This window comes from Osmerus mordax, chromosome 20, assembly GCF_038355195.1.
Source record: "Osmerus mordax isolate fOsmMor3 chromosome 20, fOsmMor3.pri, whole genome shotgun sequence".
Taxonomy (NCBI): Eukaryota; Metazoa; Chordata; class Actinopteri; order Osmeriformes; family Osmeridae; genus Osmerus; species Osmerus mordax.
Window position 1 is genome coordinate 4,746,951 of NC_090069.1, and position 262,173 is coordinate 5,009,123.

Consider the following 262,173-nt stretch of genomic DNA (forward strand, 5'->3'; position numbering starts at 1 on the left):
TGGTGTGTGATGCTTATGGGGAGCGTGTGATATCCCCTTGCTCTCCAACGGTGCCCTCCCCACCAAGCCCTCCATCTACGGATCCTGTTCTTCTCCTGTCCACATTTCCAGCACTCCTTCCTCTCATCGCTTCGTTAGTGGGAATAATTACAAAGACTGTACGTTTTAGAAGGCAGACATGTCCCTGCTCGCGGTCAGAACACTGGAGCAGAAGGAGGTGTTTGAGTTTTCTGATGGAACCTCGTTATAATGGCAGAAAATGGATGCGGAATATGGAGTGATTATTTCGATAGTATAAGCAACATGGTTGACCTACTCGTGGCCTTGATGGCCTTGATGGTCAGCGACAATACTATGTTGTCTGTTGTGCTCATTGGATGTGACCTTGTTTCAATGTGGGTGACTTGCTCAGCCAGTATCTTTAACTGCATGACTGGATGCTATTCTCAGCAGTCTTCCTCAGCTTGAGAACAATGTCATAGTCTATTGTCATATACAACAACATATGACATCTCCATACAACCATGTTGACTATGAATAGAGGGAATTATTAATGGTTGGGAAGGTAGGAGTAGATTGGGGGCATTCATGAGCCCATATCGTCAGCATAACCATATACATACACTGGTGGGTCACCTTATCAAACCACTTAATAAGATGTTTTATGATATAATTTGGACAAGTGTTCTGTTTTGGTAATAGTGAGTTGCCACTTTAAACTCGACAAAACGGGGGATTAACTGTGGGTGTGCCTATGCCACTGCACGCTGAATGTAGGCAACTCTTCCAAGAGTCGGCAGATGCCGGATGGCACTATAAGTGCACACTGCACAGAGCGAACGCTCAGCGGAGCACTGAGGCGCGCGAGATTCTTTGCTGAGCTAGAGGAGGACAGTCTCCTCCGGTAGCATCTCGTCTTTTCAACATGGATTTAGGGATCAAAAGACACGGTGGGATGTTTATACAGGTTGCAGTGCTGCTTTCCTACTCATATGGAGCAATTGGAAGAGGTGAGCGTTGAGCAAGGTGTTCTTTCCTATAATGTCATGTATTCCCATTGTGGACCCGCTGTTGCTTGACCAGCGCGGAATGCGTTCTGCTGTTAAGTTTTTTTTATTCATATATATATATATTTGGTTTATTGCTGTGTGAACTTTAGTGTACGACCATATTATGGATACTGGCATAATCTGGTTTGGTGATATTTTTGAACATGTTCCTTTTGGATATAATAAAGTTGGCTACTTTATACAAATAAATGATTACGCAGATATTGAACTTGATGCTTGTAGAATGCTTATAAGCTCGCATAACCAACTTATCAAGCCGCTGGATTTATGATAATGGCATAGTTTTACCTTAGCCTTCACACGTTCGGAAATTCTTTTTCGGGCTAGTCACCCACCCATTCTCTTTGGCCATGTGGAGGGGACCCGCTGTGCATGATGCTGCAGCTTTAGCTTGTAGGTATTTTAACAATCGGCCATCACAATCTATCTGTAACTGGAGTATATGAAATGTCAGGCTATCCTGCTTGTGAATTTATCCACAATTTAATATCACTGCCTGCCTCTATGAAAGTCAAACGCGATTATCACAGCATCGAATTTACGGATAGAGAACACTGATAGGAGCTGCCTAAATGCAACAAAAAAAAGTCGCTTGACCATCTGAACAACAGACACATCTCGTCAAATCGAGGTTTGTACAAACAATGCAGGCCACAAATCCAAAGATCAAAATGAAATTCCCGCATTTACAACTAATATGCACAGTATGCTTAAAGCTATAATTCAGGTTAGTTGAATAACGGTGGTTTAACGAGGTTATAAAGCCTAATGCACGCCAGCAGTTGCAGCATTAAACTATTTTCAGAAGATCATAAGTGACCCAGTGAGACCTTTAATGATCACAATAATCTAGACATGTTGAAGCCTACTGTCATATTGAACGACCTGCCTAACGGCAACAATAACCTGTGCTGGAGTGCCATGTGACAGGTTTCTGTATGAGTTTCTGATTCTCCTCAAGCAGGGTCAGCGAGAAGGAGAGATTGGAGATAGACAGAGACAGAAAGTGTGAGAAAGAGAGAAAGAGATCCGTGAGATGTGTATAATGAGATGAATCTGGATTGTAATTTAGGCAGATGGCTCTTAACTTCTCTGGACCTTGGCTCTGCACAGTCACACTACACCAAGTGCATCCCTGAGTCAAACAGTTGCCTGCATTGGCCGTGACACTGCCAGTTTCTCTCATCCGAGCAGAATTCACACTTAGCATACAGGGTGAATCATACTAGCATGATAACTTGCTCTTGAAAGTGGTAGCTCTGATCGTCGCCCAGCGACTTAGCTCAGCAGTTTCATAGCTGCGGGACATTATGTACCCTAACTTTAATAAATTATCACAAACCCAAGGATGCAGAACTGACAGGTGTTGTTCGGGTTCACTTGTCTTCAGAGTCTTGTACATTTTGTGTTTGCCCTTCGGCGTAAAAATGTTGGTTTCTTGATGTGATGCAAATATTACTATCCTGCAGTCGACATCAATGTTACTGTAGTAAACTGATGATGAGGTGGCACATGCCAAGGCGAAAACATATCTCTGTTCTCGTGAACCCTGTCAAAGATAAATCCTCACCTCTTGTTGTTTGATGTTGTCTTTGAAGTTGTAACCATCCATCACAAAACGGTTCTCTCCACAGCTTGGTGAATAAAGTGAAGAGTCGCTATTTGGAATAGCTAGACTTTTATCTTAAAGTGCTCTTGATTAGGGTGCTTATAGACTTCCACATGTGGGATGAGGAGGTGGCTGGCCCTGATGTGCTGGATGGCCTCTAGGTTCTTATCTGGGGTGGGTCTCGGAGAGGGAGGGTTAATCAAAGGACTGCTGCGTTCGATAGAACCCTCAAGACCAGAGCATCTTCAGAAGTTCTGCCGAGGAGTAGAACGGAGTAGAACGTCAGTTCTCAGCTGGAGATGCAGCATTTCCCTCCAAGTGACCCATTTTCCGACAAGTTTGTATTTTATTTTGGTCCGAATGTTGAATTAAATATACACATTCCTCGCAATATCTGAATTACATTTCACATGCAACACTTAATTAGATGATGACTAATCTGAGCATTACACTTTGACTTGTAACCATGAGTCATCCTATAGTGTACCTCTGTGGATCTAAATAATGGAGATATTATTATTTGGAGGTTACATGCTCTCCATGGACCTGGTACACAAAGTTTCTATTTAAAGCAGGCTTTCTGACAGTGCTGGTGAGATCATCTGAATTCAAACAGACCCAATAGGTTTAGTTCGCGTTCAACCTTTAACAGCTTCGGGAGGCAGCATATAAATGTGATTTAGCTTACGTTGTCATCCACAGGGCTCGATGGATATCTGAACCAGGCGAAGAAGAGAATAAATCATGCACATGAGGGTGTTATGTGGATACGGTAACTGACCATGTGTAGGACATGTCAGTGGTTTCCACTTATCTCATCATATCGTTAGCAGGTGGCTCAGTGCAAACTCAAGGAACCCGGGCTCTTCCGAGGCCGTATAGAAACAGGCCTCCCTTAGCCTTTTATCTCTTTTCAGGGATGATCCAAATCTAGAGGCACCAGAGCGTGCGCTCTAATCACGGCCTAATGACGGATAATGGCATTGCACCACACTCCTATGCAGGGTGCCCACAGCTAAAAGTGAGTCACTCTCCCCACCAGTTTGTGGGGTACTTTCCAGTCATAACTATGATGTCAGCTTTCTCTCTCAACCCACACAGGCAGTAAAATCAATGACAGGCCTGGAGCTAGCAGGCAGCTTGGGGGGGGGGGGGGGACATCAGGAGAGGTGCCCCCTTTTGGCTGAGTCCACCGACTGCTCCCCAAAGGTGTTTACATGGTGGTAGAGTTGGCTGCTGGTAGAAGCTTCAGGGCAACTTTTCGTTGAGCTTTGATTGAGACTCGGGCTTCGGGATATGGTCCCCTGTCCTCCCATATGAGCCAGATAGTGGGATTAATCCAGGGAAGAATATGCCTGGAGCGGCAATGATGTACTGTATATTTCGCCAGACCGTGTGGCTTCATATGCAGCTGTCTCATCAGAATTGATAACTTTTCAATGAGCCAGTTGTTTGTATTGTGAAGACCATAAACTACTGAATAAAATCAATTTGGTTTGAATGTGTGGCGCGTTTCCTTGCGAAGCCCACTGTCCATTATGATTCATGAGAGGGTGGCGTCTTCGAGAGCTTGGAAGAGGGAAGGGGATAGTGGCGAGGATAAATCACCCTCATATTTCTTCTTTACTGTCATTTATGAAAATGTGTATAGAAGTCGAGCCGTGAATGGGAACTTGTGATTGTCAAGGTTATACAAAGGGAGCACCGCTACTTTTTTTTACCGTGAGAACATAGGACTGACAGTCATGAATCTAGATTTATTAACGCAGGCAGCAGTATTTAAGCGTCAAATTGAAAAAGAACTGCGACCCATCTATTTATGATTCTATCCCGTTCCATTCTATATTTGCTCAAGGCCAGTTCACCAAAAAGATTGGCACCCAAAAACAAAATCATTCATCACATGAGCCTGTCATCATCGCAGGTGAGTTATTGGTCATTCATACTTTGTCAGCGTTTCCAGTCATACATCCAAGCTTGAGTTCTGTACTCAACTACTAGTAGATTAATAAATCACTATTGAGAGGCCTTCATTTTAAGTGAGTGAGAACTTAATTCACACAGTTTTACTGCAGAGCAGAATTCCACCAAATGCGTAAAGTTAGCTGAGTTACTGCAGGATCCTGTAAGCTGTGCAGAGAAACTGGAAGGTTCCTGGCGAACAGTGAAAGGGCGCAAACACACTGGTTTCCCCCAGTGGTCCCCCTCTACTTCCTAGCCCATCAGTGACATTGTGGGCTCAATCTCCCATTTCATTCTCCAGTGGTTTTCCCTTGGAGTTAAAGAAGAGGAGGTGACCCCAGCAGTAAACTCAGATCGGATCAAGACAAGAAGCGAGTTCTCCAACTCTGCTCAACCGCTACCTTAGAAGGTTACCTGCAGTTTCTGCGTTTGTGCGAGTGGTGTAGTTGGAGTTCAAACTCAGCTTTCCCCATAGACGTGAGTAGACAAAGTAGCCTGCGAAGCTTAAGTTTTGGATTTTTTGCAGTTGCTTTGGAAAGCGGACGCACGTCCAGTTTCAGATGAGTCTTGTGTGGCCGCTGAGCCCCACGCCTCTGTTACTCTGCTGTGTTTAGATCCATCTTTTATGAGTTGCATCAGTCAGGAGACCTCATCTGTAAACATGAGCCATTCCGACCTTCTGACGGTGACTGTCAAAGGTTGAAAGCTACAAAGTGATCAAAGACAACGATTTTGAGATCGTGTAGGGTTCCACAGAAACTCTGTAAAGCTTCTTTGCTCATGATGTCAAGAGATGAGAAATCATTCTGTACCTGTTTTTACATCGGAGATCATTGCTTTTTTGATTCATTGGGTGTGCTTTGCCTTCGGCAAGGGCACAACCTTTGTTCTCTCACATGTATATTATTATTCTTTTTATTATGACTACCTGTAGCAGAACATTCGTTTTGCATCTGGGGGATAGCTAGGCTAACTATAGCTTTACTGCAAGGCAGCTGCAGAAACGCCACAAGCAAAGAGGCCAGGGTGATAACTATTTACTCATTTTACTATGTGATATGACACACAATTGTGATGTGTAATGTACAATATAAGCTGATATTATTAAGGAAGTACATCTACTTTCGGAAACAGTAGTCTACTATTTCACTGAAGTATTAGCATCATGACATTAGCCTGTGTTGCCCGGGCAACACATACTACAGTGGTCTATGATGTATCTGTTTTCAATCATTAAAATAAACATTCCTCACATATACATTTTCGTTGTAGGATTTATTATGACATTAGATTACAAGTAAACGATTTGTGGGTGAAATTATCATTACCTGTGGTTTCAATCCAGTGTATCACTGCAACGCTGTACTGTAGCCTACGCGAGACACTACAAAACATCTACACAGCTGTTTAGGAAGTCAAACGGCAACAGAACATGTTCGGCACTCCCCTTACTTAAATCAAAAGTCTATCTAACTACTAACCTGAACTTCATTGCCACAGCCTAAACTTTGTCAATCTGTTCATGAAAATAATTAATTTCAGCCTAAACCGTACAACGGAACGTTAAATCCAATTCAACCAACGCAATCGCTACCAAGACGAACACAGCAGTAGTGTACCGTAGTAGTACAATTTACCGGGGCAGCTTCTCCACACAGGGCTATATCGCATTTTGCGTGTTACTGACAATGATCGCTACCAGTGAGCTTTTTATGAATGAGCGATTTTCCACTAAATAAATGTCAAGCTTATTTACGTTTTGGGAGGCATATTTTCAGTTAGCAGATGGTACTGTTTGAATCGCGATTCCATCTTCTACCTGCCGGGTAACGTAGAATAATCTTCAAAGGGGGTTCTTTGTTAATGAATGAATGCAATGAGTAGGCTAAATGCTTTAAAATATCACGAGAAGGGAAAAACTTAAAAGGACGTTTAAGTCATAGAGATTTGGTACATTTTTACACCGCCAAATTTATTCGTTTTGATTCAACGATGAGGCTGCCTCTTGCAGGGGAAATGAGAAGATATCTATTTCATTCTACACTTCACTCGTATTTTCAGTTGTAAATGAGCAGCAAAAAAATGCTTTTAAATCTATGTAATCTTTATGAATAATAAGTATGCATTTTTATATAAAATATAGAGAAATATCAGTTGTAAAAATGTCATCCAAAAACGGACCCCTGTGCAACCGAAGCAAGCAAGCACACCCTACAATTTCCCCAGAAATTGTACCCTCTCTAGTTATTGGTTGAAATACTGATGTACTGTAGGTGACCTAAATATGATATTGTATGTATGTCGCATATGTGCATTTGAGTGTATAATATCTACATTATGACTCCGCTAAGCGCTTCAGTTTAGTTAGTAATAAAAGTCCACCCAGGGCTATGTTGCCTAACCTCATGTTCCCTAAAAGCCTAGTGATAGCACAGCTAAGGGACCGGGGCATGTAATTAGCGGGTTGTTCAGGAGCGGCAAGTAAATAATGATAATCACCTGGAGCTTACCTAATTATTCATTCAATTTTACTGCTCATACCCAAGTGGATCCTCCTCAGCGATATCAGGAATATGGTATAATAAAGCGGGCTTCGCTGCCACTCCACTGACTGGGTCATATTTCAACTTCAAATTTCTTTCAAGATAATTAGTACAACATGCGTATGCTCAGTGTTACTATGAGGGAGTGGGGATTTTTGGGTGCCAGTGATCCGTTCTAGCAGTAACTGAAAACCTGCGCTCATTCCAGCGACTTTCGCACCGAAAAATCTAATGGATTTCTTCACACTGCATTACCGACGTGTAGATAAAACACTTCAACATGAGAAACTGTTGCTTGAGCAAATGAAGACACTTCTCGGAGTGTGTGTTTGTGTGTGTGGGCGCAGGGGAAATTTTACAAATGTTCCCCCCCCCCCCCCCCCCCCCCCACACACACACACACACACAAAAAGAACAGTCAAACAGTGCCATGACACCGAACAGAACATCCTCAACATCTGAGGATGTTCTGTTCGGTGTCATGGCACTGTTTGACTGTTTGGTGTCATGGCAGTACAGTGGCCATTTCAGTCTGTGAGGCCTCACGACAGCTCCCCTCTGAGGGGTTCCGCTGGGGCTGAAACTCTGTCGGGGGATTTGGGTTTCAATGACACAGAGGAAAAAACATGGAGAAAATGTGATTATCTTTGGAGAACTTTTAAGAGGAGCGCTTATGGTTAAGTATGTCCTCGGGGATATCTTGTGGACCGAATGGCTTTAAATCAGGGAGTACAAGCCACCATGGAGTGCAGTATACGCACACCAGAGCTTCTTCTTCGAAGCTTATGCAAAATTCAAGTGGCAGTGCAGTTGTGGATAAGCAAATGAAAATGGTGCCGTTTTTCAGGTCAGGTCTGTGTTTGAGACTGAGACCACTGCAGAGGCCCTTCTAGTCTCTCATGATGCAAGAACATATGTTTGTGGCTTGTGGTTAAGTTTGAATGTAGGTTGCAGTTGAATTATGTACGGCAAAAAGACCTGGGCCCGTGTGTAATTCAGTAAAGTTCACATGTGGGAAACGTGTTTAAAAGGTTTAATAGGGCCCTTTAATTATGTTTATTCAAGGAATATGAGGTGGTAAATGGTTAGTAACCTAATGGTGATAATATTTGCGTGATAAACAGTGTCAATTTCATGTGGAGCCTGACTGGTATATGTAGGTGAAGCGGATGGTATGTGTTGCGTCTGACTTCAACTTGAAAAAATACCAATTAAACTGCACCTGAGGCTTTGCCCCAGAATTGCAGTAGGTTCATGAATTGCTTTGTTTTTCTTTCTGAATTGTGTTGTATAAGTATTCTTTTCATGAAATATTAGATTAGCCAATTCCAGATATTCCAGACAGATAGTTAACAGTCCAGGGAGCAATTTGTCTAAGCGGTGTTGTCTGAATAAGATTGATGGCCAAGTTTGGCAGTAAAAAGCCTGGGTTATGTTCAAACTCCAGTTACAAATGTGTCTGAACTAAAAGAAATTCCCTTTGTGCGACTCTGAGTTCTTGTAGCTGTCGCTGTAATAAAATGTGAAGATTCAGGATAGAGCTAAGGCCATTATGCAGCTACACTTTCAAGACTGAACTTCCGAATAGCAGAAAAGTATTATTTTAATCACTTTCAACTATCTCTGTGTGGTCACCCCCCATTGTTACGCTGTTGTCTTAGCAGCGAAAAAGACGAGCGCAGAACGTGTTGATATCCTTTCAAAGACAGCGATAGCGGCCATGCAGAGTTTAATTTATACAGGAATGCCTTGCCCAGGCATCATAAGAAATGGTCTTGCATTGTTTATGTGGATCTGTTTTGAAGCGCTTGAGTCGGGGTGTCACCAGCATGACAGGTGTGTTTACTGGAGATGAAGGTAACAATGAGAAGGATCAGACACTCCTGTGTTTGTTGGTGCTAAGCTCCCTATTGGACTCCTCCCATACCTCAACCGGAGATTCCTGCTGGGAGAGTTGTTGCCTGAGGACAGCCAGAGACAGGACAAGTTGGATTAGAGCTAATGTACAATGGCATTGTTTGAGTAATGCTTCTGTCAACGAACCATACACAGAGTTCACTTTTACTGCCTCCAGTGCGTCCCTTCAGGCCCAAGTACTTCAAGTCCCAGTTTGGCTACTGCCAGCTTGTTGATCAGGCTCTTCAGAGTTGGCATCCTGTCCTAAACAAGCGACCGTAGAGCAGAGGAACACAGCGGGACTCGGGTATAAAGTCTGGAGAGGGGCTTGATGAAGCCTCTTACTAAGCTGAAACCATCATGAGGCCGCAAAAACTCTGTGATTATATAGAGAAAATACGCTATAGGACTTGCTCTGAAGAGGCTAGAAGAATATTATTTTTTGGGGGGGGGTAATAACAGTTAATCAGGGAACAGGGCAGTTTGGCCCTGTAGTTGTATGTCATTTCAAACTCAGGCATTGCTATTGTGCAGTGTACAGTATATGGCAGGCAAAGGCTGCTGGGGTGCTTGCATTAAGTTTCCCCCAAAATTCTAGATGTCTGTGATATTTTTTAGCATACACATAAATTGGTGGGTCAATTCTGTATTTAGTAGCGTTATTCGAAAGCAATTTATGGGCTCATATTTTTTCATGCTAACAGGGTAAAATAAGCAGTCAAGTTTTGTATTGGGGACATTTGTCCCTGTGAGGTTCAGTGTGTTCCACTCCACAGAAGCTGTTTCTCTTCCTGTGGCAGTTGGTCTAAATGTTAGCCACAACAGGTTGGCCAAAAGCCCAATGGCACTCTCAATCTGGCCAATTAATTCTCTGCCAGAGGAAGAAGCTAATTAAAACAGGGAATGAAGAACCCCTCCGCTGTTACTACATTCAGTTAGCACATTTGGGTGTGTTGCAACTACTTCAATCCATCTCGGGAGGAATCCCCATGGGTCAAGATGGCAGGACTGAAAGTTGTGCAGAATGGCAAATAGAACACAACCACATTTTAGCCACCTCAAAGATGATTGTTTCCAAGACCCCTAGAACAGGCATCCGTGGCCCCTCTCATTATTTTCCCGCTTGCACATATGCTGAATCCTCAAATACCTCAAAGAGTGGCACTGAAACCTCGCTGAAGATCAACACCCTAAGCTTTTCCACCTCCCCACACCTTCTTCTGTTTGCGAAGCGTTGGATCAGGTTTATTAGTATTCCCACCTTACCTCCATCATCATTCTAAACTATGGGCAGTTTGTTATTTCAGCAGGATGGGAACCCGGAGATGGATGAGGCTGAGCCCAGAGTGACTGTCTCCCTTCTTCGCGAGCTCCTGCCAAGAACCACCCTCTTATCAATAGCGATTAAACACCTTCGATGGGTTCAGAGGCTCCTGACACTTGTGTGAATGTGCCATCAGAGTGCAGGTGCCATCATTATTTAACAAATGATATCAAGTAGTCAATGAGCGACCGTCTGATGGATCATTGCCACGAGAAAATCAGCAAATAAAACTCAATGGGAAAACGGAACGCTGTCAGTTGATTTGCTAGCCTTGTGGGGGAGTAGCCGTTTACATGCGTTTTACAAAGCTGGTTTTAGCACCAAGCCAAGGTAGAGGTCATCACAGTTCAATGAGAGGATGTGAACTAGACTGGTGCTCTGCCTTTACTTCTGGTTCCCTCGATGCTGTTTGTGCCTGGCTGATCCCAGTGTCAGGGTCAGCTCTTAAATACTAGACGACACCAAGAAAATGGTTTTCTGTTTCCAGACTTTCCAGACCTTAAAAAATAAATATATGTTAACGAATTACCCCTCTCGTCGTAATTTTCTGTTGAGGTGCTTGTTTTAGGAGCACACCTTCTAATTTCACTTCTCAAGTATAATTGAAGACTTTTACCTCATTATCCCAACTAATATCGACAGCTGAGTATGAGTATAAGTTATCTTGAATAAGGATCAGGGGGTCAGATGGCTGAGCGGTTAGGGAATCGGGCTATTCATCAGAAGGTTGCCGGTTCGATTCCCAGCTGTGCGAATGACGTTGTGTTCTTGGGCAAGAACTTCACCCTACTAGCCTCGGGAGGAATGTCCCTGTACTTACTGTAAATCGCTCTGGATTAGAGCATCTGCTAAAAGATTAAATGTAATGTAAATGATCAGAGGTTTGTCAAAAAGCGATCTTGATCATCATAAAGTTGATTCACGTGGACTCAAGTGGCCTAGATTTATTGGTGGGAGTTATGCTACCAGGTGTGGGTTGAGTACTTCTGTTTAATTGGCTGGTTTTGGTTTGAGTTGGTCTGTTGTGTAAGATGTCTGTAGTCTATGTGAATGTAACTACAGAAGATCACTAAATGGCTAATACTGACCTTTTGTATAATACGGTATGGGATTAATGTTAAGACCAGTGACAGGAGGCACACACAGTCACATGAGGGGAAATCAGGAGTGCATGTGTTTTATGGATAAAGGCATCTGCTAAATGAATAAAACGGGATAATGGGAAATGTAATGTAGAATGTAATGAGTTGGATGTAAGAAGTGATCATTGTAAGTTAAAACCTACTGTACTAAATAAAGTTGTTTCTGGATCTGAAACAGGCTTACCACTGTATTTCAGATTACATTTTGGATTTTCTTGATAGAACTTCCTTTTAGCAAACTTGATAGCTGTACATTCAACTGATTTGGTAACGGGCAAATGGGTTGATTGTTTGGACCTTAAATGGTTCACATACCCAGCATGGCCCGGTTTAATAGAGTATGCAGCTCTAGGGATAGTGGTGATTAGTTTAGGAGGAAGAGTTGCTGTTCAAGCGCCTGTGGTCCCCGAAACATGCTGTGGAGCCTGAGACAGATGGGAATGCAACTGTTTTGTTCTGTGAGTTTGATTAGCCTTTGTTTCTTCTTTGTTTCTGCTTTTCTTTCTTCCTTGCTGCTTTCCTAGCTGTAACTTATCTTTGCACACCTCCATCCTTGAAAGTTATCTCTTTGTGTCTTGTCTGGGCTCTCCTTTTGGAGTGTAACACGCCCTTACAACTGACCTCAGCACAAAAGCAAGCCCATCCAAGACTCCTAATAAAATGATGCAATGACAGCATTGTTGGATGATTTAGACTCTCCAATGTTACGTAGGTAACTTCTCTAGGAGGGCCCTGACAGTAGACACAAAACAAATGTACACACCTAGTGCGACTTTGGCATTTTAGGTTAACGGGGCATCCACAAATCCTAGAATGTTGAATGTTGCGCATGCTGAAACTTAATTGGATCTTACAAGAACTGAAATAATCCTTCTGTTGAATTAAGAGACCCATTCACATGAATATGTTATCAAGAAAAAATGTAATACCCTTCATTAAAATGAGCATATTATCATTGAGATGACAGCATTGAAGCCTTTCCTGGTAGAACAATGCCATAGATTTGGGCAGGCGCTGAATACATTACGAAATCCATTGCAATATTACGTGCTGTCTCTGATATGAAATAACCGTAAGGGACTTAGTTTGAGGCAGTAATGTTCATTTGTGGTTGCACATCAATAACCATTTGAATATGGGTGCACTTTCAGACCATTTCATTACATAAACTCTGTAATGTTCGCTTCAGGTTTCTCTTCATTCTTTAAAAAACAGCAATAAAAACATAATTACATGGATGGAGTGTGTGTGTGTGTGTGTGTGTGTTTCTGTGTTTCTGTGTCGGTACAATATGCGTGTTTACTAAACCTCCAGTCATAAACATAAAAGTGTATGGAGCATGAAAACGTCTCTTCAGAGACTCAGTTCCTACTGCCAGCTTGTTTTTATTAACCAGAGTGTTCGGTCTAACAGACAGGACTTGATGTGCTCATTGAATCGGACATAATTAGAGCAAAAGGACATGTTAGTATGGGCCACAGTTGAGATTGTAAATGATTACCTTCCCCTGCTCTTGTCTGGATAGTAAAGCTATCTACCTCAGTAGTAGAGGTGCTGTCGTCTCTACCTGCTGACTCCTCTTCTAGAATGTCTACTTCTAGAATGGTAATCTTGGAATTTTATCAGAATTGCATGTCATGTTTTTATGGCTAGTACCTTGTATGCTTTAACATGAGGTGTACAGGTGAACTGAAGGATACAGTACTACAGGGGGATGTGACAACTGATGATGAATTTGATGCTGTTCTGTGAATGAAAAGGGAATGCAGCAATTCAGAATTCCAATCCTGGCAAAGGGCATTGGATGTTGAGCCACGTACTTTCAAATGTAAACCTCTCTAACATTGTTCTAGAAGACCCCTAATGTAATATGTGTGTTCTGTGATTGGTTTGACAGAGATCTGTGATGGCCCTCTGGTGTCAAACCTGCCCCAGTCATCCTTCAGAAGCTCCTCCCAGTTGTCAAACAGCCACGGGCCTGGCTTTGCCAAGGTCAACAGAAGAGATGGTGAGTACTGAACATTCTTTAGCTGGCAGAACACTACAAGTTTGGACGAGATACACAACACGTTGCTCACTGTGATTCCCACACACACGGCTGGATGTGTAAACAGGCCGCGGGCTTCGGAAATCTACGGCTTTTACAGTGCTATGTTACAGCGCTGTTGTTTAGGGGTCTGCATTCTGTTCAGCATCGATAACTATTTCCATGGCAGGAGATGACAGCCTGGCTGATTCCAGGTATTCCCGGGTTCTGTTGTGTTGGAATCCATTAGCCCAGCACCATGGACAGTGGCTGTTCTGATGCTCGCTGGTGCAGCATTGAGAGGCTCCCCATAGCACAGTGGTTAGAGAGCATCAAAGGCAAGGCTGAGCAGCCGCAGCAGTAACAGCAGCAGGGCAGGGAGAGAACAGGCTGGACGAGCGAGAGGGAGAGGGAGAGAGAGAGAGAGAGAGAGAGGGAGAGAGAGAGAGAGAAAGAGAGAGAGAGAGAAGGGGAGGGAGAGAGAGAGAGAGATAAAGAGAGAGCAAGGGAGGAAGAGAGAGAGAGAGGGGGGGAGAGAGAGAGACAGAGAAAGAGACAGAGAGGGAAGGAGGGAGGGAGAGATAGAGAGGGAGGGAGAGATAGAGAGGGAGGAGAGATAAAGAGAGAGAGAGTCTCTAGGGAGGGAGTGATAGAGAAAGAGAGAAAGCAAAGAGGAGCTGCACTCGCTGCATCCCTCCAGACCTTCACCTGGTCCTGTACTGCAGGTATATTGGAATACTACATCACAGGCCCTGTGCAAGGTTGCCCTGCCACACCATCAGAATAAATCTGAATTGTGAATCGCCCACTCCAGTAAAAATTCAAGAGGTAGTTTGGTTGGATGCTGATGCAAGGCTTTGCTGTCAGAGAAAAAAAGGTATTATGGTGGTGCTTTGTTTAGATTTGGATGGAAATGGGAGGGTTTTGCGGTTTATCCTAGCATGAAAGCTGAGAATCTGTTGGAAAACTGTTTTCTTTTAGGCACATAAGAGGATATTTGGGAAGGATTTTTTTTCACACAGAGACTAAACACAGCTGAGCTGACAGACTGCTGTTTTTCTGCCTGTTTAATGAAACATTAAGGTTACAGTATACCGCCTGATCTCTGTGTTTGCCAACCTGATTTGGCACAGCGTCCTATGTTTCAGAGGCTACTGTAGTTCCCTGTTTGTGATTTCGAAGAAACCAATTTACCTTTTGTGGATGGTACTGTACTGTGTCCAGCAGGGAAAAATTTTGATCTCCTCTCTACAACTCATCCCAAACCACCATACACATCCTCACCTGCCAAATGACATCTGAGAAAAGGTCATTTCGTTTAGGCCAATGATCACCCAGCTATGATTCCATTCTCTGAGGTTTGGGATAGGCAACGTCTTTCCAAGGCACTAATACATGCTTCTAAACCCCTGAATCATTAGACTCTTGACTCAAAGTGATACTTTAGCCTTTGTGTTGGGAAGGGTGCACAGTATCTCACAGAGAAGCTCAGATTAGGGAAACTGTAATGCTTAATGTATTCTTCAAAAGCAGTTAAAGGTTAGAAGACAGTGTCTCTCAAATGACTTCTCCACATAGAAGTCGACACAAGCCCAGCAGTTCTTAGAAGAAATCAATGATGATTCCATCTGATTTACATCTTTGCCTGCCCATGTTAACTCTCAGCATCCCGTGTGATGCCCTGATTTTATTTACTCGCAAGATGAAGATAAAACCATAAATTACAGTGATACCATTTTCAGCTGAATAGCTCACACCATAGATTCTTTGCAGACATGTTTTTCTTTCCATTGCGCTTAGATACAATACGTCAAATGTTGGCTTTTCATGGTCATGGATAACGGTTGTACTTCACTGGCTTCTATGGTTGTGTTTTTGCGGGTACTGTACAGTTCAACTTTGTCGGTAACATCAGAATCGTAAGGTGGACTCGCACAATCAAAAGTGCGTGGCCCTTACAGATGTTTGATGTGCTCATTGTGTGTCTGGAAGAAACAGCCACGTGTGTTGATGTAAAGATGTATTTGGGCGGCCATGTGTGACTGGGCTCCATGCAGCAGATGTGGATGAAAAGGACATGATAGGGAATTGATCACATGTGAACTGCTCTTTTCAAAGCCTCTCATTGGGAGCATCCTTCTCGCTCCTCTGCTCTCTTGAAATTCTTGAAATTCCTCTCTCTCTCTCTCTCTCTCTCTCTCTCTCTCTCTCTCTCTCTCTCTCTCTCTCTCTCTCTCTCTCTCTCTCTCTCTCTCTCTCTCTCTCTCTCTCTCTCTCTCTCTCTCTCTTTCACACCAATACTGGCACATCGTTATCCTGTCTCTGCCCTCTTTTTCTCAAATATGGAAAATGTGTTCAATTCTAATACGTTATTCTGTCTCTCGTCTCATTGTGATAGTGAAGAAGCAATTCCGACAACATCAGTTCGTCTCCTTGCCAAATTTTAATAGCAGTATTTAACATTTAAATGGTTTCTTTTTTCAACTGTTGATACTGACAGTTGTACATTAAATGGATTATAATTATTTAGAAATGGGTTTTGGAATGCAATTTCGGCCTGCTAATCAGTTTCTTCTAAAAGATCAAATTGGATTTGAAGGTCAAATGGCACTTTAAGTAGGGAGCATTCGTTGAAAATGTACTTTGTAAAAGCTTCCAGCTAATCACCTATTGATCTATCCGTTGGGTCGCGCCTCCACCATACCTTCTGCTATTGTGCCATTCCTGATCTGTGGACAGGCCAGGTAAACACTGACGTAGTATACTGGAAGCTTTGCCAGATGACAGTTTAGCAGTTTGGTCAGCGTTGCTTCGGCCTAATTATAATGTCGTTAGGCACCACCCGACAGCCCAGTGTTTCCTTCAGATGAGCTGCCATGTTATCAAATGGCGATGGTTGGAGCTCGATGTCGCACAAGGGATCCTGCCCATGCTCGTGCCCTAACTGGCTCTCCACCCCTCTGTTACTGGCAGGTGGAAAAAACATCAATTATTGATGGGCAAATTGTCAGTTCATTAGACACACATCTGCCCCCCTCACAGGGAAAGCTGTTTGACTCGCCAAAGTCGTGTCAGGCACCATTTCCGCATCCCCTCTAAAAGAGAGCTCCAGCAGTTCAGGTTTAACCTGCATGTGTGTGTGTGTGTGTGTGTCGTGTGTTTGGCCTGTACAGGTCTCATAACTGTAAGTGAAGTGATGCCTGACTGGGTTTATGTTCCTGGCTGGACCTGGATGTCATTTTAAAATGTGACATTCTTTGAAGATGGATTTTAGCAGCTGGTTTCCGTCATTTTTTTATTTTCATTGCTGATGACGTTCTATTTTCTTTTTCAAATAGCATCAAGGAGTCATGCAGGCACTCAACAGAGGGAGAGCAAGCTAACTGAGATGTTAGCGTCGCACTGTGGTTGAGATATTATCCCATTATATCTGCTACCACGCCTGGTAGCTGAGATGTGGTTACTTTGCACTGTTGCTAGCACATACTGTACAGGCTGTTCCTTACTTTCTGCAATATTTATCTGCTACATGAATAAAATGTAATGTCACATTATGCTACATGGTGCAATTCAGACTCCCATATCCACTACATATGGCACACACTGTTTGACGCTGTTTTTTTGTTGTTGCATATCTGTAGGGCGTTACCTACTGTGAGGGGGGATGTGTTTCACAGTTTGGCTGAGTGTGTGGTTATTTCAGACAGGGGTGAGAAGATGTCAGTAGTGATTGCCCCCCTTTGCCTGAGGGTTAGACATGGGATTATAATGTAGTCCTATGAATGAGCGGCTCAGCGGTGGTTTAATATCCACGCCCCTGACCCTCATTAACCCTAATTGCTTTGCACCACGGAGGCATCCAGGCCTGCCCCTTATCGTCCACAAAAGAGAGAAAAACAGAGATTTTCTTGATTAGAAGTGACAGAAGCAGAGCAGGAGGAGGACAGGACACCTTGAGAGTTCACTTTCCCCCCCCCCACTCCTTTCCTCTGCAGCCAGTTTTTCCCAAATCAACAGATATTCAGGTTCAGGGTGTTAATGGCCTGCAGGAAAACAGGCCATTAATGGATTTGTAGCAAAGGCACTGGGCACCCTCTCCTCTGCGTTACATTGCTGCCTTATGTTCTATTGTGCATTCCTAGCTTCTGCTCTCTGCGTCGTGTTCCAATACCCGTAATGAGCAAAGGTCAACGTGTTTGCTCTCCCTACTTCCGAGTCCATAGCAATGTCCTCCGCCGGAGTATTTATTAAACTTGGCCTTTCGCTGCTGTCCTAAATGCCAACATGGGCCTCTTGCTCATATGTGAGTATAACCGTCTGTTATGAGACATCAACCGAGAGTGTGAAATGAATCCGTAACGAAGGCGGCTCTTTGGCAATGCTTCGCCGCAATCTAGATCAGGAAGTCAACCCATTTCTTTTGGACGATGACCTATTTTGATGTTTAGGGTAGGAGCTAGAGGGTTTGGACATCATCTTGTTATGAAAATAGCAAGAGGTCAGTTGCACGGGTTGGGACACTAGTATTTGAAAAGCTATTTGTTGTCCTGAGAGTCCATTCTATCCCGGGATGTCGAAGAGAGAGGGTTTGAGCGTGTGCAAGGGCGGCGAGCCTACTAGATGTCTGGTCTTGTGCCTGGGTGTGTACCCGCTCCGCTGGGCGCTGGGTTGCGGGCAAGGCACCTCCTCTAGATTCGGCTCGGCTCTGTCCATCTGGTGTTTTGGGCTCCAAGGCGACGTTTTGGCCCGACTCAGCACTTTCACTTCCCTATCCCTCGCACACCTCTCATCCTGTCCTGCACTCGCCCGCCTGTCTTCATCTCTCTCACGCACGGACCCCCGTTCCATCATCTCTGATATCTCTATCCAGCCTACCCCCATCCGCCCAACCCCCCCCATCCCCCCCCCCCCACACACACACACACACACTGTTGTAACTCTGCAGCCTCTTTCCTTCAAGACACAAAGAGGGAGACACAACTGACTGTTCTCTGTTCTGTCTCATAAGAAATGGATGGTCAGGCCTTGCAGAGGGTTTTGACTCTCCTCCTGTATTCATGATCTGAGCTGGTGTGAGGCCCATTGAGAGACTCTGGTTGTCATGGGAGTTACAGGGAGGAGAGTTCCACACAGCTGAAGGAAACCAGTGTGTCCGTTTGGTGGGATATGAACTATTATGCAGCTCCGTTCAATATTCAGGTATTTCCCACAGGCTGATGGAGATAGACTACCTAACACAACCTTGAATGCCTAATGGGATCCATAGGAGATTCAACCGTGTTGGTATGTTTGGTGTGAAAGAAACATGAGTTGTAGTTTTTTTTTGTTCGGTTGTATATCATCCCTGATGCACGTTACAGATGCACGCTGGCCTACGTTTTTTTTTGACACGAAACATTACATGTGCTGCAGAAGTGGTGTTGTTATTCTCTTTCTAATCAGACCCAGGCATGGTCAGTTGTAAAACACACACACTTTCAACTCTGAAGTTTGTTCCTCCTCATTTCTCAGAGATGACTATGTAATAAATCATCATAACCCCACCACTACCGCTCTCTTTCTCTCCCTCTCTCCTTCCCTCCCTCCCCCTTTCTCCCTCCCCCTCCCTCCTCTCTGTCTCTCTACCTTTCTCCCTCCCTCCCTCCCTCCCTCCCTCCCTCCCTCCCTCCCTCCCTCCCTCCCTCCCTCCCTCCCTCCCTCCCTCCCTCCCTCCCTCCCTCCCTCCCTCCCTCCCTCCCTCCCTCCCTCCCTCCCTCCCTCCCTCTCTCTCTCTCTCTCTCTCCCTCTCTCCCTCTCTCTCTCCCTCTCTCCTCCCCCGTGCTCATGCCGTCTCCACTTCCTCTCCCGCCTCCCCCCCCCCCCCCCTCTCTCTGTCTGTCCCCCCAAAGGTGCCGGGGGTTGGTCTCCACTGGAATCTAATAAGTACCAGTGGCTGGAGGTGGACCTGGGCCAGAGAACCGAGATCGCAGCCGTGGCGATGCAGGGGCGCTACGGAAGTTCCGACTGGGTTTCGGCCTCTTTGCTCATGTTCAGCGACACGGGACGCAACTGGAAGCAGTACCGCCAGGAGGACAGCATAGGGGTGAGAGAGCGCGGGCCTAGACAGGGAGCACTGGGGAGTTTGCAGTCATAAACAGGGCCATGAGCACCCTTTCATTGGCTCTGAATAATGGATGACGGTAGGCCAGCCATCTCAGTTTAGCTCTGCTAGGCACGGAACAGGTGTACACTACCAGGGTGGAGGAGTCACACAAGCGTATCTCTTGATATTTCTTCCGACGTTAAGTTTAGTCTTTGGAAAAAGTTGCATCGGGCCAACCCAATAAGGAGGCAGTCGCAAAGACTAGACTATAATAGGTTGTCAGTTCCGTTTATTCTTCCCACAAGCATACTCATCGCCGTTGGTTTGCTAACATTGTTTTGGGATTCGACAATTGTCTCTTTGATGAATCCAAAGCACCTTTCAAAGCTGTTCTCAAAGCTGTCCTAAGCTCCACGTATTACTCATTTCAGCTTTATGTGTCTGTTGAAGTGTACAGTCGACAGGACTCATTCAACAGATCAGTCTCTGTGTTTTCTTTTTTTTGTTCTTCCAGAGCTTACAAAGGGTTTGAGTTTAGGGATGAGTGTCACTTCCCTCTCCCTATGAGCCAAGCCTAGTCATGGGCCCATGTCAGAGGATTTGCACCTTGACTCTGGGCATATTTCAAAGGGTGCTTCCCAAAGCAAATTAGACACTGCTCCTTCTCAGCTTCCTCAGCAGGAAACAGTGCAATTTGTTCGGCTTAACGCTCCACTTCACAAGACAGCTGATCCCTTCAAAGGCACAGAGGAGGCCTCTCTAGCACCAGAATTATGCACCCCTAAGAAAGTCAATTTCATTCCAGATGTCAGATATACAACGCAAAGGTATAAAAAAATATATATAATAATGATCAGACACACACATTTTATAGGCACTTACTTGCACACATGCACAGAAGGATTTTTGTCAAAACAAAACAAAAACCTCCCTGTCGTTTTTCCTCTGTATTGTAGTGGACTTTATTGATTTCCTGTGAAATAGGCAGGTGATTGGGGAAACAGGGCCCATTACTCCTATGAGAGAGTCTCAGGTTAGCTACTGAATAAGTCCTGCTGTTATCGATTACTGGCCACACACGCTCACACAAACGCACACGCTCGCACAAACGTACACAGACACGCACACGTTGTGCAGCCGCACCTCCTAAGTCAACACAGGAACTTTCCGGCTAGGAGAGAGGGGAGAGTCATCCGATCTTACACAAATACCTTCTGAAATCCAGAGGTAATGAGGTACTCCTATATGAACTCCAATTAACCGTGCCAATTAAGTGTCAACTTTAAAGGGAGGATATAATGAGGAAGGATCTCACAGGGATTAACCCCGTTATTTACAGTTCGGAGAGGACAGATGGAAGAACATTAGGAGGAAGGAGCTAGTAGGTACAGTTTACATCCTGTAGGAATCCCCCCAAAAGGTATAGCGTAGCGTAGCTTATGAAGGTTATCGAGGTTCACTTCTGAAGTGAATAACGGCTTTGTGCAAAACACGAAACAGAATTCCAGTGATGCAGAATTGCATACAGTACACCATCTCCTTCACAGAAATGTATTGTCTAATACAATTAGGCTATATGCTACTGTACAACACTCTCGTGTTTACTGTGTGATCTCAGATGGTTGTGTTTATCTCCGATTGCCGGGTAATGGCCTCTGTTCTTTATGTCCTCCAGGCCTTTGCTGGGAACAGCAATGCAGACAGTGTGGTGCAGATCAAACTGCAGCAGACAGTGATAGCACGCTTCGTCAGGCTGATTCCTCTGGAATGGAACCCAAATGGAAGAATCGGTCTGAGGCTGGAGGCCTACGGATGCCCCTACAGTAAGTGCAGCCCAGAGAGGGAGGCCTCTGACATTGTTTCCCAGACGGTCATCGTGGTCCCATGCTCAGAAGCGGCATTCGGCGTTGTCTCTAGAACCCCCATCCTCTCGATAGCACGGTTCGACGTACAGACGTTTCACTTTAGGGAGCTGTGACGCCGTGAAGCAACTTCAACGCCGCATTTTCTTCCGGTTTGTATTCTTCTCGCTCAGAGAATTCAAGTGATTTTGTCATGCCTGAGGAACAGTGGGGTGATTCTTTCATTAGCGTCACCCTGGGAATTTATTGAGACATTTACATTTAGCAGGTTGAGTGTGAAAACCCACTTTTAATTGGTTTCAAGTGTTTGCAGGAGGTTTTCATCGCCGTTGTCATGATGGTGCGCATTAGACTCAGCTCAGACGTGTGGAACCTGTTCTACGGTAGAACAACATGCACACACATACTCATCTCACGCGTCTCCACCAGGGTCACATGACAGTCCTGCACACCTCTGGGGTTGTTTGTTTAGCATCAGTCCAGCATAAACAGGAGAATGATTTATGGTTTGTATTACATGTATATATGAATGGGTTTTTGCTGATAGCACCTGGAAGGAGATGTATTGTGGGGTAGATGTGAGAAGACAGGGTGGAAATGTCCTGATTTGTTTTGAATGTTTTTTTTTACTGTACTGTAGTCCGAGTCTCCCTGTCCAATGAACGCAATTCAAGAGCTAGTGTTGCCATATAATTCTTCACGGTATTATCATTAGGCCCTTGGAAATGGAACAACAACTGTAACTAATTTGTCTCTTGTCTTGTTTTTTTTATGTTACCTCGGTTGTAATTGAAAATGCATTTGAATCATTCAAGGACTGACCTTTTAAAAATGAACATTTCAAAATGTTGGAATGATTCATTTCAGCGTCACTACGTTTTAACAGCTATAGTAACAACACTGTTGTTGCTAAGGAACCATTTTGTCATTCTGGGTTTAGCAATGCCATTGCAATGTAAGGGGAAGTGAGGGATACGTAGGTGTGCGGATGTAAAAAATCGTCAGCTTCAGATACAAGGTGGTGGATCGCCCTCCATATTATCAAGTCCTCTCAAGTCTTTGATGTCAGCTCTCCAATCACAGTGATGAAATAGACCATTTGCCGATCTAGTTACTGAAGTGGTTTGATGTGAAATGGACAAAGGCTACACTGCCTCATTAGAAACAGTTAAGTAAGGAGAAATTGGCTTCTGATCCGAGTCCCACTCAACCAGCACGCTAATGCATAGCTAATGAAACCACATTCAGAACTGGGGGTCGTTATGACAGTTAATATCCATATATCATCACATGTTTGTGGTTGTTATTCCTTTACCTGTGTTAGAGTGTTGGAGACGAACACTACACGGTCTGCTCGAGTGTTTTTAAGTGTCACATTTGGTTTGCAGACTCTGATGTGGCCAGCTTCGACGGCAGCAGTTGCCTGCTGTACAGGCTCAGCCCTGACCAAAGCCAGACAGCCAAAGAAACCGTGTCACTGAAGTTCAAGACTCAAAGGAATTCGGGAACATTGATACACGCCGAGGCGCACGAACACAGCCTGACTCTGGAGCTTCACAAAGGGAAACTTCTCCTCCACCTCAGGAAAGGTACAGCGCCAAATGTTTTCCTCCCAATGTTGCCGCCCTCCATTTACTGATGATGAATCGTATCTACCATTCAACACATGTTCCGTACCACCTCTTTAAAACGTAACCGGCTGCCAAGGCAAAAACGGTACATGATCGAGTTTGAACCCCTGAGCCAAAAAAGTTTCCCCTTATATGGCTTGCATAAGTGGGGCTAAAACCTCAGGCGCTGTCAGGGAGCCAGGCTGCCGCGCTCATCAACATATGGTGCACCTCTCAGCCTCACCATCTGTCTGTAGGCACGCTCAACGCTGCCTTCCTTCATCTCGCGTCTCCCTCTTTCCCTACCCTCCATCCTTCCCTTGCTCGCTCTCTCCGGGTCTTCAGAGAGTGTTCCCGGACCAGGGAGAGTAAGAAACCTGCTTTGACTGGCATTACCAGGCTCCATAGGGAACAGCCGTACTGCCGTGGCGCTTCGGAAAAAGCAATGATTCGAACATGGTGCACAGCCTCAAACTCAGCATTATTGAGACGGCATGGGGGATTTCAGGGCGTAATTTCGGCCAGCTAGAATGAAATTCTGATGTTCCGGGGTGACTGGAATCGGGAATTATCATGTTGCTGCACAGTTGGGTAATATGTTGTGATTCGAGGGGTTCGGATGGACATTTACAGTACAGCTCGGGATGTTGCAGTGCAGTTTTGTGGTTTGTGCTTCAAATGACAAAACTGATTTTTACTGCTACTATAGGCATAACATTGTGCAGCTCTGATTCAATTCCATAGGGACTGGTACTATCAAATCAGAATGGTGTGTTCTACTCATAACACGTATTTAGGCTGCAGCATTCCATGTACATAGATTTTTGAGTCTCCAGGCACATCTATGCTCTGCTTCTAGAAAGCCTTTTGGCTCTCCAAATCCCTCAACTGTGGTTTGCAAGTAGCAGCCTTCCCAAGTTGACAGAGCCGAGCCCACAGTAAACATCCTCGCCGTAAACTAAAGTCCTGTCATTTGGAAGACAAGCTCTGGCTCGGAGGCAGAAAATTAAAACCGTCCGTGGTTAAGACGGTGGTGAGATTGCATGTTATGCGGCTTATCCTGATACGGAGCCACACTGACAATAGAGCAGTAGCGTTGCCTCAGTCAAAGTAGTCCTCTCCTGATTTGACAGCACACCAGCTCTCTCCTGTCTCTCTCTCTCTCTCACTTCCTATATCCATCCCTCATTTTCTCCTTTTCCCTGTCTCTTCACTCACAGGCCCCCTCTTTTCTATTTGTGTGTGTGTGTGTGTGTGTTATTCATCTTCCTTTCCTCATATTTCATTCCAACACACTCCCTCCTTGTTTTTTGTCTGATGCAGACATTTGTCGTTTGCAATTGCTTGATTTTTTTTTGTCTCCATCTCTTTCTTTCTTTCTCTCTCTCTCCCTCTCTCCCCCACCCTCCCTTGCTCTTTCCCTCTCCTCTCCTTGGGCTTTGTGGTTAGTTGACAGACTAATTTAGGTCAATACCTCTGTGCCCCAACCCTGGGGTACTGTGTGGTTGGAACAGCAATTGGAACTGTTGGAACAGATAAAAAACAGTCAAATGCAGGCAAGGATCAAGTACTTTTCACAGGAGTGTCAGTGGGCCATTAAGCCTGCCATTTAACCAGAGCATTTGGACCCACTTTCCCTTTCAACGTCGATCTATGTCACAATATGTTGATAGTCGTGTACGGGAAAGATGGTTATCTGAGGATTGACCCCAGTCCACTGTTTCCTTGTAACTCATGTCCCTTGTCTAACAAGATGTATCTTCCGGATATTTCCAGTTACCATGATGGCCCGACAGAAGTGCCAAAGCAGTCTCTCCCACGTCATGATAATCATTGAAGGGCATTTGTCAGGCTAGTTTTTAGCCACAAAGGCATTGCCATGGCTGCGCGGAGCTGTGTGAGACAGCTGTTGCCAGCTTTGCTTCCACGGCTCCGGTGTGAATTGGGAAGGGGAGATTTGTACCGAACCTTGCAGCCAGCATGAAATATTCACCGCCTTCTTTAGGTGTAGCTCAGGGGCTATAGCATTTGACTGTAACTTAAGAGATTGCAGGTTTGATTCCCCTTCTGTACGTTGCTATGGTTCAAAGCACCTGCTACATTAATGTGGAAATCCACTATCTGACAAGCGCACGCACAAACACACTCCTTTACAAACGTGACAAATGTCCGAAAATGTAAAAGACATGCAGGATCCACACAGCTGGGATGATACCCTTTTCATGAGGCAACACTCTGTAACTTAGGTGTGAAGCTGCTGTGCTCAGACTTACAAACGCTCACCTCTGTCATGTTGTGTTCTTGCCTGAGTGTGTGTGTCCGTGTGTGTATTTATTTATGTGTGTGTGTGGGTGTGTACAGTATGCACGTGCGTGTGTGCATGTGTGTGTCCAAATGAATTAAATAAATTGTCGTGTTAAGATTTATCTCCAGTGTCCCAAACTATTCCATTTCCTCTTTAGTTTACATTCATCAAAATGTCTGTTTATATTGTGGCCCACTGGCTCATATTTCACCCCAATTCTTTACTGTCACTGCAATTGTTATTAAATGCAAATGTATAGGGGTCACCGTGACTTGCCCAATGTGTTCTAGATGTGGGGTGTAGACTGTATCTACAGTAGCAGAACGAAGATAATGACAGTTAAGGACAAAGATAGGCTTCCTTTAAGTACAGTAGTGAACAAAGCTCTTTAGAACCTTTCACCAGCGATATCTTAGGAATTCTGCTTGCTATTTTCAGTGTACCACCTGTCATACAGACACACCGGCTGTGGTATGAGTTGTGGCCAACAGGACTGCAGTAATTTTTTTAGCTAAATCTCCTTTGAGTGTATTGATCTCTGAGTGATGAAGTTAGCCCCTGGTAATACAGTTATAACAATACAGACAGAGCAATTAGACGCCAACCTCTGCTCCTCTATCATCATTAATGATTTAGAGTTTTCTGGCAACGGTACATGTATCAGCTCATTATGTTTCGGTCAAGGCAGAGAAAGTCAGTGATTTTGTGTTCACAATAATAGCTTGCGAGACTAAAATGAGGAAATGTTATCACCTAATCTTGTTTTCAAGTTGCGTCATGCAACAGCATTGTAAATGCAGGACAATTAACCCTTGTGTTATCTTCGGGTCATTCTGACCCATCAGTCATTGTGTCTTGCGACAACTTTACCGCATACAAAAACAAAGTGAAGTATTTTCTTTTAACCGTTGGGCTGTCTCAGACCCCCCACATTGCGAAGGTTAAAATAAAAATATATATATTTGTTTTTGTATTGGGTAAAATTGGATAAACACAATGATGGTTCGTTATGAACCTTTGGGTCATGTGATCCGAAGGCAGCACAAGGGTTAAGTTATTTTTTTGTTGGGAATTGTTCTCCACTGAGGGAGAGTTAGTCTGTGGCAAAATCCCATGAGATTGCGTATAAGGCCGATCATTTACATTTTACATTTAGTCATTTAGCAGACGCTATTATCCAGAGCGACTTACAGTAAGTACAGGAACATTCCCCCGAGGTAAGTAGGGTGAAGTGCCTTGCCCAAGGACACAACGTCATTTGGCATGGCCTGAATCAAACCGGCAACCTTCTGATTAATAGCCCGATTCCCTAACCGCTCAGACACCTGACACTCAATACGAAGACTCGACATGACGCCATCCTGAAAGAGACTTGGAGAGTGAAAGCCTTAGAGAAAGCTGGGACTTTCATGGTTGCCATTTCAAACAAGTACATTTCAAGTACGTTCAAGTACTTTTGGGAGAAAAAATTGGGTGGGGGGAAAATTGCATTCCTGCCAACGCAACTTTCCCCAACTCTCGTGTTGATGTTCTTTCCATATGTGCGTCTGTGTACTCTATCAGGCACAGATTGGCTTTTATTCACCATATGGCCACACATTAGAGTCCTACTGTCTATTTAAAGTGGCTACATTCGATGTCATTAGCCCTTCCTCCCCCATGTCTGTTCATGTTGTGTCTCCTGTACAGGAACCACACATCAGGGATGTGTAGTCATGCTTCAGGCCACAGATGTGGTGTGGGTGGAAGTGGTCGACAAGACAGAAATAGAAGACTTTTCAGAGTCTGGGTTGCCTTCATCTCTAGCAAGAGAGACTGCAACTGTGGGCCAAGAACCTACTGAAGAATTCAAAGTCTTTTGACAGCAAGCTAATATAAAATATCTGTTGACTCCTCCCTCACATCTGCCCGGAGATTAAATACAGCCAAACGAGCTTGGCGTTAGCCGGGCTGCTGTTAATCAATAATAATAAAGTGATAATTTGTTTGTAAGACTTCTCCTCAGACCACTTATGCGCGGATCTCTCGTCTCATCTAATCTGACATCATACACATACCTCATCCACAATTGATGAGCCACGGCATAGTGACACACACTCTTCATTTCTAGAAGCAGTTTCCCCCTCATCGCAGCCCTCTAAAGAATGTCTAATGCATATTTAATTACCGAGTGCATTTGCCGCAATCTCTAGTGCTAGGCTTTGCAGTGAAACTCTTCCCCAACATTTTGTGAGGGTCCAAAGATGAATCCACTAATTTAAACCTGCTGGAGTTCATATATAATTAATTACGTCCTGCTGTGTTTTTGCTTAAATCTTTTAATTACACATAATCACTTATTGGGCTGTCTCTTCTGCTAGATTGGTATACAGTGTCTGTCAACGGGGTGGAGAAAGATCTAGGGGCAGATGGCTGAGTGGTTAGGGAATCGGGCTATCAATCAGAAGGTTGCCGGATCGATTCCCGGCAGTGCTAATGACGTTGTGTCATTTTGCTGGGTAAGGCACTTCACCCTACTTGCCTCGGAGAGAATGTCCCTGTACTTACTGTGAGTCGCTCTGGATAAGAGCGTCTGCTAAATGTAAATGTGTTCTTTCCATGCACCTCACAGTCTCAGAAGTCCAGTTTTACGGGTTAAAAACATAAAAACCCTCTGACAGCTCCTTGGGAAGCTGCTTCGAAAAGGATTTATGTTCAAACAACTCATTGATGTAACTGCTCCCACTTCTTAGTAATGGCTTGTGCCGGCAAACCCAGAGCTTACTGCTTTGGGATGGACAAAGTGTAAGGTCCTTTCTCGGTTCAACCTGCCAAGCTTTAAATGGAACATCTTCCAAATCGTCCAATTTTCATGATTTTTCCAGGTAAAAGTGCGTACTTGGAAAACCACAAAGTTGTGTCGCTGGGCAGTTTGCTAGATGACCAGCACTGGCATCATGTCACCATTGAGAGGGTCGGCGGGAACATCAACTTCACTGTGGACAAAAGTACTCAACAACTCCTGGTACCTGTGGACCTGAGTCACTGGCAGATACACGAGGTATGTGCGACCTGTTTCCGCCATTTCTTTGACTCACACCTACACACACTCACACACACACACACACACACACAAACTAGTCTAGTGCTTACACAGGTGTGCTCAAATTTTCCCGAGTAGCAACATTAAGACACTCCCAAACATGCAAACACACAAACATTCAAAGCATTACTGTTTTAATTTTTGTCTGGCTCTGTAAAAAATCCATTCAACTCTCAGACCTTACTGTGACATTGTTATGTGTGTGTTCCTCCACTAGATCAGTCTGGGTGCGACCCAGTGCCACGGGCCACAGAGGCAAGCGTCCAGGAGGAGCTTCCATGGGTGCCTGGAGAACCTGCAGTACAATGAGCTGAACCTGATAGAGCAGGCCAAACAACAGGAGCAGGGTTCAAGCATGGTACAGTAGGATACCACCACTTCCATAGCCTTAGGAAAGATGGTGGGTGTGTAAATGTTCTTGGCTTCTTAGCAGGATGTGTTTCCTGTGTTTACCCAAGCAACACCTTAGTTTTACAAACAGAGTTTCAAATGTGTGAATTTAGATTTCTATGTGAATTTGACTGTCGTGATACACGTACTGATGTATCAAGCTAAAGATCAGCTCTCATTCTGTTCAGGTTGCTTCACAACACAGTTGTTGAGTTGTTCCTCTCATGTAATTCAATTCTTTACGATTTGACCTGGGACTCAAAGAATTGTGTGTGTTTGTGTGTTTTTACGCTTGTGTGTGACTACAGGGAAATCAGACCTCCATCTTGTTCTGTGCCCGGCTCTCATCTCCCCTCCTCCTGAAGCTGGTTGTGTTATTGAACCAGCCATGATACAAATGGGATCGTTTGAAGATAGTGTGAATGATTGCTCATTAATTAATTCAACAAAATCATGACGAGGCCCTGTAACTGAGCTGAGAGTAGACCTTTATAGATGGATAATGATTTTTTTTTATTATAACGCTTTGGTCTCTCATGAACACATTCTCCACTGTCTAAATGATTATCTTAATCTCTCCGAAATGAAGTGGCAAATAAAGAGAATCAACTCGTTTGGGAGCACTTTTTAGGCCAAACGGAATACCAATACATCCACACATTTACTGTGACACAGCGAATAAGAACCACAGTTTAATATCTGTGCTCCTATTTAACTAGCATGTTTGAAAGGGTACTAGGGTATGAAGGCAGAGGCACACTGGGCTCCAGGGATGCGAGTTTCACTACATGTTTCATTGTTATTTCCAGGGCCTGGAGAACAATGTTGAACAGTGTTGTTGTGGTACAGTTCAAAAGAAACACTGTACACCGTATGTTTTCCGGTAAATCACTTCCACTGCTTTCGCAGAGACCCCTTTCGAGTTGATCTACCGGTTTTCCCGTTGCTCTTTCCTCTTATAGCAAACACCGAACCCATTACAAAGATGCTTTTCCTGATACCGCCCCAGGCGAGGCTCGTCGTAGTCGATCACGTTTGCAGCCTCAGCAATAAAGCCACCGTGGTTAGCACAACTCAAAGCGATGGGCAACAGTGCACATTCCCCACATCCACGCCCCTGCTCTCTCTGACCTGCCTGTAATGATGACTTGAAGAAGACGCACTTGACACCAGTGCTCTTGTTTGCTATGCTAATGTCCTGAGAGCGAGGAGCTCATGACTCCCTAGCTGTAATTATGGTAATATTGACGTTCTCTTTAAGGAGACTTTGCTGATTAAATGGCTTTGCTATTCCCAGCAGTGTCAGGTCAGATGTTCCCATGATTTCACCTTCTCAGTCAGACTAATTAATATTTATGTTTTTATCTTTTCATTATATATTATTCTTTTTTTCTTTCCTTCAGGGCAATGTGACCTTTACTTGTGCTGAGCCAGTCTCTGTCGCCATGACGTTTGCTGGCTCTGAAAGCTTCCTCCAGTTGCCGGGGGCGACTCAGAGGGATGGGGTGACGGTGGGCCTGCAGTTCCGTACGTGGAACAAAGCGGGTCTTCTGATCACCTTTGACCTCCAGCCACAGGGAGCCACCCTGTGGCTTTACCTCAGCGAGGCCCGAGTCAAACTGCAGATCCACAAGGCTGGCAGGATGCTGCTGGACCTGACTGCAGGTTGGAGCCACCCTGACACACACATACACTCATACACACACTGCAGTGTTGCTGTATGCTCCCTAAAAAACCTTTACGTAGAAATGTTACCACAAGATTCACAGTGACTCATGTGGTCTCATTCGGAGCATGCGTCTCATTTGCACGATGCATAAACATGTTGTTTACCATTGTGCCGTTCATGCTCTCTGATACATTCAGCTGTTTCTGTGCCCTTCTATAATACATAGCTTCGGTTACCAAGTGTTTTATGAGGGTGTGGACGTCTGCAAAATAGGCTGCCTGGTGGACTATGGGGTGTGAAATTAAAACTCTAATAGCTCACTTAGCCTGAGTGTTTCTGTGATATCCGTTGTGTTTTTGGCATAGTCCAAACAAGTTCAAAAAGGGGGTTTGCACCATACATCAAGTTAGGTGTCACTCACCAACATTGATCTGACAGGATCTGGCTTGAATGACGGACAGTGGCATGCAGTGGACCTGAACTCCAGGCGAGGTCGACTCAGCGTCTCCGTAGACAAAGAAGAGGCCTCCACGGCTCATGCCAGCCCAGCATTTCCTGTTTTGACAGGAAACTCCCTTTTCTTCGGAGGTGAGGACAAGCTACAGGGACGATGCAACGAAACAGTACAGTAGCATGAAAACTCGGATCAAACTGCTACTTGATCACACCAGTTGTGTTTGGAGGTTTGATGGTTGATGGTTTGAAGTGGGCCCCTGGGTCTATACGGGGTCTTTTCCTTAGGGTTTTTTTGTTTTCGCCTGTCCTCTGTTGTAGGCCTGTTCTCAGCCGAGTCTTGTCAGTTAATTACCGTCAAATGCGCAGCTACAGAGAACAGGCCAAACCCGGCTGTTGTTTATCATAACACATACTGAGAAGCCCTGTTTGCCTTCATGTCAGCCTTGAGCTCGTGCCTCCCAGTGTTCCATCCACAAGGGGACCCTCGCTCCACTGTGAATAATATAACATATTTTAACCCTTCATCACGAGGGGCAACAGCTTGCTCTATTTGTGACCGGCATGTGCAAGGCTTACCAGTGAGTGAGTATTGATTCGCTGCTATTATTTTCGGTCTACTTCAGGCTGCCCAGATGGCGAAAACAACCTGGAGTGCAGAAACCCCTTCAATGTGTTCCAGGGCTGCATGCGCTCCATCTACGTGGATGGCAATCCCGTGGACCTGATTAAAGTGCAGCAGATGCTGATAGGGAACTTCAGTGACCTGCAAATCGACATGTGTGGAATCATCGACAGGTCAGTGCCTACCCAACGGTACCCCGTGTACAGTGACGAAGCGTGTCGATGTTCAGGCGCTGTTTAACGGGTGAAGGAACGAATGGATGGATAGATGAGAGAGAGAAAAAACAGAGCGAACTAATGAATGAATGGATTTTCGTGTTGTCGCACTGTACATTCAAATTGGTGGTACAGGACTAGGGGTGGGCACTCTTGAGATTGTGGAACACCACTTTTATCGAATGTTTAGATGCTCAAGGCTTCTCTCTTTGAATGTGAGAATTGATGATGGAGCAGTTTTCATGATCAACACCTTCCCAACACCTCCTTTCTGGCTGTCCTAAATGAATTGTATGTTTATGACAGAATTGTTTTTTGAGACAAAAAAGAAGGTTGTTTGTCACCCATATCTCACTGTTGATAAAACTGTCAGATGTTTCAATCACCTTGCTCGATTGTTGTGTCATCTAGCTTCAACTTTATATGAGGTGGAAACTTTTTATTGATGTACTTCTTTGACAATATCATTTATTTATCTGGGTGCAGCAGTGAGAAGTGGTTGAGATTTCACCATCCAAGCAAGTCACACAGATAACAAATCAGCAGCAGGCAGCCACTACTACCTAGGTCTCATATGAAGTTTAGAGTTATTGTTTAGCCGAACACTGGAAGACTTGTGCAGAATTCTATTTGTTCCATTTCAGTCGGTTGCCGCCTTGTCACGGCTAAACTCTGGGCAACCCTCTTGGGGCAGGAGTTCTTAATATATCCTCCCTTCGTTCTTCAGTTGTGAACATGGCTACATGTTCGGCCCACCGTATCCCCTGTGTTTACGACATGTTTTATCCTCTGCTATCTACCACGTCGCCATCTTTGTTATGGCAATTATTCTTATCGCCCCATTATCATTATCATCACGATCGCCATCTTGGTCCACCTCATCATCCCCCCCCCCCCCCCCATCTCTTCCATCGGCATTGTTGTCATCTTAATTTCCACCGTTGTTAAGGCGATTAGAGCCGCCGTCTCTCCAGACTGCGTCGGATCAGAGAGAAGCTCAACCCAGCGCTAGCCAGTCGTGAGCGATAGAACGAATGGATTACTGTCTGCATCTCCATGCTCAAGGAGCCTCACAATTAAAGTGACAATTATAAACTCTCCTTTTGGAATACTCACTCAACAATCTCTGTGCTCGGTACTTCTTGTGCTTACCATGGAGATAACTATCTCTGCTTCACTGACTTTAATTGAATTTCTCAACATGTTAATACATGGATCGTATTATTCAGATGAATAATAAATATGCTGTTGAACATAAGTCACTTAAAAAAAAAAAATACTGGGGGAGATCTGGTCCCATAGCCAACCATACTGGAGCAGATCTAGTCCTATAGTCAACAATACCGGGGAAGAGCTAGTCCCATAGCGTATCATACTGGAGAAGACCTAGTCACCAAGCCAATCATACAGGAGAAGATTTGGTCCTTTTTCCAGCCATGCTGCATATGGGTCCGACATATTGCATACTGTGTCAGAAAGCATTGAGTCACAACAAATTTGCATGTAAGAAAGACCAACTTTAATTGTTTTCTTCTCGTAACTGCTAGAACTTCATTTCATCAATTTGAGAAGTCTGAGGGACAATCTAATAATTGTCTCCTTTTAGAAGCTCATTCCAGAGTCAATTATTGCAACTGTGTGTGTGTGTGTGTGTGTGTGTGTGTATGCGCGTGCCCGTGTGGGTATTGGTATGTTAGATGTTTTTGGGGGTTGAGGTCATTACTGTAGTATCATCTGATTGCACCCCTTTTTTGAAGACAGACTCCCAGATATCCAGGCAATAAACATTCAGTCATTATACAACCAGTTCTGACATTTATGAATCAAAACAAACTGTGGAACTAGAATTACACCAAGACTGAAGATGGAGTCGGACAACCTCCGAAGCACAGTTAATTACTGTTGTACAAATTAAAAGTTCACAAAACTCCAATTAATCGAGCTGCCAAACTGTCAACACATGTCATTGGCTGAATCTTGATGAACCAAACAAACAGTGCATGTTCCATTCTATCTCTAGGATCGTTTGTGTTCCGAGATGTGTACAGACTTTATAAGCACTCCTGGGAATTTCTTTTCTGCATTTACATGAACTGCACTGTGTGCTGAATGCCTGCTCTGCCTACTGTGCTCCAGTTATGTAAAATGATAGAAACTGCATCATAACACATTTGAAGTGCATCCTAAGGAACAAACTTTGGCCCAACCTGCTTATGTATTACAGAATCCTTAGAAAAACAAAGCTAAATGGAAATCAAAATTCTGCAAAGTCGGCACTTTCCTGGAGGAAATCTTGGTGTGTATATTTTTGGGGAAGATTTGTCTCTATCTCTCTCACGCTGTCTCTCTCTCCGTCTCTCTCCGTCTCGCCCTGCAGGTTTATCAATCTATCCAAGTGTTAATATGGCTGTGTGGTGTGGTTGCTTGGCTGCTTGTCAGAGGGGATCAAAATAGCAAGATGTTAAAAGAGCTTCCTTCAGAGAGCCGGCTGGAGTAGGATGTGTGAGGGCGTGTGGGCATGTGTGCGAGTTGGAACGATACAAAATAGAGAGAGACCGGATCCAAACCAAGAGAGAAAAAGCACAGGGCCTTCGTTTCGTGTCTCTCGTGCACCCGTGTCTCGCGTGAGAGATCGCGTCGTCGCTAGAGCGCGGACATAAATAGTGCGTACGGTTACTAATAAAACGATGCCATTGTGTAAACGTCGAGAACACGTCCTTCCTTGAAGACGACGTGCAGTTCTCAGGGTAAAGAGAACAAGGCTACAGAAGAGAGGGGCAGGGACCCATGAGAGTGTCCCTGAATTATTTATGATACTTACCGATTTTTCAGACCACCCTTTTTCGAGGTTGGTTAGCTAATTCTCTAGACTGAGCTGCTCAAAAAAAGCCCAAAATATGAGGTACAGTAGTCAGCTGTGGTCACATTGTGAATGTTCAAAACATAATTTTAACCATCCCAAAGAAACCACTTTGTCTATTGTTAAGACTGTCTCAATATAATTATCTCCAACCCCATAATTGTCAACATTAGTGGTATTTATTATGTAGTTACAATGACTTTTATGTTTATGTCTTGTTATTGCCCCACTTACTGAGAGCTCATTATGTTGAATACCCAGTAGAGTCTGTTTTTAACTAGTAATTTCTTGCCTATGGGGAAGATAGTTGCTTTGCTGTAGGGCTTTGTTGTGCCTTTAGTACCATAGACATAAGTCTTATCTCTGACCGTTATTGCAGGAATTGGATATGTTTCCATATCTACAAAGGTTAGACTAACACATCATTATGTACAGTGTTACACCTTCAGTCGGTGGGCCTGTTTTTCCCAGTAGATACGGCTACACAGAGAGGTGTCTGTGGAAGCTATAGTGTCTCAGCCTCCCTGTTGTTACCTTCAGCAAGCCGAGGGGTCAGTGCGAGGTTGTGGACATGGCATGGGGTCTGTCTCTTGGAAGTTGACGTCTCTCACCGTTGACCCCCAGGGCAGGAAGAGATGACCTGTCTCCAGCAGGCTCCTCCTGACATAGCTAGCCTACGCCGGACTTCCAGATGAACAATACAGCCCCTCTCTCTCTCTCTCTCTCTCTCTCTCTCTCTCTCTCTCTCTCTCTCTCTCTCTCTCTCTCTCTCTCTCTCTCTCTCTCTCTCTCTCTCTCTCTCTCTCTCCCTCTCTCGATCTCACTACCTCGCTCTCTTTTTCTCTGTCACACACAAATACACAAACACACACAGGCTCACGTCACACAGCCTTCACCATTGTTCTTCCTGCCTGCTGGGCTTGTCTCTGCCAGTGACTTTACCGCTGTGACTCAGGCATGTTTGTCACCTGGCTGTGATTGGGGTCACAATGCAGAGGACTTGGACCTGGCAAGGGAGGCGGGGGGGTCGGGGGCACAGGGAAAGAGAGGGAGGGGACGAGAAAGGGAGATGGACATGGGGCTGAGACATGGGAGAAAAATATATGTGTGTGAGAGAGAGAGAGAGAGAGAGAGAGAGAGAGAGAGAGAGAGAGAGAGAGAGAGAGAGAGAGGCGGGTTAGGGTGAGTTAAGTGAGGGGCAGAGGGATTGGCATGGTGTGTGCACTGGCAAAAGAGGGTGATTGCGCCAACCTGTCACCTGTGTGGGCTGCCTGAATGCCCGCCTGTAACAAACCAGGTGCTGGCTCTCAGCTCAGCACTCCAAATGGAAAAAAATACCCACCTTCCTCCTATCACGCTGGTCTGGAGAATGAGGTGATTTACCCCAGGCATCTACGGAGCCTCAATAGGCCATTCCAGACCAGCATTTTCCCTAATGGTCTCTACCAGTGGGTTAGGGGAGCTCGGCTGGGAGTTCTAATGACTCAGACTCTTGTTGTGTGCGATTGGATACACCTCCCGTGGTTTCACAGTAATGTGATTTTCGCGTCGCACGCCGCCTTCCCCTCGCGCATGTTGAGCGAGACCCCGTTCCTTCACCCGACCCCTGGCTCTCTCCAGCCACAAACCTCCTAACCTCATTCGCACCATCCAAACACGTGATCGGCCGCCTCAGACTCCGTCCCCTCCGCCGGCACCACCCCCGTCCCCCCGGTTTCTGATCCGATCCGGGGCCCGTCTCTCTTCAGGCTGAGACGGAAGCCCGAGCTCACCTCGGTGACACCGTCCTGTTGTGTGAGTGCGTGTTAATGCGGCTATCAGTCAGCCCGGAGGCCCCGCAGGGGGCCTCTGACGGACTGCTGTGTGTCTGTCTGCCTCTCTGCCTCTCACGGTTCAGGCCTCACGGTTCTGGCTGGCCACATGGATACACACCCGTCAGCAAGACACTGAACCTGCCAACAGTCATTTGCTGAGATGGAGTTGCTCGGTGTGGGGTGGCTCCGGTAGAGAGTGTATTCCTAGTACAGAGAGTGAGAAGACTGGGAATAGAGAAGTTGAGTTGATGTAGTGTGACTGTGTGTGTATTGTATGTCCTAATAACCATCATCTTGTAATGTGTTTGTCAGAGTTTTTCTTCACAGAGCGGGAGTGTGTGTGTGGGTGTGTGTTTGAGTACTGTATACTGTATGTGTATGTGTGTGCGTGTGTGTGTGTGTGCATGATACGGCCTGTTAAGAGTCCCTGTGCTGCAGCTCAGGCAATGAACTGGGAGGAGAGCCAGCAGCTGTAGTGTGTGTGTGTGTGTGCGTGTGTGCGTGTGTGCGCGTGCGTGCGCGGGACTGACTTGAGCACCATGGACTCCTCCTCCTCCAGTTGTCTTCCTGAATCTTCCTCTGAGTACAGAGAACAGTGTGGAAGGCTACCTCGACTGGCTGACCTGTCGAGCGTACTTCAGTTCCTCGCGGCGCTCCAGCCACGCCGGTATTATCCCGCGGCACACACATCCAATTCGTCCGCCCAGCCACGAGAACAGGAGACGGTTCTCCTGAGGTGCATGTTAAGCTGGGGGAGGAGCCGTTGTGAAATGCCGCCACTATGAAAGAGTGCTCTCCTTCCCCGAATGAGTGCCGTGCCACTGTAGAGAGACAACTGTTCCAGGGAACATTCAGGGTCTCGCTGGATGGGTGTCGTAGTCCTTGAACGTGGTACGATAAACGTTTCTCTGCCAGCGAAGGGTTCGTTTAAGACGGAATACTTTCTCGCCATTGAACATTTCGTTACTCCTGACATTGAACTTGAGTTGTTGAAAACTCAGCGTGTTGAATATTTCCCTTCTTTTCTTTTCAGGTGCTCTCCGAGCCATTGTGAACATGGTGGGAAATGTACTCAGTCCTGGAGTACATTCCACTGCAACTGCTCCCACACAGGCTACAGTGGAGCAACTTGTCACAGCTGTGAGTCCTAAGCCCCCCCTCCTCACACACACACACACACACACGGTGCACCCCGTCGCACCCTCACACATGCAGAGACAGGGGATGTGCGACAAACTTCCCCTCACGACTTAGCTAAACCTATTCACTCTAGAGGATCTTTTTTTCGTTCCTCGTGCATGCACACAACAGCCGCCTGTTGTTTTCAAGGTCAGACTCTTGTCTGCGAGGCAACCATAGCCTGACTGCCAGAGCCTCACGGCAAAGCCGGGCCATTGATAAGGATTAGTGAGAGAGACTTTAATGATCTGAGAGGCTTCTGTGAGTCCACTGTCATTAGAGATTGGGGGCTCACGTGAAACTAAGCACTTGTCAGTCAAACGGAATCGCTGCACCGTTTAACACTTTCACACTCGAGTGGCAGAGTGGACGAGACCGAGAGAGGACTGGCTGAGATTTTTTACGCATAATTAGATTTCAAGTAAGAGGCGGATAAATCAATGGAACCGTTTGTAGGTGCGGGGAAAAAAAGGAGATTTGTGAGATGGGGTTGTGTGACTAAACTGCTAAGATTGGGGCAAGAATGATGAGTGGCAAAGTTGCCTCTGATCTATGCCGGGTCAGAGCGCTAAAAACGAAAGATTGAGCAAGGAGATGTCTGAATGAGTAACAACGGTTACCTAGGTACTATCTGTTTTTTTTTCTCTTCTTCTTCTTAATGATGCCATTATCTTCGGGGGATTCATTATTCATTTGAGAGGCAGCCACAAGCTGCCACAGAAAGGGGGGATTCAAAATAGTATACAGAAGGAAAGTGCACCTGGGTAGACAATGCCTGTATCCCTCAGGGAAACCGTCTCGTTTTAATCCAGCATGCAGATTTTTTTCTTCTCCTCCATCCTTTCGAAAAATTATGGTGCACATCGATCATGTAGCTCTGGGCTGCGATAGAATTCAAGTACTGTGACAGTACATTGGGAAGGCCAAGACAACAAGCGTAACTGGCTAGTCCGCGTCCGTGTCCCTGTATGACACAGCCCCCTCAATCCTACAAATCAAAGTTTGTTTTGTTTGCCCTCCTGTGATGGTTGTCAGTTCAGCTCTGTAAGATTTATATTTAGTCATTATCCACAAATGTACACCATTCGGTAAAACTTGCGGTCAGCCCTTCTCAACCAAAATAACGAATGGTAAAAAAGATTCTATTCAGTATTGCTGTCAGGGGACTTTCAAGAGAAGATTTAACAAGACCTGAGGCGGGGTATGACAGGATATACTGACAGCAAAGAACGAAACATGCTCAAGGCTGAAAACACCTAGCGTAATCAACTTGAACTATTTGTTGACATTGTAAACCAGAAAGCGGCTCATTCACATGAAAGAAGCTCTTGTGTAATTTGCACCGTGTTGTAATTCAAGGCTCGCCGCAATGTTCTCTAAGTGGCTGATACGCGATAAGAATCATGAGGTGTTAATGCATGTCGCCTGATGCACTTTGAATCAGACGCTCTCATGCCCCAATCGAGTCCAACTCAAACCACAGGAATCTCTCTGAACCCGCGGCACTCGCGGGAGGGGGGTCGCAACTACATCCCTGAACCGTACGCCACAACAAACCCATTAAATTCACCGATCCCTGTTGAAAGCTCTTACATTTATGCTAATCTGCCAGGTTTAACAGCCCTCATCATGGAGTTGTTTTGTTCCTGTTTTTACCCCCCAAAGCCATATACGAGCGGTCCTGCGAGGCATACAAACACAGGGGGAACTCATCTGGGCTGTTCTACATCGATGTGGACGGAAGCGGCCCCATCAAACCACAGCTCATCTACTGCAACATGACGGGTAAACCATAGACATCACTGGGACTTTGTGTTTCACCTGCATGCATTACATAATCAAGCCCTGTCCTCTGGCGGCGCAATCCCACAATGCCTCCTGGCCTCCCACCACAGTGATGTCACTGCCAAGGGTTCAACCGCAGTGCCACTGATTCACTGAAAATTTGGCATATGGCTCGAATTGCCCAATGGTGTGTGTACTAGCTATCATAGCCGCGCCCCCCCCACCGCCCTTTCCTCAGAGTTAAGCGCCTCATTGTGTGTAGTTGATGATGACTCTGTCTGCCCGTTGGTGGCAGACATCCCATAATATCTGACAGCCCCCACGTCTGCGATAGGCTGGCAGACACCTTTATCGGAATCATCTCGTCCTCCCGCCATACCTTCTCTGTCTCCCCACATCATTCTCATTTCCATAATTATGTATAATGAACCCCGGGTTTCCCCCCTGTCCTCTCCTACAGATAAGACGTGGATGGTGATCCAGCATAATAACACAGAGCTTACCAAATTAAAACCGTCCTCGGGGAGAAATCAGCATTTAGCCCATTTTAACTATTCGGCCGATGCGGAGCAGCTTGGGGCTGTAATTACCCAGGCGGAATACTGCGAGCAGGAACTGTCCTACCACTGCAGAAAGTCACGCCTCTTAAACACACCAGGTAAGCCCTTTTTATTAGGAGTATCGATCCCTTTCCTTTTCCAGAAAGGTCAGTCTGATTAAAAATAAAAGGCTGCTCGTTGGGATGGGAGCGCGGAGATTCGCGAGCCGGGCTTAAGCAGACATCGCAAATTGATTATCTCGCTCATTGTTGCCAATTCATTTAGGTTCGGTTTTATTTACGATAATGTATGGATAATCGACTTTGGGTTTTGCGTTTAGTGGGGCGGCTGGTTTATTTCCTTTTGTTGTGTGTCGTCGGCGTGTGCATATGTTTCTATTTGAGGCGATGTCTACCTTGTAATAGCTTGTTTAGACACAGACCGAGCGAAGGCCCAGTGTCACCGTGTAATTGCTGTCCATTAGCTGTCTAGTTGGAGCAAGGCCTGATATCAGAAAGGCAAAACAATGTCAAACCTACATAAATAATGGTAGAAAATGTCAAATGCAGAATACTGTAATATGCGAGGGTGCAGTGCCGGTTTGGTGTTTAAACCCTGGCACACAGCTGTTAGATAAAGGAGATCAGAGGTGATGGATTTCGAGAGAGAGGGAGCGGGAGAGAGAGAGAGAGCGAGAGAGAGAGAGAGAGAGAGAGAATCAATAAGACTTTTAACAACATGTTGGGAGGCTCCTCATGGTGTGTACAGTGTGCGTCTCTTTGTGTCTTTGTGTGTGTGTGTCCAGACGGTGCCCCTTTCAGCTGGTGGGTGGGCCAATCAGGAGACCCTCAGACGTATTGGGGCGGAGCCGTGCCAGGGAGCCAGCAATGCGCCTGTGGCCTGCAGGAAAACTGCGTTGACCCCAACCACTACTGCAACTGCGACGCCGACCGCAAGGAGTGGTACCGTACCTTTAAATCCGCACACACCTTCAAATATCCTAGCCTTGTGGACGCAGGCTGTCCAGCAAGACAAGGCGGCGATAACTCAAGGAAGAAACCATAAAGCGAGCCCTAAGAGGCTAATCTTCTGCAACTTCCTGTACATTTAGCATCTCCGTCCTGTTGTGGCACACCCTGATTTGCAGGTCGAAAGGCCAGCTTCCTCTTTCCCCAGCTGAAACTATTTAATGTCCAGACATGGGGAGGACAATAAAATATCAGTCGAGCCAAGCAGTGTCAAGGGACAAGTTCTCTCTCTGTATCTTACTGTGCTTGTCCTGAGCCATGTTGGATCCAATTCCAAAGACGCTGTAAAACACATCTATTCCTGTCCCCCTCTCAGTTTGAAATGATTTTCAAAAGACACAGCACCTGCACGGCCAGCCTCTGTATTTATAGGCAGTGTTTTTCTGGCAGCAGTGCTTCAACAGGTGATGGTAAACACCATCTGGATATATGCGCTCATTTAAAATCCAGTTATCCCGTGTATGTATTTCTATGCGTGATTTCCTGGTCCTATAAAGATAGAGTAAAAGTGGTGATGGAATTGGATTATTGAATTTTTTCGGAGGTTGTCTGGTATCCTTCTGTCGTTTCACTGTCAGCCTCCTGTCTTTGTTACCCCAGGGCCAATGACTCAGGCCTGCTCGCCCATAAGGAGCACCTGCCTGTGAGAGCCGTCCTGATTGGTGACACACAGAGACCTGGCTCTGAGGGAGCCTATCAAGTTGGCCCCTTGAGATGCCATGGCGACAGTAAGTACTGACTGTCCTCTCATTCCATGTTGGTGAATTCCATAGAATTATAATTCAATGACTGGCTGCTTGCTTTGGATATATCCCCAGATGATCTGCTTCTACAGTATGTTCACATCTGTACAGGCATAGTGACTGTTTTACTGCATAGATATCCGGCTTTTCCAGATTTGTGCTCAGTGAAATGCAGTATACTTTTCTCTCGTCACAATGGATACATGTGAATGTGTGACTGCTATGCGTAGACCTGGAGAATGCGTTTGGCCCAATCTCCTCAGTAACCTCCAGATTAATCATGGTGATTATCCAAAGTCGGTCTTCTCCTCATGCTAATTCAAGGTTCTCATTTTGCCCGTCAGTCATACTTTAATTATGTACTCTAGTGATTATACAAAGGAACTAATTACGTATTCAAAAAACATTAGCTGGATGGTAGCAAAAACAATGCTCCCTTTCATGTTTACTCGTTGATGGTCGTCGCTAATCAGGTAATAATTTACTGATCAGTCTCAATATTATTATTATAATTTTTTATATATATACCCCAGTCAGATGGCTGAGCGGTGAGGGAATCGGGCTAGTAATCCGAAGGTTGCCAGTTCAATTCCTGGTCATGCCAACTGACGTTGTGTCCTTGGGCAAGGCACTTCACCCTACTTGCCTTGGGGGAATGTCCCTGTACTTACTGTAAGTCGCTCTGGATAAGAGCGTCTGCTAAATGACTAAATGTAAATGTAAATATATAATTGCAGTCTCGCTTACCTGAAATGTATCCTTTCAGTAAATTGACATCAATTTTCAATGTGTTGCTGAAATGATACATTTGTGATCTAATTAAGCGCGAGTGGACTTATTCATGGCGAGTGTAAACCTCATTAGGGGTGTGTCATGAATGAAGCCTTTTCTGTTCCGTTTCAGAGAGCTTCTGGAATGCTGCCTTTTTCAACAAGGAGACCTCTTACCTGCATTTCCCCACCTTCCACGGAGAGCTAAGCGCAGACATCTCATTCATGTTCAAAACCACTGCCTCCTCCGGGGTGTTCCTGGAAAACTTTGGCATCAAAGACTTCATCCGGATTGAACTGAGCTGTAAGTGGAGGTTCTCTGCCAACTGCATTGCTAAAATCCTTATTGCGTGATGCCATACTCGACACCATTTTGATATTATTTGGCTTCTTTTCGACAGCTTTATGGCCAAGATTGAATTTACAAGTGTTATAATCCTCTGAATTGTGTTATCATGGGCGAAATCCTCTAAATTGCCCCTCTGCTTCAGAGGAGAGGGAAACACTTTTGAGAAACAACACAAATATGACATAAACACTGCAGCACAGCCAAACCGCCATGATACTTTTTTTCCCCTCAGGGAAATTATCGCTGTGACACAGTTAGAGCAATGCACAGAATGGTGTGGATGATATACTTCTTTTACGGCGACTTTGGGTCAGATACCACTGCATTGGTACGTCCTGGCATTTGAAGTTTTCTGTGAATTAGAGACTGTCGCGGTGTTATTGTTTCGTCTGCCGCCTGCTTCCTCTGCAGATAATCCTCATCCCTGCCGCACACTGGCATTCCCTGAGGCCTTTGTGGTGGTGGAGTTGGAATGGAACTACTATATCTTTTTTTTTTCATTGTTGTGTATTGTCTTTGCTCATTTTCTGCGACATCTGTAGTGAAGCGTTAACTTCGTGAAAGTGGCACTGGATGTTATTGTCTCTGCAGACAATAGCCAGGGGTGATGGATTAGACTGATGTGAGAAGAGACTCAGCATGCTGGAGGTCCATGCTCCTCTCTAAGAGCCTGGCCTTCAAAACTTCACCGAGCTCAATGAACCCTCCAGCATGGCAAACACCAGAACCAAATGACGGGGTGGGCACATACAAACGTGACCATTGTGAGGCATTTTGTGAAACCACGGGCTCGGAACGTTTTTTAATGACGTTTCTCTAAGGAGAATTAAAATTATGAGGTTGGGGGGGGGGGCGGGTTCACCGAAAGCTTTTGGAAATGAATTTGAATGTTTCCTCTCAAGCTTTTGGTTAAGATCGTTCCCAGAGGAGATGCTGCAGTTTACGTGCTCGCTTGAATGAACTCTCCATACATTCACTCGTAATTAGCTGACGACATTATTGAACCGTGAAAGTGCTGCTTGCTATTTTTACCCCTCTGTGCTCTTCCTGTCCCTCAAACAGGTCCCCTTGGTGACATCTAGCAGGCTAGGCTATAGGAGCCAAGGGAACTGGGATGAGAATACCAAAGATGTGGGAACAGATGATCAGCCTTTTTTAGCAAGTTGTTTTCACTGTGTCTGATGACAGACTGGGCGTCTGCCCCGCCCAAGTCCCATTCATTCCAAGTCATCAGCTCAGTGCACAGTCTACGGTGTAGGAATCAAGAGGAGGTGCTCTTAAAGCCTCTCACAGAGTGCAACGCGTGTACTGCACGACTGCTATTCTTAATCAAAGTTTTCCAAAAAAAGAAATAAAAAAGTGCCACCGACAAGCATTTTTTTTTGCTGTATACTGTATTTTACGATGATAGATTTGGCAAGCTGGAACTCCGAGACTGTTTCGTCTTCGGCTTGGACGCCTCAACATTTTTCTTAATTGAGTAAAGTTTGTGTAGGAAATTGGAAGCTTCATAATCAGCTGATCAATCAACAGTGCGCTCCCACCTGGGAGTGGAGCTGTGTTTGGAGCCCTAGCTGCAGGGACAGGTTCTGCAATGTGTCATTCTGGCCCTGTGGGAGAGCACTTCACAGACACGCTTGAAACAATCGAGTGACTGGTCTCTTCAGGCTACAGATATTTTCCAGATGTCCCAGCCTATGGTTTTGTTGATTATCCGCCAATCCTCTCTGGGAGTGAGCGTCAAACTCTCCACCAGTGGAACATCGCCTGACCGTCGCATAATCCCAAATGCAAAGTGTGTGTGTGTGTGACACATCTCTCCCCTGACCCGCAGCTTCGTCCGAGGTGGTCTTCTCGTTCGACGTGGGCAATGGGCCGCTGGAGGTGCGGGTGGAGACGAGCGCCCCGCTGAACGACGACAGGTGGCACGCGGTGCGAGCCGAGCGCAACGTGAAGGAAGCCTCGCTGCGCGTCGACGCCTCCCCCGCCTCCACGCAGAAGGCCCCTGCCGACGGACACATCCATCTTCAGCTCAACAGCCAATTATTCGTGGGTAAGGAAGGGAACCGCGGTGCTTATTACAGCCAGGGCGAAAGTAAACGCAGGAGATGAGGCTGCTGTCGGTTCTTTGGCCCGAATCTGGCGTCCCAGCCACGGGGCCCCCTGAGAACAGGCCTGGATGAATGTGCTCTCGGAGTGAGGGCACCGGGAGATTCTGTTGTTTGCCTCGACCCGGCCCAGAGCAATTTAGAGAAAGGCATCCTCTTGTTGGCTTAGCAAAAAGACAAAGAATGCTCGCCTCGTATAGGTCATTTCCGATGCTTTTGTGAATATTTTTGCAGTTTCTTTGGTATTTTTACGTTTGAATTCATGTTCATGGACTCATAAATAGATGGTGGACAAGGCCTTCTCTGTCTTCTCTTACAGGGAGATGAGGTAATGACATCTTCTTAGGACTATGCTGCTTTGTTGGCAGAATGCCATCATCGGCGGTTTTCTATAGAACATGCAGGTGCTGAGTGGGCTGTTTCTGAACACTAAGCGATAATCAGTTTCAATAAATAACCGCCACTCAGAACATGATGGGTTGGATCATGTGATTCGCTGTGTGTGTGCTTGTGTGTTTGTGTGCATTTCTGATTAATGCATTAGTGTGTTGTTGTGTCTTTGTGCATTGTTGGGTGAACATTAGGGTGTCGTTGTTGTGTGTGCGTGTGTGTGTGTGTGTGGGGGGGGGGGGAGGGGGGGCTGTGTGTAAACTTGCACATTGATATGCATTTGCTTGCTTGCATGTTAAGTATGTTGACTCATGTCAGACAGCTGAGATTGGAAATTCTTTATCCTAAAACGAATGCATAAATCACATAGCGCACAAATGCCTGTGAAATGGCCTGAACACTGATAAATCTTATCAACACCTTTAAGCTGTTCCTCACTGTGTTCACCTCAATCTACATTCCGTGTGAAAATGAGCAAACACAAGCAGTCTCAGCGTATTGTATAAGGGGTTATCTAGAAGCAAATATTGCAGAATTCCTGCTATTATCTGGAAACCCTCAGTTTCAGAAATACAGTTTAATCCTTGGTGCGATGTAGAAACAGGGTGCTAAAATGAATATTGATTTAACATCGTTTTTAGCATGTGATCCCCTCCTGCATTGCCTGTGTGCGTTACTCAAACTTTTTTAATGGACATTAGACTGCAGATGCCAGCTTATTCCTGCTATTCATGTGAAGCTAATGACAGCATCTGCACGATGTGCAGTGATAATGATGCATAGTGATTTACATTTTAATTTGTAAACCACACCATGGTTTATAATGTCTGTTGTGTACAGCGTGTCTTCTGGCTACATGCTGTGCGTAATGTTATCCAACATATGGTCATGCTTGCCTATGTAAGACGACATACAGGAGAATGGAATACATTCTGACTGGCTTGCTTTGATGTTGGTTTGGAATGGCTTTGAGATCGTCGTATTTGATGTGCCATCAAAGGTTTCCTTCCATTGTTATGAGTGAAAGCTGTCTTGAATTTGGAGGACTTGCTGTGGATGGTATTTGACTTGACATTATGTTGGTGTTTCTACTCACTCCTAATACTGTACAGGAAAAACAGTATTTCCCTCCTTGGTTTTGGTTGGTTGGTCCTTGGTGCTTGTCCACAAGGACACGCCTGCTTTCCCAGTCACAGCTCACCGAAAGTATGAGCTGTCTCTGATGTGCAATTACCTAAAGATGATTACATCCCACAGGACTGTGAGGCTACTAAATTTTCCCCCTATTTAATGGCCCGGGCATCACTCTCCTTCAACAAGGAACCCAAAGCATATCTCCTTCCAGTGGATGCGGGTTAGGATAGTTTCGACTGTTGTGCTGGTCCTCTGCAGTGCTGTGGGGGTTTTCATGTCTGACTAAAAGCATATTGAGCAGGGTCTGGCAGGCAGGGGGCCTCATTGATTTCGGAGCCGTGGCTGAACCCGGAGAACAATCTGAACTGCCAAGGCTGAGGTATGGGAGCGAGCCAGAAGAAGAAGGAGAGGAGGAGGAAGAGAGAAAGGAAGGTTAGCAGCGTGTTCTGCAGCTGGCAGGCAGACAGGCGCCTGATAAAACTCAGCTCCCCCTGAATGTGTTTTGCCTCCCACAACTTTGTTTTCATCGCCTTGTCGCACTAAAGCGCCTTTTGTAATCTCGCGGCGCGTTGACAAAAGTTATGCTCTCGGGAGCGCAGAGGTGGCACATGAATCTGTCTGCATTGCACCTCTGCCCCCGTCACACGAATGAGCCAACAATGGATGGTGGGGGCAGTATGAAAAGAGACAGGACGGAGACAAAGCGCTGGAGGAGAAACCTGTGACTCTGTGTTCTTTTGTGTCGGCAGGAGGCACAGCATCCAGACAGAAGGGTTTCCTGGGCTGCCTCCGCTCGCTGCAGCTCAACGGCAAGACCCTGGACCTGGAGGAGCGGGCGAAGATCACGCCCGGGGTGAGGCCTGGCTGCCCGGGCCACTGCAGCAGCTACGGAGGCCTGTGCCAGAACCACGGCCGCTGCGTGGAGAAGTACAACGGCTTCATCTGCGACTGTGGCCAGTCTGCCTACACAGGACCCTTTTGTCAGAAAGGTACAGAAAACATCTCGCTGGTTCATCAAGGTGAACTGCTCGATCTGGTTCTCAGCTGGTCTAACCTCAGGATCCACATTTGTCGTTGTTCATTAAGTCACAACCCAAAAAGTATTACATTTAGAAACAATTATAATTTCTTTCCCCAAACCAATTTGTTTAGTAATCCTCAATGTCAGCAGGTAATGTTCCTGTGCGCTGCAGTTTTGATTGACACTTTGACATTTGTGTTCAGGAACGCGGGCGGCACAGTGTGAGACTACACACCTTTTGAAAATAAAAACGCACCATAGGAGGTTTGGTAACTTTATATCAAAGTGACCAAATATCAAAATAAAAGTTTGACTTTTTGACAGGGCCGAAGCCTACGCCCCCTCCGCACCAGCTCACCTTAGGCTCCAGACCACCAGTTGAGAAACATGGTGCTAGATGATCAGTGTAGAACATGAACCCGGTATTATATGTGGTAATTGTTGATTTATTCACTTGGGGGTATCACGGTGTTCACAATTCACAACAATGCACAGTTAATAATTGAAAATAACCTTGAGGTAATTGTGTCACTGAACACAGAACATTAATAAGCTGATCTTCACCCAGTTTCAATTGAGAGGGCCAATTGGAGAGGAGCAGTACCAGTGCTAGTGTTTTTATAATGTAAGTGGGATTGTTTCCACTGAAATATCACAATTTTATTTTACATAAACTCGTCAGATGTATTTCATGATCATTTCAAATTACCCCCCCTCCCAAAAAAAGAAAAAAAAACTCAGATATGGGACCTTTTAACGCGTGGGCATCGCAAAGGATGACTGTGTCAAAAGATCAGGCATCTATGTCGTCCGGAGAACCTTTTAAGCTTGCTTCAAACGCATCCACAAGAAGTACTTCCTAGCTGTGAACTACATCAATGGCTTGAATCCAGAGTGTTTGCTCAAGTGCTTTGATGTATGTGAGTCTTCTTAGGAGGAGGTTGACTATGTGAAGCAGGGAGGAACACATGCCTATAATAATGAACTATTATGCTTACGTTTCCCCTGGAATTATCACTTACTTAGCAGCACAGTGTGCATAGCCTGCAAGATGCTACCTCGAAACTAAAGAGGGCTTAATTAAAAGGATCCACACCTTGCATAGTACCTTTTCTTCAGATGGTTTAATCAGCTGGTTTAATGCAGCTATCAAGGGACTAACAGCGTCGATTATACTGGTCGTGAAACGTGAAAAAATAAAGAAACAAAGTTTGCGCTAAAGTTAGAATCTAAGGGTTTACACTCGAACCACACTACTTGAAATTACACAGCTATTGAATTTCTGGACAGTCATTTGGTTTCATGTTTAAAATGAATACTATTATAGCAGATGTAGGACAAATCAGGAATTTCTTATGTACTTACAGTAATTTATCACAGATCATTCCTTCATATCGGGTCAAGTGTGTGTGTGTGTTCCTACTTTGACCTATGTTGCGTTCGGATGACAGTCATGGGCCTGTGATGTCGTTTCTACCTGATTGTGGAACAAACACCTGCTAGCTATATGTTTTCTTTGTTTTCCTCTTTCTACCATAAATTCTGTCCATTGACGTTCATGCCTCAGAGAGACTGTTCTTGTATCGCCGTGTGTTTGAACTGGTCACTTTCATGTCGAAGGGTTTGATCAACTCTCTCCAATCAACCGGCTGTCCAACACTGAGAAACCCTAAACCGACGGTCACTCCCTTCTCGTGGAGCTAGACAGAGGCTTTCCTCCTCTGAGGTAACCCAACAGCAACACCCTTTCCCTTTGTTGTCCTCGTTCCAGAGGTCTCGGCTGCCTTCAAGCCCGAAACCTCGGTCATGTACACCTTCAAGGAGCCGTACGAGCTGAACCGGAACGCCAGCGGCCTGCCCTCCTCCATCTTCTCCGAGCTGACCCTGGGGGGGGAGAACATCACCCTGAGCTTCAGCACCACGCAGACCCCAGCTCTGCTCCTCTACGTCAGCTCCTACTACAAGGAGTACCTGGCCGTCCTCCTCAACAGGAACGGTGAGACCGCGGGCAGCCCCGACGACTGCGGTGCTCCGCGGCAGGCCTTAATGCCTGACACTTCAAACGCATTATGCAGCGCCACACACACACACACGCGCGACTTCTCTAGCTTTGGCGGATTCATTTGGATTAATCGGAGTCTGAAGTCCCCCTAGACTCAACTCTGTCAGACCCCACTGCGTCTTGTTCACGCAGAGTCAATTATTCGGCGGCGTCTCAGCTTTTAGGGACTGAGATCTCGGGAGGGCTTTAAATAATGCTGAAGATTCTTAATCTTAATTCTTAATGTGACAAATAGTCTATATTATAAAAATATTTAATATGAATCAAGTGTCTGTATAATGAACTGATGTGTGAAGTACTATTGTATATAGTATATACAGTACAGTAATGACTCTGTCATTCACTTTTGGTCTAGATATAACAACTATAAGTGTATGTTATAGTTGGCCCACGGTATAATGATAAGTACAGCTATTTAATATACAGCTCTGGAAAAGTATTAAGAGACCTGCACCTTTTTCTTTCATTTTTAAAAACATTGAGAAATTCAATTATGAGTGAGGAACAGAAGGGTAAACATTTAAGAGACCACTCAAAATTGTCCTTCTCAACTTTTTTTTTAAGGAAAGAAAAAGGTGTAGTTGTCTCTTCATTTTTTTCCAGAGCTGTATGTATCTGGAAAAGATTGGCCCTAAAAGATCCGAAGTAGTGTGAGTGCACGGTGCCACCATAGTGATCCATGTATTTCAGCAAACTGTAGCTCTCTTCCCTGAATCTCCAATTAAAGCTAAGAGACAGCTTTCTTCTCAACTCTAGACAGACAAATTGACTCGTCGCTTCTCGCGCTGTTGTCTTCTTGGTAGACTCTATCCCTCCATGTCAAACAGAGAGCCAAGATTAGTCTCAGAGCCCACATTGGTTTAAAAAAGTCGAGGTGGAGTCGACGGTTCTGTTCTCTTTCCTTTCCTGTTCTTGTTTATCTCCCCAACCCATTTTTATGGAAACCCCAAAGGGTAACATAAAAACACAAACATTAGGCATCTTAATCTATGTTTTTTTTTTTTATGTTCGAATGCACAGTAAGTTGTTTGAATGCAGTGTTTATGACTTTAGATCAAAGGTAGAATAAATTAATAGCTTACTTTCAATCTCAATACAGGCTATCTATCTACAGATACAACAGATATCAGGAGCTAATATCACACTTTTAATCAGCAATGTTGTTTATATTTATTCTGTGGCCCAGAATGGGAAATCAAGATAAATGGAGTGAACAATTCAAACAATTTGAAAAGTCATCTCTCCTTTCGAGCTGCTGTGCCTTTGTGTTAACTGATAGTTATTGTATTATTGCCTCAAAAAAAGTGTTCTGACATTGCGGGAAAATACATCTTAAGTCAGTATTATGTGGCCGGTGGATAAAACACACAGCCTTAGTCACAGCATAATTTTTTAAGATCCATTGTCCCATTCATCTGACTGCTCAGTCTCATCTTCCCAGGCCAGCAAGACACCAGCAGTGTCTTTATCAAAGCTCTGCTGATACTTAATGCCCTGCAAATGATGAAAATGAATTTGATTTAGTGGATCTGTAACCGATAGGGAATTTGATATTAATCCTCTTAACTGAAGGCTTTGTAGGCTTATTAATTCTGTAACTCCCGTCTTATACATTCCGATTTGCTTTGAAAGGCGTAAACAATCTTTTCCAGGATAAACAGTGCCACGCAGCAGGCGGGAGTTTTTAATCTGCGCACACTCATCGAGGGCTTCTCTCCCTGTCTCTGAAGGTTACCTGGATGTTAAGTATAAACTGCAGATGAACAAAGATGCTGAGGTGATGAGGACTAACGTCAGGAACCTGGCCAACGGACAGCTCCACAGAGTGTCCATACGGAGACTCTCCGAGGCTGTCGCCGTGCAGGTAACATCTCATCCATAACCACAGCAAGTCCGCAGTCAGCGTCGTTTGGCAGACACATGCCAGAAGGACACAATCCGTGCCTAAATCCGGAGAGGCGAGGCTCAGCTACGCAAGCTTCCAGGCTCCTTTAAATTTGCGCGTGCTTTTGCGATCCCCGTAGCGACGAAATATGAACTGCTGTTTGCGGCAGCATCAGTTCGACTTTGAATATTGTTTGACAGAGTTAATGTTTTGGCTTTACCAATACCTCTGTGTCTGCCAGGTTCCCTGGGGAGAGCCAATGGCCCTTTGCCACTGCCACAGCAGGTGTCGACTTCACACTGCTTCGCCACGCTGCCTTTCTTTGTCCGAATGCACCCATCCCAACTGTCAGCCATTGTCTGTTGGCATTCACTATGCACACTCGCTATTCACAGACAACATTAATGATTCTGAAGAGGAACCGAGGAAGAAAAGGAATACGATAGCAGAGGAGCATGAAATCAATAAAAGTTTAAGAGAAGTCTTCCTCTGGGGTGAAATCAGACTTTGACAGACGGTACTAGGATTGAGTGTACAGAAAAGTAACCGTCTGACATCTTTTCCAGCCAATTCTCCTCACTCGACTTGTTAAATCTGTTCGAAGTGTGTGCAATCGTATCCGAAGTATAGAATCTACACACCGTTCTTTCTTTCTCCAATCGCAAGGGCTGACTCGACCAAACATGCAACAGACATGCTTCTCTGTACAAACTGAATCTCATGGCTTACTGGGTATTTACTGGTCTGAGGCAAAGTACATGTGTGTGTGTGTGTGTGTGTGTGTGTGCATTTGTGTGTGCATTTGTGTGTGTTGGTGTAGCAGAGGGAGAGAGGGGTTCCGGAGGAATCAACAGTTTATTTCCCTTTATTGAGTATTTGAAGTTACTTAAGCAGGAGCCTGCCACTCTGAGAAATCCCTTTAGTGAACGACGTACTGGAGGTGCTACTGAATTTGTTGTTCATTTAATCTACCCTCCATATTCCTCCTGTAAGCCTACATAAATAATGGCCAGGATTTACATTCATTGCTACAGAAAAAAAACATCAATTAGTTTAAGCTGTGGTCCTAATCACAATTTGATGTTGTGATTCAAAAGAAAATCTGTCCAGTCTCCTTTCCCTTTTTAATTGAATGGCAACGACTCAACAGCAAAGCAATGATGTGTTTAGAGCACTCTGAAGAGCAGGCTTAATTAAAGCGCTCTCCACGGAAGAATACATACTCGATAATTTGACACATCAAAGTGTCCGAGTCTGTTCTCTCTCTCTGTAACCCTCAACAATTCACAGACCCATTTTGCCTTTCTCAGATTGACCAGCATGCAAGAGAGGACTTCAATCTCACATCTGACGTGGAATTCAACGCTCTCCAGTCGGTTGTTATGGGGAAAGTGTCTGGTGAGTAAGGCTACATTAGTGGCGGAGAAGGCCAGCCTAGTTAAAAGACTGATTTGAATAAAAGGGTAGAGAGGCTTGGTTTTACCTGACAGTGACATTTTCAAGAGCTTTTCCTGATTGCTCTAACATACGGCTTTCACACCAATTGAAAATATTATTCAAATTATGAATAAGAACTACTCACCTCTGCTATGCAATGGCCCCATTAGTAATAATTTTGTATTACTCTGTGTTTTAGAAACATAGTTTGAAGGAAGACCTGGAGAAATGTAATGGAATTCTTGCCATTGTTTGTTCAGTCAGGCAATTTCAACTGAACATGGCATGTTATCATCAACGGTGTGTGTCTGTTTACTTAAATTCAGAATATTATTAGTTGAAGAAACAAGCCACTCCATGCGGGTAATGCTAATGTCTGTGCTAGCATTGGACCTCTGCTTTTAGTAATAAAAAGTAATTGAAAGGAGCAGGAACAGACAGTTCATAGCTTACGGTCACTGCATTCCAATACAAACTAATGAGACTAACGTTTGCACGGGGTCACTTCAAAATCCATGTTTGTTTCTGTACAACAAACAAAGCCCCTCGTATAGGAATGCACTCCGGATTCATAAAATGTTGTCAACTACACATCCATGTTGTGGTACATTCTTTGAGTGATTTGGCTCTGGCATGATTTATTCATGCTTTCTCTGGACTCCCATTTGTTAAAAATCGGAATAATCCGGAAGGTCCAATGACATGTGGGAGTAAAGGGGGTAGTGGCTGAGGGCGGGCAGCTCTGCGAGTGGCCCTGCCCTGTGCTAGTGTATTGGGCCTGACCTGACCCATGTTAGCGCGCGACCGAGCATCCCCCCTTTGCCCACTCAGCGGCGCGAGTGTCATATCAGGATCAAAGAGGCAGCATGAAAGTGGATTCAGTGTCATTCCCAGCCAGGCTTGTCATCGATCACGCTAACAAATGGACCTGTAATGAATGTAGAGCCTGAGACTCAGCCGAGAGAGAGAGAGAGCGAGAGAAAGAGAGAGGGAGCGAGAGAGAGGCAGGGAGGGAAGGAGAGAGAGAGAGAGAGAGAGAGAGAGAGGGAGCGAGCGAGCGAGAGAGAGGCAGGGAGGGAAGGAGAGAGAGAGAGAGAGAGAGAGAGAGAGAGAGGGAGCGAGCGAGCGAGAGAGAGGCAGGGAGGGAAGGAGAGAGAGAGAGAGAGAGAGAGAGAGAGAGAGAGAGAGAGAGAGAGAGAGAGAGAGAGAGAGGGAAGGAGAGGGAGAGAGAGAGAGAGAGAGAGAGGCAGGGAGAGGGAGAGCGTATGGAGGACAGAGAGCGTATAAAAAAAAACATGAGTAAAAAGCCTGCTGGTGTAGCATAACCTTCTCAGTAGCAGTGGGATTCAATGCCAGAGGATGGGATGGCCTTTTGAAAGCAGAAATCATCAACATGCAGATTCGCTCCATTAAAGTAACAGGCAGTAGGTGTCTCATGAGGGCCAGTGAAGCAGATGCCCTGTAAATCTCTCCTAATATCCCCGAGACCTCAAGCAGCACCAGTGACAGGCTTAGTGGTGTCTTTCTTTACTGCTTTGTACCTATTGTGATGAGCTGCTGCTGCGGAGGTATGCTCGACGCTGAATCAATGTGGGAGTGCAGGTCACATGACTTGCTCAAGCCTATAGGCAGATCTCATCGGGGATCAATGTCAATCTGATGTCTTCTCCTCAGGCCTGTTCAGGTTTCGTCAATTAAAAACCCTTCTATCTGTCCTGATGGAGACACCCGTGTCAAATATGTGTTATCTCTCGTTTGTCCCCCTCCATCCTTACGTCCACCCCATCTGTCTGATGGTCTTCCCAGAGTCGGGTGAGCTGGATCCAGAGATCTCCAGGCTCGGAGCCCTGGGTTTTAGCGGCTGCCTGTCCGTGGTCCGGTTCAACTCCATCGCGCCCCTGAAGGCCGCCCTGCTGTACCCCGACACCAGCCCCGTCATCGTCACGGGACCCCTGACGGAGTCCGGCTGCGGCTCCTCCTCGCCGTCCAATCCTTACGCGGCAGAGACCACGCATTCCCTGGCAGGTAAAACAGGGGCCGCATGCCAATCTGTGATTGGCTGGGTTACGTTTTTTTCGGTCTCCACGGTGACACGCTGGGAGGGCCGTCTGTCGTGAAACTCGCATGCTTCTCCTTATCTCCAGTATGACTTGAAAGGTGTCCGGTTTTTTTCCGTGAGGCTCCTTCTCGAACTTTACCAAGGGCTCATTTAATACGTACACCATCTTCCTTGTTCATTAAACTAAAATCAAAATGATTTCAATTACAAAGGGAGTCAGGTGGCTGAGCGGTTAGGGAAGCGGGCTAGTAATCTGAAGGTTGCCAGTTTGATTCCCGGCAGTGCCAAATGACGTTGTGTCCTTGGGCAAGGCATTTCACCCTACTTGCCTCGGGGGAGAATGTCCCTGTACTTACTGTAAGTCGCTCTGGATAAGAGCGTCTGCTAAATGTAAATGTACAATGGCAGATGAGTTAATGAATTTGAATGAGAGACAAGGGGGGGGGGGTTATTTGCATAATCACTCCTTCGTGGTCGTTATCCTGCGGTTCATGCCGTTTTGGTAGTTTGACGATGTTCTGGTGTGTTTTAAATGGGCCCCGTCCTGACTGATTTCTGATGCTACTGTCGCTGTCTTCTTTTCCCTCTCTCTCTGTCTCTCTGCTCTCTGTCTTTCTGCTATAGACCACTCTGGTACTGTAGGTACTGGGGAGCCTATAGTCAATGCAATCAAGAGTGACTCTGCTTTGATTGGAGGTAACAGCAACATGTTCATTAGAAATACGTATGAATGCATTTGCATACATTCCGACTGTGTAAAGCATGAGGCCATAACAGATAATAAGTATTGTGTCAGGCATGTAGAAAAAGCATTCTCTATATTATAAAGAACTAGAGAACTTTTTTTTATTAAATCATTCAGCTTTTAAAGGGGCTCTTCCACCGATTCATAGTCATGACTAACATATTTGAATTGATAAGAAAAATGTTATTTCATAGTCCTTCTTAAACTGTCTAACTCTGTGAAAATGCACAAAGGACACCAAAACTAATTAAACGTTTCAGGAAATTATTTGCTGATTAGGGAACTTTTTACAGCTATCTTCAAATACTTGGCCATTTTAAAACCACTGTAATGTAGCATTAAATTGAGTCTAGCAGTGTTCTGGCACTGCAATTATATATGTATTTTCCTCTCGATAGTGGAATGTGTCAGTGTACCAAGGACAGTGCGTATTATTAATGTGAAAGTCTGCAACATTTATGAGAATTGAACTGAAATTCTTCTTGTTATGGTATGCAGATATAAGTCTGTTAAATGCACTTTACAGTTAGATTAGTAAGACAATCAGAGAGCTTTGAAAATAAATGAAAGTCCTAAAAGTGAGGGATTGGCAAACATTTTCTGTGTAATTATGTGAACCTTAGACAAATTCCACGGTGCAAATTTCCGGTATGAGAAAAATAAAATCATTAAGTTGTCTGAAAAACAGCAGTCTCTGTTGTGTGCGTAAGATTACAGTTTTAGGGTTGAATATCAAACGATGTGACTCGAGCATGGTGTGCGTGGTGCATGCAGTATGTATGCTTTATCGTTTTCACTTGCTAGGCAAGTCAGTTGCAGGTCAGACAATATAACTCAGGGCCGAAAGGGAATTCGAAATGCCTGAAGCACCGCTATTGTCTGCTTAAAATTACGGCCGCATATTCATTGTCTGTTCACCATTGTTCATTTGCAGGTGTTATTGCCGTTGTGATATTTGTCAGCCTGTCAGCTCTGGCACTACTAGCAAGGTTCCTCTACCGGCGGAAAGAGACATTTCAGAGTCAGCCTCCAAAAGGAGTCAAACCTGACGACAGTCCCGAGTTCCCTTTCAAAAGCGAGGCCAACTCTCAAAATGTACTGAGTGAAAACCAGAAGGAGTATTTCATATAAGGCCTCCCCCCTATCCCCCTCCTCCCCTCGCCCCCCGTCCCCCAAGACCTTTAAATGATGGGCTGACCCGGAGAAGATGAGTAGGGACTGAAATGCCCTGCCAAGCCCAGAGACATTAACATTCACAGTGCATTACACACACAGGCCCCTCGAGCCACTGCCGACAGAAGCCAAACAAGATGTGAAGACAAAACACGTTATTTTTGTCCTGTTCCTCTTTGTTTTTCCCCCTCTTGTACATATGTTCTCGATATTACAATGAAAAAAGTGTTGATGGACATTTAAAGGTGTTGATAACGTTGTTGTTGAAGAGACTCTAACAATGTTATTTAAATTAAACTTCAGTTATTTTCAAATGTAAATGTCACATTTTGTCTTTATAACAACTATCGACTACTAGTCCTTTCCAGTGGTATTGAAATATATCCTTGTTTGTATCTGCTGGTTATGAAGATTCCAATACAATACATGTTACAATGAAACGAATGATTGAGTTGAAAGTATTTTTGGTATTAAGGTGTTTTACTTTCATGAGAGTTGAGAAGTCTGAACCATGCTTTCTCCCTTTCTTTTGACTGTGTGTCAACAATGACACACCATCTTGTTTTTTTGTACTTGACCCGCATCATGTCAAACCAGTCAAATGACATCATAGTTCCAAATACATGTGATCATTATTGGACAACAGCATTGTAGTTGCACTGACTTAACATGTACAGTACTTATGTAAAAACAAAAACTTCAGTATGTTTTCTTTTCAGGACTTTCCTCAGCAAGAAGTACATGTGATTTTTTGTGCTTTCTGTGCATTATTCTGGACAAAAAAATAAAAATAAAGCTTTGCCATAAATACATTGCCTTTTTTTTCTTTTTCTTACACTTCTCACCTTCTGCAGGTAGACAACTTTTCACTTTTCCCAGAAAAGCTTTGAAAGGAAAGAAAAAAACAGGATTGATTGTCACAATCTTCTTCGCTGCGCAGTACTTTTCTTTTTTTGAAATGCAAATCCTTGTTAAAATAGTGTCTGTGGCTGGCAGGTAGGCAGTGAGTCATGGGAAGCTGAAGGATAATCAGGGAAAGCTAATCTGAAGCATGCTGACAGGGATGACAAATATCTGATGACGTCTTTTACTCTTATCCACCGTTTTATTACTGGAAACACCAAGCTTGTCTCAATTCTGCTTACTCTACGGCAGCAGCACAGAATGGAATAGTAAAGGGACAGGCAGTTGTTGTTTCTAACACAAACTGGTACTTTCTAGAGTATGGGACCTTTGTATCACAGATGTTGTTTGTAAACCTTTCAGACTTATTGTTCATATTTTCTGTCCTTTTATCACATTTTGATTTTACAGTTAGACACACCTGCTTATAACACCCAAGACAAAAATGTAACCCCTGAACTCTCTGCCTAGCTAGAGAGAAGCCAGCCACAATATATTAGTACAAACACAATTCTTGATAGAAAGACCTTTTGAAATAACTATGGGATTCTGATATAGTGCTGTCTGAAATAACTATGGGATTCAAAACAGACCTTTAAATCATATTGTTTACTGCTTAGGTTGTACTTTTGTCAGTTTAAATTAATATTGGCGCGGTAACTGAGGTGGGAACAAAGGTACTCGCGAATTGTTGGAGCCGTTGTGCTTTCATGAGAGTTCAACCCCAAATATTTTGTATTTTGAGAGGAGAATATCGAATGTCGTAATTGCATACAAATATTCTTTTTGGACTAAAGCTTGAAGATTGATTGACAAGAGGGCTACTTAAATATGAATTAATGAGACCTGTACTGTATTAATGTTACAATAATGTAATGATACTTTGGAGATTGATAGCTAGACGTACTACTCACTGATAGATGTCAGTGAGTAGAATTACTCACCATAGATCCTGTAGTGTAGGATGTCAAAATGTTTTTTTTTAATTATCGAGGTTGATTGATTTAAAAGTCAGTCTGCTTTTTACAGAGAGAACACTGTCCATTTTCAATGACTGACACCTCCAAACTAGCACCGACAAATTTATCTGAAAAGTAAAGTATATATTTCCATTGCTTTGAAAGATGTTAGCAGGTTTTACCTTGTGAAATGAGAATTGACTGGCTGAGCTGAGACTTGGTTGTGTTCATGTTTCTATTGATTGTTTCTAACACTTAAGCAGCCGCTCTGACTGTGTTATAAGCCCCTGGGACGGGTTTGTGAACAACTGTAAAAGTTTTCCACCTGATTCCATCCGAAAAATGCTTCTCTTGGGTCAGAATGTGGGTCTGTCTACTGGGCCGTACCTGAATTTGCTCCAAGCACACTGTACATCGCTTTGTCATGGCAACATGCATTTGGCCAACCAAAGATTCTTCTTCTATGTATTCTGCTACGGTTAACTCCCCACCCCCACCCCACCCCCCGTTGTGGTCTGCTAGGCCTCTTTACACCTTGTCTTAAATATTTTATCCCTCACTTGCCGCACAGAGGTCAGATAGGGGTCATGCACTGCACATTGTGTACTGCATTCGATTCATTCAGTGCAGCACTGTCTCCCCTGTGCCACCTATTGTATATGTAGCTGCTCATTAAGCCCAAGTACCATTCACCACATGGAAGAAACGTTTCATACTCTTTCACACAAGGTCTCTCTGACATGAGTTACCAACCGGAGGCTCGAGCTGTTCGAGTGATTGCAGTGGGCCATTCTCTCTGCCTGAGCTCTGTCAATCAGAGGTGACACAGCCTTTTCACTTCACCTCACTCTTAACTCAGGTGTCTGAGCGGTGAGGGAATCGGGCTAGTAATCAGAGGGTTGCTAGTTCGATTCCCGGCTATGCCAACCAAATGACGTTGTGTCCTTGGGCAAGGCACTTCACCATACTTGCCTCGGGGGAATGTCCCTGTACTTACTGTAAGTCGCTCTGGATAAGAGCGTCTGCTAAATGACTAAATGTAAATGTAAACTCTGTGCTTCTGTGCTCCACTTTCCGTGCAACGGTTATGTCCCGACCCTGTTTTCCCACATTTGACACCCAGTTCGGCGGCTGAAAGGAGGGGATCGGCGTACCGTGGCAGACAGGACCCACACCTATTACAAAACGACACATGGATGAACACTTGACTCTGTCATCCACTTCGCTTGCTGAGATGTTGAGACGGACAGACAGAGAGACGCAGTCGACGTATAGAGGAAACTAAGAATCTATAAAGGCTGGCACTAGCTTAGACTCTTGATTGAAATGTTTGCCTTTGCTGTCATTTGCGCGTCACGTCTTGCGTGGGGTTTGCGTATCTTTAACGGCTACAAGTTTCGACTAACTTTCGAAATGGGGTCGGGGGTGTGAGCGGGTCGGGGCTGTAGTTTGATCCAGGTTGACTTGGACACAGTTGATATGTGGACAGACCTAAAGTATGGGTTATGTAAGTACCCCATGCAATACATCTTTTATGCTTTCACTATTCACATGAGGTTATCTGCTGATTAACATTATCCATATAGGTGAGCCTTGGCAGCTTGTCAGATGGGAAAACAATCACCGGGATACACTCAAACCACCTGCAAATTATAGACCTCACTTCCCCCTGCAATCTCGAAGTAAATTCATCCCTCCCACAATACTTGACGTGGTTCTCAAAAAATCAAAAGTCACAGGCTGAAGCAGGACTGATCTCTTGTGTATTCATAAAATACGGCATGTGCTGATTTGAATACATCTCATTGTTGCTCCAATATTGTATTTGCCATTCATCTTCCTTGTTTATACTTTATGTATATATCGTGATTGCTCACTCCCACAGTCTCCTGGCTTTCAGTGTAGAGTGGTGTTGGATAAAGTCATTTATATAAAATATTCACATGAGGGAAATCCATGTGGTTTATTGCGTAAGTGTTCCACTCAGGGGGGTGGACTATGGTTCCACAGGCTAGAACCCACAGATCACCTCACTTCTGACAGACAGGTCTGCTGCGTCAATCCAGGGTTTGTCTTTATTACTGTGACACCGATTTCTTAACACGCCATGGCTGTTTTCTGTTGAACAGCACCAATACTTTTTGGACCCCCCCCAAAAAAAAAACATGCATGTAGAATGGTGATGGTAGATGTATGTTAAATGCTGCAACATGGCAACAAATACATGGCTGAAAGTTCAGCACATTTTCCCGCCAGATCACACAGATTCTTCACCGTTCTCCACCAGTATAACCTGCCTGACCGAAGACAGCCTGTTCCACAACACTGGAGCTAACACTGCCCTGGATCACATTCATTTTCACCCTCTGTAAGAAGGCAAGCTGGAACGCAAGCTTCAGACAAACACAACACGTTCATTCAGGAGGAAATGATCCATCGGCACATAACATTGTTAGGCAGTTTTTTATCAAGGCTCTTTAAAGGAATATTGCGGGCAGCGTCTGTGATTCATACTCTTCAACCCTCTATAAGTGTGCTTGCGAACATGACATGTTTGGGACAAAGTGGCATGAAAATTCACTGGCTGTGGCAACCATGGCAAGGCCAGCGCACAGTTATTGTTGCAGAGGAGGTGTTAATTGCATGCATTTATGATATGATTATATGTTTCACAGTCGCGGTGTTGGAGTGCTTTGGTTTGAAATGGAAGAAAGATAGCAAACTGAAGTTCTTCATGAAGCCAAAGAGAACCTGAAAAATATATTTCACAAACAATCCAAGACACAATAACTGCATACACAATAACAACCACTTCATATACCGTGCAAATTGTGTGCTGTGGTACCATGTATTTTGAGTTATTGAGTGTATCAGTAATTGAACATACATCATCATGACCTTGATGAGGGAAAAGAGAGGAATCTAAAGTCATTTCCATCAGTGCACACAGTGAGCAATCATTTCTTAAATCATTTGCCTCTTCAATCTCCACCTTGTCACACGTTTAGAACACTTTATCAGGGCCGGGGCAGAGATTTGGACTGTATTAGGCGGCTCTGATGCTTCTAATTTCCATGCCATGAGCATAGAGATGCTGTTCAACATCTTATCAGTCATTTGTTATTTAGTGTGGAAGAACAAATCATGCGAGAAGATATGTTTGTTTCTGCGTCAGCATCAAGGACAGTGTATGTGAGATGATCAGGCAAGGCAGGCACCAGAACGTCTGGCTCGTTTTTGGTTGATGCATTTGCACAGCACTGATTGCTTAAATGTAAACGGCTTCCCATTACGTTTCACATTTTGTTTTCAACCTAATAAATTAACTCCTCCTTAACTGCATGACTCACCACTTTACAAAGGCATTTCTTATTTGTTTTTTCCCCCTTGAATAGGTCCCCTCTGTTAACCACTAGAAATGCATTCCCCCAAAAATAAATTCGATAAAAAGCCCTAGTACTTTTCTGGAACGACAAACAAAGTGAAGCATTTTCTTTTAACCGTTGGGCTGTCTCAGACCCCCCACATTGTGAAGGTTAAAATAAAAATATATATATTTGTTTTTGTATTGGGTAAAATTGGGTAAACACAACGATGGTTCGTTATGAACCTTTGGGTCATGTGATCCGAAGGCAGCACAAGGGTTAAACTCGACAACCATCACCTAGTTATCTGGGTGTGGGGAGTATGGGGTTCCGTCATGTGACCAGGGCCCTTAGAATCATCCTAATCTTCCCCTCCATTCCGACGCCCCTGAGATTAGATTAGAACCCTGATTTCCCAACGCGAAAAAGCACGCACGACCACAGATAAACTAAAGGTGTACCGCCCTCATTTCGTGGGCGTAAGTGGTGGTCTTGAAGTCTCGGGGAGGTCTGTGCTTCCCGCGAGTTCATCACCCGCATGCGAGCCCATGTTATCGGACTAACCGTGCTACACCAAGATACCAGGGACTTGGGGTAGCTTCAGACCTCCCTCTGGGATCAAAAGGAGAGCACGAGACAGACAGGGTACCGGCACATACAAACCGAACAGCAGGAGACGCTAGTTGTGACTAAATGTGAAACAGACACGCCCAAGATCTAGCAGCAAACCCGACACCCTTCATTTCCCTCTCCTCTTTCATGTGCTGCATATCCGTGGGAGGTGATAGCGCTTGCCAGTGGGACCAGGTGGGTGTGATATTTACATTTACATTTAGTCATTTAGCAGATGCTCTTATCCAGAGCGACTTACAGTAAGTACAGGGACATTCCTCCGAGGCAAGTAGGGTGAAGTGCCTTGCCCAAGGACACAACGTCATTTGACACGGCCAGGAATCGAACTGGCAACCTTCAGATTACTATAGCCCGACTCCCTCACCGCTCAGCCACCTCACGACCTGATGAGGTGACCTGATATATTGGCTACACAACGTGTAAGTGTAATGTGTAAGCTTGACTTTTTTTGCTTGACTGTGGGATAGTGTGGGACATGGCAACACAGCCATTCAAAACGGTTTGAGCGATGTAGCCACTTTTTGGATGATATGGAATTATCCAAACTTTACCGAAGCTTTTTAAGAGTGATTCAATCCCCGTTTTTGTTGTTGTTTAAAGTTTTGTTTTGTTTTTTACAGTTTCTCAATACCTCATTTGTAGAATTTTATCTCACAAGATTTCTGACAAGCAAAGCAAAAGATTTATATGACATTACACACGTGTTGAGGCATGCAATCACATAAGGGATCAGTAGGACTGAGAAATGATTTGAGAAATACAGTTATTACAACAACAAGACAGACGAGTGTCACTGTGTACTGTTGATAGGTATCGAACGTGTGTGACACATTCAAGCAGCGAGACGTGATTTGATGGCTCCCCACAGAGACACGTCTATGGTTGAATGTTATAATCCAATCTCCTCAAATGAGTGAAAAGGCCTGAGAGCCAAGCCATTCCAGTGTGTTGTCAGTGTTACTGACTATAAAATAGCAAGAGGGGAGTTGAGGCAGAGACACAGTGGAGGTCAGCCTGGGATCATAAGGATAAATACACAGGAAGCACAGTCCCAGTATGTTAAATTATACCATAAAAACAAAACTATTGACAATCAAGCATGCTGTTGAAAGGCATGTCTGATATAGAATTACAAACACTCCATAATGTTGTTAATGGCACTTCTTCATCACCTGTAGAGTCCCCAAGGCTCCATTAGGTTGTAATTAGACCACTTCTCACTCTGTTAAGCGTCTTCAAAGTCCATTCTTCTCTCGTGTCAGCAGACCATACTCTCGACCATCACCTGGAATGCGTTTGGCTCTCACGAGGGTGCTGGCATTTCAGCCAATCAGGAGCGGACTTCCCAGGGGGAATAGGGTGACACGTCCATGTTCAAGGAACAGCATTCCTTTATTTATGGTGTCAATTAAGCGTCAAAGTATCTAAATTATTTATGTATTTGAGCTTTTTATTATTTAATTATATATTTAGTCAATTATTTAAGCATTCGATTCTGTAATTATTTATGTATTTTATTTATTTAGTTTTGGCCCTTAAAAACCTCTATAAAATAATGGCATCTCTGCACACCCTAATGTAAATACCCTCAAATGATTCAAAAATCGTTGTGACCTATTTGTGACTCACTATTTTGCCCTTGCAACCAATACATTATGCACATACATGCTAGAAAATTCAGATTATACTATATGACTCGTTGAGATTCTACATTTTGAAGCTGTAGAAGATACCCACTGATACTGAAGATGCACACTGGCCAGATGAGGCCGGCACCGAACTGAGTATCCTGTCAGCGATTCAACACTGGACAGCGACAGCTGTTCTGCAACCGGGAAAGCGCCACTCTCAACAAGTTGCAGCCTGAAAGTGATCTCTCATCAGGGGAGCGAAAATGGGATGGGGACGCAGCTGTTCCAGGGTTAGTCCCTCGTCAGAGTCATTTTCCCTCGAGTCTCCCCGTACTGGGACTTGATCTTGGGTCTTCTGACTCGCAAGTGCAACTACTCACCAGCTACACCACCAAAAAGTGGACTTTTTGCTGGAACGGGTGAACTGTAGCCTATTTATACTGAGGAGTACTGATTCTTCCAATCCACCTTTGCTACACTCGCCCCAACATTGCAATTACCCCAATGGCTAACTGGAAATGGGTCACAGCACCAATGTTACAGGGGTAGTCATGCTGCTTGACAGTCACTTTCCCCTTGAGTTTACCCGCACCGGGACTGGAACTCGGAACCTCTGACACATAAGCACAACTACTAACCAGCTGCGCCACCCAAGCTAGCGTCTCGCTGGCACGGCTGGACTGTGCTTGTACTTGAGCTGGAGCGAGTTTACCAATTCAGCTGGGCTACACAGCCACATGGGAGACGTGGCAGGAGAGACGCAGTGACCCCTGACCCCTGTCACACGCAGGCAGCATGGCAGACGACTGGACCGCCCACAAAGAAGAAGCCAAGGCGCTCATCGGAGGCCTCCCCCTCTGAATCCGAGCAGACCTGACATGTTAAGAGGGGCCTGACAACAGAAGTGGACATGAAACTTGACACTACTTACAGGCAGGGCGGTCTACTGTACTTAACCCTTGTGCTGCCTTCGGGTCACATGACCCAAAGGTTCATAACGAACCATCGTTGTGTTTACCCAATTTTACCCCATACAAAAACAAATACAAATAATTTTCTTTTAACCTTCGCAATGTGGGGGGTCTGAGACAGCCCAACGGTTAAAAGAAAATGCTTCACTTTGTTTTTGTATGCGGTGAAGTTGTCACAATACAACGGTGGGTCACAATGACTGATGGGTCAGAATGACCCGAAGATAACACAAGGTCTAAGACCAGGTATACTCACCCACACTCCGACATTGCTCAGCGCTACACAGGATGTGCTGCACGTTCCTCCTGTTGCCTCCGCCACCCCCCCCCCCCCCCCCCCCCCACCCCCCCGGCTTCCACCCTTGGTTCTGTGTACCCTCTACCTGAGGGGAATGTATCAAGCTCTCTGCCACCATGTCAAGACAGTGTCTCAGGTAGGTTACTACTAATTTAGTCTTCCTGGCTGAACCTGATTATTGTTCATCGCGTTAAAATGCCTTATGTATGGCTCAACACCATAACACCATGGTTCAGTTGTTATTTCCAAAGCATTTCAGACACAGAAGACCAAACACCATGCCTGTGCTCGTTACAGTCAATCTAATTATAACCATTGTTATTATGAATAATTACGAACTCCACAAAACTACCATGGCAACAGCCACCACAGTCACAACCTCAGCAACATCAAAGGCTCTTTTCTGTCAGTAGGTTAGTTTCTGGTCTTAAGATGAAGAGTTATGGTTTCAGTCAAACAGTTTGAGTTTCTTTTAGTTTTATAGCATTTATTAAATCGCTGCACTTAAGACGTCTGATAGAGTTGCACATTACAATGCTGCACATTGTGCAACTGCGTCATATCATGCATATGGTGAATTCACCTAATTAAAATGGTGGGGAAAAGCAATCACAGATGCAAATGAATGTTCATTCAGTTTACTGTTGAGAGAACAGTCATCCTCACGGTTTAGGTTCATTTAGCAGGTAAACTGAAGACAGCAGAATGAGCTTTGCTATTTTGAGATGTTACTGTCTTGAGATTTCAGAACAGTTCCTGTGCGCTTCCCACAATTTCATCCAGAACATTCATAAAGACTGATATCAACTTCTAAAGTCTCAAGGCTTGTCTACAATTGAGCTAGCATGAATGCTTCTGGTCAAACGTACAACAAGATTGACATACTCACTTGAAGCACATTTGTCATGGTTATTGTTAAACGATTGCCATTGGTTTAAGATAGTACTCCCCCTGCACCCAATCCATGTCCTGAACCCTCTTATAGCGACTGCCCCTGCCCCTACTGTTGCCCTTGTGTCTGTCTCTGCCCCAGCCTCTGTCCGTGTCCCTGTCTGAAGTATGGAGGACTTTGGTGCCGAAGCCAGTTCTTTAGTCACGTCTGAATCCGTGTTAATGGCAGGCTGAGCCTGTGCGCTCACAGGGGCTAATCGGCGGCGAGGCCCATCCATCATAATGATGCGTGAGTAAGCCAAACGGCTCCTTGGCGCGCTCCTGGTGCAACCCTGATCTCCTGCACTGCTTGTCCCTGCCTCTAATGGAGTAGGAGTATGCTGAGCACAAGCAAGCTGTATTTTTCCGCAGCACTTAAACGCCGCAATTCCAAGAAAGCTCGCCTATACCCTCTCATTTTAACATGCTTGTTCAGATACCAAGGAAGTGGTTTGCCGCCCCCCGCCCCCAGACGCCAGAACCCCCCTGTGACTCTGTTCTCTCTGTTAAACTTCTCTTTTTCTCTCTTACTTGTTCTCTTTCACAGCTAAATGGGATTATCCTGAAGGCTACTTGCGCCTACGTCTCAGCCGTGTAATTGGCGACATCTGTAATGACTGATGCAAAAGCATGTACAGAAAACCTGTGAAGTAGTCCTTCAAAATCATAAGATAAGCTGTCAAACTGCTTGTGGTTAGGTCATTGGTATTCAGTGAATTATAAAATTTTTGTTTTCTTGTTTTGCCTTGAGTGAATTTTATCATGTCACCAAGATATTTGACATGTTGGTGACATGATATTGATGTTTGACATGTTCTGAATTAATTAGTTACATAAGAATGGATATGGTTAATTAACTTCTGAAATATACTGAAATATGCTTTACCATATAACATTGAAACCCTATTCAATGAGTTTCATATGCAGCCAGGCAAATTTCCATTTGGAACGCATGGCCCCTATCTGTTTTTTAAAGACATCCAATGAGATTCAGTTCTGCTGTTCTCCACATAGCTTAGCTTTAAATGTGCTTTGTGAATATATGATAAATCATTTTAATCTAGAAAGCCCCTGATACAAGCCCCATGCATTCCGATTTGCCTCCAGCTGATCTCAGTCAGGTGAGCGAAATCAACCCTGGTGAGGAGTCTTCGTTTCTCTCTCTTTACCCCCCCCCCTCTCTCTCTCCTCTATTTCTCCCCAAATCTCTATCTTTACGTCTACCTTTCTTTTTCTCTCCACCCTTCTCTCTTTCTCTCCATTTCTCTCTTTCCCCTCCGTCCTCTCCTCCTCTCCATTTTTTGCACGAGTGCCTTTTTGGCCGAGACGTTTCGCCAGCCTTTCATCTGTGTTCAGCATGAGCAGAAGCTCTCCCGGTGGACCCGTTAGATTATGCAGATGAGGCTGTGTGATATCTCATGTACACAATTTACCCAGCAGGAGTAATCCCAACAGCTAATCAACGGTAATAGAAAAATAAAGAAAACATTCTAGACAGTGACATATTACTTGGCTACCGTGTCGGATTCCCCCCCCCCCCCATGTGCATTATATCCATAGCGCTGTCCATAATTTAAAGATTTCAACCATTCGTTGAATCTTTTTCTACATCTTGAAAAAATTAAATGTGTATTGAAAGGAAAGGTTGAGCCTCAGTGTATTGGGAGAGAAGTGATTCAATTCACTCTGGGGAGCTTTGAAGGGTCTTGACATGAGGGAATAATACGTACTGATGGTGCTTTACCAGCCATCAAAGTTCTGCTACAATACGAACATTCAAGTCAGTCTATGGTAGGCCATGTCATGTTCTTATTTCATCCTTTACTGTGAATCCAGTTCACTACTGCCTGGTGCACCATACACAAATCATGTCCACACTCGTAAATGAAGAATTTGATTATAGTCCTTCAGTGGTACATCTCAACTATACTTTATCTCTACCGTGCAAATATTCTTATTAATAGAAGTAGTGTGCTGTCTAGCTTTTCTACTTTATCTTTTCTGAAGCAATATCGCTTTTCTGGCATTACTTATACTGCAGATATAAATTTAAATATAAAATGCTGTAATGGTATGAATGGGAAGATCCTGCAAACTACTACAGCTGGTTTTCCAGACTATGATTAGACCAAGTGCTACTTCCGGGGAAATTCTTCATTGAGGGGACAATTTGAGAATGGATTATGTGGTTCAAGATCAATGAAATTAGTCTGTTCTCTGTACTTTGCCAGCCTACTACTCCGGGTAGAATTACCATGTTACTGCTGTGTAGGGCAGTTTTGCCCTCAGACAACACCAAGGTGTCCATCTTCAGGACTTCATTGAATATTCCAAAGCTGTGAATAATAATTGAAGAGGCAGAGGTCACCGGTACAGATATTACCCTAATAACATCAAGACTGTGTTTACATCTCATATATTCCACATGCGTCATTTTTACAGAGTCCTCCGTTAACACTAATTTAATTAACTGTGCCTCAGAGCCAAGGCAGCTGTCAAGATCACAGAATAAATAGGCCCACACGAATGAGGTTAGTTGATTACAGCATCTCCAATAACATGAGATAGGAGCAAGCTCGAGCCGTGATTCTTTAGTGTCATGTTCTCCGCCATACTGTTGGTGGGAAGGATAATTACTCGTGGTCTGCCATCTGATTAGCGGTCTCATGGGACTCGGGCGGTACACCAAAAAAATATCTCCATGCACCAACCAATTACAAATGACACCACAGACCTCAGTTGTCAGTTTGCATCCATCATAATCATGGTGCGCAAAGCGCTAAGAATATCAATGTGACATAGTATGTTGCGTTTGTGGTGAGATCCTGAGTCTTCCGAAACCCCTCATCCCCGTTCTACACACTGCAGGCGTGCGGCCATGGCGGCAAGGAGACACGCTGTTGTGTGGCGACAGGATGTAGAACAATTATCAAGGGTCAGCGATCAGGTTCAGTGGTCAAGACAAGGAGACAGAACAGTTTCTCGAGTTTTCGTGACTTTTCTATTTTTACTAACCATTCCTCGTAGGGTTTCAAGTACGTGTCGAGAATAAATCCCCCATTCGAAGGTAGACTATCCAGCAGAGCCCATGTCCACAATCTGTTCATCTGCAACAACAACCAACAGTTTAAAGTCAAATGTTTGTCTGCTGTTGAAGCTGTGGCAGAGGCTTAGCGCTATCTGACCGAAGCATGTGGGTGTTTATTATGTCATGATCCATCTGTTTCCATTCACAGTCTCCAGAGTCTGGATCTGAAGTTGACATGCATTCTAGCACATTCCAGCGCTTTCACTTTTCTGAGTTCCTCGTTATTGACTGCCGCAGGGAAATACTTCAAACACACGAAGGGAAAAAAAGAGGGAGGGGTAGAGGGATGTTTTGCTTGACAACAGACTGGTAGAGTCCGTTGGGGATATTTACGGTATTGGCCTTGGCTTAAGTGCTGGGACTATAGCTTTATCTTTAACACAGGCCTGACGTGTGAACTATCTTTTATTGAGGGACAACTTTTGAAGCATGGTTCCCAGGAGATGAGGTTGAGTTTAAAGAGTTACTCACCTCCGAAAGTTCCTTTTAAGATTTGCCAGACCTCCCTTTCTGTCTGACTCTACAAAAGAAGGGTTAGTATTCCTAATACATATCAATTATCCAAGGCATGCTACCTTAGGGGCATGCAATCTTATAATACAACTTTTCAATATCACCTCCTTTTTATCAAGATGGCCGATAGCTTTGAGAAATCAAATCAAATTTGATTAGTGTGGCCCTTTTTGTAAGCAGTGTCACAGAGGCCTTCACAGATCCCCATTGAACTGCACCTAAATTAACCTGAAACCTGTCTAAACAACAAAAAAAACAAGGGGGAAAACTCAACAAAAAAGAGAGAGGGCCCTTGGCTTAGGGCATGTTAATAGTGTGGCACCCAGTACACCGGGAAATTAATTAGAGACAGGGCCCACGTATCTCTCCACGCCAACTTAAGCCCTCTGAGATCTGATAAGTCCAAAGACATAGATCATGGGCCCAGGACACCGGCGATTGGATCTTGGGGAGTATGCAGAAGCAGCTAGATGAATAATGTTGCTTTAAAGACAGGACGTCCCTGCGTTTCATGTTTCATTGATGTCCTCTGCCGTCCTCACCTGGAGTTCATTCTTCAGTCCCGTGTCAGTCGATGCTCATCTGTAGGCTACTTCGGCTTCTACGGCTCTTTGACGAATGAGGCCCGACGGCATCTAACTTTCTTAACCTGTTGTGCGTTAAGCTTGAATGCTTTTAGCAGGAGCGACATTGTTTTGGTTGCCGTGAGCGTAAGATAGTATAATTCCCATGTCTCCTCATGCGTACATGATGGTCTTTGAATAAAACTCGTCATACTTTCAGTTTTATCGTCACCCAAAATATCGTGCCGCGGTGTTAAACAGATTCGCATTGCTTTAAAGCCGAAAAGCCGCTGCAATCAGATGGTGTGTGTATTGGATGAGTGATAATGAAAAGTATTAGATAACAGCCCAGAACATCTCTGTTCCTCTGGGCTTTGTTAATATGCCTCTAATTTATGAGACTTAAAGGATCTATTTCCACCTGCCTCGGTCCCACAGGAGATCAGGTGGCAGAAAGCTTTCTCTCTTGCTGTCGATTATTAATAGTGATCACCATACCTGCGGATATCAGCAGAGCAATAACAAACACATGCACCAAGTCTCACCATGCTTAGTTGGATATGAAAACCAACCGGGAACCTTGTTTTCAATTACACTCATTATCACAGTGGGTGCAGTTCAATTTATCACGGTAAACAATAGGTGTCTTTTAAGCTGTCCCATTGTAGCCAATCACACGGCTCGAATCGTGCAAGCTTCTCTTCTACCTCATGTCACGACACAGATTAGGACACCTGCATTTTTCTGACACTTATTATGTGATAAAGTTGGATGTACTTTTCTCATTCGCTTTCTTTATTTTTGTCTCACTCTCTACCTGTCACTTTCTCATACTCTCTCCATTATCTACCTTTTCTCTCTCTCTCTCTCTCTCTCTCTCTCTCTCTCTCTCTCTCTTTCTCTCTCTCTCTCTCTCTCTCTCTGCCAACTTCTTCAATGTTTTGCCCTCCACCTGTACTTGATGATTTCATGAGATTGACTTGTTATGCCAAGAGGAAGTGGCAAATTGCTCTAGCTATAATGTTGGATATATTCAGTTCCCCTCTCTATCTCAACCAATATGAAAGCAGAGTTGCTTGTGATTACTGCATAACCTGCCCAAGCATGGTTAAGTAATGCCAAGATGGTGAGGTATATCTGAATTGTAATACATTTGCATGTTGATGGATTGCATTACTTGAACATAAGCTTGTGCTTTTGAGCTTGTCCACCAAATCAGAAAACAAAGCTAGAATACTTGCTGGCACGCCACAAATGTATCCATGTATTTTTCCAGTTTAATGGATGCAATTTTGATTGAGAGGTACAGTTATCTCCCCAGTTTAGTTTTTTATATTTCTGCTGCCATTGCCTGACTATACCAGTTTCAAGTTTATTGCCATTTGTAACAAAAACAAGGGCAATGGAATATTTTAGGTTCTGCTCCTCTTGACAATCCCCAGCGGCAAAACCTTCCCCACCTACTTATCAATAATATAAAAACTACAAGCAAGAATTTGAAAAATTGAATTATACCAAATGATTCATCTTACAACAAATCAAATCAAATGTATTTCTATAGCCCTTTTTACACGCAAGCATATCACAGAGGGCTTCACATATGCCCATAGAACTGCCCCTCAACCAAACTAAACCCTCAAGGAAGACAAGGAAAAACTCCCAAAAAACTCTCAACAGGAGAAAAAAATGGAAGAAACCTTGGGAGGAGCAATTCAGAGAGGGATCCCCTCCTCCAGAGACGGTTGGTGAGAGAGAGGAGCAGAACACAGGCTAAACATAGTCATACAGTGTCGGTGGGTTTTTAAAACACCAAAATACATTGTTCAACTTTATAGATGTAGGACAGGACCGGGAGACTCGCGACCAGGTCCAGCATTGGCTGACCGACGACCAGGCAGGTGCTGACAACTCAAACCCCCCACACCACAAGGGATGTGTGTGGGGGGGGACAGAGAGAGGAGAGCAGGGATTAGAGAATGCCAGGAGCAGCTAACAGTTACAGTCATAATAGAATGAGATCCCCACCGGTCAAGTGTGGACTGGTGCAGCAATTTAACAGAGCAAAAAAAGGGGAATTTTATGCAACCCCACACACCAAGACAGCGACAGCCCCCCTCATTTGGAACATGAAATCTGTTCCAGGGGAAGAGAACTCTAAAATAAGTTATACTTATAGAATAAGGATGGAAGCAACCCGTCCCCCGTTGCCTCCAACTAGTTACATACTTACCTTTAACAGTCGTAGAATTGACTAAACAATAACGTTTTTAACCTAATTTTAAATGTCGAAACAGAATCAGACTCCTTAATTGAGACGGGTAATTTGTTCCAGAGAAGAGGTGCTCTATATGAGAACGCCCTACCTCCAGCTGTTTTTTTCTTAATTTTGGGAACCACCAGATAGCCGGCATCTAAGTGTCCTTGCGGGGCAATAGGGTGCAAGGAGACCGGAGAGGTACAGTGGTGCCAATCCATGCAGAGATTTGTAGGTTAGTAGTAGAACTTTGAAGTCAGCTCTGGCTTGGATAGGGAGCCAGTGTAGAGAGACAAGAGTAGATGTTATGTGATCAAACTTTCTTGATCTGGTCAATAGTCTAGCAGCAGCATTTTGCACCCGTTGTAAATTTTTTAGGTGGGTAATTGGGAGGCCAGAGAAAAACACATTGCAATAGTCCAATCGGGACGTAACAAATGCATGTATTAGTTTTTTGGCATCATCCTTTGAGAGAAATGTTCGTATTTTGGCAATATTACGTAGATGGAAAAATGCAGTTCTGGTAATTTGCTTAATATGGTACTCAAACGAAAGGTCTGGGTCCATTGTGACTCCTACATTTCTTACTAGCTGGCTTTGAGAGACTTTGACGCCGTCTAGGTCTAAGGTCAGATTGGAAAAATTATTTCTATATTTTTTAGGACCGAAAATTTGAACCTCGGTTTTATCCGAATTTAGAAGAAGGAAATTTGCAGTCATCCAAGCTCTCAACCTAGAAACACATTTTTCCATAGCATGTGGAAATTCTCCAGACTTCATAGACATATATAGCTGAGTATCATCTGCATAACAGTGAAAATTTACCCCAGAGCTTCTAATTATGTTTCCTAAAGGCAGCATATAGAGAGAAAATAACAGAGGGCCTAGAACTGAACCCTGTGGTACTCCGTATTTTACTGTGGAGCTCCTGGATGAGCAGCCATCATAGTGGACATATTGTGATCTATCAGATAGATACGATCTAAACCACTGAAGTGACGTACCAGAAATCCCAACATAGTTCTCCATACGTTCCAAGAGAATCTCATGATCCACCGTGTCAAAAGCTGCACTTAGGTCTAGAAGAACCAGGACAGAGATAGAACCCGCGTCAGAGGCTAACAGTAGATCATTGACTACCCTGGCTAATGCAGTTTCAGTGCTGTGGTGGAGACGAAATCCAGACTGGAGAGGTTCATAAAGCTGATTTGAGGAGAGGTGCTCAGTGAGCTGTTGTGCCACAGCCTTCTCTAAAATTTTGGAGAGAAATGGCAAATTTGAAATTGGCCTGTAGTTGCTAAGACAACCTGGATCCAGGTTTGTTTTTTTAAGTAGGGGCTTAATAATAGCTTGTTTGAAATCGTTGGGCACTTGGCCAATTACAATAGATTCATTAATAATACTAAGCATGGGTGGTCCAATAGTTTAGCAGGGAGGGGATCGAGAAGGCAGCTAGTGGGTTTCGAGGAGTCTATCAGCTCGATAAACGCTTCCATAGAAATAGGGTTAAAGTGAGTGAGAGCCTCAACATGCAGCATGCTTGGTATAGGGGAAAGTTCAGTGTTGATGGCCACTCCTCCAGGACTAGTCTGTAGTTTGTCCCTTATTGCATAGATTTTTTGGTTAAAGAAATCTAAGAAATCATTGGGAGAGAAATCTGAACTAACACAGTGTCCTTTTCTTAGTGAGATTTGCAACAGTATCAAATAGGAACTTGGTGTTGTGTTTGTTCTTACCAATCAACCTAGAGAAATAATCTGATCTGGACCTGATGAGGACTTGCTTGTACTCCATTAGGCTGTCCTTCCAGGCCAGGCGGACAGAGAACAGAGAACAACAGAGAATAACCTAAGTCAAGAATAACAACTCAAAGTATATGATTGGGTGGGGTACAGTTCAGTAGGGGGGTGAATGGTTCAGGGGATGGGTAACAGGGTTGAGGGGTAGTGGGGTGGGGTATTGTCCGTTAGGGGGGCAGAACATTTGGGGGGAGGATGACCCTGGTAAGGGGGTGGCAGGGTTTGGGGGGGTACAGGGTTGCCAGTGACTACTACCCACTGAGTATGCCCACCGTGTGGGGAACGAAGCCGTCGTGGAGCCTGTTTGTTCATGACGCTACGCCATCTGGAGTCTCTTGAAGGTAGGTAGTGGAACAGACAACAGCAGTAGTTACCAACACGTATAGTGGGATCTCTACTTCTTTGTCAATGATCACAATGGATTTCATTCATGGGTATCAAAACATTTGAGTTGAGGCTCATTAAAAGCACTTTGAATGAAATGATTGCTGCATGCAGTACTTCTTTTTAAAACCAGTCTGTGTTTCCATTGGGGTTGATGTACTCTAGAAAGAAATATATTTGCAGTGTTCAGAACCAATGGCAAATGTGTTCCAATGTTGGGGACTTCTGGAAAATTCTGCCTGACTGTGAAGGAAATTAGAAGGGCAGCCGAGGAAGGTGGTGAAGAGGAAATATTTTGTGATAAGGCAGGACAGCCGTCTGGACCGACAGTAAAAAATCTGTAATCGACAATACATCCTCACAACAGCAAGGCAATGCGCATTCCACTGGATGCATTATGCATACAGCATGGGCACAAAAAAAAGGTGTAAAAAACAAATAAATATGAATATTGTATTTACAAATGCTGCTGTTTATACATAGTCAGATTGAGCCTGTTCATTATCAAGCTGTGATAGTGGAAGTTATGGTTGTGGAACAGGTTCAACAATGATTCTCTCCAGCCAGCTAGCAGGCAAGCCATAGCAACCCCCCCCCCCCCCCCCCCCCCCGCCACCTACGGTCTTCTTCTGACAACCGTCTGGTGGTCCCACCGCTCAGGAGCGCCCGGTCCCAACACAAGCTCTTCTCCTGTCTGGCCCCCCAATGGTGGAATCAACTCCCCACACTGACTGTCTCCCCACCTTCCAAAAAAGGCTCAAGACGCACTTGTTCCGGGAGTACAATGGCACTTAGGAATGCTTGGCTGGATCTGATGTTAGTTTCCTCCAGGATCACAATGACTCGTATTGAGAGACTTGTTGCTCTTGTTGGTTAGTTGTAACGGTTTCAAATTCTTGTACTAGCTCTGAAATATTTTACTGTTGATTGTTTTTTCTACAGGTACACTCTTGCACTCTTGTGGGGAGTTTCATGTTGTTCAATTGTAACTTGTTTAACTGCATGCTCTTATGGTTCTTCCCTTTGGCACTTATTTGGTTTTCCACAATGTATGCTTCATGTTTTGGCTGCTCGCAATGTTTGGGGCTATCTCGTTGTTATGATCAGTGTAAAGCTCTCTCTTTGAAGTTGCTTTGGATAAAAGCGTCTGCTAAATGCATAAATATAAATGTAATATACATGTATTCTTAGATGCTTAACTAGTCCTGCCACAAAATCAGGAAGCCCCCTCAATAACTGTAAAATCCTGACAGAGACAGTCACTCCATGGAAAGTCCCGTTGGAGGCAATCCAGTCTTGGAATCAAGCTCGCCCCTATCATTTCTTTAAAGGTGGCACAAAAATAATAGTGTAACGACAGCCAGCTGCTGTTTTCAAGATAGCTGAGATCTGTGTTGTGTGTGTCTTTGATGTGTATTTTGTCACTCGCACCCCATTTTCCGACCATATAATCACATTTGTAATGATATCCATATTCAAATCACAGCATATACAGAACACATCCATATTTATGTCCCATCCATATTTACCAGGCACAGCCTCTGCGTTGAGGGAGCCCGTGCACCTCAGTGTAATTATTCACCCTCTGTTCTTGTAATACATCAGTAACACTGCTTATGGCCCAAGGTCAGTGTGAGAAGCCGCCCCAAACCCAAACGCTTGATGGATTAGTATTTTCTAGGGTTTCAGACTACATGAGACAGTGACTGATTTGGTGTTTCAGAAATCAAGAAACAGACCTTTTCCCTGGAATGCCGAGGGACACTTTGGAGTGGCTGATGAAAAATGGTCTTGGTGTTTCCAGAGCGTGACCCGACCATGTGGACCCACATCAACCTTTACATCAAGTGGACTGTGGGCGCTGCAATGGAATTGAATGTTAATGGATGTGTGTGTGTGTGTGTGTGTGCGTGTGTGCGAGTGTGCGTATGTAGGTGTTTGTGTTTTTCAGAAGGAGGTTAAAGTGAAAGGATGATTGGTAAGGTATGTTTTCAGAAGCACCAGAGCACAGCTTCACCACAGAGACCGAATACCCAGTGTTTAATATACGGCTTTGTTTAAAAATCTTTAAATAATCGTAAACAAAATAACATGAATATCGCTGCTCAAAAATGTGGGATGATACATGGATTACGGTGGCCAATAAACACACAGCCTGGTGTTCACTATAAATTCATGCTATCTCTTAACCAGAGAGAGCCATGCCCAAAAATGTGCTACAGAGATATCGCGGAGGTTGCTGGGATCATTCCAGTAAAATGAGGGATTTGTGTTTGTAAGTGAAAGGCGCCAATCAGCCACACACACAGGGATCTCTAGGGATTTGTCTTCAAAGAAAAACAACGAAACGTTTTGCTGTGGGGTGTTCATTCATTCACGGGTCAGTACGAATACACCTACACACTCGCAGGAACCTTGTTAAATCAACAACCTCCATCTCAGACTGTTTTCGTGGGCTTGGCAAGTGTTTTCTTTTTGTTTTTGCTTTCTCCTCCTGGGGTTTACCTTAGTTGGCCAATCTTTTCTTTCCTTAGGTTAGGTTAGGTTAGGTTTTTTTTTGTTTGTTTTTTTACTGCATTTTGAAATATAGATTTCTGTGAATGGCTTTGCCTGGAACCAATATTTCAAGTTTCAGATTCATCAAACAATCGGCTGGTCATTCAAAATCTCTCTGCTGATCTTGTATTTGATTCATCCTAAAATTAAGGCTGAACTGTTTCCAGAGATACCTTTGAGGGACTTTGGTTTGACATTTCTGAGCCACTGCAACAGAACAGGAGATGATGCCTATATGTGAACACACGTATTGTAGTTTGCCCAAGACTGCCATCGGACAATTTTTGCTATCAACATTGACTCATACAAAGGTCATGAGAAACCTTTATGCGTGGGCATTGGTTCACTGCCTGTCATCTATCCAACTAACTACTGTATAATTTGCATTGTAACGCCGTTGTTTTAGTGTTTCATTGTTTTGATGAGATGTGGGGGAAATACGGCTCCAAATGAAAGCCACGTTTTTGCTGTTACGTGATCAGTCAAATTCCAATTAGGAAATTAATCAAAACACATTCCCACCACCACATTTCATCGTTTTTTGTCACAAAATAATTTCTGCGACACTAAGACTACTGGCTCTCTCTTTTCTACCCACTTTCCCGGTTGATGTTAGTTTTTTTGGGAGCTCCTTTTTAACGTGGAAACAACTCCATTTAAATTGGTAATGAATCTTATTCACATGTTTTAATTGGACATTAAAATAAGATCCCACCAAAAATCAACAAAAGAGAGGGGGGGGGGGGGTCTTCGAAGCTGGTACGGTGAACGGGCCCAGTGAAAGTGCGACTGCAACTGGAGCAGCTGCACAACGATCACCCTGGAGGTCGGGAGGGTCTGTGGAAACCAAAACAACAGATCTGTTGCGGTCAGAGAAGAGGAGACATGGTTATTCATAGGCGTCCTTCCTGCCTCCCCGTGTGCGGACCAGTGGATTGAAGACACCTCCTGCCCCGAGCAGAAGGCAGAGATAGACGCACATATTTAATAATCATTTGCCACAGCAGCATGAAAGTCTGACAGTAAACTAACCCGTATAATGATTAAACATGTTGTGTATTTAACACCTATTTTGATTTTTGAAGATGTTAACCGTAGCGTAATTGAGGAAAATAAATCCATGCTTTGCTGAAAGGATGGCACCTGCACTCATTACCAGCCAAAGCTGATAAATATTCAGATCTAACATCATTTGCTTGTTTACTACCATCAAGCTCAGTCTTAGATTTGTGAGTCTTTTACCATGCGTGAAATTCATTTCATTATTTTAAATTAGTGATGGGGACTATGACACTTTGAAAATGTTATTGGGCTCCAACTTACTTGTAAACCCAGGGAATGTTGCATAAAACTGTCATGCCATTTTCTGGTGCATATTCAAGTGAAGAGTCCATCTAACAGTCACTTTCATCGTGACTTAATAATTATTAAGTCAAACACGTTTAGGAACATGTGTGTTGGCACTGGTGGAATCTCTGCTATCTGTGCTCTAAATGATCATACATTAGCCAACAGTCTGAGAGAAATGCAAAAGTGTAAAAGTGAAAAAGTGTGTCTTTGTGCCTGATAATGAATGCAGGCGTTTAGAGTCGTGTGCTCCCAGAAGGCTGATGGTATCAAATCAAATCAAATGTATTTGTACAGCCCTTTTTACACGCAAGCATGTCACAGAGGGCTTCACATACGCCCATAGAACTGCCCCTCAACCAACCTAAACCCTCAAGGAAGACAAGGAATGTTGATGTGGTATGTTTCTGCATCAGTGTGGCAGCAGCCAAGACGGTAGGTCTTGTCCCACCGGCTCCTGGATAATCTCCCAGTGACTGTGTGTAAACACTGGTGTCATGACCAGGGCTTTGATTCCACCGGCACCACACTGGCCACTGCTCTCCACTCCCCACCTCCCCGAAAACAAATAATTAAATCCCTTCAATCAGGCCACATAATGAATACTAATATCATAATTATTTCTCTATTTGCCAGACAGCCTTATCAAGAGCCACTTCTTGGGCCTTGAGTAGAAGTGCCCTGGTGACAAGAATTGGCCTAATGATGATTGTTGAGTGATGCATTTTTGAATGAATACATGGAAGTCCATTTAAGTTTACCTGTTAAAAGTCAAGCAAGTGGTTGTGCTTGAAGCAAGGTTTTGAAAGACAAAATTGGCAGATCACAGTCCTTTAACCATGTAGCCCTCATCAGCAGTTTATGGTGAAATACATCTAGGAACTAGAACGTTGGGGTCCTGTTGTCCTCTTACTATTATGATTTATTCTTACTACATACTTTGATCACAACAGGTATGACATTTTTACTTACTTGCTTATCCTATTTATCATGCTTGATACAGTATATTTACTAAATTTACCACACTTATCCTTCTTATGCTTTATATGTGTATTATATTTACATTTAGTCATGTAGCAGACACTCTTATCCAGAGCGACTTACAGTACTTACAGGGACATTCCCCCGAGGCAAGTAGGGTGAAGTGCCATGCCCAAGGACACAACGTCATATGGCACGGCCGGGAATCGAACCGGCAAGATTCTGATTAATATCCCAAGTCCCTAACAGCTCAGCCATCTGACTCCCTATTTGTTATGCTCCTTAGTTTATAATGCTCACTATATTTGTGCTTACAACAGTTACAATGCTTTTCTACCATCTCCTTATATGACATCATTCACAAAATTTGGACTGGGTCCAAAACTGATTGTACTCCATGCCCTGATGCCAGATACTGTTCCCTTGCAACATTTTCATAAACGTGAACAAGCTTTTCATCTCCAGTTTAGGGTGTCAGTGACACGTCTCTCATTGCTCCAGATCTATAAAAAACACAAATGGATTAAGAAGTATCAGTACAGACATACCTACTGTACTGTAAATCGAAAAGACGATATTGTGACACATTTCGAGCTGTCAAGACGGTTCAGAATCTTGCTGTCAAAATCATACGTAGTTCATGAGGATCACGTAGTCACAGATCACAGAGATACCTGGAGTAGTAGACATATTAACCTGATATCATTCACAAATATATGTGTAGTGCCTCAAGTGCACCTGATCAATTGATTGAAGAGCATTCAAGACACAGTTTATGGTCTGTGCAGAATGTTGTAATTAAAACCAAATGAAAGCAGATTTGACTGTGGTATACAGTGTTTGTCCCATGACAATGCCAGTTAGACATCTGACAAGGTTTTTCCAATCCTTTTGAGCCACAGGGAAATAAAAGCCTGTCCTTGCTGATGTGCAATTTATGTTTGAGAAGCTAATTCCACAAACATCCAAGTGAAGTCAATCAGTCGAATTAACATATGGGAATGCAATTTACAGTATGCCATGATGAATCCCAATGGACTCCTCTCTAACTGAATGGTTGATGGTGTCATTGTCATGCATACTTGCAGTCGGTCAACGGGAGATAATAAGAGTCGGATTGTTTCACAAAAAAGGTTCACTTCACTGCAGAAATGACTCTGAAGACGCAGGCAGAAGGCATTGTTTTTTAACCACATAAAGCCCACGACCGTACAGCAACATGTACAAACGGTAGAGTGTTGAGCATTGCTCAACTGCAGAATTTTGGGAACAGGAGAACCACACGTGCCGCTTTTCTACATGAATCACATTGTCGAATGTCGAGCCACAGGTGAAAGTAGCAAAGAGACTATTTGGTCATCCGTACAGGATATAAATTTGTATCCTCAGAGGGATTTCATCCAGTTAAACAAAGGTTAAATTAATCAAATAAAACCCCTCATTAACATAAACCATTAGAGATGTATTGTTAATGTGTTTTTAAGTAGATATTACCCAATGGTATTCCTATTGAGTTCCTGCTGTTACTTCCACTAAGCTGTATTCCTCTTGTCAACCGTCGGAACCCAGAGGCTGACGAACGTGTTGTTGTTGTTCCAGAAGCCCAGCTTCACCTCCACGCCGCACTGCATGCAATACTAATGTATGTAAATGCATGCTAATGCTCAATAATGAATAAAAATGCCCACAATTCAGTCTGTCACTGATGGGAGTGTGTGTCTAACAAGTGTGGGACGTTATTTAGAAGAAAAAAAAACAAAAAAACAGTAAATGTCACAATATTTTTACATTTGAAAAGTCAAACGCTTGTTGTTTTTCCATTCCTCGCTCTACTGTCAGCTAACGCAGAATAATCACATACTCAGACTGAATCTTATCGCATGAAAACACTGTTGCGCCGTCTTTTAATTATGAAACACAAGGAAAATAAGACCTTGCATGTTTTCAAAGCAGTTGGTGAAGATCACGTTCGAGACATAATGGGAATAGCAGATCGCAGAAGGAGGGATATGTCCATCATTGGAAAAAAAATGTGTTACATTTCATACAGGAATTTTTTATTGGACCAAAATAGAACTGTGGCCTATGTGGCCTAATTATTTATTCTCATTTCGCATAGGTGACACTCATGCAGTAGGTGACCACTCCATCCATGTAAGGCAAAGACGTTTGTCCGTTTTTACTCTTTAGAAAATGAAGCCGGGGGACTTTGGATGACATGGTTGGTTAAATATGTATATATACTTCTACTTAAAACTTCTAATCCATTATTACAATTTTGGTGACAGGAGAGGGGCAGGGTGAGGGTAACGGAGCAGCCGGAGATCTATTGACAGGTTGATTGCTCTGATAGCATTGCTCTTCAGTAACTTTTAATGGATTTGCTGAAGATTAAATGTGTGGATGGTGGAATTAAATTCTAAAATGGATACACTTTACAATGGAGTAATCTGCATAATGAACTTTAAGCAGATACGCGCATACTCCCGAGTTCAAGCTGCAAAGTGTCGATTAGAAACATCAATCAACGGACCACTTTGGCTTTGCAGTCGGAGGGCAGCAGAAGACTGGAATCTGGCTTTGTCTGTCCTGTTGGAGAAACTGTCCAGCCCTGCTTTTTATCATGTTCTGTTCCTGTTTACTTGGCTCCTGTTATTGGATGTTTGCCTTGTGTCTCTTTGGTTTGTTTTCAGTGTGAAACGTTGCCTTGTGTTCACTCTGCGATTTAGTTGTCTACCACCTCATTGTGTCATCAAAAAAAGCATTTTCAAATGAGAACAGCCAATATTTTTCATGAGTAAAAGTCGGTCTTTGTGGAACTACATGTGAATACAGGTGAATTTAATACCTAATTGATTTTCAGATGTGTTTTCTCGGGGAGGAATTCCTGTGCTTTATCGACTTACGTTACGCGGTAACTTACTTAACTTACTTAAAAGGTCATGCCAAAGACAATGGTTTCACCAGCTCTGGTTTTGTACAGTACTTCCCAGGCAATGCCCTCAGGGTGGCTGCTTGCTCATTAAGAAGTGCACACTCATACACTAGTTTACAGAAGATAATGATCCACAAAGCAAACTCAATGATCTTCTTGAACAATTTCATTTTGAAAATCCATTCCTGCTTCATTTCTAGATTTCCTCCGCTTTGATTGCTTCCATATTCCTTGTCTACACTTTCATTGCAAACAGATAACTGAATATCCCTCCCCCTGTCTCCCATGAAGGCATGTGTCACTGGTCGCTTATTGGCCGTTTGACTGCTTGAAACATCCTTCTCACAATATGCTAGTGTTACTTCTTTAAACAGTAGAATTGTCATTGCTCTGTCCCCTCTGGTTCTTCCTAATGTTCAGTGTGTAAATGATATACTCCATAACATGCCTGTCTGACAGGCTTGCTTGGAGACGTGGAGAAGGAGGGGGGGGGGGGGGGGCATGTCATCCAGAAGAAGGCCTTGTTTTTCAGCCGGCTTTGACAATCAAGACAGTCAGGCTCCAGTGGGTACCACTCACGCTGTGACAGACCACATTGTCTCCATAGTGACAGGCAGCCAATGCTGCTCTGAGGAAAAAAGGACACGGAAAGAAACAGAGAGGACAAAGAGGTTAGGAAAGAGGGAGCAACGAGACGGAGAGGAGGAGAAGGGATGCAGACGCGAAGGGACCGGACGAGTTGTGCGGGAGGAAGGATGAGGAGGAACGGAAGGGGAGGGAAGGACGCGGAGATAGAACGGGGAGGGCGGTAAAGGGAGGAGAAAGGAGAGAGAGAGAAATAGGGAGAGAGAGAGAGAGACACACCTGTGATAAGTCGTCTGATGAAACGCATTCAAGGTGAAACGATGGAGCTTCTTTATCTTCTAGTTCCTTTGTTCCCCTGGGGGAGTCTCTGATCCCAGCAAGGCATGGTCCCGGCAGCTCTGACTCTCTAACCAGCACCTGGGAGTCCATCCACTAAAGAGAGACTCATGAGCAGAGGGATTCAACCGTGCCATTTCCCCCAATTTATCTTATCTCAGTTTTATGTGTGGAGACGTGCAGTGAAGCTCATAATGCAATTTTCTCCCGACTGTATGTGTGTTTTCCAGTCAATACTTTTCCCACTCTCCCTTTCTTTTGGCTGACTTTTTTGGTTTTCCCTCCTCATTTCCCTGGTTGCCTTGCAGCGCTATCACAGAACCAAATCTGTAATCTTACAAAACATTACCCCTCATGGAGGTGCTTGGACAGTACACCACAGCTTCCAGTCCGCCCTGCCCATTCCATGCGCCATAAAAATAGTCATTTCATTTCCCCTGCGGCTCAGGTGCCAGATATAGAAAGCCCTTCAAGAAACAAGGTCCACTTAGGGTGAAGTGACACACCTGTCCATCACAGTTGACCAAAAAAAACATTCAACATCCTAATGATGAACCTCTTATCACTACACATAGCGTCCCGGCAGATGGGGTTTCTTATTTGTAGCCTTTATGAATCACCTACAATCCTCACTTATCTGGGCTGCTATACCATAGATTGTTGTATATCATTTCTTAACAAGATCGTCTCCTGTGCCTGTCTGTCAAGTATGGCAAAATAGACTTGTTGACAGGTGAAAAAGAACTGTAATTTCATGGTGCGGTTCTCTCTTTTCGTTTGATACTTAGAATTTTACAGCCCAGCACAGATGTACTACGTAAGTGTCAATGATTGGCTTTCCAACAGTAACAGAAGGGGGGAAATGTATTGTTGATGCCCAGGCAATGCTTTAGCTTGTGAAATGGTGTTTGCATCGAACACTTCAATACTTGTGCATTTGCATAGGAAAGTAAAGCATCGAAGACAAATCCTCTGAGAACACTAAAACATTTAATACATGCGTTCTACTTCATAAGGTCTTTTTACATTTTGACAGTAAAAACACAGATTTTTGCTTTAGTTAACTTAGTAATGTCTAGAATATTGTGTGATCAGACCTGCATCACAAATATACCAGAACAAATAACCCTTAAGAAAAAGCGACAGTACCAAGTCTCAGGCTAAAACTGTCGTCTTAGTACATTGTTCCAAGCAGCTTTTGTGGACAAGGGTCAAGATAAACACTTGTTTTGCAGTCGTGGGAGTACAGGAAAAGGCAAGGGGTTAAAAAAAAGTTCGGAAACTTTAGATTCAGGTCTGAGTTGACTTTCAGGGAGTCTAATTGGATTTCCTGCCCGCAGTGATAGGAGGCGGCTGGGCTGGGTAGAGTCCAGTCTGCTGCATCTGGGCTTGGGCCTTCAAGCTTCACCAGTTCAGTGATTCTGCCTCATTACGTGGAGTCAGTAAGAGGATCCCACCGAACAGCAATATTGAAGAACGCTTACAGTAATGTGGCACCTAGGGTGAGGTACAGGAGAAGACTCCTTGACGGCAAATGACAATATCTGTCCACAAACTGTCTTTGGGAACTTTATAGAGTTTTGGATATAGCCTGACAATTCTTCATTCAATTATGGCCTTCTCTGGACTGTGAACTTGTTTGTGTGTGTTTGTGTGCATGTGTGTGGGTTTGTGTGTAGAAGTGTGTGTTGGTAGATGTGTGGAGCAATAATACAAATATCTCATTCCCTTGGGAAATATGACCTACAGTAAATTCACTGAAATATGGAATATATTATTCATATGGGTTTGTAAATATGTTAAATCGGAACTCTGAAAAAAAAGTAATTATCCTATTTTGACCACAAAAGGAGACAAAAAGATAAATCACGTAAAATGGAAAATTATTCTGTATGATTCCAGGGGTGAGGAAGTTTACAACCGGATTTACACTTAAATAACCAAGTCATACAGAAAACTGTACAGCGATAGGTTTAAACCACAATGAAGAGAACATTCTAACAAGATGATACCGACTTGCATCACAGCATACAGAGCAATTGAATGTGTGCCTCTCTATATGTGATTGTGTCTGATTAGCTCAATCTACAAAAGAGCCATAATAATCTGTGTTGCTCACTCATTATTCATCTGAATTGCTGGTAAAGACATGTTTCCAATCAGTAAAATGGTATCTCAAATGAACGGCAGCCAACCAAACCAAGTCACTCATCCTCCTATGGAATATTCAATTCACAAAGAGAGAGAAGAAAAATACTGAAATCTCCCTCAAATTACACAAGTTATTGAGACAGCCAACAGTAAGAAATAAGGATTTAGATAAGCCAGCTTCTTTAGCGTATTGATTTATTTTTTGTTCCCTCCAGGATACAGAAAATGAAATTGGCACCGGGCCAACTTATCATAATTTTGATGTAAAAATAAAGTCATCTTATTACTTTGGCCCAAAAAAAAACGCAGGTCCGTAGTAGCGGGCCTAATTAACTGGCGCTGCGCAGCTAGTGGCCACGTCTGTGACGGTTGTGTTTAGGACTCATTAGACTCTGGACTGCATGGCATTTGTGCAGCATGCACCTGTGGGGGGAAAAACCCTAGCAGGATAAACAAACAGAGCACTGCATTGGGCAGTCTGGTGTCTGTGAGGATGACAGATGATCCCTGTGGAATACATTGAGGTTTTGGCAACGTGGTATTCTGCTAGTGTCTAAGTTCCTTTATACCTGTATAATAGTTTAGCTCTACCTAAATACAGGCATAAGTATAGTCAATTTGATACAACAATAGTCAGGGTGTCGATGAGATAAAGTACAGTATAGGTTCGCCATTATTTAATGGATTTGTTTCTGAAGGAGCCCCTTCTGTCTGAGTGACAATCCATAACTGGTGTATGTGTGTGTGTGTGTGTGCGTGTGTGTGAGAGGCTGGGCCTGATGGAGGATTAGCAGCAGGGACATGTCTGGGGGTGACAGACAGAGCCAGCGTTAAGTGCCAGGGGCACAGCTCCCAGCCCTGGCTCCCTCCCCCGGGCCCCCATCAAACATCCCTTAAAAACACCAGCTGATAATGCTACCTAGCCCTGACCCTGAGGGATGCCATCTAATCCCAGTCATATTAATACACAATCATACACCCCCTTCACCCCCCCCCCCCCCAAGCTAGCTGTGGTTAGGCTGGCTTAGTGCGCCGCTAAAGTAAGAGTGATGTTTTTTCTGATAAAGCAAACTGTTGTTGACGGCATCATGGGCAGTGATCACGCCATTTGTGTGTGTGTGTCATGTATGTCTGTCTGAGTGCATGACAGACAGACAGACAGACAGACAGACAGACAAACAAAAGAGTTGGTCCGAAAACTCATAATGGAAGTAGGCTCCCCACAACAATGACACATTCCCTCCGGCAGAAGGGGCATATTTAATACTGTCCCGTATGAATAATTAAACATGGACCGGATCCTTGATTTGAATCTTTCAGCATCAAACTTTTGATTGGTTAATTAAACGTCACTTAGTACCAATGGTGTGTGTGTGTCTGTGTGTGGATGTTTGTTTTGCTGATTGGGTGTCGGTGTGTGTGTGTCAGCCTATTGGGAATGTTATGGTGTGTTTCTGGTCACTAGTGTGCTGTGACATTTTTTTGATTGCTGTGACATTTGTGATTGCTGTGATCTTTTACTATGTTTGCACTGGAGATCATTCAATACCCCCTCCAACCCAGGCTGGATTGCTTGGATTGTAGGGAGGCTGGTCATGTGCGGAGGAATTGCCCCAAGCGGCAGCGGCCCTCCAGGGGTTTTCAGAACCCCCCACCGCAGCGGGCCGACCGCTGGGGGTGGTGAAGGACATCTCAACTCCCTCCCTGCGGCCTGCTCTATTAGGTGTGTCCAGGGGTAGAGGTGGATGTTAATGGCCAAATAATACCTTGTTTGCTTGATACCGGTTCACAGGTGACCCTGATGAGCCAGGCCCTTTTTAGACAGCGCTTAGGAAAGGAGGAGAAGAGTCACGTTGGTTGTCATTGAAAGCTGCCAATGGCCTGCAAATCCCATATATAGCTTTGCCTTACTGGACTTTAAGGTGGGTGGTATTCAGCTGCAGAATAAAGGAGTTTTTTAGTGCAGTTTAGGTGCAAAACGGGCCATCTTGGGAATGAACATGATAGCAGACTGCTGGCAAGAACTTATGCACGGCCTTCATCCTGTAGAGGCAGCTTTCCGGTCCCAGCTTCCACCTCAGGCAGAGCGGGAGTGGGGGAGAGCATTTGCTGTCTGCCAACAAGCCAGCATGGTGCCCACCCCGCCCTTCCAAGGGCATGTAAGACTCCCAAAGTCAGAGACTATTGTGGTTCCTGCCGAATCCGAACTCTTATTGTGGGGGCGGACGAGCAAAGATTCGTCTTCCTCAGGACGTACCCTATTGGTTGAACCATCACCCCAGCATGATGCCAAGTGGGGAGGGCCTTAGTCCCCACAAGGGGGGGGGGGGGGTTATGTGCCAATCCTTATTTTGTTGAGATTGACCCCAGGACAGTTCCTTGCAGAACTCCACGGGGTGTCGGCAGGAGATGTCCAAGCGCAACGGGTGCTCCGCCTGCACGCTGAAGAGACCGGGACTGTCGAGGTCGCCATCCATAGCATTGATGCCCTCCAGGTCAATGACTCCACAGCGCCCCCAGTGCTGGGTATCGAGGTCTGAAATCTCCCCCCAAATGTCAATTTGAGCCAACCAAATACATGGCATCAGCCATCTCGGTTGTCCAATGGACCAGATCTCGGGGTAGTGTGCGGAACCGGAGTCTGTCGATTCCAGTCAGGAACTGGCATCTCTCTGAGATTGCCTGGTTCAGTATCTCAAGGCGAGATTGCTGCTCCTCACCCAATCTGCCTGAATAGTTGATGACGGGGACAAAGATCTCTGCACGTGGGAACGTTTTGCGGCTAACCTTTAGCAGTTGAGCCAACTGTCTACTGGTAAATGGACTGCATTTATATAGCGCTTTTCTACCTTAGCAGCACTCAAAGCGCTTTACAATGTTTGCCTCTCATTCACCCATTCATACTCACACACCGACGGCAGCGAGCTACCATGCAAGGCGCCGGCCTGCCCATCGGGAGCAACTTGGGGTTCAGAGTCATCTCTCAAGGATACTTGCTAGGGCACATAGCCTGGGAGGAATCGGAGATCGAACTGCCAACCTTGCGATTAACGACCCTCTCGACCCTCTCGACTCAGCCGCCCCAGGCTGTGGCCTGGGGCGGCTGAGGGGGGTAGAGAGGGGGTACTACCACTACGACCTGTCTACAGGTCGTAGTGGGTGCCTGTTTAAGAAGGCAGTTGTTGAGGCCTGCGGCCAGGATACATTTTCCAACACCTGGATGAGGCTCCAATTTTTTCCAGTACCCCTTTAAGATGGTAAAAGGTTGCCCCTGGAAAACTATCCACCTGAACATGGGCATCTCTGAACGGGGAAATGCATGACAGGTTGGAGTCTCCTATAATAAGGATGGGTTTAAAAAAAACTCCAAATCCCAGTCGTCCACCTTTCTCCGACTGTTTGGGTGTCTGAAAGGCTCCAAGCGCGTGGGCAGGCCCAGGTCGCAGGTCACCTTTATCCATCGTCACTTCTCCCTTACCCGATTCAACCCATGTCTCTCTTAGAGCGTGTTCCGCCACTGCCCGGGGCCCCTGCCGCATAGAATCTGTACAGTTACACTCTGCCAGACTCCCAAAGCCATTCTGAAGAGGAACAGACATGGTGGTGGTAAACTGCAACCGTCCCCAGGGTTGGTAAAACACACAAAGTTCCAATGGGACTGGATAAAAGCGTCTGCTAAATGCATAAATGTAAGTACCAGGGAATTCCATCTGCCTCAGGGGGGCGTTGTCCACGCCGTCATTCACCTAGCTCTCGATCGTGCTCCTGGATTGCAACAAATGGACCCCAGGCAGCTCGTGACTAGACTTTCACTGTGGATGCTTAATTCGAAGACTGCTGTTTTTAACATTTATCTTCAGTGTTTTAATGTAAATTAAACGTAGTATTTTCTAATCTCTCTCGTGGTACTTCTGTGTCCTGGGCATTCTAACATTTAAGGAGGGGCCTGGAGTCCTGGTGTGTGTTTGTGTGTGTGTCAATGGATATTAATAGCATGACTGGCTAGCTGTCAGGGTAGCGGTATTTCTCCCTCTGTGTGTGAACTTGTCTCTCAGGAGGCCATGGAGGTGCAAAGAGCTCTGTGAGATCTGCAACCACGAGAACTCTGTCTGTGATTCAACATCCCTCAATTATTTGGCGATCAAACGTTACATTGGGCTTGGTGTGTTGGACATGATCAATAATGCTATTTAGATTCAAGCATCCGTGCACATTTTCCTCAGTCGGAGACTCATTAAAGTGAGAAACATGTACTTCCACTTACTTTGATTTTGTCCTGGGCTAACCCGTTTGCTTTGCTAATAACCCATGGAATAAATGAGAAACTCAATGCATGGTCTGATTGTGTGTCAGTTTGTTTGGTCTTTAGTTGCTTGAGTAAGCAAAGCACCATCTTCAGCCATCCACCAAAATGTATGAAACGGCCCTTTATACAGTCTATGGAGCTAGATGTTTACCATTTCATTCTTGTGCGACTATTGGCTAAATGTTTTGCCCCTCTTAACTATTAGCCAGCAATCCTTTCTCTGCCAGCGTTTCCCTTAAGATAACGTTTATGGACTCATTTACATTTACATTTATTAATTTAGCAGACACTTTTATCCAAAGCGACTTCCAAGAGAGAGCTTTACAAAGTGCATAGGTCACTGATCATAACAACAAGATAGCCAAAAAACATTGCGAGTAGCCAAAACATGAAGCACACATTGTGAACAACCAAAGTAAGTGCCAAAGGGAAGAACCATAGGAGCATGTAGTTAAACAAGTTACAATTAAACAACATGAACCGCTATAAGTGCAAGTGTACCTGTGGAAAAAAGCAAGCAACAGTAATAAAAACAATATATCACAGCGAGAACAAAAATTTAAAACAGTTACCACTAACCACAAGAGCAACAAGTCTCTAAGCAAGAGTCATTGTGATCCTTGAGGAAACTGACATCGGGTCAAGCGAACCATTCCTAAGTACCGTTGTATTCCCGGAACAAGTGCGTCTTGAGCCTTTTCTTGAAGGTGGAGAGACAGTCAGTATCTCTGAATGAATACATTGGCACTGCATGCTAATGAAGGATCCCGTTTATAAACTTTCAAATCATCTTCAACTATTCCACTACTCCATTTCACCTGTACCTATACAGGCTTACAATGTCTGGGCTGGAGGAATTGTTCATGGATATTTCACGGCCAAGCAGAAACAATGATAACCGTAGACATTTCTAGAAAGTAGACAAATCAACACAAATGACTGCAGAACAGTCAGTTGGTTGGTACTGAAAAGGAACAGTGCGTAGTCATTAAACAAACAAACAAGATTTACAAACAGGTACTTGGAGGTCACCATTTCCATACTTAATCATATCAATCACCAATAAAGCAGGGATAATCTGTGTAGCAATTTTGTAAAGTCGTTTATAAAATGAAATGCCTTCTAAACCATTGACGTGCTCTCCCAACAACATTGGTGGGAGATTTTCGATTAGGATTTAGCTGCCAAACATCCTCCCGTAAACAGATGGAACAGGGTAATACATTGAATATCTATGGCACGGAAAGTATACTGTAAGTCCCATATGTGAAATGTGCATTTGTCTACAGGATTACTCAAAGGTGCAGCAAAAAATCAAATAGCCCATCTATATAGATTTAGTATAGTGTAGCCTATGCTGTCATACAACTAACCATAAATCCTATAAATGAAATGCCAAGAGAGCTGGAAAACGTAGATGGCACATGAAGACACAAGCATAGAAATACACACACATGCACACACGCACACACACACAGAGAGAGACTCATTCCAAAGCACCTATCCATACATAATCACAGAAGTGGGACTGCCTGTGTGTGTTGATACAGGGGGCTATTCTACCCTGTGCCTGCATTTGAATTGTAATCCCGCAGAGCCCCATACAGCAGTTTCCCCACACAGCCTGTGTCTCCATACATCCTCTTACGGCACTATAGATTGCAGGCTGGATTTCCTTGCCGTCGAGGTAATGACATCTACGTCCTTCCTGCAGGGGGGGAGATCAGAAGCCCCATCTGTTTTTGCGCCAGTGATGGATCCAGGATTTGAGGTGTTTAGATAGACGCAGGCTGCGGTGACCCCCACGCCAGGCCTCCGCCAGACCGCGGCAGAGATGTGTGATGTGTGGAGGTCACAGGGGGACTTGCAGTGCACGGAACTGTACGGCACACAGCCGTCATGCTTTTCCCTCCACATGGACGATTTAACGACAAACTCTTGTGCGTGTCGTTTGAAACAAATCAATGTGGTCGCCCTCGGCAGTCATCTGTTATCGGTGCATGGCTGCACCACAATGAGTCCTGATCCTCGACATAAACTTTGAGTCCTTCTGTGACAGTATATGAAGCACTTCCTCAAAGGCAGTTATAGATTTTTCACTGTGAAGAAAGAAAAAAAAAACTGAGAGACTTTTTAAAACGTTCAAATAGATATATGCAAGGGTACTTCACAAAAAACAATAGGCATGTGTTTTGGCATTACAAATCATATTCATATCAACATAGAATGGGTTGACTTTCCATTTGTCTGCAGCTTACTTTCAGATGACACATCATCTTAGAAAATATTCTAATCTTGCTATGATTCATTGTGAACTGTTGCAGGCTGTGACTGGACAGAAAATGATATATAAAATGTCTTCAATCATTACAGATTGATATTCTTCTCACTGTCTGCTGCAATGCATTTTAAACAGCGTTATTGTTTAAGCCTTGAGAATTCCTGTACATTATGACTAACTCTGATCCCTACAGGACACAATGTGGATATTGTTTTGCTCTGTCTCTTTCTTTCCCTGTCTCTCTCTCTCTCTCTCTCTCTCTCTCTCTCTCTCTCTCTCTCTGTATCTCTGTCTCTCTATCTTTACAGGACATTTACAGTTATGAAAAATATTGCTGCAGTAATTAGCACCTCCAAAATAAGGTATGAAATCTATTTTAAGGAGATCAGTACTTGATCAAAATCAATTAACAGTCCATTGGTGATTTCTTAGGACTCTGGAAACTTTCATGATTTGCATACTGCTAGTAGCTGAGCCATTTACTTCAGATAGTTCAGTTTTTGGTCTTGGAATCTGTTTTAGGTGACATCTGGAGTGTTTCAAGTGGATGATTTAGATACAAGTGTGGCAATTCCCCTGCTAAAGTTCCTCTCTACTTTGTATAAAGCACCAGGTGAATCAATCCTATTGTTGTTGGACAAGCACCAAACTGGCAAGTGACAGCAGGACTGTTCTCACGTGTGCAGTTTAGAATAATTGGATATATCGATACAGTTGACAGAAACCCTGCACAACAGATGTTCTTTGTTATGACTTTGTTGACGCAGACATTGCTGCGTCAAGATAGCTATATATTGCCTATTGTGACTATTTTTGGTCCAAGTTTGGAATACTTTCTTCAACTGTTCTTCCTTTTGAAATTGTAATCAGAAATATAGACAGCAACATACTACATCTGCCCGACAGGATTCTTGTCATGTGCTGTGTACACAATGCAAAGTGAGTCTTGCTTTTACTAATAGCACACGGGTGATTCACATATCATGTTTTATTGCAGATGTAGGTTATGTCCCGCGAATAGGCAATGAAGCACCTTCAAGATCTACGTTCAGGATTTGACAAGATACACAAGACAGTGTATGAGATCCATTTTCTGCTCCTTCAACGCCTTTGGCTTTGCTGCTGGAGTTCAGGATTCCCATCGATTTCTTCTGTTCGCTTATGGTGGAACGGATGATTGTTTTAGAGGGCTTTTGTGAGATGAAGCCAAGGACAGCTCCATTGTAGCCATCTTATTGACATAAAACGTTGGATATTTCCTTCATCAGCAGAAATATCGTGACCCACTGTCCTCCCGAGTTGGTGGAGAGATTCCGAGAGATGTGGACACCTAGACTGCAGCCTTCACGGCTGCCCTCATTACAGAGGCAGCAGGACACTTGAGTCACTGTGCTATGTTTAGTAAAATAATAAGCAGTCTTATGAGACTGGACAGCCGTACAGGGCTTGCTAAAATGTCAATGTCATCATAGGAACAATGCAGTCCTTTATATTAGGAGTTGTAAAGTTAAACCGACGGGCTTTACTCTTGTTCTGACAAAGTGGCATAGACTATTGTAAGGCTGTTTGCGTAGCAGCCGACAGCGTCTCACAGTCAGGGCCCAGCAAAATATTGTCAGCAGTGTGAGATTAATGAGTTGTCTCTTGTTAAATGCACTGCCTCCAAGAGTGAAGATGATCCCGTGATGTTACAGAAAAACGTGTTGTGGAACACTGTCAGTCATCAACTGGATCAACTTCAGGGGTTATGGCTCCTACAGTCCTGTCAGAGGGTTTTGACTAATGTCCCTCTGCTCCGGTGGAACATAGTGCTGGCTCCGTGCCGGGTCAGGGGGTCAAGCCACTCACAGTTTTGATGGACGGGCCTGTGGGTGTATGAGGAGGATGGCTAATTATGATTAATGATATTGTGTCCACTGGTTCAGGAGTTACATGGGCGTGTAATTGGCATTAATTACCCTGAGTTATTAGTCTTGGGTTATTGTGTTTCTCTCTTTCTCTTTCTCGACTCAGTTTGTTTGTAGATTCGTTTATAGCAAGGCCGTAATCATAATATATATCTGGTCAAAATGTCCCCCACAGTATATGGATATAAAAATATAAATAAAAATGTGATACGCTACGACAGGCAACCACTCACGCTGTCCGAAATTAGCATTAAAAAATAATTCGTCCCCCCCAATGTTGACTCCATGGCTACGGCCTGGTAGAACGGATGGATTGCATGAGAAGGCTGCAGAAGTTATACAATACATGGTTACATTCTTGCAATGCTACATATATCGGTGTTGATTTGGAAAATGTACAGCTAAAGTTGGGGAATGCACCCATGCAACCACACTTTTCTCGAAATGTATCCTTGAGAAACAGAGAAGTGCTGACATAAGCAGTATAGGTGCTAAAGATGGAAAGCAAGCACGATACAGTTCACCAAAACACCTGCCTTGACTGACTCAAATACATAATGGCAACTTGTTTACTGTATATGTCTGTATTTATATGAACAGAATGGAGCCAAACAGATAAGATTTACAAACATCTCCCAATTTACCTTCTTCTAAATCTATTGAGATTTGATTTTAGGTGACCTTTTGTGGATCCATTTAATGTAAATGCATTCTTTGCGCTTATCTGTCTGCTAAACGCCAGCACCTGAGAATGCCAATTGCGTCATGATTCGAACGTGATAAATACCCTGTAAAGGCTACATTAAACTGCATAATTTTATGCTGCCTGGCCCAAAGTTGCATACATACGCCTAATGGAGTTGTAAGAACTCATGCATTATTCATACCCCCCCACACATTCAGGATACATTGTCAAAATAGTAGGATGAGAAATCACTCAAAATGCTACAGTGCTTTTTAGTCCCTCAACTGCACCGCCCCTGTCATATATCTCATTCATTTTGGATGTGCTCTGTCGGAGAGAGTGTTTTCTGGCTGATGACAGCTAAACTTATAAGAAAAATATGAGTGAGTTGATAAGGTCACGGTCATGGCCTGGCCTGATTTTCATCCAGCCCTGCATGTGGACCTCTGAGTAGGGAGAGGGAGGTAGCTTCCCCCTAACCCGTTCACACTCCCTTTTGGCGCCACGTTTATGAATCACCTGAGATAATGACCTTGACCTATAAACAAACCACCTCTAGTCCACGTGTGTTTTATTGTGATGAGCAAAGTGTGGTTGTGTGTGTAACTGACTGTGGGTACTGTGGATGTTTATAAAAACATTTATTTCATTCAGATTGTTTAAGTAACTGGCACATCTCTTGATTTAGAAGCATGCGAAACAAAATACCACAATGTCTAATGTCTTTAATAATCTTCCCCCGCTCCTTCTCTGAATTAATTTTCCCTGTAATTAAACATAATTGATAGTCTAAGTGAAAAACATTCATACCCTGATCATATTTTTCCCACAGGAAGACTAATGAATGTTATACTGGATTGATGTATACTACTAGCTCTTAATAGTAATGCTGTTACAAAATTATAACATAAACCCAGGTTTTAATTTAAAGCAATTACACTTTCCGTACTCCTTGTAACTTTCAGGGGATACGTCACATTTCTCCAATGTTTTCTTCAAATCCTTAAAGCTAGTAGGCGTAATCCAGAGTCACTGTGCAAGACCGGATCAGCCGGAAGTTGGACTTGGCGCTGAGCCTCAATGCGCCACTGAGCACTTTCCATAAAAACTAGCGGGACACCATCTTTAAACGGTTTTGATGCTTGGTCTACTCCACAACAGGTCTATGGAGCTAACTCGAGTTGACAAAAAAATATAGAACCTTGTGTAAATCAGACGACAAGGATCAAGCGTTTGCTCAATCATAATTGGCCTGCACTATTCACTCCACTCACCTGCTTCTCATCTTGTTGGGCTCTTCCAACAAAAATCGTTCTGTATTGGAGTATTACAAAGAGCTTCCCAATAGATAAACTCCAGTTGGAGATGCCGGCAAATGTGTTGCCCTGGGGTTAGTTCGGATTTTAATTGGAGATTCTGAATCTGCAAGGAAAAGAACCAACGGGGTTTCAAATCGTTTGGACGGACCTGGCTGGAATATCAGCGCACGGTGCTGCGCACGGTCATTAGGCCTACTTGTGATCAATTCCCTTGGTTTCCTAGCACACCCATAAACGTAGATTCAAACTTTTAATCTTAAATTCTGTTTGCAAAGCCTCTGTCCATAGGCATTTCAGACAGTCATTAGACAGGTGCCCCTCCTGTCAAGGCGAACAAATCCTTAAAGATTAATTAGGTTCCCCTTCTCCAGGAGCCGTTTTATCCCCAAACAAGACCACTTTCATCAAGTCTTAGACACTTCGAACACAGCCATGGTGTGCATTAGCATATTGGAAGCTTTAGCATGTTCAAATAACCATAGTGCATTAAGGGTGTTTAAGAACGTAAGCCTCACTAGTTCTCTACAGCAGCCCCTGAGCCACAAGGGACGTGTGGAGCAGATGCTCCGGATAAAAGATGCTGTCTCATTTGCTTTTCCATGCACCAACCCAATCTGAAACATACATGATGTCTCCTTGTGAGAAAGCGGAGACGATCCGCAGTAACTAGGTTTGAGTGACTGGGTATTGTAAAACAAACATGCACTATGCAGTAGTGTAAACAGTAGCCTGCTTTTGCGACAAAAACGATTACTGTATATAGAACTTTATTGATCCCAGAGAGGAAATTACGCAGTACATGTACAATGTACTGTTAATCTTTGAGGTGTGATCAAATAGAGATCAAGTGTTATCCAATGTTTTTGTATTTTCGGGATATTCATTTGAATTCTAGTTTGGAAACAACTGGTTATTATAGGTCATTTACAGTCAGGCTAATTTGAAAAGACTCTTCCGTTAAACCGGCTGAATGTCTTCTTGCTCCACTTTCATTTCAAAGTCAAACGGCTAAGTGTGCAGCCGTCCAAGGAGACACAATAAAATTAATGACACAATTTAGCATGTTTTAAGCCAAGAATACAGTGAATGTCTTGGTATATCATTTTTTAAACTAGTTTTTTGGGTAACTTATCTAACCTCTTCTTTGAGTTATGGTAGTGTCTTAGAGAGCCCAATAGTCCTTAATACGCCCTTGTGATTCACTGTGTAGTTTTACAAGATAAGAAATGACCCCTAAAACAAAGATAAACTATTGCTGTGGACAAACAGATTAATCACAGCCTTCTCATGCAAGAGACTTACACATGAGCTACTCGATTCTGGAAGAGTTGTTGTCAACAAACTACACCTCTCTTTGCAACAAAGATGCAGTATTGATTGCATGCTGCAAAATGTATGGGTCAAAGACAGAAACGATGTCTGTGAATGTAAGTACTGGGAATGTTTGCATGATTTGAATATCATTTGCATAGTAATAGCAGCGTTTATTTTGGTCTTCTGAATGGTAGCTACACACTCTTGAATGTGCAGTGTATACAACGCCCCCCTTGGGTCCAGAAGAGCCATCAAAGGAGCCTCTCCACAGGAACGACTGCATAACTTCACCATGTAGCCTCCAGCTAGCAGTCGTGGCTTATGCTCTGTTTAGCAAGTAGCGACCAACTGTGCCTCCAGACTCAGTGTCCTGCTGAAGTATGAGGAGCACGAGCATGATTCGGACAAGGGGAGGTGGCAGGGAGAAGGGCACGCCAGTGACTGATGGACCGGTAGAGATAGACAAAGACAGACAAAGAGAGAGAGAGAGAGAGAGAGAGAGATAGAAAGGCAGACAGAGAGAGAGAGAGACAATGGCAGACAGAGAGAGAGAGAAAGAGAGAGTTGTAAAAGAAGATGCAATGGATGAAGAAACGACTGTCCACCAACCCTCCTAGTGTCCAAAGCCAGTCAGCTCTGGGCTCTCTGCCAGTTGTAGTGTCAGAATCACAATGAGTTTGGACAGCCTCGTTAGGGCACAATATAGTGGCTGGATGGCCAGCACACGCAGAGCATGCGCTTGTAAAATGGACATGAACTGTACTGAAAGACAGAATGCTGTTTGAGAGGTTTGTATGTTGTGAATTCTCACTATAAATACCCAGGGTTAATAAACCAAATGTTTATAACCATCTAAATGAAAATTGGTTATGATAAGTAACATATATCAGACAGAAGACCAACTCGCCCTTTAAAGTTTTATTGTTGCATCGAATTCAAGCAATTGAGATGCTGCAATTTAATGTAATTTTTTGCTCACCGCTCCTGTTTGCTGAGATGTGGTTACTTTTCAATGTGGTTAGAGAAGACAGACTATTCCTTGACTCTGACTCATTGACCAAAATACTGTAGGACTATGCACTTCTGACCCTTGATATGCTGTTGTTCTTTCTACATCCACTATTTGTAAGTCGCTTTGGGTAAGTGTCTGCTAAGTGAATACTCTGTGAAAAGCACAATGTTACCTTCGATTCACAGAGTATGATTTTCCACAATAGTATTCAGATAATTATATTTCTCATCTGATCTTCTCTCAACAATGTGCGTTTAAACTTTTTCCATTTCCAGTCAATGTATTGTGTTGCTTAAACATCTTTGCTCCAAACAAATAGAATTGGATTTGATTATATGTGTGACAAACAAAATACTTCTGCATTAGTAGTTGAAAGCTTGGTGTGACAAGTGCCTACGGACATGGGTGTTTTGCTAAATTGGCATTTGCAATCAGACTTTATCTGTGAAGTAGTCATATTCAAATAGAGAAATGTTACAATAAGACAAAGGAAAATTAACAATAAGTCCTCAGGAAACCGGCAATCACATCCACATTGACATGGTAATCACATGTACCTGTCTCATTATTTTTCCGAAGTCATTAATAAGTTGATCTCCATGTTGGAGATATAAAAAGTTCTCAAAAACCCTTCCTGTCTGTGTTCTAAAACTGAATGAACTAGTGATCATAGAGATGCCACAGACAACGACACAGTCAAAATAAAATGCAAATGGTCTAGAACCCACTGGCAGAATTATAAGCAGGTCCAAAGTATTTTACCCACTCTCACCACCATGAGCAGCATAAAACCAATTCAGCAACACTCTTTAAACGTAAGTACAGCCTGTTCTAAGGGACATCATTTTTTTGTTTTTTTCCAGAACAACTGAACATCAGGTGTCCATGTCCCTGGACTCTCATTAGTGTCGCAGCGGAGGCTGTTTTTCACATGACCTGAAAGAGCAATTTGTGTTGTGTCTCGGGGCGTGATGAGACAACTCCATGTCGCTCCACCACTCATCACACCAGCAGTGTTGCAGCCCACTTCAACCTGTTGCTTAAGTAACAGAACTCACCATGCCGTACAGGAGCCCCAAGCAGAGGAGTCTGAGTGGATATGAGAGAGAGAGAGAGAGAGAGAGAGAGAGAGAGAGAGAGAGAGAGAGAGAGAGAGAGAGAGAGAGAGAGAGAGAGAGAGAGAGAGAGAGAGAGAGAGAGAGAGAGAGAGAGAGAGAGAGAGAGAGAGAGAGAGAGAGAGAGAGAGAGCGAGAGAGAGACAATGAGATAGGGGTGGCAGTGGTGGTGGTGGTGGGGAACGACTTGGTCAATAAAGTATTAGGAGGGCTGTGCCGTTTCAGCACTAAGCCAGAGGGAACATGGCACCACAGGGCCGACTGCAGACAAACACACACTTACCCATACACTTACACCCACACAGGTTCACTAAACAACACGCAGTACAGGCATGACGAGCATTTAGAGAGAAAGAGCTTTTGTAGAAGTGCAAAAAAGCTAAGAACCTTTAAACTCTCTCTTTTTCTCTTTGACACACAAACACACACACATAAATGCACATACAGTGAGACACACACACAATCCCACACTGGGAGATATTGTGCGTTCACACATACACCGCAGAGACTGCAACTATCTGCTCTGTAAAAGGTCACCGCTTACCCCAGACACCCAGATTATTTCCTGTTCTGAGACAAATGTCAGTCTTGAATCATTCCTTACCGACAAGTAAACCTTGGAGTGAATCCTAGTCAGATAACTGGCCTCTTATGCAGTCCTTGATACAGAGTATATTAATCCTGTGGTCCTTAATTATACCATAGACACTAGACAAGAGAAAAGCATTAGGTATCAGTTAAAGTCTCAAGAGACTGGAGACCATTACAGGTTCTCTAGGGAGGGGGGCTCTCTGTGTCCGCCTGACACTTCCTTGTTTGTTGTGATGTCGCCAGATCCACTGAGCTACTCCTGAGGGATTGGTCGGTAGCCCAGTGGCATTAGCCAATGACAGCTGGGGTCTTTGGGAAGTTATCGAGGTAGTCTGTCACTTAACCTCAACTCCCCCCCAGACAAGAATTCACACACAAGGCTAACAGTTATCTGAGTAGCTTGCACCCACTATGGTGTACCATGATTGGAAGACCATCACAACTACATGATGTGGAACTTCTCATTTTGTATATAGTTTTAGTATGTTTCACAAACCTTGTAAAAATTCATTTCTGCTCTGTATTCTGCAGCAACAAAGATATGCCAGTAAAGGAAATACAGAAAACGATATCACACTGATGACATAAATATAGCCATGACTGTTTATAATGCAGTTACCGGATCATACATTGGAGTGCCTGAGTGCGGTCAACAGAAAGAGTTCTCTCCCTGCCCCCTCCCCTCTCTGTCAATTAACCAAAAAAGGTAAACAGGTGAAAGCAATCAGCTAGACCCACAACCATTAGGTGTGTTCGACTTCATGCAGCGCCGGCGGCGCCGACAGTCGGCTGCAACTGGCTGACTTGAAGCAGTGAATGCCATTGGCTGCCTTCAAGTCAGCCGGCTGCAGACGGGGCATGGTTTTGGTTGTTTGGCCAATAAATACAAAAACGACATTCTATCATCATTCATGGTCAAAATGTATGCATTTTCACATCCCATCTGAACTGAATGAAGATTTCAGGCTACAAATGGAGATAGTTTTCTTTCATCTAAGCAACAGTGAAATGGTCAGTCTCTCGGTCTTCACTCCTCCGATGGCTGGTGTCCAGGACAGATGGGCAAAAGCTTAAACTTGAGCTAGTTGACAAAAGTCTCTGACTCAAGTCTCTCATACAGGACCTCCCAGTTTAAATGTCAGCGCTAGTGAGACATCACCTGACTCTCCCGGGGTTCCTGGTTGGTCACAGTTCAAGCCCCAATCCGTCAATCATCTCGATGGGTTGAGAATGTCATCTGGAACCGAGTCCACACTCAACACCCCCTTTAAACCTGATCTTTAGGCAAAAATAAATAAATGCATAATAATAAATAAATCTAGAAAAAGAAAGATCTATTTAGTAGCAGTAATGCATCTCCACACTCAGACTCCTGACAGTGACCTGTATCCCCTCACACCCCCTGAGAAGCCTATCACCTCAAAGACAGGCTTGGCTGGCGTAGCCTGAATCCCACACACACTCTCTCCGTAACTCCATCATTTTGTTTACCACATGCAGGTGTCACTCAAGCACACTAATTGCCTCCTCGAAGCATGCAGTGATGGTTCACTGTGGCATGCAACCACTGAGCGTGCCCGTGGTGTCTGGGTGAAAGTGAGACCCTCTCAGCAGGTACTGCAGTAACAAATTGATCTGACCTCTGCGGTCGAGACACTTTGATGCATACAAATCTATTCATGCGCCATGCTTTGATTTTTGTTTCCCCGGTAGACACACACACACACTCATAAGCACACACACAACTTTAAACCGTTGTCATTATTATTTAATGAAAGAGGGTGAACACAACTTTGTAGACAACTTTGATAGCAAAAAGGAGTCTTACCCCACGCATAGTTGTGTGTGATGTCAGAAGAAGTTAGGACTGTTGAAAACCTTAACTATATCTTACTGCAACGCTTTTTCTATAAATTGCAGCAGAGGCTCAATCTTCAATATGACAGTAAGACTGTTTATCCATTCAGTCATACACACACAAACACACAAACCAAATTGGGTTTTAAACGATGCAGAAACCGAATGTCATAATGAAGCTCATGAACTTTGATTAATGTGGATGAAACTAGACGGTAGAGTCGAGGAATCGTTCAGGTCTTACCAGTAGGAACGTTTCTAAAAACAATTTACATAAGGTCATCACACTAATCAAACTAATTGGCAACACCACCATAAAACTAATTGAGCGTGAATGCCAATCATGATTATGTCATTTTTCAGTGCTGCGCAGGTTTCGAATCAATCAGACCTCTCCAGTATGAACCATTGCTGATGTTGGGAGCTTGGTATTTACACAGGTTAGATGTTTTATGAGTGCCCCCCCCCCCCCCCCCCCACCCCCCACCCCCCACCCCCCATCCCTGAAATGCCACTGCCTACATTGCAGACATTTAACAGCATGTTTGGTGGGTTCCTCTAACTGGAGCCTGGCCGGACTTGCTTGCTTCACCTCAGTCTGTGACAGTAGCATCACCCAGAGGACGGTGGATTCATAGCACGCTCCACACTGCCACCTAGAGGTGCGGCGGGCGTGTCCGAGACTATGCTAATTGCCCAGCTGCAGTGGAACGATAGGGACTTTGCTAACGAAGTCACAATGACTGGCGCAAAGACCTGTCTGTGTAGGGCCTGCAGGGAGCCCAACTGACAGACATGTGGAAGAAGAATTTCACGCATTTGTGGAAAAAGCACAGCGGAAGGGTTTTAAGTGACTAGAGTCTTCTCTTTCTTTCTCTCTCTCTCTCTCTCTCTCTCTCTCTCTCTCTCTCTCTCTCTCTCTCTCTCTCTCTCTCTCTGTCTCTCTCTCTCTCTCTCTCTCTCTTCTCTCCCCATCTCTCCTCACTCCCACGTTCCTATGCAAAGACGAGAAGAGGTGTGTTTGAAATGCGGCATATTAAGCTTAAGGTGGCTGCGTGACTTGCACATTCAAGTGATGGTTTTCATCTTTTCCTCCCTTCCTCTGAGAGCCATTGATAAGGGCTGATGCAGCCAGGTAATAAGGACGAGACAGCTGAATGCACACATCAGCTCAATGGTCTCACCTGACCAGAAGAGTGTAGTCTGCCAGGGCCAACAGATTATCCTAACACCGGCCAGCAGCACACAAAGTCATACGAACACACCATTCCTTGAGCAGGTATTACCCAGCAAGAACATTTGAACACACTGTTATATGTGTCTCCTTGGACAGAAAAACCCATAAGACATTTAATTTGTCTGACAAATATAGAGCTCCTTCAGCTATTTCTAGTATTAATATTATTATTTGGAATGTGCCTCACTGCATGCCTCACAGCTAACCCTTACGCTAGCCTGAGAAAACCCGAATCCACCCTCGAAAAAACAAAACTTGCAAGGCTGTGGGGTGTTTGATAATGCTAGAACTCTATTATCCTTTTGACATTTCTCATTTCAAACAAGACTATGGGTGCACTCCCTGAACTGCCTTTATAAGCTGCCATGTAGAATGTATACCCAAAGGGGGCCTCACCCTTTTGGACACCTTTACATCACACCTTCACGACTCCTCTTAATTCAACACATAAAGCTGAGAAAGTTGTCACATGAGAAAAGCACTATGCAATAGGCATGTGTGACAGTTACCCAGAGAGTGCATGCTTTCAGCACAAATCTCCCAAGAACTCATTTACAACCAGTGGGAGACAGTGTGGCAACACTGCCCTCCTGTGGCCATGCAGTGTTGGGTCTTGGAGAAAACACTTGACGTCTAGCCAAGCAATGGTTATGTTGTTTTTTTATTATCAATTCAACAAGTTCTTAAGATTTAAGACATACATACAATAAGAGGTGTATATACATAGCCCATGTACATCTCATTGCTGTGTCATCGTGACAGATAACCTCCAATCCATGTACACTTTAGTATTTACATAGTCATTTTCCTTAATTAAAAAATGAACATGTTTACACAATAGGCACATTTGTATATACTCTGATAATGATGCTGGCTACATATGTTTAATGAAAATACATAGCAGATATGGAGAAAGAACAAATTGTCTAATGTATTGTTTTGTTAAGAAATCTCATGAACAAAACTCAACTGAAATTGCCATGTTTTGATAACAAAACATGGAACGATCAAGTTAGACAAGAACAAATATTTCATATTGAGAACGTGAATTTGTGTATACAGAAGCAAGGGTCTGATTTGTCATCTACAGATATTCTTAACTGTTTCAAAAAATAGCTGTCTGGAGATATGTGATCATTTCAAGATACTTTTTCATATATATATATATTTATACTGTATATTCAATACATAACAATGCAATAGTCTTCAATTCTTTATACTACTATACAGAATTAATTTCACTCTCACAGGTTGGGCAACAATATAACACAGAAAATTCAATAGTCACTTTGAAAGCAGCTGTTAACCTCTGTGTGACATCAGTTTATAGATTCTTGGTTGGTACACCTCACTACCAGTTTAGAAGCGTAGGTTCCAAACCAAGGCGCCTTTGGTTCTCACTTCTCTTTCCTCGTTTCCCTTGCTCAATAAACCCTGGCTTCAAACCTTCCTCGCAGAACAAGGAAGTGACTCACTCACAATCAGGTAAGACCAGAAGCACTCGAATGTCTTCCTCCTCCAAAAATCCTGCTACCGACGACAGGTTCAATCGGCAACATTTCAGAGACAGGACCCAAACGGAGGAGTCGAAGATGAAGTTATACATCTGACCGTCTATCCCTCTCGAGGCGTATTGTCGGGGGTTAAAAAAAAAGATAGGATTTACAGACATATACAGAACGATATGAGCTCTAGCGTCTAGGGACTTTTAGAATCGAGTAGGTACGTGTGGACGGCTATTCATGCGTTTGAGCAGTCAAACAGAAATCACTTCAGGAAAACACTCAACATTGATTATGGAGCCCTCGACCCACCGAGTGAAGAGAGCGTGACTCATCCATTAGCTAAGGAACAGCATGGTCAGATCATGGAACACGACATTGGTCTCAAAACCCTAACCTGTAGGGAAACAGGACTAACGCTCATCTATGTACATATAAAACATGAACTATCAACATTTTCAACACTTGCAGTCTCACGGGAAAAGAGGATTATGTACAAAATGGGCCACTCTCAAAATGGGCCACGCTCAGAATGTACCACTCTGATGTATTTGCTCTCTCTTACAGCATTTAATACATTTTCAAGCAGTGGGTTTATTTGACACAAGGGGACAATACATTTGCATGGTGAAGGATGGTTGTACCAAATTTGTATCAGACTTCAAAATAAAAAATTTCAAAGCTGAGGTAGCTATCGTAAAAACAGGGGACATATTTTGTAATGAACAGTGATTGAAGGTCAAGGGTCACACTAAACAAGCAAATCTCATTTTGAAAATCAACCCGTTACATGTCCCTAGGGTATAAAGAGAATACAAAATCCTCCCAGAAATTACAAAAAGAATATCATTAAAAACGTCTTCCTTTCCATCGAATTAAATACAACCCTATTAACAGAGTAGCCATGACATTGCAGTCATATGTTGCAGAATGTTTAACACTCTGCTCTATACAGTATGGATCAACGGAAAATAAAGACGTCATAAATACATTTCTTATAATATACGTCAATGTACATCCCCTTAACTAACAATCAGCATCAACACATCTAAGCCTGCTTCACACAGAACCTTTATGAGATGCAGTAAGGAGGCCACACATTCACTTTAACCTATCCACAACCTCACCTAAAACATATATGTTGGCATAAACATCTGGTTCAACAGCCCAACCCTGGTCATCTAAATCTCTGTTGACCAATAAAAGTACTTCGGAACATCCTCTTTCTACATGGTAACTCAACCTCCACTAAATTCCCCAGTGACCTAAAAGACATGATATGATGTTTGCTATCACATGAGTTATAAGGCATGTCAACTTAAGCTTCTTTGTTATTTATTCAAATATCAGACTCATTATCCTATGGCTATTTACTTTGACAGATTACCTCTATGAACACTTCTTAAATAATGATGTTGTTGAATACTACTGGCACAGTTGTCTCTGGACACCTTGTGTAGTTCAAGCCAATTCCCGTGAAACACTTAAGGTACCTTCATTAGATTACCTAAATGCTAATCAGATTCAAAAATGTGTACAACGTTGTCTCATACACCAACCTTTCCCACCTTGCTTCCAATATCTGTTTACCATAACACCACTTGCCTTAACAACAAAGAGCAGCTCTCCTCCACTATTCTAGAACATACCGTCTTATATTGGAAACATACCAGTAAGATAACAACCCCCTTATATGACAACATCATGAACAAACCGCATAAATTAAATCATCCTAAAAATAAATACTAGCCGGTGTAGATAGGGTCTAAGAGAAAAGGGTCTGGGAATAGTTGTGCATCAATGCAGAGAAGCACGCAATACTGAGGTTAGGGCTCTCCCCCTCCTCCTTTCCCCCTTGTGACGGGAGACCTGGGGGGGGGGGGGGCACTGGTGGAAGAAGGGGGGAGGGTTGCCATAGCAAGGTGTGATATGGACAGGAGACATCCGCCCCTTCTGCCTCTCCCTTGGTCACACAATGCTGTCCTGCAGCAGGGGCTCAAAGTCCTCGTCGCTGGTGGGCGCTGGGGTGTCCTCTTCGCTTCCTGGCAGGGGCGTGTTGATGTGGACGCCCGCCAGGGCAGACATGTCCTTGCCCTCGAGGCAGGCCTGCTCGTCTGTCGGTGCCGGGTGCTCGGGGATGAACAGGGCGACCATGAACGCCACGATCACTGCGCAGGAGCCCAGGAGGAAGGGAGGGCCAGGGATGATCGCCCTCTGCAGGGGGGGGGGGAGACAACAAGGAGTCAGGGATGAAGAAAAAAAAGAAAGAGGATTTCAAGGGTCATACAGACAGCTGCTGCTGGCCTGGCATCGCCAGACCAGTTAGCCGATTCAGATATAGCATAAGAAATTGTTACAATTTCGAATATGGCATAATAAAAAGTCGAAAGTGTGATCTGGTATGCTCAGCTGCTGTCGACATGTTTCTGTAACTTAACTTGACTGATCAATAAACAAATTATAAAAAAAAAAAGAAAAAAAAAGGCCTCTGAGGGAGGTTGACTTAATGAATTCTATGCGGGTGGTATCTAATGGCAACGTGACAGCCTGGGTGTGGACTACCATGGTGACGTACCTTTATGGGAGGGTGGAGGGGTATGGGGTCGATGGCATACTCCCCGGGTATGGGGTCTATACCACTCAGCTCCACGTTGAACATAAAGAAGATTAACCCGTACAGAGCTGGGCCGAGTCCATTACAGAGGCCTCGTATGCCAGTGATCATGCCCTGGACCACACCTGTGGAGAAACAAGTAACCTCCATGAGACTCTTTTTGTGTTCAGCCTGTCATCAGGGAAAATCCCAGTAACAGACAGCGCAGGACAGCTCTGCTGCAGAGGAAATACAAGTGAAGTCAAAACATCTAGGGGGGAGAAGGGCATATTGATTTGGCTACTAAAGGACAGTGGAGGGGGGGGGGGGGGGAGGAAGGGGTGAGAAGTGGGGGCGGAGGAGGACCAAGACGAATGGGATGGATTACATGGGGAGAGAGGGTAAGGTCTCACCCTGCTTGTCTGGGTCTGCACAGCGAGACACCAGGGCGCTCACAGCCGGGAAGGTGATACTGGACATGGCTGCCACCGCGCCGGCGGCCCACATCATCCTGAGCATCAGAGACACACAGGAGGCACCATCAGCTCGGCTCAGATGGCTTTCAACCACAGTCCGGTCTTGCCCGGCATGCATAGGTGCCCATTATTGATAGCCGGGCGCCTACTCTTCTCTACGTGGGTTGGAGCATGTCTGTTCATTTGAAGGTCTTGTCTATAATGCCCAACACTTCAATTTTGCCATTATAATATTTAATGTTCTATTCTGTTCTGTTCTAGTCAGGTTGTGTCAGGCCGGGTCAATTCTAGACTTTCTTGGAATGCTTGGACAGTGGAGTGGTATTTGAAGGATCCTCACCAGGGTTCTGAGCCGAAGCCGTACCAGGCCAACTGGAGGATTTGGAAGGCCAGACCCAACAGGACTGTGTTCTTGTTGCCAATGGTCCTCATCAACAGCGTGAGGAACAGAGTCTGTCATGGGAGGCACAACTATTCTGGTAAATCTGTTGCGAAACTCACATTGGTAACGTTTGTTATCTTGAGACATGACACTAGGTTACTTTGCTATGCAACTGTGCAGGGGCATCATTTTGTAGTATTATCATATCAGAGCAAATTCGAATCACACCTAATCTAAGGTAAACACAGATCAGAAAGCTGGATTTAAGTTGACTGCATGAGTAGGTTTATTAAAAGGTCACATACCTGTGCTACAATGGACAAGATCCCTACCACTCCGATGAACACTGCAATGGTTGTGGATGAAAAGTTAATGACCTGTGGAAGGAAGGAAGGAAGGTAGGAAGGAAGGAAAGAAAAAAGGCAGCTTAACTCTCAGTTCTGCTCCAAGGGTGCTGTTCACATCATGATGCCACTATGCTACATTACTACCAGATAATGGTGAGATAATCGAGAGTGTTCTGAATAAGTACATCAAGAACACAGTCTATTAGGTTTCTAGATAGCTCTATAATTACACACGCTTTATGAACAATGTAGTTCACTTGGCTAAGTGCAGTACTTGGAAAGTTAAGACTGTGGTTTTTTATTGCAAATGAAAATGTACAAAGACATATGAATAATACGTTCGGTTTTCATTTGTTATGAATAAAACGAACCATTATAACGGTATAAAGTATAGTAACAATGCCACTGCATGCATAGGTAACAAGAGCGTGAGTGTGAATGTCACATTCAAATCAAGTGTCCAGTCCATATCTGACAGACGAAAGAGGAAGTAGCATGTATTTACCTGTCTCAGGTAGAGGAAGAAGCTGGAATACTGGCCAGCCTCCGGTAAGTAAGACAGGAACACTGTTATACAGATGAGAAGGATGGTCGGATCCTTCCCCACCTTCCTTAGAGACTGCAGGACATGGAAGAGTCACAGTTTAAGCATGATTCCATCGTGAACGAGAGCAGTAACCTGACAATTAAGTCATTCAATAATAAGGAAACTCACGGAGAAGGGGTCAGCCTGTTCCCAGGATATGGGCGCTCCCCAGGTGTTCAGTCTCATTTTTTCCGGCAGGGACTCGGGCACGGCCAGCAGGATGAAGCAGATGTCCGCCAGGGCTACCAGAGTGGCCACCAGCACCACCAGGTTGTCACCGTAGCATGCCGACAGGTAGGCTCCGATAGCTGGGCTGGTCACCAGGCTGGCGGCAAATGTGGCTGATACCTGGGGGGGGGGGGGTAAACACACACAAGGAAGTAAGGGGGGTTCGGTTCAAACGTGACATCTTTCCATCCCAGTGGTAGTACAACTTTAACCACTGGCACCAATTAACCATTGGTGAAGATGGGTGGATGAAGTCAATAGCACACTGCGAATGCTGTGACCCTCAGGCTAGTCAATCGGTCACGTTGGCGTGACATTTGAAACCGCCGTGTGAGAGATTCACTTGCGGATATATGAGCTGTCAGCTGTAACAACACAACAGGGGAGGTTTGATAACAGGGGAGGGTTTGATGACACTCCTATAGAATTACTGAATCCACAGTCCTTTCAAGAAGAACCTGTCATCTTCCCCTCCAGCTAACACACGGATCGCACGAGGATCAATGGACACATGGTGCAGCGTGACGATACTAACCAGTCCGTACGCCGTGCTTCTCTCATGCTCTTCTGTCACGTCGGCGACATAAGCGAAGATGACAGAGAAGGTGACGGAGAATGTCCCGGACATGGAAATCATAGCAAAGTACCACCTAGGGACAGAAGACAGTGTCTGTTAGCTGAATCGGGAACATTCTCGATACATTCAGAGCCTGGATCCTGCGCTTTGGAGCCTTCCGTTTGATTTCAACGCTGAACTGATGTTATCGTATAAAGTCCTAGAGTACTCTGGAGCACAATGATAACATGTTACTAAATTGATGAAATAATGAATCTTGAGGTAAATGACAATTATTTTTGGTTTATCTGACAGCAGAAATGCAGTCTTACCACGGACTAAGCCGCATGAGGGGGATGGGAGCGCAGGTGAAGAACACAGTGACCAATAGGAAGGAACGCCTCCCCCACACATCTGACAAGGCACCAATTAGAGGGGCGCTCATGAAGGACAGAAGACCCTGGAGAGAAGACATGGAGTCAAAGTTGATCATGTCATTTGCACCAGGCATCCTAATGATGACGTCCATTGATTCCAATGATTAAGGAGTGCTAATGTCATGGTTTTAAGAAGAAATTGCATTCAGAAACGTTCTTTTGGTGATGACAGAAACGCCAGATGTCTTACCTTCACCCCTTGAATCAAGCCATTCATCAGAAATGTGTGTTGTGGGAAGGTTTCGTGTAAAACCTACAGAGAATGAATAAAACAATAACAGGCTGAACAGGGCAGTTCCACACATGAAATAATTATTTAATAAGACAGTTGATAAAAGAACATGCCCAAAAACACAAGTGATGTTTTACAAAGTAATTCTAATTAATGACCAAAGACCAGAGAGAGAGAGGAGAAAGACAAGAGGATGAAAACAGATCAGTCTAATACAGCAGGCTTCTCTGATAGATAAATGGCCAGATGTACCATATGAGCCAATCAGGTAATTGACAGATGGACGGGAAACTGAACAGATAGACTAAGCACACAACCTGACAAATTGACAGTCAGGACAGATGAACAACTAAGCCAGCAAGATAGCAAGACACATATAGGGCAAATCAGCTAGGACAAAAAGGAGGTTAGGCAGGCCACAAATAGACAGATCACATGATGACTCTCACTGTTAGCATCGGTGTGGTGAGGAGACCCCAGGCGAAGAATTCCAGGAAGATGACCACCACAGCATGGTAGACACTGGCACTGCCAATGCCTTGCTGCGGCTGGGATAGAGGGCAAAGAGGAGCCATGTCACATGCTGTCTGTCTTACGTCAAAAAACACAACAAATTGGGCATGGAAAACATTTACATTTAGTCATTTAGCAGACGCTCTTATCCAGAGCGACGCACGGTAAGTACAGGGACATTCTCCCCAAGGCAAGTAGTGTGAAGTGCCATGCCCAAGGACACAACGTCATTTCTGCGCGGCCGGGAATCGAACCAACAACCTTCTCATTAATAGCCTGACTCCCTAACCGCTCAGCCATCTGACCCCCAATGGTCACCCAATGGTCTGAAAGTGATACAGCTGTGATACATTCAAGCTATTCTAAAACAATCAACAAACGCCATATGTCTGCACGATTTCAAATGAATACATAAATAAACAAACAGATGAAGATATGATCTCAATCATTAATAATGAGAGAAATCAATGATGCGATCTTTAGAATCTGCCGTTTGTGAGAGGCAACCTGAGGCATCTCTGAACTGAGACAGACGTCTGTGGCATTTGGAGAGGGCAGAGATGCGCACAATCCTCTGCTGAGGCACAGCAGGATCTAAGATGCAATTTGGGGGATGTATTATGTAATAATATGGATAGAACTCCTTTGCCTTGCAGTGCTGTGCGTGTGTGCCTGCCAGTGAAGGTAGGCATGGAACATCTAGTTGGAAACGTCTTCATTGTCTTTCGGCTGAAATCCCGGTTTACTTGCCATCCATCTTAGACATCCATTAATAGCACTGGAGGTTTTGATGTCGATTTGGCTCTCCCACATTTGAGACCCAATCTCCGGGCAGCATCTAAGTGATGGTCAACCTAATTTTCATCTCATTTTGTCGGCCTGTCAGAGGCGTGCAATGAGCAAGCACTGACTCATCACTCAGCTATGAGCATCTTTTAACCTTTTAAATCGACAGAAAATAAATAGTCAAAACAATAACAATGAAGTAACATTTTGTTTTAGTTTTTTTATATGGATGGTAGTTAGGCTATTCTATATGAATAACTACATTAAACACAGACAAATTCAGCGCCAGCTGTAAAGATGTTATGTAATTACATGATGGCAACCGCGTAACAATATTACACAGGCTTCAATAAGCTCTCACTCTGCCATAGGCCCTCTGCAAGGCGCAAAGATCCATCAGCCTGGCTGATAAAAACAAGGCCTATGACCCATTGTCATTGATCATTCAATTTATGATGGGAGAAAGGACCGTTCCGGTGCTGCTTGGAAATATGCCGAAATTCACAGCAGATCAAATTTTCCAGAGGGCATATCAAGTGTTTCAGTAACAGACTCCCAGCAATCGCGGACGGCATTCAAAGTTGCTAATTTCGACAACGTTTAATATTTTATATCGTTTGGATTACACACTCCACATACATTTAACATTGTCGGATTGTATTCACATACCGTGTATCCATCTTTCATTATAATTTTCTTGACCAGCACTACACGGCTGGTACCCCGATGCTGATCTTTCTCTCCTGGAGCCATCTCCTCACATTTTGCCGGAGTTACATAAAATCCATGCTGCGTAGGGATCTTCGGTACCGCCGCTTCTTCCAGGATGCTTTCTTAATTAGCCCTCGGCGGCTAATGCGTATAAAAAGAAGCTGTTTATCCCAATAGTCCAAATGAATTGACAACCCTGATAAATACTGTGCAAAATGGTTACCGCACACGTCAACCCTCCTTTCAATACAACTGTAGGCTACCTAGGACAGCGCAATCCAGCGATTGAAGATCAGTTAGAGGTTTAAGACCGACCACGAGTCAGTGCGTCGTTTTGTGGCATCATTGTACGCGTTGCAAGAGGACGGCGTTAAAGCTGTTCTGGGATCAGATCCTTCTCTAAACACCGCTTCATCCGGAAACCACGTGTCTATTGAGATTACTCTTAGAATCTGAATAAAACATTATGTTCGGTTTAGAATACGAATGTACAGATCATTTTAACGTAGTTTGGTCTGATTCAATTATGTTCAGAATGCCATTGATTTTTCCGATTAATTCGTTTAATCTGTAAACTATACTTTAATTCAAGGCATGGAGAAAAAGAGAACAGTCTACCCTACGGGAATTTTGTGAATAGGCCTATATCAAACCGCTTTGAAACAAACAAATGCTAATAACTGATTATAATATCGATAACCAATAATAATATCTGATTGTCTGATACTGCCTTGTTTGACTGGGTAGCTCTTACATGGGATATACAGAGTAATAATGGAACAGAGGAAGCTGTTGTTTTGTAAACACAAAGTATTTTTTAAATATTTTCAAATACTCCTCTGCCGCATATGGCTCATGGATCAATGGATCAGGCAACTTGAAAATATTCGTGCTTTAGTTGGTTCATCATGGTGTCTGTTTGGCCATTGCTAGGCAACATGAGTGTTCAGTTTACCAGCATAGCAAAGTAAGTGCACTTGTAAGCAGACCCACTGCTTAGCTAGCAAACTCTATTCATCTGGGGGTATACCTCATTCACAATCATAGAGCTTATCTCCAAAGGACAACCGCAGGTATCACAACATAGACGTAAACCTGGTATAATCCTTATTTCTTTCAGTTTCACAGACACCAGCATGGCCCTAGCCAGTGGACACTGGGTTGACAAGGAAGTAAGAGGTGAAGCTCCAAGTCCCAGGTAAGTGTGTGTGTGTTCATATAAAGACAAAGATGAATTAATCACCTCTGGGTTATATCAGGAGAAAGAAACGTGCGTCATTGTGCTTAAGCGATATCATTTATTCGCAGACATGGTCATGCATTAGCTCTGGCTGGAAATATAGCGTTCCTCTTTGGTGGAGTGTCCACCATGACCCAGGAGGTACAAAACATCTTGATGGATCGTTTTTTGCAAATATCCCACTGTATTCCTAAGATGTCCTTATAACCGTAACTAAGTCTGCCTTTGATCATTCCACTTGAGGAGAACGAGCCGATATATCTGAATGATTTCTACATGATCACCGGTATGTTCATAGATACGCCTGTTGGCTATTGCTATTTCCATGAATCACACAAAAAGCAGGAGTCATTCATGTTTAGTACCAATGTGTTTGTAGTTTCGCCCACCCATGTCTTATGGGAGCTAATGCCTCAGAATGGAACTGTACCAGCTGCAAGACATGGACATACACTTTGGTGATACATTCTTTTTACACGTTTTCTTCTTCTTCTTCCTCTAAGCAATTCACTGAACACTGACTGATGTAATACTGAGTATCATGTCTCCTATACTCTTATATTCTTGAGACAGCGTGGTTAAAGGCAAACTCTACCTGTTTGGAGGGGTGTCCAGTTCCCTGGCCGAGGAGTGTCTTCCAGGGGTATACTGTTTTGACATAAGTAAGATAACAGGGCACTGGGAAGTCACCTCTGACATATGTACGATTACAGCCTTGGCAACGCAGCCACAGTCACACACTGTATCTCCCTTTCAGTCTCTTTGACGTGGGAGTGCCTTACCACCAAGGGCTTGTCGCTCAGAGCGATCCACAACAGTTCGGCTGCCGTGGGAGACTGCGTCTATGTGTTCGGTGGTCTCCTGCATGGAGATCCCTGTGATGACCTCATGCTGTTCAACACAGGTCAGCATGAAGCCACATGTAGAAGACACTGACAGGTGTTCCCTTTTATAGAGGGGGATTGTGGTCATCACTCTCAGTACCCTCTGTTTCAGTTTCACTGAGTTGGACCCCTGTTAAGACCACAGGAACGCTACCATCTGCAAGGTATTTTACCCTATGCCACGCTATTTCATTTATTTAAAGTTTTTAAAGCAGCCCTTTACTATACTTCTATGTTTGTTTGTGTTTTACCCCCCCCACAAAGAAAATGTTATGAAAATATATCACTCTTATTATGCTATGTTGTGTGCATGCTTCTGCATGCACAATTGCTGCAACTATCTGAAAATACGAAGTAAATATGATTTTGAATGACTATTGTGAACCCGAACCATTGAGCATTGGGCTGTGGACTTATTGCTGTTTGCTTTTATTTTGCTCAAAGAGGTCATGCTGTTACTGTTGTCAACCTATTGTAGAATATCTTTTAGAAGGTTGCTATGGAATGTTGGCATATAGACCAGTACTAATTCACTAACAGGCAGCCTCACCAAAATATATCTGAATGCCATCTGTCTTCCATTGAAGCTCTACAGTTTTGGCAGTGTATAGTAAATGGTATGCCAAAAGTACCAGTACAATAATGGCAGACTCACCCATTTCCTGATCCAAATTCACACAACCCTCCTAACAGCATAGAACAGGCTATAGACAGAACAAGTTCCAAGAACAAGTTTCCCTCAGGAACACTGATGGTGTTTGTACAGTTCTTTTGCAGTGGTTTCCACAGATAACGGCTGGCATTTTCCTTAAAGTTCAGCTTGTTTGATGTTTGTTTCCACAGAAACCCTTACAAACATAAAATCCCAAGGTTCTCATTTTTTCTCCTTGTACGTAGGTACAATCACACATTAGCTGTAGTCAGTGAGCAAGTGTTTATGTTTGGTGGCTGCGCTGAGGACGGTTGCTACTACAAAGATGTCCATGTTCTGAACACAGGTAAAATTCTACAGATTCATTTAGAATGAACACGTTTCTGTTCCTTAAGTTTCTAATTTAGTACTCTTTTTCCATTGGATAGGAACATTTCATTTGGCTCAACAAACTATTGAATTATCAATGAAACTTAACACCATTGTGGCATAATTGAATGCAAGGCAGATATACTTTTGTTTGATTAGAAGGCTCTGAAATTCTACAAACGTCATTGTTATGTAACAACCCCTTTTGTGTCATCGCTAAGAAGCCAATATGATGTCATTGTTTAATTCTAAACACTGTGTGTCATGTTTGTGAATTATTGATGTCACAGTAATGGTGTCATAATGACTCTTTCAACTTATCTTCAACCAGAGAGCCTTGTGTGGCAGAAGTGGGATGTGAAAGGAGAATCACCCGTGATCTATGGAGGGCAAACCCTTGTAGCACATCACGACAAGGTAGAAGATATTTACATGTACTGCTTCACTGCCACCACCCCCCCCCCCAAACACACACACAATTCTACTATAAAGTAGTCCAAAGAACATGCAAGATGCTGTGGAATATTAAAAAGAAAAAAAAACACACGATTGAAACATCAATATAATTGTTGTATTTTCTTTCTGTTCCCTTCATACCCACCTCACCGTTCCTTCACATGAATCTCACTCAATTCAGGACATATATTTGTTTGGTGGAAAAGTGCCTAGTCAGGATGGACCACACACCTCGACAAACGAGATACTTAAGTTAAGCATTGGTATGTAATAACTACCTAGCCCATTCATTGTAGCAGAGAACAAAATATGTCAAATGGGCGACCTCGGGTGGCAAAACCTTTAAAGCCACTTTACTTGTGATTTCTCGCTCGTGACTTATTTGTGTTTACATTAGACAATGCTAATCAGTAAGCGCCTTAATAATCCCTCTGTCTCCTATAGGAAAGATGAAATGGAAGGTGCCACTCTATGTGGGGATCCCACCGGCTAGACGTCATGGTCATACAGCCTTCATCCTCCACAGCCATGTGTGTGTGTATGGTGTGTGTGTGTCTGGGAATGACCATGTGGGCATCTATCAAATAGATTGACTTACTTTTTTTTTATTATATTGAATATTTCAATTTCACATTATCTCCCAGTACTTTTTCATTTCTGTGTCTCTGTTCTCACGTAGATGTATATATTTGGGGGCAAAAATGAAGAACAGGAATTCAATGACTTGAAAGTGATGAAACTGATTAATCCATCAGAAAGGCAGCCAGGTAACAGCTTATATCAGCACGTTTTAGTTTATTATTTTACATTATTAATTTTATTCGACCTGTTCTATTTCCTCTGGGAATGAAATGCAATTTAGTTTGCCAGGACTTCAGTTTATTTTAGGCTTTCCACCTCTTTGTCTAGTCATGAAAGATATTCTATCAGAGTTTGGGCTTCAGGGAGTCAGCCATGGGTAAGTGCTTTTATTTTCAATGATTAATGTCTCAATGTCAAAACTGAATAATAGATCTAGAATAGTATAATAATAGATGAAGAATTGTATCTTTATAGTTGCCATTTTGCAGCTCAGGAAACTTGTTACAACTGAAACATGGTACATTCAAACAATTCCAATCAAGTTTCAGTTTTCACATGATGTTCCTTTATGTGTCACCAGCTTTGCACCTACGAAAGTCCCTAATGTAAAGTATGAGTTGAGTGAGTCTCCACTTTCTGTGAGAAAGAACACAGCTGTGTCTGCACAGGTGGGTTCCCAGTTAAGCATTTCAGTTTCCACCGATGTCTTACTTTCGTTCTGGGACCCATGCCACTAACAGTATTTACGTACCTAAGCTATGCCATGGAAGCATGTTTTCATGGTCTTTAATGGTTTTCACAAATTGACACATTTAGTTGGACTATTATTGGATGTTCAGGTGACATCCCACAGAGACCTCAGTACTGTTCGCGACGAGGCTATGAATATGATACACAGAGCTTTCTCCATGCTGGACCAGGAGTTCCAAAAACTTGATAGGTATCATTATTTCACAAACGCCTCTCCATTTTGAGTAATGATGAAGTCAAGCCTTTTCCTTATCCCCACATTGGTTAACCGATTGACTGACTCACAACCATAGAGAGAAGTCCGATCTTGCTGAAGCTGTAGCTGCTATTCAGCTGGAGAGAGAGGCACAGCAAGCTCACCAACAACAACAGGAGCAGGTACTTGTGGTCAGACTCTGAAGTGAACTCACGTCACTCCATCAAATCTGTCTGCCCATCTGTTCCTTTTCTTTTTATTAGAGTACCTCTCTGGGGGCGAGTCATTTCTTTTAAATCCTTACTCTCAGAAAGCAGTTATCGACTGTGGTTTCGCTGTGTAGCAACTACAGGAAATGCTTCAGAGACACAGAGACCAGAACGAAGCTTGGTTACGAGCACGGGCTGAGGAAAATGACAAGGAGAGGAAGGAGCTGTGTAAACTGAGGGTGTGTAATAACACACACACACACACACATCAAAACAAGTGCAAACATAAAAGAAGACTCTTATTATACCCGAGAATTGTAAGAAGCATGCATAGAGTTATCCAATTACTGCAGAGATGCCCTGCTGGTAGATGAAACCACTAACAAAGATGAACAGGATATAGTCATCCTATCACTGTTCCCTAAAATGTGATATGTGTGATAACATTGAGGATATTTAGTATGTGACATACAGTATGTGCAACTCTATTCACATACCTATAGTGCTTTTGTCCTGTAGAGCCAGCAACAGTCATGTGCCATGACCCCATGTATTTGTCTTTTTCCAAGGAGGAGGTTGTCCATGAGCAGGAGCGACTTAAAGATGAACAGAGTAACATCCAAAAACGCAGTGAGCACCTTCTTTCTATCATGCAGCAGTTCAAAGGCATGTAAAGCACCGTTTCCATGACAACCAAGAGAGGAAATGGACTGGATTTGGGCGTGTGACTTACCAAAGGATGTAGCTGTGAATGGTCAACACAAAATCTCCCAGTTGTGAAAAATTGATGTGATATTAATCTGTTTGTCCACTTGTGTCTTTGAATAGTTGCACTAAGCTAAGATGCAATTTAGTTGTCTTTAGCAAGAGGGTCAGATATTGGGACATGTGTGTCATCATTGACCAAAATAGTAGGCTAAAGTGACATAAAATAATGTCAGCAATATTCTTGATGAGTTATAGGGCGACTTGCCCAATGAACAATGAACTTAAATTGGTGATTTAATAAAAAAAATATATAATTTGCCTGGAATCCCCGAACACACACCTCATTGTAACTTATTAAAACAGTATTTCCAGCTCATTGTTTTACGTGTTTTAGGAAGTATACATCTAGCAGATTCGCATGGCCCCAACATAAGCAGTTAATAAATCAATGTCAGAACCAAAAGGCCTTATTCCAATTACAGAAGTTCTCACACTACTCTGTCGCAGTGATGTATGCGCAAGCGCAAGCTTGTCTGTTCTAGTTTGCTCACTATTTTGTAGTATTGTTGCATTCCTTGTGCTGGTTGATTCTCCTGTATTTATCACTATTTGGCAATACAAAAGGGGAGGTGTCTGGGTTGAACGGTGTTGCTAGCAAAGAAACGGAGGCTGACTGCCTGAGGGTAACGGGAAATCTAAAGGAGAAGCGAAGTATTCTTTAAACATTTCTATGGTGTTTCATGGAAACGGGTAAGTCATTTACAAATAGAAGTTATACGCACACTGTTAGTAAACAGTAGCCTACATTATTACAAAAATGCGTTCAATAGCAGCTAGTTAACGTCTATGCGCGCCGACGCTGCTCAAAGTGTGGAAACAGGAGGAGGCTAAGTTGGGACATTTATGTTTTCATTTGGAAATGTGTTTCTTGTCACCGGAGTACAAACCGTTCTTTGTTCTGCGACCAGATTTGCCTCTCCTAGTCTGCTGCGGAGAATGGAGAAATGTTGAAGCAACATGGCTGACATTGCAGTGTGCATTAGAACACTGATAGACTATGCGAAATGGCTATCTACTGTACTCATTTCTTATCTGGAACGTTTTGTTTTGCTGTCAGACACACTGATACGATTTCCTATGGAGTGAGACAAAACGTTGTAGACTACTGTACAGTAACGGTCAGTTAGTGTGTGAACGTCAGTGTTTCGCTGACACACTAACTTAACTAACTAGCTAGCTAGCTAACTTGTTCTAAACTTAGTATAGTAGTGACAAAAGATGATTATCAATACATTTGCATGTGACTCGACTGAAGATCGAATGGCTCTCTACGTCAGGGGCCACAGTACATGTGGATGAGACATAACATCAGACCAAGCTCATGATGTTATGTCTCATTAGGACGAAAAGAGCAGTGTGTGTGACAGATTTAACAAAAGTAGACTCTTGTTTGCAAGACATTGGAAAACTGAGACAGGGAAACTGAATTTATTTGCTGCATCTTCTTAGAGCTAGTATTTTATAGCTAGTTCGACTTAGTAGAGTTGGTAGAATGTTGTTATTGGTGTAGTCTGACATTTGCCTAGTCTAGTCCTGTTTTTTTTGTGGCAACTAAAACTAGATAGAATGCCAAGCTTTGAAAGCATTTATTTCATTTTTGTTAAATAAAGTCTATTTTGTCTGTGATCTTGGATCACAGTCGAGATGTTGTAGCGAAACGCCAAAGTCAGTGTTGTCAAGAAGTTTACTTCCTGTTGCTATGGCAACCAACACCTGTGATTGGTGTTGCCATTGGCAATGTCGTCATTCACACTTTGGGTCAAGGATTGATTTCTTCTCAATTATGCTTTTTTCTAGTATACTACCACCACTTCAAGAGCTGCAATATATCTGTACCTCTGAGCAACCAGACATCATTATTATTAGCCTAGATTTAGGAATTGATCTACAACTGTCATTTTGAGACGGTAGGCTTCATCAAAAGTCCCACTAGTTTGGGTGCTACGGCTGATTCATTTACCATTTGTATATTAATGGAGAAACTTGGGTAGCAGAAATACTGTCTGTAGTTCTGTAGGGCTGAGTTTATGTTGATATAATTTCTGATGGACATCTGCGGCATACATTTAGGAATGACTAGCCTAATGTTTTCATGTTAAGAGGACAGTCCTGATAATGTGCCTTTTTAATATCACAATCTTTTTTGTTTTTCAGGATTTTGGAATCCCTCCAATAGCCCGTTTTCTAAACATTTTATTTCCATTGACTTAACCCTGGATGACATAGATCACCTCCTTCACTTGATCAACTCTCTAGCATTTTAAGTAATAATGTCTTCCTTACACTCATGTAGTTGCACTCCAGAATTGGTACCATAGGTATTTTCACCCTAGTCTAGCAGCTAGGCTGCTCCCTTATACCCAGATGAATGAAGACTCCATTTGGAAAGACCACGCCAGGCCAGAGACCCAGAGCTGATGCAGGTTTGTATTTTGGCTATCTTGTAATGCACTTTACCTGACAAACTTAATACTTATACGTGTGTTTAGCACAGGTTTATTGTACCATAAAAGATCTGTGACTTTCTGTTATTTGATCCAAGGGCACGCTGGTGTTTCTGCAAATATGATGAAGAAAAAGAACTCCCACAAGTAAGCCCTAGTGAAAAGACTTTGTAGCACCGTTGGGCAATATCATATTCAATGGATAGATTTTGATAGCTACTATCAAAATAGCTTTGAAAGCTACTGCCCAGTTGGTATTTGCCTTGGGTAAATAACAGCAGCTCAGTAAGGTAAAGATCAGTGAATAATTTAGTGCAGTTGTGTGTCAGTGAAAACCTGATATCGGATACCTGCCCTTTCAGTGTCCTCGCAATGAAAAATGCACATTCAGTTTTTACAGTATCCAAATGTGCCCTGTAGGAAACACAAGAGCATGGGCCCTCCCTCCAAGACGGCATCCCAGCCCCGAAGGAACATCGTGGGCTGTCGTATCCAGCACATCTGGAAGGAAGGCAGTAGTGCGTCTCCGTCCGTGTGGAAAGGCAGCGTGCTGGACCAGGTCCCTGTCAACCCCTCGCTCTACCTGATCAAGTACGACGGTTTCGACTGCATCTACGGCCTGGAGCTGAACAAGGATGAGCGCGTGCAGAATCTGGAAGTCCTACCCGACCCCCATGGTAAGGCCTGAGGTCTTTACACAAAGTCCCGATCTACCACATTTCTAAGGGGCCCATAAAGATGAGCTTATGGGCCAACTGTGAATACATTTTCCATCAACTACAACTCTGGTCCAATCCGAAATGTGACAAACAAAATAATCCTCTAAATCATAGAAACGGACATGACATCTCTACAGTACGTCAACGGATTGTTCCCAACAACAACAACAAAACGAATACGTATTGAGCTAAACTCAATGGTCCGGTGTTGCCGTGGGCCTTGATCAGTTTTTGTTTGTCCTTTTTATTATTATTTTTCTAGCCAATTCGCGCATCAATGACGTCAACCTGGCCGACACCATGATAGGGAAGGCAGTGGAGCATATGTTTGAGACAGAGGACGGGACCAAAGATGAATGGAGAGGCATGGTCCTGGCCCGAGCCCCCATCATGACCACCTGGTTCTACATCACCTACGAGAAAGACCCGGTGTTGTACATGTATCAGCTGCTTGATGACTACAAAGAAGGAGACCTGAGGATCATGCCAGACTCCAGTGAGTTTCCTCTCAGGCCTCTCTCACAACCCCCAAAATCATAGCTGGCATCTCCACCTTTTTTCCCCCTCTGGTACAATTAATGACACTTTTTTTTTTAGGGCGTGTTGAGTGTTATCGTAGGTAAAAATGTGTTGTTACGAGGCATATCGTAGAGATTGATGCCGTTAACAAAGACTGTCCCTCATAATCTTTAGGCACTATGTAGTAATGTAATGTAGAATTAATCTGTGAGCCTGTTTTGTTATTATTATTATCCTCAGATGATACCCCACCTGCGGAGCGTGAGCCAGGGGAAGTGGTGGACAGCCTGGTGGGGAAGCAGGTGGAGTACGCCAAGGAGGACGGCTCCAAAAGAACTGGTATGGTGATCCACCAGGTGGAGGCCAAGCCCTCGGTGTACTTCATCAAGTTCGACGATGACTTCCACATCTACGTCTATGACCTGGTGAAGACCTCCTAGGGTCTGAGGCCTGGTTGAAATGGGGATCTGGGAGAGGATGGGGAGGGAATGGCGAGAGGGTTTGGGGGTAGATGCGTGGTTGTCCACCATGCAAGTCAAGACGATTCTGCACCTTGTCCCAGTCCAATTAACTTTTGCCAAAATCCTGGTGGAATTGTTTAATGCAACGTGTTCTTTTTCAATGCAATTGATGAGATGCGATACATTTCACCGAAAGCCTTTTGAATTGCTACTAATGTATATGGGCACTGTGTCACCGTGCTAAAAGCCAGGTGAATTTGTGACCAACAGGCCAATGTGTTCAAAACGGTCTAGTGCCTGTTATGAAGGGTGTAAACTGATATCATCCCATTGTATGGGGATTGGTATAAGAAATGAAGCATAGTATTTGCACACTGCATATTGGGCAATTCTTGCCCAAGTTGGCATCAAATGAGACTTGATGACCAAACCAGATATAGTGACACATATGTGATCCTGAGAGCTTTAACATGCAGAAGAAGAAAAAAATCACTACCACCTCGACCGATTATTCACACCTATTGTAACTGGCTGTAATTTGTATGGAATGTGGATGATAAATGGCAACATAGGCAGTAAGCAAAGACATTGGCTCGTGTTAACTGTTGAGGGGGTAGATGAGCATTGTTTAAATAGAAATATTGTATTTTCAAGAATTTAGTTACCTGTTTGGATATATGTACAGTGTATTCATATAACTAAGCCTAGTGACAATTCACATTTCTATTATAAGCACTAATTTTGAAGAATCTTATTTGGTAAAAAAAAGGATTCATGCACTTGTTTTGTCTTGCTCTCTGATTAGCAATGATAACATCTTATCAACAATCACTTAAAGATGGTTTAGACAGTTATACAACTAAAGTAGTTACTTAAGACAGTCTGGGCAATGTACCTTGCCAAATCCCTCACTTCTATTTATTCGTCCATCTATAAAAAACAAACTAGAGATGGCCTGATGATGGTACTAAGACCTCTTATTATTATTTATTGTGTACCCATGTTTACAACCTTGTTCTTTACTTTTGTTGTGCTTATTTAGAAAAAAAACCAATCTGTTTGGACTTTTATGAAATAACCATTTTAAATGGTAATGTAATATTTGTATTCACCATTATTCGCCTTTTATAAATACTAAATGCAGTATTTAGTTTGCTAAATTCTACAGAAGTGTTAAAAACTCTTTGATACAACATTAAAGTAGTGACTGACATGATGTAGCCTTAATTCTTGTGCTGACTTGTGGTAAATAAGTATCAACAGTGGAAAAATGTGTCAGTTTGAACTCCCAAAACCACAGGAATATGTTGTGTCTAAGCTCCAAAAGCATTGCATTTCTTTGTCCTGTCTTTATTTCAATTGTGGGAAATAAGTTTTGCCATATTCCAACTTCTACTTTCTTTCTAAATAGTTATTGCAAACCCATGTTTCTCAGTGCATGGAATAATGTGTTGACTTGAACTCAATGAGTTTTTCTCCTGCCTCACGGTCCATAGTTATAATTAAACATGAATGTACTGCTGCCTTGTCTGTTTAGGAAGTTAGCTAGTAAACCTAGATAACTATTGAGACCCCCTTGGGAAAGTTAGTATCGCTCCTGGTAAATATTTTGTCAATCTTTCATGAGTATGTGTAAATTCAATACTGCCAAGCTTAGAGTTTTAAATGACTCCAGGTAGTCCTCCTTACACTCTGTAGACTTCCCAAACTTTGTACATGTTCAAGTTGGAGAGATGACGCTAGTTTTCACACTCTCCTGTAGCAGAATAACAGACTGGATATTTCAGCTGTGGGAAGAATATATATTTAAGAAACATTCACAAATGTAACTTCCTCTTATATATTTTCAAGTATTTTTGTTTTCATGTTTTTCTTATCTTTCTCCCCTTTGGCCTGAATTTGAGTATTTAACCCTTGTGTTATCTTCGGGTCATTCTGACCCATCAGTTGTTGTGACCCACCGTCGTATTGCGACAACTTTACCGCATACAAAAACAAAGTGAAGCATTTTCTTTTAACCGTTGGGCTGTCTCAGAACCCCCCACATTGCAAAGGTTAAAAGAAAATGATTTTTATTTATTTTTGTATTGGGTAAAATTGGGTAAACACAACAATGGTTCGTTATGAAACTTTGGGTCATGTGACCCGAAAGCAGCACAAGCATTAAAGAGTAGGACTTTGTTGAAGCACCTATTGTTAAGTAGTGTGTAAAATCAGCTGCAGTGTGGCTCCATAAGGGAAACATCTGTATGACAATATATCAGTTCCACGAAGGCACCATGTGAGACCTTTTTTGAGTATTTACGGTGACAAGAATCTGCAGGTGTGTCAAATTCCAAACGGTAAACTTTATTTCTGCGAATGGCAAGATGTGGCCTTTAATAACTGTTTAAAGGGCATTGGCATTTAATATTTACGTGCTGTGCTACTGTGTTTGTATTCAGCTCATTGTGGAAGGTTGGGTGAAGGAAATTGATGCATAAATCATTTTGCATGAGTAGCATTACGGTAGAGCTGTAAGTGTGTGTTTAGGGTTTTTTGGCATTTCAAGATGCTTAATTAAAAAAAATTAAGATGACATTTCCTTTTAATTTATTTTTTATTTGTGTCTGTTTAAGGAAACAGATTGTTCTACAGTTCGTGACAATAGAAAGGCAGGGTCCATGGAGAGCAACCTTCCTGTAGGTTTCTGCTCCAACCACTGTTATGTATCTTATCAACCATCTAAATATTAGAATCAGGTGTGCTGGATTAGGATTGGAATGAACCTACTTGACAGTTGCCTTCTGGGAACTTCTGGCCAGTACTGATCTCAGGGATCTTGTTCACTAACAAGTCAGAGGTTGCTCATTTTCTCTCACCACAATTGGAAGCTGAAAACAGCCTTAACATATGGGTGGGTACAAGGACGTGTGTGTGTGTGTGTGTGTACATGTGAGGGTGTGCAAAGAAAATCATACATCAGAATTTGGTGTACACAGAAAATTGAAGAGGGAAACAATTTGGTTGTCAATTCTACCTTTAATCAGAGAAAATGATTGCGTTTTTTCTTTAAATAGCTGTAGTGCTGTTTGATGTTTGCAGTAACATAAATGTTTTGTTTGGTGTGCATTTAAATGGCTTGTTTAATTGCATCTATTGTTTAGGATAATACAGTCTGTTTAATTTGCATTGACCTATACACATCGCAATGTTACTTAATTCTGTAGGTAATTCTTCTCATGTAAGTACCCTACATATGACAGATTAAAACCTAATGTGCGGTTTTGTGGCATGTGATTCGCTTAAAATGGCATACCATCCGTGAGCTAACTTTACTTCTTGACTTTATACTCTACAGCTCTGCAAGGAGTCCTTACGCCCTTTGTTGTCACTCAATTTTGTATTCTTAAGTGTAAACTTAAGTCTAAAACTTGTCCACTCCTCGTGTTCTGAAAGGGTGTGTAAGCATAGGGTTACAAACAGAAGGAAGCTATGTAGCAGAGGGCTCGCGTTCCTTGTCCACTCAATGCAGGTGCTCCCCCTTGTGTCAAGTTGATAGGCTCCCCTGGGCTTTGTGCCAGAAACTATTAAAACTGCTGTATCAAAACCTCTTTATTTTATTGCAATACATACATAACTTACACATACAGCATTGTGTATGGAGGTCAGATTTCATTGAACCATGCCACTACATAACCCAGAATTCAAATGTCATACATAGACACTAATTTAACAAATAAATAAAGGCATTTTAAACACTTGAAAGAAAATGATTTATTACTCCTTGTGTCTAATTTGATTTAAAGCTGGTAATAGTAAACTTGACAAACTGGACATATATGATGATTCGAACAAAGCTTGTGACTGCTTCCTTTCTATACATTTTTGTTTTATGGGACTTTTGTCCACTATCAGCCACAGGGCAGGCATTCAGGCTATGGTGCCCCTCCATTTTTGCACTGTTTTAAGATTAATGTTACCTAGCTAAATCAAAAAAAATTTTAAGACAGATTTCCTAACTAGACTACTGTTAAGTAGTTGTAGTAGTAATGTAACAGGTAGATAAGTGTGTTACGGATTACATCTGGCGATCAAATCCAACAATGTCGAGGTATAACGCAAACACAAGAATGTCTTACATTGTGACCCACCTCAAACAAAGGCATGGGCAAAATGAATAAAAAGACGTGTAACCGTTAATGATAGCAGATACAACAGACCAAACAACACTGTGTACACCCTTGGGGACAAACAGAGTCCCTACAGGCAGGCTTTGGTGCACCATCCTCCTAGGTTTCAAAAGTGTCCTAGTTTCTTCCCATAATCATTTCAAAAGGCCTCACATGTAAATAGCTGAGATGCCACAAGACTTTGTTTCTTTTGTTGTTTTACCCTTAACACTACAGTCCAATACGTTATGAAAATAATTCTTGATATAAACAGGCATCGCCAATCATCTGTACATGTATTTGCAGAGAAATGTCTGTCTCTCTGTATATATATATATATATATATATATATACACACACACAAAGTGTGAGTACCTGTACATAATGGCATGAGTGCACAGTGTCATGTGTATGTGTAGTCAATCATCAATGAAAGTTAGTCGGCCGGGTCCTTCATTCTTCATCCACCGCCTGTACCTTTTCATCCTGGGATCAAGGGCCATTTTCATCTTCATCTCCTCTTCCTGCTCCTCTTTGTACACCTAGAATTGGTCGATCAAACACACACATGATCAATGGTCCGGGCGCTGCAGTATTCGTACTATTTCACATAAGGGAGACACGATTGAACGAACGTGAGGAGAATCGAGTCTCAATTCGCATCCCCTACCTCATAGTTCTCCTTGATCCAGAGCTGCCTCTCTAGGAAGGTGTTTTTCAGGCCATCGTCCAGACTATCAAACTGAGACAGAGGCATCTTCATGTACTTGCGGATGATGTAGAGCTTCTCCTCGTCGCCATACTCCTCCCTGCAAATGGTGAATTTGTATATCCACGAGCAGTACCAGATCACGTAGAGACACAGGTGGTAGGGAAACAGGATGATCTTGCACAGCAGGATATCCGAGATGTTGGGTTTCTGGTAGCCCCCCTTGATGTCAATCTTGTTCTTGATGATGTCTCGGATGATCTCTTCCTCCTGCTCCCGGATCTCTTCCTTGGATCGACGGTTCTTGCCCTTCTCTTTAGTCCTGTTTAGGAGCCCCTGTTGCTTGGCCAGCTCTGTGGCCTGAATCCGATACTTGGGCACGGTTGCTAAGTAGTTGATGGCTTCGTTGTAGCTGCTATGCCAGCTGTAAAACTGCAGGGATCGAGATTGTCACGTGGTTTTATCAATGAACGATAGAACCACAGAATGAATGTTACATACAGTAATAGGCCTATCAATACAGTTTATCTTTCTATGCCTCAGGGAAAGAAGATCTTACCTGAAACACTGAGATGGCACACACAGTAACCAGAATTACAATTCGCACGTCCACCTTAGGTGCCAACCTTCTCTTGTAGTATGCATAATAATGACTATAGTATTCCTCTGGGTGGTCAAGCATGTAGTCATAGTCTTTCCGGGATTCTTCATCCTAACAGAGAAAAAACAGTAAGGAGCATTTGCCTATTGTAATAGTGAAGCGAAGTACCTCGAATGATTTATTTAACATCTGCACTTCCGTTTGACAAATCATGTTGCTAACGTTTGTGCCTTGACATCATTCGGTTCTAATCAAGCTGGTATAGTCCAAGACAAGAGACAATGTGCAGTTACGTAAGCATACTACTCATAGGGGCTTCAGTTCAGACGGAAGTGCCACATTGGCAAAGCAAGTTGACACGTTCTGCTGGATGAAGCTCAATCATTACCTGGCATTAGCTAACATAACCAAGTAACATTCGTTCGGTAGCTCTATCTTAATCCGCAGTCAGTATTTACCTTTAGGGTCTCGTATGCAGTCGCAATTAGCAGAAATTTCTGATGTGCACTTTCTCGAGTTTCGCCGGCAAGACTTGGATCTCCAACTCGGAATCTGTCTGGGTGATACTTTCTGGCCAGCTGTCTATAAGCACGAGCTATTTCAGACTTGGTCGATTGTCTGCCTACGCTAAGCACATCGTAGCATATCTCAGTGCCACAATATAGTCCCTCTATCAGCGCCGAGACACAGGGGATATAAAACCCACAAAGCAAAATAATACACAGCGTAAAATATCGCCCATGCACCGCGGGCGCAGCCATCTCAGTCAGTACTCCAGTCGCACAATACTTGCCTCATCAGAGACGTGTACTTCCGGACATATATCCGGACCACAGAAATGATGACGAGCTATAAATCCATGACCAGCCAGACAGTTTCTTGGCTTGTATGAACGCATAAAACAAATGCATGAGTGCCATGCTTAATTACTAATAATCTTTTATAAACTAATGGTAAAAACGTAATATAGGGATATAAATCACACTTGACAAACCAAAGAAACAAGGATACACAATTTCATGTTTATTTTTTTTTGTACAAAACAGACCTTAAGAGACATTCTCCCCTTTGACCACATCTCTACATTGCAGGTTCAAAAAAACTAACAAAAAAAACAAAGCTTTATAGCACTGATTTGAGCCTTGGTTTGAAGTATTCAGAGACATGACAACATTGCTTTAGCTTCTGCTCAAACACTAGAAAAAATAGACATGGCATGAAACAAAAAGGACAGCAAGACGGGAAGTTGCTACAACACCGCCATTTTCTAACAGCTCAAAACCCCTTCAACCAACTTGCCGAAATCCTTTTCATTTCAACTATTTCAACCATGTACAATTAGGAACAACACAGACACACTGTGGCTCGTGCAGTCACACAGTCCCTCTGATTCAAAACATACAAGATTGGCAAACACTTTACTGTCAGAACTGTCAAACTTGTGCAGAAAAAAAAAACCTCCCTTGTAATTACTTTACCATATTAAACCAATTCTCAAAAATGTGTGATGAAATAAAACTGAAGTAGGCATTTCGGGTTGTTGTCTGCCAGTATAGTAACACTGCATGCATGATACACATCAGTTTAGGACAACATAATGTAGAAAAGTACAATTACTCACGGAGAAGGTACAGTTCAGCTCTAAAAAAAAAAAAAAAAAAAAAAAGATGACATAAAAGCAAAACAACAGTTTCACAGGAATCTTTTTGATGGTACGCCTATCTCCTATAGCGGCCCCTCTCCTTCTCTCGTTCGCGGTCTCTAACCCGGTCTCTCTCCCGGTCCCGTTCGCGTCCACGGTCTCGGTCGCCTCGACGCACGTCCCTGGGCCGGTCTCGCTCCCTCTGTCGGTCCCGCTCGCGAGGACGGCTGCGGCGGCCAGTCACCACCGCCTGCGTGCGCCGCAGGAAGTCATCGACCCGCATATCGTAGTCATGCTGCGACACAGAAGAAGAACCTCTACATGCACGACTCATCCACGATTCTCAAGATGACAGATTCTGGAACAGGCCAGACAAACTCATTACAGCGGTAGTAGTCGTGTGTGACCAGTGATGGGCCTGTCGTAAGACAGAAGAAATCTTACCAGGCTGGATGAAAAGGAGCGAACGACTCTCTTTTCTCTGAACCTGGCGTCGTGCGGGACAGGGTGATGGCCAGAATATGGCGGGTGGGCCTGGGGTGGGGGTGGGTGGTGCTGGTAGTATGGATGATGCGGGGGCTGCTCCATTCCTGGGTATGGGGCCTACGGTAGACCAGATTATTCCATTACATTGGATGAATTCGAAAACAAATGGGACTGCAATTCGTTACGCATATTCAACATTACCATTCCCTGCCAAGGAGGTGGCGGTCCAATGTTGTGATGGAATTCCCTCATGTAGTCATTGTAGGACTGGAGTGAAAACGGTGCACATTGTTAGTCGATGCCAGGGTTAATGCTGCAGATCGCCATATGACAGAATGAGAACATGCAAAGGCTACTCTATAACTTCCTTGAGAGTTTGGGGGATGACAAAACAGCTCGTTTATGAACTCACCCCGTTGAGAAAGACATCTCTTCGGACCCCAGGGAACCGCCTGAGAGAGAGAGAGAGAGAGAGAGAGAGAGAGAGAGGTACGAGGGGAAAGTTGGAATTTGGGGCGAAACAAGAGTGCATCTCCAGCATACTCCATCTCATTTACAAATGCTGCTCACCTGTCCACAGGCGGGTTGCGTGGGTCCTGTATAAAACCTGTATTGATAGAAATAGCACTGAGACTGAGTAGCGATGTCAAAGGACTCCAGTTTTCCAGGGTCATAGTGCAACTGCATAATAATCATGCTTATTATTCCGCTTTCAATGGTTTGTTACTCATATGACGTTTTAAGGCTGGAGTGTTCACTTTAAGACTAATGTAACAGAATAAGAACATCGAGTCATTAAAAACAGCAGGACTAATACACGCTGAACCTCAGTCAAATGTACAAGACATTAATCATACGGCTTTGACATCATTGTATAGGTGTATATGTACAGGGCTCATAACTGATGACACAAAACATGAAAAAAAGGATTTGAACGTGGCATGTTTCCATCAGCCGTTACAAAGGGATATACCAATATATAGAGATAGTGACCTGGTCTTTGGGGAAACTCAGGTGGATAGTCAATCCGTGGCCGTTTCCTGTTGTGAATGTCAAATTCCTCTGGCCGACGCCTACATGGATTAAGGTAGAAATTGAGACAAGAGAACCTCTCGCTAAAGACAAGGCAAGTAAATCCTAGCCACATCAAGACACGCCCTGCATTGGCATTCTACCCAATAAGACATAGTAACACATCTCTTCATTATAAAAACAGATTCAGTTGGTCATCATGCAATAGTCAGGCCTACATTTCTGTGTCCATCATGGTTAAATCTTTTCATTTATGCCCCAAGTTCTTGGATGCATTTCATTGCCCGTCTTCATGAGAGTACCTCACTACAAAAAGGTAAACCAGTACACATACAACAAACAGTATAACTTGATGGCATTTAGGTTCAATAAATGAGTTGTCCTGCATCTGTTTAGATCTCGTGCTACCAAAGCCAATTCTACAGCTCCAAGAGGATGAGTACTGTTAGAATGAAGTGCATCCTTGTTAAACTGCTTGAGGCTGGGCATTTGAAGTTTAGTTACCCTACATTTAACTATCAAAATGTGAGGCACATTTAAATAATAGCCTAAAGTTATGAATATTTCCATATTATATAATGGTGTAAATCTGTTTACCTTTATGGACCATATTTTTCTAAATACAACAATTTAAGTGTGAATTAGATGGCCTCACAGGAAACCTTCAATACTGTATTAAATACACCACACTGTCAACCTAGATGAAACACAATTTCTACAGGAAATGAGAATAAGCCGGTGAAAATGGTAACATACCGCTTTCTTGTAGTTTTGTGACTGTTACCGTTGGCAAATATTAAGATAGCAAAAGTTCATATACAGTCCATCTTATGGTTTAGGTCTACAGCCACAAACACATTACAAGGGGAGGCCTGGAAACGCATAGACGGGGGTGAGAGGGAGGATGCAGTCCATTGCAATCAAACAGACCAGAGGCGTGTCGGCCATTTTTTTCTCTCTCTTATAAACCAAGAGGGGATCCCTCTTTGGCTTACAGCTTTCCCTTGGTTTTTCTCAGTCCATTGAGGCCTTAAGAAGAAATGAGAGGGGTGTGTCTCCTGCTATCTCACTTCTCAGTCCTTTAGAGTAAGGATTTGCAAACCATTCCTTGGGGGGGGGGGGGGGGTTCCCCTACCTACCACCGGACGGCACTCCAGATGTGGAAACTTAACAATGGCTCTCACCCTCTACAACATCCACAGTCCTTGGTGTTGAGGGGTGACTGTAAACCAACATATTCGCCATATGATTTCTTGAGGAAAGGGGGGGGGGGGGGGGGGGGGGGGGGGAGGGGGGGATTGGTGGTTTAATTGGAATACAGGACAGTTCAACAGATCTCCTTTTGGTGGGCCACTCTACTTTAACGGAAACTCGAGGGAGGGCTTAGCCCCCCCCGCACTCTGCCTCCTCTCACCCAAGTGGTAAAAGATACGAGTTCATACAAGGCCCAATAATAGATGATCCCTGAAAACACCAGAGTCCAAAAGGCACTGCCAACAGGAGGCGTGGGGGGGGGGAGGGAGCCCCTGCGATTAAGTCACAGTGACAGCCCCCCCCCCCCCCCCCCCCCCCCCCCCCCCCCCCCCCCAGTGCCGTGTTGCCAGGTCTCCCAACGGCCAACGGATCTTTTTCCCCCACTGGCCTACAGCTCTCCAGCAGCCTGGGATGGTGAGGCGGATGCTTGCTCCCTTCTCTCCCCCTCTCTTTATCTTTTTGTGGGGCTAGATATACTTGCATACAGCTACGTGTGCGGAACAGAACACCCAGCTGTGGGGCCACGGAGGGAAGTCCGGTCAAAAAGAAAATGCTCCTCTTGAAAGCATTTTGATTTTTCTATCAAGCATTCTCCCCCCTCAATGCGATGTGCAGTCTTCTGCTTAACAATTATGGCTCCTTTTAAAAAGTCCCACATATGATAAGGTTTATCCCCAGGAAACTCCTGAAAGAAAAGGCTTTGGGAATTATTTTTCTTTAAAACAGCTCATCTAGTGAAAATAATTCAAACAGCTAGAGACAAAAACGTGTAACTTCCTGAAATAGTGAGTGCTTTAGCATCATTTTAAATGGATGTTCACAGAATACTCCTGGATATTACCATTCCATCTTATACCTACTTCTTTTACACTAAAGCAAACAATTACACACCACTGGCAAACGCTTATATAAATCAGCCTAGCCCTGTCTTGTTTTGATTCCCCGTGACAATCCTCAACGAGGCTGCATTTGTGTCCGTGCAGCTACGAGGAACGAGGTCTCCCTCTTCCGAAGTGACGCCAGGACTCGAGAGAGAGTGGTGGGGGTGGGGGGGAGGATCTGAGAAGGGCCCCCCAACCGCTCCCTCCATCGTCACGTCACGCCCGGGCGTGAGCGCGCGGCATTAGCGGTCCAAAGAAGCATTTCTAACCTTCCCAGGTCGCGCGCGGGCTCTCGGTGCGGTGGCCGTCCTCGAGAGCGCGGCTCGGACGGCATCCTCCTCTTGTGACGCATTTTATGAATAACCTGATACAAGTCAATGCTCTCGTCCTGAGGGAAAAGCACGCAGAGCTGCATCCCGCATTCCGTCTCGATCTCCTGCGGGACACGACGCCGCCGCCCCCCCCCCCCCCGGGGAGCAGAGAGAGAGAGAGAGAGAGAGAGGACAGAGTTCAGGAGCACGGTCAACACAGGAAGCACAACACAGTGAGCTCCTTTTTTTGGGGGGGGGGGTAGGAGGACGTTGAGGATATTCACCTGTCCGTCCCGGCCGATCTTCACGGGCTTGTGTTCGTTCCACGTGTTCGAGAGGTGAGCCGTTTTTGTGAATGGCAACTCGCGTCTGCAAGGCAGGACGTTTCAAAAGTGTCAATGCCACGTTCTAGAACGGTGACCTTTTTGTATGTTTGTTTGTTAGGTTTTTTTCATGGAAAACTACACCTATAAAGTAAAGCATTAGTAAGGTTTACCTGCAAATCCAGTCAATTTTGAAGACGCCGCCGAGCATCTTGGCATTCATTCCTGCCGGCAGGACCCAGTGGATGGGGGAACCCCCGTGGTGCGACTCAGACGACAGCCGGGCAAAACCTGAACCCAAAGAGAGGGGAGACAACCTTAAGACATCCTACAAAGACAACAGTGTAAATGGAGGAGAAAGAATATATATATATATATATATCTTTTTTTTCTTTTCTTTTTTTACACCCCACAAGTGTACAGAACTAGCGGCTTTATTTTCACCTTGAAACTTTCCACTTTCCCTCACGGAGAACACGAGGATGACACTTCTGGCTGAGCGGAAAGCAGCGTTCAGCTTCTTCTCGTTCACAGGCAGCGTAGACCAAACACCCTGAAAGACAGCAACACGGGGGGGTTGGCACAAGGTCCTTGGGATTCGTGAGGACAGGAATCTGCCAGTTTGGGGTACGATTTCTTCTCGGGATTGTATACACTTTTCCCAGTCCAAACAAAAGATAAACCTCAATAGTAATGACTGGGTGAGTGGCGACTGAGTGAACAAACCTTAGCTTTTGCCAGGGAGACATTCTCGTGGTTGTTGCTCTTGATCAGGAAGAATCTTGCATCTCTGAGAACATACTTCAGCTTGCTGGTCTGATCTTTAAAAAAATAAATAAAATAAAAAGTTTAAAGATATGATGCTAAGTTGCTAAGTGGTTCCAAGACAGAAGTACCCTGTAAACGCACTAAGAGCGTGTACTTACTCTCCTTACCCTTGCGCACAGCTCGGACTGAGGAGGACAGCTTGTCGTGCTTCTTTTCAGAACCTGTCAAATAACCGCAAAAGAAAAAAGCGATTTAAATGATGTTCTCATAAAAGATTTACATTGAGTGCCTTCAAGTCGAAAAACGGAAGAAAAAGCAGTAACATGCCTTTCTTTGTATTTAGGAAAGACAATATCACCAGCAAAGACAATTACGAAAGGGATTTTTGGCAAATAAAGGAGCAAAATATGTTTTGAACGCAAAAACAACTCAAAATCGTATACATTTTTATCGGTTTGTTTGGTTCAGGGTATAAAAAACGAAAAACAAATTTGGCATAATGAGGGGGTCTTCTTTATGGCAATATTGCAGGATCTCTGTTTTAAAAAGGGCTACAGACAACATATTACAATTGAACAGTGAGCAAAAGCAGGTTAGTTACAGTAGTACAGTGATTCCAAACCTGTTGGCCTCTGCCCACTAGTGGTCTGTGAGGGTAATGCAGGTGGGTCACCAACCCAATGAAAACATGGGCGGAGCCAGACAGGGGCTTGTGGGATAGCTGTAAGCACCCCCGAGAAATGACCATGGCGCTGATGGACCCCATCTTCTTTGATCGCTCAAATAAAATATGCCGCGAAAGTGAAGTGTTTGTCTCCCGTGGTATTGTTAAACGGGTGCTAAGTGAGAATTTAGTGAATGGACCATGCGTTAGGGCAGGGGTGGGGAACCTTTTTTCTGCAAAGGGCCATTTGGATATTTATAAAATCATTCGGGGGCCGTACAGAATTATCAACTTAAAAATGTGCCTGCTATATTTGGTCAAGCATTTAATTAACTCACCCCTAATGTGATGGCTGGAACTGCTTCTCTTTGGTGAGGTTTGTGATGTTAGCTGGCACGGATGCAGCCTGCTTTGACTAGGGGTGCATCGAAAATTTCTTGGGGGGTATCATGATTACGGAAAGGGATCGTATTATTTTTTATATTGATACCATTTTTGAGACTGCTTATCGATCTGAGTGTTAATCAGGCGTGGAGCCATACGTTGTAAACATTCGGGGCTTAGCCCAAACCAACATCGTATTCTGGGTTTGATTTGCTAAAAAGGAATTCCACACTTAATGCTCGCATTAAGCATTTTTTTAAAATGTATTAATGTATTTTTTGGTACATTGGTACGCAACGCTGCGCACCTCCACGGTCCTCTTCCACATATTAAAATAGTTCCATGGCGGGCCGGACCAAATGATTTCGCGGGTCGTATGTTCCCCACCCCTGCGTTAGGGGGACGCAAGAACATTTGAGCTATGCAAGTGGGCCGCGAAGTGGAAAAGGTTGGGAATGGCTGCAGTAGTATACATAAATATTTTTAAAAAGAGCTCGCGGCTGAATCGCGCTTTATGATAACCTGAACGACTAACCCCTTCAAAGTAGCAACTGTCGCGACGGCTCAGAGATATTTAATACCTGCAAATGATTCTGAAGCTGAGCTCCCACTCCCATCAAACACGACTGGAGATATTCCTCTAGTGGGCTTTCTTTTTTGCTTTCCCTATCCGAGCAATAAATCGGAAGACACACCCTTATGTTCAAAAAAAATTAAATACTAATCTTTATGTCTTGAATTCGAACCCACCCTCTCCGTGTCGCTGATCACTAATCCGAAAGATCCCGTTAGAACCCTGCACTGTGCTGCCCTACTCGACCATTCAAATATTTAACAACGAACCAGAGCAAAGGGCAGCATGGACAGAAGACGTCACGTGACGGCAGCGGCGACGGTTTGGGAACGGGATTTACCTGAGGCGTCGGACCCCGAGCCCGAGCGGACCGACTCGCCATCGGAGAAGGTGACCGACTCCGACCGGGAGTCGCTGGCTTCGCTCCGGGTGTCGTAATCGTTCGGCTCGTTCCCACCCCGCCGGTCGCCTTCCTCCAGCTCGTACTCGTCGTCGTCCTCCTCGCCCTCCTCCTCCTCGTCCTCCTCCTCGTCCGCCTCCTCCTCCTCGTCGTCCGGGCCCTTCTCGCCCTCCTCCTCCTCCATCACGTCCTCGTCGTCCAGGTTGGACTCGTTGCCGTCAGAGGAGCCGGCCGTGCTGCCCGTCTCCTGGTCGGTGACGTACTCCTCCGAGTTGGCCTCCTCCTTGGAAGCGGGGCTCGCCCTGCCGACGCTCTCCTCGCTGGTTCTCCTGCGCTTCTACAAAGGGGACGAGGAAGAGGAAAAAGGCGACCGGCATCAACATCTGAAGTACGACATCGGAAGTACGACTGCAGAGATGTGCTCGCTTCCCGACGTGAAACCGGGAGATGAACCGTTCCATCGGCCACGCGCCTGGTCCTACCTCTGACAAATCCGGCATCAGGGGCTTGATCCTCCGGTCGGGCTCTCTCCTGCGGGCCATGGGCTTGTCGTTATGCACTTTGCCGGGGTCACCTCTGGACATGCCAGCTCTCATGGGCTGCGTTTTCCTGTCTTCGTAATACTCCTCGCTTTTGTATTCACTGGGGTGTCTGCCTCTCGTGCTGAGAGACTTTTTGCCACTGGCTCCGGCGGCTGGGAGAGGTCTTTTCGAGGCCTGCCTAGTGGTGTGTCCGGAGGGCCTCAGGCGTTTCAACTCTTGGTTATCAACGCGGTCATTCTTCCTTTTCGACCCTGACAATGAATGCAAATGAATCATTGAAACAATAATGATTCCCAAAGGCTGACGCTGTCATTAGGTATTTACTTCCCACCAGTGTTTCAACCTACCTTTCTTCTCATTAACGTCATGTTCGCTTTCTGGGTTGTACAGCTCATCGTCTTGGTCAGGGGCTTCAGTGAGTATGTCCTCAAGGACATTTAACTCTCCTTCTGTAGGACAGAAGGTACACAAGTCGAAGATTTGCAAATACAAATCAATAAAATGGCATATAGGAGATTGCTTCAAAGAAATAGCCAGGATTAACCCCGCTGGCGTCATTGCGAGTAATCACAAATTAAACAGCTAGCAGTAGCCGCCTAAAAAGTAACCGATATACCTAGCTAGATCATTTTCTATTGCAGTTGCCTAGATAATCTTTTAAATCAAATCAAATATCGTTACCGACGCAAGCATCCGAACAATTAGACTTCTGTAGCCAGACGACAACATTATTGTAATTGGTGGTGGTCCCCCCCCCCCCCCCCCCCACCCATCATCAGCCTAATTTCTCTCAAGGATATATGTTAGATAATTTGCCTGTTAGTGTATCCATGGTCAGCATGTTGATTAAACAAGCTAGGAATAGGATACGTACTAACTAGTTAGAGGTAACTAAACCAGCTAACTAACCCTATGCACGCCAGCCCACTGAATCAACAAAGGATCAAAACCACGAGACAATGGGTGGTTAGCATGTATGCTACATAGGCCCCTCTGCGTTTTGTCACTGACACTGGCACTGGACGGTGGCTAGCTAGCTGACGGTAGTTAGCGAACTAAACAACAAGTATTTTACCTTTTTCGTCTCGTCTGTCAACGGCCATCTTTCGCCCCTTTCGCTCTTTGCCGTGAATTTTGAGCAGACTCGTTTTGCCTTCTCTGAAGGTCGGCTTTCCTCAACCGAACTGAACGAATTACGGTTCAGATACTGCAGAAACCCATTTACATTGTAGCTAGCTATCAATGGCTGAAATGGCGGATGCTTGCTTTTGCTGGCTGCCTGCGAAGCGTCTACAACTTACTACCCATAGTGCAGCAGGCAAGACTCATTACGTCACTCAATCATAAACAACCGAGGTTGTAAACATTCTCTGGTTGTGTAGTAAGAAGCGTCACGTTTGACTGCTCCCTGCTTTTTTCATACAGTCATTTGTAAATGTTCTATTCCCACTTTATATCAGATTTTGTAATGGTATGTTTATACATACATGTAAGTTGTTTACTACATCCTGCTGCCTAAAGAAAAAACAATGGATTTTAGGTATTCAACTCCCAGACATGGATACAAACTAATAGCATGTCTTGTTTAGTTCTGAGGTTAATCTTTTGCAAGGGGCTGATAAAATGAAGAGGACAGAGTAAATAAGATAATGACATGTCTTTATTTATTGGGTGTCTTAGTGAGATCAAGTTCAGTTCAACACATGCAACAATGTATGACACATTTTCACAACACAAATGATCATAGGCCTTTGACCAATCTTTGTACAATATTACTCTGTCTTTTCCCTTGGTTTGCCTTTCCCACAGCACTTGCGAATGCAGAAACAACACGTTTTAATCAGTAGAACAAGGATGAGTCCCACTACAGAAAGCAAGAAAGCTGCTACATCTAAACAGTAGTACTGGTACCAGGTCAGGTTGTGTGCTTGAACCCTTAAGTGCTTGGCCCCCTTGTTGCGCATCACAAACTCAATCCAGAACACAGCTGTGTCCAGAGGTCTCATTGGTTGGTCATGATGGATTCTTGAGAGCTTCATCATGCTTTCTTTGTACCTGGTGAGAAGATTACATAGTTATATGAGTTCATTCCAGGGATTTTCTATACTTCCATCCTGGTTCAAACAGATGGCAGTTTGTGGTGGCATGGTCAATATAACGTCGTTTATCTCAAGAAAAAAAAAAAGGATTAACATCATCGTTTTTTCATTTAAATTAAACTTACGACGGGTCATTAATGACTGTTGTGAGGCCTTCAACCAAGTCTTTGGATTGCATTGTGTTGAAGTCCAGCATAACTGCGGCTCCCTTGGTTTTCATGTGCATCATGTTGTAAGGTTGGTCACCCAAAAAGGGGATCCCCACCATTGGGATGCCGTGGTAAATAGCTTCATAAAGGCCATTGGTCCCACCATGGGTGATGAAGGCTTTGGTCTTTGTATGGCCTATATTACAATCAAAGTCAAAGGAGAGTTCAAGAGTTGTGGCGGACAATAGATAAGAACAATTTTAGTGTTTACTGCAAAAGTAATTAAATTCATATTTATTTTACCAAGTAAGTCATTTTGTGGGATCCAGTCATAAACTCTTGTGTTTGGAGCAATAGTGTCTGGTTTCTCTCCACTGTATCTCCATACCACCTTTTTATTGAAAGAGAAATGGTCAGAAATAGGTTCTGAAGTGCTAAAAAAATAGCAATAACTCACAAATCAAACATCAGCTAACCTTCTGTGGTATTTGTCCTAACGCAGTGGCAATTGTGTTTCCTTTTTCTTTGGTAAGGTTCTTGATCATGGATCCCAAAGAAAACACCACGATGCCATCATCCCCAGAACTCTGCACAAACGCCTCCATTTCCTGAAACAAAGCAGACCAGCATCTAACTTATAATTACATAACTAGGCCTGATCGCAGGTCTGTTGCAATGGATCACTACACCACCATTGGAAGTCTTACAGTAGGAAGCGGCTTTGGAGGTTTGCAGTGAAGGCCTCCAACAAACTTAAAGTTAGGGAGGAACGGTCGAGGGTACTCAAAGTCCCAGTAGGTTCGAATCAACCAAATGTCTGCCTTCCCTATCATCTCACACATCGATGTAGGTTTTCCTGATGAAAATGTACAAATGTAATGCTTGAGAGTCTTTTTTTGAAAATCATAACCACCGTAACCATCAATATGCATGGCACACAATTCACAAAAGGCACACACAGAGGCAGATCAGTACAGCACATCAAATAAATCTTTGTGCAATGACTGCAGTGTATACTCACAGAAAAACAAGCAATGTATTCTATCACAGTTATACAACCTGGCAGTGAGAGGTGAAATTGCTTGGATTTAAACTGTGTCATAGTGCATCCTAGTGTTAAAATAAAGCAAGAAGCCAAGGTATGACAGTAATGATCCATTAAACTTACCATGTATTTCACTATAGTAACCATCCAAAGTAATCAAGTGGTGTAGCTTGAAAAGGAAAGATTGGAAATGTTGCATGAGAAAATTCTTGACTCGCTCAGGAAAAGTGAACGGAGCAGTGTACAGCAGAGGAGGGGCAGGAACATAAGAGGGAGGTGCTGGCATCTGACCACAAAGCCGCTCCATCGCATAGCCAAACGAAAACCTCAAAGAGATAATGTAAGGCAGGCCAAGAGTATCTGCCACCAGTTCACTGCAGAGCATCATGGGATCAGCAAGGACCACATCAAACTTGCATTTCCTCAGCGAATCAAGGAACTCCTTATTTCGTAGCATAGAGTCGCACATGTCCAGCTGCATTTGTGTGGCTTTACCCAATAGGTCCCGGATTTTCAGGCCCACCTCAAAAGTGGAGGCGTTCGGAGCCTTATACATCCAGTAATCAATGAGGTCATCCGTCATAGCATTCATTTCTCCTTTGCTATAGGAAACATTGAAAACTTTGAAGCTGAATCGTTCTTTCTCGGTGTACTTGACAGAAGGTGAGGCTGAATTCACTACCACTGTCACAGAGTGATTACGGTCCACAAGCGCTTCCAGCATGAAACGGATGTTGAGCCAGTGACTGTACTCCCCTGGAAACACCAACACATTGCCACCATGTGCACCCTGCACCCAACAGAGCATGAGGAGGGGAGCACAGAGCAGAACCTTCAGAGACCCCATCCTAGTAGAGCAAAAGTAGAGACTGAGAGGAGCGAAGAACATGCAGTGCACCGACAGCCAGTCATGTGCACCGATTTAGAGATACGCAGGGAGAGATCAACAAAAGTAAGGTGTGATCCGCAGTGTCAAAGTCCAGAGGGCAAAGCGTGCAAAGTTTAAAGTTGAGTCACTACTCGTTTAACACGACTGGTTTGTGCTTCTGAATGAACGTTAATGACCTACAGCTGTTCCATTAAGCAAAAGTTCATTTAAACAACAAATACACTATGAGTGCCCTTCTCTAGTATGGGGATGTGTATCAATCTGACTGATGAATGACCCATCTTAAACACAAAGTCACAAAATACTTTTGTATGTTAGTAAAACAACACATTCATTGAAAAAAAGACTAGAATAATTTTTATTGTCGGTGTACTGTCCAGGCAACAAGCACTATCGTAAGACTATGAGAATGTCCTTTTGGTCTAAAAATTTGGATCAGTGCAGATGTCTATGTTATCTGATGACTATGTTATCAAGCAGTTAACCTCTGCCACTGGATAGAGCTGTAATCCTGTGCCTTTTGATCTGAGCAAATATAAAGGAGTCACAAAAGCAATCATTTTTTTATTTAGAACTTTTTAATCTTTTTAAAACTCATTGTTTATAACGTTCACTCGTGTTAACAATGACACCTGCTGATGCACTTTGATTCTACAACATTAACTGTACATATACTGTACACATATAAAACATTACATTTCATATAACAACTTATCATTTTTTAGAAATTTCATTTGCTTTTAGCTTGTGAAATAAGAGTAATAATCTATATTTTCCAAGGAGCTCTACAGCATCTGTTAAAAACTGCATCAATCTGTCTTTTCCCTTGGTTTGCCTTTCCCACAGCACTTGCGAATGCAGAAACAACACGTTTTAATCAGTAGAACAAGGATGAGTCCCACTACAGAAAGCAAGAAAGCTGCTACATCTAAACAGTAGTACTGGTACCAGGTCAGGTTGTGTGCTTGAACCCTTAAGTGCTTGGCCCCCTTGTTGCGCATCACAAACTCGATCCAGAACACAGCTGTGTCCAGAGGTCTCATTGGTTGGTCATGATGGATTCTTGAGAGCTTCATCATGTTTTCTTTGTATCTGGTGAGAAGATGAAATAGTAATATGACTGCATTGCAAATGGCAGTTTGTTGTGGCACGGTCAATTAAACAAGTTTATCCATTTCAAAACTTAAAATGTTGATTAACAGCATCAATTTTCTTGAACTAACAAGACTTACGACGGGTCATTAATGACTGCATTGAGACCTTCCACCAAGTCTTTGGATTGCATCTTGTTGAAGTCCATCATAACTGCGGCTCCCTTGGTTTTCATGTGCATCATGTTGTCAGGTTGGTCAGCAAACAAGGGGATCCCGACCATTGGGATGCCGTGGTAAATAGCTTCATAAAGGCCATTGGTCCCACCATGGGTGATGAAGGCTTTGGTCTTTGTATGGCCTGAATGACACAACAATCAGAATCAAATGAGTGTTTTAAGAATTGTGGGGGACACCAGTCTAGAATGGTATGATGTTTACTGTAAAAAAAAAAGAGACAAATTGCTGTTTTGTACCCAGTAAGTCATTTTGTGGAATCCAGTCATAAAGTCTTGTGTTGGGAGCAATAGTGTCTGGTTTCTCTCCACTGTATCTCCAAAGTACCTTTAATTGAGAAAACAGAATGGTAAAGATCTGGGATGTAGAATGAATTATGCCAGAAAGCTTTGATCGAAAACATATCAACTAACCTTCTGTGGTATTTGTCCTAAAGCAGTGGCAATTGTGTTTCCTCTTTCTTTGGTAAGGTTCTTGATCATGGAGCCCAGAGAAAACACCACAATTCCATCATCCCCAGAACTCTGCACAAACTCCTCGATATCCTGAAACAAAGTCCATCAGCATTTCATTTTAATAATTAAGATTTATATAGAGATGGGCCATAGATCTCAGGATTGTTTCATTTCAATTGGTATCACAATTATTGTCGAGTAATGTTCGTACTTAAAATTGGAATTTAATGAAAGTCTTACAGTAGGAAGTGGCTTGGCAGGTTTGCAGTGAAGGCCTCCAACAAACTTAAAGTTTGGGAGGAACGGTCGAGGGTACTCAAAGTCCCAGTAGGTTCGAATCAACCAAATGTCTGCCTTCCCTATCATCTCACACAACGATGTAGGTTTTCCTGATAAAGATGTAAGAACAGCATCATTTAAAAAACGTAGAAACTAACTCCTTGTTGTACGTAACACTGGTCCACACACAGAGGTAGATCAGTGCAGGGCATGTGATAAATGCTTCTGCAAAGAACAAAGTACTTTTGTGTGTACAAAAGCAATAACAAGCATAATCCTTGTACTATAGCTCTGTTGTACAACTGGAGGTGAGCTTGTGTGTGAATATTAACGGTGTCATAGTGCAACTAGTTATCTTATCACACAGGAGTAGATTAAATCAGAAATACATTGCAATCAACGAACGGTAAAATAAATAGAAATACAAATAATTGTAGGAAGGCAGGAAATGACAGTGCCTTTTAACCCTTGAAACACTGTAATCAACTTACCATATATTTCACTATAGTAACTATCCAAATTCATAAAGGAGTGTAGCTTGAACATGAAAGATTGTAAAATTAACATGAGAAAACTCTTGACTCTCTCAGAATAGGTCATTTGAGCCGTGTAAGACAAAGGGGGCGTGGGAACATAAGAGGGAGGTGCTGGCATCTGACCACAAAACCGCTCCAGCGTAAAGCCAAACGTAAACCTCAAAGAGATAATGTAAGGCAGGCCCAGAGTTTCTGCCATCAGGTCACTGCAGGGCATCATGGGATCAGCAAGGAGCACGTCAAACTTGGATTGCCTCAGCGTATCAAGAAGCTCCTGATTTCGTAGCATAGAGTCGCACATGTCCAGCTGCATTTGAGTTGTTTTTCCCATTATCTCCCATATTTTGAGGCCCACCTCTAGCATGGAGGCATTCTGAGCCTCATACATCCAGTACTCCACAAAGTCCTCTGTTACAGCATGCATTTCTTCTTTGCTAAAATCGACATGGAAAACCTTGAAGCTGAATCGTTCTTTCTTGGTGTAGTCGACAGAAGGTGAGGCTGAGCATATGAACACTGTTACAGAGTGATTACGGTCCACAAGCGCTTCCAGCATGACACGAATGTTGAGCCAGTGACTGTACTCCCCTGGAAACACCAACACATTGCCACCATGTGCACCCTGCACCCAACAGAGCATGAGGAGGGGAGCACAGAGCAGAACCTTCAGAGACCCCATCCTAGTAGAGCAAAAGTAGAGACTGAGAGGAGCGAAGAACATGCAGTGCACCGACAGCCAGTCATGTGCACCGATTTAGAGATACGCAGGGAGAGATCAACAAAAGTAAGGTGTGATCCGCAGTGTCAAAGTCCAGAGGGCAAAGCGTGCAAAGTTTAAAGTTGAGTCACTACTCGTTTAACACGACTGGTTTGTGCTTCTGAATGAACGTTAATGACCTACAGCTGTTCCATTAAGCAAAAGTTCATTTAAACAACAAATACACTATGAGTGCCCTTCTCTAGTATGGGGATGTGTATCAATCTGACTGATGAATGACCCATCTTAAACACAAAGTCACAAAATACTTTTGTATGTTAGTAAAACAACACATTCATTGAAAAAAAGACTAGAATAATTTTTATTGTCGGTGTACTGTCCAGGCAACAAGCACTATCGTAAGACTATGAGAATGTCCTTTTGGTCTAAAAATTTGGATCAGTGCAGATGTCTATGTTATCTGATGACTATGTTATCAAGCAGTTAACCTCTGCCACTGGATAGAGCTGTAATCCTGTGCCTTTTGATCTGAGCAAATATAAAGGAGTCACAAAAGCAATCATTTTTTTATTTAGAACTTTTTAATCTTTTTAAAACTCATTGTTTATAACGTTCACTCGTGTTAACAATGACACCTGCTGATGCACTTTGATTCTACAACATTAACTGTACATATACTGTACACATATAAAACATTACATTTCATATAACAACTTATCATTTTTTAGAAATTTCATTTGCTTTTAGCTTGTGAAATAAGAGTAATAATCTATATTTTCCAAGGAGCTCTACAGCATCTGTTAAAAACTGCATCAATCTGTCTTTTCCCTTGGTTTGCCTTTCCCACAGCACTTGCGAATGCAGAAACAACACGTTTTAATCAGTAGAACAAGGATGAGTCCCACTACAGAAAGCAAGAAAGCTGCTACATCTAAACAGTAGTACTGGTACCAGGTCAGGTTGTGTGCTTGAACCCTTAAGTGCTTGGCCCCCTTGTTGCGCATCACAAACTCGATCCAGAACACAGCTGTGTCCAGAGGTCTCATTGGTTGGTCATGATGGATTCTTGAGAGCTTCATCATGTTTTCTTTGTATCTGGTGAGAAGATGAAATAGTAATATGACTGCATTGCAAATGGCAGTTTGTTGTGGCACGGTCAATTAAACAAGTTTATCCATTTCAAAACTTAAATTGTTGATTAACAGCATCAATTTTCTTGAACTAACAAGACTTACGACGGGTCATTAATGACTGCATTGAGACCTTCCACCAAGTCTTTGGATTGCAGCTTGTTGAAGTCCATCATAACTGCGGCTCCCTTGCTTTTCATGTGCATCATGTTGTCAGGTTGGTCAGCAAACAAGGGGATCCCGACCATTGGGATGCCGTGGTAAATAGCTTCATAAAGGCCATTGGTCCCACCATGGGTGATGAAGGCTTTGGTCTTTGTATGGCCTGAATGACACAACAATCAGAATCAAATGAGTGTTTTAAGAATTGTGGGGGACACCAGTCTAGAATGGTATGATGTTTACTGTAAAAAAAAAGAGACAAATTGCTGTTTTATACCCAGTAAGTCATTTTGTGGAATCCAGTCATAAAGTCTTGTGTTGGGAGCAATAGTGTCTGGTTTCTCTCCACTGTATCTCCAAAGTACCTTTAATTGAGAAAACAGAATGTTAAAGATCTGGGATGTAGAATGAATTATGCCAGAAAGCTTTGATCGAAAACATATCAACTAACCTTCTGTGGTATTTGTCCTAAAGCAGTGGCAATTGTGTTTCCTCTTTCTTTGGTAAGGTTCTTGATCATGGAGCCCAGAGAAAACACCACAATTCCATCATCCCCAGAACTCTGCACAAACTCCTCGATATCCTGAAACAAAGTCCATCAGCATTTCATTTTAATAATTAAGATTTATATAGAGATGGGCCATAGATCTCAGGATTGTTTCATTTCAATTGGTATCACAATTATTGTCGAGTAATGTTCGTACTTAAAATTGGAATTTAATGAAAGTCTTACAGTAGGAAGTGGCTTGGCAGGTTTGCAGTGAAGGCCTCCAACAAACTTAAAGTTTGGGAGGAACGGTCGAGGGTACTCAAAGTCCCAGTAGGTTCGAATCAACCAAATGTCTGCCTTCCCTATCATCTCACACAACGATGTAGGTTTTCCTGATAAAGATGTAAGAACAGCATCATTTAAAAAACGTAGATACTAACTCCTTGTTGTACGTAACACTGGTCCACACACAGAGGTAGATCAGTGCAGGGCATGTGATAAATGCTTCTGCAAAGAACAAAGTACTTTTGTGTGTACAAAAGCAATAACAAGCATAATCCTTGTACTATAGCTCTGTTGTACAACTGGAGGTGAGCTTGTGTGTGAATATTAACGGTGTCATAGTGCAACTAGTTATCTTATCACACAGGAGTAGATTAAATCAGAAATACATTGCAATCAACGAACGGTAAAATAAATAGAAATACAAATAATTGTAGGAAGGCAGGAAATGACAGTGCCTTTTAACCCTTGAAACACTGTAATCAACTTACCATATATTTCACTATAGTAACTATCCAAATTCATAAAGGAGTGTAGCTTGAACATGAAAGATTGTAAAATTAACATGAGAAAACTCTTGACTCTCTCAGAATAGGTCATTTGAGCCGTGTAAGACAAAGGGGGCGTGGGAACATAAGAGGGAGGTGCTGGCATCTGACCACAAAACCGCTCCAGCGTAAAGCCAAACGTAAACCTCAAAGAGATAATGTAAGGCAGGCCCAGAGTTTCTGCCATCAGGTCACTGCAGGGCATCATGGGATCAGCAAGGAGCACGTCAAACTTGGATTGCCTCAGCGTATCAAGAAGCTCCTGATTTCGTAGCATAGAGTCGCACATGTCCAGCTGCATTTGAGTTGTTTTTCCCATTATCTCCCATATTTTGAGGCCCACCTCTAGCATGGAGGCATTCTGAGCCTCATACATCCAGTACTCCACAAAGTCCTCTGTTACAGCATGCATTTCTTCTTTGCTAAAATCGACATGGAAAACCTTGAAGCTGAATCGTTCTTTCTTGGTGTAGTCGACAGAAGGTGAGGCTGAGCATATGAACACTGTTACAGAGTGATTACGGTCCACAAGCGCTTCCAGCATGACACGAATGTTGAGCCAGTGACTGTACTCCCCTGGAAACACCAACACATTGCCACCATGTGCACCCTGCACCCAACAGAGCATGAGGAGGGGAGCACAGAGCAGAACCTTCAGAGACCCCATCCTAGTAGAGCAAAAGTAGAGACTGAGAGGAGCGAAGAACATGCAGAGTGTGCGAGTCGAGCATCTGAAGTCACGTAAGTAGAGATCACAACAAAGAGGGCGTGCTCTGAGTCAAAGTCTATGGGCAGTGTACACAGTTTGCAGTTGAGTAATCCCTCTACACCACCAAAAACTAAAGTTTGCTTCTGAATGAACCTAGTTTTCCCGTTAAAGTTCCTCTACAGTTAAGCTTTTAAAGTATGTAACAATACTATCGAGACGTTTGATTCACAGGGCTTTTACTTACCACTAAGTTCACTGTAGAAGACATCAAGTGTCATCTTTGCAACAAGATGGAAAACTATGTCTTGAGACAGATAGAACAGTGTGTTCTTCAGCCTCTGTGTGAAATCCATCTGATCAGTGTAGCTCAATCCTGGGGCTGGAACATAAGAATGAGGGGATGGCACCTGCCCACAAAGTCTTTCCATTGTGTGGGCAAAGGAGAATCGCAGACTGAGAACGAATGGTATATCCAGCTGTTCTGCCAGGTACTCAAAACCTATTGTTAAGGGATCACTGAGTATCACGTCGTACTGTTCTGTCTTTAGTCTCTCCAGCAAGTCTGTATTAGAGAACAAAGTTCTGGCTGTTGCCATGTTGAATTCCATACTAGTTTCCATTAGGGGCTTCATCTTCAGTACAGCCTGGATGATGTTATCATTTGGCATGTCGTAAGTCCAGTATCTTAGTATCTCATCCATCATTTCATTAAACTGTTCTTTGCTGTGGGGAACTTGGAGAATTTCAAAGCGGTAACTAGCAGTGGTGCTGTTGTCCGCTACTGTCGGTGAGGCTGAGTTGGTGATGACTGTGATCGCGTGTCCTCTCCGAGACAGCTCCTCCACGATGTTCTTCATGTTGATCCAGTGGCTGTGCTCTCCAGGCCAGATCAAGATCTTCCCCCCCGACACACACAGAGGGGAGTAGAGGAGTAGCAGAAACACACCGCTGCCCACAGTCCACATGTTAAGGACATGCGGAAATAACAACTCTTGAACAGATTCCAAAATTGTAGTCATCTGACCAAATGGTTATGATTGATTGGACAGTTCGGGATTGCATAATCGTCTTTTACAACATTCCAGATAGGGGAATGTTCCTGTAGCAGGAAATGAAGCTTTGTTGAAGAGAGTTGTTTTGTGGAAATATCTTGAATGTCTCCAACAAAACAATCATCTTAACTCCATATTTATGACCAATCCCTGTAAATCACAATCAAAGGAGGAAAGCAGTAACTTTTTTGAAATCTTGATAGCCAAATGGAGACAGTAAGAGCATTTACATGTTTGCTATGTTTTGTTATAATGGTTTCTGACGACCACCAAATAAACCTAAATTGGAGTATTATCGTATGAGAATCTGAATGAAATGTGTAGGCAAAAATGTGTAAAAAGTCATTTTCATCACGGTAAAAAGCATGGCTTTTATTCAGTAATAAATATACAGTTAACAAAACATGAGCACACATTTGTCAATGTCAGTGGTTAGCTTGTTACAAGAAAAAGAGTACTTCCACACATGGTATCAACTGTGAGTAGTCTAATAGGTGACAGCCCTTTGGCGCAACCTAGTGGATCTATATGTACATTTTCACATTTCCAACCATAAAATGACAGGCAGACAGGCTGTAAATGAGTTCACATTGAATTCACACAATGTCATGTATGACCCAGATGTGTTGAGACTGTTGAGACATTGAGACTGTTCTGTGGCGACACAAGTACAGGTGGTCTGAACTGTCCAGGCAGCGCCTTCACGAAGCAAAGTCTTTTTCGAAATCTTGGGGAGTGTGTCGCTCAATACACCTGAATGACATCATCCCATTCCCTCACAGGCCACACCCCATTCTCCTGCACGTTGGCCGGAGAGCTCTTCCAGTCCCACGTTTTGACCGGCGTGTTCCAGCTGGCCCCGTAGTTGGCTAACACGTAGTCCAGAGTCTCACAGGGGACACGGACTCGGAGCTCCATCAGCTCTGCCCAGCAGAGGCTGAACTTTGGGAAAACGTACCTAGCAGAAGGAGGGCATATTTGCTATCATCTCTACATGTTGAATAACAGACAAACGACACTGTACGAAAGCTGCCTCGTAGGCCTGTCATTTACATTTAGTCAGCCTAACCGCTCAGCCATCTGACTCCCTCAAACAGACTTCTTAAACATCTTAAGTTGGTGGCCTGCGAGGCGACTCAATCACTAAGCAGGAAATAGAGACGCCATCTAAAAGAGAGGGTGATAGTTACTTGAACTTTTTGCCACTCTTTGCCTGGGTTCCTCCATTCCACATGATGTCTCCCTCCTCATAGAAGAAGAAAATGTCCAGTTTAACATCCAGGCCCTGGAAAGAGAGTTCTAGACTGTCTTCGACCTTGTGAAAGAGTAAGGAGACAGTAGAAAAGAAGAGGGGTGAGAGAGAGGAGGGAAAGAGAAGAAAGAGAAGGGGTGGGGAGAAACAAAAGAAGAAAAGAGAGGAGGGAGATAAAGAGAGAGAGTAAAAAAAGGTGTAATTCTTCATCATCCCTCATTACCAGTCAATGTTGGTTAATAGAAATGCACTTTACCTTTCCAAATTTGTGCTTTAATGGAAGCCCAGCCTTTTGAAATGCTGAGGTGATATCATATCTGTAGTCTTTGATCCAGATTCCCAGATCCACATCCTTGCTGTAGGGAATAATATTGCACTGTCGAAACCAGCCTGTAAGGGGGAAGTCACATTGTGATTAGCCAATTAGCCATTAGACAGCCAACCGAGGAAACCTATTGGAAGTCAGAAGAATCTAAACAATGTGTGAATATTGGGGTGTTAGGTTTAGCTAGTGTATAGAGCATTTAACTGCAGATCAAGATGTTGCAAGTTTAAATCCCCCCTTTGTAAAACAATTTTTGATGAAAGCATCTGCTAAATGAACAAATCATTATCATTGTTAATGTTGCTTCCCCCCCCCCCCCCCCCCTGCACCCGTAATCCCAGTAAGGATTTTGTCTAGAAATTGGGATACACATCATTCACAAGACACCGATACAGTGCAGATACAGTTAGTGTATATGACGCTAGCGTTGGTGTCTCAATGCACTTCTGTGGGTACATGCAAATGGTTCTCCTACCCAGGCAAGTGCCACTACTCAGCCAGAATGGCACCCCCAGGGCAGTGAGGGTCCTGGCTGCCAGATACAGGAGGCTCTTGGCCTTCATCCTGAAGTCCATGGCTTCTGGAGATGTGTCGTCTGGGTACATCTGGTCAACCAGCAGGAAGAAACGTTTAGGCATGGAGTCCAGATGAAGATAATTGAGAGAGAGAGAGAATGATCTAGAAATCGAGTGGTTGAGAGAATAGAGAAGGGGAGGGGTCCAACCTGAAAGAAGGCGCGAGACTCCCTGTACCTGCACTCCAGGAAGCGGGCCTGGGAGTGCTCTCTCAGGAAACGGGAGATGTTCCGCGGTATCCGCACGTCAAGCCCGTCCAAAGCAGTCAGCACCAGCTCCGGCCTGGAACACAAAGCCACCCAGGGATGTTTTTTTCCCCTCAGTAACCTGCAGCGGAGTCAGCCATTTTGTGTCTTGACTGGGATATCTACCTGTCGTAGGCTCCTGCGTGGCGGCCATAGTCGAGCTTCCTGAACGGGGCGAGCGTCCGGTCCATGTTGGGTTTGAGCCGCAGCGGGCCGTGCCACAGGTAGTTCCCGCTGCGCTCGTACAGGACCACAACGTGGATCACATGGCCCTGGAAGTGGAACAGGAAGTGGAGGGGGATCTCGTTTCCCGACAGGTCTTCCATGCTGACGAGGCGAGGGTCCTTCCCTCGCACCTCCAGCAGATCGAATCCTCGCTCCTCGGCTGCCGCCACCAAACCAGGCTGCTCACAAAACCAAACGTCTTATTCCCCACATTTCCCAGGCGCCTCAAATACGAAACAGTACATTACATGCATAGGATGCGCCTGCTTACATCATACTTCCAGAGGTTGCTGAACAAGGCGAAGGTGGTGAACTCTCGGCCGGTGCAGAGGAAGGTGCAGTGGGGCTCTCTGACCAGGCTGTCCTTCAGCAGCATGGAGTCCTGGGAGAGGAGAGCCAGGCCGGCTATGTCGGTCAGGAACACTGGCATGTTGTATTTGTTCACCAGGGCCAGGAACTTTTTCACCACCTGCTGTGATCAGGGATCACCATACCCCACATTACAGAGCAATAATGTCAGCATTTTGCGTTTTTTGGACTGTTTGAATTTAGACAATATAGACTTAATTGACTCAAAAATAACCTGCACAAAATACTTACCCATTGGACATCATTTGCTGATAGATGACCACTCCGACTTAGGATGTGTGGACCACTCTAGAAGAGAGAAAAAATTCAGCAATAATTTTGACTGTTGGGATTGTGCAAAGGCACATATTGTTTAGTTATAATGTAAGTGTTTCATACCGGATGTCTGTCAAACAGTGAATACAGGTGCTATGTGTGACTATGCTACTGACTGGAACAAATCGTTACAAAGGGCTTATGTCATCCGTGTCGTTAACTCACCTTAGAAACATACTGCCTGTAATAATAGAGTTGGAATAAAAGGAATACCGAACTGGCTGCAATGAGAAGGACAAGCACCAGTGTTCTGTTCAGTCGAGGCATTAGTTCTGCTTTGTCGCTTTCCTTGATCTTCGTATTGATGGTGCTGGTCAGATGGACCAGCACTAACCATGTTAATTTGATTAGAACTCTGGCTGGAGAAAAGGTGTAGATTACAAAATAAATGTCCCCTCCGTTTAAACAAAGTGACGTCCACGCTTTCAACTATTCTAACTAGGGAAAATGAATTAAGACAATTATAGGTAAAACAGGCCAATTGCTAGTAAGCAAATAAGATTGCTTTGCTACTGGGTTACGCGATAGAACATTTATGAAAACGCCATCTTGAGAGATATCAACCGCTACATTCACGTAGGTGACCAATAATCCGTAAAAAGCATACTTGAGATAAATTAAAGAATGTTACATGAATTTCCATCAGTTCCATTAGTATCTTCTAAAAACAAAACACACTGCTGCAGGGGGCGTCAAGGAACCAACGCGCATGACCGACACAGGAAAAACCTAGCACGAAAGCTATCCAACGTCACCTGCTGGATTGGAGGGTGAAATATGCATTTTTATTTTCATTAAATGTTTTCATGTTTTGTGTTCAGTAAAACAGTTACAAATTATTAATACGATTTAATTTTGTAAACCTAGAAGGCTGATGGGGTTGATTTGACAATGACTACCAAAAAAGTATGGATGAACAGGTTTATTTTCACTGATTATCAGAACATAATGTTTATATTATAATACATAATATGTATCATATTATGAGAAGTCACGCAGAGGAAGTCTCACAAAAAAAAAAAAAGATTTATGAACAAGAGATTGGCCCATATCGACAAAAGGACACAGACATTTTCTTAATGGCCCAACACAGGTTACAGCAGCATGGAAACGGTAGAAAATGGAAAAAAGAAGAAGAGACAATTAAGCCCACATTTAAGGTAAATTAGATAAACCCGTATTGCTTGGTACTTACTTAACTAAAGGTTAATGACAAACAGACTACTGTGAACATACGGAAGTAACATACCAAATAAAACTATTGAAATTAAATTGTATGACTAAATCAGGCATTAAAACCTTGAAGCGAAAAATAAGCATGACCATTTGCATTCCATACTTTTGCAAACGTATCATCTGGACAGCAGGTGGCAGAAGATACACAGTATTTCCCTTGTTTTAAAAATATATATCATAACAAAAGGAAAATCTTTGGTGGTTTTTAATGACATTTCTTTCAAACAGATTCTTGTCACCACAGTTAGCTGTGTAAAGCTGTACCAGTTCCTAATATATTGATATATTAATGGTTTAAGGGCATAACCTCAAGAGCAGACATGAATAAGATGACACAATATTTAATAATCACAGATCAAACGGGTCAGACATCCAGGGTCACATGATTCGTCAGTCCTAGCCTAGTCTAACATGCAGAGTTAGAGGCAGAACATATGAAAAACTATAAGAAAGGGGTGCATCAAAAGCAGCACTAAATATCATACAGTATACTGTGCAAAAGTCCTCTGTCATTTAAGTAAGCCTACTTCAGCGTAAACCTGCAGTTTTGCTCCAAAAACGTACGTTCAGTAGCATACTGAGATAGAACGTTTGAACAAAATCCGTCAATTAAAGGGGAAGTATGAGCCATTCACGCTAGTCATACACATACGGCGGCAATACACATAAAAAGGCGCGCACGCACACACACACACACACAAACATGTTTATACAATTGCCAGCTGGTAATTTACATAGTGTTTCATGGCAAAACACACCCACTCCAGAGACAGATACAAAAGTCGGCATTCAAACTAAAACAAGGAAGGAAAAGCGCACTCATCTACTCATCTTATCCCTGATAAAGCGACTAGCATTCCTGATATGAAATTGAAAGGGGCGTTCGTTCCTCTAAGAGCTGGAGTCTCGTTTTTCGTTGGGATCCACGGTTTAGTGCCTCACACGGTGGAGTTTCCCCCGGCGTCACGCCGAGCCGCGGTCGTGGTAGGCAGACCGGAGAGGGTCGGTACTTGCACGGGGGGAAGCAGGAAGCGAGTTCGTCGATGGCCGTAGGCTACTGGGGCATGCTGTTGAGGCTGCTGTTTGAACCTCCTAAACCGTTCTCGGTTTTCTGGAGGCTCTTAATTGCACTGGGGACCTGTAGGCCAGTGGATAGGCTCAGCCCTCCACACCACACCTTTAAAAGAAAAAAAGAAAAAAAACACACAAACACAAAGGGCAAGAATATGACACCTGACTAAAGAGAAAACCCGTGTTTGGCAATTCCAGGTGATTAACCTGAGACCTGTGGCCTTGAGCTGTAAACACATAAAGCAGTTGAGATGGCAGGTCTTCCAGGGTGAGGAGATTACAGCAACGCTGCTGTCACGAACAGGCATCGTCACTGGACGCACAGTGAACATGGTTCCTGTGGGAGGCCATGTTCCCTGATTACAGGACACTACTTCGATGCTTCACCTGTTCACGCCGCCTCTGACAACTTGTTTGCAGTCAACGTAAACAGATACGCATTCTAATAGTTTGTCTCATGTTTTATCTCCAAAATAGACTTTATAAAAATGAGCGAGTTTATATCGTACACGTTAAGTATAAGTAAAAGGGTGAGTCACGAAAGCCGTATGACAACTTACCATGAAGGCAGGTACAACAGGTTGACTAAACCTGGCCTTAAAAGTGTGGACCAACTGTTTCGTTTCGGCATTGTAAAAGGAGAGTTGTCCTGTGGACAGAAAGAGATCACACAAAAGTTCAGGACAATGCGACTGCTTCATCATTATCAATGTAAAGACAGAGATGAAAAGAGTGCCATTTGATCCGCAGAGTTCAAGCAAAGCCTGGTTAGTTCCCCTCTCCAGTAATTTCTTGGGGGATGGTAATGACTGTCATCGGAGATGCCGAGATCCAATGACCTGACAATGCTCCAGGCCTCCCAGTCACCCGAGGGCTATAGTATTCCCTGTAAAACACACCACTACGCCAAGTTTCGGGCCTACAGTGGTCGGTAGGCTCTTAAGACTAGCAGACCACCGGGCAAGAGAGCCTTATCTCGAATGGCGAACCCACCGCTGTCCATGTCGCAGTAGACTCCGACGCGCTCTGGAACGGGGACTTCCAAGCTCTTGGCCTTGTTGTTGTGCTTGGCGGCGAAGGAGGTCTGCAGCCAGTTGTTGACGTGGAGACACCACGTGGTGTTGGTCTTCCCCAGCTGGTCGAACTTGCCCAGGTTCCTGTACGCCAGGCCCACGCTATAGGACTTGCAGTCCTTGAGGGCCTTGACTTCCCAGTAGTGCTGACCACAGTCCATGCCGGTGTCACCTAGGACAGGGTGTGGGGGGGTATACAGTTATCGCTGCTGTCAACACAGTGTGAAACATAGATAGTGTACATAGCTACAGAAACAGCAGGTTAGTCATGAGTCAAGACATTTTGGGTGTGGTATTCTTCAGACAGGTTCATGTGTTATTTTAGTCAAATTAGACGTTTGCATACTAAGTTAGTTGTGTGTGTCTTTGTGTGTCTGTGTGTGTGGGTGTGGGGTGGTAGTATTTACCTAATACAGTGTAGGACTCTCCTGTGAAGCGATCTCTGCCGCCCCTCAGGGCCGGAGAACGTGTCACTGACGTTCTCTTGGGAGACGGAGTTCCACTTCTGGAAAGGACAGGACACACATGCTCACCATCCAACAGAACAGATGCATGGCTGCATGGGGAGGCCCAGGTTAGAAGCACACAACAGATGCCACGGGTGCTATTGATGACAGAATGCAAATGCAATGCAAAATGGCCGAATGGTGCAATTAACTCAGCGATAGAAAGTCAAAAAGTCTGTAGGAAAGCTCACGGAAAATTAGTGCCAGACACAGAGTGATAGAGAAGCCAATGAAGAAGAAATGGTAACAAACTGAACATATTCCTCTCTGTTTTGCTTAGACTTATCTTGTTGAAGGTACTAGGCTACACCTGACATGAACCAAAACTCAAAGAATCTGTTCTAAAGGCCTCTGCACAGGACTAGGAAGTCTCTTCAGTTTGCGGACAGAAACCAAACACATTAACTGTGTCCTCCCAGGTCTCCCAGGAGACAGAATGGTTAACCAAGGAAATGGTTGCTTTCTCAAGGGGATGTGGGCCAGCAGTATGGCATCAGCTGTGGAGAGATGGAGACTGTATCCCAGCACACACACACATCAGCCCAAAGGCACAACGTGCTGTATGGATGTACGGTATACAGGGAGATTGGAATAGCTGGCAAGTGATGTTCCAAGCCATGGGACTCAACCAATAGGATGGCCTTATACACATTAGGCTTGGTCAGGTCTAGGTAGTCTGCAGACATCCCATCCCTCCCAGAACTTCTGGGAGTCTCCCGCAAATGATATACTATATCCCAGAAATGAATTTATTTTTCAGAGCGAGCAAGCAAGCGAGGGCTAGTGACAGACTCTTGGAGGAGAGGGGGCTAGTGGTGGTGGTGCTATCTCCCTGAATTGTTTTTGTCGGGTAGGGTGTCTAGGATATAGTAGTGTTTTTGATATGAGTAAGCCTTGTGAATGACAAAAATTGATGTGTCGAGTAAGTGGAAGTGAATGTGAATGAGTGAATGGACAGGCATGGATCATTCTAACTATCGTTTTGTCGACTGAATTTTTACTCACCAAGAAAAATTGTTTTGAAAGCAAGGAAAGATTAGTGAAAAAAAAACAAATTACATGCTGGTACACTATAATATCTAAAGCGATATTTCATCTACAATTAAGGATATCTTTGTCACCATTTCTTAGAAAGGGAAAGAAGAAAAAAAGAGGAATAAATCCTTTAAGAGAGAGAAAGAATTAGGACAGGGGTCAGTTACAGATGGAGTTTTTTTTTGTGCATGCTTCGTCCAAGCATGTCATCTTTTCGGACCAAATCTTCGTTGTTGTTGGGTGGTTCCGAAAGAAACGTCTCCATCGGTAAATAACTACTGTAACACCAGTCACACACAGAAACCAAACTACATCTCAATATCAAGTCATGTTCAGGGAGTTCCACACTCAGACACAATACAAATACAAATTTGTATTTGCTGAAAAGGTCTGCGAAGTGTAACATACAATGACCCGGACAAGACTTGATGACTGGAACAGCTTAAGCGTCTGTTGGAGACAACGTAACTCTAGGCACCGTCTACCTAATGCCTAAAGTTAAACTACACCCTGAGACTAAGGGGCACAGGATCACCTTGACATGTTCTTCAGATTGGTAAGATGTGCACTGTCGAAAACAAATGAAAGGAACTGGTTAAAAATCAAAAACCTCTTAGTGGCAGGCACACAAAGAGGTTTAACCTTGCTGTGGAACATTATCAGTCGGGAGCAAAATCCAAACTGAAACGCATTTTCTGGAATGTATTTTGATATTTTCTGTCTCAGGTGGTAATAATAATAATAATAATAATGATAATTGTTGCTCAGAAACACAGGAAAGACAAAGCCTTTCAGAAATCCATGAAAACACTGAGCTGTCCGTCCTCTGGACAAGGAGTTCTTACTATGTCAAATCAAATTTTCAACCAAAGCCCTACTCTTAAAACCCAAGTGTTTGGGAGGAACTGAGTTTATTGGACAGGTAAAACCAATACAGTAGCAATACCACAAAGCCAGGCAGAGGTCAAGTCGGAGTGTAATCATTTGGATTACAACTGTCGAAATTCCTTCAGATCATCACACGTCCATGAAGCTTGGGACTTTGAGACGAGGTCCATGCCTGAGTGCCTACCTGCCCTTGTTCTCCTTGCCCTTGACCTTGCTCTCCAGGCCCTTGCCTCCCTGGGGGTCCCACTCCACACTCCCGTCGTCCACCTTCAAGTTCAGGTGGGATGAGGAGGAATCAAAACCGAAGTTGAAAGCTAGTGGAGGGAGAGATGCAGCAGGTTGATAACAGCATCAACATCAACAAAAAATACATTCCAGAGACGATATATGCATGCATGTTATTTATTATCGTGTATAATACAATAGTATATCATGTATAGACGTGGCGGTAATATTTCAAAAATTTCACATTGGTTGAGTTAGGGTTACATAACATTTACATTTAGCAGACGCTCTTATCCAGAGCGACTTACAGTAAGTACAGGGACATTCCCCCGAGGCAAGTAGGGTGAAGTGCCTTGCCCAAGGACACAACGTCATTTGGCACAGCTGGGAATCGAACTGGCAACCTTCTGATTACTAGCCCAATTCCCTAACCGCTCAGCCACCTGACTCCCACTATATAACTATAATTCAAAGTCCTCATGTGACACATTTACCTTTGGTTTCTAAAGTGACGGGATCCGAGTATTCCCCTGCGGCTGCTTTGTTACATGCTCGTACCCGGAAGTTCATGTACTTGGAGTCGAACTTCAAATCTGGGGGGATGAGCAATTCAAACATCTGGTTAGAAACGTTACGTTCCAGACACACCTGAACAAGCTCAAAATCAGCGTAGCACACGTTCAGGAGGACGAGTCTTCAGATACCTGGCAAGGTGTACTCTGTGGACTTGATGTTGTCCACCACCTCCCAGCAGTGCTCGTCTTTGACGCGAGGAAGCCCCTCGTGGCTGGTCTTCCGGTACTCCAGGATGAAGTGGTCGATCTTGCTGTCCTCCACCGGCATTCTCCAGGCCACCGAGACGGTGTTGTCTGACACCTGGCAGTCCTGGGCGTCCAATTCTGGAGCTCGAGGGACTGGAGGGAGTAAAAGGGAGTTATTTCTAGAAACGGCTGCATCGAAAAACTTGTTTTTGACAAAGGGAGGGGGGGAATGGTTGGTCAGGAGAGAAAGCAGAAGGGCAGAGAGTATAAAAAGCATGTGTGACATATGTCTTATTAATATGACAGTGGAAACATAACTGTGTAGCAGGTGGTATGTTGCGGTGTTGTGGGTGACTGCGCAACCATTGATAATCCTTTAGATCACAAACAGCAGCCTTCCGGAAATGTTACACACAAAACGTTTGACAACGAACCGTTAAAGCACTCAAGACTTTAGCTGTCCCGCAAACGCACTCCTGAACTCACTTCCTCAAGTTTCCACATCCCCACAAATCCCTTCTTCCACCCTCCCGTTCCAAAAGTAAACAATGAACATCAGCCTCTTCTTCATGAGCGTTGGGACTACTTGAGTAGCAGTTGCCAAGGCGATGAAGCCAGTGAACCGCCCTAGTGTTTGGCTGATGAAAGGCCTCGGAGGCCCCTTTGTATTTCAGCGTCCCCGGGAGGCCCTCGGACGGCCGAGGGGCCACATCCTCCAACACCCCCATCAAAAACACGGAATCTTTGAGATGTAGGTGGAGTTCTATGCGCATGTGTGAAGCCCTCTGTGACATTGCTGGGAAAAAGAGCAATACGAATCAAATTGACTTGAATGTCCACAGAACGTAGTATAGGTTTTGCCAGGGTGGCCTTATATAATCATTGCCAAAGTGAATCCAAATCCTTAAAAAAGACAAATACAATCAGCTGTCACCCTTCTCGTATAACGAGCTGTAACTCAAATCCATCCAACAATATATTGTCTTAAGGTGAGTAAGGTCAGGGCTAAGTCCTTCATTCTATATTTGTTCAGCCACAACGTTGTCCTGGAAAACCCAGAGAGGTCGCTCAGTATTCGACCGAACTGCACTGCCACAGGAACACAGTTAGTCTGGTCTGACTAGCTTGATATTCTACTGTTTCTCTCGACATTTCGGAGACTCCAAGAGGACAGAGGCTTCAGCACAGCTCACACGCCTCAGTGCGTACACCCACTGGCTTCAAGCTAGAGAGAGAGAACACGGTGCCGTCACAGACTGCATCGTTATGTAGAACAGACACACACACACACATGTACACGCACACATGTACACACACACACCGTTCTTCTCCCACAGCTCTTCGAGCAGAACGACGCAGAGCCACGTTAAGGTAAATCCTCACCCAGAATCTAAACCTACACTGGGAATGTAACGACACCAGTGCTTAAAGGATTATGACGATATCTTTACCGCAGTATTTCCTAAAGCAGAACCCTACTTTAACCTGACAAAGGACTTAGGTCCGTGTCCTGAAGACTTTGTTCTTATACAGGTTATTTTTAGCTTTTGTTGAGTGCCCAGCTCAAGGCATCTGCGGTCCTGTGCTAGCAAAGAGCCTCTGGGACCGTCTATGACACAACACTGGGGGAGGGGGTCTGGGTAGGAATATGCACGACTCCTCATATTAGCCTGAACAAAAAGAAATCCCCCACAAATCCAATGGAGCGGACATTCACAACACGTTAGATTATAATTTGGCTTTGTGCCTCCGACATTAAAGCTCAGCATTCTGATGGAATGCAATGAGCACCTTTGATGACTGATGTCCAGTCTCTGTGAACCCACTGGTACAGCATTGCTTCTGAGGAAAAGGTTAGGATTTGTGGTTTGGGCCTTATAACCGTGTGTGGTCAATGTAGTTCTTCAGCATGGACAAATGAACAATCGGTTCCTCCGTTCCTCCCTTGTTCCTGACTGTGAGTGACAGCTGACAGAATACCCTCTCCAGACACGGAGCTCTGTCAGAGAGAGTCCCACTCAGAACCGTTCTGTGCCACCACTGATTGGACGCGACCGAGGAGCGCAGAGGCCAATCGGCAGGAAGATTCCTCCCGAAGCTCCACCGCGACCCTATCAAACCCTTTATAGATCTACGCGAGTGGCTCAAGAGAATGGAGCCGTGGACGTTTGTGCTTTGGGGTCTGGGTGCATCTGTACCGGGCAGAAACTGGAGGTCCTGCAGAAACAGCCTCTCCTGGGAGAAGTCAACCATCAGGTGGGTCATGCTGTCTGTGGCCTTGGGCTTCATGGTCAGGCGGAAGGCAGGGGCCATGGTCACCCTGGAGGAGAGATCAGCCTAGTTAGACCTCCTACAGGGTTACACTGGACCACACGCACATGCGCTGAGCTGCCTACACTACCCAGCATGCATTCTATGAGACTCCCAGGCACGTTCCCACAAACAATGGTAATCAAGCAGGAGGAAAATCACAACAAATCCACACAGACTATGCCTACAACTAGGCTACACGAAGAAACATCTAGTAAGTAAATACAGTCTCTATGGAAAATTCTCAAAAACAAAATGGACTATAACTAGGTTAAATGTTGTTTTTTGACGGGAACATCATAAGGCACACTTTACTCATTGTCTAGTCCCGCACAAGTTTCTTTACTGTACAAATCAACGACATGCATAACTACAGGACAGTAACGATCACAAAAAAGAGACTGCACCCAAAAGAAAAATGTGTAAACAACTGATGTGCACACAGCCTCTCAAGGTAGCGAGATGGGAAAGGTATACCGTACCTATCTTTGATCTGCTTGGCAGCCTTTGGAGGGGTGGGGAGGAGGAGGAGAAAGAGGAGGAGGAAGAGGAGGATAAGGAGGAGAAAGAAGAATAGGAAACCGTTAGTACAGCCATGCAGGTGGGGGTTGGCATGAAGCTGTTTAGTGGCTGAATCGCACGCCCGCACGCACGCACACACACACACGCACACACACACGCACGCCCAGAGAGATTGGGAAGATGGGGAAGGTATTAGTGATCAACAACAATGAGATAGTTGTTGACATGCAGAGTTTATAACATCCTATTAGAATTTGCTTGGGCTGCCATTCAGAAGTATTACGCACATTGCCTTATAACAATTATAGAAAGTATTGTTAACATAAAATGCATATTTTATTAAATAATTTGAAAAGTTTATGGTACCATAACCTTGCAGCAACAACAACTTTGTAGTTCTCAGAACTACACTCTGTCAGTTTCACCCGTGTTGCCTTGGGTGGAAAGATCAGGAGCTGCCTTCCACAGTCGAATCGCATTGTTGACCAACCAATCAATGTTGACCTTTCCTCCACGACACCGCAATCAAAAGATATGAGATCCAAACCGTTTCCTTATCTCATGGCTTGGCCACCAAAGAGAGGCGCTGCTCCAGTTAGCACAGCCCAGAGCAGAAGTGCTTACCTTGGCAAACTCCTCCTCGTCTTTGATATGCAGGGCGTTGTTGGCAAACTCCAGCAACTCCTCGGCGCTCTCCAGGGCACTGGTGCTCTGCGAGTGTTGATTCTGGGGGGGACACAAGACAAGGAGGGGGTTCTGTTACCACCTTTCCCTGTTGACGTGGTAAACCTGTTCGATTCAATCGAATCGAATCACCACACGTCATGCAAAACAGTCAAACTTGAACGTGAAGGGCGATGGACTGAATTGTAATGTTTTATTTTTTCCTTTAAAAAGCAGACTTGTACATTAGATATCCACCAGGTTTCAACATGACCATCTTAAACACTGAGTCTCATCCAACCTACTCTAGAAGGTCATTAGAATCTCAGTCCAGTTTATTATGTGTATACATGTTATGTGTACTTTTCTATCTGAACCTTGTGTCTGCAAATAAAGTTATATATATATATATATGGACCAGGCCTGGCGGACTGCTTGCATTGTAGCCTGTGCTGAGTCACTAGTTCATGGAAGTGGACAGTCTTTTCAGAGAACAGTGTCCCTCCTAGGGGACAGCCAACGTCGCATGGATCCGATTCTAAACTCCCTATCTGGTGCCTAAGACTAAGAAAAGCACAGAGAAAAACGCCTGATCCTGGTACAGACATGTTTGTGAAGCATCTGCTAGGAAAACACATGACATGAGGCGTACCCAAATGACTTTGGAAAAGGATGAGCTCAAGCAAAAAAAAAAAAAACATTTCAAATGTGTGTTGGAAAGCTATTGGTATAGAAATGTCATTGTGTACTAATCCTTACCTCATTGAACCGCAAGAGGACTTGAGATTTGAAACAGTAACTGTAGCTGGCAGTTATCAGATAACGTGAGCTGGCTGAAGTTGCTGGGAGATGGGAAATGGAATGCCATAGCTTCCACAGAGAATGGGTTATCTCTTATCTGGGGCTAATTTCAAACACTTTTTGTTCCTGCTCAGTGGACTTAGTAAGTTGGCCAGAGAACTGCCATAACAGCACGATGACATCACAGATTCCCAGGCTGCAAGTGGTGAACCGGCAAGCACTGCAACAACAACCATATCAACATGTCTACCCACTAGTCTCCTGCTACGCTACCTGGAGTTCATGTGACTTCCTGGCCGCTTCCTGCTTTATGGTGTTGGTCATGCTCTCTTTCATCTCATCCAGGATGGCGAATAGTGTGTCAAATTCCTCTTCGAGGTCCGATACCACTTGGTTGGAATTGACCTGCCACAAGCAAAAATGTCGAAGGTTTAGGATGCTTCCAATCATGGCTTGCAGAATTAGGGCTTTTTCTGCGATACTGTTAAGTGCCACTGGATAATGTCCTACCTGGAGACCAGCCAGGGAGTGATTTAATGTTTCCATGAAATTGTGGAGCTCCTCATTTTTATTTGCCAATGTGGTGATTATCCTTTGTAGGGCCTCCTGTAAAAAAGAGAAAAAAGTATACAACAATCTTGGTCATAACAATAACAACCACAATTCTGACAGTGACAGATGTACTTCAGGAGACTGTTCAGGAAAGTGTTTTTATGTAAGTAGTTCATTCATGATTTGCAGAGTTAAAAGTAGAATGTGTTGTCTTTCACCCTGATCCAAGCTCAATAAAAAAAAAAGCCCTCTACCATCGAAAACCTCTCTACAAAATGTGTTACTTGATTTCTGTCAACAGTCCAGTGTAATTATCCTTATTAGGTGCTAATAAAGAACCAGAGCACATTTGGTGCAGAAGGGGGGGGGGGATCACTACACAGCATCACAAAACCAAAACAAGATCCTAGATTTAAGGAATGAGAGACTAGATATCAGATCGAGATATCTGACGAGATTCAAAGACACGCCAGTTTCAACAGCCAGACGTGACATGGAGAACTTTATTCCTAGCGTTTCCTGAGTGGCTGCCAGTGACAGCAACTCGACACCTGGTAGCGATAGGTCCACTTGCTCTAGACATGGCTATTCTTAGGGGTGTGTGTGGAGGCAAATTTTTTTTGCTGTTGAGTTTTGACAAAGATAGTCTATGTCGGCTGGCACACACAAGGCATTTTTGTCATTTCTGACCCAATTCCATTGGGTTCCGAGTCATTTCATGATTTCTCTTTCAGTCGAGCAACATCGCCATGGCATCATCACCCCTTCAAGGCCTGCTCTGAATGCTGGCCTATATAAGAACTGATGCTGAAACTTCACAACTGCTCTGTTCGGAATGTAACGGGCTCTGCTGTGGTTACTACTGTCTCTGGGGGTCAAGACGAGAGCTTGGCATCCTGCCCTGTCATCTGTGGTTGCTGTGCCATCACAGACGACATGGTAGCACACAGGACGACAGACACAGAGAGACAGAGAAACCGAGGAAGGAACCGAGAGAAAGAGATGCACAGAAAGAGAGAGACAGATAGCGAGCGTGGGAGTTGGTGATAGAGAGATGACTCTTCACTGTCGCGCGAAACCTATTTTCAATATGGCTGTTGGGAAAACTAAAACAGCCTGAAAAGATTGTGGGAGGTGAGGGGAGAAGGGGGGGGGGGGCGCACAAAGACATCAGGACAACAGGACTATGAGCTGAGGCCACTGAGCCCTCAGTCTGGACCTATCGGATATCTCCGCTACAAAAACCGGTAGACCTACTCAACATGAAGGGGTGTGGCCTCACCTAATCTAGGTTAATTAGCCTCGCACATGTTGAGCCATGAGTATACAGTTTGCACTCACAGTAAAGTGTGTGCATTATTCATGCAGGCATCGGTGCCCACCTACAGACCAAGGCATGTGTCTTGTTGTGCATACGGGGGGCTCTATGTCATGTCTATCAGTCCACTATGTCATGTGATCATGGACCGACCTAACCCTATACATCTGATGTCCCGTGGGCTTCATGCATGCATGCAGCAGATGATTAGGCAGATTTGAAGGATTAAGCTGCACTTCTATTTTAAGCTGCAGGACAACACAACAACATCATCATCATCCTTCATATTTCACTCTTTACCCTCAGATGGGCTGACCGTAAAGCTACCGTTCACACATCACTTCTAATGTTCATTTACAGCCCGAGCGAGGGGCCCGTTTAATACGAGCTGATCTTCCTCTTTCGCAGTTAGATCCTCCATACCCTCACTCTAAGGGAAGCTGTGGACAAAAGCAAAGTTGACGTTAAGATGTAAAGCGCATGTAGGACGGGTCCTCCAAATATGACAGCCGTCATATTGAAACACAGTCATGCCGCGTTCGCTTCGGCGAACCAACCGAATGCTAATTGGAAAGCAATCTCCACTGAGATTAACCAGGTTACATAACATGCGTGATGTGGCACAGCGGCTTGCACATGCCCCTGTACGCAAGTAAGGGAGGAGTTTTACAAGACTTAAGGCCTACAGTACTATTCTCAGTAGCCAATTACTGAGCCAACGCCGAGTCCTCTCTGGACGTGGTCAGTGGAAGCTCTTTTGATGCATCAATTACATTATTGAACAGGAATTTTCTGACTTTCAAATGTTGTTTTAAAACTTTGGCATGTTCCCTCGTCCTGCAAAGCCAACCTTTCTAACACCGTGGCTGGTGGGCAACTACTTCTGCTGGATACTGTAACCATGGAGAAAGAGTTTATGAACACAAGCAGTGACTACACAAACGAAAGGCTAGCCTGGCCCACGATTCTATTTCCGTAGCTGTCCGATCACCCAAATACTCCACATTAAAATAGTATCCATGCAAATGTCAAAAATGTAAGTGTAGGCCTGGTCGATGTTATCTCCCATGTTGGGGGGGGGGGGGGGTACTTGACGTTGTGTAGCATGGGAAACAGATCAGCTAACTCGTTCTGTTGGTCATCTCTTGAAATTGCCCTTGAGAAAGTGACACTTAAGTCGAAGAGGCTCATCAGATTAATCAGGAAATGGAGTGTAATGCACACATGCTGCTGTCTGTCTGAGCCTCTAACATATTCTAACTCTCCTCTCCCTTCTGGTTTCACAACTTGGGTGTCATTGGCTCGTCTTTCGGGATGATGTCACTCCTTTAACAGTGAATAGGCTTGTGCCATTGAAGAATGACCTCCTTCTCTCTCTGATGTTTGGTAAATATAATTTGTTTTTAACAGAAAGCACAGCTGCAGATTCTTCCCCTGTTGAGCCTTTGTATCCAGTGAACGAGTTACAAGAAATGCTTGTGGAGAATAGAGCTGTGTTTGAAGAAACTAAGAAACTGTGATAACAAAAGGCAGCTAAATAAACTGTTTCTTCTCGAATCTGCTGCTTCTTCATGAGGTTGTTGTGTGTCGTTTTAGCTTTCGAGACATTTTGAACACCAATAAACTGTTTGAAAGCCACAACAAATTATATTTAATGATAAATAGTGGCAGTATGAACTGGCTGAAGGACACTTGACACCTGCTGGCATAACAAACAGTAGCCTTAAGTGTCTGTAGCCTACTAGTCAAAGCATTACTGTATCTGAATATCATGTATTTGTATGACAGGTCATTATCACAATTTCGTTAGTGAAGGGTATTATCTAGGCACAATTCCACTGGTTACATTTTGTGTGGCGAGGCAGGTGCAACGGAGAGGGACAAGGCAGTCTTTCTTCCGCTTCAATCTCACAACCAGATAATCTGAAGTAAGCACAATAATCATAAACAAATGGCACACCGTTTGGGTAAATATTCCCTGAATAATATTACAATCGCCAGACGAAACTACAAGCAACTGACTTGACGAATGGAACCGCTTTCAAGCTCGATACAATATTGCAAGCTTTAATGCACTACTCTTCCCATTGCTTGGGTCGACGGAGGAGTGATGACAATCCATATCATTTCGAGATAGATACACCGAATGCACTTACTTTTTGAGAGTCCATACCGAGGACAGAAACACAAATGTAATCAAATCCAATTCATAGGCAGGCCAAGTTTCCCCACAGAGGAAGACGATTACACCAACGGATAGCGGAGCATAACAAACATGCGCAATGGTTCTTCCCTGTGCCCCTCAGAAATGTGCGAGGCGGACTGGAAGAACAAACACGATGCGATTTGCTGCCCCCCAATGGCCCCAATAAGAACTCTGAGATTGGAAGATCTCGCGATCAACCTTTGCCGTAGTTGCTAGGGCAACACAACATCAAATGCAGCTAAAATAGCTAGCTAGCCACCAACGGTTCCATGATTTGCCAGATGATTCCTCGTCCGATGTCATAAAAGGTACATTTACAGGTTACAGGGCTCCGCCAGTAGACTAAAGACACACTCTGAGTCTGGTTGGAGTTTAGCTAGGTGGCTATCTAACGTTAACAGTACTCTAGCTACACATTTTTGGGGAAGCTAGCAACTGTACTGTAGTGGCACTCTTGCAAACTTTAGCTACTGTAGCGCTACATAACGTGGCTAATCAGTCTACACGTAATCAGATAGGCTACTGTAACGTCAAGATTAAAAACAGGTTTGCAGTCAACGTTGTTTTTGGTTGTTGTCTTTGCCTACAGTATACATAGACAGTTAGCTAGACTCAAAAACGTAAACTAAATAAAGAATGGCTAGCCATCGACCACCGTCTGGCAGACCGATGAGTCGTGGTTCTCTAATGCCTGGGACTGGAAGACCTCCGACATCCGTCAGACCTCCACAGACAGCCATCAGAGTCGGAACCGGGGTATGACATATTTTGTATGAATACTATCCATCTAGTTACTAGACTAGTAGATTTTGTGCGATGATGAAATAAATAATTTGTGTCACCGAGTAAGAGTACCGATACCAGGATCCAAAATGTTGAGCCAAATTGATCATTTGTGACCAGTTGTAGCCTACTGTGTAAATAGTTCATTGCTATTCTGTAGATGGTACCAGGGACTGGAGTCCGTCCTGGTACACGAGGAGGACCCATTGCCACTCCAGGTGTCCTACTCTCTGCCCAGATCAAAGTGACAGACCGGCCAGTCACTCAACAGGGTCTGAGTGGGATGAAGACTGGGATGAAGGGTGAATATCATTCAGCATTTATATATAGATAAACATTCAACATTTGTGTAAATGTTTGATTTGAACTCATGTAATTGAATTGACAGAGTTTTTATTTTATTTTATTTTTTTTTACAAGGTCCTCAAAGGCAGATTCTGGATAAATCCTATTACCTTGGATTACTCAGGTACAGCCACTGGAATTCAACCCTATACTAACTGTTGTGGATCTGCCATCTACTGAAATGTGTGTTTTTTTGTAGTAGAGTCTGATGTCTACTTTTGGAATGTGTTCCAAACAGGAGCAAGATCAATGAACTCACAACAGAGACCAGCAAATTGCAAAAGGATATTGACACCTACAGTCAAGAGAACTCTGTTTACCTTTCATATGAGAAAAGGTAATTTGTATGGAGAACTGCTGTGGGATTCAGAAACAGGGTTGGCAATGTGGATATACCACTCTGTCCAGGGATGTAATGAATGGTTGCTAATCGTCATTTTGTTTTACCTCCTTCAGAGCAGAGGGACTTGCTGGGGAAATAAAAGATATGCAGGGACAATTGGCCGATTACAACATGGTAAACCCACTTTTTTTCATAAACAATAATTGCATATCATCTATATTAACAAAGCATACCATATCATATAATTTGTATATTTTTTTCTATTATAATGTGGACTTTCCAGGTCCACTAACAATTGTATTTGCAGAATTGTAGAACAAGTTGGGATTTGTTTGACACAGCCCCGAAACAGAACACATTAAACAGTCATCCTATTTATTTTTCCATATCAGCTTGTTGACAAACTGAACACAAACACGGAGATGGAGGAAGTGATGAATGACTTCAACATGGTATGGAACTGATTGTGCTCTTTAACACTGATTATGCTTTCCCGTGCTACAAAAATGACATTCATTCATTTCGACATGGCCCCAACCACTGTGCTCTTCTTTTCATACAGCTGAAAGCCCAGAATGACAGAGAAGCCCAAAGTATGGATGTCATATTTACAGAGAGGAGAGAGTAAGTATACCATTGTTTGTTGTGGTGAATTCCATTCACTAGGTGCATTACGAGCAAGTGGATTGCATAACAAGTGTATGCTTATGGCTAGAGAATCATACAGCCAAGTACAAAAGGTGTACAGTACCATTCATCATTTCATTTCGGGATCACGTACGGTAAATGCGGCACAAACACAGGCATTTGCATCTTTCCTTATTTTCACATTAAAATGACATTTGTATATGTAAAATAATAAACACGCTTTAAATAGGAATGATTATATTGAGGTACATCTAGTTCCTGGCACATCCAAGTGCTAAGCTTTCATCAAAACCTTTCATGCAATTCAGTACTAAAACAGGCTTGTTATCAAAGGACTATACTTCCTCAAGTCTTTGTCCTGCAGGCCACATGGTATCCCGTCATTAGTTGGGTTCACTGGACCGCCACCACATTCTGATTCCGTGATTTAGCTCCCACGAGGCCAGAGAACATAGAACACCGCACACATAAACGCCTCCAACGCGCAGCCTTGTCAGCGTGACGGCGACCGTCACGGCACCTCAGCGACGTGGTCTTTGTAGTCCCCCGTGTCGATGTAGCCATCTTCTATGTAGCCGTCCTCCTCCTCCTCCACCTCGTCCAGGATGTCATCCAGCCCGGCGTCCAGCTCGTGGGCGCTCGTCTCCGTCTGCTCCGTGTCCAGGCTGAAGTTGGAATAGCGCCCCCCGGTGGGGAAGCCGTTGGGCTCCTCTTCCTCGTGGAGCCGCTGGTGTCTGTAGTTAAACAGCAGCTTGTACCAGGAGGGGGACTTGACGGCGCACACGATGAGCATGGAGGTGCTGAGGACGATGGCCAACACCCCGACCAGGAACTTCCAGGTGTTCCCCACCACAGGCTGGCTGTGGTCTGGGTCTGGGTCTTGGTCTGAACCGAGAACGATAAATAGCAGCACATTAATTGTACAGTTTGAAGGGAAATGATTATAGAATAGAAAACCGCGCATTGGTTACTGAGTAAGGCCATGATGTTTCTATGTATAGAACAGTAGTTCAACCAATGAACGGATGGACTGTGTTTTTGACCACAAAGGCATGTACAGTGCGCAGTGATCATCCATTTACCACAAGGAGACAGCTGTCATTCACTTTTACCTTGGTTGGAGATTTTGCTATTTTTAGTCTGTGCTGGTGAGCCTAGGGATGTTGTTGGCTGGGATGGTATCGGCGTAGTATTTGGCAGGGGTGCTGTGGACGACTCTGACCAGCATGTGGCATTACTTTCCAGAATGTTCTTAACAGCCTGGTCCTTAGGACTTGCACACATGGCCCGTGTGCCTACTGTAGAAATACACATCAAACATTGCGTTAGCTAAACGGACACAGGGTCGGGACACTTTTAGGTTAACACAGGAATGTTCATTCACGAGCAGAGGTTCTTTAGTCGATAGTTGTCGCTGTTCTGTCTGTAAGGATGCCAGGGATAGTCAGAAAGCATAAATTCACATTTCTTACTTATTTGGACCTCCGAAACCTTCGCCCATTTCAACACGTCGGCAAGTTCACAGGAGCAGTTCCAAGGGTTTTCCTCCAGGTCTATACTCTTGAGCCTTTTCATATCGACGAAGGGGCTTAACGTCCGCAGGCTGTTCCCATTCAGACGGAGGCTGGTGAGGTTCTGCAGGCCAGTGAACACGTCCAGAGGCAAGGACTGGAGGAGATTATGGGATAGGTCCAGCTCCTGCAGACTCGACAGACCAGAGAAGGCCTCAGGATCCACATTGATGATCTTGTTGCCAGACACGTTGAGAGCCTTCAGCTCTGACAGTGTGACAAAGATTTTCCCTGTCAGATTAGTTAGTTGGTTGTTGTTTAGATGTAGCTCCTTTAGCTTTGGGTAGTTCAATAGAGCCTTCTGATCAGGTTCGGACATTGCTATGAAGTTTTCGCTCAGGATCAGCGTTGTGACGCTGCCGTTAAGGTCGGGAGGAATGTTTTGCAATGTCTTGTTGCTCCTGTCCACAACCTGTTGATTCGACGAGCAAAGAATTTGAAGGTCATATGAAAAAAGTCAATCAAATGATCTATCCACGACAGAACGGGATCTGTTCGCCTACTTACCAACTGCTCTTCCGGCACGGCGTCTCCAGAAGTGATTACAGTTGCTGCCAGCCACAGTAGAAGTAACGTTTCTCCAGCCATGTTCTCTCCTTCCACAAAAGACAATGTGAATGTCTCGTCCAAATATTAATAATAATAATAATGAGAAAAAAAACTGTTGCTAATTAAATAGTGTACAGAGGACAGATCTTGGCGAAGGTACGAACTGAAGCTTTTTTAATGAGTCATGCACTCTGCGTCTGCTTTTCCCGATGTAAATGCCCCAAGAGTTTACCAGTAAGCTTTGGAGGCATCACCGTTCCAAAAAAAAAATGGATGAAATTGCACACAAAGCATACTTTGTTCTCGGGGGAGCTTTCCTGTGGCCTGCTATCTTCCAGCAGACTTCTGCTTGTGTTCCCCTTGCTGTGGTTTGTTATCTGCTATCACGCACAAAGACGCTCATGGTGTCCACAAGCTTGGCAGCAATCACAAAGGACTGGGCTGTCCTCAAGGTTGGAGTTATTTATTTATTTATTTTTTTTGCCCAAGCAGCACATGTCGTTATGGCCGACGAAATGACATCAAGCATAAAACACTGGACTATTTGCTGTTCCTTCATAACATCTTTCCTGGCTTAAGAAATCAACATCACATGCTAAAGGAAATTATTCTGCTTCTTGTGTTTAGTCTCTGTCATAGCTGCTGGGAATAAAGAAGGTGTTTCCTGCATGGGCTGTTGGATGTTTGTATAAAGCCTATTCAGTCGATATAAATGGATAAATGGATGGTGACTGAACTGGACCAATGTCAAAAAAAGACAGTAGGTCAATTGTGTCATTCAGTGCTAAGAACAAACATTGTCATCTTCATGGTATTCCAAAGAAATTGATTCAGGAACCAGTCTGGTTATAGGTATGTTCTGCATTTGCAATATCCTCACAGACTAAATAGGCCTACTCTTAGGACATGGAGCACGATTGAATCTTTTTCGAACCTAGTTTAACACTTCGTTACACAATGTTTGGTTTAGATATTAGAAGCCCGCATATTTCGAGACCAGAACACAGGCCTTTCGGTCCTTTGCAGCTGAAGTAAGATTGTTTATAATGTTCTTACCTGCGTGGCTGGTGAGTGGACCGTGAGTTTGAAAAAGCGTCTCCTTGGACGGAAGTGTGCGAAGGACCTTGCTCCGTTGCAATAAAATCCAGCCTGCACATTCCGGCTAAAGATTGACAGCGTTGCATCTTTATAGGCCGTAAAACATTTATCAGCACCGTAGCTCTATGCTTTTTGACATGATCTACTTTATCTGATGTGTACATCGCATGTTACGTCAAACATTTGATGTGGATGCTGTACATGTTGCTGTGTAGGTATTCGTGTCTCTTTGAATGAGAATCCCAGTGTTTCTCTGCGTTTTGTTCTACCAAGCTCTGATTGTAGCTACAGTAGGCCTGCAGGCCCTACGTAGGAGAGGACCCGAGAATGAACTGGTCCCTCTTCTGGTTGATCCAGGAAGGAGGAGATGATCAGAGCTGTGGAGGAGGAGATCGATCGAGAGAAGCAGGCCGCCGAAGACATTGTGAAGAAAATGGCCCTCCCGAGAAACAAGCCAAGTATACCGAGATGAAGACCAACAATGAGGAGCTTCTGCAGGTGAGAAGCGAGAGAGACCCGTGTCGGCCGGAAACACGGGACGTTCTCTGTGGATGAGCCAATGCTTGGGCGTATACTTGCTTGTATACTCAAACGCTAACATCTCATTACTTCTACACGGATGTTATTCTAGCTTCCCATAAGGTAGATGTTGGCCTAGACCCTCAGATTTCCTTTTTTCGAACGTTGCAAAAGCTGCTGAACATGTCCGTCTAAAGACAAAGTGTGCATTAACAAAGGGTCTCAGTCCCAGCCCAGTGACGACAACCTAATCTTGTTGACTAGGCGTTGAGTAGAAGGTAGGTTAAAGTTTAACACGGTTGCTAGCTCTGTTTACCTCACTTTGTCTTCAAACAGGAACTAGTCGCCCATCAGGCAGAGCTGACGCTTTGATGCTGCGGAAGGAGACGTCCGAGGCTGTGAGTGGACTCTGGCCAAACCACAAGACGCCCCTCCCTCCACACGTATCACAATGCACCCATGACCTTCATTTCTATGCAGACAGAAGCACACAAATTAGGTTCGGGGCCAACGCCAAGCGTGACAGCTGAAATGGGGGGCACAACGTCACTGTGTCAAGGACCGAACAGCAGTACGATAAATTTTCTCACGAGACGTTTACCTTGTCCTGCCTATGTTCAGCTCATTTAACACACTTACCACAGTGCACATCATACCTCGACGGTTAAATACCGACATGGGAATGGAAACGTGTCGTCGCATACATTTGTGGGAGTGTGTATTCGTGGCCTCGGTAAACCAGAGCGGGGTGGTGACCCCCTGTGTTGTCTCTGGGTGGCCCCTTCAGGAGCTGGCTCACTCCCAGGTGAAGCAGGAGGCGGTGCTGCTGCATGAGAGGCTGCAGGAGCTGGAGCTGCGGCGCGACGCCATGGTGGCCGAGGACAAGCACGTGGGCTCCCCTCAGGAGGAGAGGGACAGGCTGCTCCGACAGGTCCGAGGACCCCTCTGCCTCTCTGTCTCTCTCTCTCTCTCTCTCTCTCTCTCTCTCTCCACTCTTTCTCACTCTCTATCTCCCCTCTCTCTTTCTCTCTCACTCTCTCTCCCACTCTCTATCTCCCTCTCTCTCACTCTTTCTCACTCTTTTCTCTCTCCTCCCTCTCTCTCCAACTCTTTCTCACTCTCTATCTCCCCCTCCTCTCTCTCTCACTCTCTCTCCCACTCTCTATCGCCCTCCCTCTCTCTCCCTCTCTCTCTTTCTCCTCACACTCTTTCTCACTCTCTCTCCCCTCTCTTTTTCTTTCTCACTCTCTCCCACTCTTTCTCACTCTCTACCTCCCTCTCTCCTTCTCCCTCTCAATGTGACTAGACAGCAGTAATCACTTTTAAACATTCAAAATATCAGCGATGCCTGCAATAATCATGGAAATGTAGGTCGAAGCCAGTTGTCTTAGCCATTGTTATTGTAAAGTGACACCCTTCTTTTCTTTCTCAAGGTCAAGGACGACAATCAAGAAATAGCGAGCATGGGAAAGGCAGTATGTATTTCATCCCAGACTGCTCGAGCCAGCGGGTGTTCTAGAGTAGTCACAGTAACGCCCCCCCCCCCCCCACCCCCCCCCCCCCCTGTTTCCTGTCAGGTTGACTGAAATCCGAGAAAAGGTCGGCCAGATTAACGAGGAGATGAGGCAGCTTGATAACGACATGGAGGAGAACCACGGTAGGGACCCGAGCCCTCGGGCTGGGAGGTGGAGGAGGTTTGGAGGAGGTATGGGAGGGTGGAGAAGAGGTGGGGGGGTGGAGGAGGTTTGGAGGAGGTATGGGAGGGTGGAGAAGAGGTGGAGGAGGTTTGGGAGGGTGGAGGAGGTTTGGGAGGGGTGGAGGAGGGGTGGGAGGGTGAAGGGTGAAGGGGGGTGGAGGAGGGGTGGAGAAAGGGTGGGAAGGTGGAAGAAGGGTGGGAGGACGAACTGAGGGGTGGGGGAGTGGATGAGGGGTAGGGAGGAGGTGAAGGAGGCTGGGCTGGAGGAGGGAGGGGTGAAAGAGGGATTGGGGAGGGTGGAAGAGGGGTGGATGGAGGGGTGAAAGGTGGGATAAGAGGCTGGGAGAAGGATGGGAGGGGGGGGGTCTGGCAGCGGCTTAGGGGAATTAAAAGAAGGGAGGATGTGGGCGGGGGTTATGGGAGCATTGTCCTGTGGATGGGGTCGGTCAGTCCATGGGCCATAAATCCATAGACTCTCGTTGGATGCCGTCCAGAGTCCTCAGCCTATGTGCTGTATCACAGTGGATGGCCTTGAGCACAGGCGCCCACAAATAGCCCGGTTCTAGTTTCATCGGGAATGAACTCACAACACGGCCTGTTTTGGCTCTGGGGGAAGTCGACATGTCTGATTAGCTGTGGGCCCTGCCGCCCGCGTGTGAAATCCTTACACACTTAGCGCATCACTCGCTCAATAACGGCGTTAGCGAAAGGCCGGCGTCCTCCATCCGTGCAGAGGGGGAGGGAGGGAACTCTCGGGGGTCTTTTGTTCCGGTCTGTCTCGAAACCACACGCTGCGTGTTGTGGTGGGTCCCGCAGGCCGCTCTACTCACTCTCACTGTTTCCTCTCCTTTCCCTCCCCCCCCCACGTCCGCGTGCCTCCTCGCATGCTCTCTCTTTCCTGACCAGACGGTAAGACAGCCCAGCTCGCTCGCCCCCCCCCCCCCCCCTGTTCGATACTGTCCCGTCGAGCCGCGTAGAGTTGCGGGTCTTCAACCCTGGTCCTCGACGCCCACCGTCCCGTATGTTTTCAGGGGTTTCCCTGCTCCGACACGACACCGGATTCAAACGAATGGGTCGTTATCGGGCTCCGGTTCGACAACGGCCCCGTTTCGTTTGACTCGGGCGTGTCGAAGCAGGGAAACATCGAAAAACGTACAGGACAGCGGACCCTGAAGACTAGGGTTGAAGACCACTGCTGTAGAGACTGTCCTTTTGAACTCTTCTTCTTTAATCTTTAATCAGTGTCCCACCCATTAGCATCAATGCCTCATCGATTTAGTCTGGATGACAGATATAGATATATCAAACTCCTCTTATCTTATAAACGTTTGCGTCTGTCTTTCTTTCCCCTGCAGGGGAACGCAGCCAGAAGTACAAGGAACTGAAGAAAAAAGATGAGCTCATGGACGGTGAGTTTGTTTTGTCTGATCTGCGTGTGAGGGTTAGGGTTAGTTAGGGTTAGGGTTAGGGTTAGGGTTAGGGTTGGACTTCTGTTGACAGTGCGGTTGTGTGGTTCCCCCAGGCTTCCTGGACACGTTTGAGGAGACCAAAGCCCAGGAGGTGGAACGCAACCGGGAGACCCAGGCCAACATCGTGGCCCTGCTGGAGCACTCCAGCAGGGTGAGCCGGGGCTGGTTGGGGAGGAGGGTGGGGGTTGGGGGATGCAAGGGGGGGGGGGGGGGGGGGGGGGGGGGGTGAGAGGAAGGGAAGGAAGGTTGAGGGTATGGAATGGTGTTGAGAGCAGTGTCAAAATGGGGGGTGGGGGGCTGGGGGAGAAGTTCGAGACCTTCCATAAGTCTACAGGGACCCTCTCATAATATACATTTTTTGTAGTTTAGGGGTGGGTCCCACAGATTTTGTGTTTTTCCTAATCTAACATGTCAGTAGGGCTTGAGAGAATTTTCAGATTCCGAACATGCAATTTCACAACATTAGAAAGTAGAAAAGATACGGATAAGATAAAATAGTATTCAGTATTTTTATTGACATTTTATTAACATTTTTGGGACACCCCCCCCCACCCCCCCCACCCCATAGGTCATTTTGAACCCTGGTTGAGAGTTGGCAAAAGGGGTTAGCAAAGTAAAGAGGGATGGGTGGACGAGGGATAGAGAGGGGTTAAAACACATTTTCTCACAAGACATGTGCCTGCTGCACACAACCACCCAGCTGCTCTGCCTAGGACTAAGACAAAGGACGCCATTGTTTTGGAAGTCTTAAATTGATAGTGGTTCAGCCAGGGCCGCTTCTTCAGTACAGTCATTTACATAACATGCTGGGGGTTTGTTTACGAGCACTGACAACGTGGATCAGACTCCATAAACCAAACCACCTGACTGGCCCTGTGATTTCAACTCCAAGCTAAATGTAACCTCCAAACAAAGGCCTGAACTTGTACGGCACAGTAACACAGGGGAACAAGCATCAAAGGGTTGACTTCGAACACGTGGGGGGGGGGGGGGGGGAGCAGGGGGGGGGGGAAATGAACCGCGGCGAGCGTAGAACAGGGACGTGTGTTGTGTCTGCCCTGGCGTGGCGCTAACGGCGACGCCGCCCGTGTGTGTTCAGAACATGAACCGTCTGAGGCAGATCTCCTCGGTTACGGCCAGCGAGTTGAAGTCCATCCAGGAGGACCTGACCCTGAAGGAGACGGAGATGCACAGGTCGGAGAGCACGGCCAAAGGCCTCACCTCAGGTGGGTTCCCCCCCCCCCCCCCCCCTCATGACACAGCACAACCTGCCCCCGAACCCTTACAAGCACGACTGACGTTCACCCATTGGGCCACCCTCCCGACTAAGATTTGGTTAAGCGCTCCGTTTTTTGGAAATGTCCCACCTGTCTTGACGGCTCGTAAAACGCAGACGCGTTGACCGAGCTTGTCGTGAGTTCCGACGTTGACGCCGATTCACCTCGAGAAACCGGGAGACAGACGGTGAATATTTTCTGTGGACGGGCGTAACACGGTTTCAACTTTACTGCACGTGGTCGTGGTTACTTGTCGCTTCCCCGCATTCCTGCCGTGATCGCGGCACTCGCAGCACGGTAGCCGGGCTGCTTGAAGCTATCCTTACTTCACCCTCAGCGAGTGAGCACATGAGTGTTTACAGCGGGGCCTGCCTGCCTCCTGTGACCTACTACCTTTGCCACTCCATTTCTAAAACTGTCGAATCAGATTTATGGGTCCTATAAACGGGTCTCTTTTCGCCCCTAAGCACTGTGTGACAAGATATGCTTCTTGGGCAGAGTTTTCCAGCTGACCCCAGCACAGGAGCTTACTCATGGAATCGGTGGGAAATGTTAAGACAAGTTAGACTATCGAAACAGGGCTGTTTGTTTCAAATGGAAGAAAACCCGTCCTGCTTTTTTGTAGCCTGTCTCATGTTATGTTCCATTACCCAAACAGCATGCTTCTCATTGGTCTTGAGCCCCCCCCCCCCCCCCTTTCCATTTCTTATTTCCATTTCAGGAAGTTGGCAACCCTACCCCCAAGCCACGTCACATGATAGCACAATGGCAGCACAAAGATCAATTGGTCATCATTTCCAAGCGTGCAAGGGCTCGTTTCTGCACGTCTTTTAAATCAGACGTCTACAGAGCGGAAGAGATTAGTGTACGTCGTGATCTCTGTCATACCAGCTAGATGGTCACTGAGAACCTTCCTGGAAAACGTCCTCTAGAAAAGAGCGGGAACCCTGATATGCATGGGACTATGATTTGATATAACATGTGGGTGGACACCACATTATTGATGACCAGACAAAGGCCCCCTCTGCATCCAGGCTAGGTAAATACTGTTGCTAATGGATGCCAAGAGATTCGTCCTCCGGATCGTGAGTGGCCACAGGAATCCCGGGGGATGAGAGGGAGTGTGCGTGGGTGTAGGGGCGGGGTTGGGAGGGAGTGTGTGTGTGTGTGGGGGGGGGGGGGCAGGCGAAAGGCAAAGCCCCAGGAGGAAGCTGCAGAGAATGCACAGAAGTGCTGACGGGGCACTCTCCTGCTCTGTACACATCGGCTCCTCCAAACACGGGGCTGGGGCCCGTGTTCCTATCAGGAGGAACCGGCCCTCTTCCTCTTCCTGCACCCCACTCCTCCCCCCCCACTCCCCCCCCCACTCCCCTAGCTTGCCGCCGGTCGGGCCCCATGGCCCCTAGACACCAACCGGCGTCACCTCAGCCTGGTGTCCTGCAGAGACCTTACAGGGAGTAGACCCCAGGGACAGGGTGGGGAGAGGGAGGGGGGGGGGGGAATTCACCCCGCTCCCCCCCCCCCCCCCCCCCCCCCGGTATGGGCCTGGCGGCCGTGCTCAGGAACCTGGCCTCACGGTCGTCTGAAAAAAAAACCCACATACTTTCCTCCGATGTCTCCGCTTGCTCAACTGCGTGTTCATGATCTACCGAATGGCCTGATGAAGTAAGCTGTGAGGTCAGCATTACCTACAGCACAGGAATCCTCTGGGTGTGTGCACCAGTCGTTGGGTCAGAGATAAATCTTTCAGTGCAACACCGACGCCTCGGTGACTCTTGGCTGGGCTTGTGCTCTGGGCAGACATCCTGCAACGCCTGTTCTTGAGTAAAGGAAATGGGTGAAAGACGCTTCGGGAGATGAACAGTAGGTGTGACTGTCGGGGCAGGCTTATTTTCTGACCAGCAGTCAGCAGAACCGTGCTATTACATGCATCCAAATCTATTTTCTGATTTACTTAAATTGTGACCTGTTTTTTCTGTTCAGATAACACATGATTATACAAAGAGGGTTTCATGTTCACTTTCCGAGTGGATATCCCCGTGGCCTTGTGGTTTATGTTATAACACGCTTCCAACTGGAACGGAGGCGCCCTGGGCCGCGAGGGCCACGGATGTGGCGTGCGCGCTCGCCATCTTGTCAGTGCATGCGCCGCCGTGCTTTCTCCAAATAAAGAGACGTGGTCGGCGTGCGTGCGTGTGCGTGTGTTCAGAGAGCGATCGCCTGCAGCAGGACCTCCAGAAGGTGGAGCAGCTGGAGACCAAGATCACCGGGGAGCTGGACACCCTGAAGGAGAAGATCCTGCAGATGAAGGAAGGCTTGGAGACCTACAGCAACCTGGACGCCCTGAAGAAGGCCGGGGAGGAGAAAAAGAAGGTTAGCGAGCCCGCGGCCCGGGGCCTTGCTCTGGGCCGTGGGGATTCACTTGCCCCGCTCTTCGTGTGAGGGGGGAATGCATGCCTTTTTGGGGGGGTTTAGAGGAGTTTTGTCTGTACGGGAGGAGTCAATCACTCCATAGTTCTCGAGCCAGTCATGGATAGTCAGCAGTGTAAGATTAACCACACGCAAGTGTGTGTAAAGTTCACGTCGAAGACGTTCTCTTTCCTCGGCTCCATGCTACAGGAAGAGTGTCTTTGTGGCTGAGGGGAAAGCCGGTACCCGTCTGCGATAGATGTGTGCGTCCGGGTATATGGAAGAGCACGTCGTTAATGTAAACACAGCCAGTTCTATCGGTGAGCGAGTAGACCCCATGGGGGATCAGTTCCGTGCAACAAAGGAAACTTAAAAGCATCCTTAAACATTACAGAATGTCCAACCCCCCCACCCCTTAGAACAGGATGCAGATTCTCTGACAGGTTTGACCTTGGGAAGTCATGTTTCTTTCTCGGAGAAATGATCCCGTTTCAGCCTAACCCTCGGCCCAGATGTACAGTTCTGAACAGCATATGGTACGCTTTAGAATCAGCCCTACTTCCTATGCTGGCTGCAGCCTCTGAACATAATGACTTTTTTTGTAGTTTCCACCAACGTCTTGGCAGGAATTGCATTGATAAACGAACGAATGACCTCGGAATGAACCGCAGCTTGGTGTGTGGGGGTTTCCCTATGGGTAGAGGCTGCAGGAGGACCAGGTGTCCCTGACGCAGAGGAAAGACACCTTCCGGAAGGTGATGCAGAAGATGAACGAGGAGTACGAGGCGATGAAAACCCAGCTCCAGGAGAACGAAACCCACGCACAGGTGAGCAAGCTGCCGTGTCGTCTCGGTTTGTCTTACCTCGCCGAGGTGGCCTGTCTATTGTCCAGGAATGTTCCAGAATGTACCAGTCATGGTTAGCGAACGACATTCGAGTTCCTCTTGGGTTATGACGAAGTAAAGAGGAATTCCATGTATTATTTTTGTATCTGTTTCCGGGTCAAATGTTTTTTCTTTCTCGCCAGCTCACGAACCTGGAGAGGAAGTGGCAGCATCTTGAACAGAACAACTTTGTCATGAAAGAATGTATCCTTTTGTATTATTGCTATTTCAAAAGTGGTTTGTAAGTTAGATCTGTATTTTTGGGCCATTTTGTTCATCATTGAGGCAAGGCGCTTGGTCCTCAAGTCAGGAGTTACATTAGGCCACGACTCCAAGGTCACAAGTTTCACCGGCATTCTGAAGACTTTCCCCTTCTCTTGAGGGAGCACCTCTCCTTGACTCCCGCCCGCAGTCATTGCCTCCAAGGGGATGGAAAGTGACTATCGTCCGCTGGTGAAGAACGTGTCCAGGCAACTGGCGGAGTACAATAAGATCCTCATCGATGCCCTCCAGGGCACCAGGAACTGAGGCCGGCTTCCTGCTTCTGGGGAAGGCCGCTGTGGAGAGTCTTCCCCTGTCTCCGCTGTCGTTTCCTGCATTCCCCAGCCCCCCTCTGCTGCACTCCCCTGCTCCAGTACCACAGGAGCTGTCGGCTAAGCGGGTTCACCATTGTGTTCTATGGTGATTCATACGTCCATCCCCATTTAATTACCGCAATGACACCTATATTTGTAAGAATGTATTCTGTAGTTTTGTATACTGCTGTCGTTCTACTGGAAAGGGTTCTAATAAATCGCTTCATAAAAAAATGGACGAAGCGATTGCCTTCTAGTTTCAATCTGATTTATGTATCAACTCCTGACTCAAACTGGACTTTGGAAGTGGGGTCTACAACTGAACCATTAATCATGCTGTGTGCATATGCTGTGACGACCCCTGCTATAGGAGCAGTAGGCTGTAGGGCCTGGAGGGGTTAATGTCAGGCAGGAAGTCCACAGTCTGATAACACTATTGTTTTAATGCTATTGGTTTCCTCCTAGTGCTATCAGACAGTGGTGCTGCCCAGCGGTCCTCTGGCCCTCCACCCTGCTGAGAGAGGGGGGGGGGGGGGGTGGAGGGAAAGAGTGCCTCCCTAGATCAGGACAAGAGCCAGCACACACACACACACAGAGAATCACATGCTTACACACAAACACTCATATAGCATACACACACGATTTCACCCTTTTGGTTGGAGTTCAAGACTGGCCAGGGGGGATTTCCACTGCAAGGGAGCTGAAATGTATTACTCAATAATAATGGATTGGAGGGTGTGGGGGGGGGGGTACTGAATTGGTCATGTTGCTCAACTTCAAGACATGCTCCACAGACATCTCAGTTCCTCCCAAAGTTTGGAATATTCGAGAGCGATTCAATTTGCGTCATTCTGTGGTATAACCGGGCACAAACTCGCCGGAAAATCTCATCATAGATGTGACGGCTGGGTTGTCCCTGAACACGAGTCCGACATGGGACCTTAATGTTATATACGTTTATGAGATCAGCATGGCACAGTACTGTATTGAAGGCCTGCAATAACCTGAAAAGCTCAACTACTCTTTCCCCAGACACATGGACAAACACTTCTAGGCCAGTGATGTTTAGGGACTGGGTTAATTGGCCCTTGAGTCTTGGTTTGAAAGCCAGCTGCTCACAAACTGCACGCAGACATGAACCCAGCTCAAAGCCCTCACGAGTCCAACCCAAGTCACCTTCGGGGGGACTACAGCTTGACCAGTCGTGTTTCTTAGGGCTGAGTTACTAAGTGCTCTGGTTTGGAGACTGGCCCGATTTACTGTTTGGCACTCAACACGTGTTCATGCCGCGAGGGGTTCAAATGAGGTGTGGAGAGGTCTGTGTGTGCCTTTTCAACTCTCCAGCCGACCACACTCCTATTGCACACTCCCACTTGCCCCGTTCCCAACAGCTTGCCCCTGGCTAAGAGAACAGGGCTGGAACTCAATATCCCAGCCCTCCGTGGGGTAACAACTGGGCCAGGGCTCGCATATTAACGACGACAGGCAATCCTGGAACCCTGATGAGGGAAATCTCATGTTATTAATGTTCCAATTCATAAAACTCTCATCCAGCTCCAGAGGCTCACCAGCCAACGCTATAGGGGTCTTTTTCATTTTTTCCTCAGCTCTTTCCTCTCTCCACCCCCTCACCCCGACCCCTTTTTTCCATAGCTACCTCTTCTAATCAGTGTGTGTCTAAACACATCGGAGTAACACGTTAACATATGTGAGTGACGCGTCAGATTACAGTCGGCTTCCCTGTACGGCCAGCCGTGGGGGTGAATTTAGATGGCGATATTCTACGGGCCGCAGTGCTGTGGAGCCTGGATGTGTTTCCACAGCTGTTGCATAGACTCCTTGCTCTCAGGCAGAGGAAGAAACATAGCCTCTGTCATAACAAAAGTACTTAGCTCATTCCCTTCCCAAGTCAAAGGTCCGCGACTATCAGAGCATTTTCCCACATAGTAACACCATGTCCATCATCCGGGCTCGGTCTGGTTACTCTCTGCTTTACAGTATGTATACGGTTAGGTGATTCCGAAGCGAATGGGACTGTTGGAGGTGTGCTTCACATTCGCTCGCTCCCTGGTATATTTGTGTAGTGTGATGTTTCAGAAGTGGAGTCACTGAATGACAGAATGCAGTCTGCTTCACCACCTATTCACGTACAGTATAATTGAGTTACTGGGGGGGCATCTTTGAATGGACCCTGCAGGTATGCGAAGGAGCCACCTGAGACCTGCTTGGCCTCCACCATCACCGCATGAGCGAGATGCAGCGGGAGCTTTTTCCTGGCTCACTCCGGGCCATGACATCACTGCTCCGCGAAAACCTGCTGCTCGCTCCCGGAGGAGCCGCGCTTGCGAAATGGGTTGTGCATAACAGCATAGCTGTGTCTTCACAGTTTAGCCCCCCCCCAGCCCTCGTCCCAGAGAACCCGACTCACACATGCACACCTGTTTTCAGAGTTGGACGCTGGGTGATTTACATATTGGGAATTTCGGAATCCCACATCGCCGCGAACGGGTCCCTTAAGTCATAACAATGTGCTGAGTTGAGCTCCCTTCTTCCTTGTTCCGTCGGCCAGTTGTCCTCCTTAAGCTCCCTGTATAATTCTGATTTCCTCCATTAATTGTTTGTGATTTATATGACGCGGACTCCCAGTATTTAGTACTTCCTTAGTGAAGCCAGTTCATTTGGAATGGGCCCCCGGCACCCCTTAACACGGAGGGAGTTTAGAGAGCCTCAAACTGAACTTCAGATTTGAAACCTCCAGAGGGAGGAAAGCGGAGTAATAATCTTAGTTACACAGTTGGCACACGTCAAAATGCTCCAAACACCGGGAGGAATAAATCAAATATTTAAACGAGTTCAGTACATATCTTCAATGTTGGGGTCTAGAAGGGAGGACTACTTGGACGTTTGCTGGTCAAATAACCAAGTCCAACATGAAGGTATCGTTGAATAGCCATTTGTAAAGCACACTGAGTACTTTATAATGAAACTTAATTTCAGAAAACACACAAGGAAGTAATGCTAAAGCATATAAAGTTATGAAAGACTAACATCTCCATAGGCTGGTCTGTTCTAGTGTATATAGTCAAGTGTAATGAAGTTGTGTATATAAGTAGTTAGATAACGTGTGTAAATCCCATTATCAGATGCTGTTTGATCTATGAAGGACACTGCTTATTTTAATAGGCGTCTTCTTCAAGTTCTGTCTGGGGGAGGGGGGTCCTCCCTGTAGTGCTTATAGAGGGTGTAGTTAATGTCCGACATTGTTCTGGTTAGGCCTTTCCCATCCTCACATGGACAGGAAACAGGAAGAGGAACTCCTACTCCCTGTGCCTGGACAGCACAGAGAGAGAGAGGGAGAGAGAGAGGGAGAGAGAGAGGGAAAGAGCGAGGGAGAGAGAGAGGGAGAGATAGAGGGAAAGAGAGAGGGAGAGAGAGAGGGAGAGAGAGGGAGAGAGAGAGAGAGGGAGAGAGAGAGAGGGGGAGAGAGAGGGAGAGAGAGAGAGGGAGAGAGGAGGGGGTGGGGGGCTGAAGGGTCTAGGGAGAGGGCGGGGGAGGGGGGGAGGTCGAAGGCAGGGAAAGGAAGGATAGGGAAGGGGAAAGAAAGGGAGGGAGAGCATTAGCAGTTTGGACCTGTGTGTGGAGAGATGTGCCTTGGTGCGCTTCTCTGACACCCTCCGGGGTTTGGGTTTGTTGCTCTCGCCTGCGTTCCCCTCTGCTCGGAGGCGCTCTGTGGATGTACGGACTGGCCTGTCTTCCAGCCTGGAGCTGGGGGACCATGAGGGGTCTCCTAGCGCTCTCCCTGGGCCTGGTCTACTGGCTCACTCCAGGTAGGGATTTGTTGATTTTTGTCTCTCAAGCGGTACCATGAGGACTAGACCTGGTCCATTGGATTTAGTCTACTAAGGCTTTGGTCATGTATCATTCATTCTTAGTCCAGATCTGTCATGTCAGTATTGGCAGGAGGAGCGGTGGAGCTGAATAAATGTTGTTTATCTTTTATACTATAGTTACGTGATTTTGGTTGGAAGTTTGTGAATTTACGTTCATGTGAAGCTAGTGTATTTTTTATGTATTTGCTTTTAATACACTGAATATCAATTAATGGCACACAACTCCAACATAATTCCACAATTCCAACACAAAACACAATCCCAAGTTAATTTCTGTACACAAGTATGTCCTCCTAGTGACATTTACATTTACATTTAGTAATTTAGTCATTTACATTTAGTCATTTGTCATTCGTGACAAATACATGTGAATGTGGCACTCTGCTAGATTAGAAACAGATTGCCATAAATGTTGTGGCATGTAGACACCAGTAGAAATATCTTCAGTATAGTTTTGTATCAAAGCGTAGTTAAAGCACATTAAAGCACATACACTTCATAAACAATATAATGTAACCTGTTGAATTACCCTGTAGCTCTTATTATTCAGACTGAATGGGGGACATGATTGCTATTAGAATCATTCAACAGTGAAAAGACCCCAAAATTATTTAGATATGGGTTGGTACCTCCAGAAGTTTCCTCCTCATGTCGGTACACACCCTCATTCTCCTCACACAGATTAGCTCATTACCTCCTTGTTGATGTTGCCGACTCCACAAAAATAGATAAAGATTAAGTCAAAACATGCCAGACATGATCAGGCATCAGACATTTGTACATTAAAAAGGTCCTTACTTCAAAGACTCAACGCTTTACTGTGGCTATCTTTACAAAATACGTACAGCATTGCGATATTTCTATCTAGTACTTTCATGTTTTGTGTCTGTTTGTGAAGCATCTGTGCGCTTTTACCTCGGTCAGATTTATTTCACTTAACAAGTCACTAAACTTCAAACCACATAGTGCTGTCTGGAACTTCTCAGCTGAGACAGGACCTTGCTCTGGTGGAAGAGTTACATCTCGACCCCACTTAGTCTCCCCCCCCCCCCCCCCCCCCCCCCCCCTCCCCACAATCTCCTCCACCAGAGACCCTTAGGGAACCACCAAGACCTCCAGAAAGAACATGTTGTTCAAGTGTCACTCTAACCCATTTCGGTTTCCTCTGCATAAAAGTTGCTTCTCACTTTCATCTGTTTTTGGAAAACAATCCTCAATGTTTGTAAGCCTCACAGCCACACAAATCAGTCGAGGTATTTTATGGCTTCCTTCTCAGATAAGACCAGGCTCCATACATCACTCAGACAGGTCTATTGAGGCTTTAAAGGCACAGTCATCTGAATTTCCAGTGAATGTCAAATAAAAGAATTGAATATGCAGTGCACAAAGGCTGACCAATAGGGCTGGCACCATCTCAAAGCTTCGGTTTAAAATCTCAACAACTTCACAGTTGTTCATCTTTAACTTCAACCTAAACGGACTTGGAGGAAAGGCTGTACATTTTTGGAATCAAGATTTTGGGGGGGTCATTCTTGCTGTCTAGGGGTGTGCCAACAAGGCTAGGATATTGGACCAGGCCACTTGTGACTGCCATTTAGATCTTTGCCTTGAACTTAAATGAAACAAATACAGCCCCAATCTGAGAACAGATCTTAGTCTCATGAAACAAACAGCTGAAAAGAAAAACAGTCATGTTAAGTACATGCTCAGAGATCATCCAGCAATGTTTATCCAACAAAGCACTTGATTTCCCCACCAGATTGCATTGCCTTTAAATAGCATCATAACTCCCTGACATGGACATTACATGACCAAGTGACTTCACAAACACACATATTTGTTTTATTTGACTGTATGGCGATAGTGGTCTGGTGTGACGGTTCTCTGGAGAGGGACATGAACTGTTGATTAGACAGGCCCCAGAAGCAGGGTTGTCATTTCACTGCTGTGACTCCACATAGTATTTATCCAGGCTTCATTTCTCTGTCTCTGTAATACAATTAGTCTGCATCTAGGCTGTTGGCCAAGACCAGTTACTGTTTGCTGTTATCCTGTAGAAATGCTGACTGCACACACATGCAAACCTCAATCTTTTTGCGCTTCAGTTGGACGCGGCACAAATGCGCGTAACCCTTTTGTGCGTGTAAATTGAGTCATTCATTGAACATAAAACATGGTAACATAATGGAAACCTAAAAGCAACAAAACAAGATATCAATGTAAACTCGGGTTTCAAAATGCGAGAAAAAAGCTTTTACTGTCTGGCTTTTTGAAGTTCTTTTGTGCAGTACTGGTGTTTATTTTATTTTTTGGATGCGCATAAGATACTTGGAAACAAACAATATTTTGCTTTGTTACATTTTTGGGGGTCTGCTGAGTGACTTCCCTTTATAAAGTCACTCCCTGCATTGTCAGTACTATTCTTACCTCAACAATAGAGGGGTGAGGCTTCCCACTGGCAAACTGAAGATAATAACCTTATGCAATCACTTGGCTGGACATGTGAAAACGTTCACAATAACATAGCTGCATGTCCAAAGGTTTATATGGGGCATTCCAATTATAGTTTATCTCTCGTGTGAAGTATTTAAAACACTCTTTGAAGTAAATCAAGGAGTTTTTTCTGTGTAAAGCTCCTGTTGTTCAATTCTCTGCATTTGGATTGTTTTCTGCGCTGTCTACCATCCCCTCTGAAGTGAGATTCATAACTTACAGTCATCCGTGGGGGGGTTGTTGGTTTTGTGTTGTGTGTGTGTGTGTGTGTGAATGGCATCTCGTCAACTATCACCAGCTGGAGCCGTTATGCACAGCGTCGCATCTATCATCATTAGTTCCAACATGCAGTACCTACAGTATTCTCATGCCTAATATGTTCAGTATGTTGGTTCCTCCCTGTTGAACACCCCGCTGCTCCCCAACACCCATACACGGATTTATTCTCTACCTAAAATGGAATCAGTGGAATGTTTATTTGATAAAAGTTCATTTCACAGACCTTGCTTATCGGAATTCAATTGACTTATAGCCAATTTGCCCCTTGGCTACTATAGAATCCGATAAAAGAATCAATTTGTTGGCCAAACATGCAGTCTCTGCGCATACGAGATTCATTTAAGTCTGTGAAACACAATATGCTGCATGTGACGATGTGGTACTGACCTAATTGTATGCTTGACCCAGCTTCTGTCAGTCAAAAAGGGAGCAGTCCAGTTGAAAACACCATGGGGTTAGGAAGCATATCAGTGTGTTGCACATTGTGAACTTACATTTTGATTCGTTCTGGACTTAACCACACCCTCTTAAAGACATTCCATGTCCAGGGACCAAAACGGTTCTGAGGCCAGACCGACATGCTGACTGGGTGTCTTATCTAAGCTGTCAGTGATTTATAACTGCTGAGGTCTAGAGGTTCGGGCTGGGGGGTGGCCACAGTAGACATATGGAAGAGATCTGGCGCGGTGTAGCCGTAGCGGGCTGCTAGCTGAGGTCACTGCTGTGCTACGCGGCTCGCCTCGACCCCCTGGACGACAGCCCCGCAGAGAGAGAGAGAGAGAGAGACGTGTGAAGTCTCCGGCGCTCATCTGACACACGCATCCCTCCCGCTCGCCAGAAGAGGGGAAAGCAACCAGGACCCTTTTGGAGGGCCACAGTCAGCTGTACTTTCATTCGCGAATCAAGGGTTGTTTGAAGTATTGGCCTTGGAAATGCATTGCTGTTGTGTTCATGGGGGTTTGATATGGAGGGCCTGCTGTTTTTGAAGGGATGGTCAAGGCTCTCTGTCTTGTGTTTTCTCGGTTTGCATGAGATAATGTGACTGTCAGACCAAACACTGCACTGTCATAGTTGTATGGGGGGAAACCATACAATGTATCAACACAGAGCATGAATCAGACATGGTCTCTGTGAATGTGATGTGATTCCTTGTCAAGCCAACACACTGGGATGAACACAACTGGGAATAGCAGATGCTGTCGGCTATTAGAGGTTTCAGTAGCGTGGTTTATTTAGTGGATATATTGTAGATAAGGTTGCAGCCACTCTACACTGTTGAGAAGTGAACACACTGTATATATGCATATCATTTATCTGTAGAAATGCACAAAAAGATAATTGTCCAATAATTAACGAGCTTCTCCCAATGTCTTTTTTTTCCGAACCCCTCCTTTCCTTATCATCCCCTCTGTCTCTCTCACTTTATCTGCGTGCTGTGTGTGTGTGTCACTGTCTGTTTGTGTGTCTGTGTGTGTGTCACTGTCTGTTTGTGTGTCTGTTTGTGTGTCTGTGTGTGTGTGTGTCACTGTCTGTCTGTGTGTCACTGTCTGTTTGTGTGTCTGTGTGTCACTGTCTGTGTGTCGCTGTCTGTTTGTGTGTCTGCGCGTGCGTCACCTGGGGTTCTCGCAGGTCACACCGTGAACCTGGCAGACCTAACCCTGGTGAACCCTGACCCTCTGGTGACATCAGCAGACTCGTCCCTCCACTGCGTCAGCAGTGACTGGACCCCCAGGACCGCGCCGGGCATGGGGCGGGACTTCCCCTTCACACACCCCCAGATCATGCCTGTCACTCGGGATACAGCCTATCACGCCGCCTCCATGATCACCTGGAGAACGCGCAGTGACATCTTTGGAGAATTTTACTGCAGAAGCCGAAATGCAGACAGGGGGAAGATTTACACGTACAAGATGTTGAATGAAGGTAAGCGCATACAGCATGTGTATTTCTCTGATCGTTGCGTTGCTTTTTGGGTTGGAGCATGGTGTTGACAGCAGTAACGTTCTGACATGGGCAGAAGTGATTCCTGACTGTACTTGACTGTACTTCAAAAATCAATGGCATGTGGGGTACATAAAAAGTATATCAACATATGATGTGTGGTCGTTGACCATAACCCACTCTGACACTCAATGTTGCCAGGCAACCCTGGTATTTCAACTCCTTCATGAGCCACTGACAAAGTCTGTCGGACAGACTGTGGGCAAATGGAGGGGCGTGAAATTAGCTTTGACTTCCTGTCCAATGTGTTTGTTTGCTCATGCCTCTATCCCGGAGTGAAACTGTAGCATTGGGGTTCATTCATTATTGTGTCTAAAGGACATTACACAGCGCCGACTCAAAATCTAACAGGAAATCATGAACCATTGTGTGTGCCAGTGTGCGTGTGCCTGTACATGTACAGCGTCTGTGTGTGTGTGCGTGTTTGAGTGTGTGTGTTGGCAGGGCTGGCTCTGCTCTGCAAACCACTGACTGCCTTGTTGTTTTTATCCGATCTTAGCCGCATTCCTCCCAGAGTCTCTGACCATCACGGTCAGCGTAGAAGACAACGTCAACATCTCGTTCGTCCGCAGGAAGGTTTTCGCGGAGGACGCCGTCATCTACAAGAACGGTACGCGGCTGCGCCGTCGACCGCTTCGCATTCCTCGCGATTTCTTCTTCTATGACATGGCCGCTAAAAAAAACACTGAAACCGAAGTGAAAGTTGTAACTCGCAATTGCTCTATGATGACATGGTGTCTCTACACGAGTGAGTCATGTGAAGGGTTGTTTGTGTGTGCGTGTGTCCCAGGGTCATTCATTCACTCGGTGCCCAAGGATGAGATCTCAGACCTGCTCCAGTACCCTGTGTTAGGGGTCACCACTAGTAACGCCGGGCTCTACACAGCAAGATCCATAGCTGGAGCCAAATCCACCTCAGCCATCACCAGGCTGATAGTCAGAAGTTAGTTCCTTCCTCTTTATTGAGATCCTGGTAACCTCAACAGACTCATCACAATGAAGGCCATAACGGGAAAATAAAGTTACAAAGTATTATCAAAGGTTCGAGAAAACCAATCTCTTTTCTGTTTTTTTTTTTGTTTAATCCAAGAATGCAAAGCAGGACTCTGGGGCCCAGTCTGTGAGCACCGCTGTCCCGAGTGCTCTAATGGAGGTGTCTGTCACGATGACACAGGAGAATGCATCTGTCCACCTGGCTTCATGGGGCGGACTTGTGAATCTGGTACATATTCCATGCAAAAATCGATTGAATCCCACGTCGTATCTTTGTCAGGAATGTGAGCTATTGGAATCCGACTTTTCGTTCAGTCAATGTTTCTGTCGCGTGATTCAGCGACTGGGCCTTGTGGTATTTCTCTGTAATATCGCCGATCAAGCTGCCGTGTTTTACAGTTTGCGGCGAGGGTAAGTTTGGGAGGACGTGTAAAGAGTGGTGTCGAGACGGTTACTGTCGCTCCATGGTGTTCTGTCAAAGAGACCCGTATGGCTGTTCCTGTGCCACTGGCTGGAGAGGATTCAACTGCAGTGAAGGTACAGTTTTCCCTATGACCTGCTTGTGTACGGTACAATTAGCTAAACTGTGTGTGTTTCCAGGTTAGTGTCATGAATACAATGAATGTGTTTTGCAGCTTGTCCGCCACAGTACTATGGTGCTGGCTGCAAGCTCAGATGTGAGTGTGGGGTCAAGGGCAAGTGTGACCGCTTTCGGGGGTGCGTGTGCCCGGGGCGACACGGCGCACGCTGCGAACGAAAAGGTAAAGCCCGCGAGCCTTCGATTTTGATCGCCGCACGACTGTGGTGGCTGTCCCAGTGTATACCTACACTGACTTGGTCTTGTCGACAGACGAGGCACCTGTTGTGATCGGCCACTTGATGAGCACTGAGCTGAATTCTGGGATTGAGTACATTGCCAACTGTACAGCTACAGGTCAGCCAGTGCCTTTGCATGGGGAGATCCATCTTCTGAAACCGGACAAAACCATCATATATGTAAGTCATGCTGAAGTCATACGGTATAAGCCACCCATTGTGCTTATTAAAGGCATGGGATGTTTCGAAAAGGACTCGGTTTTTGAATGGAAATATGGTTTGGTCTTCACAGCCGATCGACACAGACACTGGGGAGGTCCAGACCACCTCCAGTTTTAAGGTGGACAAGATCACGGTGCGCGACACTGGAAGATGGATCTGCCAGGTGAAAACTCAGGCCGGACAGGCAGAGAAGGAATTCATGATTCATGTAAAAGGTAAATCTCACCAAATCCACGAGAAAAGTTCTAGTCTGGCCAGGTCTATTCTGTTCTGGTCTATTCTAGGCCCACACACAGTCTAGACTTGTCTAGAATGTTCTGTAACTGGAATTGTGTTTTTCTTTTTTCTCTGTCTCTCTGTCTTTTCTTTTTTTCTGTCTCTCAGTGCCTCCCAAGCCGCAGAACCCCCCCATGTTGAATGGGAGTGGACCGTATCATCTAACCATGCTGGTCAACAAGGAACCTTTTACTGGGGATGGACCAGTCACTGCTGTCAAAGTTCTCTACAAGCAAGTCAATGCATCCTCATGGGAGACAGTTAAAGGTACTTGCATGTCTCTGGAAAATCTCTGATCCGCTTCGTACAAACCTCTGGGCATACTATTGGATGATCCTGGGATGGATAGGATGATTCCCAGATTTTTCAAATTGTCAATGTTTCAAGAAACAAGTTCACATTCCTGTCGTCTTCTGTAAATGTTTTTTGAAACTCTAAGTTATTTTTATGACTGTACTGAGCAATTAACATGATGTCATTTCCTCATGGAGTGCTTTTGTGCATTGGAAGCTAATTTAATTGGTTCCAGAAATGTTCCAAGTGTTAATTGTTTTCATTGCAGAACATTTTATGACTAAACCACTGACTTTTATGACTTGTACCACTGAATCCTGTAGAACAAGTACATGTAAGACAAATGATGTAACATGGCCTTTATTTTTTTTCGAGTGTCTATTAACATTAGTTTTTTTTGTGCATGTCTTTAATTGGGCCTTTGGTTGTTCCTGTTCGTGTCTCCATCAGTGATTGGTCCAGTTGTGAAAATAGAGAACCTGACCCCCATGACCCAGTACACCACGTTTGTCCAGTTGAGTCGTCACGGCGCTGGAGGAACAGGCTTCCCAGGCCCTGAGGCCAACTTCTCCACCAAGATGCTTGGTAAGGGTCATCCCAGACAGGACAGAGTTTCCTCTGATCCTGCCTTTCCGAATGGATACATTCATCCGTGCGGAAACCTGATAGGCTTTAAGATCCTGAGCTGAGAACAAAGAGAAGAACTCGGTCTGGCTGAGCCTCCTCACTAAATCAAGCAGCCCACTGAAGGTGGCTGACGTTCCTATGATTTCATCCCTCCCTCCCTCCCTCCCTCCCTCCCTCCCTCCCTCCCTCCCTCCCTCCCTCCCTCCCTCCCTCCCTCCCTCCCTCCCTCCCTCCCTCCCTCCCTCCCTCCCTCCCTCCTCTCCCTACCTCCTCTCCCTCCCTCCAGACCTGCCTCTCCCCACAGGGGTCAAGCTGGTCCCCGGCAGTCAGACTTCGCTCCACCTCTCCTGGGACGCGGTGGAGGGGCCCGCAAAGGAAGACTGGACTTACTTGGTCAACTGTGTCCAGATGTCCGAGCCTGGGAACATCAAGGAGTACCACCCCCCGGCCAACTCCACGAGTCTGGAGCTGACTCACTTGAGGCCCAAACACAAATACGAGTGTCGAGTGAGGGTGATGTCGATGTCGATGTCTGTGGGCCGGCATAGCCTCCCTGTCACTGCGTGGACCCTCAGCAACGGTACAAGACCATCTGGGAGAGAGGAGTCTCCCAGAGTCTCCCAGATGTTTTGCTAATGACCAGTTCTACCGCTCACTGTTTAGTGTGAAACCGTTCAAACCAATGAACTTGCCGCTAAGACAGTGTTCCTCCTCTCCCGTGTTCGGTCCAGAGTTGCCACCGGCCCCGTCCAACATCATGAGTTGCAACATCAGCGACACATCTGCCATCATCGCCTGGGCCCTGGCTGAGGGGAACTCCATCTCCAAGGTTTAAACATTCACAGATGAATCCCAAACAACGACTCCACTGGGTAAAAGTGATATGGTCAATGAGCCACTTGAGGCTCACTTTGTCTCCATTGTGATTCCGTAGGTGCTGATAAGGTTCCAGGACACAGCGCTAGCAGACTACAGCCAGCTAGCTGAGCTTACCTTGCAGCAGGACCAGGAACCGTCCCAGTTCCAGGCCCAACTCCAGGCCCAAATCCAACCCCAGGCCACGCAGTTCCAGCTGAGGGGGTTGAGACCAGATACCCCTTACCTGGTGGAGGTCTGGTCCAGGAACAACATGGGAGAGAGTTTAGAGAAACCTCAGATTTCCATCAAGACTCTGACGCTGCGGGAGAACTCTCGTAAGCTACCGCAACTATTTGGTTGCACCACCCACCACCTCAGGTTTCACAATCCCCTTTGGCCGCAGAGAGCTGGCGCTACACATCAACGAACCTTAAAAAACACGCACTTTCCACCCCCTACTTGGCACTGTCCATTTCCTTAAAGTGACCCTAGTAAAGTGAGTAAAGTAAAGTAAAGTGACAATTCACAACCCAAACATTCAGAGTCGCTTCTCCCTCCTCTCTTCCCTCCTTCTTTCTCTCCCTCCGTCTTAGGACTGAGTGGGTTTGGCGGTGAGGGCAGCATGCTTTTCTTCGCCATCCTGGGATCGGCAGGGATGACCTGCATCACCATACTGCTGGCCTTCTGCATCGTCCTGCAGCTCAAGAGAGCCACCTTTCAAAGGAGGATGGTGCAGGCTTTCCAGAACATCGTGGTGAGTTGGCTTTCCACCGACATGTCGATTGAAGCGACGGACCAAAGCTGTCAGCTTTCAGACGTTTCTTTTTTTCCCCGCCGTAGAGAGAGGAGCCGGTGGTCCAGTTCAGTTCCGGTTCTCTAAACCTGCCGAAGAAGCCGAAGAACCCGGAACCGACCCTGGCCTACCCGGCGCTGGAGTGGAACGATATCAAGTTCCAGGACGTGATCGGAGAGGGCAACTTTGGCCAGGTGCTCAAAGCTCGCATCAAGAAGGACGGGCTGAGGATGGATGCCGCCATCAAACGGATGAAAGGTAAAATGTCGATCAAACACTTTGAAGTAGAAAAGGATTTGCTGCTCGAGGGGGAGCTGAAGGGGTTTTCAGAGACTATTTCAGAGACCTCCATTTGCATTACTCTCATTTGAACAGTTTATTTCACTGTCGGGACCTTGGAGGTCTTTGCATGAAAAATATGTTTTGGTCCTGCTATTCACTCTATTGTCTTGACTTAGTATTTACACTAGTATTTAGTGTGCACTGTACAACTGTAAACAAGTATTTGTGACACTGATTTGTGTGTCTGGCAGAGTACGCCTCCAAAGACGATCACAGAGACTTTGCTGGAGAGCTAGAAGTGCTGTGTAAACTTGGCAACCATCCCAACATCATCAACCTACTAGGAGCTTGTGAACACAGAGGTACAGTGACCTTCAAAACAGTGCTGCAAATGTCTCCATGAACAAACATTCAGCTCCCCAGCTGATGTCTTAGTTTGAACCTATTGCTCTGTACTGTCCCTCTAGGCTACCTCTACCTGGCGATAGAATATGCCCCCCACGGCAACCTGCTAGACTTCCTGAGGAAGAGCCGCGTTCTGGAGACGGACCCCGCCTTCGCCATCGCGAACAGCACCGCCTCGACGCTCTCCTCCCAGCAGCTTCTGCACTTTGCTGCAGACGTGGCCCGGGGAATGGACTACCTAAGCCAGAAACAGGTGCGTACAGTAGATGTGTGTATGTGTGTGTGTGTGTCACAAACTGTTGATGAACTGATCAAAGATATACATCTTGTCTTTCGTTCTTTCGTTCTTTCTTTTTTTCGTTCTTTCTTTCTTTCTTTCTTTCTTTCTTTCTTTCTTTCTTTCTTTCTTTCTTTCTTTCTTACAGTTCATTCACAGAGATCTTGCTGCCAGAAACATACTTGTTGGAGAAAATCTTGCGGCCAAAATAGCAGATTTTGGTCTTTCCAGGGGACAAGAGGTGTACGTGAAAAAGACCATGGTAAGTCGGTGTGAGTCTGGGAATGTAGCCTACTGAATGTTATTGTAGGAAGCCATTGGAAGCGAGACCGGCTTTAAAAATTGACTGTGTGAATCAGAGTTGTGGGTCAGTATTATTTCAGACTTGACCAATGTTTTTCTTTAATATGTGCTCTCCACAGGGCAGATTGCCTGTCAGATGGATGGCAATAGAATCACTAAACTACAGCGTTTACACCACCAACAGTGACGTGTGAGCATCGACTCTTTCCTCTACAGTCTAATAACCCTACTAGATCATTCTCACATCAAGATGCACAATATAATCTGGAATATTCTCCTTTTATACGAAATGCAATTCCTCTGTCTTTATCCCCCAGGTGGTCATTTGGTGTACTGCTCTGGGAGATAGTCAGTTTAGGTCTGTGTCGAATGACATCAACTCCACTATTACACTTCCACTGGTTGATTACGGTTGGTAAAGAAAAGCGTTGACCTTGTAAACCCATGCCAGTGTCTGTTTGACCCTACGCAGGAGGTACTCCATACTGTGGACTGACCTGTGCTGAGCTGTATGAGAAACTCCCTCAGAGCTACCGTCTGGAGAAACCCCTCAACTGTGACGATGAAGTGTACGTTTTCCCACAGACATCCACTGATGCACTGACACAGTCTGCTGCGTCCGTTCTGGCTCTGCCGGTCGAGGTGTCAATCGAAGGAGAATAGCAATACAGTGCAGATACGCGTATGGATGTGCATAGTGTTCGAAATGACCTCGGCGCGTCCCTTAAACTTTCATCCGTACAAATTCAGAAGACTCTCATCGGTTTCTTTTTCACTTTTTAATGTTGTGAAACATGATGTTTGGAAGTTGAACATGTTGAACAATAACTGAAGATAAGCCTACCTGATATTCACTCCTGAAAATTCGATCAAACCCTACCGGCCAACAAAAAACATTGTGGATGGGGCCCACCCCCATTAGCCTCCACCCATTTCAAACACTGCATATGCAGACAGTAAACAAGGTTCATGCATTAGTGGATACTATTACGTGAATTCAATAATAACAATAATAAAACCTTATTATTTGTCTTGGCGGGAGCAGTCGTTGGATGCCCTGAGCACAGCAAAACCAGCAGTAAATAAATCCGACTCGGACCACCATGCTGTCCATCCTAACCCATTCATCTAACCTGTGGCCCACCTCTGAAGGTACGACCTGATGAGGCAGTGCTGGAGGGAGAAGCCCTACGAGAGGCCCTCCTTCGCCCAGATCCTGGTCTCTCTCAACAGGATGCTGGAGGAGAGAAAGGCAAGAGACCCCTCCTTTCCGTTTCGTCCCTCGGTCCGATTCCTTCGGGTGCCTAACCCTAACGCCACACTGTTGTGTCTGTGCTCTGTCTGTAGATGTATGTCAACACCACTCTGTATGAGAAGTTCACCTACGCCGGTATCGACTGCTCTGCCGAGGAAGCGGGATGATCTGGGAGGGCTGTGCCGGAGGGACAGGACAGCGCTCCAAGTTGTGGTTATCACATACATGGTTTGAGCAATCCTTCACAAAGGGATTGGTGGACTGGCATGTTGCACATATTGTGTACTCCAACTTAAGTGCGGAAGAGAGCACCGTATTTTCACTTTGCTGTACATACAAATGGTGTTTGGTGATACTGATTATGTCGTGATTGGCTGTTGCTGTTACAGTATCTCAGAATTGCTTTCACTGCCTTTTATAGTACCTGTCAACTGTAAATACTCTTCAGAAATGTATCAAACCAATACTAAAAAGGTGTACTTGTAAACTAATAAAGGTTTTTTGTAAAATATATTTTTTTATGAGTAGTACTTGTGATTGTTTCACATTGTGTGTACAGTAGATGCAGCCTGTTGGCTGATAAGACTCTAAATGCAGGTTAAGATTCAACATTATCCTAAGTACAATCAACAGCCATAGTAGGAGTATCCGTTTGTGAGGATCTACTCACAAAAGTCAATCGACTAAAAAGACAAAGAAAATATAACTGTCATCGTTCTAGGATACATTTCACATAGCGGTGAGCTGGAAAGAAAAAACAAATGCCAAACGCTCCCCAACAGTTTTAGGGGGGGGGGGGGGGGGGATCACTGTGTCACAGTTTCATTGTTGGCCGAAGCCCGGTCTCCTGAGGGGGTGGTGGGCGAATATCGCCTCCCGCATGAAGCTGTCCTCATCAGGGTCCTGGGCCACAGGGCTGGCCCTCAACGATCTCCCTCTGGGCCATGATCACACACACCTCGTAGACGCGGAAGGAGGCGAAGGCGGCCGCCACGAGGCACGCGGCGCCCAGGATGTACCACCAGTTGAAGAAGCCGAAGGACACCCCCTTGACAATGCACAAGAGGCCGAAACACACCAAGCCGATCATGGACATGATCTGGACACACACCGGGGGGCTGGACTCCTTCTCTCCCATGGTGCGGGTGGAGGGGGGCGGATAGGAACTCCAACTCCCAGAAGCCCCTGCTCTGGTCCTCCCTTTTCCCCTCACCCAAACGATCCAGAGATTCGCCTCGGTAGAGTGGTTATATGTGCATTCGTTCAATACTTCCTTGAATGCGTTCAGCCCGAAAAACTGATGTCCAACCTGAGGCAGCAGACAATCCAGCTGAGGTCGGATAAGTCTGTCTGTTTATCTTTATATACTCAACTAATCTGTGATTAAACCGACTCTCTTTATTCGCTCTTGTTTGAGAATATTAGCTCTGAGTGTAATCTGTACAGAGTTACAGTGATGGATTAGAGCTTGAGTGGATTTCGGTGGAGAATATCTCTGGCAAAAGTGCCCAGCAGTGCTTTTGTCATCGCAGCCCAATCACACAGAGTGCCTGAGCAGGCCTTAGAAGATCAGGCTAATTGAATAGGTTTCTCCAGCGAAACCTATTCTCCTCCTCATCTCTCCAGGGGCCTCATTCCTAACATTTCATTTGGACGCCATCCTAAATTTGATCCAAAAATCGTTTATGAAATCCAAATGACTTTACCGAAGACCTTATGTGAGATTTAAAAAAAACAAGCACAGGCTGCACTTGAAAGCTGTGCAAAGCACACTTACGGATGTGAATCTATCAAATAAAAACGTAAGCAAAGTCATGGTTAAAATATCTACATTTATGCATTGCCTACAATCATGGAAGCCAGCTTGTTCCTCATGCACACTAGTCCATCATGATCTACGTGGGCTACATTGTAATGGGTAAACGCTGTCTGGGGCACAGCACATTACCTTCTACTAGTGGTGAGGTCACCTCACAGCTAGAAGGTCCTTGGTTCAAATTCTACTTGGGGGTCAGGTGGGCTATTCCCCGGGCTTTTCTGTGTGGAGTATGCATGCTCTTCCTGTGCCCTCATGGGTTTCCTCAACAAAGAACCACACTAAATTCACTACTGAATTACTACAGACATTAAATGACCCCATAAGGCTCCCAATGAGAAGACATTAGAAGACATTTTATTCAATGAATCAAAATATACTTTATTGCTGTGGTGTTAACATGGAATCATGACGTTAAATACTTTAGCTCTATGTGTCATATCATTCAACACACACGACTCATTTGTTACAGTGTTGAGCTTCTGAAACCCCCAAATGAGTCACAAAACCGTCTGGTGCCCAATAGACAAGTACAGATGCACAACCAACCTAAGGTGTGTCGGATGTGTTGGCGGACAGTCAAATAAAGTCTGCAAAATGATTTCACAAGTAGATTGCGCTTAAAATTTTGTATCCACCAAGGCACAATGGCCTTCCCAAAGAAGTTTGAATCCAGAATATTCCACTGAAGAAGAAACAGGTCATAACAGTGGAAGTCATTTCAGAGAAAAGATGTACGAATTAAGTTGAGATTACTTCTTTGGTCACCTGACCAAGAAACAGTTTGAGATTGTTGGAGGGAATAAAACATGGGATTCTTATTTACACAAACGAATCCTTTCACGTACCATTTAGAAAGTTTTCATATTAATTAGAAAATATTTATGCTGTTGAAACCTATTTTGTTGCCAGATGTCTTCCTTTAAAATGATTGTGTCTTTGAACATAAATGTAATTTATGTTATCAAATTTGATCAAACAAATGCCATTGTAATTAACTATTTTCACCACATTTATGGTCCAACCTGGTGGTTAATCCACTCAATGTTAATTCAAGTCTTCATCCAAAATGTTGAACTTTTTTAATAAAACCTAACTTTTTGGCAATGTCCACATTAAAATGATAAAAGCAAAGACGCACAACATACAACAAGTGATTTTCACCTGGCCATTTCATTTCTGCCAAACGTTGGTCCGAAACACAAAAGAGATTCAACAAAACTGTAACCGACACCAAATAAACATCCCGAATCATACTCTGTTATCAGTGTATTCATCAAGAGCAGCATTTGCACAACTTGCTCCAACAGTCTAAAATACATGGCTGTTTGATCGTCGTCACTGGACCGTCTCTGCTTTGCCTCGGCGCTGGAGAGACCCCTGGTGGTCACATGAAGTAAACCCTGTGTTTGTATTCCCACCAGGTCGATGCAGTCCTCCAGTATCCCAAGTAATCCAGACCCAATCTGCAGGTCGTCCACCTGGCCGTCAGAATCCCTCTGATGACAGCATCCAGTCTCCATGGTTACCAGGCGTGAACAAGGTTGATAGGGAGGGGGGTGGGGGTGGGGGGGTGGGGGATGCGTTCAAAGCTGCATTCCAGTGGCTCAATGACACATCCTCAGAGTCATCTCTTTCTGAACACACAGACAGACAGACAGATACATGTTCAGGCTGGGAGAACAAATGAACGGACATTCCATTACATGCAAAGACGGATATCTACACATGCAAAGTCACATGGGTAACCTTCTTTACTGAGCGTATATAGATAATTGTTGCGCATAAATAAGCTTGCTAACAGAAGTATTTTCAAAGGTTTTAGAATCCAGGTACATATCTCTCAGTCATGTGACCAGCGCTAGTGCAGCTTGGCCAGTGTTCTGACAGCTGTTGAGATGTAAGCAGATGTTTTGAACTCTGAAGGGACACTGCAATCCTCAATAGCTACAATGCTACAGCCTATATGGGTCAGACACTGAGTCAGGGCATTAAGGAATCTGTACAATAACTATATGTACATGCCTACCAATTCCTCCCCTGTTTACTCTCTTGTTCCTGCATGAGAAATGCTCCTGTGACTTCCATTTTATCTTTGCTTTTTTTCCCCTCTATTTATTCTCTCTCACTATCTCTCTCTCTCTCCCTCCTCCTCCCCCCCCCCCCCCCCCCCCCCACCACACAGTGAGGCAGCAGTTGCGGTACGAATCTGCAGGCCACAATAAGGCAGAGGGAGGAGTGAGATTGGCAGGAGCGGTCCGGAACCATCTGCAGAGACAAGTCCCAGTCTGCTCATACTGGGATACGCAGTCTGCAGTGATCCACAGAGCTCGACCTTGTAACAGTGAACTGTCCCCACAGCGTGAGGACGGCCTTGCTACTGTTAATGGGAAAGGACGCCGAAAAAAAATAAAATAATCACACCAATGCCGACACTACGCACCTTTTACCGCTAGTCCACCATGGGAAAATGGAACGAACCACAGAGGTGTTGTGAAAAAGAGGGATTTTCATTTGGCCGCTCAAAGAAGGTTTCGAAAAACACCTCATTAGGGTCATGCCGGCTCCACCTGGTTTACTATCTGGGGCCAGACAGACTTACACAGTAGGCTGCTCTCGAACAGAACACCCTCGTATCTGCGTGGGTGGTGGCATTTACCCAGCCCGATCATGGGGATCTCTTATGATAATCTAGAGAAAGGAGTCATTGTGTAGGAACTTGTTTGCCAAGCTTGTTCTGTTCCCCTGCCCCCGCCCCCCCCTTCACCAGTGTTGGTCTTCTACTTGTGTCCTGTTTACAGAAGCCCTTTTGTTGCACTTTTCAGCTTGGACAGGGGGTATTTGAGGTGGTGCGCGAGTTAGAGGGAGCACTGTGGGCCTGTCTGCGAACTGAAGAACTAGGGTGCTTCTATTAGGACGGCCGGTGTTTCCATTGTGAAACGCGGAGAAAGGCTGCTCAGTTAGAGAGAGAGAGACCATGTCATCACTGGAAGCAATATAAGGCTCTTTATGTACGTAGATGTGGGCTGAAAGAGTGGGATTTGATCCGGATCGACGGGAACGCCACGCCTGCACTCTGATCTTATCCACTTCCCTAAAACATCACTTCTTAACCCAGATGACACTTCCTGACTGAACTATAGTACTCCAGGTGGCCTCAAACTCCAAACTCTTTAGCAGTCCTCGAACAAAACAGGTCCGGGACAACCGCTTTGACTTTCTCACAAGGCTACTTAACCCACCAGCCTGCGCCGTGTGACACGTTCCTATACTCACCAAAGGCTCCAGCTCCTTTCGGTCTATGAGGTTGAGTTCCGTGCCAAAGAAGTAAAAGTGCTTGTAACAGGTGTTGACATGTGCCTCTGCTCCCATGACGATGATGCGGTCAAAGTGATGGATGTAGACGTGAACGAAGACCCTGAAGAGACGACACAGGATCTTCTTACAGATCTGGATGAAGTTCTTGGGGAAGGGGATACCTGAGGGAGGGAGAGAGGGGAGAGAGAGAGAGAGAGAGAGAGAGAGAGTTAGTGCATAAGTTGTGGTGCATATATAATAAGTGCCACGGGGGCCCAAATGAAATACTGGCCATCTGGAAATACCATGGCTCAAATCCTCTTGATATAACCCACAACTATCCCATAGCCTAATGTCTTTTGACATATGTATGTCAAACGCAGGGAAGTTACTTTGTAATGCCCGACACAGGGCAACAAGCACCAGCTTCGACAGAACAGGGCTAGCACTGGCCCAGAATCTGACTACGCCATGTTCTGTGAAACAGGATGCCCTCTTTTTACCTATGCCTTTGGCATATTACAGATGAAATGTTGTGTTCTTTCACCATCACCACTTTCATTGACCTACTCCAGCACTGGACATTGTTGTGCTATTGTATTTGGCAATGCGTGTTTGTAGAATAACTCGGTTGGAGGGTGAATTCTTTGCATAGCCTTGTCTTCGTTGTAGGCTTGTATGTGGGGAGTGGGTATAATTGTTGTAAAAGATCCAGTGTCTTATAAGCAGACATACAGCACTGTTGTACCACGCACAACATTAAATAAAGTTACCGTCTTTTTGAATGTGACACAAAAGTGCCAAGAGTATTCTCATCCTCCCAATCACAGTTACCAGCTCACCAACAAGGACAACTGCCAAACACAGTCCTGATAAACATGAACATACCAACAAATCAACGTTGTCTTTGTGGTCTGTGAATTATTTGTAAAAATCATTTTACCCCAAAGGATGCATCTTCAAATCCAATTTACTCAGATATTAAAGTAAGCTCAGCGAGTCTGGTTTTTTCCCCACACAGAGATTTTCTGACAGGCAGGTGGCATCAAAGAGCACAGTCGTTTTCTGTGTGTGTTTGTGTGTGACTGACTCCCAGTCCTCATGTCGTCCACCACAGTCCTTTTCCTTTCAGCTCCCTGGAAAGCCAGAAAACTCTCACTCTGCTCTCACTCCACGCCAAGTCCACTCAGCCTTCCTAAGAGAGACTGACATTGCCCTTCACCTCATTAGGAAAGGAGGTGACAAAACCAACCAATTAGCAATGTCACCTCGTCACGTTTCCCTCCCGATCACGTCTCCGCGGTTAGGTTTAGGGACGTTTTCGTGACGCACTATTAAACAGGGCCTCACATTACACGTTTGTATCCATTACACTCGTTCCGGACGTATTACGAGTTGCCCTGAAGGCCTCACACTTGGGACAGACGGACGGACGAAACAAAGTGACTCAGCGGCACACCTGGCCTCCTTCAAGCCCGACATAACATGTCTTTAAGTCTTCATGTGGTCTCCTCCACAGTAACCTCTCAAGGTTAAGTGTCTACGCCGCGCTGGGTGGAAGAGAATGCAGGTTCATACTCAGCCAATTATACAGCGAGTGTTGATAGACCGGTGGTGTTTACCGTATTATTATGGGCTGTGCTGACTGGCAATGCCAGACACACGGAAAAATGAATGACTGAACCAATCCAAACATAGGACATAAGTGTATACACAAACTGGATGAAGGAGATCACTGGCACCTTAACAAAACACAGAACACTCATAACCTCCAGCAAGTGTGACTGCATCCTCTTGTAAATCCAGACAGCAAAACTGTAGCCCCATAAACGTGAATGTGATAACGTAACGCTCTCAGTGAGGTTCCCAGGGTGTGTTACATCATCGGGAGCACTCTTCCACCCTTCCCCTGACACCGTCGCAACTTGTCCAGGCTTCCCCCCTTTCCCCTGACACCGTCGCAACTTGTCCCGGCTTCCCCCCTTTCCCCTGACACCGTCGCAACTTGTCCAGGCTTCTCCCGACTGCTGTTGTGAGCTCCAGTCTGCCTCACGCCCGGATCCACGCGCCCGAGTGCAGCCCGGCCACAAGGGGGAAGGTGAGGGGGGGGGGGGGTGTCGGCGGAGAGAATGGGAAAGGGGAAAAGAACGAGGGAGGGTACGGAGAAAAGGAGAGAGTAGGCGAACGACGAGTGGATGGATTGGGGGATGGTGGGGAGGAGAAAAACGGTGGAGGGTATTATTTGGGGGGTGAGGGTGGTGGGCAAAGGAGGGGGGGGGGGGGGGGGGGGGTGAGGCTGGTATGGCCGGGTGGCTAAACAGAGAACTTTCCTTCCTACCAGGAAGCAGTGGGAGAAGGAAGGGGGTCGGACTGCCGTGGAGAGATACAGGAAGAGGTCAAAGGGCGGCCCTCCTATGAAGGGTCCATCTACACCCTGCGGCTGGCCTCTTCTTCCCCACCCCCCCACCCCTCCGTACACCCATCCTCCACCCCCTTCCCTCCCGCTAACTCCTTTGGCCATCTTTGCATTGCATTTCGTTGGGGATTATTTTAGTTTATTTGATACAAGTTGAGTGTATAACAAATGTATCAAATCAAATGCCACACAGCAAATACTGAGGCCAAACGGTATTTTTCTTTCTCTCAGGACAGTCGTTTCCACTATAGGTCACACTGACACTCAGTTAACCCATTTGGGAGTAAGCAGACATACAGGCATCACGACTGTGACCTTGATTTCACGCGAAAGACGGTCACTGACCCATATTCAGCCTATCTTCTGTATGCGCGTGTGTGTGTACGTGCACGTATGTGTGTATGTAGGCCTATGTGTGCGTAGACAAGTGTGTGTATGTGTCGTTCCAGGGTGAGATCCATTAGGAGAGAGGTCTCCTGATACCGCACAGGATATCAGACCCCTCTCATAGCCAGGGCCCAAGAGAGAGAGAGAACAGGAAGTGGCGTGGTGGAGAGGAGAGACACTGTCTGCAGTCGCAGACATACAATCCTGTACCACAGCTCAACACGGAGCTCAAGGTGAAGGAAGAAACAGTAGGAACTTGGCACTTGTACCAAAACATAAGAGGAATTTAAAAAAAAATCTGAGTGGGTTCAGCAGAACATGGATCATATTAAATGTTAAACTGTAAATCAGAAAGGGTTTTTAAATCGCCATGAAAGTTTGCACAGACAAGGAATTTACTTTGGCAGGGAAGGTGCATACATTTCAACAAAGCAACAATGAATTATTTTTCTAAATGTAGCATTGACAGTATCAACACAGGTCCAGCCACTGGTTAAACAAGAGACACAATGAAGCAGTTGACCTTGTCGCCGTCTTTGCCAACCTGTACAGTCAGGCAGTAGAAGAATCCATTTGAGCCTGGCACCACCACACCAACAGATGGTGTCTGTGTCAGGGATAGTACGGCCCACAGGGAGCCAATCACAGGAGGCGGGCCACCACAGTGCCGAAACAGAGTAGCAATGGGATTATGACCTTGTTAGTTGTACATTGTATGGGTTTATCTAAGCCTGTTCGTGGGGATCCACATTTCCAGTTCGAGAAGATTTATCTGAGCTTTTGGTTCCAGATGATCTTAGCTGTTCTTTCTCAAATGCAAAAATCTATATGATATACTGTATAAAAGCTAGCCTATATAAAAGCCCTTTTGTAGTATAAAATCGTTGCTAATGACATCAAACCTAAACATATCAGTCTTGACACATACAAAAGTTACTTGAGGTCATATTCACAAAACGTTGGAAATCCATCGTGTTCTTCTCAAATCATAAAGGCATTTATGAATGTCCATTCACGAGGAAGTAACTGTGTGTTTGTTATGATAGTGACTAAGCTAGGAGTGGAGCGCTGCTCTGGGCTAGGGCACTGTGCTGCTAGCTCGCTGCCTCACTGGGTTCACATCCTGGCCACACTCAGTGTGGAGGCGTACACACACGCGTACACACACACACACACGCGTACACACACACACACACACACGCGTACACACACACATACACACACACACACACAGAGGGGGTAATGAGTACCTCTGTAAATGGATAATGAGAGGACAGACGTTCTGGGTAGTCATTATTAGGAGATTACTGGGCCTGTCCAAATGGAAATAGAGAGAGCATAGCAGCCCATCTATTCAGTGCGTTTGGCTTCTGTGGGGACCAAGGAGGGCTTTTGCGAAGACACGAAAAGCTCTCTCTCTCTCTCCCAGTTCACTGGCCAACCCCACGTTCGAAAAAAAAAAAGCATATGCGGCCCTCACAAGAGATGCCAGGATACATGTACTTTTCTTTCTGGAACAAGAGGAGTAGAGAATGGAGCACGGATGGGAGCTGGCCGTTCTGCTTCATTACGTCTGTTCGTTAGGCTGCTTCGGGGGAATCTCTACAGAATTCCCCGAAGCCCAGGGCAGATCACACACACACAACAAATCAACATGCGGCGTGCGCTCAAAACACTGAGGGGAGTTTCCGTATTCAGTTAATGAGTTTAGTTCGGGCTTATAGTGTCACAGGTATACTGTTTCCTCAAGAACAACATCCTCTTAATGGTCATGAGCAGACTCCACACGTCTAGAAAAGGTTTTAAAAGGGTCACAATGGTTGTCCAGGTGGTACGACACAGGAAGTCCCATCCCATGTCAGGAAGTGACCCCGCCACAGGCCATCTGAAACAGACAGAGTTGTGACAAAGCTGCTCTTTCCTGCAACATGAACTTTGACCCCTGCCTCCCCGGATTGAATTGACTAATCCACAATGCCCATGTTTCAGGACTAACAAGAACCAGGACATTTACGATTTTGATATTCTGTCAAATACTTCAATCATCCATGGTCCTGGGAATAGTAGGCCCCCAAAACAATACAAGCTTTATTCAGGAACCCGAGAAGACCTTTATTATAATCCAGATCCATCTTAGCTGAGGTCTGCATCCAAACCAGGCTCCAAACAGACCAGATGAGAGGAGTGCAGATTATAGGGTCTGTAAACACACACGGGTGTGTTTCACTAAACCTTCCTTAATCCTCTTTACCAATGCAAGCACAAAGACTCCTGAATATGGGCCTGCCTTGTGGAGATGGAAACACACACTTTAGCTAACAAACAAACCACTCTCCAGCTGTTGACCGGAATCCTTAACTCCTTTCCGTCTTGGCGACCTTTTCATTAGCTCAAATCATTCGTCTCACTCGCGTCGAAGACTGTCAGAAAGCCATATTGTCTCTCCCCAAGACATGAACCCTTCAAGCCTCGTCAGACTCAGGTCAGCAGGGGGCTGCTGTTACCTGCATCACCCAGAGGAACTCGAAACCCCAACCCTGACACAAACACCCCTCATCTTTGACCGAGACAAAGAACACAGGCCGGACACGCGTTCCTGCCAGCCGAGCTGAGACCAGGGGCGTGTCGAGTGTGCTGTGTGGAGCGCTGACCCCACGTGACAGACACAAACACCTGTCCCTCGGTGGGTTTCCGGCGCCTGAGGGGATCTGGGCCGAGGGGAGACGGTGATCTCGTGTGTGTAGGTTCGATCAGGCGGGTTTTTGTGTAGTAGCAAAGGGTAAGGAAAGATCTAGAAACAACCAGAGATCCGTGAACATTCCCGTCTTATGGTAATCTCTTCCTGATGACTATTCTAAGACGTTTAACCCTCCCCTGGTGGTCCCCCCCCCCACACACACACACTCTTTCTATTGACCTAGTAACCTGGTTTAACAACACACACACAGGCTACTTCCTGTCTGGCTTCACTGACGACATACACAATCCATAAGAAGGAGGGGGCTTCATCACAGCCCAGACCAGCTCCTCATTACATCTCAGTACCAAGCCAGAGTGTGTGGCCAGAGTCTGTTCCTTCTCAACCAGGCACTGGTGAGGATGACGCCAATAACTCATAACAATCCAACTTTTGTAACATTGAGGGTGGGCGAGGGTGTGTAGGTGGCATTCGGGCCTCTTCCTTCTTGACTTACTGGATATATTTCAATAAAACATCAGGCTACAAACATCACATGTAGGAGGAGGAGAAGGATGAATAATTCATGTCTAGCTGACAGCACACAGGGAACTTAAAAAACAGGGAGGGGGAAACGGAGGCAACACAGAGAGAGAGAGGAGAGAGACAGGGACAGTGAGCTCACACTAGCTAGTGACTCAGGTGCTCCCCGTGGCTGCAGGGTGCGAGAGACTAGCCGGTCTCTGGTTTCTCCGTGGCCCCAGTGACTTCTGGGAGCCATGTCGGCGTTCAGAGATCAGGTATCCCTGAATAATTCACAGACTGGAGAGGTGATACCATTTCCAGCCAGCGATAGCCGTGATGTTCTCCATCACGACTAGCAGTGACCCCGGGGGCCCAACACCCCACGCATCAACCACGACATAAAGGCCTCTCACGTCATGGCACTAGTGCGATGGGACTGAAGCTGTCATTCTCGGTCTCCCTCCAGTAAACAGAGGATCTAATCCCGCCTTTGTTTCAATCCCCATGGGTCTGGCAGCAGTGGCACGCGGTACTTCATCAACCGAGGGAAATTGTGTTTTTATGGGAACAACAGAAACGACAGTAGAACAAGTAGATATGTGTATGTAAGCGGCTTACTTATTAATGGTAGGAGATCCCTTTCGCTCACTCGCAAGTAAACAACTTTGGATTTGGGACCTTGTGACCGACAGTAAGCCGCCACAACGCCGCTTCTCAGCCTGTTGCTTAAGAAATGGGTGTTATGGGCCGCATCGCACTAACATCGAATTAACCGTTTATACAACGTGCTGACAATCTGGGCTAAGTTACCCAGTTGCCACTCAAATCCAAATAGGCTGTCGTTGCTTGTCGATATTATTTTCATTATTATTGTCATTATATTCCTAGTCCCTGTTTGACACCATGCCCTCAGTTTGGACTGAGGTTGAAAGGTCATCTTGTGACTCCTATGTGCTGCTTATCACGCCACCCTGCGTACATAAAACTGAGAGATTAACAGACAGGTCAGTTGACAGGAGTTGTGAGAGGTTTTCCAATTAGCTTGGTCTTTAAGTCTGGTCCACCTGCCTTCTGATGGCAGCAGTGAGCGTGGGGAACCTTCCTGAGCAACACGAAGGTGTTCCTGGCTAAGCCACGGAATGCTGAAAGCCAGGGAGTATGGTTCCATTTACTGGAATTGTATCTTAAATCAAGGCTTTTCTAATCTGAGGGTAGCTTTGACTGCATACACAACGACGTTATAGCTGTCTAAAAACAACCGATGATGTCGTCACTGCGGCGTCATGGCTGGTGGACAAAGTCGTCATGGTAATACGTCTTGGAGCATTGTTTGGGGGTTTCAGCTCTCTGGTTGACTCACCTATGCTGGTGGGGAAGATGTCTTCGTTATTAATCTGGACCTCGATCCAGTCCATCAGCAAGTTCATATACTTGGGGGCCGGGAGGGCCGTGGGCTTCTTGAACTTGCGGTCGTCCTGCCAGCGGTACTCATACCTCGGGCCCCCGGACATGACGGGGCAGCTCTCCTCCGTGCAGAACTCGCACACGGTCCCGTAGATGAGGTTGATGCGGTTGAAGAAGTCCACCACGTGCACGGCCACCCAGTCGTTGAGGTCCTCGCCGTGGGGGAGCTGCACAGAGGCGCGCAGGTCCACGCCGGAGCTCAGGGACGCCTGGGCCTTCTTGTGCAGCTCGAAGCGCTGCGTCCCCGGCTCGAACTTGCGCTTGGGCCGGAAGGTCTTGTCCTTGTTGAAGACCTGCTTCAGGGCGATGGACATGTCGACGGGGAGTTGGGGCTGGGGTAAAGGGAGGAGGAGGAAGGCGGGAGGGCTGGGGAACAAGTGGGGCTTGTTTGCAGGCCGTGAGGACCCCAGGGAGGACCGGCAGGTACCAATAGTCCCTGTGGGATGAGGCTGTCACAGGGAGCAGGAGATGAGGCTGCGGTTGTCAGTGTTGGCGTGATGGTGGCCCTAGGACATTCTCCTATGGAGAAAACAAAAGGAGAGTTTTCAGAAAGCATGTGGTTTTCTCAGGAAGTGAGGGTATAATCTATTGCTCTAATCCACATATCTGATTCTATGGCCTGTAGGAACACAAAAAGGGGGGTTTCCACAGAGTCCCCTTGCATTCAAACTGTTAAAAAAGTGATCAAGTTCAGACAAGATACTTTTGCGAAGTGAGTAGCTCCTTTACTTTCATGCTGAATCATTATGATTTGGATCGAATCGTTTTCGCAATACAAAGTCAAAAGCTTGGGCAGAACCATCTCTTTCCCCTTCTGACAGCCTACAAAACAGGCACTGTGTTACGATCTACAAAACAGAAGTGCACTGTGCGCAAAATGGTAAATCTAGGGTTTCCCTCGGCTGATATCTATGACCAGATCCTGTTCCCACTCGTCCAAACCCGGCACAATGGATGATTCTAGCATGATGTCAGTGCAAAAGAGAGGCCGTCAGGCCTGTCAACACTGCATTCACGCTCAAAAGCCAGAGGCTCTGTGATAGAAAGTGTAATTAGTGCAATACAAAACATTTCAATTGCAACTTCCTCAAGTGTGGTGTACCATGAATGCAAATGTAGCCCCGACGCGCCACATAAGTGGGGCCCGCAGATGAGAATGCTGTCTGACCAGATCTGAACCCTGTTGACAAGTCTATTTAGTTTACTTCTACGATTGCTTTACTCTGGCCCGAAAACGACCCTTGCCTCTCTTTGTCTTTCCCTCCTTCATGTGTGTGTGTGCGCATGTGTTAAGTCTTCCCCCAAGTCTCGACTCTTTACAGGAAATCAACACCTGAACTGGTCTGGGGTCTGCACAAACACCAGGAGGGACCCTTCATCCGTTTGTAGCTCGGACATTTTTTACAACATACAGGACAGAGATTTACGGCCTCCTCTTCCTAGTTCAGGAGGTCATACGTCGACGGAAGACGGGGCGATGACATACATGGTCAATATATTCTGTGTTTAGATGAGTCTGGAGCCTAATTGAAACGTATTGGCGCGGCAGGTCACTCTCGTTTGCTCTTATGGAAACCCTGTTAACTAAGTAAAGGGTTGAAAAAGGATGCAGTCACAAATCACGTAACATGCCATTCTAACCCTATGGTCCTTGCTCCCCAAATTAGCTTTCGGTCTTTAAACAGTAGACCACAAAACCTCTCAAGATGATCACCGTTTACTCATTTCCCCAACTTACACAGATCCTGAATGACCTGAAAGACAACATTTCCTTAACCCAGACAAGTTCCTGGTTAAACTTAGGACAAACAATGAATTCCCTTGTGCGTTTTACTTATACAATGCCGACTGGCTAGTTCACTATATCTTCTGTGTTCATCACACTGTCCTAACAACCAGGGCTAGACTCCAGCAGTGACTCACTCCACCACAAACATGGATGCCTTTTAGTGCACAAAACAAACTTCATTCACAAAGTTTCCTTTCTTCAACATTGCCCCCCCCCCCCTCCCCCCCGGTGAAATTCACATGTGACCACCAATGATGCTGATGTTGGATTGGACATGGATCTGTGACTGGCGAGAAAAGGAAGTTGAACGTTCATTCAAAAGGCTTGCCAAGGGAGAAGAATGTCTCGTGTCATAAAAAAAAGGAAACATTTGAGTTGACTGCTGGGAGGGCCTTCTGTAGAGGAGTCCTATAAATCTTTCATGCCTCCAGTGGGACTGGGGAGTGATGCTCTTATAGGTTTAAAGAGGCCTCTTCCGACCCCTCCTTCTCCCATCCTTACAAAACTGATATCCCCACGCACAGATCTCCCTTGTTCAGTTTCGGCTCTTTAAATAGACGGAACACAGGATCATGAAACATTTACCGGGTTCAAAATTCCAAATGCGAGCCTGCGATACGTTGTCAGACGTAAAAATGAGGACGGAATGAAAGTCGTGATTCGTTTGGGTCGAAACGTTTGGTTGTTTACCCAAGTCCTTCGAGCCTTCTTCGTCTAGGCCTAGATGTCTGCCTTTCCTTGTCATGGTAAAGACCTAATGAAGTAGGCTACATTGTACAGTATACATGCAATCCATGCCAACGTTATCAGGAAGTTCTAAACCATTTGCACTTACAGCTGGAATCATAGCTTGTAAACTTGGTAGTGATGCTCATTCATGAAATAATAATATATATTTTTTAAAGAGCATACATAGTGTGAAACACTCCCAGAGTCAGAGATGAAAAGATGGCTCCCGATAAGAGGTAGATACGTGTTCACAGTGAGTCAATGTGAGTCTTTACTGGGCCAAGGACGAAGCAGGTAGATTAGCCAACTCCTATTTCTCTTCTCTCTCTCTGGCAGGCTAGGATTGGTTGGTGCGCCATCTCAATCAGCCATTGATCCTGGATATTTCCCAACGTTCTAAACAACCAACTAGACCCTTCCACAAAGAACCGATGAGCCATGACTATCCTCACATTCCACCAGAACGCATAACCCTTTCAACCTCTGCCTAGTCATGTCTTCAAAAGGACCACTGGCAGCCATCTCTGTGGTTGTAAAGAAAAGTCATAAACATTCCAGGGAGGGCACAGCCCGGGGGAAGGGGGGGGGGGGGTCGAGGCTGCAAGGATTGGACGGTGGTCGTGACAACCCTGGCTCTGTATGAGCCACGTTTGTTCCGAGTTCCTTGGGATCACACAGGACAGGTTCTCTTCCACATGGTACTGTGTGTGGACTGTGCTACCGAGTCACCCCAGATCCCACCCTTCTCATGGCACCGCTTAGACAGGGGCCCAATCTTCATCAACACGAGCATCCACCCCCATCTAGCTAGGGCACCTCGCCCTTCTCCGACCCCAGGTTGCGTGGCGGGTACCAGGGGAGACCGTGAACGGCATGGTGCCACCACTACTCCACAGAGTAGGGTCGGGAAGGACACCCATGCATAGCGGGGCACCCATGTGAGGAGGATCACCCGCCCTGCTGTGCCAGATTACACTAATCCATCAGAGGGTCAACAGCTGGCTTGGAGTGACATCTGGACGCAAAGATAAAAGCCTTCTCCGGTTAATGCTGCCTTAAACCTGCCAAAAAACCATTTCCACTCATTCCTATAGGAATGGAAGAACACCAAAGCTTGGAGTAGAACTCAGACAGAATGAGCCACCATATGCCTCTTAAAACAGCCATGTATCACACATCAGGGCTCTGAGGATTAACGTGAATGCATACTGTTGGAGAGGGACCCAGAGTGCATGATGCTTGGTTTGAGTCTGTTTTAGGATTTTGTTGTCTGTGACACTAATTGCGCAGGTCGCTAACACAGCACAAGAGCAATGGCTCAGCATTAGTTGCAACAGGACATTTTCATTTTTGCATTCAAAACATAGGCGTGGAAACAGAAAATGCAATAGCATCAGAGGAACATTACTGTTACTTTTAAGTTATCAACAAACCTTGATTGTTCATGTAGCTTTATAAAGCCCTGAACAGTGTACAGTATTGATGTATACAATATTGATAAAACAACCTTGTTTTTCTACAGTTGTATGAGATTGGTGTCAATTTAAGGGTGACTTGAAATGCCATTGATATACTACAAAATAACCCTCCACCTGTCTACCAGAGGTGACAGAATGCCCTACATACAATATAAGCTTTCATGAGCTATTTCACACTAAGCCCACAGTCAGACTAGTCAATGTTTAACTTGGTAATCTGTGATTCACAATGAAGTGAAGCACCATAGTTATGCAGTGCAGACACAAATCCATTTTCATTCCGACAGCTTGAAAAAGCTGGTTTTCTTGAACAATTAACTTCCATTGGGATATTAAATTGAAGAAGGGAGACAACTGCAGGTTCAAGTAGCCTAGTGTATAAAATATTCTTAGGACAGCCTTTAATCTTTCAACATTGTCTTCTAAATCGAACCTTTCGTTTCTGAAGGTTTCACATGCCTTGTGGGGCTCTGGGTGAAGCTGGGTGCTTTCCCTTCCGTTTCACCTTCCCTAGGTGAGTTCACTGCCAGGTTCCAGCTTTTCTGAGGGTGTGGCCAAGTTTTCTAATTTAAGGAAGTTTTACTTGCGTCACTGACTGTGAATAATGAATGGAATGCAATGGAATGGATGCAATATTTGCATCTAGTGTGGGTGCATTGAATTATTGTGCATCACGATGATGCGAGGCAAGATTGCTGTAGGCCCCATCTACATTTGTACACTTTAGATAGGCCTACTCAAAACAGTATGAGGTGTTTGGGCAGAGACAGGCTGAATGAAATAGCACGAGGAAGCATGTTAGAGAAACCGTGAAAGCCCCCTGACCTCATTACGTTTGCTAGGACTAGATGAGTTCTAGTCACCCCTGTGAGCCAACAAAGTCATGTTGAGAGGGAAATACATCAATTTCCCGCAACATCCAGGGCTGGTCTAGTGTCCACGGCAATTACCTACACAGTCAATTTGGATTTCCAAAATCCCGAAGAGATAAAACAACAGCACACAGAGAGAACCCCAAGTTTATCAGAAAACATTTTGACAGACGACGGGCGTAGATTTTGGGAGCTGCTTCTGGCAGAGAGTATCCTACAAAAAGTTGGTCCGAGTGAAATCTGGCTCCCTACAATAGCTTTTTGGCTACTCTCTTTCACCCTATTCAATCAACAATCTCAAAATACTCATTTACATTTCCCAAAATCTAATTTTCTGTGTTAAACTATACACCGAACAGATATCACCACCCTGTCAATTCCGTCCTGCTACACCTACTACCATAAAAAAAAAATATATACCGTCTAGCCTTCCGACACTGTGGAACATGTGCGCTATTAATCCTGAAAAGGATGAAAGACAATGATTGCGAAACAAAATCAATTATCACGAAATAAATTGTTTTTACAGTCAGTTTTGCCAAACTGATCTGAAAAAACAACATTAGATTAACGAAAATGATTAAGGACTGAAACTTTGGCTCAAAAGCCATAGGAACGCATGTGGTAGACAGTCAACATTTACAACTGAAAAACTTCCCTTTCACACTGTAGGATAGGCTATCTCACTTACCTCGATAATCCGTGAGTTTCTCTACATTCATCAATGTGCCCGCTTCCAGTTTTGAACTAGGTTTCCTGATACAAAATTCCCGAAATCCGCTGATCTAGGGTAGATCTACAATGCAAGCCAAAACCAGATGTCATGAACTAATAGAAGAGCCTCCGTCTTATTTGGAAGTTATCCTAGATTTGTAGTAGCAGTTTACCGTTTCACAAGAAAGCAGATCCTCTTTCGTCTGTATACATGCAACAGGAACTGAACATTTTTTATTATGGATCTATTCACTATGGTAAAACCCTTAGGGCCACAAAGTGGTCTAGTCTATACACAACAACGCCATCTAGTTGAAAAACTTGTCAACTGCATGACTTCAGAAGCCTTTGAGGACACTGGGAAAACTTGGACTGACAATTGTATATCGTTCAAATTAGCATACATTTTGCAGTCGTTCTACAGATGTATACCTTTATTGAAGAAAATTGATACATCATGTAGGTTGAGGGCAGCGTGAGCAAGATAAACATAATTGCACAAATCAACTGTTGCAGATAATGGTGTTAAAAACATCAAGTTGCAACTTGGTCAGGATACTAGGTAGCATTCATTCATCATACTTTCAAACCAATCCAATTTTTATTTGATAGGCAATAAGGGATTGCATCATGGGAACATAAGGCAACTGCGTTTGAAAAACAAACCAATTAGTTCCAGGTCGATTTCCCTTTTTGAATATGGCTTTGAAATATATCCTAATCCAACAGCCCTTTGAAACTTTCTTCAAAAGGTATCCATGCTCCACCACCCACCTATAAACTGGACTGCAAACGAGTGACTAAACTGACTGACCACCAGTTCAATTATTTTCCAAATGTGTTGATCTGGAGGAAGATGTCATTAACACAACTCAGGCTTCTGCAACATAATTCAGTTAAAGCCCCCAAACTTCCTTTGATTTACAACACATAAAACTAGTGCACTGTGTTCAACTGGGATCAAATCCCTTATTTTATGCCAATAGCCTTCTCAAGATTAAATATTCAGCTTCAGAGTTCAATTAGTGCTAGGTTTGTAAATCCTTTACAAGTAGACAAAATAATGGGTAAACCATATATACTACCAGTGATTTGCTACAATTCCAGTACTATATTTGTCATTATAAGGAGTGTACCAAGTACCAAGAACAGCAGCAGAGCTAAATAGGTTTTTCACAAATATGGTGTCCGAGACATCCAGCTTTGCGAGAGGAGTTTGACTGTAGTGTTGGTGAATTCATAGAAAGTGCGAGCCAATTGCAAACCTGATAACTTTGTCAAGTATATAGTTACTATACAGTACTATACAGTTGCATACCGTTTTCCCTAAATGCTGAGCTATAGAACACATCCCTTCTGACTGAGCAACATTGTGAAAAGAGAAAACCTATGAACTCACTGGGGTGTAATGATGCAATGAGTCACAAGGCAACAAGTCACTCGTCAATGAGGCATAAATCAAACTGAGGGAAGTGAAATTATTTTAAGTGGAAATGTACAAAGGCAAAAGTTTCTTTTCGTTTGCTTGCATCATGTGGTACTGTATCAAATTGGACTGTATTGCAATCAATTGGGGAGGAAGCCGAAAGGCTATCGTGAACCCATGCCTTGTGTATAAATACAGTAGTGGGCTCTCACCTGAGGTTTACACCCATAAAAAAACAAAACAACAACAACAAAAAAACACGAATTGCATTCTACACAACAAACATCTCTGTTTAGAGGGTAGATTGGAGCTCTTCCAATCACAGGCCATCGATAGAGTCAATTCCTTTTAGAACGTCGTACAGCTGCTTGGGTAAGATCACATAGCCCTCTCCCAGTGTCAAGTCCCTCTTCGCTCTCTGGAACTCTCCCACAGCTTTGAGTCTCTTCAACTGACGCTCTTGACGACGGCACTTCTGTTGAGAAGTTTTAAGCTTCTTCCTCAATTTGTCCAGCTGTTCCTCCAGCTGCTCGATGCGTTTCTTCTGCTGGACAGAGTCCTCCACTGTGTAGTTGTGGTCGCAGGTGACCGACATGCTGTGGGGCAGATCAGGGTTCTTCAACTGGGGCACAGCAGCGTCGGTCTCCTCTGGTTGCAGCCCCTGAGGCTCCAGAACCTGGGTCTCTTCCGAGTCTGAGAGAGGGAGGGTCAGATGGAAGTCCATCTCAGGTGTGAATGAGTCCTCCAGGGATTCTGACTATGAGAGAATACATGGAGGGACATGGGTCAAGTTAAATATTTTCTGTCAAATCTGTCAAAACTCTTCACCTTCTCAGCTCACTATGTCAATTACCTTGATTTGTAATTTACTTAAACAAAAGAGTGAAGGCACTGCATTTTCTTTCAAAACTCTGTTGTTGCACTCTCGTTTGAAGCAGTCTTTGGTGAAGTGCTGAGAACAGATATTGCTGTATTTTGTCGGTTTGAAGTTGTTTCTTCTCATTGCTGCAATCCATTTTCCACAGACGTCTGGTCGAGCTAGAGGAAACCTTCAATAAATAAAACGAAAGCCTCTAAGAAACAAACTCCACACAATAAATTATGTAAAATATAAGATACGAATCATGAACAGAAAACAGCTAGGTAGGAAACTGTTGTATCATATTCAACCTTCACCGTAATTTCTATGCAATTTAACTCTTATGTCAACGAGCTGTGTTACCATTAGCTGGCTGGCTAGAGCTAGCTATACATCACAAGCCAAAGCAAGTAGCATTGTACGCATGCAATTGCCAGCTGACTTTTCCCTCATAGCTGATCGGAAACTAGCAAATTAACTTACTTGTGAAATGAAATGTTTTTATCTTTGTGATATCTATTTTTACACCCATATGCAGAGCAGGACTGGACCATTGCTACAATCGCGAGTCGCTGACAAAATTGACAACTTTAGTGGCGTGTCCCTTCTTGTTTTCACGTTCTCAGTATAGCTAGCTAGCTAGCTAACTAATTGTCCTTCTTGGCGAGGTCCCTTCCTTCCAAATTCTGCTATGGCTGCAGTTGGGAGGAAGCCGGTTGGTTCGGAGTTAATCACATGATCATATTTCCGCAATCTGATTTGCTGATATCCTTTTCATTTGATCAATCAGAAATCAGAATAATGGGAACGTTATCAGGTGTAATGATGGATGCGTTTTACTCAAGTAGGCCTATAATTCGTGTAATCTAAACACATTAGAGATTAAAGAGACTAAACACATTGTCAGGTACAGCTATAACAATAAGACGTACCATAATGGAATATATATAAATAAGACAGAATATAAGACAGTATATGCGTTTAAATGACAAAATTAAACAACATTTCAACACAATAAAAGTGTTCGTGTCTTGATGAATGTACACAATGTATTGGTTATGGATATCACGTTAAGAATATGGGTTCTGCTCGTGGAATAACATTTTAGTTTAGTAAGAAACGAAAGACAAAGTGTTATTTAGTCTTAACAGCATACTGTATCATTTGTCCACTGGGCGGTGATATAACACCATACTTCAAACTCCAGGAGGATCTCTGACAAATATTGTGTGGAGGATTACATTAAATCAGAATCCTGCATCATATTCATTAAGATTGTACAGGCTTAGTCAGTTCTCTCAGGTTGTCATTTTTTAATCACCATCGAAACAAATTTAATGTTTTGCCTGAAACCAAATGGCTATATTTCACTATTGAAATGATGATCAAGCTTCATTGGCCCATATGAAAAGGTCCGGAAACATAACCACGAATAAAACACTTGTACAATGTCAGCAACAGACATTTCTCAATAAGTAAATGGTTTCGTAACTATCTAAACAGAAAATCTGACTGCTTTTCCAAGGGAACATTTTAATCTGAACTATAAATACTTAAGGCCCAAATCCATGTAATTTCAAATTACCTAGAGGAACAGAGAAGCTTAACTCCAAGGCTATTTATGTGGTTTTTTTTGCACATTAATTTGCATGTCTCTATTGACATGTAATTACTGTAATACCCACCTACATCAGGAATTAGTTGAGATAAAACCCTCAAACAGCACCTATGCTGTCAGAGACCAGACTCACAAGCACTTGTGCTTTGCAGTCACATAACAATTTCTAGAGAAGTCTTCTGGACACAATAGGCCACTTTATCAAGGTAAAATCTCCCAGGTCCGTTCTTGTTATACCTCAGGATTCTGGTCGGGGCTCAAACGTCATTCTGATCACTTAAAACAACGCCATTCATCATTTATTGAACTTACCCTAAAGGCAAGTTGCTGCCTTGCACACTGAAATAGCTGCAATTGTGTAGCATTTCACCCCACCCAAGGTGTGAGCTGTTAGACAAAGAAATGGTTTGCACAAATATTTCAGGAATAGAATGGCCTGTGGCAGCCTCCTCAATTGTTGCAAGACTTATCTAAGGGCGTGTATGAAAGAACACACACTCCCATAACCGTACTCCTTGGGTGTGAAGTCTAACAGAGGAATTGACGCATATGTGGGGCATTTCTCAACTAAAATTGATAAAATCCTGGTTCCATAAAATACATGTTTTGTAGTGAAAGAGAGGGTGTTTGTTTTTTATAAAGGTAAGTCAACATAGAAGATACAACATTTTGTATTCATTTGGAGGGTTTATCTTTTCTATTAACTGAAATAAACCAATCAGGACTCTTGGTGGCTGAATCTACACAATCAACAGTATACGCATTTGACATCAAACAGCACCACATCTACTGGTGGCAGCAAGACTAAAATGGAGTTTCAAAAAAGTAGAAATGCATAATTAGTATTTCTCTCGCATTGATGCTTATTATGTGCATTTGTGTTATTTTCAGTGGATTTAAACTGGCAATGCTTTAACTGTAAAAACTCTTTAATTTGATTATTTACCAACACTCAAGGCCCCCCTAGGCAAACACTTCAAGATGTAAACAAAAAAAATCTTATTCCAGAGATTTCTCCTCCTGCAGTTCAACTGCGTGTGATATTCTTTTTTATTTCTGTCTACACGCTCTCGTTTTTTGCAGTTCACCAGATTTCAAGCTCGCCCTAACCTACTGATAGCTGATGGCATTTCTCCCTGCTTATTATGTACACTGTGTGATTGTTGACCATGTGCCCTTCCCACACAACTGCTGCTAAGTATGCAGCTGTTGTGAGCAACCAGTGATCCAAGTTGATGCTTCGCAAAGGCTGTTTATCCATTCATTGGATGGATCCTAGTAGGTGGTGACAGTACGACAGCAGGAAATTACTAATTGTGGTTGTACAAAATGACCTAGTTTGGATAACTATCAAGCAGACTCCACCTGATAAAATGGTAAACACAGTACAGTAGCATGAGAACTTGTTTTTTTTTATCTACCATGGGAGTTACCTTGGGAGTTAGGTTTGTAATTGTTGGATACAAGTTGTAATTATGGTGGTAGATGTTTGTTAAAGGATTGTTGAAGCACTTACAAGGTTATAATTTGCAGACCTGACCAGTGTTGACCAGTGCATTTTTCATCCTAAAGACCATGTTTGTGAATTACATATAGTTGCTAGTCTTTGTGATAAATCACAACAAATGTCTCATAAAAACTGGTGCAATGTCCATACCAGTTTAAATGGTCAATTTGTCAGTCATTTGGGTATGAACATTACAAGCCAATGCTGTACTCCTGATTATTTTATATTTTTTAAAGTGCCTGAAAACATCCATTGCATTTACTGAAGCTTACATGTGGTGCTTTTACAGCGAAACCGTCTGTTAATGTATAATTAAAAGAGACATGTGGTGGCAGGACCAAAGTAAATTAGGTCATTAACAACACTCCCTTCACGAGGGAATATAGAGGTGTGCTTTGGCTTGTTCTCCTGAAGCTGCATGGAGGAGATATTTCTCCCCTCCATCCCCCAGTAGGGGACATCGAGGCATGAGAACGTGTGGCTCCAGTCTGTGATCAGTCATTTGCTCACAGGCTGGACTGAGACCATGAGCTCAGAAGAGCCCTGGCCAAGGGAAGCTGATGTCATAGCAGCTGATAACAGCTTTCAGATGTGTTTTTGCCTGCTGTGGCCAGCGCAAGGACGACTTATTCCATTACACATTGCAGAGGCATTGGCGGAGCAAGCCGCCTTCTCGCCAAATAATCTCCCAGTGATGTCACAATTGATGTGTGGGTGTAGGGGGACGTGCTGGAACAACACAGGGGCCGAGCCAAGAAGTCATTTGAATGGTTGTAGTGTTGAAAACCACAACAGAGAATAGTCAATAGTAATGTAAACACAAAAAGTCAAAGACAATGTCTGAATGATTGAATTTGGCAAGTTTTCATGACTTGAGTTTTACAGGATTTAGTTAAAAAAAAGTCCTCCTGGTTACTTAATATATTGACGTCAAATTTCAGGACAATGGCCATGAATTGTTGGTGTTTTGGAGTTAATTGTTGAAGTTGTATCAGAAAGTCACCCAAGCCCAGAGCTCAGTGTAGTGCTCTATCATGTCAAGGTTCCCCTTGGAAACCGGGAAAATATTTGGCTGAACTTTTTACAGGCCTAAGCTAGCATTGAAACCAGCTTGCCCATCATTAAAAGAAAACTGACGCTCCTGTGACACAGCTGGTCCAGTCCTAATTTAATTACTTCTGTTAAAACAAATAAGAATCGTCACTGAACTTGTGAAGACAGCGAAGTCTCTCCAAACTTTATATCATTTAGGTTTAAACCTTAAACATACAGTTTGAGGCTGCTATTTCTTTAGTAATGTGTTTAGATTGAATCGGACCAAGACCTCATTACTAGAACAATGGATGTACAGTATTTTTATGAAGTTTCCTTGACTTTGAACAAAGCTATTTATTTGCCTTTATTTAATGATGTATTGTCCCTGTAAAAACATTCATACTTTACTCTCTTTGCTACATATTCATTCTACAGTTCATCTTTGAGTTCTAAGTGTATCAGACCAATTTCTAGTGGTAGACGAAGAGGTGCTTGGGATAATGGGATTATTACATCAGTGATAAGATAGACTTTACTTATGTTATTAAGTAAGTAATTAAGTAGTTCACCTTCTATGTTGTTTCAATGAAATTAAACAAATGGCATTTCTTATTCCACCAGTTAGCATGTTAGCTGCATGACATAGGCTATTTCTAAGGTTTATGGTTATAGCCTGGCTCTTTCCATTTCAAAACAGCTTACATGAACCATGCATGAAGCTATCGCTTTCAAAATCAATAAAGAAACTAAAGTGCAAAGAGCTGAACTCTACTTTACAGCTCATTTTCACCATATGAAAATCATTTATTCACAATTACAAAGGTTTTGAGGTTTAAGTGTCAAGGGGTCTCTGGAGAAAATACCGACGTATCTTTTACTATCCCGTTTCCCCTCCAGCGACCCCTGACCTCACGTCATGTTCTGATGCTGTGAAATATTGGACATTGAATGCCGTATATGAAACCATGTATTTATGAATAACATCAAGCCAGGATAAGATGCAGCCTTTAAGATGAACAATGTTGCTTTTCATTGTAGTCTGTAAAAAGAAATATACAAATTGACCATCATCTTTACTATTAGTGCCTTCTCAAGGACATTACATTAAAAAATCTGACTGGCAAAACGTAGCCATTCTCTTTCCAGTGCTTTCACCCTCTATTTATTTAAGAGAAGACATGCTTGCATGTGTCTCTATGTAACAGCTATGGAAACCTAACAAGGTGTCAAGTAAAATGTGTAATAATTGGCAGTGACATCCACAGTTTGACATTGTGAATGATCACTGTCTGAACCAACTCATCATGCCAGCTACTTCTGAGCTCCCAGAATGCATTGCTCTGTTCACATTAGATCATGAGTCTCTATGGCTCTGTCCCAAAGTGAATGTGTGGGGGAACTGTTCTGGGTTTTCTGTGACTCGCAATGCCACTACTATTTCAGCACCCGGGGCAAAGTGGGTGGAACGTAAAGTAGGGTGTCAGTATACAGAGTTCTTAAAGCTGCACATGGCACAACTGTTGGAAAGGAATATACAAGAGCCATAATTCAAGATACTTTTAGTTACAAGTGTCAAATCTCCTAGGAGAGCACAATTATTATGCAAAATGACAAACAATGCAACTTGCAAAACCTATCTCAGATTTCAGTATATTTGTGCACATCATTATGCACACATAACAAATCAACTATTGTTTAAATTATTTTGTTAACAGTTGTGTTACCTTTGATCTGTATGGACAAAATAATCACTTCAGTGAAATTATTCACAGAAAGAATCTTATGAATGTGACCTTTTGTACCTCTAAACATCTGTTGCTAGGCAATCCAGGTGTATGTAGCCTACATTATTATGCTATACTTTAAGAATTATTAATGCGTGTTATTCTCTCGTGGATCATGTGGGTTAAAAAGATTGTTGGTGCTCCACCTTTTGAGTTACTATTAACGGTGTGCTGCAACCTTTAAAGCACACTCTATCCCGCCCAAAGCAAACACACATTATTGATCTATTCTCTCTCTCTCTCTCTCTCTCTCTCTCTCTCTCTCTCTCCCCCCATCTCTCTTTCTCTTGCTTTCCTTTTCAAGGGAGCATAATAACAAGTCACTGTAAAAACCAAGGAAAACCCAACGTGTCACACTTCCTGTATAGCCTAAAGAAAAGGTGCCCCCTATTTTACTGATTAATTATGAAGCGATACCACTGCAGATGACTCATGGTTAAGAGGGGGAATGTGATGCAAGGCTAAATGAATTACCATGCTAATGTGAACCTGGGTTTAAGAATACTTAACTAATACTGGGGAAATAACAGCAGTTTCTAAAGGCCTGTGTGGTAAAAAAAAAAAAGAAAGAAGTAGTACACTGATTTTGTACTGTCTCCATTTCCCCAGTCCTGGGCGGAAAAGACAAGATGGAGGGCCATCTTCGACCAGGAAATCCAGTCTTCCATGACTGTGTGGGAAGTGAATGTGGGTGGAGGCAGGGAATTACTCACAGCCTCATAAGGGCGAGCCACTACACTTCTGAGAAGTAGACTAGAGCAGATCACCCCAAGCAGGCAATGTAGACAACCACCCCCCCCCCCCCCAACACATCCACAGTTACTAAACTCTATCCATACACAGCTGGTTATGTGCAAGAAAATACAAGCAAACAATGATCATTCTGAGGATTATGTTCAGGCCCTGATCTAATATTCTACTGTTCAACAAACACAATATCCTACTATATTTCCCTGATGGTTTACCTATATTGAAGAGAGGTACTTGATAATGTTTAACAGAGTGGTAACTGTCAGCATATTACAAGGGTCATACACCCATCGGTTTCATTTACACTGACAGACAAAGCCATTTTTCAAAATGTCTTGTTCTTCTACTTCTTCAAAGACAGCTTGGTTTGAGTCATTGTATGCATACTGTACTCTCTCACACAGTGGATTTCTCCTCGGTACCCCTGTCTAGGGATAGAAACAATAGATAGTGATGTTTTGTTTCAGAATGACCCAAGGCCATTCCATGTGTTTTACTAGAAACCAGGGGCCGTTTTATAGGAAACCCTTTCAGACACGGCTGCAGGCTGTAGAGGGCAGTGTGGAGCATAGTGAAATGGGGACATAAAATGTTTTATTTCAGCATAACAAAATACCCATATTACATAAGAATAGCCAAAAGTATATTCTGAAAGGTTAGCCTTGCCTTGAGGTGGCATTCGTCTGGTGTAGAACAGGTGGTTTGGAACAACACTTGATATGAAGAAGCCTGGCCTCTTGAGAATTGTAAGCCTTCATGAAGCCCTTAGAACAAAACAGTGTCCACACCAGTCTCCTAACAGGATTCTACTTTCTCTATTATTTATCTCTCTACTGTAAAGGGATAAGATGTTTGGCATGCATGCTACCATGCATCACCCTGGTGCAAAAGCAGTTTCAGTTCCCCCTTATACGTGTTTTCTTTACCAGTAAGGAGCTCTGATAAAACATACAGTACGAGATGTCTTTGAATGTTACATACTCGCTCTTGTTACAGTTACAGATGACATCAAGGATGGCTTTGTGCAGTTTACCTTTGTGCAATTATTTTTGCCTGTACACTTCTCACATAACAACTTCAAACTATATACTAACACCCTCCACATGTAATGGGGATTCACAGATTACCTCACCCTCATTCCAAGAAGACGACATGCTAATCTGCTAATCTTAGTAATTGTATTAGTCTAATGTTTAACAAAATTAAGATAACAGCAAATACATCAGTTGGTTAACTTTGCGTCATAATGCAGACCTCTTTAATAGATTTTAAGATGTCACTGAAACCCCTTGATGACACAAGTTAAAACATGTTTTCAGAAACCTTTTATTTTAGATTAAAAAAACATTCAAGGAAACGATGAACACTTACAGCATATTGTAAACCCGAACAATCAGTGAAAACAGTTATATAAACCAAGGCAAGTCGCCCTGTTGGTCATTTTCTTCCGCGCACACACTATGTGGCTGTGTTCTTACAGAAGCAGATATGAAATCGTTGATTGGATGAAATTTGACAAGAGCTATGCAGGTTATCCTGTAGACCTCACCATTACCAACTCATTAATAGGTAATGAATGGATATTCACAGAACTGTAAATATGTCAATTCTTCAACATGCCCCCATCTAATGCAGAGCGGGTGCTTCAAGTCCAATGACATACACACTACTATACCTATAACCTAGTCTATAGGTATAAATAACTATCCTTTATCTTTGGCATGATCTACAGGGCTGAATGTTTAGAGATTAAGGGGACCTCTCACATGTTGGAAAGAATACAAGTTAAAGGGGTTACATTTTCAACCAGGCTCTGTGTGCCAAGCCCACTATAAAATGTTCAACTGATGCCAACAGTGGCTCAAAGACAGTGCTTGTTTGCTAGACATTCCTTCAAAACCATGTAAAAACACTTCAAGATTAGGTATTGAAATGAATGCAGTCTTAGAGGCAAACGCCAATGTTTCCAGAAGGAGAGTGCAGTTTGTCGGGAATCAAAGAGTCATACACTGTTTTTCAATTTAGATGTAACTTTGTGGTAGATTTTTTTATATCTGACATTGAAATGGGAGAAAGAAATAGCCTTAAACTCTCAAATACAATTTCACTGAAACTGACACAAATAACTTTATCCATCAAAGAGTAGTGTCGCCAAGTAAACACACTTTTGCACAAAAAGATAACGAACAGCTCCTCATCATCGACCGTAATAAATAAACTGGAAATATAGAAATAACATGAACAAGTTATTTTCGCCTATTCAAATTCATCCTTGTACTTACGAACTTTGAATACATTTTATACAAAAATATAATTAGTGACATCAAAAGCCTTATTCAAGTTCAAAAATAAATATTTCATTGACACTCCAAAACAACTATTTGACAGCTTTGAATGTCTGTCTGTTGTCATTTTTTATTTGTTCCCAAATTGATGTGAATAAAGTTGTACATACAGTATACCGCCATTTAGACACTGTCTTTTTAGTAAAATAAATTCAGTGCACCAAAAATGTAATATAACTTACAGTATAGATTTGATGAATGTTTAAGCATCAATTAACACAATAGGTATATTTCAATGGTCTTGTTTGGTCAACGTTATCACACTTCTTGTCAAGGTAAGTAAACTAAAAGTATAGCAAATAATGGGTGGACAGTCATATTCTATTTGCTTGCACTATTTAGTAATAAAAAAAGAAAAAGATAAAGTATCAAATAGTTTTCAGAAACATCACACTGTACACAGTCCATGTCAAAACCACAGATAAATATTAGACATGATTTAATGTTATTACTTATGTGCAATATCATATTTCCCAAAAGTGTCAACAAGACACTAAAAACATCCTGTGCATTTTCATTACACAGGCAACATAAATATCAAAGATAGATTTTGCATAAATAAATTGCTCCAGAAATTTAGTAAGACTAATTCCTCTTTTACTGATCAAAAGCCCTTAACGTCTTCAGTCTAGCTTTACTGAGCTGCGTCCCTTTTGTTATACCAAAGGTCCTTAAATTCAGCAACTTAAACACCAATTTCTCTCAAAGTATCTTTCTGACACAGTGTTCTCCAAGGTTAACACAGTATCAATGCTTAAGATTAACGCATGGCATATGTTCTTGATCCGTCAAAACTGATCCTCCAAGTACTAGATGTAAATACAGTGCAAAAGGTCTTTGCTTTGAATGAAAGATAATTTTAACAATGCACTGGCTTTAAATAACATCCAATAGTAATCTATTACTATCATGTATGATATTGTACAAAGGTATGGTCTCTTTTAACTAGTCTATCACCAGGAACTGCAGTCTCACATTAACACAGTCATTTAGTACACATTTAGAGTTGAAATACTCTTTAAGCTTTATCATCAAAAAGTAGATTTTCTTTTACCCCATACACACATTGTACAATACTAAACAAACATAATTATGCTATCATTGACACAAGATGATTCAAACAAATGGGAAAACTACACTGTTATCACACACCAAATTACAACCAATATCGTTGTTAATCAACATTGGGTTATTTCAACAAATCTTTTGAAAATCCAAAGAAATTCCATTTGCCGTAACTTTGATGCACGTGTATACACAGTATACTTCACGTAAAACTGTGCATCCTTTGTTCGGTTTGGTACAGCCGATAATAAAGGTAAGGTAATTTCATACTCCACTGACCAAAAAAAAAAGGAATCGCAGACAGCAGTTCAAAGGTCACCCCAGATGCAACATCCATCGTCTGCTGAACTATATGAAATATCTTCAATGAAAGGGTGATCAAAAAAAGAGGCTCCCCATTCTACGATGAAGCATACATCGCAGATTCATCCTAAATGTTTAATACCCTTGTAGTATTGGTGTCTTTGACTTCCTGTAAAACAGGAAGCAGCCCACGTCCCACTCCTTTTGCCCTGCGCTTATTCGTTCTACCTGATTCGATACTACTGAGGGCGCATTCTTGTTTTCCCCTTTCCCCGTTTACCACTTCTTACCACGTTTCCCTTTTGATTTACCTTCTGGATGAGCATGAATATATCTCTGTTGGGTGAAATCCCATTTTTAAAAGCACACTGTAGCAGAAATAGGTGTCAAGTGAAGGTGGATGTGTATAGTCAAACGCAACAATTTTACTGTGTTGCGAGAATTTTGACCAGAGACGAGACACGACGGTGGGGTTGTCCCCATCTCTACCTAGGCATATTTCGCTTACTATCCAAACGCTCGTTCCCCACACCGTGGTTCCTTTGCAAACACGGACTCAGAGCAGATCAGATTTTGTAAAAAAAAAAAACTGTTCTCACCAGAGTTGCTCAGCAGCTGGTGCTGTCCCCTCTCTTGGCCATAGTGGCTGAGCTCACTGTAATCTGGCAACCATTGGTGACATGATTCATAACTTTCTGTTTGAGCTGTGCCACCTGCTCGCGCAGGATGCCGGCGGTGGAAGCCAGGTCGGAGTTCTGGGTCTTCAGCACCTTGACTTTCTCCTCCAGTCGCGAGATCCTCTCCAGCTTCCTCTTACGGCACTTGGAGGCGGCGATGCGGTTCCGTAGCTTCTTCCTCTCGGCTTTGATCCGCTCCTGGGTCTCCAGGTCGATGGGGGAGAGGGAGGGTGGTGAGCTGGTGGGGTCCCCCGGAGGGTGGGGTACCTCTGGGACAGTCTGGGGGGCATCCAGACCCCTATTGTGAGGATGGGCACCCTGCCCCAGTCCACTGTGCCCAGAGCCATGGCCTGCAGTGGGATAGGGCATCTGGCTCCCAGGGTACGATGAGGACACTGTGATCTGACCAGGGTTGTAGCTGCCCAAGTTTGTATAGATGGGCATCTCTCCGCTCGACATGATGTTTCTCTGGTAAGGAGACTGGATGGAGGAGGAAGGCGACATGGGTCCTCCAACAAGCTGGTTCTGTTTATGGAGGTCAGCCAGGGCCTTGACGAATCCATCAGCAAAGCCCTCCTGTTCGTTGGTCGCCTGGTTCCTGTACATGAAAGGGTTGGTGCTGGAGTTGGGCACCGGGCTGGTTGTTACCAGACCCTGGTTAGACTGTATGATCAGGTGCTCAAGGTCAGGTGACGCCAGCTTCAGTAGGTTCATATCTGTCGAGGGCATTAGCGAGCTGTTTGTGTTACTGTTAATCCCAAGATTATTGGGATTGATATTGCCATTGCTACCATGCTGGCCATGTAAGAGTTTTAGACCAGAGGGGGTCCCGACGACACCTGAGAAATGATGTGCCGCCATGTTTTTCTTACTCAGCATCTTGTGTCCCTGGTAGCGTTCATACTCTGGAATATGTCCAAAGTTTTGAACACTTTGAGTGTCATCGTGATAAAAAGGGGTTTCCATTTTACCCGTCATTGAAACAGTAAAACTGAATCTTCATAATCTGATTATCAGGTGTAAGTCTCTTGTACGTTTCCCACAGAGACGTCAACTTTAAGGCCGTTGAGAGTTTTTGCGGGGCGATGTTCCTTTTTGATATTGATCACCTGTTTAAACGATAAACAAAAACAAACTTATTATATAATTGATAAATACGTGGTAGTGTCGTTAGCTCGTTGGTCAGAGCAACAAGCTGTTGTTAGATAGGCTTCTGAATTTTAAAGTAGCTTAGTACCAACACATCCAGCTTGGTACTTGGAGGAGGAAACAACTTATTCCATAATACAAAGTCAATAACATAAAACGCGCTGATAGGTCTACAAATGATCTTAATGGTTGGACTCCGTTAAACGGTGTAAGCTATCCGTATCTCAGAAATATTAATTGTATTTTATTTTAACCTAGGCCTATTTAATTCCATTCATAATGAAAAACAACTTACAAATAGCGAAGAGTCTTATGATCCGTGGATGACAGGAAAGCCCATAGCAAGTCAATGACAAGTTTACATTAACCTACTAACGTTTGAGAAATAATCTTCCCATGAAAAAATCCAATGACTCAACGGTCCCCGGTGAGTCGGATTAGTCAGACCGCCGAATTGTGACATAAAATACCATCCATCGTAGACACGTTACCCACGCAGGCTGGAAGCCGGTCGACTGTCTTCCTCTGTCCACAGATGATTTCGCTACGATATCCGCGTGTCCAAATACAAATTCTGTTTACAGACGTCAATGGAAAATTAAAGTAATCCAGCTGATTCTGTGTGATATTTCACTGTCTTTAAATATAAAACTGACATGACAGTAATGCTAAGAAATACTCGCGTCCTTGCCTCTGGTTGCGTTTCCTCATACACTGAGCTCAATTCGCTAGCTGCTGTCAGTTCCACTGTGGGACTTTCTGTTTGGCCGATTACTAATAGGCTACCATACGCCCTTTCTCTACAGTTCCTGAAACTGCTCTGCATAGATGTCACACATTTACTGACGCCTCCTCCGCTCCGTTCAAAGGTTTCCTTTTATTGGTCATTTGGACGGCGCGTTTTTAACAATATATAATGTGATTTTAATGAGTAATAGCCTACAAATGTAGCCTATAGGTGAGAACTTCTATGAATATGAAGTGCTCCAAATGCGCTATACGCGAAACGTCTGAAGTCTTGGCTACTGGAAGGTTCTCCTGTTCTTGCATCGACAAGTAGGCCTTTTGAAATATGTAGATCCAACACAAAATCCATAAATATTTTGAAGCTCAAAAAATGTGCATGCGAAGACAAATGAAGCCTTGCCAACCCATTTTTCGTTTGAGAAAAATAGGCGCAGGTGCTTTCCACACATTGCTATAATTCCCGTTACGCTCTCACTTACCACAAATCTTGATATATCCAACCTAAGGTATAATCTTTGAATATGCTTTATTTCTCATTGAGAATGACTGGATTGACTGCATGGAAAGGACTCTCCGCCCTCAATCAGGAAAAGGGGGTGTTTTCGGCAGCTTCCAGGAAGAGCCTATTATAATGTGCTGTGGATGGTTGAGGACAGTGTCAATGCCGAGTGCCATGGCACATTCCCTATACTCACGGCTGCAGAGCTGGCCGGGAGGCCAGGCTTGTTGTTCTAGTTCATATTAGTTGGAGAGTCTGAAGGTGATTCGCTCTAGTTTGTTATTCAACCCCGAGGTGAGAAGCATTTTTAATGATCATTATAGTCTCCTTCAAGGTCAATCAAAGATGACAAAAGAGTTGTCATGCACTACTTATTATTTACTGCTGTTGCTAGTTAGACATACTATTATTGCAGCTCACCTCTGACAAAGATGGGGTCTATTATATCGAACAGAAGTGCAAGAGTCAGGGAGTTTCAGCAATGTTGGCCCTGAAATACATAACAAAAATATGTATGCTTGCTACTGTATTTTTGGTATGTTTACATTTAATCAGTTCCAATTAAACATAATTTGACAGCACCCAAAAAAAGAATGAAAGAAGAGAAATGGAAGCAAGCTACTTAGACAAACGAAATGTGATCCTTTATGGATTACTGGGTTTGTGTGTATATTGTGTATATGATCAAATTGGACATAACTTTCATATAGAATGCCAGTCCATGTTCTATATTAATTCACACAACTTCAAGAAGCAAGAAATACACTGCCCAGTTGTCACTTCTAAACATCAAGAGCTAAAAAAAAAAGAAGCTCAATAATAATGTACAGAAAACCCCAGCTGTTTTCTCCAAACAGCCAGAGTTCTGTTTATTTACCAGTAGGGTGGCAACAAATATTTGTGGAATAAATTACTATATTCGGGACAAGGGCTTTGAACAGCTCATGAGGTAGTGTCTGAGAATGTAGAATAAACATTTATTTGCGAAGCTATTTGAGGGTAGCCAGGATTCTAGCCTGTAACTCATAGCAGAGCAAAGGCCCCGCCTGATTACAGTGAGTAGGCGCTCTGTCTGTCTCTTTCTTACTCTCTGTCTCTTTGTCTGTCTCTGTCTCTCTCTTTGTGTCTCTGTCTCTCTCTCCTACTCTCTCCCTCACTCACTCTCTGTCTCTTTCTGTCTCTCTCTCTCTTCCTACTCTTGTAGATATTTTTTTTATAACATATGTGCTTATGTGAATCACAATTAGTAGATCAGCTATTACTATCTAATCTTATGTCTTATTATCAATTCATATATACGTGTTCCTACGGTAACCTACTTTGTTCTGATGACAGTCACAGTTCTATGATGTAGTGTCCTGCCTGCCTATAATAACAAACACCTATTGGCTGTATATTATCTTTATTTTTCTGTATTCACTATAAACACCGTCCTCTGGCCTTCATGCCCCAGAGCGACTTTGCTAGTACCGCTGTGTATCAACTGATCATTTTATGTTGAAGTGTTTGTTAAACTCTTTCTCCAATCTTTAGATACAGATTTATAAATACTTCATGAACCCAGAACTCAACTGAACTCAGTCATTCGGTTAATGAAGAGATGGACAGAACACTTTCTTCATCACTCTCTCTCTCCCTCCCTCTCTCTGTCTCTCTGACTCTCTGTCTGTCTGTCTCTCTCTCTCTCTCTCTCTCTCTCTCTCTCTCTCTCTCTCTCTCTCTCTCTCTCTCTCTCACACACACACACACACACACACATTCTCTCTCTCTCTTTGTCTCTCTGTCTCTCACTCTACTGCTCTTTCTTAATCTCTCTCTTTCTCTCTCTCTCTCTCTCTCTCTCTCTCTCTCTCTCTCTCTCTCTCTCTCTCTCTCTCTCTCTCTCTCTCTCTTCTCTCTCTCTCTCTCTCTCTCTCTCTCTCTCTCTCACACACACACACACACACACACACTCACTCACTTTACTCACTCTCTCTCTCAATCTCTCTCTTTGCATGTGACTAATATCAGCAGTGCATAGTATTACAGCAATGCTAGTTACAACTCAGATACTTGACTGTTACAACACAGCACAATCAAGACAACTGACCTGACCTGAAATGTCTGCATATGTTTGTTTCTGACTAATGTGGATTTCTCTCTTTTAGTTACGTAAACTGTTTGATTTAAGGGAATTCCAGAATGTGAGAAAGTAAACAGAACCCCGGTCACTCTTGTTTAAAGACAACATAGCCAACAGCCCAGTGACTTCACACAACTGCCTTGGACTAACCAACAATCCTTCTGGAACTAAATTAGCTAAATGAATCCAAGATTTGTTATTTTTGGATGCAATTAGTGTTTAAGTGACTGTTCTGTATATCAACCCTGTATTTACATAAGTAAATCAATGGAATTATATGAAGCAAATGATGGAGCTAATTGATTCATTGGGAAAATGGTGGGGTAGTGGATTCAGTTATTTAACATGTTTTATTGTGTATTATCCATAACTCATTGACAACAGATCCCTTAGAGTGGATGGGAGATCTACAAAGTCAAATTTGAGCTTTAAAAGTCCCTATTTGAAAGAGAAACATGGATCCTGGGCTTGAGCCCAAAGAGGATTTACTCAGCCTCGAAAAAACACAACCTTCAATGAGGTATTTCAACAAACCAATAATCTATCTAATTGGGCAGGTATAATGAAAACCAGAGGTCCCTGTGCCCTGAGGACCAGAGTTGCTCAACATGGCTTAATTTATTGTGGAACTCAACAACAGCCTGCCATCATGACATAAGGCACACTTCACATTTTCTTCTGCCAGTTGGTTTATTTCCATCAACTGTCCCTAGGCAACCATTGATAATAAAATGCAGAAAACCTTGCAATGGACAGGACAGAGAAATAAGTCAGTCAGAGTGTTGGTTGACATTCTTTTAGTTTTAGCTGATATTTGTTTTGCCAATCTGCACAATAACTGGATGTGAAGTGATGATAAGATTGAGTATTTAGCCTGGTCACGGTTTTATGGATTTACTGCTTCAAGCTACACACGCACTCACGCTCTCACGCGCACATACGCACACACAAACACACACACACAAACACACACACACCTAACAGCTGACAACATGAAACCCAATGGCCATCATGTTACATTAATGCAATCCATAAAACCAAACGTAATTGTCAAACTTTTGTGGGTGCACACGTTATGAGTCACCTCACGAAAAAGGTTTGGGATTTAAGTTGTATTTGTGACGGTTAATTCATTTTGACAGTTGGAAATGTTAAATCCTTGAGGGCTTAGCACTCAGTCATGGCTAAGTAGGTTAAATAAAATGGAAGCTGCTGTGATCAATTTCAGACAGATATCTCCATGTTGTGTTAACTGTTATTTCAACAGCCATTTAATGACCAGACTAACAGTTAGGTTTCTTTGGAATCAATGACATGAGGTAGGCAAACATTCAAAATCAAATCAAACGTGTCAGTATAGTGAATTGTCAAAAGTCAAATCATGAATAAAGTTTTCATAAGAAAGCCATGACACAATAAAAATAGTAACTATACTTCATAAGTGTTCCCGAGAGACATGATTCACCTCAGGTTTCACAGGGGCCAAACGTAGAAGGAATATTTACATATCAGAGCCAGTTTCCAGATGTCAATAACTCAAGTCTGGGGACTGAAAGAAATCCCTATGCATTTGACACACCAAAAAATTGTGAAAATCAAGAACTCCAAAACTTTGTCCTTTAAACAGAGCAATATTGTTGTTTTCTGCCTTGTTAAATGTGAAACAAAGCATGAAGTAATCAAATGTGATTTGCAGCATCTGAATTCTGGGCATTACTGGAAAGGCGCGGGGGTGCTCATGCAGCCATAAAGTAATTGCATACTGAACTGCAGTTAATCTAAAAATAGGCATGTATATTTCTTAAAATTTAGTAGTAAAAGGTCATGGTTTCCTTTTCATGCTTTTATACTTAAGTAGCTGACCCAAATTATAATAGTCTCCACAGAAGAGTAAATGGGGAGAATTCATCAAATGAGATTGTTTCCCCACATCTGTGTTATGCTTCTTTTGTGTGACAGATGAAGAGAACCTGCGTCATCATGACAAAGACACGTGGACGCTAAGATCCTTCTGACTTGAAATGTTTTTATTCATCAGAATGTTTTCCAACAGCGACGATTACATTGAAACAAAGACTTGGGTGTTTTTGTTTTGACTAAGGAAGGGGTTAGAGAAGAAATATGTGTTTATTCCTAGAGGCTAAGAGAATGAGCAGGCCACCACATCCAGAAGCCTGAGGTGAATGTCGACTGCTGGGAACCAATTGCTTAGTCAACATTTAAAATGCAATTTTTAAGATGACACATCGGCATAAACGTCTTGGGGGACGGAGGGGGGGGGGGGGGGCAGGGGGACATCAATCAAATGAGCCAAGTGACCAGTAATATTATACTGTGGAGAAGATTTATAATTATCAGCACAAGAGTTTACATCCAGACCCTGAGCTACAGTCTTTACAGACTCAGAGTGGAAGGAGACACAACGAGATTTTGGAGCAAGCAGACCATTTACTGTAAAACCCCAACTGATGCATCATCTTACTGGGTCATAGGATCTTCTGGGTAGTGGAGTTGTATTTAGTTGTAAAAAGCCATATGATAGAGCCTGATGATGTGTCATTTCTCACATTTAGCTCAAACCTACAGCCAACATAGTGTGTGTGTAAAGAGTCTGTGGTGAACGTCTAATGTGATTACCCTGAAAATCCTGCCACCCACGTCACAGCGAGCAAGAGAGAGAGAGAAAGAGAGAGAGAGAGAAAGAACAAAGAGCAAGAGAGAGAGGGAGAGATAAAAGAGCGAGAGGGAAAGAGCAAAGAGAGAAAAATACAGAAAAATTGTCCATATCTTGAGGTACTTAACGCACTGACGCACTAGCGTCAGTGCTGGGGGCCTGCTTGAGAAGCAGAACCAGTTGGCAGTCAGCTTTACTATGCAGATCCCTGAAAACGTTGCTTTCAGTAGAGTCATGTCTGAGACTGGTGTCCTCCATGGGGTTAGAATGCGATCTGTGGGGATGACTTTCATCACGTGACTGGCCAGAGAGGTCTGCCACTGTGTCAAATGAAAGGGGATCACTTGTATGCCGGTGGATTAACCTGTCACTAGCTGCTGTGGCTGATGCCACCTTGGTGGCACAGACAGCATGCCAGACAGAGACGAAACACTCATCGTGAACTCACTGTCACCGTGTCACCCAGTGACTCCCGTGCGTAGGCGTTTCATGACCTGAACCATGACATCATGCAATCTGTGACACGTTCGTCTTTTACCGCCTGTCCTTTACAACGACAGCGTTAAGTCCGATTATAACTTTTTGCAAGCAGGACGTAAAAATGGATGAGCAATGGGTGATTTACTGGATTAATGATATGCTGTAGTAGCAATGTCAGTGTGGACGAATACTCAGTGATGATTGTGTCTGAGGCAAGTTGCAAATGGTCCACACTGCCACGCGAAGCACCTTTAAATACCCGATGTTTGTTTCTGAAGGTAGCCGCTACACTCCACATGACAATGCGTTTCCATGACAGCCTCGAACGTACCTCGTGGAGTTTGATTTGTTTCAGCTTGTACGTTGTGAAAAGAAGCCGTTTGTGAATGACCGTTCCACTGTTGACATATACATGGCATATAATTTACTTGTCAGACATTGCATGAGGTTACATGCAGTCACTCACTCACAGGGGATGTATTTATATAACTGAGGGTTTATGCTTTGAATGTCAAATATATATGTACAGTTGACTGTACTTACCTGTGTTCACAAGGGCCCTGAAAGCCCTGGATGACACGATGACACGTGTCTCACCTCCACACTAGCTAATGTCTGCTGGCAAGACCAACATAGGAACATGTTTCTATTTAGAAGCGTTGAGGGCTTGTTTGAACGTTTGTGGTTGCTGTCAAATCGTTCTTCTCATTCTCATTCATGAACCACTTTGATGTTGAGGACCAAAAATGTGTAAAATGAATTTGCTTTTCGATTCAAATTTCTTTTCGCAATCAGCTTCAGTTTAGATGCTCTGCAAGTTTGCCTTCTCGGCAGATTGTGAATATCAAGCCTAAATCTTCAAACAGTTCTAAAGTACAAAATAATGAAATGTGTATGATAGTGATTATAGGACCCGAATTTACAGTAGGACCTAAACTATGTATTGAATCTCAATGACCAATGTCTATCACACACACACACTTAGACACACATACACACACACATACTAAGACACACATACACACACATAGTACCCACTCCTCCGTGGTACATCTCAACCTACGAACATCCATCGACCCATTCTGAATCATTTAGAGACAAAACAAAATACATATTTTGAGCCAGAGTGGTGTGGAGCAGGTTGTTAGAGTCGGACACATGACCTGGCCACCTGTGGTCAGGCTTCCCTCAGAGACTCTCCTGCTCTGTCAGAATACAGGAGGCCGTGCTGTGGTAGAGACTCACGGACGTCACAGAGGAAGACTTCAGTCAGGTGGTAGCGTCCAGATGAAATGAACACCATTTTGTTATGTTCGGAGGGTAACGAAAGGGACGAGGCTAGCAGGTTGACTCAGAAGTTTAAGGTTTAGCGGCCCTTGACTAAGACGGCTGCGTGGGAGACAGCGCTGGTTGCACTTCCTTCTGATTTGAGGAACAAACAGTAGGCGTGTGGGGCCATGCAAGCTATGCTACGCTTTCGTTTGAAATAGTTGACAACGTCACAAACATATTCTATATAATGTGAGTTGTAGTGAGTAGTATTATTGCTTGATTTTGTGGGGTTTAAACAGGAAGAAAAAAGAGACTGTCTTCTCCTTCAAACTTGTTTTGACCATGGGAAATGACCATGTCTGCTGGCAGATATTGTTGAATTTCCACCCACTAAAAGTAATATTGTGGACATTTCGTAGACAGGTTTAATTAATTTGGCATGAATGCGTACTTTAGGGCAGGCCAATCGTGATTACACAACCTTTTCTATGAAATTGAGTTTGGTTGGAGAAGACAAAAATGCATTTCATTTGCTTCCGTCTACAACCTGAATGTGTCTGAACGGGAGCTGGTCAGAAAGGAGCTTGTCATCCCTGCAAGTCTAAATATCAGAATCCTAACGTTATAATTGTGTCTCCCCTGGCTCAGCTCAGAGAAGGGGAGAAGTAGCTTTAAAACCAGCTCACCGTGGATACTTACTGGGACTTCACAATAAGGAGGCTGGACAACCCAGCTGTTGTCCATGTGTGATTACCCTGCCCTGTACCAATGCTTGCTCCCTATGTCAGTCCTTGTCGGTCGTTATTGAAGGTCGTGTGAGTATTCCTGTTGTGTTCCTGTTCTGCCAAGTAAAGTCCTTGCTGTTATCCTCCTGCCTCTTTGTACTTTTTTGGGTCCACCCCCTGCACTCATCCGTGACAGTAGGTAGTTGCTAGAAGGGGGTTTTAAGCCACTAGGTTTATTCTGTCTGCATTTTCTGGAAGCAGACATGTTGGATATCACGTAAGCTTGTCTGGTCACATGAGGTCATATCTTTTCTTACTCATGATTCAGCGTTGGTTAGACACTCAATGTTGACTTAGTACTGGAAATGTGTTTAACATTGAAACAGTTACTTTTAAGGGATCTATTTAGTTATTTATTTATTTACACTCCACAAAACCATAATTTTGGTCTATATTCTGTATAGGAACATATTTAACACATTTACTGCATTCAACGTCTTAACTTTGTTTAAATGTGGCTCCAAAATGCACATGGACTGGAAATCCATCCAGTCCACTCCTCCAAAGGCACCTCAGTAATGCCCTCCCCTCCTCGCCCCCACTCCAGGCCAGTAAATAGGAGGCAGATGAGCCCTAAACCCGAGCTGCTGGGAGGTGATGCAGGGGAGGGAACAGTCCAACGCTCTGGGACCCCCCCACCCCACCCTTCCTCCCAGGAAGCGCAGGGGCAGCCTCTTGCTGGGGTGTGACTCGTTCTCCTAACCGGGCTCGATGAGCTCACCAGGCGACCCGCCCACCCGGGGGCTAGGGAGCCGGGCGGTGACGGGGGCCCAGGCTTCACCCTGTGGGACACGGCGGTGACATACGAGCCCCCTTTCAACTGGAGCAAAAGACGTCATCGGAAACGCCTCGGATGGGGTCACGCAGCACCTATCTGTATCTGTAACCTGGGAACGATTATTGTTCACCTCCAAGCCATCCTCTTCGTAGTGTTTGATCACTGGGGGATTGCCGGCCATCGAGTGGAGGAAAGAAGGTTTCAAGGACACCCGAAAGCGCCGGAGGCTTGGAGTGACGTCATCTTGTCTGAATTCAAATACTCTGTTTTCTATTTCCAGTGGGCCACATGCATTGTGTTCGGCAGCAGTGTCGAGTATCCAAACATCAAAGGTGAACATGACCTGTCAGTTACGTGTGCGCAGCATCTCCCCTGGATTTACCCAGTGCGGTTTTTAAAAAGCGACCACCGGAATCACTTCTCGGTGTTCAGATTCACAGAACACATCCACTGTTTGGTGTAATCAGCTAAACAGTTTTTTAAACCTCAGCTCCACACCCTGGCTGATAACTCATTAAGGCGAGTGGAATCGTTCGACGGCATAGGGCTGCTCTAGCCACTCTGACAGACAGGTCCAATTTGGTGGAGAGCACTGGAGTCATTAGAAGTTGTCATGCGGTAACTGCACAACGATTCATTTTTGTTTTCATCGCTTAGCAACGCTCCGTGTGTGTGTGTGTGTGTGTGCGTGAGTGGCTGTAATCCTTTTTTTCCCTGCCTCTGGTTTTATGCAGCCCTGGCGTACAATGAACGCTTCACTTTAATGGGCACCCTGCTTCACGTGTAGCCTTTTAATTACCCATATCCTTGCATCCATGTTCCTGTGGTAGGAGAGGAAAGCAGCTAGGATTAATGTTATTGAAATCTTATTAATGTGGCGTCCATGATGCCTATGGAATGCAGGATGGATTCCGTGTCGGCGACAGAGTGGAAGGAGAAGGGGGCTGAGGCGCACATCCTCGCCGCAATTTCCAGGACAACCGTCCTTAAACTCCTTCAGCCTCCCTCGTGTAATTGAGCGTACAGCAAGACGCTCACAGGGGGAGGATGGAGCTAATGAGGTCTTACATCGATGTTCAATTTAGACGACAAATGAACTCAGCCGTCTAATTTGCATAACAGGCCACTGACAGCTCAATAGTATCTGGTGCTGATCTGCTCTTCTTCATCTGACAGACCGGAGGGGGCCCGTGAGGGCTTTTCTCCCCTGTGAATATCGACGTTAGTGCATGTCCAACAGATAGATGTCTATGTTGCTGTCCCTCTCCAGTGTTGTTGCAGAGCCTGCAGACTGTAGTAAAGGCAAGTCGGTGGGATTGGGGAGAGAGAGCCTCTGGCCTTCTTGTGGGTGGGAGGAGAAAAAACAGGTTCTTCCCAGAAATGCAAAGTATTCTCTAAATCGTGCACTGCCTTGTAGCAAAGTGACTTTTCATTGGCGGTTCTTGCAGGCGACTGCTTGGTTAAATCATCCGATTGATACAGGTTGGTGGAGGTCTTGTCACTCGTGGTGGCTGTCATTAGGTAGGTGGCCTCTGGTGAAGCCTTCTGCTGGGGGTGACTGTAGCGTGTGCAGAGGGGGGTGAGTAAGAGTGTGTCAGACCCCCCCCCCCAGGCCTAGGGCCACATGGGCAGTTGTTTGGGGCCAGCTCACAAACACAGCAGTGTGGTCCCCTCCATGTGAGACACACTTGCGCCACAAGGCTGATCGAGATTAGCCCAAAAATACGTTCTTTTTTTCTCCATGTTTTCCTCCTCGGTCGAGTTTCCCTCGACATGAGCGATCGACTCAAGGTCGATCTGAATGGCTACAATGATTTATCAAATACCCCAGGTTTCATCAAAAGATAGCAAGAGAAAGAGAGGAATGGGGAAAGAGGTGGCGAGTGAGAGTGAGAGATAGAGAGAGCCCTGATTCATGCCGTTATGGTCTGGCTTGGTGGAAGACAAGCGTGGCAGTTGTGTAGTGGCTCCGGCGTGAATCACCAGCCACGAGTGAGTTCTCACACAAGACAGGACACATGAGGCAGCGGCAAACCCACATCAAGCAGGGAAAAGGTAGAGCGAGCCGAGCGGTGTTCCTACGCTGAATTGTCTCGTTCTTCAGCACCTTTAACTATGGAAGGCCACCCCTGCACACCCACGCAAACGGACCCAAACACGCACGCTCACACACACAAAGACCCACACAAAGACACACACACATAATAGAATGATGCAGATGGTTTCCACCCCACTTCTGACACCTGCTGATTCACCAGCAGCACACTCACCTTAGTCATTTAGTGCAAATAAACACGACGCACTGTGTGAGAGAGGGTGTGTGCGAGTCCTGATTCCTTCTTCTCTCTGGTCTCTCTCTCTTTCTTTCGCCTGTTCCCTTTCTTTCTATTTGGGTTGTCTGCAAGTCCGCTCAGTCAGGGCAGGTGTGGGTTCAGGTCTGACAGGTAAAACACTTTTATCATTATCCATCATGGTTTATATTGACTCAGGCTGATTAGGTGAGGTTTTACTTCATATTGTGTGCCTACTGTTCACCGGAAAAGAGTTTCTTTTACAGTTGAAATATTAGGATTATATTTTAATGAGATGTTAGATTTGTGTGCTGGTTTCCAGATTGTCTGTCCCAATTGAGTGATATGTGATTCATTTATATATTTACATATTTTGTTGGTTTGGTGTGATGTGTCACTAGCTTTGATAAGTTTTGTATAGATATTGGCATGTTGAGGTCAGGCACAGTTATACATTGAGATGTGAGTGCTTGCATTAATTTTGAGGATGTTGTGATTTTGACATGGAACATGTGTTGTATTCTATGGTTTCTACTCCCAATTTTTTTTATTGCAAGTAAAATATAACATTTACAACATTTGCATGGACGACAAACTATGAGTACCTGAATCTGCTATACAGTCTACAACTTTGAGTTTCTGAAGGGAATTTGAAATGCATCAAATGGGTCTGTGGAAAAAAAATGATTTAGTCAGGGAAATGTCACAAGGACATGAAGGGTCTCGAGGCAGTTTTTGAACACACCTTCAATATTCAACCCCACGGTGATGTGTGCATCCCAGTGTGCCTTCTGGCACTGGCAGCAGACCCTGCCTAATATCCCATGTAATTTCAAATGTGGAATGAGGAATTTTTAAGTCAGCCCCACAGGTTGCTTAGCTGACAAAATCCATTTAAGTGTTCAGTGATAAGCATACGTTTTGGCATTCAGCGAACTGAAACAACATCGACACAAAGTGGACCAGACTGGAGTTCATGTGACGTTAGGAGAAGCTTTCAGAGGCATCCTTTATACATTCACCTATGTGTGCCTGTGTGTGTGTGTGTATGTGTGCCACAGACGTATTTCAATGCAAAATCAAAGGATTCTAAAAATTCACATCTACAAAAAGACTGTGCATAAAATGTCGACATACTTTATCGGGAGGCATGCACTGCAATTACATCACAGTGTAGTGTGCAATCATCTAATCTCCTGTGATTTAAATAGAATCTCAAATTATGACATTTCTATAATACTAGAATTTAATAAGTAGGGTATACATTTTTGGGGTTGTGTGGCTAATTGTCAAACCAGGTTGTCAGATAATCAACACATGTTAGTTGTAAACCACCCTAAACGTTTTCTAAGTGAGTGTTGTCTGACTCAGTTAAAAGGGAAAATACACATTGGTTGTTGTGGAACATGATGATCTGTTAATAGCTTTTTCATATGATTTGATCATACTGATTCAACCCTGGAATCAGTCATCATGAGACGGCATGAAAGGATAAGGTCCTGAATACTGTCTTTCTCTAAGTACATGAATCAATTGGAATCCACTTTGATGCATTTGTTTCTGATGCTGATGAGGCAAACCTGGAGCTTGCGATTGTGTTCATGCTACACGTATCACAGGAATATCAGCTTTGTGGTTCATTCTGGGTCTCTCTAGGCTTTCTTCTCTTTATTTCCCTCTCTCTTTCTCTCTTTCTCTCTCCCTATTTCTGTCTCTCTCGGTCTACTTTGTGAACATGCAGATAGCGAGACACACACAAAGAATTGGCCAAATGTGCGCGCACGCACACACCCCAAACACACGAGCGCAGGGAAGTTTTCAGCTGTGTTTTTGTTTTGCCTCGCGCTTCCATGGCGATGTCCTTCTGAGAAGGGCAAGTCCTGTAAATGCTGTGCTTGGCACAGCTTAACACTATTGGGCTTTTTATAAGAAACGAAACATAACCATGGACATCTCCTTCACTGAAAACAGACCCTCTGTTCTGCTGTTACCCCGGCACTGTTGGCACATGCATGAGGACCATTCCGTCTTTATGTCTTTTCGTTCCAGTCTTGGAGCTGGTCCTCAGCTGCGTGGCTGAAGTGCACAGCCATCTGACCATGGGAGGGTGTAGCGGTGTTGCTCAGAGGGGAGATACTGGAGGTTGATTATTGGCATTGGTGGAGGTTCGTGATGACTCAGGTACTCCTCCCCCAGAGAGAATGACTCACCGTGTATCGTGAAGTGATATTTGCTCATTAGAAAGTGTTCTGTATGTACTCTCTCTGATGAACCTGAGAAAGAACCAACTAGAATGTCACAACACCGGGTGCGAGGTGCCATCTTGTTTTTTTTTCAATCGCACACACCTTAAAGGTTACAACATGGGTGTGCTTGGAGCTGGAACTGGACCAGAGCGTGTAGCTACCCTCAATTTGATTTCCTACCTTAAATCACAGAATCCCTGAAGAGGATAGGATCCTTTGTTGTCCATGTTTGTGAAGAAGTATGTGGTTGTTCATACACAGTCTTGTTGAAGGTAGATACTGTGGAAAAATACAAGTCAAGTGATAAGTTTGTATGTGTGTCTTCAAAAACCAAAGCAGCCTTGCTGCTCTTGTGAATAGCTAATATACACTTATATTGTAACTCATACCTTACGTAGAGAGCACATATGTTAAAGGTACAATAGGTGAAATCTTTTCAGTGAAAAAAATTGTTGTTTTTATCCCCTGTAAACATGTTGTGCAAGCTAATGAGGCCCATCTGAGAGTTGTTTACTGTTGTTTAGAGTTGTCTAAGTATTGGCAACACAAACAGCTCAGTGCCAGTGGAATATCAATTTCAGATGAGCTGTCCGTTACTTCCCAACCAATAGGGTTCCAGCAAAGCTGTTTCAGCCAACCCCTGTCAGCAAAGCTGTTTCAGCCAACACCTGTTAGAGAGGCAGGTCTCCTTGCTTAGGTTGTTTTGTGTAACCACTGTCAATCAAACTCAAGCTGGAGGAAAGGGATGCAGTTCAGTCAAGGGTTGTTTTTTTTCTCAAATTAGAATGTATTTTAAGATCTATTGCAGCTTTAAACACATCTATTATTTGTCTATGTATACTTTACGTGGCGAGGTTGATATTTTATATCTAGGACATAGTATGGGCCTCTAAAGGTTCTTTGCATTAAAAACAAGTGGTAAGATGCATTAGCCTCATACTGACCCTTCCTTCACACCAATGTTCTGCTCTCTGTGCAGTGGCCTACAGTCAGATAGCCTGGGCTAGCAGTAATTGAACTTTTAATGACTTATTTACCATAAAAAATGTCTTGCCTTAGTTAAGCATGCCTTGAGGGGGTTTGTGGCGTTTTAACGGTTCATCAAAACAAGCAAAACACTTCCAAGAGTGGGTGTGTACTGAACAGTGATGTGTGTGTGCACGTGTATCCATGTGCTTGCTTCTTTGTGAGAGCCGAGAAAGAAAGTGAGAATTACACCCAATCATCTGCTTTAGTCTTTTGCACTGCTACACACGACCATAAACAATTTCCCACACTTATAGTTATGAGGTCTCTGCCGAACACGGCAAAGTCAACTCTCCTGGTTTAAATAGGGAAGTATAAAACCCGTTCGACAGGATGTATCTGAAAGCTTCTCTTAGCCGTTGATCATACACGGGCTCAGAGCCAATGGGGAGCTGATCACGCCACTGATTCCGCCAATTCTTTCATCCCTCCCATTCCTTGTCAAGATGTATGTATTAACATCATCAGGCCACAACATTCTTGAGGCAACATTTAAGATAGCAATTACATTTTAAGGAAATCGTCAGAACCTTTTTGTGGGCCTTTTTAATTTATAGCAGAAGCCATTCACCGTGTAATTATAAGAGAGAAACCTTCTCTGATGGCTCCAATATGACAACTCACTTAATTGGTTGCATAACAGGTTAGATTAGGGGGCAACGTTTCAGATTCCCCTTTTGGAGCACTCAGTATGCATTCTCAGGTTATCAGCTTCTATTCTACAGTGTAAAATCATCTGTTTTTATTTGGGACAAAAGTTCCCTTCTTTCGACATTGTGCCCCAACTGTTAGTTCTCTTGTGGAATTGACTACCAAGTGAACTCGCTTTGTATTCCATTGTGTTTCATCTCAGACTCCCTCCATTAACCTCCACAGAACAGCTGAAAGTGTTTTGGCTTACGGTTACCTTGAATATATCAAGCTGGAAAATATTACACATAACTCACACGCCAACGTTGCATTTAGCTATATGGATAAACTAATTGTATTGTTTCCTTGTGGCTCAGTTGAATTCACATGCAAACCTTAATAAGTGACAAAAATGCGAAATACCATCGACGTGTTCCGTCGGATAAATCTTCAATGGCAAAAAGCCACGACGTAGAGTTGCTCTGAACTTTGGGAATGACAGAGGGAGGGGAAAAAGTGCTTCAACAACCAAATAATCAAATGCCCTGAGACAGCCAGCCACTGAGACAGCCAGCCCGTCTATTCAGTGTGTCCAAGAGTCTTCCCTCCTGATCGGTCTGGTCACATCAGGTCAAGGCTCGACATTATGACCTGACATGCTTCTCCGAGCACCAAGCCCTCAGGTGAATGCTTATGAATACCTAATGCACTGGTAAATGTATGCCTACCCCCCCCCCCCCCCAAAAAAAAGGACCAAAAAGAACATTTATGAGGGTTTTGTAGATTTGCGGTTATATTTTTTTGATTTGAGGCTATTTATGTTGATCATTGACCGAAAAATAGTATTGGATTGATGTTGTTAGATTTTATTAGGTGCATTATGTTGGAAGGTATTTTTCCTAAATTACAGGAGGTTCCAACTGTGGTTGACAGAGGGGTTTCTAAAGAAAGAGAAGAACAAAGTAAATGGATCAGTAGACTTTCCAAGGGAGCCCTTAAGCATGTTCTTAAATCCCAGACAATTCAATATTCGAGGCTCCACTCCAAAACTGGAACAGAAACGGCGGTACACGGTCTAGCAAATCAAGGCACTCCAAAGTTGCTGCTTAAGCTTCTTGTTCCAGAATCCAAATCTCTTGCCAGTGCTGTGCCCACAGGAGAAAGAAAATAAGGTGGAATGGATTTTATTTGGAGGGCGTTGGATCACAGTAACAAAACACAAAGTATTTTCCTCTCTGAATTCCCTCTGGTAAAAAGCTGAACAAACAGTAGTGACTAGATGGATGGATGAAGATGGAGGCACATCTATAAATATACATCTGTCTTCGTGATTACAGTTTCAATCCAGGATTTAATCCTCTCCTTCAAATCTTCTCGATTCAAGGATTATTCTCTCAAAGGCTATTTTAGACTCTCTCTGGAAGCACGATAATGGCAGTGGATGTGTTCCTTCATTAATTTATGGATTCATTTATTAAAGTATTACCTATGTTCAGTGACAACAACTCATGTTTACAGGTAAACTTACAATCAGATGAGTTTAATCGAAACCTGCTTTACATTTCATCCTCACAGATAGACTAGGAATGGTTGGAGATACAGTTTTAATACAGATTAGTCACAAGATTAGTCACAAGAGAATGCAGTGTACTTTGCTCATTCACATACACAGACACAGATGCACACAGAGAGAAACACCTACATTGAAAAAGATTTTCTGGCAATTCTGACCAAATTCATTAACATTTCACAGATATACACCGGCATGTAATACATTTCTAGCTGTAAAATGTGTCTGGCCTTACACATTTAACAGATTACAAGAATTCAAAACAGGAATTTCATGATAATAATTGTAAAATAATCATAATCCACAAGAATTGACATTTTAGGTAAAGCATGTAACAGGATTTCCCCCAAAACGTTTGTTCTTTGCATAAAAAATTTATTTTACACATTATTATAAATCTGTATTCAAATCTTTCTGTGTCCATCTTTGTCCTTTTCTCTCTTTTTATCTTTCCTCCTCTATCTTTCTGTCTCTCAAACCCCTCTTCCTTTTTCTATCTTTCTCTGTCTCTTAGTTTGTTCCTAGTTGTCCTCTGGTTCTGATCCTGAAATGCAGGAACTCTGAGTGGTGGTTTGGTTCTGAAAAGACAAACCTATTTCTTCCTCGTCTCCTGATGCCAGCTTTATTTTCAGCTTTCAGTTGGGACATTTGAATAAGCCTCACGCACACAAATCCAAAACGAGAATATTTTGATAAGCATGGATAGGATTAATTATAGAAAAATAAACCCCATTGCTAATGTCGAGTGTTAAAACCATTGCTAATGTAACTGACAGAGGCGTAATTCTGAGACCCATCCCTAGTAGAAAATAAAAACACTTCATGCTGACTTCAGTAGAGATGATTAAGGATTCCTCCCCAGGCTTTTCTCTTGGTCCCACTAAGGATGCCGTCACAACTTCAAACTTTGTCTCAAGCTTTGGAAAAAATCTTTCTTATGAAACCCAATAGCACATCTTTGGTATTCCTATCATACAGTAGATGACTTGTATTCCCTATGGGATTACTACAGGCTGGTGTTACATCTGTTTGTTCGTCAATCAGAGAGTCTCTAACAAACAGATTTAAAAGAAACACAAAAGATTCAAAACAACTTGTACGTCCCTCCCTGCTCCACACAATCTCTGCTCTCATTATAATGGGGACCATAAACATGGACTATTCCACAATAGCTCCACCCTCAGTGTGGATAACTAGCATGTCATACCAAGGTGTGAGAGATAGGGCAATTCTTTTGCCATGTAATGTCGACCACAATTTAAAGATCCAGGTGTGACGGTTGCTAACATCATGTGAGCTGTCACTCAGTGTCGGGATTGGTGAGGGTGCAGTGCTGTGAACAGGATGCTGATTGGTCCAGAGCGCCGGCCGGGCTGCGGGCGTCCAACGTAGAGCCAGGGGAGACTGGAGCTGTCTGTCCGAGTTGCTGTGCGCTGCACTGGAGAGCACAAATATGCAATCAACACTGCTGCCCTTGAACACAATGCTCGGAACACAACAGCATGTTCTCCATACAGGCTTTTGTACAAAGGTGTATTGAGAGGGTCAATATGAAAGATAGCGTGCTGAACCTGGACTTTTGTGGAGCTGTGCTTGATGCCATTCTTGTTTCAAAATGTTTATTTGCAAAAATGCAAAATGCATTTGCAGAAGGAGCCATTTAACGAACTGATTTCAAAACAGTTGCAAAAGATTATCAATAGAACATAGACTTGAACCTGGCCAAAATGTTTAACATCTTTGCAGTGATGGATTCAACAGAGCTCCAAATTTTTTGCATTCAAATACAATTCTGTATTTGGAGTTATTTGTATTGTCCAAAACCAATGCATAAGCTAAATACGATTTGACATGAAAGTCAGGTGTATTTTAGTCAGGTGGCTGAGCGGTGAGGGAATCGGGCTAGTAATCCGAAGGTTGCCAGTTCGATTCCCGGTCATGCAAACTGACGCTGTGTCCTTGGGCAAGACACTTCACCCTACTTGCCTCGGGGGAATGTCCCTGTACTTACTGTAAGTCGCTCTGGATAAGAGCGTCTGCTAAATGTAAAAGTGCTTTTTGACAGTGAAGGACTTTTCCCCCCGGCTGATGCAGAACCTCTTAAATGGTCATCATATGCCACCATATGCAACAAATTAGATGAGAATGATGGACAAGCAGTCATTGTTTTTCAGCACTGGATGGAAATTGATCTAATTCTTGGAGTAAAAAAATGGTGGGAATGCTATTACAGAAATGCATTGCTTGTTATTGACCTTTACTTCTGTAAACGGACTTAACTGAATTGATCCAAATGCAAATAAAAGGTTTCATTTGTTACTTTAGTATTGTTACAAAGTCTTTAATTACCATATTAGGAGATGTTATAATAAATAAATACTCGTTTTGACAGAGATCTAGCTGTTTTGTGGGCATTCAGCTGTGTATAACAAATGTCATCGTTGGAATGTTGTGAAGGCACACACCATACAAACAAAGACTCACTGTTCCAATACCTTCTCCTACAATGACTTCACTCTGAGGGACCACGCCTGGACGGCAACACAAAGTTGTCCTGCTCCTTTTTTTTTGGGGTCATTCCCCCCAAAACTTTTTCTTCCGTCTGTTTATCCTATTTCCTTACTTATTTCAGGACATCATGTGTATATGTCCGTCTGCGAGGATGTTATATAATGTGCATATTTGCAGTCATTTGAAATGATGCTTTGATTCTCTCCCTCCCCGTGTGCCTGCATCAGGGGCTTGACAGGTGCAGGCAGACTATGTCAGACTATGTCAGACTATGTCAGAGCCCATTTGCCTGTGATGTGGTGACTTGTTTACGGAGAGCGAGCTCAGGGCTCGCCAGGGCTCCGCTTCTCCACAGAAGAGAGCATTCACCCTGGACCAATCAAAGGAGTTTCTTCCCACACACAAAGACAGGGGTCAATAAGTCGTGCATTTATATTTACCACAATTTTGGAGCACTGAGGGATACTGATGATTTATTTACCTGAACTTTTCCAAAAATTACTTACTTTTAGTTAAATGAAAATAGGTAGGTTTAAACATATATATATATATATACTGATGTGCAAAAAAGGATAACATTCACAATGAAATCATTATAGTCACTCCATTACGTATCTACTAAGCATCTATCTATGTATCCATGTCCTGTATCTATCTTTGCATCCACCTATCTATTTATCCATCTATCTTATTATCCATCTATTAGCATGGCTATATTCCACCCTCATTTCTATTCGCCCCTCTAGTGCTGTGTAAAGCCTGCACTGATTCTATGCATGTTCTTCATTCAAATGGGTATCCCTTGAGTCCTGCCCCAAGGCAGCCTGGGAGGAGGACTTCTAGGGAGGATCTCTCTACACCAGGCGCCCCTCATGGAGCTGCTGTCAGGCTCTGTGGTGGGCAGTGGGAGCTTCACATCAAACATCCCAGTTGAATCTTTCGCTCCCAGACGTCAACATGTCTGCGCCGCGTCAATCTGTTTGGGAAGACTTCGGCGAAAACCTCGAAGTTTGACGGAACGGCGCCTTGACTTTGGAAACTGCCCACGTCATCGACGTGTTTTTTTTAATTGGCCGTGGTGGTTCTGTAAGGTGGGGGCGACGGGGGGATTGATAATTACGCACTTTGTGTTGGTGACTGACTGGGTGACATGAAAACACAGCTGATGCCACCTACAGCACAGAGAGCTAACACTTTGCGACCTCTCCAACGATGAGAAAGTGTCTCTGCATGGCGACATGAGGTGTGAAGAAAAGTTCGGAGTCTTCTTCCATGAGTGTAGTGCACACTTGGTTGCATTGTGAAGGGAAACTTTCACTTCCTGGTGAGTACCATACTGAGGCCTTGTAGAGGAGGACAGGAGGGGTAAACTGGAGTGACTCGGGCATTCTGGTTCCTGAAGAAAGAAGAAGCAATATTTCTTGTAGATATTTCGAGGGTCTACAACCAAGAAAGTGAGTTCTTCTTATTTTTGCTATGTTTTTCCAATCCTTGTCGTTGTTAACGAGCACCTCATGCTTCTCAGTTCCCATGAGGTCCCTGGAAGGACCTGACGGCGCTCTCATTATGTCTTGGTCCCTCGTATTAGCAACAGGATCTGCCCTGAGCCATACAGAAACCCAGTGTACATAGGGTGACCCCAATGTGTCGTTGATATATGTCTATTTTATATCTGCTTACTGTAACACGCTCCACAACTTCAAATTCACGTTCAGAAAATCCTGAACATTGACGTGTCTGTTTTCATTTGTGTTTCTTGCCCGGACGTCTCTTACTCCAACAGCAGTGGAAGACAACATATTATCCAACCAGGTGTAATGGGACATTTGTGCCACAAATACAAAAAAGATCACCACCCGACACCATCTCCTAAGTACGTCAACTTGTCATAGCAGATGTCACTGTTGCCCGGGAGACCAGTGTCACATCAGTACTAGTTGAATCAGTGATAAATATTGCTCATCACGCCATTCCTCCTGAAGGGATGTGCGTTTCTATAATTACATCTCTGAACTTTTTGCTGATCAACTTTAGGGGTCATGGCATTTGCCATTCAGAGTTTATAGTTTCCTGATTTGTGGTAATTGCTGACTCATGTTGGAATATTGGATGTATTTAGTGGGATCATAATAGTTGCTTATCAATTATTTCAAGCGAAAATGAAAATATAAACCGTTGTTTTTACCTGACTGTGTCTATTTAGTCTTATTTACACACTACAGCAGAATAGTATGCTGTTTGTTATGTTTTAAATGTAATTCAGTTTAATAAGATGAATATCTATACTGACCTGGATGAAACCTGCCTTAATTTCTGGAGCCTTCCATTCAAATTTCAGCTAAGCATATTGCCCACAGCTGTTTTTCCTTTTGATGTTTGATAGTGGATGTATTACCGTGTATATAAATATCCAATGATAAACAGGAGACAACATACATAGAGTTGTTTCCATAATCATTATCTCTCATCCGGTTATCTAACATAAAAGGAAATATTTCAATATATTGTATTCAGGACTCCAGATATGAAAGAATTATCCTTTGATGTTTCTGATTTTTACAAAGATATCCAAACCTACAAAATATCTATCTAGTCTGACTTCGCTTTTTAAAAAGGCGAATACAAAGAACACGACGACATTGCACTGAGTCATTTAATGTGATACACCTGTTCAGTGCAAATGTTTTTTTAACTTCCAATTGTTCATCCATTCATCCACCCATTCACACGTGAATCCATTCATTTATCCATTCATCCATCCATTCATCCAAGCCCTTCTCCATCCTTGGAGGGGTAGCCACCGTGCTAGTTACCACTACATATTTCCTCAGCCAGCAAGCCAGCCTGCCTGCCTGCTTGCCTGCCTGCCAGAGCTCCAATCCCTGGTCTCCGGACCAGAGACCCTGGTGACTGCAGCACCATGGACAGCAGCTCATCAGTTGGCACAGCCTCCCACTCCCAGCGGATTGCTAAAGGACTGTTCTCCGTGGCTCGGCACAGCATTGCGAGGCACTTAGATATAAATATAACCTTTGAAACTGGCCATGGATACTTCGCGAGGATCTTCACTGATCAACTGAAAACAGTGGTGAAGTGAAACCAGATCAATCTACTGCTGAGCTCAAAAACATATTATTTTGCCAACAGATTACTGGTACGGAATCAAAACAAAGTTTGCAAAGTTCTTCTCACACTGGTGTCAAATGTTGCTTGGTGTGATTGGTGCATCATGCCCATAGGAGACTGATAACAATAATAGACCAGCGCTCCCATTCTCTCTACCACAACACAGTTAATACTCAAGACCTTTAAATGATCTTATTATGAGCTTACAGTTGCCTACAGTGACGCAAACCATGCTCGGCTAATCCCCATTATGGTTATCAAGTGGAGATGGCCATCTGCAGTCACCTCTGGAGTGTCTGCCCTTGAGGACCTAAATGAGTTCACATGACGACGTTCACGTCTGATATACCTCATTCCGTGTCATCGTCACCGCTCGCCACGTTCTGATAGTCAGGTTCCCACGAAAGACACCAGAGAATCCAGCGTTAGATGCTTGCGGGTGTGACTGTCAGTCAGCGGGAGAAGCCGAAACACTTGGCGACAGCTGTAGGATATGGATGTGAAGATGAAAGGTTGCATTTCATGACCGATGGAATTTAATCAGCTTTGTAAACCAGAGACTGGACTGCGTGCGTGTGCGGTGGCTGTGGCCTGCATTGCTTCCAATTTGACCCGAATGAATAACTAAGGACAGCGTGTGGCGGTCTGGGTGTTTTTCGAACCACCTCTCGAGCTGCAGTGTCCACAGGGGCAGCCCCTGACCCCTCACACACGTACCGTGGGATCAAGGTCTCTTGGGACCTCCAAGACTAACCAGCTGTTTCTGACTAATCAGAAACAAACACAGAAGTTGTTATGACTCAATCCTGCCAACCTCAGACAGAACAGAAGCCCACTGATTCCACAGTCTCTCCCACGGCGTGCCTGAGCTTGATAATGTATCCGAATACAAATGTTATTTCTGATGTACTGTCTCTGTTTTGACATATTCTTTCTTCCTCCAGAAATGTCTTATTGATGGACAGGTCTCTGGCACAGTGGAGCAATGTACAGGGAGAAAGAACACGGGGTAACATCCATTCAGCAACTGCTCAAACTCAGGCCACATGCTCCTCCTCCACTTGCTATCACAAAAAGCTTTTTCTTTGTGGGTAATTACCTTCTTAATAGAGAACGGGATTTTTCCATGCCTCATGTGAGGTTAAAGATCGTGTTGAATCTCTGGCTGCATATTTAGCTTTACCCTCCTCCAGGCGTGGCTATTGCCGGCGTGTGTCAGGATCATTAGGAAAGAAGAGAGCAGATCAGAGAGAGGTTCACTGGCTGCTTCTGGCTGGCTGCTTCTGGCTGGCTGCTGGGTGCCCTCTGTCTGTTTGGGCAGGCCTCCAGCTGTGGAGCAGAGCCGGGGCGGCTGTTTAAAAGAGGGATGCGAGATGCTTCAGGACATGCCTGAAATTACATTAAGTTCACGTTGCCCAGGCCCCTGGCTGTCCTCGCTGGCCCCATTAGAAAAATAAAGGCACTTCTCAAGATTGAACTACTAGCTCTGACAATGGGGGAGGCGAGAATGTGTGTGAGGGGGGGGAGGCTCACTCCAAATGTGAAGTTTGATGTCTCGACGAATCACGGTGAATGGAGACGCAGGTGTGGCCCTCGGTTGCCCCGGCCGCCCTTTTCGCACGTTAAAAAGGCTTTCTCTTTTAGTCACATCGGGAGTCTGAAAGATCATCTTTTCCCCAATGTCGGCGTTGTTGTTGTTGTGCTTGCGAACGTCAGCTCCGAAAAGGAAGTGTCCTTCTCAAAATGGATCGAGATGGGATTTTCTCGAATGAAGAGGAGGACAAATCAAATGGAAACGTTTCTTTTTGAGGTATTTCAAAGGGAACACAAAGCTAAAACGCAAACCAGAATTCGCTCTTGAGCCTTTGTAATACATGCACGTGGCCACACAATGGGAAATAACTAGTTCTCCCACAGCCACACCTGAAATGTAGATGTATGAAACGACTGTGTCAACTGACAGTTGGAAGTGTGCGTCTGTTGACAATAAATGAATAAAGAAGACAATAAAGAACTCAGCAAACCTGATCTCACCCCTGAAACAGTTCACAAGTTCGCGAGGATGGGCAGTGCAGGGTTCACCTCTGGCAGCTCCTGCTATGTTGTGCATATCTCGCAGTGGTTAAAACAATGAAAAATTGGATATTTCATCCCTCATGTCACCGTATCATTAATGTTATTCTAGAACAGAGGAGAACTAGGCCAGCTGTATGCACACTGGACTGTGTCTAATCCCTCTAAAACTGAGACAGGGAATCATTGAGGTGTGGAGGAGCACAGTGGAATTATAACTGAACACATAGTGTAAATGTGTCCACTACAACAAAGAAATAACCATTCTACACAAATATAGATATTCAACCTCTGGCAAAAATGGGTTGCACACACTTCAATACATTTCCATATCTTGTTCTGTATTCATGCAGATATATGCTCCTGGAGTCAGCCCAGTCATGCATGTGGAAAGTGTGGGTGTATAGGAGTTGATTGTCTGCGCTCTTTTTGATGGGAGAGAATGCATTCCACCAATGACGAACCAACCAGCCGTACCTAGCTACTGTTTGTGCATGCAGGGTTCGACTTGTGTCAAACGTGTGTGTTGAACTGACCCAAAGACCTGTCATCCATACCATGGCAACATCTTTTTGGTTTTTCTTCCAATGTCCAAGCTTTGACGTAGGATCAATTTGAAAGGCAAAGAATCAATGGGAAAAGAATCTTTACTTCACCGACAGAAATGATCAAACATACAATATGCATAAAAGCCAAAATTGCCTGTCCTCTCTGTTATTTTGATCTTGGTCTACCAGCCAGCACAGCAGTTTAGATTATAACATAACCTCGTCCTCTTGCTAATTGAATAAAAATGTCCCCTGGTACCATTTTTTCCAATCACAGTTTTGCAGTAATGTACCCTTTGGCATAGAACTAAAACAGGGCAGGGCTTGAAATCTGAAGCGAAAGGTTAATGCAAATAAGCATGGCTGCGAGGCTGATGAGGCTGCTCCTCATGCAGAGCACAGAGGAGACCTGGCACAGAGAGCTGGCCGCCAGGCTGCTTCCAGGCCTGAAAGGTGTAAGTGCGAGGAGGTGACCTTGGTAAAACACGGACGGATGCCTTCAGAACACACCAGCCTGTTCATCCGCCACCATTTACATTTTTAGTCATTAAGCAGACACTCTTATCCAGAGCGACTTACAGTAAGTACAGGGACATTCCCCCCCGAGGCGAGTGGGGTGAAATGCCTTGCCCACGGACACAACGTCATTTGACACAGCCGGAATCGAACCAACAACCTTCTGATTAATAGCCCGACTCCCTAACCGCTCAGCCATCTGACCCCCTATACATTAGCATAACATACCTTTGTTTACATGAACCTGTTTTTTGTCTTTTTTCTGGTGAAGACAAACGTATACCTGTGGAGTGCTCTCCTTCTTCCGGAACCTTCAGAGGGTGTCTGAGCTTTTTGGGATGTCACATGACATGATCCCTCTGTCGAGATTAAGGAGCCTTGACTGACGAGAGATTCATGTTGGATCCCAGCATCCGTTTGTAACAACACAACCAAAACGTGAATGTCATTGCTGGCCCAGGGGAAGCTGTGAGCTTGCAACCCAGATCACAAATGCTATCTTGCTTTTTTTCAGTCAGTCACATGAGCAAACCACCTGAGAGGGTCTACAGGAAGACATGATGTTGTAAAATACTCATTACTTTGGTGAAAATGGCATGGCACACTATTTCCTTCATCCTGAAATAAAAATGTTTCAAGCACATTAACCCTTGTGTTATCTTCTGTGTCATTCTGACCCATCAGTCACTGTGACCCACCGTCGTATTGCGACAACTTTACCGCATACAAAGACAAAGTGAAGCATTTTCTATGAACCGTTGGGCTGTGTCAGACCCCCCACATTGCAAAGGTTAAAAGAAAATGATTTGTATTTGTTTTTGTATTGGGTAAAATTGGGTAAACACAACGATGGTTCGTTATGAACCTTTGGGTCATGTGACCCGAAGGCAGCACAAGGGTTAAGCTGTTAACAGTTGGACAATTGAAGTTATGTGTAACATTAAAAAGCTTGACTTTGAATATGCTGTGTATACTGTGCATGTTGTATTTATACAGATAGACACTGTTGATGGATGGATAGATGGATAGATGGATAGATGGATAGATGGATAGATGGATAGATGGATAGATGGATAGATGGATAGATGGATAGATGGATAGATGGATAGATAGATATTTAGATGGTTAACAGCTTCAGGATGTAGAGTGCTCATTTAAACTATTTCTGTCCCCATAGTAGCTTACAAGAGTTCAAATTGTACTTGAGAGCCAAGAGCTGAGCTTGACGCATACATAGAAATGGTTTTGAGGGGTAGTTCCCTTGGAAACAGAGTCACGTACTTGTGCAGATGCCGATACATATGCAATGCAATTACACAGGATGCAATGTGGTTTTGGTTTACTCGTGAAAACGTTAAACTCGTGAGCAAGATTAAACTCTCAAAGATTTTCTTTCTGGCATGAGAGAGTCACAAGCAGCGTGAGGATCACACAATGCCGACCGAACCAGGCCTTATCCAATCAGGCGTGGGTTTGGCTCATTATAGTCGAACCATAGGGAGCCTTCTCCACGGTGAAGTCAATTCAGGGAGAGCTCAATCAGCTCTCAGCTGCAGTGTCAAAGCTTCCCTGTCAAATTTCAGGGTAATTTCATTTTGTAAATTGAAGTCTTTCTATTCCCAAGGACTTATTCATTGTGAAGGCAGGTGGATGATTTAACATGGGAGGGGTTCTCCTGCGTTTGTTTGTCCCAGATAAGCATCTGGTCCAGGGTGCTACAACACTCATTAGACAAATTGTCGAAGTGGTGATTGGAGTGGAGCACTATGGTGTGTTCAGCACCGGTCATCCCACTGGTGACTCAGTGCCTGTCCTGCCCACCCAGGGTGAGTCAGGCTCCCACTCTCTGCCCGGGCTCGTCCAATCATGGCGAGGCTGCCCGGGAGCCTGCGTCAGAGTCGCGTTGATGGAGGAGAGCGGAGCTGCCCTCACGCTGACACACAACCTAAAAAGGAGGGAGGAGGGAGGGTGGACAAGGAGGAAAGGGAGAGGAGGAGGGAAGAAGGAGGGAGGGAGGGACGGAGGTGGGGGTGGAGCTGGAGTAAAGCAAAAACTGGTCAACTGTATATGATGCATATATATATATATAGAATACATATAGGATATAGAAAACAGAGTAAGTTTAGTTTGGAAAAGCATGGAATTCTGTTTGGAATGGCGTGGAATTCTGATTAAACCCTGTTCATGTTTATGTTATAATAATGTTAACCTTAATGTATCCCATTTCTTTCCCATCAGGTTTTGTTCTTATACATGAAGATGTAAGACACGGTCAAGATGTGTAGACCAGTCCAAAGTCAGTTTTAATGGGTGACGGCGGTTCAAAGACTGTCTGTCAGTGAAAACACCACTGCCATACTACACACATCCAATTCACCAACATGGAACAGGAGGCTCTATTTAATTACTGTTCAAAAGTGTAACTGTCACAAACATCGGACATGCTAAGGAAGGGCATTCCCTACTTCACAAGTGACTTTTCTTGGTGCTGTCTCCATCATCCCAGCTACCACCTTTGGGTCTGTCTTTACGGACGTGAGTGGTAAATATGATGTCACTCTCTCTGCCAATAATGTCAGGATGATAAGTCAGGATTTGGGGGCCAGAGAGCTGAACTATATCACCAGAGATGAAGTGTTCTTTTAGCTCAGTGAATATTTTCTGCCCATAAAATGACCAAATTATTTTCGGAGACGTGACTGAACCTCGTCGTACCTTTCTGATGACAATAAACGGAATTGTTTTTTGGTTTTCGGCTAGTCGTAACATTTGGGTCTTTGCCTCACAGAGCTTCCCCCTTCATTTCGCGTGGCACAGTGAAGTGGTGTTTTCCGGAAACATTGAAATGAGGCCCCTCTCCTATCTGCAACATCTGCCGAGCCTTTGATCGGGCTCTGCACCACCTTACAGGTCATCTCCTGCTTGCAAGGGACCATAAGAAGCTTGAAACCCTGCGGTGAGTAAAGCGGCCTAAATAGAGATAGAACCTTCTGGAGTATGTGTCACAGTCACCAAAAAAAGCCCTCCCTACTGGTGGTGCTGGAGTTAAAACCGTTGATCTCAGATTTGCGTGCGCTTCATTTAGCTGTTTGAGGAGGAGGCTAGGTTTCCAGTCAATAAGCAATTGACCTTCCAACCACTGTATGAACATATTTCATCACAATGAAAATCATTGTTGTGGATAATGAATTATTATGCAAAATTTAACTCGGTGAGGGAGGCACTGGGAGGAAGGTGGGGGGAGGGGTAGGGCGGAGGAGGCAACTCCAGTCAGAGTTTGCACTGAGAGTGGATGGCGCCTGTGCAAACATTGGAATGGCTGTCCCCGAGGACGCTTGCTGACCACTCAACTCACTGGAGTAGTGATGTACTCGTGCAGAGTATTGTGGAACTTGCTGTACAGCTAAACAGATCGGCGATGCTTCCCTGTGCCCTTGGATTATTTCTAGAGATAGCGCTGTCGTGTTCCAAAGCATGTCCTTCAGTAGAGTCCTCACAACGCAAACTGCAAGCTCTCAAATGGTGCTTGACAATAAATAAGCACACACTGCACAGTAGTTCCCCAGCAAGACACAGTATGCTGTGATTTATACAGTCAAATATATATGTACTTATAAAGGGATGAGCCCTTCATATTTATCTGCAGGGCTCTGAGGAATGCATGTCATTTGCAAGCAGAAATGATCCCCCTTGTTTATTATACCAATTAGCCCAGCTAAAAGTTGAGTGATTTGCCACATGGGATGGATGAGAGAACAGAACGAGATGTTAAGTCGCGAAACAAGCGGAGATGACAACCACCTGCGGTGGGTCTGTTCTGCCTCCTTGTTCTGCTACTTTAGTCACTATTCAAATGCCTTCCACTTCAACACGAGCAGGGAGAAAGAAGGGAAAATGCAGCACTGTGAGAAGAACACAAATAATCTTTGGTACTTTGGCACCGACTGTAATAAGTGAACCATGTCATCTACGGGCTAACAAAGCCAAGACAACATAATCCCCTTTTGCACAGCACGACACTTCAAGAAAGTATTCAGGACGCGGGGGGGGGGGGGGGGGGGAGAACTGAGAGGCATGAATCTGATCCATCTTTCACCGGGAGATCTGTCTCAGTGCCTGGGTATGAATCATATGTGGGCAGCCCTCACCGCTCATTCCGTATGTTGAATAACTCAAGTGTTTTCGGGCCCAGAAGGGAGGTAGGGCTCAGCTGTCGTTTGTGTGTGTGTGTGTGTATGTGCGTATGTGTGCGTGCGTTTGTGTGAGAGAGAGAGAGAGAGAGAGAGAACAAGCCAGAAAGAGAAAGAGAGAGAGCAAGAAAGGGAGCGTGAAGGACAGAGAGAAATGGGACAAGAGTGGCGCACAGTGAGTTGAACGCTAACACACTGAAACGACCTGAAGCGGTCGGCTGAGGGTCGGGCCCGGAAGACGGGAGGAACAGTGAGTCGGGTGGCTGAGCGGTTAGGGAGTCGGGCTAGTAATCCGAAGGTGACAGGTTCGATTCCCGGCAGTGCCAAATGACGTTGTGTCCTTGGGCAAGGAACTTCAACCTACTCGCCTCCCTGTACTTACTGTACGTCGCTCTGGATAAGAGCGTCTGCTAAATCCATCCATCATCTTCTGCTTATCCGGGGGTCGGGTCGCGGGGGCAGCAACCTAAGCAGGGAGGCCCAGACTTCCCTCTCCCCGGCCACTTCCACCAGCTCGTCCTGGGTCTTCCCCGGGGCCTCTTCCCAGCGTCTGCTAAATGACGAAATGTAAACGTAACGGAGAAGACGCTCGGCTCCTTCCGAGCAGGGGGTTTGAAATCGGAAGCAGACACAAATCCAGAGGAGAGACCTCCACTCAGCATGCAGAGTGATAGAGAGGCAGAGAGGTGTCAGAAACTCGCGGGCACAGAACCTGGGAAAAAAAAAAGAAAATGGACAGGTTGATGAAACCGGGGCGGCAC

General features: G+C 44.4%; 16 protein-coding genes across 27 annotated transcripts; 4 read left to right on the top strand and 12 right to left on the bottom strand.

Annotated features, from left to right (window-relative positions):
- Positions 1-925: 925 nt before the first annotated feature.
- cntnap3 (contactin associated protein family member 3) lies at positions 926-56,904 on the top strand. The gene is made up of 24 exons (XM_067257949.1): positions 926-1,010; positions 13,444-13,554; positions 19,461-19,654; positions 21,330-21,477; positions 22,905-23,105; positions 28,296-28,471; positions 28,731-28,871; positions 30,307-30,568; positions 31,011-31,160; positions 31,652-31,823; positions 37,573-37,679; positions 39,384-39,503; positions 39,964-40,161; positions 40,848-41,004; positions 41,671-41,798; positions 42,717-42,887; positions 44,767-44,985; positions 47,314-47,553; positions 49,357-49,581; positions 51,378-51,511; positions 52,843-52,930; positions 54,776-54,994; positions 55,653-55,724; positions 56,708-56,904. The coding sequence occupies exons 1-24, from the start codon at positions 926-928 to the stop codon at positions 56,902-56,904; spliced, it is 3,915 nt and encodes a 1,304-aa protein (XP_067114050.1).
- Positions 56,905-107,084: 50,180 nt separating this feature from the next.
- Positions 107,085-113,143, bottom strand: mfsd14ba (major facilitator superfamily domain containing 14Ba). The gene is made up of 12 exons (XM_067257882.1): positions 113,060-113,143; positions 111,541-111,639; positions 111,050-111,112; positions 110,755-110,882; positions 110,402-110,516; positions 109,768-109,986; positions 109,558-109,671; positions 109,011-109,082; positions 108,664-108,776; positions 108,261-108,358; positions 107,830-107,993; positions 107,085-107,468 (listed from the first exon to the last, which is right to left on the bottom strand). Exons 1-12 carry the CDS (start codon positions 113,141-113,143, stop codon positions 107,223-107,225), a joined length of 1,515 nt encoding a protein of 504 aa, XP_067113983.1. The 3' UTR covers positions 107,085-107,222.
- A 6,667-nt stretch (positions 113,144-119,810) lies between these two features.
- LOC136964016 (spindlin-1-like) lies at positions 119,811-125,928 on the top strand. Its single transcript, XM_067257883.1, has 6 exons — positions 119,811-119,897; positions 121,362-121,630; positions 121,750-121,798; positions 122,072-122,328; positions 122,633-122,866; positions 123,130-125,928. Exons 2-6 carry the CDS (start codon positions 121,576-121,578, stop codon positions 123,327-123,329), a joined length of 795 nt encoding a protein of 264 aa, XP_067113984.1. The 5' UTR covers positions 119,811-119,897; positions 121,362-121,575; the 3' UTR covers positions 123,330-125,928.
- A 1,001-nt stretch (positions 125,929-126,929) lies between these two features.
- Positions 126,930-129,573, bottom strand: dnajc25 (DnaJ (Hsp40) homolog, subfamily C, member 25). Its single transcript, XM_067257897.1, has 4 exons — positions 129,270-129,573; positions 128,770-128,922; positions 128,172-128,642; positions 126,930-128,043 (listed from the first exon to the last, which is right to left on the bottom strand). Exons 1-4 carry the CDS (start codon positions 129,570-129,572, stop codon positions 127,921-127,923), a joined length of 1,050 nt encoding a protein of 349 aa, XP_067113998.1. The 5' UTR covers position 129,573; the 3' UTR covers positions 126,930-127,920.
- A 248-nt stretch (positions 129,574-129,821) lies between these two features.
- ythdc1 (YTH N6-methyladenosine RNA binding protein C1) lies at positions 129,822-139,339 on the bottom strand. 4 transcript variants are annotated; one of them, XM_067257889.1, is made up of 17 exons: positions 139,148-139,339; positions 138,420-138,521; positions 138,013-138,323; positions 137,471-137,867; positions 135,667-135,729; positions 135,467-135,561; positions 135,185-135,293; positions 134,914-135,031; positions 134,702-134,786; positions 134,376-134,542; positions 131,933-132,012; positions 131,510-131,546; positions 131,352-131,391; positions 131,141-131,206; positions 130,898-131,056; positions 130,578-130,748; positions 129,822-130,452 (listed from the first exon to the last, which is right to left on the bottom strand). In XM_067257889.1, the coding sequence occupies exons 1-17, from the start codon at positions 139,173-139,175 to the stop codon at positions 130,447-130,449; spliced, it is 2,034 nt and encodes a 677-aa protein (XP_067113990.1). In that variant the 5' UTR covers positions 139,176-139,339; the 3' UTR covers positions 129,822-130,446. The 4 variants fall into 4 exon arrangements, with proteins under 4 accessions (XP_067113990.1, XP_067113989.1, XP_067113988.1 ...); XM_067257888.1 differs by having other exon boundaries at positions 129,822-130,748; positions 135,676-135,729; XM_067257887.1 differs by having other exon boundaries at positions 129,822-130,748.
- Positions 139,340-139,734: 395 nt separating this feature from the next.
- On the bottom strand, positions 139,735-142,212 carry LOC136964020 (UDP-glucuronosyltransferase 2C1-like). Its single transcript, XM_067257894.1, has 6 exons — positions 141,489-142,212; positions 141,028-141,176; positions 140,797-140,928; positions 140,624-140,711; positions 140,297-140,516; positions 139,735-140,127 (listed from the first exon to the last, which is right to left on the bottom strand). The coding sequence occupies exons 1-6, from the start codon at positions 142,210-142,212 to the stop codon at positions 139,845-139,847; spliced, it is 1,596 nt and encodes a 531-aa protein (XP_067113995.1). The 3' UTR covers positions 139,735-139,844.
- Positions 142,213-142,669: 457 nt separating this feature from the next.
- Positions 142,670-145,531, bottom strand: LOC136964019 (UDP-glucuronosyltransferase 2C1-like). Of its 2 annotated transcripts, XM_067257892.1 has the most exons (6): positions 144,808-145,531; positions 144,278-144,426; positions 143,996-144,127; positions 143,822-143,909; positions 143,487-143,706; positions 142,672-143,346 (listed from the first exon to the last, which is right to left on the bottom strand). In XM_067257892.1, exons 1-6 carry the CDS (start codon positions 145,529-145,531, stop codon positions 143,064-143,066), a joined length of 1,596 nt encoding a protein of 531 aa, XP_067113993.1. In that variant the 3' UTR covers positions 142,672-143,063. The 2 variants fall into 2 exon arrangements, with proteins under 2 accessions (XP_067113994.1, XP_067113993.1); XM_067257893.1 differs by lacking the exon at positions 143,996-144,127 and having other exon boundaries at positions 142,670-143,346; positions 144,808-145,520.
- Positions 145,532-145,988: 457 nt separating this feature from the next.
- Positions 145,989-149,810, bottom strand: LOC136964017 (UDP-glucuronosyltransferase 2C1-like). 3 transcript variants are annotated; one of them, XM_067257884.1, is made up of 7 exons: positions 149,139-149,810; positions 148,126-148,758; positions 147,596-147,744; positions 147,314-147,445; positions 147,140-147,227; positions 146,806-147,025; positions 145,989-146,665 (listed from the first exon to the last, which is right to left on the bottom strand). In XM_067257884.1, the coding sequence occupies exons 1-7, from the start codon at positions 149,746-149,748 to the stop codon at positions 146,383-146,385; spliced, it is 2,115 nt and encodes a 704-aa protein (XP_067113985.1). In that variant the 5' UTR covers positions 149,749-149,810; the 3' UTR covers positions 145,989-146,382. The 3 variants fall into 3 exon arrangements, with proteins under 3 accessions (XP_067113985.1, XP_067113987.1, XP_067113986.1); XM_067257885.1 differs by lacking the exon at positions 148,126-148,758 and having other exon boundaries at positions 146,000-146,665; positions 149,136-149,810; XM_067257886.1 differs by lacking the exons at positions 147,314-147,445; positions 149,139-149,810 and having other exon boundaries at positions 148,126-148,838.
- Positions 149,811-150,300: 490 nt separating this feature from the next.
- On the bottom strand, positions 150,301-153,928 carry fktn (fukutin). 2 transcript variants are annotated; one of them, XM_067257896.1, is made up of 10 exons: positions 153,857-153,928; positions 153,415-153,608; positions 153,166-153,222; positions 152,837-153,037; positions 152,467-152,744; positions 152,245-152,377; positions 151,996-152,125; positions 151,452-151,585; positions 151,134-151,258; positions 150,301-150,901 (listed from the first exon to the last, which is right to left on the bottom strand). In XM_067257896.1, the coding sequence occupies exons 2-10, from the start codon at positions 153,514-153,516 to the stop codon at positions 150,688-150,690; spliced, it is 1,374 nt and encodes a 457-aa protein (XP_067113997.1). In that variant the 5' UTR covers positions 153,517-153,608; positions 153,857-153,928; the 3' UTR covers positions 150,301-150,687. The 2 variants fall into 2 exon arrangements, with proteins under 2 accessions (XP_067113997.1, XP_067113996.1); XM_067257895.1 differs by having other exon boundaries at positions 153,415-153,911.
- Positions 153,929-154,675: 747 nt separating this feature from the next.
- Positions 154,676-168,496, bottom strand: fsd1l (fibronectin type III and SPRY domain containing 1-like). Of its 4 annotated transcripts, none has more exons than XM_067258473.1 (14): positions 168,367-168,496; positions 164,851-164,946; positions 164,614-164,745; positions 163,501-163,602; positions 162,837-162,859; positions 162,243-162,364; positions 159,988-160,197; positions 159,778-159,876; positions 159,243-159,372; positions 158,706-158,738; positions 157,037-157,134; positions 156,550-156,801; positions 156,117-156,205; positions 154,676-155,662 (listed from the first exon to the last, which is right to left on the bottom strand). In XM_067258473.1, the coding sequence occupies exons 1-14, from the start codon at positions 168,379-168,381 to the stop codon at positions 155,540-155,542; spliced, it is 1,524 nt and encodes a 507-aa protein (XP_067114574.1). In that variant the 5' UTR covers positions 168,382-168,496; the 3' UTR covers positions 154,676-155,539. The 4 variants fall into 4 exon arrangements, with proteins under 4 accessions (XP_067114574.1, XP_067114576.1, XP_067114575.1 ...); XM_067258475.1 differs by lacking the exon at positions 168,367-168,496 and adding an exon at positions 166,511-166,566; XM_067258474.1 differs by lacking the exon at positions 158,706-158,738.
- Positions 168,497-168,694: 198 nt separating this feature from the next.
- Positions 168,695-182,784, top strand: ift74 (intraflagellar transport 74). The gene is given in 22 exon segments (XM_067258598.1): positions 168,695-169,172; positions 169,360-169,501; positions 169,620-169,668; positions 169,783-169,881; positions 170,001-170,061; positions 170,280-170,339; positions 170,450-170,511; positions 174,111-174,192; positions 174,195-174,251; positions 174,609-174,630; positions 174,633-174,670; positions 175,060-175,203; positions 175,706-175,738; positions 175,740-175,747; positions 175,850-175,929; positions 177,324-177,377; positions 177,491-177,588; positions 178,537-178,663; positions 180,924-181,087; positions 181,825-181,950; positions 182,151-182,211; positions 182,420-182,784. Coding segments are annotated over 22 exon segments (1,803 nt in total). The 5' UTR covers positions 168,695-169,052; the 3' UTR covers positions 182,536-182,784.
- On the bottom strand, positions 170,236-172,698 carry LOC136964140 (leucine-rich repeat-containing protein 19-like). The gene is made up of 4 exons (XM_067258114.1): positions 172,614-172,698; positions 172,008-172,518; positions 171,648-171,833; positions 170,236-171,420 (listed from the first exon to the last, which is right to left on the bottom strand). Exons 1-4 carry the CDS (start codon positions 172,692-172,694, stop codon positions 171,047-171,049), a joined length of 1,152 nt encoding a protein of 383 aa, XP_067114215.1. The 5' UTR covers positions 172,695-172,698; the 3' UTR covers positions 170,236-171,046.
- Positions 182,785-186,211: 3,427 nt separating the features above from the next.
- Positions 186,212-199,149, top strand: tek (TEK tyrosine kinase, endothelial). The gene is made up of 24 exons (XM_067258504.1): positions 186,212-186,409; positions 190,874-191,167; positions 191,745-191,855; positions 192,036-192,188; positions 192,336-192,467; positions 192,638-192,775; positions 192,874-192,999; positions 193,089-193,234; positions 193,347-193,491; positions 193,661-193,819; positions 194,297-194,431; positions 194,760-195,053; positions 195,205-195,302; positions 195,408-195,666; positions 195,925-196,085; positions 196,172-196,382; positions 196,658-196,768; positions 196,874-197,064; positions 197,237-197,350; positions 197,511-197,581; positions 197,709-197,749; positions 197,864-197,960; positions 198,544-198,643; positions 198,739-199,149. Exons 1-24 carry the CDS (start codon positions 186,316-186,318, stop codon positions 198,811-198,813), a joined length of 3,456 nt encoding a protein of 1,151 aa, XP_067114605.1. The 5' UTR covers positions 186,212-186,315; the 3' UTR covers positions 198,814-199,149.
- A 1,642-nt stretch (positions 199,150-200,791) lies between these two features.
- On the bottom strand, positions 200,792-217,018 carry LOC136964387 (MOB kinase activator 3B). Its single transcript, XM_067258493.1, has 5 exons — positions 216,984-217,018; positions 216,788-216,892; positions 211,125-211,747; positions 203,739-203,941; positions 200,792-202,099 (listed from the first exon to the last, which is right to left on the bottom strand). Exons 3-5 carry the CDS (start codon positions 211,540-211,542, stop codon positions 202,070-202,072), a joined length of 651 nt encoding a protein of 216 aa, XP_067114594.1. The 5' UTR covers positions 211,543-211,747; positions 216,788-216,892; positions 216,984-217,018; the 3' UTR covers positions 200,792-202,069.
- A 197-nt stretch (positions 217,019-217,215) lies between these two features.
- thap1 (THAP domain containing, apoptosis associated protein 1) lies at positions 217,216-219,714 on the bottom strand. Its single transcript, XM_067258410.1, has 3 exons — positions 219,579-219,714; positions 219,090-219,285; positions 217,216-218,993 (listed from the first exon to the last, which is right to left on the bottom strand). Exons 1-3 carry the CDS (start codon positions 219,647-219,649, stop codon positions 218,556-218,558), a joined length of 705 nt encoding a protein of 234 aa, XP_067114511.1. The 5' UTR covers positions 219,650-219,714; the 3' UTR covers positions 217,216-218,555.
- A 7,391-nt stretch (positions 219,715-227,105) lies between these two features.
- june (JunE proto-oncogene, AP-1 transcription factor subunit) lies at positions 227,106-232,057 on the bottom strand. Of its 2 annotated transcripts, none has more exons than XM_067258561.1 (2): positions 231,624-232,057; positions 227,106-231,288 (listed from the first exon to the last, which is right to left on the bottom strand). In XM_067258561.1, the coding sequence occupies exon 2, from the start codon at positions 231,155-231,157 to the stop codon at positions 230,111-230,113; it is 1,047 nt and encodes a 348-aa protein (XP_067114662.1). In that variant the 5' UTR covers positions 231,158-231,288; positions 231,624-232,057; the 3' UTR covers positions 227,106-230,110. The 2 variants fall into 2 exon arrangements, with proteins under 2 accessions (XP_067114662.1, XP_067114663.1); XM_067258562.1 differs by lacking the exon at positions 231,624-232,057 and adding an exon at positions 231,417-231,583.
- Between the last annotated feature and the right edge of the window lie 30,116 nt (positions 232,058-262,173).

Bases quoted from the DNA above. Each gene is read 5' to 3' on its own strand.
- LOC136964017 (XM_067257884.1), bottom strand. From the start codon at position 149,748: ATGAAGAACATCGTGGAGGAGCTGTCTCGGAGAGGACACGCGATCACA. The intron at 147,228-147,313 runs GTTAGTTGATAT...TCTCAATTAAAG, and splicing joins TAGGACAAATACCACAGAAG to GTACTTTGGAGATACAGTGG. The intron at 147,026-147,139 runs GTATAAAACAGC...TGTGTCATTCAG, and splicing joins TCCACAAAATGACTTACTGG to GCCATACAAAGACCAAAGCC.
- dnajc25 (XM_067257897.1), bottom strand. From the start codon at position 129,572: ATGGCTGCGCCCGCGGTGCATGGGCGATATTTTACGCTGTGTATTATT. The intron at 128,923-129,269 runs GTAAATACTGAC...TTTCTCTGTTAG, and splicing joins CTGCATACGAGACCCTAAAG to GATGAAGAATCCCGGAAAGA. The intron at 128,643-128,769 runs GTAAGATCTTCT...CGATCCCTGCAG, and splicing joins GTGCCATCTCAGTGTTTCAG to TTTTACAGCTGGCATAGCAG.
- june (XM_067258561.1), bottom strand. From the start codon at position 231,157: ATGACGGGTAAAATGGAAACCCCTTTTTATCACGATGACACTCAAAGT.
- mfsd14ba (XM_067257882.1), bottom strand. From the start codon at position 113,143: ATGGCTCCAGGAGAGAAAGATCAGCATCGGGGTACCAGCCGTGTAGTG. The intron at 109,083-109,557 runs GTAAATACATGC...TTCCTTCCACAG, and splicing joins TCTTCCTCTACCTGAGACAG to GTCATTAACTTTTCATCCAC. The intron at 108,359-108,663 runs GTGAGGATCCTT...TCTGATGCTCAG, and splicing joins GGCTTCGGCTCAGAACCCTG to GATGATGTGGGCCGCCGGCG.
- ythdc1 (XM_067257887.1), bottom strand. From the start codon at position 139,175: ATGGCCGTTGACAGACGAGACGAAAAAG. The intron at 135,562-135,666 runs GTAAGTACACGC...ATTTTTTTAAAG, and splicing joins TGTGCGCAAGGGTAAGGAGA to ATCAGACCAGCAAGCTGAAG. The intron at 134,787-134,913 runs GTAAACCTTACT...CCTGCCTTGCAG, and splicing joins AAAATTGACTGGATTTGCAG to ACGCGAGTTGCCATTCACAA.
- LOC136964140 (XM_067258114.1), bottom strand. From the start codon at position 172,694: ATGGCTGGAGAAACGTTACTTCTACTGTGGCTGGCAGCAACTGTAATC. The intron at 172,519-172,613 runs GTAAGTAGGCGA...TCGAATCAACAG, and splicing joins CCGTGCCGGAAGAGCAGTTG to GTTGTGGACAGGAGCAACAA. The intron at 171,421-171,647 runs GTAAAAGTGAAT...TTCTCGGTTCAG, and splicing joins TAGCAAAATCTCCAACCAAG to ACCAAGACCCAGACCCAGAC.
- cntnap3 (XM_067257949.1), top strand. From the start codon at position 926: ATGGATTTAGGGATCAAAAGACACGGTGGGATGTTTATACAGGTTGCA. The intron at 30,569-31,010 runs GTTGGAGCCACC...TTGATCTGACAG, and splicing joins GCTGCTGGACCTGACTGCAG to GATCTGGCTTGAATGACGGA. The intron at 47,554-49,356 runs GTACAGAAAACA...TCCTCGTTCCAG, and splicing joins AGGACCCTTTTGTCAGAAAG to AGGTCTCGGCTGCCTTCAAG.
- thap1 (XM_067258410.1), bottom strand. From the start codon at position 219,649: ATGGTCCAGTCCTGCTCTGCATATGGGTGTAAAAATAGATATCACAAA. The intron at 219,286-219,578 runs GTAAGTTAATTT...TATTTATTGAAG, and splicing joins AAAAACATTTCATTTCACAA to GTTTCCTCTAGCTCGACCAG. The intron at 218,994-219,089 runs GTAATTGACATA...ATTCTCTCATAG, and splicing joins TAAGTAAATTACAAATCAAG to TCAGAATCCCTGGAGGACTC.
- fsd1l (XM_067258473.1), bottom strand. The intron at 163,603-164,613 runs GTAGCGTAGCAG...TGTCCCCCCCAG, and splicing joins GGAAGTCACATGAACTCCAG to AATCAACACTCGCAGAGCAC. The intron at 158,739-159,242 runs GTAGGCACTCAG...TGTTTTCGACAG, and splicing joins GGCAAGGAGAACAAGGGCAG to TGCACATCTTACCAATCTGA.
- fktn (XM_067257896.1), bottom strand. From the start codon at position 153,516: ATGCCTCGACTGAACAGAACACTGGTGCTTGTCCTTCTCATTGCAGCC. The intron at 151,259-151,451 runs GTAAAGTGCATT...CTCTTTCACAAG, and splicing joins TAAAGCACAAATTTGGAAAG to GTCGAAGACAGTCTAGAACT. The intron at 150,902-151,133 runs GTAACTATCACC...TCCTTCTGCTAG, and splicing joins AAGAGTGGCAAAAAGTTCAA to GTACGTTTTCCCAAAGTTCA.
- LOC136964020 (XM_067257894.1), bottom strand. From the start codon at position 142,212: ATGGGGTCTCTGAAGGTTCTGCTCTGTGCTCCCCTCCTCATGCTCTGT. The intron at 140,517-140,623 runs GTAAAATAAATA...ATTGTAATATAG, and splicing joins CCCACAAAATGACTTACTTG to GCCATACAAAGACCAAAGCC. The intron at 140,128-140,296 runs GTAAGTTTAATT...TCTTCTCACCAG, and splicing joins ACAGTCATTAATGACCCGTC to GTACAAAGAAAGCATGATGA.
- LOC136964016 (XM_067257883.1), top strand. From the start codon at position 121,576: ATGAAGACTCCATTTGGAAAGACCACGCCAGGCCAGAGACCCAGAGCT. The intron at 121,799-122,071 runs GTAAGCCCTAGT...TGTGCCCTGTAG, and splicing joins AAGAAAAAGAACTCCCACAA to GAAACACAAGAGCATGGGCC. The intron at 122,329-122,632 runs GTAAGGCCTGAG...TTATTTTTCTAG, and splicing joins AGTCCTACCCGACCCCCATG to CCAATTCGCGCATCAATGAC.
- LOC136964387 (XM_067258493.1), bottom strand. From the start codon at position 211,542: ATGTCCATCGCCCTGAAGCAGGTCTTCAACAAGGACAAGACCTTCCGG. The intron at 203,942-211,124 runs GTGAGTCAACCA...TCCCTCCCTCAG, and splicing joins CATCTTCCCCACCAGCATAG to GTATCCCCTTCCCCAAGAAC. The intron at 202,100-203,738 runs GTGAGTATAGGA...CTGTGTGTTCAG, and splicing joins GAAAGGAGCTGGAGCCTTTG to AAAGAGATGACTCTGAGGAT.
- tek (XM_067258504.1), top strand. From the start codon at position 186,316: ATGTACGGACTGGCCTGTCTTCCAGCCTGGAGCTGGGGGACCATGAGG. The intron at 195,667-195,924 runs GTAAGCTACCGC...CCTCCGTCTTAG, and splicing joins GACGCTGCGGGAGAACTCTC to GACTGAGTGGGTTTGGCGGT. The intron at 197,750-197,863 runs GTCTGTGTCGAA...GACCCTACGCAG, and splicing joins CTGGGAGATAGTCAGTTTAG to GAGGTACTCCATACTGTGGA.
- LOC136964019 (XM_067257892.1), bottom strand. From the start codon at position 145,531: ATGGGGTCTCTGAAGGTTCTGCTCTGTGCTCCCCTCCTCATGCTCTGT. The intron at 144,128-144,277 runs GTAAGACTTTCA...ACTTTGTTTCAG, and splicing joins CTGCCAAGCCACTTCCTACT to GATATCGAGGAGTTTGTGCA. The intron at 143,347-143,486 runs GTAAGTCTTGTT...TCTTCTCACCAG, and splicing joins GCAGTCATTAATGACCCGTC to ATACAAAGAAAACATGATGA.